Source organism: Lepidochelys kempii, chromosome 7, assembly GCF_965140265.1.
Source record: "Lepidochelys kempii isolate rLepKem1 chromosome 7, rLepKem1.hap2, whole genome shotgun sequence".
Taxonomy (NCBI): domain Eukaryota; kingdom Metazoa; phylum Chordata; order Testudines; family Cheloniidae; genus Lepidochelys; species Lepidochelys kempii.
In genome coordinates this window covers 5,334,299-5,622,656 of record NC_133262.1, presented here as the reverse complement: position 1 = coordinate 5,622,656, position 288,358 = coordinate 5,334,299, and the positions used below count along the sequence as shown (strand labels likewise).

Genomic DNA, 288,358 nt, shown 5'->3' with positions numbered 1-288,358 from the left:
TGAACACCACAGGAAACTATGGAAAAACCAAACAAAAGCCAAATAAAATAAAATGCATCATGAACGATTTCATAGAATACAAAATCGTGCGTTGGTACAGTCCACTCTGACTAGCTGCTGAAAGTGTAGCTTAAGTACTACCAATTTGCAAAGAAGGATGGCAACAAAAGAGAAGCAATGGACCTGTTTGTGATCCTATACACTTGTATATGGTGAGTGTGTTAGAAAAATCTGGTCTTAGCAAAGCTACTAATGACAAACAAGCCCTGTAATACAGAGCAGTTGTGTACAGTATATTTGTTACAATAGAGCTGTGGGTTTCGGGATTTTTAAAATTATTTTTTGGACCTTTAATTAATTAAGATTCAAGGAGATACTGTAAAAGACAGCTAAAGCATTATTTGGCTAAGTAGGTGGGCTTGTGAATTTAAATCATGCATAAGTTCTTTGTGCTGATTTTCCCCTCCGCCTCCTGAGCCAGCAGATTTTATCTGCTTGTTTTCATAAGCACAAAACAATGACAAAGGACCTGATTCTCTGCTCACTTACATCAGGGCAAGTCAGAAAAAGCCCATGTAATTCCACTGGCTTCAACATAGTAAACAGTTAGTGTAAACGAGAGGAGAGTCAGACCCCACAACTCAAACTCCAGATGCAAGAAGGTACACAGAGAAATTTGCAGAACTTTAGAAAGCAGCCAGCAGTTCTAAAGTGCAAGAACTGGCTTGAAAAATCCAATGTATATACTAATGTATAGGGCATGAATTCCCTAAAAGAAGTCCCAGTCCATACCAAGTGACCTGTACCCATTACATAATCCACACCCTCAGGGTTTGTTATTGTGTTCTTTAAGGTTACTTTTATAACAACAATAATGACCTCAGTCCAGACCAATCCACAAAGACAAATGGCCAACTGCAATTAATGAGCTAAGATAGATCATCAGCTCCTCTCAGGCCATGTCTATACTACAAAATTACATGCACCAAACTTACATTGGCATTCAGCCACCATAGTTATTAAATCACTTGTGTCTTTGCACACTTGGCTCTTTGTGTCGGCCGTGTGTGTCCTCACCAGGAACGCTTGTACCGATTGTGTTGTCAGTAGTGGGGTCTTGTGGGACAGCTCCTGAAAGCCGGTTACAGTGAAAGTAAACAATGCAGTGTCTACACAAATATTGCATTGACCTGTAACTCTAAGCTGCTCGGGGAGGCGATGTTATTAGGTCAGCGTAGAGAGAAGCTTATGTTGGTGGGAGCCAAATTTAAGTGAAGACACTTTCACAACTAGGCTGACCAAAGCGTGTAGTGTAGACCAGGCCGCAGTCAGTGATTAATTCCCCGAAAGTACTGCTTCCTCCTGCAAAACCCTGGGACATATTCTCAGCTCGATCTTCAGGGACATCAGTCTGCAATGCTCACATGATTAAGGGCCCTCTAGCAATGAAGGCACATGACTAAAACCCAGTTTTCACTTCACACCACTTCCCTGTGCTCTCTCCATTTCCTGTGGCCTTGTCTACACTAGAAACTAATACCTCTCAAAGACTATACTGCTATAGTTGTTTTATAGTTATTCATGCAAGGGAAGGGGAATAAGCGAGATGGTACCCAGCACCCAGAGGTGAACGTAAGCCGCTACGCCCCAGTATGGCATACTGGCAAGATCCGCTGCACCGTACTGGGGGTGCAATTTAAAGGGCCTGGGGCTCCCAGCAATGGCTGGGGTAGCGGCTGCAGGACTCTGGCAGCTATTTAAAGGGCCTGGGGCTCCCCTGCTTCTACCGCCCGGGCCCTTTAAATAGCCACTGGAGCCCCGCCACCCCTACTCCAGGGCTCCCACGGCTATTTAAAGGACCGGGGCGGTAGAAGCAGGGGAGCCGCAGGCCCTTTAAATAGCCCCCAGAGCCCTGGGGTAGCGGGGACTCCAGGGGCTATTTAAAGGGCTGGGATCCAGCTGCCTCTGTGGCCCTGGTCCTTTAAATAGCCTCTGGAGCCCCGCCGCTTCCCCAGGGCTCCGGCGGCTATTTAAAGGGCCGGGGCGGTAGAAGAGGGGAGCCCCGGGCCCTTTAAATAGCCGCCGGAGCCCCGGGCTGCTGCTGCTACCCCGGTGAGGGGGGGGTACTTACCTTACAGGGTGGGCTGGCTCTGACCCCCCCAACCCTGCCCCTCTGCCCTTGGCCCCGCCCCTTCCGGGGGCCAGAGCTGGCCCCAGCGTACCGGTAAGTCACTCGACTTACTTTCACCCCTGCCAGCACCTTTTTGTCAGTAAGACTGTGCCCACACCTAGAGCTGTATGGTGTACCTGTACGGTGTACCTGTCCCAGTAAAACTGGCACATCCCTAACTGAAATTATTTCAGTACAAAAACTGTGTGCAGACCTGATCCAAGGCCGCAAGCAAGCAAGGTTAACAATGTTTTAAAATTCTATTCACCTGTATTTTAAGACTCCTCGGTACTACAGAAACCAGCCTGTTGGGTGAATCCGAAACTGATTTACTGCATATACAATCATCACGGCGAATGGCATGCAGTAAACATCTTGTCAGAAGTGTTTTTGGTGAGAACTGATGGACTGAATTAAACAGGAGACAAAACTAATCATTGAGGCTGAACCTAGCAGGAAAGGATAACACTGATGTATGGGGGTTGCATAAACATCTAGCAAAGAGGAAACCAGGAGCAGATTTACCAGGAAACAAACCATGTGGTGGCATGGAGCCCCCAAAAACAGGGTCCCCCCAAAATGCAGGACAAATCTTATCTGACAACCTGCCCCTGAGCCCTGGCCAGTGGCTCATCAGGGCTCAGGCAGGCTGTCTGCATGCTGTGGCTGGTGGCCCCACGCCGCTCCCAGAAGCGGCTGGCTGCTGGCACGTCTCTGTGTGCCCCTGGCAGGGGCGGAGGGAGGTGGCTCTGCGCACTGCCCCTGCCCTGGGCAGCGCACAGAGACCTGCTCCCCCCTCACCCCAAGGGGCGTGCAGAGACGTGCCAGCAGCAGGGCTAAGGAGGCTCCCTGCCTGCTCTGCCTCCCTCGCTCTGCACCGCATCGCTCCCAGAAGCGTCCGGCATGTCCCTGTGGCCCCTGAGGGGGTGTGTGTGTCTTCACGCGCTGCCCCCACCCTGAGCACCGACTCTGTAGCTCCCATTGGCTGGGAACTGCGGCCAATGAGAGCTGTGGGGGGTGGCGCCTGGGGAGACCCCGGGACCTCCCCTGCCTAGGAGCCGCTGCCGGGGGGGGGATTGTATGTGCCAGTAGCTTTGGAAGCTGCACCACCCGAGGTACGAACCGCCCCCGACCCTGTCCCACACCCCAACCCCCTACCCCAGCCCAGAGCCCGCACCCCACATCCAAACTCCCTCCCAGAGCCCAACCCCTGCACCCCCTCCTCCACCCCAACCCCCTGCCCCAGTCAAGGTACCTCACTTTATTTTCATTTACTTCCCATTACTTAGAGGAGGATGAAATAAAAAAAGAATGAAAAATCGGGGCGGAGGGAGAGGGCGATACAAAAAAACGTTCTTTTTCTTGGCTGGCTCCCGAGGGGGGACGGGCGGGGGGGCCCTGAAAATGAAGCTGTGCACATGACCCCACTAACTCTAAATCTGCCACTGGAAGGAAGAGTGAAAAGATTACAGAACACAACCCAGTATAAAAGCCCAAACCAACTCCACAACCCGATGGACAGAAAAAGGGATGGACTGGCAGGAACACAGTTTTCGTAGACTGTAAAGACAGAAGGGACCATTGCATGTACTCTGATCTCAACAGTGCAGCAGGTGACAAGTAGTACAATATTCCCCAAGTGCATAATGGCCAGGGGGGTAGGAACAATGGTAATGATGGGGGGGGGGTCTACTGGGACTTCTCCTGGCTCCTGCTGGTGGCTTCTGAGCTAGTGTTCGAGCTGCGTCACAGTGTGTATCTATGCGAGGTGTGGTTCTGATGCAGAGATTGGCTAATGCCATGCTCCCAGACAGTATGTACTGGCAATGGACTAACAATGTCATTTGCAAACAGAAATGGGCTGGAGAATAAGGTGCTTTTGGAAGGTAAGAGGGCAGGGGCAAAAGTCTTAAACATTTTTCAAATGAGCTTTTTTCCAGTTCTGGAAAAACTAAGTGAAAGGAGACAAATAAGAGGGATATTTACTGTTTGAATTGATTCACCCCATGCAATGACTTATGGATGGAAATGTTGGCCAAGATTAAGAAAAGAAAGCCTAAAGTTAAAGGTACCTACATAATTTTCCCAAGTAATGAGCACATAACAGCTCTCACTGAAAGTCAGTGGACACTGTTCGGTTTTCAGCACTTTTGAAAAGTTATTTGGGTCTCTTGTGAGCTAGATGCACAGAAGGATTTGGTACCACGGCAATGCACAAGATCCCTTCCCCGCCACTGAACCACCAAGTAGGTGTCTAACTTTTCTTGGTGCTTATATTTCCAATGTAAAAGTTCCCTAGGTTAAGTTTTTGCAGTAAAAAGGACCCAAGGCACCTTTGTTTCTGCTTCTCCTCTCTAGGCATCTGGATGCCTGTTTTCTGCCTAAGCTGCAGTGCAAAGGCATTCCTCCACCTAACTGGCCTGCAGGACCTGATCCTTATTATAAAAAGTCTCTATCTGGGCCCTTGAGAAAGCAAGTATAAGAATGAGCCTACAGCCTGTTAGGTAGAGCTCTCAGCCAGGATCCAGGAGATCCAGAACCTAGTACCCCTGACCCAGTATGTCAATCTAGCCCAGTATCCCGTCTTCCAACAGTAGCCAGTTCCAGTTGCTTCAGAGGGAATGAACAGAACAGGGCAATTATTGAGTGATCTATCCCATCATCCAGTCCCAGCATGTGGCAGTCAGAGGTTTAGGGACAACCAGAGCATGGGGTTGCCTCCCTGTCCATGTTGGCTAATAACCTCATTGAGGATAGGCCTATCAATGGCTTTCTAATTCCTTTTGGAACCCAGTTATTCTTTTGGGCTTCACAACATCCCCTGGCAACGAGTTCTGCAGGCTGACTGTGTGTTGTGTAAAGAAATGCTTCCTTGTGTTTGTTTTAAACCGGCTGCCTGTACATTCCATTGGGTGCCCCCTGGTTCTTGTGTTATGTGGATGCTTAAGAGGTGAGAATTGCAAGCACAGACAGGTGCACAAGTTCAGGCTGCATAGCGGCCTCTAGCTCGGTGACAGGGGCAGGACTCAGCAAACACCCCTCTTGTCAGCATCTCCCACTGGCTAGCTTAGGTGGCTCCCACCTAGCAGGCTGGCTTTTGTGGAGTACGTTCTAAGATGTCTCTCTCCTCCCATCCATTGTATAGGAGGCCTGGGAACCTTAACTCAGGCTTTATGAAGTGCAGGGTTGGGCCTGTGATTTTCTATGCTGAGCATTGTAACGTGTAAGTCCCTTTGTGCATCCAGGCCTCTGACCCTAATTTTAGGCTCCCTTTTTAAAGATCTTGGCCCAATGCTTAAAATGCACTTTCACTTCAGGAAAGCCAGCGTTAATCTCATGCCCTAGTTTGCTGCAATTTGTCCCCATAAAATTGCTAAATAGGTGTATCTGGCAGCTATAGGTTTTCTAGCATCGCTTAATTTAACTAGAGCAAATCCTTGGCCTCCGGCAGAAAATGCACCAGAGCGTACAGGAGTTATCACCACAGCCACTGTTTCTCTTCACAACTGTTTACCTGGAGGGATGGTTACTGTTAATGCTAACCCAGCAGTATAGCCATTTATTGGAATCCCGAAGCTACAAATCAATGGGAAGCATGTATATGTGGGACATGGATATGTGTGTGCTTTGTCATGTCTCTCTTGCTTAAAACATAGCTCAATAACTATGTTGCACTTAGAGCTGGAGATTTTATTTTTTTTTTTTTGGCCAGTGGTTTCTTTGCTGGAAGTTGCTCATTGAGGTCAACCAAAACTGTTTGCATACTTGGGTTGAATTCAGCAGATTTCCCGCCCTTTTTGGCAGAAACTTTCAGAAAAAAGTCAAACACATTTGTATTGACATTTTCAAAAAGTGAAATATTTCGACTGTTTCAAAATGATGTTTTATTTGAAAATTTAGCTCAATTTGACAGCAACAAAAAAAGCAATAAAAGCCACATACAAAACAAAACAAAAAAAAGAAAGAAAAAGAAGAGCCAGCTTTTGTTTCAATGAGAAAAAAAAAAAGTTTAAAAAGTTCATTTCAGCTTAACCCAAAATAATTTTCTTCCTGGATTGTTTGGTTTGGCCACCAGACACACAGAGCAATTATTCACCAAGCTCTACTCATGCTGTATGTTCAGGTCAACTCTGACATACGCTTTAAATGGTCAAGGAAGCAAAATAAAGTGTATTTTAGGGTCACCAGGTTCCAAACCTGCAATCAAAGGAGCACCTATCAGAATGAATACAAAAACATGCATCTTTTGCTGTCATGTTTCCTTTATCATGCCGGTAGCCACTAACACCCTGTGACATCAGTGATGATGTGTGAACGCACAAAATGGTCCTATTAAATATATGTTGTTGGGAGAAACTGAGTAGATTTTATATAAATCAATTCCACAGAGAAAATAGAGCCAAAGAAAGTGAGCAAATAACCCCTGTAACTATTTATCTTGACATTTCAAGATGTGTTAGAAAGTTAATTTACCTTCCTATTTTTGTGTCATCCTATCATTATCCATTGTTAAGTTTCCTTCCTTTGCTTGTTTGCTTTACAATTACTCATCCAATTGAGGAGGGGGAATTGGGCAGCCAGTCAAGCGAGAGAATAGCAATTTCACAGAGAAACAACAGTAATGGACTGAAATGAACTGATTATATAGATACATCAATGTAAATGAGACAAGAGACAGTCCAGTTATATAATCTTCAAATTGCTACCTGTCTGTTGCTCTGATTGCGATTAGCCACGTAAGTTGTACTGAGAATACAGAACAAGAAAATGAACTGAAGAGACCCATTTTGGATCCAACCCTGTTCCTATTAATTTCAATGGCAAAACTTTCATTGGCTTAAAAAGGAGCAGGTCCTCTGTGTTTACTCTAGTACGGTAGACCACATTGGCTGTGGACTGAAGCAAAATAAAAGGTGAAGGAAAGCTCTTACTTTTCTGTATACAGAATTTCAAAATATATTTCCCTGACTTTCCTGTAAAGTTAAGTAGAAATGCAGGAGGTCAAGATTTTAAAGATGTACTCATACCGCAAAATACGTTACTTGATTTCAACTTTCTTATATTGTACCTGTTCTCTCTTGGCCAGTTCATCACCCGAGCTGGATTTTGAAATAATTGCTCTTTATCTTTCACCAGTATTAGAAGTGACTACTCAGGGAAGTTCAGCTTCTTGGACAATCTTTGTTCAGATTGTCAAAGTCAACCTGACCAAAGTATGAAGAACTTACATGTAACGTTCAATAGGCGTGTATAACATGGTTGCAATGCGCTTGATTCTGATCTCACATTTGTGAGAATCAGGAATAACGTTATTCAAATCAATGATGTGCAATGGTATGAGAAGAGAATCAGGCTCTCAGAGTTCAACAATAATTTGTTTGGAATAAGCAAACACATGGCAAGTTTGTTCCTTACCTGAAAGCTAATGTTCTGCAAAGGACTCCCCCAGTCAGGAACACTGGGCTACTCTATTGCTTTCCTTTGACCCAGGTAATCCATCCAATCAGTCCTTCTGAAGTTTTGGCACCCAGCATCACCATAGTCTTGATCATACTTCCCTATCCTTTAGATGGCAAAGTTGGAGGTGCCTTTCTCATAGGGGAAGTGTGTATGTGGGGGGTTGATTCAGATGCTTAGTTGGTTAGATGCTTGCTGTTATCTTCTGGCTTAGCTCCACAGTCTACATTTGGACCTGTGCAGACTCTGGAATGAATGCTGGAGCTGACAAGAGACCTTATATTGGCCCCAGTACGAAGATGAAGGCTAAGAAGAGTAAAGGTTTCAGTACAGCACTAGGGAACTTCTTTTATTCCTGATGGCTTTAACTAGGGCACTCCTGTAGATTGTCTCTCTCTCTTCCTCCCTCCACTGGTGGGAGGAAGCAACATGGCATGACTTAGTCTGGAAGTCAGTTTCTCAGTGTCCCGCAATGTGCAAGGTTATTACTCAGGGGACAAGATGCTGCATTCAGTCTGGTTTCTTGCATCACACAAAACTTGGCATCACCCATAGGGTCTGAGAAATTCAGATTCTTGATGTGCCTCTTTGGGCATATTCCCTTGCATGTCCTTGGCAAGCCAAACACCTAGGGCAGTGCAATTATGGCTGTTGCAGAACTATATGCCATGTGTTTCAACACAAGCTGATGGCTCCTTGAACAATTGGCTCCACATTGCACTCACGTGTCTAAGGGATATTGTCCCTTAGAAGAAGTGGCTCCTGACCAGTCCCAGGGAGCATGCCCCATAGTCTTGGGGCTAATCCGGTCATTCTCATCAATCCCTGGTGGTCTCTTTAATATCTAAATCAATTTGAACAGTCTCCCTCTACCTCCAAGGAGCTGGAGAAACCCCTGGTCCTTCTCTAGGGGCCATGGCCAACTGCTGGGAAGAACAGAGGGCGAGTGACTTTTTGCAGTAGAGAGTAATCTCTTACATGGGAGTGCTCTGTGAAAGTGCTGTACGCAAGGAAGTGGGTGGGGAGAGAGGGGAAACAGGAGAGAGGTGCTGGTCCAGGAAATGGGACCGCAGTGACCACGCAACAGCTTGCCTGGGGGGACATCTTGATGCAAACTCCTTTCTTTCCCTGTGAGCCTTGACCAAGAGCTGTGTCCACGAGGAGGAGTCAGGCTAGACAGCTAGAAGGGGCTGGGAGCCCCTCACATGCTTACTGTGGTGTCACCTGGATGCTGGTTTTACTTCACACCAAGTGCCTGGCCAGAGAAGCCCAGTGGCCTTTTGGCATCAAGATGGGCAGAAAATGCTGGTAGATGACAGCAGATTTAGCTGGGGTTGGTCCTGCTTTGAGTGGGGGGTTGGACTAGATGACCTCCTGTGGTCTCTTCCAACCCTGATATTCTATGATTCTGTTTTGTTGGTTTTGCCAGCTGGGCCCTTACCTCTTCTCCTTTGGGCCTTCAGAACAGCTACAGCTCTGAAACAAAGCCCTGCAGTGGGTGAGCCAGGTGGAGGTACAGCTCTGACTGCTGGAAGGAAATGCTGATAGGGTCCTAGGCCACAGATGAACCCACCTGTTAGCCAGACTGCGGGAGCCCTGTGCACAGTTACCATGCTATCCCTCCTCAGCTGATGGCGACGGGTACAGCTGGTTCAGTTAGGCTACGACAGGTTGCACCAGCTGAAGATTAGCTCATTTATTTTCGAAGTAAACCCAATAGCCATACAAGTCTCTGGGCGGGTTTTGCAATAGCTGGATAGGCTTTCTGACAACAGGCACTGAAAGATGCTATTGAATCTAGCCCCGTCTATCTCACTTCAGTTAGCCCATTGGCTGGACCCTGTCACACTGATTTCCATTAGGCCATTCTACATCTCTCTTTGGAACCCACGCTTTCTGCTGTCCACTGCTGACCTGGCCAGTCCCTTCTGCACCCATGTTACCATCGTAGGATCACATGCTCCATTCTGGCAGCTCTTCCCTTGCTCCTTGGAGAAGCCCCAGACCAAAGATCCTCTCTACTCCCTCAACCCTCCCCAAGTCACGACCACCTCCATCCAGCACTTCCCCCCACATGCAGCTCCCTGCTGGCACACTAACGACCCGTCACGGAGAGGTACCACATGAATCTTAGTGGTGGAGTAGTTTTTATGAAGCAATGCTGCTAGATCTATAGAGAAAGTATCGTCTGTTTGTGCAGTAAGTGCACCTTATTAAAAATGGATCCTATGGATAGCTCATAGCACTTTCATCTACTCTGTTTTTAAATATACCCTAAGAGCCTGATCCTGCCATCAATCCACCCTCAGTGCTCCCATAGTCCTGAGCAGGAATTGCAACCGGGCACACTGGCAAGGATTTCAAGCGTTGCTGCGTAGGCCTGGCAAGGGACTCCACAGATGATTCTATAGTATGGTTGCACAATGGTGCCTGGTTGATGTTACAGTCTCTCCTCTTCCCATGCCTCCCTGTTTGCAAGTGACATACGGTGGGCCCTGACTATCCTCCTGGAGGCTTTTCTCAGCTAGAAAGAATCACCCTGAAGCGCTCCAGGAATTCAGAGAGGATGTGACACTGAATTCTCAACTGTGCCCAGGTCATTTTTTACTGCAGTTGCTGAAGGTGGTATTGCAGAGGATCTCCTTGTCACTAGCCACTTTTCCAATCACCACCAAGGAGCCAGAAGCAGCTGCTTTAAAGATAATGTACAGTAACTGTTTTGAATGAGAAATTAAAATACACTGAAAGTGACGTTACTTTAATGGGGTTGTAGTTACAAAAGTTTGCTCCTGCAGTGAAGTATTTGTTAAGAAATAGACCTGTGGTGGATAATATCCTACTAGAGCTGATATTTTAAAAATATGGATCATCAATGCTTACCTCTTTTATAGCACTTATCAGTAGATTGCACTATACAGAGGAGGTCAATATCATCAACCCCACTTTACAGATGGGGAAACTGAGGCTCAGGGAGGGCAAAAGTGACTTGTTCAAGGTCATCCATCCAATCTGGAAGAACTGAGAAAGATCCAAGGTCTTCAGAGTCCTAGTCTAGTGCTCTGACCACTAGGACACACAGCCTCCAAAGCATCCAAGTAATAGGGGCCAAATCTTGCAAGCAACCATCTTCCCACTCCCTGTGAGACTAGGGGCAAGGACTGTAGGATTTAACCCAACAAGTTTAGGTTTCTGCCCTCCCTTTAATTTAGACAAAGTGATAGAGAGATTAAAGAAAATCCTTCTAGCAGTTTTGCAATTTCCCCACAGGATAATGGAAGATGGATAGAATGTCGAATGAAAGAGAGAAACCCAGCACCCAGCTACCCCTCTGATACCAGCACTTATGTCAGCTTAACTCCACCAATGTCCACAGAGCCATCCTCACTGCCAGTGGTGTGAGAAGAGAAGACGGGCCTTAACGTTTCTTGGGTCAGATCCTTGGCTGGCATCAACCCACTTCGGGGTTTGAACAAGATGGGCATCTGACCATGCAGTTTCTTTCTTACTGAGAGAGATGTCGTATTTGACCAGAACCGTGCATTGTTTTAAGCACTGTGCATTTCTCTGGCAGGTAGACTGACAGGGCATGAAATGATCACAGTCTTATTGAGAATATTTTTCTCTGGTATCTCCAAACGAAACAATTAGTCATGTTCTTCATCAGAAGGCTAAACAACGATAGTGAATGGTACTGTAGCAATGCCTATAATTAAGGAACTGTTTGCATTTTAATTATTAACGGCTATCTTCAGATGTTGATAATTCAGCTATAAAACGAACATTAAAACAAGTTTGGCAGTTTCTGAGCTATGGAATAGTTAAAGTTTAATTTTTCATAGAATCACAGAAATGTAGGGAATGGACCTCAAGGGATTGTCTAGTGCTGGCCCCTGCTCTGAGGCAGGATTAAGTATTATTCTTGACATGGGTTTCCCAAACTGAGAGTTGGGACCCCTCAGGGGGTCGCAAGGATATTACATGGGGGGTCGCGAGCTGTCAGCCTCCACCCCAAACCTCGTTTTGCCTCCAGCATTTATAATGGTGTTAAATATATAAAAAAGGGTTTTTAATTTATAAGTGTGTGGGGGGGTCGCTCTCAGAGGCTTGCTATGTGAAAGGGGTCACCAGCAGAAAAGTTTGAGAGCCACTGTTCTAGACCATCCCTGACAGTTGTTTGTCTAACTTGTTCTTTAAAACCTCCCCAGGTAATTTGTTCCAGTGCTTATCTACAGTTAGGTAGTTTTTCCTCATGTCTGACCTAAATCTTCCTTACTACAATTTTGCATATATGCGCATGCTCATGGCTTGTGCCTTGCTTTTTTATAAACTTTGGAGAAATTTAAACTAATCTCATCAGTTAAGTGTTTGGATGGAGCATTAGTCTGAGGCATAATGATTCGGAACAGTGTATGTTTAAGTTTGCATGACTCCCTTGGAAGGAAGGTGAGCCCAATTCTGCTCTCACTTACAATGGTGCAAGTGTGAGGAGAATTGGTGCCAGTGCAAATAAGAGCTGATGCCAAATACAAGAGTTTGAAAATTATCTCGGTGTAAACCTGTGGTCCCTCAAACTGTGAGGCACACCCCACTAGGGAGGCATGGGGGAATGTTTTGGGAGGGCATGCCAGGGGCCGGGACAGCCCCCACGGCAGGCAGAAAGGGAGCACCACCCAGCCCCACTCTGCTTCCGGCTCTTCTCTGGCCCTACTCCCAACTGTGGCCTTATTCCTGGCTCTGTCTCCTGACTGTGGTTCCGGTGCGGGCCACAGACAGAGGTAAGGGAGGGCACAACGTAAAAAGTTAGGGACCACTGGTGTAAACTCCAAAACAGCAAGAAATTCAGCTAAGACTGAAAGCTGCCCTGACTTTATGGGGTGAATTTTGCTCTGACTGTGGGCACAGGGTAGCACAAAATCTGACCCTACAGTCTTCATTTATGGAAGTAATGCAGGAGAAAGTAAACAAATAAAAGGGATGATCTAAAGCAGAAAATCCATGCTAATACTATGGCCTTCCAGCTCGATTACAGTTGGCTAGGTTTCATTCTGAGCATATCTGAACACAGGGCCACATTCTGCAATCTGTTACTCAGGTGAGTAGCCCAAAAGAAATCCTTCACAGTCAAAGGTTGCAGGATTGGGCCCATAGGCCAATTACAAGTTAGAATAATATACAAGTTATCTCATCCACAAGGTGGCATACAAGTTCATAATATACATTAATCAACAATAGCTAAAATGCTGTAGTTAAAGTTCTCTATAGAGCCTCAAATGGTAATAATGAATACTTAATGCTTCTTTAGCATTTTACATCTTCAAAGCTCTGAGCAAACTTAATTCAGGTAATATCTAGACCACTCAAGTCCCATAAATGAGATGTGACAAGTGACAGTGGAGATTTTGTGTAGTTAGTTACTACCTGCGATCTGAATCAGACGCAATGTATTGAACGTTTTATCATTGTTTAAAAACTAACACAGTAAAAACTTTTGCTAATTCAATTATTCACTTTCTAACACAAAATCCATACAGCTTGTCACAAATAACTAGTATCATATAACTTTTAAATCTGAATATTCGCAGAATCAAAACTGTTGAATGACAAGCTGAAGAAAAGAAAGAATATTGTTTTTTTAAGATGCAGCTCGGCAGAGATTAAATCACTCTGGAATATTTGTTTGCATGAGTACTTACATCCTCTAGGCATACTCTGTGCAATGCTGCTAAGTATGCAAGACGAAACAGCTAAGACCAAAGAACTGACCTGCCTTTATAGTCAATGACAGAGGACACTACTTACTCTCAAAGCAAGGCTTTATTTTAGCCTCATTTCCAGCAAGTCTGCTTGGGGTAGACCAGTGGTTCTCAACCTGTGGCCCACGGGCTGTTTGCAGCCCAATCAGCACAGAGCTGCAGCCCGTGTGACACCCTGAGGGCCATACAGATAGCTTTGAATGGGGCCCACATAACACACTGTGGACCATATATGCAGCCCACAATGGCAAATAGGTTGAGAACCACTGGGGTAGACACTGCATAGATAGTTCTGTCCCTTTAAGAGGACAAGTCAAACCTCCTTAGCATCAGTCTAGGTTAAAAAGAAACAAAAATTGGTTGAGGCCCTGTATGAAAGGAGAGGCCAACACCTCTTTGGCTCAGTTGCAAATCAAGCCAGGTGTGACCAGAGACTGGGACGATGGGCTATTCGTTTGCACTGAAGGCTGCAGGAAGCTCATTTGCATTGTAAACCACAGGAGACTGCAAGGTTTCAGCTCCCTGGTGGACACAGCCCAGGTGGGCTTCCTGACTTTGAAGACAGAGATAAGCTTTGGGGATAGAGGAACTGCTGAAAGACTTGGGGGGAATCCATCACCTGAGAGAACATAGAAGCCAGCGCTTTGTACCCATGAAAGATGGGTCCTCCTAAAACCAGGCTGGAGAAAGCTGACAACGTGGTGTGAGTAAGAAATTGTTAGGCAATGCCGTATCTTGTTAGAATTACATTTAAGACACTTGAAAGCGTGTTATTTTTGTTTTGTTGGTAACCCTTTCACAACTCTTACTCTTGACTGAACTCAAGTAAAGCTATGTTCTTTGTTAATAAACTTATTCTTGGTTTTACTACAAACCACCTCACTGCAGTGTATTCAGGTGGGGCATATAACCCCAGCTGGGCTAACAAACTGTTGTGTGTACTGGCTCTTGGAGTACCTCAGCGAGTGTCCAGCCAGAGGGACTGGACACTGCAGGGGAGATTATTTGGGGGAGACTCAGGACTGGAAGGGTTGTTGGGGTCACCCTGCCAGGAGTAACCGGGCTGGCGGAAGCCAGGGTGAGACCATTGTGTTGTGAGCAGGCTGCTGGGGTCAGGATTCTAAAGCAAAGCTGCACAACATGGAGGTAGGACAGGTGGCGAGAGAACCGCTTCCTGGTGTGGGTGAACCCCCCAAAGCATCCGACGCTGATTAGGGCTGGCTGAAAAGCGAGGATTCTGTTTCATAGAAAATGTCGAGGCTTCACCATTGGTTTTAGATCAGTATGAAAATGAGACACTGAAATTTTTCATGAAAAACATGAGACAGACTGTCTATCCTAAAAGAGCCAATAGCTCTGTGCTTAGAGCACTCATCTGGGAGCCCCAGGTTCAGGTCCTGGCTCTCAGCCTGGCAGAGCACATCCAGAAATTCCATCCTGGACCTGAGAAAGTTTTAAGGAAATTGATAGATTTCTGTGAAGAGTTTGGTGTTTCCAACAAAAAACAGGCAGAAATATTCCTGACTAGCTCTGGTTTCAATCCAGCAAGACACCTTTAAAGCAAGGAGCAATCCCACTGGACTTTACCATATTACGTATTTAGTGCTGCCCAAATTTAAATAGGAGTTCCCAGGACTAGCTGGCTTCATTCACCCCACTGTGGGTTTGTGCACTGGTCAGGGACTCCTCTCCCTCCAAACGTGGGGAGAATTCTAGACAGGCCAAAGGCTTGTCTCAAAGCTTTTGTTCCATGGAAGCTAAGTAAGGGCAGGGAAAAGGATGCTAAATTCCCATTAGAAATTATTGGGGAATGGGCTCCCAAATACACTAGATGCCTTTGAAAAAAATATCTCTCTCAGCTCTTAGGTGATAATACGCTGGGTTTCATATCTACCATTGCGCATGTACCCAATACTTTCCCCAAAATAAGTTATATTATTTCTGCAAGGAGATCAAGGAACAGACATGGAAGGATCTATTGTTATTGTCAGCCGCCTGCTGCGTCAGACACAGAGGAAGACAGGTTTACTGCTCCAAGGAGTTTAACATCTATTCTAACAGACTATTCTTCCTGCTGAACATGAGCATAGGGGCCGAAATGGTCATGTGGACTGACGGGCTATACTAGGAATGGGTTTACAATCTTATTACCCTGCATCTGGCCTGTGGGGAAACAGATCTTCAGCTTTGAGTGTACTGATTCCTGAACAATATACTGGGGGAGGAGGGGAATTACTGACTGTCACCCTAGGACGCATTTTCCAGTCCTCACGTGGGCAATCCCACTGTGGAGTTCAGGGAGAGTATTGCCTGGGAACAGCCTCTAGGATGAGATGGGAAAGGCCCCACTTCCAGGTATTGTTGATGATCAAAGGATGGCTAAGCCAGTTCAGTAGTGATTGCAAGCCACTTAAGATCACTCGTTAATCTTATGAACATTCATTCAGATAGCTTCTTAAGCAATTCAGCTGCCTGACAGCCTTTACATTGCCTAGCAACCATGCCAGCCACACTGCAGATGTCAGAACCTGGTAACTACCAGCAAAATTCTTTGTATAAGAAGATAAAAAATAAGGAAAAAGCTGTGGCTATAAACTCAAGTTCTCACCTCATGTTTTAGAAACAGTGTCTGGCATTTTAAAGGTGGATAAAATGATTGCAGGAGAGGTATCCAAGAGTATCTGTTAACAGATCCGCACAGGTAAACTATTGTTCCAACATAAAGCTCTGTTGACTTAAAGGAGACACCACCACCACCACCCCCACCGCTTAAAACAAGGGATTCGCCATGCAGAGATGATTACAGAAACAAGGCCTTCAGTTTTAGTGGGTCTTTTATTTTGTTTGTTTGGTGGCCAAAGAAAACCTTTGTCAAAACCCAATTGTTCACTCAGCTCTAGCTTTTAGCCACGGCCATAGGTTCAGATATCTTGTCCTCACCCTTACGTCTTTACAGGAATGACTCAGACGGTATTTCCGATCTAGCCTTCTACTGCACCTAGTCACTTCCGCTCCTCTAATGACTCCAGCCTAGATGCCCCCTTTGTCATCTTCTCTCACTCCTGTCTCGGTGCCTTCCTCCATTCATGGAATTCCCATCTCATGTCACGTCCCCAGCTTCAGTCAAGTCCCTCCTGAAGACTCTTCCTTCCCAACATCAACCGGAACAGCTAACTCCCTCCTCTGGGTTTCCCAGAGTTGGCTCATTTCAGGTTTTGTACAGCATCAAGATCTTGCCGAGGTTTATTAAACAGCAGCAGCAACTGGTTCACTACAATTGCTGAAACAAAGTCTCTCAAGGTTGCCAAATTTGCCAGTCTCATGGGGTCAGATTTTCAAAGAAACTTAAACACCCAAAGATGAGCTTAACATAAGAACGGCCTTACTGGGTCAGATCAATGGTTAATCTAGCCCAGTATCCCATCTTCCAACAGTGGCTGATGCCAGATGCTTCAGAGGGAATGAACAGAACAGGGTCATTAGCGAGAGAGCCATGTCCTGGCATCCAATCCCAGCTTCTAGCAGTCAGAGGTTTAGGGACACCCAGAGCATGGGGTTGTATCCCTGACCATCTTGGCTAAGAGCTATAGATAACCCTATCCTCCATGAGTTTATCCAGTCCTTTTTTGAACCCAGTTATACTTTGGGCTACACAACATCCCCTGAAACAAGTTCCACTGGTTGACTGTGTGTTGTGTAAAGAAATGCTTCCTTGTGTGTATTTTTTAAACTGCTGTCTATACATTTCATTGAGTGACCCCTGGTTCTTGTGTTACGTGAAGGGCTAAATAACACTTCCCTAGTCACTGTCTCCACACCACTCAAGATTCCATAGACCTCTGTCATATCCCCCTTACTCGTCTCTTTTCTAAGATGACCAGTCCCAGTCTTCTTAATCTCTCCTCATATGGAAGCAGATTAGGCACCTAAATCCCTGCTTAGGCACTCTTGAAAATAGGTGCCTATCTCTATCTTTTAGGTGCCTAAACACCTCTGAACATCTGGCCATAGTAATCACTGTGTATATGCATGTTCCTCAGGGCAGGGACTGGCTTTTTGTTCCACATTTGAATGGTGCCTAGCACAATGGGTTTCTGGTCTGTGACTGCAGCTCCTAAGTGCTATGATGATACAAATAAATAATGCTTTAAAAAATAAAGCAATAGGCCAATTTACAATACCCTTCCTCACACAAATAGGACATTTATTCATGGGCTGGCCCATTGATTTCAGTAGGATACTGCTGGTATAAAAGTACTCTTCAATATGTGTGAGGATATCACAGTCTGGCCCTCATTTTAAGCCTTAGGAGTACCTTTATTTACTTCTACAGTATGATGCCTATGCCTTTATCAAACTTCAGAATATCAGCTGGGATTTCTTACATAAGAACGGCCATACTGGGTCAGGCCAAGGGTCCAACTAGCCCAGTTTCCTGTCTTCCAACAGTGGCCAGTGCCAGGTGCCCCAGAAGGAATGAACAGAACAGGTAATCATCAGGTGATCCATCCCCTGTCGCTCATTCCCAGCTTCTGGCAAACAGAGGCTAGGGACACCATTCCTGCCCATCCTGGCTAATAGCCATTGATGGACCTATCCTCCATGAATTTATCTAGTTGTTTTTTGAACCCTGTTATGGTCTTGGCCTTCACAACATCCTCTGGCAAGGAGTTCCACAGGTTGACTGTGCATTGTGTGAAGAAATACTTCCTTTTGTTTGTTTTAAACCTGCTGCCTATTAATTTCAATCTTGCACTAGAATATACAAATGTTTCACACAGGGCTACGTTAAAGAGCTCATTACTGAACAAGTACGCTGATATTAATTCTGACATAATTAATTGTAACAATTTTATACAGGCATATACTAATTTTGTTGGTATTTACAGTGCTTTTGTGAGATAACTGCCATTAAAATCTATACATTTTTAAATTCAGTTTGCTCACTAGAATGTTCTAAGAGACATTTCTGCCAAGTCTCCTCTTAAACAGATATAATCCTAGTCCATATGAAGAGGTCAGTAAAGGGTGGGAGAAAGGACATGAGACCAGAACCTCAGCTAGTGCAAAGTGGTGTGGCTCCACCAGAATCATTAGAACTATGCCGATTTATACCCACTCAGAATAGCCCCGCTACAGAAAAGGAACTGAACTATTCAATCGAGCAGCAAGGTGGCAGAATCCAGCCCACAGCAACTAAATACAAAGCTCTCACTATATGACGGTGACATTTTGACTGGTCCCAGCAATTTCCCTCACCCATCCCAAACCTATTCCTCCCCCCCCCCCAAGGAATTTTACGGGAAGGCAGAATTTCACCGCACTAACCCAGGCATCTGGAAGTATTTCACTCCATTTCCAGTTAAGTTACTGGGGTCGGGGGGCGGGAGATCTGTCAGTAGATTGGTTTAACAGAACCAGCCACTCATGGACTAAATATTAAGACAGGTCCACCTTATGGGCGCCCATTTTGGTTTTGCTTATAGGGGTGTGTCCCCTGGGGAGGTTAGCAGTGGTACCGGCTCCCACAGCAGAACCCATCACTTGAAGACGCTGAACACTCGCAGTGGGAGCTGAGAAGGCACCCCACGGGAGCACAGAATTGGGCCCAAAGGTTTATTCCCCTCGCCCCAGGTGGGCATTTATACAGTGCATCCTGGTAGTAAGCCAATCAGCTGCTATCCAGTTTAACTAACTGGACACAATAACCACTAATATGATTTCTCATCGTCTGGAGCACTGGACTGGGATTCAGAAGACCTGGGTTCTATTCCTGGCTTAGCCACAGACTTTGGGCAATGTCACTTCGTGGCCCTGCGCCTCCTTTGTCCCAGCTATAAAGAATGGGCATAACAATACCGACCTCCTATGTAACGCATTTTGAGATCTACTGATAAGAACTAATTATTAATACCCAAGGAAAACGGGACTTTCTATTTCTGCTTAGATCACACGGTCCAGAATCTGATCCCCTTAGGCACAATGAGTAGGGCCTTGCCCCATGAGTAGTTGCACTGAAGTTAGTAGGATTGTTTTTGCAGCAAAGCACAAGTAAGGAAGGATTGAACAATCCTCTCCTGGATGAGTCAGAGTTAACCACTCATTTCTTATTACTGTACGCAGCCAAGGGATTTTACACAAATCATTTCACAACACCAAATTGCTACAGCATTTGCCACCAGATTTAGTTTTTCATATTATTGGAACTTCGACTGTTTTTAGTGAAGAATTTGCTTGCAGCTTAGAAACAGGTTCAGTGACCCTGATAACAAGATACAGGCTTTTAAAGGGTAAATTTTATTAAATAATATATCTTGTTATTTAACTGTCTGGCACTTTAACTTAAAAAAAATATTTTTTTTAGACATTAAGGGAAGCCTGCGTATGCACACAGGAGTGTTTGTAATGCCTGTCTCTCCCCTAATTGTCTAGTACCACAGCAGAGATTTTACCAAGGGGCCAAGAGTTTTCTATTGAGGATACTGAGGCAATTTCTACAACAGCACCTTTTGATCTGGATTGAAGAAAGAGAGAGAAAGGTAAGTGGAACTATGCTAGGTACAATATTGCTGGCCAAAGCTTCCTTCTCATTCAGGAAAATGTCCACTGAAAGACCCAAATCCTGAGGCTTTCAGTCTGTGTTTATCATCTTTTCTAAAATGCCTTTATGGAGACACACCGTGGTACTGGTAACCAGAGAGCCTTGCAGTGGACTGTGGAACGTTCATACATTCTGATGCAGGTGCGCCCAGACAGTAGCAGAGAAATCATGTGGCTGGATGCCTCCCACAAAGCTTCATACGGCGCATCTGTGGCTCAGGCCCAGAGCTTTTCTGACCCACTCCATGGGTCAGTCAACTGCACAGCCAGTTCTTTCAGGGCTAAGGGGATCACTCCTACACAGATATGGCCCCTTGTCTGGCCCTACATACATGTAATATACAAACTATAAACACCCTTCCCCCATTTTTATGTTATGCACAGATGGGGTCAGACCTTTAACAGTTTAGAAATAGGATCATCCTTGCCTTACCTGTATGTCATCTACTGAGTGATGAACCACCAGATTAAAGCTCAAGGCTTTTTTGTGGCAAGTTTTAAAGTGTAGTCCTCATATAACAAGACTATGAGATTTTGTTCTGTCTTCCCAGCTATGATCTGGAATTTATTTAAGCTGTGCTACTGTGGACTCTTTGTTTTGGGAAACAATACCCCTCCCTCTCACAGAAGGGCTTCACATTAAGTGGAGAATCTCTATAACCAGAGGGGTAATTTGCACATTGCAATGCATGAATGGATTCAGGACCTCCATTCTGCTTCACTCTAGGTGCTTCGCTCTTGGGGGGGAGGGATAGCTCAGTGGTTTGCACATTGGCCTGCTAAACCCAGGGTTGTGAGTTCAATCCTTGAGGGGGCCATTTAGGGATCTGGGCCAAAAATTGGGGATTGGTCCTGCTTTGAGCAGGGGGGTTGGACTAGGTGAGGTCCCTTCCAACCCTGATATTCTATGATACTGCAAGATATTAGAGAGGTTAAATGTTATAAATATGCTGTCACCAGAAGAGGTTCAGCATTGAGTTATACATTAAGGGTGCCAACACTGATTGAAAAAGTTAAAGATTCCTTCTATTGTTATTGGTTATTTCCTATATTTTGAGATCACAAATGTCCATGGATTGATCGATTTTAAAGGATATAAGGGACAAATGTGACTTCATAACTGAGGCCACAGAATTTCACCCAGGAATTCCTGCACTGAGCACAATAGCTTGTGGTTGAATTAGAGCATATATTTTAGAGAGACATCTCTCAACTATCCTGGGACCAACACAGTCACCAACACTGCATACAACATATTTTAGAGACATCCAGTCTTGATTGAAAGACTCCAAGTGAGGGACTGGTAAACTGTTCTACAAGTTAATTATCCTCCCTAAGACAAATGTTTATTACTTCCAGTTTCGTTTTTTAAAGTGCAGCTTTCCACTGGTTCTGGCTATGCTTTGCCTCTGAGGCTGAAATTGACTTGCAGTCAATTTGTGGCTTGCAGGAGAGATCTCATAGGACAGTAAGCAAAGTCTGCATCATGAAGACGACTCCCTTGGTTATATCAAAGGTAGAGCTGGTCCGGAAATTGAAAAATGCTGATTTGTCAAAACCAAAACTGTTTTTGCAAAACAGGGTCAGTTTCAATGAGTCTCCCAACATGAAAAAAGTATCAAAATTGTTTGGAATGATTCATTTTGACATTTTCAATATAAAAAACCACTGGTTTAGTGATTTTTCATTTTGAAATTTAAGCTAGTTACTGAACAAAAGGTGAAAGAAAAAAGGTCAAAATCAAAACAAAATGTTTTCAAATGATCAGAATTAAGTTTTTTTGATTGACCTGAACTGAGAAAATCTTTCCATGAAAGATTTTGCAAAAATTTCAGCTCTTCATCTCAGATTGGGACAGCCAAAATTTTCAACCTCAAAAATATTTGTGTGATGGGAAAACCATTTCCCACCCAGCTGTAGTGGCTTGGCAGCACAAAATGGCCATAATGGATGGCAGCAATCCAGCCTCTATTTTGGTAGAATTTGGACTTCAAACCTAGTAGAGATTAAAAATACTCAGATGAAATTCTTCCCAGTGCCTGAAATATTTCTGTACTCAGTTTATACCTAATGAAAGCATCCACTCCAACGATAAGACGGTACCTTTTCCGTAACTGGTGTTCTTCGAGACGTGTTGCTCGTCTCCATTCCATATTAGGTGTGTTTGTGCTCGCCACATGCACCGGTGCCGGAATTTTTTCCCTCAGCAGTATCCATAGAGGATCGGCTCTGGTGCCCCCTGGAGTGACACCACAGGACGCGGTGTAAGGGGCATCACTGGCTTCTCCCAGCCTCAGTTCTTTCTTGCCTCAGTGACGGTGCTGGAACATCTGCTGCTTCAGAGAGTGTTGATTTCTTCCCTGTTCTTGCACATTTTGAAATCCTCTAAAATAGTTATGCATAGTTAGTAGTTTTCTTAGTTACTATTAGTAGTAGTTCTCAGACTCGTCGTTAGTCCCGAACGGGACCCCGCCGGGGGTCAGGGCGTGCCCCGGTCCTCAGGCTTGAAGCCTTGCGATCGCTGCAAACGGCCTAGGCCCATCAGTGATCCACATACCAGCTGCCTAAGGTGCTTAGGCAAGGGGCACATAAGTGACAAGTGCTGGATCTTCAAGTCCTTCAAACCTAGGATGAAGAAGGAGCACGATATCCAGCTAAGAGCGCTCCTAATGGAGTCGGCACTCACTCCGGCATCAGAGCAGCCGTGTTGTTTTGAGCAACAATAAATCTGCATATGTTAATAATACTACACCCAAAATAGAACAGCAGCTCCCCTAAGAGGTGTGTCACACTAACCTACTGTGCTGACCATGAACCCTGGGGGGCTCACATGTACTTCCTGTGTTGCTAGTCAAGTGGGTAGGAACACTAATGAGTTCATCAGGTAAACGTTGTTTGTCATTTTATTTTTGATATTAAATTAGGAATGTTACTATTTTCCACTGAATAGCGTTTGATAAGATTTGGCCAAAATCTACCCTTTTGTTGCTCTTGGAAAGACTGGGTTATTTTACATCCTCATAATCTGTGTTGGGCATTTGCTCCACACCACAGATGCATCAAATATCACAGACAATGAACCTGGTTCTCCCCTTAGGCACACTGGTGTAAGGTCCTAACACTGCACCGGGGGGTGCAGGAAGGGGCAGTGCTGAACTGGAACATCGGGGCTAGATGCTACACCATTTAAGACAATGGGCATCTGAACGGTAGCTTCGGTGGGCTCAGGGTTGAACCCAAACCCCATAACACCTATGAATGTCACGCTTACACTGATCTAAAACTGGTGTCAGTGAAATCAAAATGAGTCTTTTTCATAACCCGACTCATCACTTGCTTTACTGTGTTTTCGTAGAACCATGAAACTATCTCAATTGAGATTTGCCAAGAAATACCTACTAGGTATTAAATTCAACAAGCCGGATTCTGAGTTGCTGTAAGTCACCAGAGGTCCACTGATGACAGCAGAAATACATCAGTTTACTTCAGTTGAGGATCTGGCCCCATATCTGTTGAACGGATGGTGACATATTAGCATTTACATAGCTGATGGGCATTAACGGAGGATAATTACAGCTATGGCTAGAATACCCATTTCTTTGACATTTTAATGGCTTCTCTTTAATTAGCTATAGGGGCACTGAGGTTACTGCAAATAGTTCAGTTGTTGCTGAGCTGAAATGTCACAACCAGGATGTCTCCCCAGATGTGCTTCACTGTCAGCCCAACAGCGGGCCACTCGGCGCTGGGAAACTCTTTGAACGGGTCCCAGGGGTTGAAAATTCCGGTTGGGTGAGTAGTTTTATGAGCAATGCCAGAGACATGAAGTAAGTGGTGATGGGGCACAAACGTCACGTGTGCCCCCTTGCAGCACCTGTGAATACTCTCTCTCAGTTCCTGCCCCACAGCCCCTCATCCTACGGCCTATCCGGCCATAATGTCAGCTTAGCCCTCTGGCCAGGTGACCTCAATGCATCCAGCCCCTGCCAGGCTAAAGGAGTCCTCCAAACACCAAGACTCAAAAGGTGTGCAGCAAAGGAATCTTCCGTCCAGCCAGGCTATACCTCCAGTCCCTGTTCCTGTACATAACTGCCAGCCCTTATGGCCTGGCTCTGCACCCTGCAGATGGCCCGTTCAGGTCCAGACACAATCTTCCTGGCTCAAGCCTACCTTTCAGCCTCGAGGTCTCTTTGGCCTCAGTCCCCAGCCAGTTCCCTGCTTCCCAGCAAGCACCCTTCCCCTTCCCAGTCTCAACTGCTGAACTTCCCTCTAAGACCAAACCCAACACAGATGCAATGGGTGTGGTAACCTCAGCCCAAGTCTGGACTTCAACCCTTTCTAGTCCAGGATGTCTCCCCACAGTCACATAAGGATACAGCTGGTAGCCATCCCCCAAAGGAGACAGAACTAAGGCTCAGACAGGTCTGGGTGAATGGGCTGGTACCTCTCAGACATCATGGGGACAAAATTTGGCACTGGGACTACCTTTTAATGAAAGGAGTAGAAGGAGCAAGAGAAAGTCTACAGGGAGTTGCATGGCCCAGTCATGTGAGGCTAGTTCCCCGGGAGGGGACGGCGGGGGCAGGGGGTTCTGCCATCCCTAACACCTGGCTTGGGACTCTCATCAGCTCAAGATACCTTTTTTGTGGTTTGTTTTCACTGAATGAGTTCACAAAATTTTTACTCTCATCAGCGGAAACAAGCTCTGGCTAACTGGAGTCAGTCGAAAAAACATTGATAGAACAGTTTTCTGTTGTAAAATGCAGTTCCATCGAAGCTGAAGTGCTTCACAAAATCACATTAATTTCACTGACGTGTTTTAGAAACAAAAAGGGGGGGAAAGTTGAAACTCCCCATTGCAACATTTTCAGAGCCTCAGGGTCTGATTTTTTCTTTCCAAATGGGTTTTGTTTCAAAGGTTTTTTTTAAAGTTTGTATCATAATAAAATAAAAATGCTAAATTGAAATCAGTTGTTTTGATTTTCATCATTGTTATTGTCGAAATAAAAAAAACACTGAATTGATCTGAAATGAAATTGTTAGAAATTTTCTGTCATTGAGAATTTTGAAACTTTTGGGTTTCTTTCTAAACTGGAACAAAACTGTATTTCAAGCTCTCAAAATACTCTAAGAAACAGAAATTTCTGAAAAGATTGTATTTTTTTAAAAGTAAGAATACACAATTGCCTTGTATAGTGTCTAGATAATTGTATAATTTTTAACAATTTATAATGATCTCAAATATTGAAAGTAATTTTCTCTGATGGAGTTTGACAGCGTTGTGGATCCAGAGTTGGCAAAAGCTTTTGAGCGAAAAGGAATTCTGTAAATTGCAAATAATTTTTCAGAAGAGCAGATTTAAAACACAAACTAAAGTTCCTTCACATTGTGCTGTAAATCACAAGGGAAACATAATTCATTTACAATAGCTTTCAGCTAGAAAACTTGGCAGTCTTTCAGCAAGTTTCATAATTGCTCTATTTTAAACTTCATCTTGAAGATACTCAAGATAGCTTTTAGTTTTATTGAAAGGTTAATTTCACACCTACAGAAAAATATCTGCTTTCCACTCAATTAAACAGAGTGTTAAGTGTGAAAATTACATAGTCTCTTCACATGAATGTGCAACGTTTGTTGCATTTTTAACCCTCATTGCTTTTTAGACTTCCATAGCAGAACTGAGGAAGAGTAGGCAGTACACTAGTATTGCCTTCTTCTTACCGTTATTGGCAACAAAGCTTGTTGCTCATACCTTACCATGAGAGAATGGTCCCGTACAGTTTAATATTATTCCTTGATGGGAACTACAAGACAGAGTCAGTGCATGATAATTACAGCACTGAGACCGCAGAGTTGTGGGTCTCAGTAACAGGCCGATGAAAAGTCCACAATACGAAGTGATGCTCATGCGAATCCACGTGGTACAAAGAGGGTATGTGAATCCAGATTAGAACAAGAGTAGGCATGAGCAATTTCCCAAAATACCAGTACTAGCTGGCAATCGCTTTGGGGTTCACATCCTTTGGCAGTGTGAGGTATCAGAATGGATAAGGGCTCAGTGGGAATGAGGACTTACCAACCCGCTCATCCAAGTGGTTGTCTCTCCGGGTCAGATCTAGGCAGACTGAGATGTGGAGTTTTTAATCTGCTGCTGCTCATACCACACTAGTGGCACCTGCAGCCATACATGTTACATGCGTGCCATTGGCAGGAGCAGGGCTGTCCAGAGGGGCGGGGAAGGGAGGGCAAAGGGGCAGGCTCCTCATCTGAGAGAGGTCCTAAAATGAGTGGCACTGTAACCCTGTGTGCCGGGTCACAAGACCAGTCAGTGCAATTCGGTCAGGCAGCCCCTCGGGCACAGCCGGGGCAAACGCGAGTGGTGCCATGCTAAGTGAAAGGGATTCAGTTGTGCACGCCATGTGAAAAATGTCCAAGAGCACCCCGGTACTATGCAATCCCTGTCATGTGGATTTCCGTTAGCAAACCTTTCGTGAAGCCAGCACTTCCATAAGAATTAATGGAAGGAGTTGGTGTTCCGGATGTTCTGCTACGTCTCAGGCAGGATTTTCCAACCCGTGTCAGAGCAAGAGAGTGTGCGTCGGTGCATAGCTTTCTCCACGTGTCTACACAACCTCGGGGGCGTGGCAAAGATGCAGGCTTGCATCTTTCTGTCAGGTTATCGACTGAGTATTAGGACTTGCTGCTCCACATGTTGGAATCAAGATTTGTCAAGAAGAAGTGTTCACCAACCAAGACAACACCGACTTGCTTCTAGGGAAGCAAGAGAATTTCATCCCTGCCTTCCTGGACTATGGGGTTGAACATCTCCCGGCAGAAGACCATGGTCTAGAACCTCAGAGCTGGGCCACTGTGATGGGGTCCACTCACTGAAGGTTTGGCACCTCCTCCTGATCGTTCTGGCAAATAGCTCGGCAGATCAATGCCCTCCCCTAGGGTCAGCCCCCACCAGTTTCTTCTCTGCAGCCCCTCTCTCATTCCAGGAACCAGTGTCCTCTTTGTGACTCAACCCTCTGTCCAGTCACTGCTGTGGTTTCCCCTTCCAGGGGAGCGTGTATTAAGGTTCCTGCTCTTCAGCAGTCTCAGGCAGTCCTCTGGGTTTGCCAGTCTCTTAATTTCCTCCTCCAGAGAGTTACTTTAGGCGACTCATCTCTGTAGCCCTCCAAACACTCCTCCCTTCTCCCAGGGCATGACTGCAGACTTCCTCCTGCCCCCTCCTCTGCTTCCAATTTCCTGGCTTTTGTAGAAGCCCTGTCTGTCCCTCACAGGTGAGCTTCTCTCTAATCAGCTGCCTTCAGCCTAAAGCTCCCCCTGTTTGCAGCCTACTTAGCTCTTTCAGGGCCAGTGCGGGGAGCACACCTCATCACAGCCACCGGAACCTCTGGTGCAGGTGAGGTCAAAATACCGGTGGGGAGCAAGAGCGTAGATGAGTTCATCTATCTAGGCTGCAAGCAAAGTTCAAAGAGTTGCAACAAATGAGATAAGTCTCGTTGCCTCCTGTATGAAGTTCATGGACGTAAAAACATTTTGTGCTGAGATGAGTTTGGATTTATCAAATTTGCGAACTACCTGCATTGCTATATGGGTCAGAAAACTGGACCTTCTTACAAGCAGACATGGAATGTCTTTAGCTACTCCAAATGCACAGTCAGAGCCAAATCTTGAGCATAAAAGTGCATTTAAGTTTGATCTTTATTCAGGGATTGTAGTATTTCAGCCACAATACCATCCTGCCCAGCTGCTTTACCTCACTTTGTACTTTTTAGCACTCTTTCTAGTTCCCAAAGTGTAATATGTGGTGATTTTCATTCTCTTCCAATTTTTCAGGATAATCGAAAAGTTCCTTCACACAGTCTATCCATCTTTCCAGGATGCTGTTTGGATTTGTCACCTGAATGGCTAGAAGACGCAATGAAATTGAAGAATTTGAAGTCAGACAGAACCACAAAGAGATTAATTGCACCATAAAAAGAACCATGGGACAAATAAAGAAGTCAAGAAAAAGAATTAGCTGTACTAAAACTGACGATGGCAGAGAAGAGACTGGGTGGCAGAAAATGAGCCAGGAAAGTGAAAGGGTTAGAAACCAAGGAGAGATGAAGAGCAGAGACCTAAGCGCCAGAGGTGTGGGGGAAAGAGAGAGAAGGGGTGGGCAACTCAATAAAAAAACATAATGGTGAAGAACCAGGGACTGGTGTGGAAGGGAAATGAGAAGGCGCAAATGCTAAAAGCAAGGTGGGCTAAGATGGCAGACATGGATGGGTGGCTGGGGAAAGGGAAAGAAGTAGCAGCTGGTTAGATGAGCGAATCACTGAGTAGCCAACTAGCAAGAGGTTAACAGCCAGCCACTGAGTTAAACAACAGCCTCCTTGGTTCCACTGGAAGAGAACTATGGCTTGCCTTGGTGTGGCTGGTAGCAGAGGGATGATTTAATTGATTTTATTTTGCTTACTGGTAAAACCAATAGCCAGGTGAGTCAGGATGGGAGCAAGGGAGGTCTGGGAGGCAGGTCTTCTGTGGGCAGGAGGTGTTTACATATACAATGAAGGATCACCGTATCACAAGGAATGGGGAGGGGACATTCTGTGCCATGTGCCTACACGGCTAGGGATGAGTTATGGATGTTGTTTCTTTGGGGGTTGGCAAAAACTCCCCATGTGGCTGGTACTATTTTCAAGTTACTTTGGCAATAGTCTGTGCTTATGCTATAAAAGAACAGTTTAGACACACTTGTGAGTTTGTCCTGATATTGGTGGGATTGCACTAATGTGAAACCATGTGTGAGGTTAGAATGAGGCCCATTCTGTCTACTGTATTTTGTGATTCTTGAGCACAAGAAGCCTTCCTGAAGCACTGGGCCGCCCAACAGAAATGTTTCAGCTCTGAACTGCCCAAATCCGTCCCCTTGTTCAAAAGCCAACAACCTCTTTCCTCAAATACAGACACTGCACCATGGGGGCTGTCACAGGTTTTGTTTCAAACTTTGCTGGGATTATGTTAACGTGTCATGTTCAAACCGCTGCTGCTCTTTTTGTCCCGGGTCCATAAAAGTGAAGTCTGAACAGAGTTATTTTCATGAAGAATTGATCCAGCTTTGCTATCTGGTGAAAACTGCTGCATAACTTTACCAGGTGTTAGTGCAAAAATAATTCATCCTGTAATGCACAGATAAGTACCTGTTGTCTAGTTTGAGAGCCGACATTCAATCTAAAAATGCTTTGCGTTCCAGTATTAATCACACTGCCTCATGCAGTCCTACAGGGACAAAGAAAATCAACAGCAGACAAGTTACTTTCAGGGACATGACAACAGCCAAATGAGAGCTGTAGTTTATAGGCAGAACTCTCATTCTTTTCAGAACAGATTACTGCTTCAGTGTGGACAGGCAAGGATTTGATCCAGAATAGATACCTGGGAACTAGACAAGTACGGACAGACTGGCTCAATGATTTTAGGAGATAGTTTGACTCTTCTCCAATGACAAGGAGACAACTCATTCAGAGCTGCCTTTATTCTAGTCACCACAGAACCAGCACACAGATTTTTATTTCCCTTTCACTCTGCGTTGCACTTGAAGGACCAGAGTTGGGGGAGGAACTCGGTAAAAAACGATCGTGGTAAACCGTGCATTGGGAGAGATGCATCACCTCAAAGCAAATTCAAGAAAACTCTGTGCCTCGTGTTCTGGTGCACAGAGGGACAGTGCAGAAATGGCACATCCTTTGGGACGGCACAGCCTGCCACCTAGCCATCTAAGGTACTTCTGTAGTCACCATTGTCATAGACTGAGAGTACCTCATGACCGTCAGAACGCCGCCGTGAGATAGCACTACCCAGTTATCTATTTTAGTGATATAGAGGCCCAGAGAGACCAAGGCCCAGCTCCACAAAGATCTGAACTTTCCTGCTAATAAATCGAACGTCAAAGCTTTCAGCTTGGAAAAGAGACAACTAAGGGGGGCTATGACAGAGGTCTATGAAATCATGACTGGTGTTATTTACTCCTCCTAGCACAAGAACTAAGGGCTACCAAAGGAAATTAATAGGCAGCAGGTTTAAAACAAACAAAAGGAAGTATTTTTTCCACACAACGCACAGTCAACCTGTGGAACTCCTTGCCAGAGAATGTTGGGAAGGCCAAGACTAGATAAATTCATGGAGGATAGGTCCATCAATGGCTATTAGCCAGGATGGGCAGGAATGGTGTCCCTATCCTCTGTTTGCCAGAAGCTGGGAATGGATCACTGGATGATTACCTGTTCTGTTAATTCCCTCTGGGACACCTGGCATTGGCCATTGTTGGAAGACAAGATACAGGGCTAGATGGACCTTTGGTCTGACCCACTATGGCCATTCCTATTGTAGCTTAAATATCTTTGTGTGTCCCAGGGTCACACTGGAAGTCTGATACGGCAGGGAATTGAACCTGGGTTTCCCAGGTCACGGACTGTTGGCCTCGCTACTGCACCATCCTTCTGTGGGAGTAGTAGGAACTAGAGTCCCTCCTCCTTCAGATGACGTGCTCCCCAGGATTGCCCACAGGAAGCTGTCTCAGTGAGTTCTGGGACTGTCATTGTGAAAGGCCAGGTGTTGGTTGGTTTTGCAATGAAATTATTCTACGGTCACAGTTTTGATGTAAAACTAGGTGGGACATGGTAGTTTGCTTAGAGATTTTGGGTTCAGCTTCCCCTGAAACTAGTGGCCAGGAGTTTGTGAACCCCTGTGGTTAGAAAGCAAAGGAAATGTTTGCATGAACTCTTGAGATGTGAAACCACCAGTTTGGTAGATCAAGTACCAATGCCTAGTCCTGTCTTAACCACTAGGAAAAAACCCACCCCCTCCAAAATTCCCCCATAATAAAAAGAAATCCTACATTATTCCAGCTGTTGTCAACTCCCTATCAACCTGGTTTATCACAAACATTTTAATATATTTTGGATGCATTAACAACTCAGAATGTGATCTGTGACCTGAAATATACATTTAGTTGTTTTGGAGCATCTATACTGCAAGGCATGTATTATAATGAATAGTGAACCAGAGTTACAGAGCAATGATGCTGTTGGGATTCCCTCCGAGACCATTTCCATTCAGCTTATCCAGAACACCTTGTCCAGTTTTGGGAGAACACTTCATCCAGTTCTCTGGGATCCAAAACACTTAAGTTTGACTTTGGATTTTGTCAATCAGATTCCTTTATTTGGAATACAGCAAAGCTATGCTGAGTTGATCAGACTCAAGCGAAGGGGGTGGGTATAGGCCGTACTGCACATCCAAAATCAAGACCACCTCTTCCTTTATAGACATGTACACCACACATTTTTGGCTTGGCTTGGTTACTTTGCAGGAACCAATCCCTGGACAGCATGCTCGGTCCATGTGCTGTTCACCCCGAACCTGATCTTTACATTCCAGGTTTATCTTGTTCATAGGCCCAAGCATCAAGGTGTTGCTGCTTATCTTAGCTAGCCCAGGCATCCTGACTCCAGCGTACTGTTTGTCAAGCTGCTGTTTACAACTTAACCTTCCATTCACCTTCCCAGTTCTGCCCACTAAGCAATGAGGCAAGTTACTGATGTCAAGCCAGGCCTACAGGTGTTAGTACAGGGGGGACTCTATAAATGCAATAAGACTTCAGGATGAAATAGCATCCTTGCAACTGACATGTACTCCAGGCCCAGGAAAGAATAAACTGGATGCTAGCAGAATAAGCCTCAACCTTTTCCTCATCCGCTGTGGGACAGGGACCACAGAACTACATGAGCGAATGTAACTTATTACTGTGAAAAGATGAGCAGCCCATTCCCCCTGCTCCCCACTCTTCTTTTCCAGTTTTGTGGCTCAATGGGTAACAGTGAACCAAGGGAGTTGGAGCCATGGCTGATGCTTCAAGGAGCTCCTTGTGGCTGTTTGTCAGGTCAGATACAATATGAGCTGATCTACAGCTCACTTGGTATTTCAGAATGTCAGGGGGGGGGTTGTTGTGTCTCAGGTTATGGGGACCATTTAATTCATACTTGCCGACACGGCATTAATGTAATAAAAGGAACAGGTTTACTGATTAGAAGTTACAAGCCTGACGGTGTGTACTTATCTATCCCAGCATGCAGTGATGCTGCACCAAACCAGTGACAGAATGTGCGGGGACAGGCAGATATTCCAGATGCAGGTCCCCAAGCCACCTTCTCCCCTTAACTGGTTTCCATCTCTCTTTTGGAGGGGCGGAGTGAGGCTTTTCAGGGTCTTTTGTGCTTTGGATGGAGTTCTGCTGATAGTAGTGATCACTACTACAATCTGTATATGTGCCATCTTCAAGTAATGAACGTTACCCAATGGGGCCCCAGCTCTGCACCAGTGAAGTCAATGGAAGCTTTACCACGGTCTTCAATGGGAGCAAGATCAGGACATTACTGCCTATCCTGAGTCCAGGGACTACTGGCAATACCATGGTAAAGTTAATGACTGGAAACTGCAAAACTCTAAGTAGTTTTTGATATCTGAGTTGCCTCAGTTTCCCCACACACTTATGGCTAGTCTGCACTACACAGGCTCTGCCGATGCAGCCATATCAGCAGAGCGCCCTAGTACTGAGGCCGTGTATGCCAACAGGAGACTTTCTGAGGGTGTCATAACACCACCTCCCTCTTATTAACTACAATAACTAAGCTGACGGAAGCACTGCGGGCTTTGCCAACATAGCTCTGTCGGCTAGGGGGTGTGGGTTTTCCACACTTCTGACTGACACAGCGATGCTGCCAAGGTTTGCAGACCTTGGAATAGGAAACAACTGTGGTTCCTTAGGGCTCGTCTACACTAGAAGTGTTGTGCACTGTAGCGCGTCTGGGAAAGTGGCAGCCAGCACATCCCTTGGCCCACGCTACTTCCTGCAGCCCCCATTGGCCTGGAGCAGCGAACTGCGGCCAGTGGGAGCCGCGATTGGCTGAACCTGCAGACATGGCATGTAAACAAACTGGCCCAGCCCGCCGGGGGCTTACCCTGGCGGGCCATATGCCAAAGGTTGCCGATCCCTGCTTCATGCCAATGGGAGAGAGCTCTCCCATTGGCATAATAAAACCCCTTCCGTGAGCGCCGGTAGCTATGTCGGAGGGAGAAGCTCTCCCACCGACATAGCGCGTATGGTTTATTCACACCCCTAGGCAACATAAGCTGTCGTGTAGACATAGCTTAGATCCCCCCATCTGGAAACAGCTGGCAAATGTATCTTATAAGAGCAACTACTTACCGCCTGTGTGAAAATAAGCTTCCTCTCTGAGAGCTATCAGCACTGCAAGGCTCCTAGCAGAGACAGAGACTGAGCTCTGCAGTTGTGCTTTTGGACAGCTGCCTGAGTGCTGAATAAAGGCTCCTGTAATTTGGCTGAGTTAATAAAAAGTTGAGGAAAGTTAAATCATCTCTCCAGGGTGTTCTTACAGGAGACAAACATAACAGGGTACCCCTGTGAATGTCGCAGGTGAAGCTCCATTACTCATCTAAGAGGCAGATAACCTTTACATTGCAGTCTGGCATTCAGTCACTGACATTTTAGAATCATTGATACTTTCGACTTTTCACTGTGCATTAGCACACTATTCTCCCCGTTTGGAGATATCTAATTAAGAAAACTGCGACAAGCCACTAATGATGGCCATCACACATTTCAAATCAATCCTGTTCCTCCTGTCAGCATGCAGTGTTGCAGCTTACGCATTGTGAAAAGGGCCCTGAGCCAGAGAAAGATACACTGTAGACTCCACTGACCTCCTGTCATTAAGCACAGCTAAAGTTTGCAGCAAAAACAATCAGAAATTCATTTGCCGTCAGCCTCGTTTCAGAGCCTTTAGATTCTGATGTGGTTCAGTGGAGTCCCCCTCATCTGGTTTATCCCTAGCGATCAAGCACATAGTCACTGTGGAATCTACCGCTCCCATTTCTCAAAAAAAAATGTTACCTGCTATAGAAATTATTGTAAAAGTCTTTGGTACCAGGATGACATTTTGTGCAACAGATTTTTTGGCCTTTGGGTAACTAAGGACAAACCTTGTTGGTATTTGTACAGGTTTCAGAGTTGAAACCTCTACATCACAGCATCGCCTATTTCAGCTAATAGGGCAGGGAGCTGCTGAACTTCCCCAGGGAAAGAACGACCAGATTGGAGAGACTTTATCATTGGAAACAAAATGGAGGAATTAACAATCATCGGGTGGAAACCTGCCTGAATAAGCCCAGATGTAGTATTGCTGAGGGATCGCAGTTGGGGGAAATTATATATTAGATCATCTGTGGAGTTTATAAGCTCCTGAAAGCCATAAATGTTGGTGTCAATATAACAGGCTGGAGACACATGCCCAGAAGTTTTTACGTCCATATTCGTAGCCTGTTTTTCCCCTAAATGTAAACTTTAATGTACGATTGTTGGTTGGCCATTGTTGGTTGGTCCTGCTTTGAGCAGGGGGTTGGACTAGATGACCTCCCGAGGTCCCTTACAACCCTGATAGTCTATGATTCTATGATAAAGAGCGTAGGGAGGCTGAGCAAAGTGGCTGTACTAAGCTGGAGGGAGCAACTCTCACTTTTGACAGCCGATGTTTCAACCTTTATGCTGCATTAATACCCGTGACAACATGGCTGTCAGGGCCTGAGACAGTTTTGTTGGCTAAAACTCATTAAACAGGATCTGGTGATTTCAGTGTCTCCAAATCAGAGGCCTCATACCCAACTCCACAGCATCACCTCCATGGCCCAGAATGAACTTGTGTTGATAGCTGGGAGGCGATGGGTTCCCCACTAACCGAGGCTCTCATATGCCCCTGTCTCATGTGGATCCTGAACCAGAAGACCTCCATGAGAGGAAGGATGGTCTGGTCCCTGCCCCTTCACAATCTGTGTGACTGTGGGCATGTCACTTAGACTGACTCTGCCTCAGTTCTCCATCTATAAAATGGGTACAACAACACTGCCCTAGTTCACAGGGGAGAGGATAAATACATTGAAGATTGTGAAGTGCTCAGGTAATGAGAGCTACATAAGTACTTAAGACAGAGGGACACATAGGCAAGAGGAATGGTAGCACATGGTGGCTCATTCCTTTCTTTCCATGCTGGGGAGACACACAATACAGCTGGGCTATAGCAAAACTGTAATGCCCACAATAACTTAATTTACAAAGCTCGTATGTCGCCTGGCCTCAAACCACTGCAGCTAAAAAAAACCCACCCCATAGTTCTGAAATTCAAACAACTTTTTAAAGCAAAATGTTTAATACACTTGATTTCATATTATACAAGAAGTACAAGCTCCGAATGGCTGTGGGCAGTGCAGCATTGAAACTGGCATCTGCAGCGTCAAGAGAAGAGAGAAGTGTCAGCTTGTAGCATCAAAAGCATAATTCACAGATATCTAGCTAAGTAGTAAATAGTCACACCAAGGAGTTAAGCTTTTAGCCGTGCAAGGCCTGTAAATTATAGCTTTTTGCAGTCAGTGAATCTACGATGAAGATTCATGTTGTCTACAGAACATGCATGGTGCACAAAGGCAAATCATAAACTATAACTATATGATCCATGGGCTCATTCGTTTTTCTTCAATCCTTGAACGGGTTACAACGAACACTGAAGAAAAGAACGATAAACCACCAGCATGCAAGTCACCTCTGTATAAGGCAATCACCGCTGACAATGTTACTTTTGGGCCAAACGTCAACACCTTTTGGCTTAGTTGCCATGACACAGACTCAAGAGACTCTACAATATGGTTTGGGATAGTATCTGATAAAGGCTTTTGTATTTGCTGCAGCTGGAACCCAGCTACTGATTGCTTCTAAAGGAAGCATTTTTACCTCTTCTATTTCAAACGGTAATGTTCATGTGGCCTTTCAGAAAATCAACACACTGAAGATTAGTCCATATTAATAGTGCTAATTCATTTGCTCTGTATTATCTGTATTTATTGATCATGTGCCCTTTGCCAAGCATCTGAGGGCCTGGGCATGGTTTATACACATAGTGAATGTTAATCAGTTCCCAAAAGAATGCCTTCAACAGGCAGCATTTAGAGATATCATGGAGGGCACCTTGTAGCATTCATGATATCTTCCCCAAACCAATGTTCAATGCAAAAGAAAAGGCATGGCCCAGTCTAATGGCAACCTGTGTTGCCAACTAGCACAAGTCTGAAGTACTAAACACACATCCCACAACCCAAACACATTCCTGGAGGGCCCCATCTCAGTAACATAGATAGGAAAACCCTTCCCAGACACCTTCCATCACACAGCTGGAGGTACAGTCTCTGCAGGCTCCCCTTTTCCTTTATGGGTTTCAAGTGATGCCAAGGAGTCTTTCCATGCACTTGTCTGGAAAAATTCCTGAGTTCTGCATGCAACACATAAATGCTTCTGCTTCCTCCACAAGCTTCAAGGAGAGACAGAAAACAGGCAAAGGAGACGCACGTTAAACCTACCAATGATTATTTTATCATTGACTCCATCCTGTATGATGGACGTTGGCGTCACTCGCGCCTTTTATTGTCATTGACCCCCGTGCAAAGGGGATGTAAAATGCTATGGCGGTAGAATGGTAGCACCGGGCACCCACTGCACAGTGGCTTTAGTGCCTTGCCAAGGTGCTGGGCAATGGAGAATCAGACTCTCTCTCTTTACTTAACAATCTTTAGAAGTGTGTTTCTATCCTGCATATTCAGCAAATGAGTTTTCAGATTTAGAGACTGAACAGAATGTTTTAGGCTTACAGGACATTACGGACTTCAGGCTGCAGAAGACATCATAAAATATGTCACAATATGCTGAGGAAAATTAAAGTTCTGGAGAGATTAATTTTTTTTCCTTTTAGGCAAAACAACAATCATTTTGCCTTTGTCCCAGCCCGGGGTTCCAATACACCGAAACTAACTGGGAAAAACACTTACCTGTGAAGCTGAGGCTGAATTTTAGGAGTGCTACCGCCTTGTGGTTAACAGTGTTGATGACAACCTGTACCACAGGACGGCTGTCCGGCCCATGACAGGGACTGTCGTTATGGTCAGACACCTGATTAGAACTAATACGCTGCCTCTACCAAGAACAAGTTTTGAAGTAAGTCCAGCTGACACGTCATTGTAGTACAGTAGCAACACTGGGCTTCGGAAGGATTTGAAAGAAAAATGACATTACCAAGGGGCAAATTGTTTGATGGGCTGAACATTCTTAGGGCACGTCTACACGGATCTGCAGTCACAAAGGTGTGATTTTTAAGCACACTAATTGATCCCTGGGACCCAGCCAGGGCACTTTAACATAGCTCTGTTTCAAACAGGGCTACATTAAAGAGCGCTAGGAAACTTTTAGCGAACACCAACAGGGTCTACACAGACCAATTAGTGCAAACCATGGTAGAGCACTTACAAATCACAGCCCTGGAGTGTGCATTGTTCGTCTGTGTAGACAAGCCCTTTAGTCCCGAGTTATCAGACAGGGTACATCATGGAACAGAACAAGTGCCATAGCAAAGGGCCATTCTATGATGACTTCAGGAAGAGAGATGGAGTCACAGATTTAAAAAGGCTGCATACGGTAAACCTAATTATTTGTATTCTGGTATTGCAGAGTGGCCTCTGCTCCACTGTGCTCGGCAAACCACACACACACACGCTTCTTGCCTAGAGGAGTTTATAGTCTAAGTAAAAGAAAGTCTTTGTTGAAGATACTAGAGACCACAGAGAGTTAAATCCAACCTTATGTATTGGATCGGCACAAGGCCTAGGCATATGAGGGGCTTACATGGGTCTTTGGGGGTGCACAGACCTTGCAATTAATTGGCACAGGGGGTGCATTGCATGCACCAAACGTATTCGCTGCTCTGGATGTTTGATGCCCCAGGTACCCCAGTGAGAGGTTGTGATGGGGTATGTACAGGGTGTTCCACTCACTGCTGGGCTTGCGCCACCTTCTGATCACTCCGGGGATTAGCTCTCGAGGCCGACACCCCTCTCCACAGTTTGCATGCCGTCACTCCAGCTCTGGTCTGCAGCTTCTCTTGCTCCAGGATCCTCAGCGTCTCCTTCGTGACTTAGCCCTCCAGCTAGGTCACTCAGTGTTCCCCCTCCTGGGGTACAGTCCATCACCAGTCTTAGGCAGTCCTCCCATTCACTTCCATGCCCTCAGTGGCTGGTAGGGGGACCTGGCCCCAACCTCTACTCTGGGTTCCAGTCCAGGGACCCTCAACCCAGCAGTTCTAGGTTTTCATCTCTCAGCCTTCACTGGTCCTTCCTTGGCCTGCTACCTACACTTTTGTTTCTTCTCCTGTCACGGGGATGTACCAGCTCAAACCTTCCTCCCTCTTCCCTGCCTTCCTGCAGCCTTTCCCAGCAGCCTCTGCCTGTTGCCATCTACCTGGCTTTATATAGGCCCCACCTGTTTCTGTACAAGTGAGCCTGTTCCTCTAACTAGGGCTTCTTCTCAGCCTTGAATCTACAAAGTTAATTGGCCCATGTGGCCTCCATTAACCCCATCACACCCGCACACAGGGCCTGAAGGGTTAATATGGGCCTGAGGGACCAGTTAGAGTACCGGACTGCACCTGGAGGGAGAGCCAAGCCTAAGTGAACAAGAAGCCCAGCTGAGCAGGAGTAGGCTGGATTATAAAGTCAAGAAGTTTTTAGCAGAAAGGGGCTCCAGGAAGAGCCTTTGCAGTCAATCTGTGGGAGCAGAGAGAAGGGGAGGTGTCAACCCAAGAGGAAATTAGCCCTGGAAGAAGGATCAACCCCAGAGGAGTTGTGGGGAAAGGAAGCCTGAGAGGATTAGGTAGGAAAAGCCCAGGGAAACAGCAGCAAGGGGTAGGACCACTGCTCCCTCTACGCTGTGCAAGTGTGCGCATACACACAGATCCTAAACCCCACGCACACGGCAAAACACTGCATGCACAAACATTTGCACAGAAGAAATTTTTTGCACACACAGCCTGTCAAAAATTAGAGGGGACATTGGGCAGGACTGCTACATGTTCTTGACTGCCCTCTATTAACTATTTACATAAAACATTAATTAATGCTAGGAGGTTGTCTAGATATCCACACACCTCTCTCATGTATCGATCACTCCTGTACACATCACATTTAACACCATCCTGGGGCACTGGTTCAACAAGAACTCAGAGGGAAAAGTGGCACCTGCTGAAAGACCAATGCCATGTATTGAAGTCGCCCCTTGGAGGTCTATTGCAAGAACTGATCAGGCCTGAGTCACGCTAGCTGATGGGGGTTCTGAAGGGCATTCAGCCCAAGGTGACATGGCTGCAGGCACACTGAAGTAGAATCATGGCAAAGATTTACAGCAATCAAGCCATCTTCAAAGTCTGGATTATCCATACTTCGTGAACTGGCTACCCCTCCAACGTGATCAGATCAAAAATAAAGATCTGAAATCAAGTCTGGGTGTTGTGGGGTGAAGTCTGTCATGTCTATGAAAAAGATTTCTGTGGATGATTTCTCTAGGTACGATTATTTACTATAGTTGGATATGTTGTACTGCACGGTTTACATTAGAGACCTGCTCAGACTGAGCAGGGAGAATTTGACTGGACACTGACGAGACTAGTCACTGAGCATCACCTCCAAGTAGTAACTGGCTGTTCAGAATTCTCAATTTGTAACATATTTTTATTCACCACAAAAAAGTTATACACCTTTACCCACTCTGCATGTAGATGTATCTTTAAATGCTAAATTCATTTTATGGACAGCCAGTCATTTGCTGACAATATATCTTTTCAGATAATAGGAACACAGCAATACTGCTGCCCTGTTGAAGCAAATCTTTCTAGAAATGCAATTGTCTTTGGATGACTGGATCTCAGTTTACACTATTAAAGAACATTCTGATAAATAGTTTAAAAAGACAAATTGACATTTTCATTGCGTTCTTAATAGAGCATCATCATCACCACTGATACACGTTCCTAGAGGTAACTCAGGAAGCTGTCCCGTGTAGTAACCAAAAGAGACTTCATTTCTAGATATACAGTAAATAAAAACGAACACATTTCATGTTCATTCAACACTGAACACTAGTCCAAAGACAACACTCCATTTCCACTGAGTGCAAGAAATGAGATGGTAGATGGTCAGAATCCAAATAAGAGAAACTCAGCATTTTACTCAGCCCTAGATCTGGTATTTTAAATTTGCCAACCACAGATTTCTTTAAGGGAATACTGGGCTCTTGGGGCAAGCAAGTCACACAAGAGGAGATTCTAGCTCAAAGCCATTTTTAGTTTCAGACCCAAGGACTACAGGCTTGACCCAAACAAAGATACTTTTATAACAACATAGGACTCGATTTTAGGGTATGTTGCAGGTCACACAATTCAGTAAGAAATCTTCTCTGATGTAACATCAGTCAAAGAGTGTTAGGCTGGATGCTGAGTTAACTATTCATGCTGCCTGTGGAGCAGTCTGGGAAGGAGACGGACTTGTGGGTAAAATCTTCCTGCTGCTCTGAGGAGGGGGTTTCTGCCTGGCACAACATATGACTGACATGCTGGCCCAGTGTGTTGGGGAAGGTAGAGCCGAGGCTCCGCACCTTTTACCCACCTACTCAAAGTGGTGGTGGGAGAACACAGTTCCTCTGCAGAGCCATCTTCCTCTCCCACAAGTATATATATTACAGCACCCTGGGGGGCGGGGGGTGTCAGTGTAACAAGGCCAAATCAAACAGGGTGGATGTAGCCTATTCCCAACAATTGACAAGAAGGGGCAAATGTCAACAGAGGGATAATTACTTTTTTTAGTGCTAACGAGGGTGGATGTGGCCCATTCCCAACAGTTGACGAGAAGGTGTCAACAGAGGGAAATTTACTTTTTGTATTGACCCAGCCACTCCCAGTCTTTATTCAGGCCTAATTTGATGGTGTCAAGTTTGCAAATTAATCCCAGTTCTGCAGTGTCTTGTTGAAGTCTGGTTTTGAAGTTTTTTTTGTTGAAGAATGGCCACTTTTAAGGCTGTTATTGAGTGTCCAGGGAGATTGAAGTGCTCTCCTATGGAAATGTGGCTGCCATTCAACCAAACCACAGAGCACACAATTTTCCTGAAGCATTCCGGAAACAGAGCATTCAGCCACACAGGGAGAAGCCGGCTTTATTTTTAACATTGGTTTTGCAAGTGTAAAGAACTGATTAGTGCACGTCTACCGCTGCCTTCTACTAGATGGATTCAGAACTGCTCTACTGTGTGTCACAGCCCTTAAGTTAACACCAAGTCAAACTCCTTTCATTCAAGCAACAGACCTATACTTCCAGAGCAGTTGTCTCCTCTGAAGTGATGTGCAACATGGTGACAACCCAGAAGTCCAAGAACGCTATTTTTTTGTTAATTCTTACAGCGATAGTGTAATGGTTGCATTGTGTCCACCATAGACAAAAAAATATATATTCTCATTTTTAGATGCCAGATATTCATCATGCACCAGGAAAGTGCAAACCTGCCCTGGAGTGGCACAGATCCACCCCTTGCCCCAGGCTGCTTGCATACTGCACTAGCAAGTGGGATGGTGTAGTCATGTCTCCCCCTACAGCCAGCCAGCTTGGCTATGTGGTGTGGAGAGGTTTGGGGGCCCGACCCTTCTTCTAACTCCTCCATTTAGCGTGGCATAGACCCATAGGGTACCCGGAGTGAACAGTCCCTGTGCTCAGAGACAGTGATTGTGCATGGTGCTGGCACAGATGGGTGAGGGGCAGCAAAAAAAGCAACTGCCATCCTCCTCAACAGAGCTGCAATTCAGTCCACGGCTAACACCTGCTGATCATTTTCAGTTTCGTGAGTATCTTGAATAGTCCGTGCTAGCCTGCAGAGATTCAGTGATGGGAAGAGGCCTGTAAGATTTACATTAATGATCAGCAAACTAAAGGGTTCCTGCATGTGCCTTAGCTACCGAATTGCCATTTAGTACGTCAGTCCATAAACTAAAGTGGCCCCCAGTAAGGCTCAAACACATCTAGTTGCAAGACACCATTCGATATACAGCGTGACTTTATTTTGAATAGGTTTACACAATTGTCGGACAAGACAACACAGTCAGTGGCGCAAAGACATTGTACTCCGAATACATTAAAGACCTTTGGCCAGTAAATCGGCACGGCTGCAGCACAATGAGGAACTGTACGGCTTTACGCCAGCTGAGGACCTGGCCCATTCAGGGAGAGGGAAGTTCCGTGGTAAGCTGCACTGAAGATGGGCTTTGTGAAGGGATAGAGGGTTGATGGTACATAGAGGAGCTATAGAAAAAGGCTACTCTAAAGAGCAGGTGCCGGGAAACAGTTGCATAGCTTTGGGCTATTCTAGAAAGGTTAACACAGCATCCCCCCTACATACAGGAGGCAAGATCTGCAGTGGGGATGGCTCTCACCACGAGATCTGTGAGACTGCAAGAGAAAGGACTCAGAAGAAGAGGGCCAGTCTTGATGCGCTATTCGCTGTATCTTAAAGGAGGATACCCAACAATGTTTCACAGATACGAAGCACAAGAAGAGCAAGAGGCATTGCAGTCAAGGCTGACATTCTTCCCCAAACCACTTCCCCCTGACGTTCCCCTTTAACAACAAGCTCTAACGGTCCTGTACACCAAGGGCTGCTATGTGCTTTCCCATTGCCTGGAAACCCTGGATGTCAAAGCTGATCCCTCCCAGAATGCACCTCACTGGTGATTCACTAACTCTCCCTTCCTGGCTCAGTGCTCCAGGTCCTCTCTTTAGCCTCCCCTACCCACTTGTCTAGAGGTATCACAAAACCCCATTCTTTTCCACTGGGAAAAAATAGGAGGAGGAATTTTATTACAACATTTTTCATTTAAAATTTTCATTTTGATTTTTGAAAACTAACCTATTTTGGGGCTTGAGTTTTAGTTACTAGATTTTTCCCTCCCCTCTACTTTTGGCCCCAAGTTCAGTAAAATGAATGAAGGCCAGGGTAAGGTAGGTTCTTCACTTTTTCCACCCTCTTGAACTTCTCCAACGCAGATAAAGTTACGGAGCAGCAAAAGGAAAACAAAATATTGTGGTTCTGCAACTCTGGAACCTGCCCACAGTTCGTTCAGAGGGCCAAAAAAGGAGAGAAAAGGGAAAAAATCCCAAATATTGATTTTCTTTTTTTTTTTTTTGGTTTTCAAAAACTGAAGTTTGAATTTCAATTAAAAAATTCCCACTGAAAAAAAAAATCGAGAAGTGCCATTTTTCCCATTAAAATTTTCCTTATCAATGAAACCCCATTTGTTGGCACGAAAACTAGTTGACTGAAAATTTTCAGCCACCTGTTCACTTGACCATTCCACTCAAGTCCATCCCCTTGTGATGGTGGACAAGAGTGTTGAGGCTGTGAGCCAATGAGAAGGCTCTGATGTGAAAACATGCTAACATGGGGATGTCAAGCTACCATCTGAACCCTTCCTTTGACCAGAGCAATGACGCCTCCCCAGACCAGGCAGTCTACCATACTCTTACTGGCATAAGAATCTAAAGCACTCATTTTTGGGTCTTTTTTTATTTTAACAGGTAATTATACAAATCCCAGACCCCTCCCTGAAGAATCATTAGCTAATGGCTAACAGAGAGCTTATTTTGGAGATGCATTTTTCTGCTCACTTTAGCATATGTCAGATGGGTTTGCTGGCAAATATTTGGCTCTCACAGTGCACACCTGTTACAGGTAGTCTCTTGGGAAGAACTAGATCATTTTTCTGATGCAGTTAAAATTCAGCTGCTTATTACAGACAAAATGGCAAAACAGCAAAACTAATTTCCAAAAAGGAACACTGCTGTTTTTATATAGAAAAGAAACATCTTTCTCTTATAATAAATTCATTATATTAAAGTAGGAGATATTGTGAATGCTGGATAGGATGGAGAAATCATTCAAAAGGCACCTGCAAGGGTTGGAAATGCCAATTTTTTAGTGAGGTTTGTTTTGCAACTTTCTGGTACCAGCTGAGGGTACAGAAATACTAAGATCTGAGCAAAGCTGATCTTATGGCATTTCCAGCTGTACCAACAACATCTAGCGCTAGAAGTCTCACGAGAGAAGCAGTTCTTCAAAGATTTCCAGGCTAGAGCTGGAGAACAAAGAAGTTTGGATAGGATCATAGAATATTAGGGTTGGAAGAGACCTCAGGAGGTCATCTAGTCCAATCCCCTGCTTTGAGCAAGGCCACCACCAACTAAATCATCCCAGCTAAGGCTTTGTCAAGCCAAAAACCTTTAAGGATGAAAATTCCACCATCTCCCTAGATAACCCATTCCAGTGTTTCACCACACTCCTAGTGAAATAGTGTTTCCTAATATCCAACCTAGACCGTCCCCACTACATCTTGAGACCATTGCTTCTTGTTCTGTCATCTGCCACCACTGAGAAGATGACATTAAGCAACAACACAGAACCTATGGACTGTTGGAGAACTTGTGTGACATTAGTCAGAGACTACTAAGCCATCCCTGTGAGTAAATGGGCCACTTCCACAGTTCAAAAGGACTCATGAAACCTAGTCTACTCACCAGCCGCTGCCCACAGAACCCAAAGGTAGCTGTCTGTTGGCCCTCAGAGCACAGTGTGCAGTCAAACTTTGTTAGACAAATTTTGTCATGGCCATGCAACGAATCATGGAGACAGACAATAACACTCCCTTAGCTACAACAGTTCATTGATCTACCCATATGGTGAGCATGTGCGTGTGTTGCTTTTAAATTAGCATAAAGAACCCAAATGTTATAGATTATGGTGATGGATGCCACAGACATTTGAAAAATAAAACCAGCTCAGCTTATTTAAACATTTAGCCCACTGATACAGACCCTGTTTTATTATTTAAACCAACAGATTAAATATTTTAATTCACGTGAAAGTCCTCATTCAAATCTTGGCAGGAATCTCATGTTTCAATGTAGGGAGCACAAAAATCAATCCAGCAGAAACATATTCCCTGCTCATTCAGCAGAACAAGGGCATTTTTACTCTCTCCAGCATCCTTTCAGCAGAGTCCTCTCTTTTAATTTTAAACTCTCATTGCACAGTGGAAGGCAAGTGAGGAGGGCACAAGATAGTCTTAAATTGGACATTGGTTTGGATGTGTGTTTTCCTTATGCAAAACCGTTCAGATGGGCACAGCTCCTCAGCTGGCGTAAATTGATGTCAGTGAAGCTGTGCTGATTTGCACCAGCTGAGGAACTGCCCCCCCCCTTTTTTTTTTTAAGCACTGTGGATCAGATTCTCCATTTTGAGCCACTGGAAATGTGGAATGGAGCAGCAGTGAGTCGAGTCCGGTGTTCCATCGTGTCCCAATAGTCCTGCATTGCTGCGTCTTCACCTACTTTGTATGATCATTAAATAATGCATTTGGTTCCTTTTGTCGTGATGAAAACTTGTTGGACAAATTTCCCACATCCTTCTTAAAACCCATCAACTCTTCTACATATCCAGATTTCACTAGTTGGAACACCTGGGAGCTGAACGCCTGCCTTTCATTTTCCACTGGAATTTACGAAGGGAAAGCCATGGCACATCTTGCTGTAAAGCAATAACATTAGCCCATGTGATACAGCAGAGATTATTTTAAGGTTTTGCTGTGACTTCAGTTTGCTAATTCTAAGTTAAAGAAAACTAGACCTGAATCCAAAATGCTGCACTGCTTCAGACTCATCAAATCACTCCAGAAATGCTAAAAAATGTATCAAAAGGACGTCAGTGTGTTTTTCTAAAAGCACTGACTCCTATGTCTTTTGGCTCCAATTTTTCAAGAGTCTAATTATTCTGAGTGCATCCTTTTGCACGTTGCCTATGGAAGACACAGCAATAGTGATGTACAGATTGTCCTCACGTGCCTCCAATACGTTGGTTGTGCCAATGGAGTTCCTCTCCATCTTGTAGTCCCTGGGGAACAGTGGCCCCTTTGTGTCCAGGCTGAAAGTCCTTGGGGACTTTAACATTCCTGCAGTCAATGACTCTTCTAAGTTAGCCCAAGAACCAGGTAGTTTCTGTCTCAACAGGTAAAGTTGGGCACAGTCTGGGTCCTGTCCTGGGCATGGAAAATAGGGCTAACATTGTTATCATGCTCAGAGTGTCATCTCCTTTGGTTTGAGGTCAGCCAGGCCCACCTTTGGTCCTGTTAGGCAGACCACCCATTTTATTGGTTCACCCTTTTATTCTGTCCAGAGCTATCAATACAATAGCTCTTAAACATACACAAACTCTTCCTAAGCAATGAAATCCTGGTCCTGTTGACTTCAAAACTCCCATTGTTTTCACTGAGGCCAGGATTTCACTCAAGGTGGGTGACCCATGACAGGTGAACAACGAAGGAAGGAATCTAAGGATCCAGTGACAGACATTGTGGGCTGAACTTGCCTTCATAGTGTTTAGAATTTTGGAAGATTTATGCCGGATATTCTAGGGGCCAACAGGGCAAAGCAGCCTTAACGGGCCCCGTTTGTGTGGCTGGCCTCCTCACTTCCGGTCTGATTTCACTCTCATTTACACCAGCGTAAGCCAGGAGTAGAGCCGCTGAATTCAGCAGGAAGCAAAGATGGATAAAAGCAGTTTGGACACACAGAAGAAGCCAAGGATTTAAAAAAAGAACAGGAGTACTTGTGGCACCTTAGAGACTAACAAATTTATTTGAGCATGAGCTTTCTGAATGCATCCGATGAAGTGAGCTGTAGCTCACGAAAGCGTATGCTCAAATAAATTTGTTAGTCTCTAAGGTGCCACAAGTCCTCCTGTTCTTTTTGCGAATACAGACTAACACGGCTGCTACTCTGAAACCAAGGATTTAAAATAACCCATAGACAAAATTTTAAAAACCCCATAATCTGCAAATGGTACAAAAAATAGCCTCCCCGAACTAAATGGGCCGATAATCACATCCACACCTTCCCTCCCCATCACTTCCTCGATCCCTCCAACCTGATTCCATTATCTTCCACACCAATGTCACCGAGAGCAGAACTTGACCCGAGCCGTAGTCTCTGTGCTGTGCACAACTTAGGGACTCACATGGCCCTCCTCATCACAGTGTCTGAGCACCTCACAGTCAATAATTCAAAGCAATGAACAGATCAAGCCCCAGATTTTAATCTGTGCAAATACCATAAGAGCTGGACTCCGCTGGGGCCATGCAGAAGCCCAGGAACAAAACATTCTCAGCTAAGGGGTTCTGGCAACGGAACAACCTTCCAGAGGAGATCAGATGAACCCAGCATTACAAAGCCTTCCTCCTTGAGAGAGCCTTTCCACCATAAGTGACCCACACAATTCAAGCACTGCATTTATTCCCAGCCCCCAAACAACCTACTCCAAGCAGAGTTCTCACACTGTGAAGGAAGAAACACCAGAGATGCCATTAAATCCACTTGGAACTTTGCTATTGATTTTACATGGAAGGCACTCAGACACCACGGGACGTTATCTCCATAGCACCTGTGTGAAGCAGGGAAGTATTATACCCATATACAGATGGGGAACAGAGAGAGGCACAGGGCAGATTAAGTGGCTTGCCCAAGGACACAGACGAAGTCTGTGACTGAGATGGGAATTCAGCTAGGTCTTTGAGGCCTAAGTGCTCTATCCTCTAGGCCAGCCTGCTAATTCATGCTGGTGGTCCACTGCCTGACCTGGCTTCCTATTTGAGGTAATACTCAGGGTATTGGTTTAGATCCAAATAGTTTCCATTATGGATACTTAGCTTATGTCTACATTGCACACTTAGCCCAGGCTCTGACTTGGGCTCAAACCTAAGCCCTGCTTCAATAAAAGTCAAATCAGTTTGACTTGGACCAGTAAGCAGTCAGGTCCTAGGTCCCTGCTGGAGGGGGAGGAAAGTGAGTCAGAGCCAAACTTCTACTGTGACTCGGGACTAAGCTCCGTCATTTTGTAGTATGGATGCAGCTCTAGCCGCAGACCCAAATCAGAAGTTCTGCACAGTGCAGTTATGGATGCAAAAGCATGGCCGTAAGACCTGGGTCCAGCAATTGTAAACCCAGGTTTATAATGCAGTGTGGATGCTCAAGCGTGGGCTTGAAAACAGTGAGTCCACAAGTCCATGTCTCACAAAACGGAGTTGACAATGCTGTTGGGATTCTCTCTGGCACCTTTTCCATTAGGCTCATCCAAAACAACTTCATTAAGTTCTGGGAGAACACTTCATCCAGTGCTCTGGGATTCAAAACACTCAAGTTGACTCTGGATTTCGTCACTCCGGTTCCTTTATACTGCATACAGCACAGCTGTGCTGAGTTGATCAGACTCAAGCAGAGGGGGTGGGTATAAAACATGCCAACATCCAGTTACAGACCACATCTTCCTTTCTAGACATTTACACATTACATTGTATTGGCTATATATTATACCACACATTTTTGACTTGGCTTGGTCACTTTGCAGGAGCCAGTCCCTGGAGAGCATGCTGTGTCCATGTTCTGTTCACCTGGAACCTGATCTTTACATTCCAGGCTTATCTTGTCTGTAGTCACTAGCATCAAGATGTTGCTGCTTATCTTAGCTAGCCAAGGCATCCTGACTCCAGCGTACCGTTTGTCAAGCTGCTGTTTGCAACTTAGCCTTCCATTCACCTTCCTCCCCACTAAGAAATGAGGCAAGTTACTTACGTCAAGCCAGGCCTACAAATGCAATGCAGACACAACTTGGGATTTTCAGACATGTTGGCCACCCACAGCTCCAACTACAGTCAATGGGAATTGCAGGTGCTCGACCCCTCTGAAAAAATCCCAGACAAAATCCCTTAAAGACTGCCTCATCTCCTTGCATTATTACCTGTGGCTCTCCAATGGACAAGTCAGTGGGCCAACAGTCGTTAGGCTTGTCCATTGGAGAGCAGAGGGTTTTTACTGAAGGGACCTTGAGTCTAGAACTCTTCCCTCCCCTTCATGTCCAACAGAATCCAAATTTGCTGAACTTCAGGGCATGTGACAAAGACTCTCTCTTGAAGTTGCGTGTAAGTCAGTGGGTAAGAAATATTTTAATTCCATTGGCATTGCTTCAGGTATGACAAGTATTTAAGGGTTATTTTTAGAAAAATTAAGGAAAAAAAACCACACGGTGGTAAATTCCAATCATTCTATCCCACGCGCGAAGCTGAAATATTTCTCGTCAGTGTGCATTCAACATTAACTTAGGGTGCTTGTTAAAATTTCTGTTTTGTTTGGCCTTGCTGCTGGCAATTATGTATGCAAATTGCATCTCACTTTGGATTCTGTATTCAGCTTAGCCCACTCCAAATGCTAAAGAGTCAAAAAAACAAAAACAAACCCCCACAGAATGCAATCAGGAGATTAGCCAATATGGGCACAACTTAAAGCTTTTTCCTCCAAGGAATTCGCTAGTAATTTTAGATTATGTGCTGCGCTGAGCCACACATTCCAAAAAGGAACGTTTAGAGAAATGAGTAAAGGCAAATTCATTGGGACAGTCCAGGCTTGGGAGAACACATCAGATGATAAACTTAGAGAGCCATTGTTGATACTAGACTAATGCTAAATACGACATGATCTGCTTATTAATGTCAAGTTTTATATAGAAACTGTTCTTCCTTAATGAATATGGTAATTTTTTGCGAGATGGAAATGAATGATCTCATCCATATAATTCAGTTGTATATGGAATGAGGTATTAATATTAGAAATTGCTATGTTGAACATTGTATGATCTGTTTTTAATTTGAGTTCTTTATTACAGTTTGTTCTTGCTGCCTAATGAAGTGTGTCAGTGAAAGAATCAGACCATTTCTTCCAGCATGAGATGAGTTGAATATGTAGGAAATTTCTTGTAGAACTAATCATTTTACTATTTCTTTCTTTAATTAGACTAAAGTCTATGAAATTCTTACTGCAGAGGACAGATCCTTAGCCAGGGTAAATAGTCTCAGCTTCAACTGACCTAAGGACTCAGATCCAGCCAAAGATCTGCTTCCAGACCTGGTTACATACCTTGAATGTACGCTAACATTTCCAGTTGCACACAGAGTTAAACCATGTTATACAGGGACGGCTTCTGCAATCTGTATTAATGTGTGTAGTCCCAATGAGATTCCTCATTCTTTCATTCATAGATTCCCAGGCCAGAAAGGATCACTGTGATAATCTAGTCTGACCTCCTGAGGCCAGAGAACTTCCCCAAAATAATCCTTAGAGCAGATCTTTTAGAAAAACAGCCAATCTTGATTTAAAAACTGCCAGTGACGGAGAATCCAGCATGACGTTTGGTAAGCCACTCCAATTATTAAGAACTCTCACTGTTAAAAGTTTATGCGTTATTTCCATTCTAAATTTGCCTAACTTCAACTTCCAGCCATTGGATCATGTTACATCTTGCAGGAGGCAAGACTACAGAATCCAGCCCTTAATGTAGCAGATACATACTAATTCAGTTGACTCTGGGGTCGAGCAAATGATCTGCTGGGTTTGGAAAATGAATCAGTCCATGCAGAATTTAATGTAACAGCCTGTGTGTTCAGGGTGAGCCCCAGAGTCCCAGCCCTAACTCTTCCGCTTATTAAAAAAAACAAAACAAAAAACCCAAACCAAACCAGCCTGACGTTTTCAGTGGTGGAATGAGGATTCCCCCCCAGCTTCTCTCCTTTTGTCAATTTCCTCCTCTCCCTCTTTGGATACACTGCTAATCCTTGGACTGTTTAATGCTGCCATGCAACAGCACAGCAGTCCCAAACTTTTGAAGGTTGTGCCCCCCCCCCGTTATCCCTGTCTGCACCCCCAATCCCCCCAGAGCCGGGTCACAGCTGGGGGATGGGTCTGGGGCCAGGAGCAGGGCTGCAGCCAGGGGCTGAGGCTGAGGTGGGAGTGGAGATGTAGTCGGGCGGCGGTGGGGGCCGGCAGCTGGGCCCACGGCCAGGTACGGCTCCACTCCTGGCCCCACCCCCAGCCTCAGACCTGGGCCAGGAACAGAGCCGTGGCCAGGGGCCGAGGCTGGGGATGGGGCCAGGCATGGGGCTGGGAGCAGGACCGGAGCAGAGCTGGGGGCGGGGAGGGGCTGGGTGTGCTCCCTCCCCGCACCTCATGGGGGCTGGCCTGGGCCTCATCGTGCTCCCCGGATGTTCCTCTGTGCCGCCCTAGGGGTTGCGCCCCACGGTTTGGGACAAGAGGGTTGCACTCTGAGGACATGTTGCTGCTGATGTACACTTACTGGACTCTCCGCCTCAGTCTCTCCTCCTTCGCTTTTTCTTTTTGCAGGGGTGGGCAGGAGTAAATAGAGCAACCACAAGATTATCCACTATCAAAAACGATAGAGAAACAGTGCATTCCAGAGAGACCACGGCCAGGCCTCATCGTGCTAGGCCTTGCCCACGACCTCGGTCCTTGCCCCTGATTTAACGATCTAATCCGCTGAGGCAAACAAAGGGTGGGAAGGGCAAACACAGGCACTGAGCTGAAGTGATGTGCCCCCCAAAGGGTGACACAATCGGTGTGCACCCAGCTCACCTGAGTCCTTTGCCAGCGTCCTCAGCAAGGTACCACCCTGCCTCTTGTGCTGGCACAACACCGACGATTGTAGGCTCGAGAACTCTCCGTGTCTCGGTCACAGGTCTCTCCGTACGTGTTGGTTTCAGACGGTTGGCCCAGCCACCAGCACGCATAGTGAATCTCTAGCACTTGGTGCATCTCTGCCATTTTGTTTCCTAAGCTGGAGTAGCCACACGGGCGTTAGCATTTTACCAGGGCAAAGAGCTGTCCCAACTCTGGCGGGCACTCCATGACGGACAGTGTATCTCGCAAGCCCTGGGGCGTTTCATCCCCAGACAAGCCATCCAGAAAATATACAGTAAAGTACGTTTTGCAGCAATGATCATTTACCACTTGTTCTCTATTGATCCAACCACTCATGTGGCAGGAGGCCAGCTGGCCCCTGCATGTTGTCAACGGCTTAGCGAGGATGTCAGAGTGCAGCACGGTTTGAGTTTGTAAATTTAAGCCGAAGTTTGGACTCCGATCCTGCAAGCTGCTCTGCACAAGCAGGCTTCTGTCCCCACCAGGAGCCCCACTGACATCGACGGGGGTCCACCCAGTCTGATTGGGGGGAGGGATTAAACACAAATATACCGGACGAGACTTACTAGCCTCTAGTCTGAAGGCTCCTAAACGCCCATTGATTTCTGCAAGTAGAACCACCACCAGATCAGGCCCTTGTGCTCCTCCAGGCACAAAGGCCAAGCAGTTGCTCACAGCTAGGAGCTAGATGAAGAGACCAATAAAATGGAGACAGCATGGGAGTGAAGTCCCTCGGACACCATGTGCATCGCCCTAGAGCTCGGAGAACAAAATGGCCACGTGACTGCCCAGGAGCGTGCCAAGAAACACGTAGAGGCAGAACATCAGACTTCCGTAGCTATGAGCAGTACTGTGAACATTTAACAGACGCTGCCCTCCAGTGAGGGCCCGCTGCAGATCTGGGGGTGCAATGAGTGGGGGTGCCAAAGGAACAAACTCTCTCCCACCGTTGTCCCCCCGCCCCCGTTAATCCTTCTTAATGGAGACGGTTGGGGCCCTTCTTGTGTAGCTCTGGAACTGGATTGCCGCTTCCTGAGTGTCCCCTTGTGGGGAGAGTTCCCTCAGGAGCAGCCTCCCTCTCTTCTGCCCCTTCAGGGCCCCTGAAGCGGGATCGGGGCTTGCCCCACTCTGCGCGGCTTCTGGAAGCAGCAGCGTGTCCCCACTCTGGCTCCTACATGTAGGGGCAGCCAAGGGGCTCTGCACACTGCCCCCGGCCCAACCACCGCCCGCACAGTTCCCATTGGCCTGGAACCATGGCTGATGGGAGCTGCAGGGGCGGTGCCTGTAGACGGGGCAGTGTGCAGAGCTGTCTGGCTGCGCCTCCCAGTAGGAGCTGGAAGGGGGTCGTGCTGCTGCTTCCAGGAGCTGCTTGAGGTAAGCGCCGCCTGGAGCCTTCCCCCCAACCTCCTGCCCCAGCCCTGATCCCCCTCCTGCCCTCCAACCCCCTCGATCCCAGCCCGGAGCACCCTCCTGCACCCCAAACCCCTCATCCCCAGCCCCACCCCAGAGCCTGGAACCCCAGCCGGAGCCCTCCTCCACACCAACCCCCTGCCCAGCCCGGAGCCCCCTCCCGCACCCTGAACTCCTCATTTCTGGCCCCACCCCAGAGCCCGCACCCCCCCGTCCCCTGCACCCCAACCCCAATTTCATGAGCATTCATGGCCAGCCATACAATTTCCATGTCTAGATCTGGCCCTCAAGCCAAAAAGCTTGCCTGCCCCTGCTCTAAAGTATAATACTTTGGAAATAGTGTAATTTCAGCACAAAATAGTAAGCTCATAAGACAATGCATTACCCATGTTGCCCTCTGATCTGTTCGGATGCTCTTGAACAGGGTCCCTAAAATGAAGCCAGGGTTTAAATGCTGCCCAAGTTGCTCAAAAGTGTGAGCCATAGCTGCACTGTCATCCTGCCTTGAGGCAGGAGATGGCCAGCTGTAATCATTCCTGTTGGATTCATGCAGCAAGAAATGCACCTCGCAAGAAGACACAAAGGTAAGCTGTTACAGCGGGGGGTGCGTGTGTGTTGTTTCCCTTTTGAAAAGAGCAAAGCATACACTTGCAGCCCAAGTGGCTTATTTTAGGTTAAAGAAAATAACAAAGAACTAATTTAAAAAGAGGGAGCAAGCAGAAGGTCGGTCTCAGTCAAGACGATTCCCTAACCTCCCGAGCAGGCAGGTTCTCTATGCCATTCTGTAGGTTTTTATGCTGAAAGGGGTGATTTGATGCAGGATTTTGTCCGCAAGAAGTTAAAAATATATGTATGTAAAATCAAAATATATTTCGTTAATAGCTCAACCTGGAAGTAACTTGACCATTACATTTTTATTTAACAAAGTATTCCAGTTAAAAGTGCAGTGCCCAGCATAGAGAATCAGAGCAACACAGGCCAGAGCGCACATTGAATCTTTGCTAAAACGTTTGTGCAAAATTATCTGCATCTTGAATTCAGACCCTGGGCTCCTGGCAAGAAGTTCAACTCAGAACAGAATGGGCAGGTATCACCTGCTGACTCCATGGGGGCCAGCATGAAATGTGTTGTCCGCTATGCAAAAGAGCCTGCTCTGATTAGAGATGGGCCCAAATTGGATTTTCAAAGCCCTCCTCATTCCTGGGGGCTTGGGCCACCTCATTACAGAGCTGAGGCCAGCTGTGCAGTGTGTGTTCAGATCTGCACTGAGATTCCACACACACACACACACACACACACACCTGGCCAAACGGTGGGTGAATTTCATATCTGGGGGAGGAAGGGTTGGCTAGCCTTGACGGGCGTGGCCTCGTTGGTAGCCTCAGGAGAGAAGCTGAATAGGCATGGAGGCTGTGCCGCCCTCTCGCACTCGAAGGGATGTGATCCCTCCAGATAAGGCAAGAGGCACGTTGACTGGGCAGTTTGCGGGACGCCTGCCTTTCTGGGCACAGAGGACTTTACTCCCCAAAATGATTGATGAGCATAAAAGAAGGAGTCCAGAGGCAGGCAGCAATGGTATTCTCCTGACCCACGTGGCTTGAAATTATCCCAACCAGTCACCAGATGGCAGCAGACAACATAGGGTGCAACATAATCAAGTCAAGCAGTCAACGCATAGGCCCTGGCCCTGCAATGGACTTTGAACAGGCAGACCGCTGTGCTCACGTGGACCCCCACTGATGTCAGGGGGACTCCACGCAGTTGCACGATCCACCTGCACCAAGCTCATGGCAGGCTCGGGTCCACAGTCCTTATCTCCGCTCTTACACCCAGGCCGTTGCAGCACAACTTCCTGGTGTAAGTGATGTCTTGCCTCTCTGCAAAATGATAACACTTCAGTAGGGTTGCCAGGCATCTGGTTTTCGACCATAACACCTGGTCGAAAAGGGACCCTGGTGGCTCCAGTTGGCTCCACTGACCAGGCCGTTACCAGTCTGGAGGGCGACGCAGTGCGGCTCCCGGAAGTGGCCGCGAGGTCCCTGTGGCCCCTAGGTGTGTGGGCGGCCTGGGAGGCTCCATACACCATCCCTGCTCGAGTGCCAGCTGCATAGCGCCCACTGGCCGGGAACCGGGACCAATGGGAGCTGCGGGGGCGGCACCTGTGGGTGCGAGGGTAGCGCACGGAGCCTCCCTGGCCGCCCATCTGCCCAGGGGCTGCAGGGACCTGGCGGCCACTTCCTGGGAGCCGCGGCAAGTGCCACTGGAACCCCTCACCCCTCCTGCACCCCAAACCCCTTATCCCTGGCCCCACCCCAGAGCCTGCACCCCCAGCTGGAGCCCTCACCCACCTCCCACAGCCCAACCCCCTGCCCCAGCCTGGAGTCCCCCCCCACCCCAACCCACTGCCCCAGTCCTGAGCCCCCTCCTGCACCCCAAACCCCTCATCCCTGGCCCCACCCCAGAGCCTGCACCCCCAGCTGGAGCCCTCACCCACCTCCCACACCCAACCCCCTGCCCAAGCCTGGAGTCCCCCCCCACACCCCATGCACACCCCAACCCACTGCCCCAGTCCTGAGCCCCCTCCTGTACCCCAAACCCCCTCATCCCCGGCCCCACCCAAGAGGCCATATCCCCAGCTGGAGCCCTCACCCCCCCGCCTGCACTCCAACCCCCTACCCCCTCCCAGAGTCCCCTCCTCCACCCAAACTCCCTCCCGGAGCCTGCACCCTGCACCTGCTCACACACCTCAACCCCCTGCGCCGGCCTGGAGCCCCCTCCTGTACCCTAAACCCTTCATCCGTGGCCCCACCCCAGAGCCTGCACCCCCAGCTGTCTTAGCTCTGTTGACTTCCACAGAGCTATGACAATCTGCACCAGCTGAGGATCTGCCCCATTGAGTGAAATCCTGACCCCACACAGACATCAAATTCCCATTCACTTTGATAGGGCCAGGACTACTTGAATCTCAGGGAAAGAACTTCTGCTGTTTGGGTAAAATAAGACGTTGGCTTTACAAAATCTCCCCAAAGATGAGCCCCATTTGAAAAGTCCTGCCTAAGGAATGCAGTTGACTGTGTCACGATGAGCTTCTAGAGCTGAAGAATTAAACTCAGGTAAAAGCTTCTCCGGTAACCACCCGGAGATATGCTAAAAATAAGCTGAGTTTTCCCTTGTGGCCACTGAAACACCTGGGCATTTTTTTAGCTACACTCACTGACCGGCACCCTGAGTCCTTTGGCATATGGAGTGTGAACAGAAAACTATTGAGAAGCGTTTGTCGGAGAAAGATGTCAGACAAGAAGTGCCTGCTGCATAATGCACTGCTTGCTGCACGCTCGCGCCTGCATTTCTCTGGCTGAGTTCCGGGGAGAAAATGGAAATTCTATTTTCCTGGCAGCCAGCTGAACACATGAAGTCTGTACTGTCACAGGGATTAGCGGCTGCGGCTGGTACAGACTTAGCAATTTACAACATCTCAGAAACCAGCTTGGTAATGAGGAGGGTGACAATAGATGTCGCTCCATTGATCAAATATTTGTAAGTGGAAGATGAAGAGTCCTAACATAAACATAAGCTGAGTCCTAACATAAACCTCTACTTTGAAAGTGCAAATAATTGCAGGTATAATTCAGACTTCTCAGGGCGGTACTTAGAATCAGATCCAACTCCCACTGACATCAGTGCAAAGACTCCCGTTGGCTTCCTTGGGAACTGGATCAACCCCTTTAACCTTCCGATGTCCCAGATTGTGGCTGCAGTTATTTACATCAGCAAAGTGCAGTTGCAAAAAAAAACCAGGTCAGGTTTTTAAACATCTGCTCTGAATGCTGCATGAGCCTCTTTTTACCCGAGTAGATCTGGAGGGATTCTATATTGATGTGCTAGTGATGTAAGCAGAAGAAGCTGTATGTTACATCCACTTAGACCCTCTCTAGATTCCCTAGCACTTACTTGGGTTTACTTAGTTTAGAATAAATGTATGGGCTCTAATCCTCTGCGATGTGAAATCAATGGCAAGACTCCTATTGTCTTCAATAGGATCAAGACCAGATCTTAAATGAAACATGACAGGAGCCTTTTAAGCAAGATAAGCTTTTAAGCAGCCTCCTGAGGATCCAGCTTCATGCACTGCGTGTGTCAGGTCAGGCATCTAAGCTGTCAGACCGGAGCACTCTGGGCAACCACAAAAAGTCCAAGTTCACACAAGCACACCCTCTGTAGCAAAGCTGCATAGCTGCCCACAGCCATAACTGTACTAGGAGTGCTTGCTCTTATGGCCAGTGGGCACCACATACGAATGGCCGTAGTGAATCAGACCAATGGTCCATCTAGCCCAGTATCCTGTCTCCAACAGCAGCGAGTACCAGAACTTCAGGAGACATGTACTGAACAAGGCAGCTGGAGAGATCCACCACTATGTTTCCCTTCTACGTTCTGGCAGTCAGAAGTTCAAGGTCACCCTGAGCATAGGGTTTCATCTCTGACAACCTTAGCTAATAGCCAGTGATGGACCTATCCACCATGAACGTACCTAATTCTTTTTTGAACCCACTTATATGTTTGGCCTGCACAACATCCCCTGGCAATGAGTTCGACAGGTTAATTGTGTGTTGCGTGAAGAAATACTTCCTCTTGTTTCTATTAAACCCTCTGCCCTAAATCTAGTTCCTAAAACCTTATTCCCCCCCCCGCCCCCCATTAGAACCAAAGGTCAACAATGAATGGGCTATTTTTTTTTCTTTTTCTGCTTAATGAAAGCAAGAATAGGGCGAGGCTAAATCGTTATCTCTTGTCTCTTCCAGACCTGGAAAGAGAAAATTAGGAGGTTGTAATGGCTTTGTTGGCTCTGTCACCAGAGTGCTCTTTTAAGGATGTGTCAAGATCTTGTAGAGAAATCTCTTTTGTTTCCAATTCCTCCTTTAGAAACTTTCCCCATGTAAAAATTGAAAAATTGACCGTAGAACTGGAGTTTGGACGTGTTTTCTGTACCCTACCGTACCGGGCTGTTTAAAAAGCTGTGGATTTTCTATGGTGTGTGGGAGAGTGGGTGTTTTAATAGGCTCTATATTGAGTGTGAACTAGAGCCTCAGTTGGTATGACTCAGCACAGAAACATCCTTATGTTGAGGATCTGGCCCTAATTAAGCACAGAGCTGGGTGGTTGGTGTAAGTTTCAATAGACAACCTTTTAAAGAAGCCCTCTCCCACCCACTTGTTGGGCAGTTGTTAGCATGGTCATTTTCAGATCATAAAGCAACCGATTTAAACTCAGGTTTCGGAGTAGCAGCCGTATTAGTATGTATCCGCAAAAAGAACAGGAGTACTTGTGGCACCTTAGAGACTAACAAATTTATTTGAGCATAAGCTTTCGTGAGCTACAGCTCACTTCGTCGGATGCATGCAGTGGAAAATACAGTAGGGAGATTTTATATACACAGAGAGCATGAAACAATGGGTGTTTTTAATTACTTTGAAAAAAAGTTCACAGAAAACATCATTTTCTCTCGTTACAGTGTGTATGGTAACACCCATTGTTTCATGTTCTCTGTGTATATAAAACCTCCCTACTGTATTTTCCACTGCATGCGTCCAATGAAGTGAGCTGTAGCTCACGAAAGCTTATGCTCAAATAAATTTGTTAATCTGTAAGGTTCAACAAGTACTCCTGTTCTTTTTGATTTAAACTCAGTTATCATTCTTGAGTACATGATAATTGAGATGAGACGGAGCACGCCGTGGAGAGTCAGGTTATCTGGGGTCCATTTAGAACATTATCTCTGTCTCATGGCGCACAATGGAATAGGTCACCTGACCTCTCCATGGGCTAGTTTTTCCCCAGTGAAGATAAGAACAGCCATACTGGGCCACACCAATGCTACATCTAGCCCAGTGTCCTGTCTGCCATCAGGCCAATGCTGGATGCTTCAGAGGGAATGAACAGAACAGGGCAGTTATCAAGTGATTCATCCCCTGTCATCCTGGAAGGTTTAGGGACATCCAGCGCATGGGGTTGCACCCCTGAATGTCTTGGCTAAGAGCTGTTGATGGACCTATCCTCCATGAACGTATCTAGTTCTTTTCTGAACCCGGTTGTTGGCCTTCACAACATCCCCTGGCAACAGGTTCCACTGGATTGACTGTGTGTTGTGTGAAAAAGTACTTCCTGGTGTTTGTTTTAAACCTACTGTCTGTTAATGTCATTGGGTGACCCCTGGTGGTTGTGTTATGTGAAGGGGTAAATAACGCTTCCTTATTCTCTTTCTCCACACCATCATATCTCCCCCATTAGTTTCTTTTCTAAGCCGAATAGTCCCGGTTTAGTCTCTCCTCACGTGGAAGCTGTTCCATATCCCTCATCATTTCTGTTGCCCTCTATACCTTTTCCTATTCTAATATATGTATTTGAGATGGGGCAACCAGAACTGTATACAGTATTCAAGATCCAGGGGTATGACGGATTTACACAGTGGCATTATGAGATTTTCTGTTTTTTTATCTACCCCTTTCCTAATGGTTCCTAACATTGTTTGCTTTGTTGACTGCTGCTGCACAATGAGTGGATGTTTTCAGAGAACTATCTACAATGATTCCAAGATCTATTTCTTGAGTGGATAGTGCAGGTCCATTAATTCCAAGCCCTTTGATGGAACGTGCTATTTAAAAGTGCTAAGATTTAGTCATTATTATTATTATATACATGATCAAATGGAAATTCCTTCTAGGCTTTTAGGAGTGGAAGGTTCTACCATGTGTAAGTTGTAGAGATAGTTGGAAAATGATGTTTTCTGTGAACATTTTTTCAAAGTAATTAAAAAACGCTGAGGAAAATTCTCAAGGAAATTTTCCATTTTTTAAACAAAAAAATAGAAAATGGATTGTTTTCCCAAATCTGAAAAAAATATTTGTAGGTATTAGTGCATGCAAATATTTGCCATTTATCCCTGTTTTCCCACTTCCCTTATGTACACAGCTCTTCCTTTCAGTCTCTGCTGGGAGGACAGCTCATTTCGTGGTTCTGACATTTCTGATCTCCTGCAGGAGGTCTGACATCAGAGCGAGGCTGAGGAGCAAGATCATGAAATCTTCAAAATCAATTTTGTTGTCTTTATCCTCGTCCAGGGCAGAAATGATTTCCTGGTATTTTGGTTTGCTTTCTTGGCCCTGTGGAGAATTTTAATAAAAAAGTTTTTAACACAAAATTCCTTTTTTCCAGCATCTTCTTGAAAATAGCAAAACATTTATGTAAATGTTGATACATTTTCCTGCCTTTCTATCCATCCATCCATCCATCCATCCAGGTTCTTATAATCATGCCTGTCATTGCAATTTCTGCATGTCTCACAGGAAATTAATACATTCTAAGGCCAGAAGGGACCACTGTGAACATCTAGTCTGGCCTCCAGGGTAACACCGGCCACAGAACTTTCCTTAATGAATTTCTGTATAAACTACAGCAGATCTTTTAGAAAAACATCCAATCTAGATATTAAAATTTCCACTGATGCAGAATTCACTACAAAACTTGAGAAGTTGTCCAGTGGTTAATTACACTTGCTGTGAATAATTTGCACCTTATTTCTAGTCTAAATTTGTCTAGCTTTTAACAACAAACCACTGGAGCTTCTTATACCTTTAAGAAAAGGAGTACTTGTGGCACCTTAGAGACTAACCAATTTATTTGAGCATAAGCTTTCGTGAGCTACAGCTCACTTCATCGGATGCATACTGTGGAAAATACAGAAGGTGTTTTTATACACACAAACCATGAAAAAATGGGTGTTTATCACTACAAAAGGTTTTCTCTCCCCCCACCTTACTCTCCTGCTGGTAATAGCTTATCTAAAGTGATCACTCTCCTTACAATGTGTATGATAATCAAGGTGGGCCATTTCCAGCACAAATCCAGGGTTTAATAAGAACATCTGAGGAACATGGGGAGGAGGGGGGGATAATAAAACAAGGGGAAATAGGTTACTTTTTATAATGAATCAGCCATTCCCAGTCTCTAGTCAAGCCTAAATTAATTGTATCCAATTTGCAAATTAATTGCAATTCAGCAGTCTTTCATTGGAGTCTGTTTTCGAAGTTTTTTTGTTGAAGGATAGTCACTTTGAGATCAGAAATCGAGTGACCAGAGAGATTGAAGTGTTCTCTGACTGGTTTATGAATGTTATAATTCTTGACATCTGATTTGTATACCTTTGTCTGCCAGATGTACAGACCTGTATTACCAAATTTCTGTTTTCCATATAGGTACTTACAAACTATAATCAAGTCACACCGTAACCTTTTTCTTTGATAAGCTAAATAGTTGGAGCTCCATCAGTCTTTCCTGATCTCCGTGGGACCTCACTTGAAATAGACCCCCTCAGTCATTCCCCATTACAATTAAATGTTGAGGCACATCAGTTACCCAGTTTTCAATGCATTTAATGTGTCCCATGTTGACTTTGTATTATTCTAGTTCATTAATCAAATGAACTTGTGTGGTACCAAGTCAAATGCCTTACAGAAAACTATGTACAGTAAAAACTGTTATCCAGCACTCTACCAAGTGGAAAGCTCTATAAACTGGCATTTTTGATCTTCAATGAAAGTCCGATTTATAGTCCTGTTGGTGCGAGGCCAGCAGGCTCCCTAACTGGCTCCGTGTGGCTCCCCGCAAATGGCAACATGTCCCTGCTGCTCCTAGGTGGAGGCGTGGCTAGGCAGCTCTGCACACTGCCCCCAGCCCAAGTGCCAGCCCCGCAGCTCCCATTGGCTGGGAACCGTGCCCAATGGGAGCTGCTGGGGCAGTGCCTTCGGGAGGAGGACAGCGACAAGTCTCTGTTTGCGGGGAGCTGCCCAAGGTGAGCGCCACCTGGATCTGGCACCACGAAACCCCTCCCGCACCCCAACCCTGTGCCCCGAGCCCTCTCCCGCACCCAAACTCCCGCCCAGAGCTCATGCCCCACACTCCCTCCCGCACCCCAACCCCCAGCCCTGAGCCCCCTCCCACACCCAAACTCTCTCCCTCTTAGTTAACTGCAATTTTTTACTCGCCAGCACCCCGACTCCCGCAACATGCCAGATACCAAAGCTGTTACTGTATATTACATCAAAGCTATTACTTTTATCAACCAAACTTGTAATCCAAAGAAGATATCAACTTAGACTGATAGGGCCTATTTTTCATAAACCTGGCATTCATTATACTATTCTCCTTTAGTTCTTTATTAATCAAGTCCTGTATCAGCCTTTTCATCATTTTGGCCAGGATTGATGTCAGACTGACAAGTCTTTTTAACTATTGGCACATTCGCTTTCTTCTGGTCCTTTAGGACGCCCCCATTGTCCATTGAAAAATTCCCGTTAAAAGTCCAAAGAGCTCTGTGGCCAGCTCTTTTAAAAGTCTGGGATGCAAATTAACTGAATCTGCTCATTTAAACATTTCTGACTTTAGTAGCTGCTCATATTCCTGACTTACTATTTTCCATCATCATCATCATAGGATATGAATACATAAACTGCCTATTTTTAAATATAGGACAGAAATATTTATTGAACACTTCTGCTTCTTCTGCATTATTATTGACAATTCTACTATTTCTATCTAATGATGTACCAGCACCGTTGTTAGGATTCTTTTGTTCCTAATATACTTAAAATATTCCTTTTTTTGTCCTTAACTTTGCTGGCCAGGAGTGCTGAGGAAAATCCAATCTTTATTTCTTAAGCGTGGATAATTCATGAGTAGTGCATGTTAGAGCAGCCAATAGGCTGCTCGAAACTGTGCCCAGTGCTGGTGCCAGATGAAGAATCAAGAAGCTTTATCTGGCCCTCCAACAGCCTCCCCTCTCTTCTGCACCCAATGGAAGCTGTGTGCATCATGGAATCCGGCCCTATGTATTTAGAACCCATATGAAATAATATATTCTTCCCTTATTTCAACCTCCACTGAGTTCCTTTCCTCCTCTCATACTGTGTTTTTATTCCAGACAGAGCTAGCAAGGTTGGGATGACAAGATCCCCTGTAGAGCTGTCAGTAACACTCTCAAAAAGAGGTGCTGATAACATGGTGCTTTCAGCTCTCCGTCTCCTAGAGAGATCATTTATGCCTCTGCAATTTATCTGGCGTCAGCTGCTCTGGGGGTCTAAGTCTGATTCTCATGTCAGGTGTTTATGATGTAATGGCAGATGCAGCATTAAACGTGTGTGCATTTCTTCCTGCCACAAATACCCAGTATCCAGTCTTTGTCTGAGCCCTTGTAATTGTGCTACATTCCAGATGGAAATGCAGGCAGATACTTTAACCATGGTTTTTCAATTTCTTGCCCTGTGTTGCATACGGAGGTGGCCAAGAATACAGACAAGGAATCCATCAACAATGTATTTACATAGTCATTAAAATCTCACTGGGGATTTGCAAGGCGACAATATGCACGTTGTATCTGCAGCCTCCAAAATGCCTTCCCACGCTGAGGAATAATTTGTTTGGTCGTTAGGTGAAAGGCAGACACGGGGCAAAGGGTTCGCCCGGAAAGGAGATTGGAAGTTGGATAGTTCAGTTTGTCCAATGCATGTTTCATGCTTCCAAGTATGCAAGTTGGCTGCGATTGCGCGAACGGTGCACAATAAAAACATCTTGACCGGCAATGACAAAAGGGGCTGACCTGTCCTAGAGGTGAACTTGCACAGGGCTGGGCTCTGGACACCCGCTCGACATGCTTTTCTTACCTGTATGAAATTCATAAACTGGGTTTGCAGCAGGGTTTTGGTTTCCGCTTTGCTGAGTTTGCCATCGGGGTCAGCAGAGTTGTTGTAAACCAAGGCCGCGGTAGCAAATGCTTTCTCCAGGTCTGAGCCTTTCCCGAGAGCTATGGGAAGAAGACGACACATACAAAGGTTTGCAATATTATTGAAAATGCTGTGCTAGAAACAGCCCTAGTGTCAGGAATGAGAGCCTGCAGCGGTGCCTGCCGAATCACAAGTGCCGCTGGGCCACAGCTGAACAGTGCTCACCTCTGTAGATTCTCTGCCTTCCTGTGCTTGCCTGACTCCAAGCTCTGCTTCTGCCCTGCACCCAGCCGTGTTCCACTCCTGTCCCAGCCTTGCTCCTGCCTTCCCTGACTCCCGGTAATCTGGTTCTGACCCTCGCCTCTGATTCCTGGCTCCAGCTCTATCTCAACTCTGGGCTCTGGCATTTGGACTGACTCTGGTTCTGACCGTTGGCCCTGGTTCCTGGTTCTCACCAGCAGGCCTGATTCCGGCTCTGAATTGGTCTCCTGACCCTCAGCTGGTGTAAATCAGTGTAGCTCCGTGAAAGTAATAAATCTCTGACAATTTGTACCACCTGAGGATCTGGCCCAGAATTTATTACAAGCGAGGTACCAACATGCACTATGCCCTGCCAAAATTTCAATGCACCCTACCACTGAGATTTTATGCTATGAATAAATATAAAACAAAAGCACTAACAAAAAGTGAGCCAGGTATAACCAGTGCTGTGGGTCTAGGTCACTGGGTCTGTTAATTCAAAAACTGCAGCAGACTTAAACGTGGTCCAGCCACTGGCGGGGGTGGGATGGGGGGACACAGAGAGCCACTCAGTGTAGCGGGGTTACACAGGCATAGCACTAATTATGTACGGCTGGATTCTCTTATGTTATACCTAGGGCCAGTGTCAATTTTTCCAATGAAACTGTTTTTTGATGGAAAATTGAGTTTTTGACCAAACAGAATTTTCCGTGGAAGGTGTCTGCTTTCTGCAGGAAATCTTGATTTTTTTCCATTGAAGAACTAAATATCTTTTGACTAAAAATGTAAATATTATGATTCTGAAATGCTGCTATGATGCCTCATGGAAGTTGTGGTCAGGTGCCTTTTGCTCCCTGTCTCCTCTATGGGGCATGCTCCTCAGTTGGACTTCATCTCCCAGGATGCACTGTAGCCATGCGACAGCCACAATGTACCGCCTCCCTTCCCCAATGTGGGGCATCATGGGAGATGTAGTCTGAGGAGGGATCCCAGTCTCCAGAGGAGAATGGGCGCATGAGGTGCCCAAACTGCAACTCCAGTGAGGCCCCAGGGTGGCATCTCAGAATTGAAATATTTGGTCTTAGCCAAAATATTTTGACAGAGGATTTTTCACCAAAAACTCAAAGTTCATCATGGCAAAAAGCCCATTTTCTGACCTGTCGTTTCCCACCTGCCCCTCACTCTGCCCTCCCGTCTGGGTTTTGTCCCAGTTCTGCAGAGCAGGGACTAGCTCTTCCGGTGAGTCTGTGCAAAGCACGTTGTAGATGCCACTGTAATACAGACGTACAGGCAGGGTGAAATTCACCCCTGCGCCGAGAGCCTGGGCTTCACATACACTCTCCTTGTAAAACTTAAGTGGTGCCGGGGTCTGAGCTGGCCCCCTACCCTGCGGCAAATGCTGCCCACTGCTGGGCAGTATTGTCTAGGGACGGGCAGAGAATGGAAACATTCAGGCAGAGGAGGTGTAACTTCTAAGCATGGGGTAAATCCTGGGAACTACTGAGTGTATTCAACTCCCAGCTAGATCAACGGGCTAAATCCCAAAGACCTGGGTCCACCTTGAGGGCCCGATCATGCCCCAGAGATGTGGGCAGACCTTGGCTCCCCATTTCTAAAGTAGAGCCCATGACCTCAAGAGGCAGCAGCTCTGCTTCTCCTGTCCCCTGAGGTGGGCTCCCTATAGGTTTGCAGGAGGGAAGGGGCAAGCCGGAGGTAGGACAAGGTGCGAGATGCAGTCGTCCCCCGCCCCATGTTCCCTGAGCCTGGGCAGATCCCCCCTGGAAGCATAACACAGTCTGGGGTTAATTACATTTCCATGCCCCCATCACTCTGCAATGGAGATCCCTCTAAAAGGGGCGTCCCGTTCTGCTGTCCGCAAAAGCCCCAGCAGTGAAGGGCAGAGGACTCACTCACAACCCTTCCAATAATATTTGCCATTGGCTGTGGCCTGAGCAGTGGGATTTTGGGGTCGCCACTAAATTTCCATTATTTCCTGCTGTTGATGTTTTTTGTCTTGAAAATCAGAACCCAAAAGGATTAAGGAACTGTGTGGAGTCGGTCTCCTTACCTTTCACAGAAGCCAGCTGCTTGGATATAGGTAGGCTGGTAACAAGAGGGAAGAAATGCTGTTACACTGGTGAACCTTGTGTGACTAGTTCCTTCATAAACTAACTGACTCATTTCTACTCATTTTATTCCATTCCACAGACTGTATCATAGGGCTCCTCAAAGAGGAATGAGTTTCCTCCAGAGTGGAAAGATCAATATTCTTACAAACTACTATCACAAAATAATCCAACAACAATGGACTTTTTCTGATTCTCAGACTCAGCTTCTGGCCCATCGTTTGTATGAAATATGAAATAAGTGGAACAAACTGTAACACAGTGGCTCTCCACTTTTTCAGACGACTGTACCCTTTCAGGAGTCTGATTTGTCTTGCGTATCCCCAAGTTCCACCTGACTTAAAACCAACCTGCTTACAAAACCAGACATAAAAATACAAAAGTGCCACAGCCCACTAGTGCTGAAAAATTGCTTATTCTCCTTTTTACCATATAATTATAAAATACATCAAGTGGAATATAAGTATTGTACTTAGATTTCAGTGTATAGAGAGCAGTATAAACAAGTCATTGTCTGTTTGAAATTTTAGTTTGTACTGACTTCGCTAGTGCTTTGTAGATAGCCCTGTGTAAAACTAGGCAAATCTCTAGATGAGTTGATGGACCCGGTGGAAGACCTCTGCGTACCCCCGGGGGACACGTACCCTGGTTGAGAACCACTGGATGCTCATTTTCATTTTCAAAGCATGAAAGTACGACAGCAATTGTAAGTGTTCAGACTTGGTTTGGAGTGCACCCTGGAGAAATACAGTAGGTCTATGCACTTTCCACTCTGTACCATTCCCACTTCTGGAGCGCAGCATATGTGGTTTTTATTTTTACCAGAAGTCATTTTGGTGAGAAGGGCTCTTCCTACGTTCTATTAAAATTTAAAGCATGATTACTTTTGCTAAAGTGCTGGAAACTAATTATAGATGAGCCATCATGCTGTGGAATCCATCTCTTGTGATGGATATAGACAAATCTGTCTGCATAATGAACTTTAAGACAAATGTCAGATTGTTAAAGAACAAAATTTTCACTTACCGTTTGGGCATGTTTGCGGTAGCTGAAGTTGTTTTTTGGGTGGGAGCAGCACCGGTTTGATTTATGGAATATAGTTTTGAGTTCTGAGTGCTAGGAGTACAGCCACACATCCTTCACAATAGCCTTGTTGTTTATGATCTCTAAGCAACTCAAGTAATTGCAAACAGATGAATTCAAACTCCCTGCTGTGAAAGGGAAAGAGCACACAGCCTGGCTTCAGCATGCCCCATCAATAATGTAAATGCCACTTGGTGAAGCTAGCTAAATAAATCAGTCTGGAGCAGCCTGTTTGAGACAATGGAGAGGTATCGGAAAGTAGAAGTTGCTGTTTATTTTATATAAGACTAAGAGGAAGTGAACTGGATTCAATGGGGGCCTGAACCATGGGAATCTTCCCATTGACTTTAAAGGCCTTTGATGTACTCTTTTGGTACTGACTACATCAGTATGAACTACATACCTTTTAGTTTGCGCCAGCAGGCTCTATATGGGGGAGTTAGAGCGCTCTGTAATTCATAACCCCCGTAGATCAGTCTGCAGCACTGTGTAGACAAGCCGTAAATGTTCAATGCCAGGCTTCAATTAGACCAGCTTAGCAGGAGTTAAACTATACTGATTTGTCTACACTGGAGATTTATCGTGTGTTAGCTAACATCTTGTAATAACATACTTTTAAATCCTAATCAAGACAAGGCCACAGACTTTTTTGCAGCAGGTCTAATGTAAAGGTGCCTTTAGAACACTTGTGGCAAATTTGTGTGTAGACGCTTGTCATGCCAAGGACTAGTCATGCTGTTCAGCGCACACACACTCTCCAGGAATGATCAGGCTCTGAGCTCTCCTCCTTCTTCAGGAAAAAGTTTCAAAGTGAGCTGAAACTAACTGAGCATCAAGCTCTCCTGAGCTATCCTGCATGACAGACACCATGTCAGTGGTCACTGTGCTAGCATGAAAAGGAACGAACTTGGCAGTTGTAAGCACACCTACCATCTACTCAACCTCCTTTTGACATCCTGAGTCCAGGTTTGATGGCATCGATTTACCACAAAGTGGTCCCTTCTCACATACGTGCCACTGAAACTTGTCCCTGAAGTCCTCTTGTTCTCCAGAATAAATGGCACCAGACTGGTTTAGCCTTTTAAAGTAACAGTATTCATGTGAATGCAGTGCTTTGTGTTCTCAAGGTGCTGGGCAAACGTTAACTGGTCAACACTAACAACACCTCCGAGGCAAGTAAGCAGGAATCGTGGGCTTGATTCTCTGCTGCCCGCAGCAGACCCTGAGCTCAGCACACAGCAGGACCACCAACATGGAACCAGTTCTGACTTCTGGATTCTCTGGCCCAGCGCAGGTGAGAGCATCCTGGGGGCTGCTCCAACTTGTGCCAGCTGACAACAGTATCTAAGGGAGCGTGCACCCCCTGAACACAGCTGGAGGGCAGCAGGTTCCAGCCACACCTCCTCCCCATTTCCTGGCATGCCCCCTGTGGTAGAGGCTGTGAGACAAGTGGAGTAGATGCTGTTAATTCTCCATCTGTGCCCACTAGGGTCTCCCCCACACTAAGGGCACCCCCAGCAGGGGAATTAGGGCCAGATTCTGTCCCTTTGTGTACAGGAGATAGAAGAGGTCAGAGAACCTCTTTCATTACCTCCATTTCCCAAACAAGGAAACAAAGCCACAGCACTGGGTCAGCTGCACTTCGTGTGGACACTGGATAATTTTCCTAGTGTGGACAAGGCTGGGGAGGTTAAGTAACTTTTCCAAGGCCACACAGTGAGTCATTGTCATACACGGGATTAGACCACCTCCTAGGCCAGTGGTTGTACCCTAGAGCATGCGGCCTTTCTAATAATTTTTTCCACACTGTGGTAGGAGGAGGTGTTCTGTCTTTTCTTAGGCTTCTTGCAAAATAGCATCTAAGAGTAATCCTGTGTTTCATTTAGACTGTAGCGGATGGTCTCCGCTTCCAAAAAATCACAGAGCCACATGACAGCTCAATCCCCACTCTCAGAACGCCTCTTAACTCCGTTGTGTCTCAGCATGACTGCTGATATTTGAAAATACACTGGCACACATTGCACATTTCTTGTCAAAGTTCTCCAAAAATTGCTTTGAGCATGGCTCTGTCTGCTTTACCTATGAGCCTATAGGCTTATACCTGAAAGTCCTATAGGTCCTTCCCCCTCTAAGATTGGACAGTGAATAGGATGGCTTCAACAATTTCCAACTCACTTTTCCTGCTAAGGGGTAAAATACCAATGACAAAACTACCCAGAATGAGACTTTATGGAACAGGACAGTCAAAGGAGACTGCAACAGATGGCCGAGAGAATTAAAATGTTTTCCTCATTCAGAAGAAACTAAATTACTGAAGCATAATGACTAAGGATGTTCACCACCTTACTGTTCTTGGATTTTAAGTATCTTAAAAAGCCTGGGAAAAGAGAACCCCTAATTTTCCATCTAAGAGTGTCATTACTCAGACAACTCTGAGCCTCTTTTGAAAGGTTTAAGCTGTCTTACCTCTCCAGTGCATTCTTCGGGATTGGCTCATGAATAAAACAGAGCCATAATTGCAGTGACGCAGCCAAATCACATATAATCAATGCTCATTATCCCATCAATTAACACACTAAAATTAAACAAGAGTTAGGGTTTAGTAATCTGCCATCAGTTAAAAAACAAAACAAAAAAGCAAAACACCTTTCTCATGGTGAAGCAATAATTTGCTTTTTCATCTCTAGGACCATAAAACAAGGCATCAAATGTTTTACAGCTTGGTTAATGTGCAAGAAGTTAAGAACATTTTGGTCTTAGAGTCCAGGGCAAAAATATGGATGGAAACGGGAAACTTGATGCACGTATCTCAGCTGCAACAAGCGTCTGGAGAGCAAAGGCAGCCCTTCGCATGCTTGCTTTTTGTAATCTGTAGATTTGACTCTGCATACCTCGAGGATCCTCATTTGTATTACCTTGGCTCCCCAGTCCTCAGGATGATCTGAACTCCGGCAGTGACAGTGAGTAACTTCCCTGTTGGGTGAGAAATGAGTTGAAACAGACATGGGATACGTTATCCGGGATACATTATCCAGGTAGAATGTATCAACAAGCATTGGCAACCCGAGTTGAAGTGGGATATAAAGGGCGAGCCCCTGCCTGGAGGTGAATTTCACCCCAAATGTGCAACAGCAGACCCCCCAGAACACAACTCCGATATGCACCACTTCTTGCTACTCATTCCCTGACCTGCATGGCTTCAAGACAGGTTTTTCACGACCTCTACTTGTCATCTTTGCACATGCTAATGGACTGTTCCCGTATGCTGGTCATCCACGGACATGTGCTCCCAATGTATCCAGCGCAAACCAGACCCCATGCAAACCAAAAAAAAAAAAGAAAGCATGTAGACAGAGATGACTGGTTCATTCCCACAGTAACTCCTGTGATTCTCCTGCTACCTCTCCTGCTTACTCACCTTCCTCTGCCTCAGAGCAAGGAGGGCCCACGTGTGCAGTGTCAAAACACTGCTTGCTACGTCCCCGGTGCCCCAAACCCTAGACTGATTCACCCACTAATCTCTGTTTGCCCCCATATTCACAGCTCCTCTCAAATTCAGGTAAAGTGTGTGTGGGGGGGAGGGTGTGCACCCAACCACAGAGGCTGCCTCATTTGGCCTGGGAGGGCTGGCCTAGCAGTTAATGGAGGGCTTCTCCACCCCCTGACATAGGCCAGTCAATGCCGCACTGGCTTGCACGTGACCAAATCGGCCCTGTATCACTCTGACAATGGATGGTGTGCCACCAACCTCTGAGCTCACCTTCCCCACCATTTTGGCCCATCTCTTCTACCATGCTGTCTCTAGAGGTAGCCAATGCTGGTCAAAGGAAGATGAAAAATCTCTATAATGTAGCAACCATGCCATGTTGTATTTGGGTGAAAAATCCATGCCTGCATGCCGCAAGCAATCAATTCATACTCTGCAGCATGAGATTTAATTACTCTTAGCTTGCACAGAGTAGCTGCAAATGTTGTTAGGGCTCATGGCACTTTCCACCTCTATTTAAAATTCAGCCAGAAGTAGTTGACATTTTGTAAACACATAATTGAAATACACAGATAAACAACTGAAAGAGGGCAACTCTGTGACCCGGGCATGAACTAACAGGTTTCTTCCATCTATCGTGTCTGTGATTCTGTGTTAAGGATATATATGCAAACTTAAATATTGAAGAGAAAACACAAATCTTTTTTAAATGATCAGATTTCACAATATTAAGCAACTTTCTGTCGAAGTATTTTGTTCAGGCTTTAAACCCAGATACACACACACATACGGCACGTAAGAATATACTTGTGTATATATACACATTATTCTGTTTTACACAGCTATCTTGATTTCTAGCTATACTGTAATGTGCAAATCATTCATTATTATTGACTGGACAAGTTTTAGCAGATTTCACATGCCCACAATAATGCACACACAAACACATGACTGCATAAATTATTCATGCAATCATTTAAATTAATTGCAGCTGCAAAAGACCAGGCTATGAAGTTTCTTCTTGGCATTCTCCCAGAGGTGTTTCCTTTTTTATACACTAAAGAATTCCAAATCTTCATGTTGGTCTACATTTCTAATACAATATGTACCATGTCATGAGAGTCCTGAATTCTATGGCGTTGAACTCAACAATACCTATAAACATGCATGGGCTTGCCCAGGTTTGGGAGGGAGTATATTTTGAGTAAAGACTAACAGCTTAGTAGATATCATTACAGCTACCACTAAAATTTAAAGCCCAAACAAGAATAATGGATTTGGCAGGGCTTCCCTTTTCCTAATGCCTTCAGACTTTCTAGCCCTGACATCTCTTCAATCAAAACATAGTTGTGTAGTCTTATGGGAGCAGAAATGCTGCTAAATTGCAGCCAAGAAGGTAATATATTAGGGTTTTTTTGGTAAGGGGAATTTCATTCTCATTGGGATCTTATCTTCATATGAACGAATGAATTCTATTAGTATGGATTATTATAAAATGTACCATTGTTAAGAGTAGTTTGATTTTAATAATAATTGTTGTGGCTATTTAAAATAATCTTCCTTCCTTTCACTACTAAAATAAATACAGGATATGACATTATTTGCTTAGGTCATCTCTTGGGTTGAGACTTGTAAATACTTATTTACAGGTGCCAAAGTTGATGTCTCATATGTAGGTCCAAATCTTCTTGAAGTTTGTGTAATTTTCTAGATACGGTGGCCAGGTGTCCAGTTTTCGACCGGAACACCGGTTCGAAAAGGGACCCTGACGGATCAAGTCATCACTGATGACTGGGTCATTAAAAGTCCAGTTGGCATGAGGCTGGCTCTGTGCAGCTCCCTGGAAACGATGACATATCCCTGCAGCCCCTAGGCAGAAGTATTGCCAGGGGGCTCTGCATGCTGCCCCCGCCCTGAGCACCAGCTCCGCAGCTCTCATTGCGTGGGAATTCCCCACTACATGCCAACCCCCTGCCCCAGCCTGGAGCACCCTTCCACATCCTGACCCCCTCATTTCTGGCCCCAGAGCATGCACCCCCAACCAGAGCCCTCCCTCCCGCACCCCAACTCCCAGTCCCAGCCCGGTGAAAATGAATGAGTTGGTGACGGTGGGGGGAGAGCAAGCGACAGAGGGAGGTGGGATGGAGTGAGTGGGGGTGGAACCTCAGAGAAGGGGCAGAGTGGGGCAGGGCCTTGCGGAAGGGGTGGGGCAGGGGTGGGGCAAGGGTGTTCGGTTTTGTGTGATTATAAAGTTGGCAACCCTATTTCTACAGCATTCTTTTTATATATTTACCAAACATTTCATCAACAGATTTTTTTAAAATGGAATTAAAAAAAAATTCTGGTGGAAACTGTTTTGATAAAACAAAATTCTCCTGCAAGGTTTGCAACCCAAGTATTGCAGCCAAAGCATGAGAAGCTGAAAGTGATATTGACCAGAGCAGGTACACTTAATGTTTCTACTACTCTACACTTTGAAATACATTATATATCCTCAAAATGGGAAAACCATTAGAAGTAGATCTTTAAGTGCACCCATTATATAAAAACTGGTCCACTTATCCCAATGGTCTAGCATATGTCTTTAATCCCTTCACCAGTGTGTACATCTCCCCCTCCCCTTTGGTGAACGGAATCAGACCTGCTAAATTATTTGTGAATTTTCTCGTGTTCTGTTTGCTGGCCTAAAAAGAGGACACAGGATCCAATTCTGCGAGCACTAATGGTGATTTGCCTTTAGCTCATGTGGTTGAACCCTGTGTTACTAGAACAAACAATCCAGAGTCCTATCCCCTGTCTGCATACATGTAATTTAGCTGATGACCGTTGCACCTATATGTACATAGCCACAGCTTGTTACACGCCAAGTGGCAGCAATTCACTAAAGTCTGTATCCACTGACTTTCTGGTTTCCCCTGGAATCAAGCACAGAACAACTGGAGTCAGAGCTTTGGTCCGGTATAGTCTGAGCCATGGCTTTGGGGATCCATTCTTGGCTGGAAGCTGAATCTGTTCTGGATTTTTAACATGCGTTCGATCAGCACGTACTAGTTAATTTCAAAGGGACTCTACGCGTGTGGGAAATTCTCACTGACATCAATGAATGCTATTCAGCAGGAGAATGGACACCCTTTTAATAACCAGATCCTGCAAACACATACAGAACTTTGTACGTGAGTGGTCCTACTGAATTCAAGGGGACTATCAATCTATAAGTAGGTTGGGGACTGAATTTTTTTTTTTTTTTTACAATATTGATGGATGCTATCAACGTTTATTTAAGTTTTTATTTTATCAATGTAAATTTTCAGTTGCGGGAAATTATGGTGCAGGGCGTCAGACAATTATTTAATGACAATAGACACTGAGATTCAAAAAGTTAAATCTTTATAATGGTTAAAACCCAACGCATCAACTTCACATTTCAAAACATCCATAGTAAATATCCTAAAATCAGACTCTGGGAAGTTCTCAAGCTGCATTTTTCATACTTGGCCTATCCGTAAATTTTGATGACCAATGTCAATATTTTGTCATTGGTTTGTGTGTGGGTAGGGTGAAACTGATGTTTACCAACATTTACTGATAGGCTAGGCTTGGAAGGACTCTACTTATGCATTGCCCTTAAATTGTTAAAGGGCTTGTATGACAGAGCATATTATAGAAATGCTGTTGGCATTGTAATATTTTCCCGTCTAGGAAGCTGTTTAAATGGCATGTTGGGAGAGGGTTTCAGGTTGGACTGCTACGCAAAGGAAAGTCACTTCATCTTTAAAAACAAATGGATTATGAGCATCCTGACAGAAGGAGGGCAAAGTTGCTGGGAGACGTAGGGTACAAAAATACTCACAGGACAATCATTTTCCAGTAAGTGGTTTATTTCTCAAAGTACCGTTTTGGGCCACTCCACCCCTGTGTTCTGTGTTCCTCACCCCAAACAAACCAGAGTGGCAGCTCAGGAACATTTGCCTTTCGGCTGCCATTGCTCTTTTCTAGCTCATCGCTGGAGGCTTCATCCTACTCCTACTGGCAAAACTCCCAGAATCAGGGCCTGACTCCTTCCTTTGCAGGGCACTCATTCACCTTCACTACCAGAGCCTGCATAATAATGATCAAAGGATCATGACTGTATTAATGTAGTTGTGTGCAGTGGGCTGAGGAGGCGGTTTATGAGTTCATTTTGGGAACAGCAAGTGCATTGTTGAAAGGTTTGCCATTTACTTCCATCCATCATGAACAGACACATTATATATCTCCATTGCAATGATCACTCTTCTGCATAAACCATCTTCCCTTCTGATTGAAACACACCCCTCCTGAAGTCAAGCAACTCAGACTTGGCAGTCAAATTCTGGAGGATGGAGTCATGGTGAGCATGCGTCTCCCTGAGAAGTGATAATGTCTTCTTGTGGGCTAAACTACTCATTTGATGCTCTTTGGTTTTCTTCTATAATCTGGTTAACTCCAGGTCTTCCACATTCCAGAAACAGGACTTTCAAGCTTGTTCTCACTTCCCAAGCATAACAGTGCTCTAGTATTTACCTTTTCTGAAAGAATTCTGATGGTCTTTGTGATGGGGACCACTTCGCCAAACGGAAATACAAATGACTGCACCACCTGGGACACCAGTAGAGCTGTGCATCAGGAATCAGACCCGTTTGGGATTAGCGGAGAATCCCACCGTGTATCAGTTGAGCACTTTTGCCCACACAATCCTCCCTGAATTCGCTCTTCAGAAATATGTACGTGTAGTTCTGAGAGTGGAATTTAGCTCTGTGGTCATTAATGATTCAATTATTAATGAAGCCCACTGCAGAAGACAAAGCAGGTGAAATGTCATTTTGAAAAGCTATTAGAATCAGTCTCTGTCTGAGGGGAAAAGTCATTTCTCATTTCAAGTCCAGACACCTTTCAGAATACGGCATATCACTTTGGACCAAATTCTGCTCTGTAACCCATGGTTGTAGAGTGCTCTGACCCATGGAGCCGGTGGAGAATCCTAATGAATTCAGGCACCAAACTCACTTAGACTCATTTGAAAATATCGGGTGTAAGGTGTAAATGCACACACCACTCTTTGGTACAATTATTCAGCTACATAATTCACCTGTTAAAACCCCACCCCCAAAGCATTTTATTAAAGGAAATTTGGGGGAAAAAAATCTCTTTACTGGAAATACATCACTGAACTGGTTCTTAGGCATGTGCCAGTAGCCTTCAGAAGAGCAAATTTCTGTTAAAGAAAAAGACACACAAGGGTGAAAATGTAAATAAAGAAAATGGCAGCGAACGGCAATGACAAGTATTCCCCATACCACTAAAACTTAATGTTGATGCACTGAAAACGTTACATTAGATATATAGTTCAGATAAGGAATGATGTGTCAAGCTGCTGTCGATATTAATCTTGAAATGTAGTTTATTCCTGATGTTGGAAGGATTCCAGAAGGAAAAAGCTACAGTGTTTCCTCAAAGGAAGGAATAAAATATATGTTAGGGGAATGTATAAGTTAAGGAGCACATCCATTCCAGAGAGAGAGTTTTGAATCAATCTGGTTTAAAAGAAGTAGACTGAAGGACTTAAAGGTTTATGACACAGTGGACTATAGAACCACTAGATAGGTATACAATGAAAGGGAAATATTTGAGATAGGCATGAAACAGACTCAGAGGACTATTATTATTTGAGGTGTTTTTTAAAAATCTCTAATATTAACTGTGGTGCTCTGGAGATACTGCATGTGGCAGAATAAAGACAGATGCATGCAACGGCTTCTTTCATCAATACATCAGAGACTTTGCCAGGCATAAATACAGAGCTAGATCTCAGTTTTAAACAACTCTTTTTAATTCATAGGATATGCAAATTGGGAATAATTAGGCTACTTGGGTCAAACGCTTACGCGATGAATCCATCCACAGAACCTCAGCATCTCCTTGCGTCTCGCTTGTTACCCAACCTTTATGATTTATCACAGGCCAACTCAGTGCCAAGCAGAAGACAAGATATAACCACTGATCTGCAGAGATTTATGGGAATAAAGAAAATATCCGACTAGGCTTATGGGCTGCCCTGCGAATGCAGGAGGCATAGTTGGCCTCCTGGTTTTTGTACTGCTCCGGGAAGTAAATTCCATTTCTCTGCTCGGTTCTCAATATACTGTAGGAGGGGGGGGGTAGAGTCAAGGCTCTGCTCCCTCCTCCCTCCAGACTAACTGTGCTAGAGAGGGGAATGTAGTACCTTTGCACAGCCTGCTGCCCCTGGCATGCCAGAAGCAGTGGTACAATGTACCCGACCACAGAGTGTGTCCCTAAATGGCAGCAAAAGGCCACTGGAGCCTTGTTCTTCCTTTGCTTAGCTTTATAGCTGGTGGACAATACAAATATTGGAGAATTTGCATGGGAAAGACAAGGGAATTTTAGCCACCCGGATTCAATGGAGTTACTGCGGATTTATACCCATCACGACGAAGAGCAAAAAACTCAGGCCTTATACATAGATCCCAGAGCCAAAAGAGACCATAGTGATCATCTAGTCTGACCACTTGTGTAACACAGGCCAGGGAACTGCCCCAAAGTCATTCCTAGAGCAGATTGTTTAGAAAAACATCCCATCTTGATTTAAAAATCGTCAGTGATGGAGAATCCAGACCTTGGGTAGTTGTTCCAGTTGTTAATTACTCTCACTGCCTTATTTCCAATCCGAATTGTCTAGCTTTACCTTCCAGCCACTGGACTACGTTAGACCTCTCTCTCTAGATTGGAGAGCCCATTAGGAAATATTTGTTTCCCATGTAGATACTTACAAGACTTGATCACAGTCTATATTTTATTTCTCTAGAACTCCTACGCTGCACCTCCTGCTTCTCCAGTGTTAAGCCAGGCCTGCCCTAGAAGTCTGTGCTGAAACCCCATTGTAGACAGAGCCTCAGGAATCCTCACCCAGTGTGGGAGGGAATCAGCAATCTCTGTGTCTCTGCTCCCCATGCTCCAGGCCCCACAGCTCCCTCTGTCTATGAGGGCTGGAAACAGGGCCAGCCCAGGGTGAGGCAGGGGAGATGCCCATCGCTACCCAGGTGGAGGGCTAACGCATCCAGGGGTTACTCTCTGCAGCTCTCATTTTGCTGGGATAACCTGCCGTTTAAGCGGATGTGTGGTGGGGGGAGGGGAGCAGCTCTGGAAGGCAGGGAGTTGGGCAAGGCTGCAGGGAGCCCAGGGGCAAGCATCGAGGCACACACGTGGCCTTGGGCTTTGAGACACAAGCACTGCCTGCTACTTGGAGGGAAAAGGAGTGTGTGGGGAGGGAAGGGGATAAAAGCCTCCATGTTGTAATAATACAAACATGTCTAACGGCTAGGATAGCGGAGAAATGGGCAACAAAGAGAAACACACAGGAAGGATTATAAATGAGCAGGAAGGACTGCCCTGAACATCAAGGGACATGTATGCTTCAAGGCTGACCTAGTTATTTAACTAATTAGCAGATACACCCACTAATAACGCAGTGGGAAAGAAATCCGTCCGCACACAGTCCTGTCTGTGTGCACACAGCGTGCACACAGGACTTTGAAGAGGAAGCTGGAGTTTACAGAGCCATTTATTTGCCTTGCATTAGGAAACACCAAACTCAGTGTTTTTTCTCCTGATGCTCCCCTGGGATGTAACTGGCCCTATACCATGACTTTAACACAAAGGGAATGTTCCTGCATATTCTCCAGTTGTAACAGATACAAATGCATGCATGGATTTTTGTTTTCATTTTTGCGGTTGCTATATTATATTCATCAGAGAAGATAGAGAGGGAAAAAACTTATTGGACCTTGCAACCCACACGCCTGACCATGAAACTATTGTCCCCAGGCAGAGGATGTATCAGATACCAATCAACTCATTATGGCTAAACACTATTAAAGAGCCTGTATATCCTACTCCTTCCTTGAATATATTACTGTATAAGTTCTTTTTTGAGCATGGATATGTTGTTTGGTTCTATTACTAAGTCATTCCCTCAGTTCTGTTTTTCAGATGAAAATGTTTGCCCATCCTGGCTAATAGCCATTGATGGATCTGTCGTCCATGAACTTATCTAGCTCTTTTTGAACCCTGTTATAGACTTGGCCCCCACAACATCCTCTGGCAAGGAGTTCCATAGGTTGACTGCATTGTATGAAAAAATACTTCTTTTTGTTTGTTTTAAACCTTCCGCCTATTCATTTCATTTGGTGACTCCTAGTTATTGTGTTATGAGAAGGAGTAAATAACACTTCCTTATTTATTTTCTCCACACTAGTCATGATTTTATAGACCTCTATCATATTCCCCTTAGTCGTCTCTTTTCCAAGCTGAAAAGTCCCAGTCTTATTAATTTCTCCTCATCTGCCAGCCGTTCCATACCCCTCATCATTTTGGTTGCCCTTTTCTGAACCTTTTCCAATTCCAATATGTCTGTTTTACATTTAAGGGCGCTCAGGACAGAAAGTCACAAGTGCCTAGAGACAGTCTCTCCCCCAGTTCAAGAAACTGGGGGGCACCAAACTAAAGGGGCAAAGCTGGAAGATCACCCCACACACACACACACACAGTCCAGTTTTTTGTTTTGTTCTGGACAATTAAACAACACAGTACTGATTTATTAATACTTGGAGAGAGAAAGAGAGAGAGAGACACACACACACACAGAAATTGGACTGTATACGTTAAAATTGGGTATTTTTATGTTGTGACACTGACTTACCAGAAATGAATCATGTCTCCAAATGTATGTCTGTACAATCCTTGTAAAAATCTTGGAAAATACTCAAAATGAGAATTATTTTACACTGTTATAATACCACCATACTCTTCAAATGTACATTGTATGCATTAACTTTATTAGGGTCAAATAGATATCACAATATAGATCCATCCACTGAGTAGCCATAAACTGGTTACAACAATCATATAAGACTATGCTGTTTTATGCTTTTAACATTACAGCTCATACAATATTATAGACGGATACACTTTTATTTAGAAATGCAGATGATCAGTTTCGATTATGATGCTGTGTTTCAGGCTTCAAACTGAGTAAGAAAAGAGAGTTTAGGGTGACCCTTTTGGCTACACAGAATCCCATGTACTGTAAGAAGCAAAGTCCAAATCTTCAGTGAAGCGATGCCAATTTACACCTGCTAGGAATCTGACCTCTATATATTTTAAGATGAGGTTTTTTAGATTTTGCCAGTTTCCTAACATTTACTGATAGCACCAAAACCATTATTCAAAACCAGCATTCACCATAATGATGGAACAGAAGTGTCATTTAATGATTTTCAAATGGCATCGATAGAAATATTTCCATCCGGAATAAAGGAATAATTACGCTTTGTAATGCTGACTAACAATGATCTATGTCCTTGCCATGTTTTGTTAAATTAAGTACATGACACATGGCATATTTTTCACATGGTTTTGGTTACTGATATCTGCACCTCTGTTATCCTAATTAAATAAATATCTTTGTAAACATATAACACAGTTACTTGGTCCTTAGTTTTCACAGCTCACGTTAAAATTTTCACAAAACATCAATAGAAATAGTGATTTATAGAATGAATACTGAGCTTAGTTAACCGGAATAAACATTGGTCAGGTACCATTTATGCTACTGAATGCTCTCTCAAGGAAAAACATTTTAGTTACAGAGCATTCAGAACTTGGGTAAGCCATATACCCAATTCTGCAAAATATATAAAATATACATACATTTTCTTAAACATACATTTAACAAAAAAAGGAGTGGCAGAAATTGAAAAGTTCCATATACAGGGTCCAAAACATTCTGTTGGTGTGAAACTGCTTATCCATGCACTAAGTCACACAGGAACTGGTTAATCAAAATAATAATTAAAAAAATTCCTCTGGAAAAAATATACTAAAAACAAACGCTCTAAAGCATTACAAACAGGCAGTCTTGAAAATTTAGGAGTAATGTTACATGCATCATGATATACTGAATAATCTTTAGAAATCAGAATAAAACACTTCTGTTTCTCACCAAAATGCAGAAGAAAAATTCTATTCTACTTCATTATGTTATGCATATTACACAATACAGACTTAAGGCTACAAAATGCTTTTACCATTTTAGTACACATACAAACTACCATAAAGTTATCTATACAATACATACAACAATACTTCAGTTCACCACCTGTGATGAATACATCATCATCAGTTGTCTAGTGACAAAAATAACAAACTAGCCACCACCATCTGCTTCAATAGGTACCATTAGATCTTTGATTTACATTACATACTCTCTTGGAGTATTAATTTATTTAAACTTTCTTTACAAATCTGGTGCCACTGAAACCTAGTGTTGTTACACTGTCTACATATAAGGGGTGTAGGAATGCAAATTCTGTGAATGCTAAATTTGATTGGCAAATGAGGTGGGCCCACTCTGATTATAGCTCTGTTGCTGGCCATATTCACCCACTTGGCCATAGTTGGCTTGTTGGCCAAAGCCTGCAGGTTGGTTATATCCTCCAGTTGGACCATAGTTGTCTTGATTATAACCACCTTGGTTATAGCTGCTTGATTGTTTCTCCATGGTGTCTGGAGGGTGCCTCTGGCCTGAGGAATGCCACCCAGTCTCCTTAAAAACAAACCAAATATTTCCTGCCCAGAGAATAAAGTTCAAGAATCCAAAGACCTAAACAAGAATCAAAGCAATTCATGAGTACAAAGGCATGATTTTTGTGGCCCAGTATATATGTAATGTTCAGCTTTATCCAATACACTTCTTTTAATGAAATGAGCAAAGGCAATTTAAAGACAACCCTTCCCAAAAGGCTCAGGAAGCTACATGCTCAGCTGTGAAACAGGGGTCCATGCCTACCCCAAAATAGTCAAGGACTGAGGCTGTAAAGCCCATCTTTTTGCCCAGTTAGCTAAACCAGTTGGGGCTTGATGGGGATGGTGGTTTATAGGGGATGGGAGTTGGGAGGGAAAGCCTTGCCTATTTTGTTGGGTTGGTGGTTGAAGGTTTTGCTGTCGTCTTTGTAATATTAATTAGTGTTAGAGGCACTCATAATTTGCTGAAACTTAAACTTTGTATGGGAACGGGCCAGTCTGACAAATTTCAATTTTTTTTTTATGTGTCAAAATGTTCTCCCCCCACCCACCCTCGCCCTTTTCTAAATGAACAGTCCTGCTTCTCGCTTTGAAATGACTTGGCTTAGGAATTCAAAGTAAAAATTAAAGCCAAAATCGAAACAAAATTTCAATTGACCCAACCTGAATAGAGAAAAAAATGTCTAAATCGTGAACATTTTGCCAGGGCAGGAAGACCATTTTCCTCCCAGCTCTACATAAGACAAAGACAGAGTGTTTCTTTTTCAACATGTGATGGTAGATTGAAGCTGAAAGCAAAGAGACCCTTCATGGCCCCCAGGAAAGGCAGTGCGAGCGTGCACCGTACTAATTCCGGATTTTGTGTCTCATCCCGATGCTGCCGCTGCAGCCACCTTTGCTGGGCTTTGATGTTCCATCTGCAGAGCTCATTGCCGCTGAAGAAAACGCCTTTGCAGGAGAAGGCAATACACAAGCAGATACTGAATTACTGGTGGGGTGTATGGAAGGGTGCTCTTATGGACGGTCTGGCTTAGATCCTGGATGCATGGGGATGAGCATCCAGATGGATAGATAAGCAAAAGCTGGAGTGTCAAAGGAAGGGAAATGGCTTGTTGGCGGTTCAAAATTTAGCTAAGCATTGGAACCTTGGTCCGGAAGATCTTTGGTGCAGGGGCCATATCTACCTCGGTATGGCATAAATATTCCGCACATTAGAGCACCACACATGTGGGATATACATTCATAAAATCACACTTATTTTATAGGTGTATTCCCAATGTTCACTTCCAAAGCGAGCTGACTGTTGAATGAAACTACCTGTAAGTCAGTCTATAATTTTTCTCCATGGTAACTATCTCAGTGAGGCAGCATTTTCAGTCAAATCACTGGCAACATTTTAGGAACTTCCAAAGAAGCCAGTGGACCTACATTGATTTATACCAGCTGAGGATGTGGCCCAATCTGTATGTCTGGAGAGCTGAAAATACGTGCACACACTTTCATTGCCTGACAGTAAAAAAAATAAACAGATCTACTTACAACCGAAGTATTTAAGCTTGACATAACAGGGCTGCGCACAGGCATGCATTTGTTAGACTGCTGTTTGCAAGCCGACATCAGTAATAGCACTTCGTCTGGATCAGTAGCAACCTTTACATCAGACAGTCCCTTGGCCCAAGCAGACGAACCCACCAGCCACAAGAAGGAGAAGACCACTGTCACGATGAAGTCCTGTAAAACCAGATGAGACAAAAGCATTAGATAGATGGGTCAACTGGGCAGCGAAAGCATCAGAGGAAATGTATCAACAAATCAAACTTCAGATTATAGGACAGAAAGAGAGCTTTGTATTTCCTGGAAATAATATGGTGGTCTTAACCCACAGACAGAATTTTCAAAAGTGCTCATTGCCCCCAATTAGGTAGAGACTTTCAGTCCCTGGAAAAATCATGGAGCAGGTCCTCAAGGAATCAATTTTGAAGCATTTAGAGGAGAGGAAAGTGATCAGGAACAGTCAGCATGGATTCACCAAGGGAAGGTCATGCTGGACTAGCCTAATTGCTTTCTATGATTAGATAACTGGATCTGTGGATGAGGGGAAAGCAGTGGACATGTTATTCCTTGACTTTAGCAAAGCTTTTGATCCGGTCTCCCACAGTATTCTTGCCAGCAAGTTAAAGAAGTATGCGCTGGATAAATGGATGATAAGGTGGATAGAAAGCTGGCTAGATCATCAGGCTCAACAGGTAGTGATCAATGGCTCCATGTCTAGTTGGCAGCCGGTATCAAGCGGAGTGCCCCAAGGGTCAGTCCTGGGACCGATTTTGTTCAATATCTTCATTAATGATCTGGAGGATGGTGTGGATTGCACCCTCAGCAAGGTTGCAGATGACACTAAACTGGGAAGAGTGGTAGATAGGCTGGAGGGTAGGGATAAGATACAGAGGGACGATTGGAATTAGAAGATTGGGCCAAAAGAAATCTGATGAGGTTCAACAAGGACAAGTGCAGAGTCCTGCACTTAGGACGGAAGACCCCCATGCACTGCTACAGACTAGGGACTGAGTGGCTAGTCAGCAGGTCTGCAGAAAAGGACCTAGGGGTGACAGTGAACGAGAAGCTGGATATGCGTCAACAGTGTGCCCTTGTTGCCAAGAAGGCCAATGACATTTTAGGCTGTATAAGCAGGAGCATTGACAGCAGATTGAGGGACGTGATCGTTCCCCTCTAATCGACATTGGTGAGGCCTCATCTGGAGTACTGTGTCCAGTTTTGGGCCCCACACTACAAGAAGGATGTGGAAAAATTGGAAAGAGTCCAGCGGAGGGCAACAAAATGATTAGGGGGCTGGAGCACATGATTTATGAAGAGAGGCTGAGGGAACTGGGATTATTTAGTCTGCAGAAGAGAAGAATGAGGGGGGATTTGATAGCTGCTTTCAGCTACCTGAAGGGGGGTTCCAAAGAGGATGGCTCTAGACTGTTCTCAGTGGTAGCAGATGACAGAACGAGGAGTAATGGTCTCAAGTTGCAGTGGGGGAGGTTTAGGTTGGATATTAGGAAAAACTTTTTCACTAGGAGGGTGGTGAAGCGTTACCTAGGGAGGTGGTGGAATCTCCTTCCTTAGAGGTTTTTAAGGTCAGGCTTGACAAAGCCCTGGCTGGGATGATTTAGTGGCGGATTGATCCTGCTTTGAGCAGAGGGTTGGACTAGATGACCTCCTGAGGTCCCTTCCAACCCTGATATTCTATGATTCAATGAAATGAGCACAGATCCAATTTAAGTTTCTAAGTAAGTGGCCAGATTTTCAGAAGAATCTATCCAGCCTGCTGGATGCTGAACTATCTTGAAAATCTGTCCCTCAGTGTCACAACGCAGGCTGCTGGGTGGTGAGTGAATTTGTAAATCTGGCCCTGATTTAGATGTAAGAGCTGAACTCTCAGTCTGGCCATACAAGCAGTTCCACAAAATGCTTCTTCATTTTAGCTCAGTTACCATATGCTGTGTGCTTAGGGGTTCCTTTGCAAAATGCTGTCATTGTGCATCAGTGTTTCAGCTGAGCGCCCTCTGAAGCTGACTAGCCCGTTACTACTAGGAACAGCAAACCAACCAAACAAAAACGTTCCAAGGGCTTGATTCTGCAAGGTACCAAGCACCATTACCTACTTCCTGTCAATGTGAGGCCACAAGAGAATGAACTTCAGGGCTTTATGAGTCTCACTAATGACCGAAACTGCATTTATTCTGAACTGCTTTGCCAGTTTTCTGTTATGGATATGCCTATACACATACACACTCTCACTTTTTACAGGAACAAGTGACCAAACTCTATTGCTACTGTGTGGGTCTCGGGAGGAAAAAAAAGTGTTATTTTTCAAGCTTTTTATGTCCTGCTAAAACTAAGGAGCCATTCTACTGTCACTGTTCATCCCATCTGTCAGTCTGCAGCAGATGGTTGACGTGTTGCGAGTCTAACGCACAACTCATTACATGATTGTGTCTCGGTATCCCACCATCTCCCATGCAGGCTGCTTTCCCTCTCTTGCCCTTTCGCCTCCCTCCGGCCTTAACCTATAAGGGAGATATGACTGGACATGAAAGAACGCAATACAAAGTGCAGTATGGTGGGCTGACATGCAAAGCATAAGTGATTTTTAAATTTAGAGGAGGGTCACCTCCTCAGTAGCGCCCCCCCCCGTGTCCTTTTAACACTGGAAGCCACTCAAATCCCTAAGCCACCCTTACAAGAAATAATGAGGAAGCGATTTCTTCACCCTCACAAACAGGATTAAATTTACTGCACCTCAATAGAATGCCAAAAGCTAGCTACATTTTTTTAATGGCAAACCTTTCTGACACATACAGGACTGCAGCAGCTAAATGGCCACGCTACAATGCTTTGATTTACACTGACCTTGCTTCTTGCTACCAAGAGGAATTCTCTTGACACTTGTGTTACGGAATTGATGACAAATATATCAACACCCAGGGGCTTCATGGTGGGTAAAAACGCTGGGCCTGAGAGCAATTCATTTATTCTCAAGCAAAAGATGTTATTCTTTGAAGCTTAAGTGGTAAAAAAACCCCCACACTCTAGCTCCTATGGGTATGGTTTAAAGGCAAACATCTTCCTGAAAAATCATAACTGGGGCTGAAACTGGTGAGATAATTGCTAAATTGACATTTAGTACAACTTGCATTTTATTTACTGAGGTCCACTCTTACAGGGCCTGGTATGTAATCTAATTGCACACCAAAATTGCACATAAAATGTCACATGGGGTTCCAATCCAAGCCTTTTTTATTAAGCATAATTTGTTTTTCTTAATTCTGCCAGAATTTTAATACCTTGGAAATTAAATCAAGCCGAGGAAGTCAAGGGGTTTTTTTTTAATAACATTGGGTAGAAATCTGAGGCGGGTAGAAGCAAATTGAGTGAAACTAACTTGATAATGAAGATTAAGCTTGCTAAGAAAGGAAAGCTTAACAACTGGCAAAGCACTTCATGCAGGTGCCTCCAGCCAGAGACTTTTCAGAGCTAGTGTAGTGTTCACTATCAATCAGGTGTGTTGGCTAATCCCTTTCCTTTCTCTAGCGTCATTTGGAACAAGAGCGGACAACACAGTCAGCTGAAATGTGCTGGATCCCTGAGCTGCAGTTTGTCGAATCCTGTGCGATTGTTCTGCAGCGGCACAGATGCTTTGGATTGGGAATGTATTAACACAAACAGGTTTTAAGCCGGTGCAGGCTAACCGTGATTTGGTCAAACGTCACTCTACAGCAGGTGGTACAAAGGGCAAGGCAGTCCGAGGTTGTAAAATGAGACCCCGATCTAGGGAGAGGGATACAGAAAAATGCCGCTCCAAACTGGGGCACAGAGCATGGGGAGAAAACGTACAGGAGGACAGGCACAACAGCCAGAAGGAGAATGTCAGAAGGTGGGGCTCTGGGAACCAGGGTGCTGAGTAAAAACCATTGCCCCATTCTAAATACCAGAAAAGGTGAGTCATGCCTGAAGCCAAACGGATTGTCTACATTGCAGGCCAAGAGGGTAATACAATGTGTGTTTTAATTGACACCTTTAGCAGGCCACAGAAGAGAGGCAGGTCCCAGCGTCCTTGGAGACCAGGATGCAAGGTCCCAAGACTTTGAAGACATGACTAGCTGGGTAGAAAGGAACAATTGCGTAAGTAGAACAACCTTATGTCTACCAAAGGTTTGTCAGTCTGGGCTGACCTTTGTGGTTTTGGCTAGAACCTGAACCCACTCTGATTTCAAGTGGGTTTGGGCTTCTGGCTGAATGTTTGCACAGCTCCAGGAGGAGCAGAGCTACAAGATAACAACATGCTGAAAATAAGAGAGAATTTCAAGCTAAGTTATTCTTGAGTTTAATGCTTAGCATGAAGATTTCTCCTTCGTAGTTAAAGCCTGAGTTTCTGCATTCTAAAACAAATCTTACATTTTGAATGTTTAATATCCCCTGAGCAATTTTTTTCTTTGGAACAAAATAAGCGTTTTTAGTAGCTAGCCCTCAACGATGTCTATGGATCACTCCAACGTGTATTGTTGCATGGTTACCGTTCACTCATCATTGCAAAGTTTCTCTCTGAAATCTCAGCTCATACACTCGGCTGTTTTCCAGCAGGTGCCTTTGGGAAAGAGGCAAGTGCTGCACAGTCTGGGAAAGCAGAAATCTTGAATTAAAATATACTGGGCAGATCCAAGAGGGTAATGTTAAGAATTGCATTTAATATTCATAGCACAATAGTTTGTTGTCTGGTTCTGAGTTTGGCAAAAAAATTCCTAATTGGAGCACTTTTATGACATTTTATTTTTTTTCAATGAAATTTTACATGATTTATCTTTTCTATTATGACTGAGAAACATTTTTTGGTGTCAAACTTGTGCCGCATTACTGTTTTTCAAATTTCAAGTTGCACTGCAATCGTTGTTGTGATTGATCACATTAGTCTCATAGTATTGATTCTGGGTCCCTTGCTGTCTAAATTGAGCTCAGGTGGCTAAGAGGGTTAGGAGAAGTTACTGTGAATGAATTTCTCAGAGGAAGTATCTGAATTTGGTGAGCTCTGAGTCAGTCAACAACAACAGAAGCTCTCCCATTGGTCTTCCCACCCCCCACCCCAGCCCAAAATAGCCAAAGATCGCTACCACAGCACTTCCTTGTGAAATTTGGAAAATGCAAAATTTCAACTTGAAACTGGAACTTATTAGAACCATTTCAGAGAGAGAGAGAGATGCAAAAACCACACAAATTGAACCGACAAAAAACTGTAGAACATCCTCCACCCATTGTACCAACCCTAGCAAGTTTGTCTAAGTTTTATGTGCAATTCAGTACCTGCTCATTACATGCATTTAACTCTCCTTTATCCATCTCACAAAGAAAAACGTATCACTCTTAACTGCAAAGAGACAGTAACTCTCCCTTGTTTTCAAGAAAAGCTTTTAGATTCTCTGTAGCATTTCCATTCATTAGTGCCCACTCCATAGATGTCTTGGTTTGACAAAATATATGTAAATATTTACAACACATCAGGGAGCACCTGTTTAAGTTGAAGATGCTAAATTCCATTTGCTCCCTGTTAATCTACTGACATGCAACTTGCATGCACACACACAGGACCACATCTTTAGCGGGTGCCAATCAGCATGGCTCTATTGAAGCTACACCAATTCATAATAGTTGTAGATCTCTCCCAGGTGCTCCAATCTGTTTACAATCATGCCACATAGACTATGCTTCACCAGGACGAACAGCAATTGATGCTCAATCTTTGTAGCCTTAATCCTTTCCGTGTGGATGGATCTCACTATCGTGTTAGCACACATGGTGCAAACAGCCCTCCAGCTCCTGTCCCACAGTGCAATGATCAGTGTGGAGATGGCCTGATTCCTAGGACGCCTCAATGAAAACTCAGCCTCTGTTTATTGGTTAATGGTGTGGAAGTTTGTTGCCAGCATGTACTAGAGGATAAAACCTTAAAATGAGCTGTCATAGGAGTGACTATGGCATTCACCCCACTGCCCTCAAAATACAAGAACAAGAGCATCTCTCAAACCAATGGCAGTCAAATTCACAAACGCTACTTTGCCATGAGTGTTGCCACCTTCCACACTTCAGTGTTGCGGGAGGTCACCAAGTCTGATGGCATCGAGGGATACTTTGATGAACAACAGCAACATTTGTACCTATGTATGTTAAGATAGGCACAATCACATAGCAGACTTTAGAGCATATGCATAAGAATGGTCACACTGGGTCCATCTAGCCCAGTATCCTGTCTGCCGACAGTGGCCAGTGCCAGGTGCCCCAGAGGGAATGAACAGAACAGGTAATGATTAAGTGATCCATCCCCTGTTTCCCATTCCCTGCTTTTGGCAAATAGAGGCTAGGGACACCATCCCTGCCCATCCCGGCTAATTGCCATTGATGGACCTCTCCTCCATGAACTTATCTAGTTCTTTTTTTGAACCCTGTTATAGACTTGGCCTTCACAACATCCTCTGGCAAGGATTGCCTTTCCATTCATTTCCAGAATACACACGTTCCTTCAGCCATACAAAGTGCCCCTTGTCTGGAGACAAAGTTAGCTCTATATTAGCATGTTCCAGTTTGGGGTGTAAACGTTCTCCTTTAGTACAATGGGGACAATAGTATTACCCTTCTCCCAGCCTATTTCTTGTGTATTTAGACTGTAAATTCTTCAGGGCTCGGGCAATTTCTTATGAAATAGAAGTGTAGGACAACGGGGCCCTGATCTTGGTATCATGGTTGGGGCCTCTGGGCACTGCTGTAATTCAAATGAATGAAAAATAACAATGCCTACCAGCACTTCCCTTTGAGGTGCTCCCCTGAACAAAAGATGTGACTCAGCTCTAAATTATAGCTTCCTTGCGGACACTTGGAAACCAGGCTTCCCTTGGGCGTAGATTCTTGCTTGAAGTTCTAGGACTGCATATGAGGTTTTTCTGTATTTATCAGAATGTCAGACTATTACTTGGATTTGAAAATTCATATTTACTAACCAATTGTCCTTAGAATGGATGTTCCGCACTCTCTCTCATTGTTCTTAGATTCAATAAGGAAGCACAATTTCAACCTCTACTGAAAGGTTTGCAATGTGCAAGGTAACACAATCCATTTTTCAGACTACTTTTTGAAAAACGGTAACAAACTATTCGGAAAATAAATGTACAGCCCCCTACTGCACGTGATCACATTCCTCAATGCCAAAAGTCACAGCTACACATGTCTTCACCTTCCCTTCTGTTAACCTTTAAAAGAAGCCTGTAAGCCTTTTTTTTTTTTAATTTCAGGTAATACATTGGCTACCTGTTTTTCCTCCTGTCATATAATACTGTTCTGAAAATACTTCCTGGATTGGTGAATTCCCCCCACATAAATCTGACCATGCTGGAGAGACATCACTTCTAGATCTGGCATAAGGTTTTCTACGAGATTTATATGCTTAGGGATAAGCAAAGGCTTGGAGCGGATTTGACAGAGTCTGAAAAACGATTTCCCCCTCAGTCAAAATTGATGCCTATCAGCAAATTCTCAGGATGAGGAAGCCCCTGAACCAGAGTATAAAGTTAAAGGAAAAGAAGTCCAGAGAGCTGGCTATATCCTTTTTGCCTTTTCACTGATGGAGCTTGCTAGCAGCCTGCCATATTCTGGTATGGAAACTCGCAAAGTTCTGAGGGATCAGCGAAGAGGAAAATGAAGACTTTCCAGACTCTGCCTTTGGCCTGCAAGATGGGCATTTGTCTGTTCTTTCTCTTGCCCCTGCCCAAAGTAAATCTGCATTTTACTTGTTTTAAGCTATGGGTAACTGAAGCTTGGACAAGAGTGTAACTTCTTTGAATAGTAAAATAAAATAATACTTCAGGTGTGATGATTTAGCTCTGTGATGATAAACCATGATAGTTTGGAACATTAAGAATCTGACAGATACAGTTGGAACCTTCTTGGTTCGAAGAGACGACGCACATTCTATTCTAATAAAGCACGCAGTAAAACAGTCTTGTGTTTTAAAAACGAAATGACAAATACGGATTGGAAATCTCACATTGAAATGCACAGACTCCTTAAGTTGGTTGGTAGCTTTCATTTTCGTTTTAATTGTAAAGAGGCGATCATTGTTTTGTGTATTTGTTTTCTTCTCTGGATGTTTATGGGAATTCTTACTGATTTCTAAACTACAAAAGGAGGACAAAGTTTACAAATATGCAGCAGAGGATACCTTGTGAGGAAGAGAAAAATAGACAGTATTGTTTTAAATGGACATATTTGTAATTGTTACATACCATATGTAGAATACCAAATAACCTCCTGTTTGTTTTAATTATTCACTGAATTCCAGAGACTAAGGAAAGACCTCATCCTTTTGCATTTGGAAACTTACATCCACTAATTTTTATGTGTATTATCAATGGGATGTATCCACTGATCACTTTGTATGTGAGAAGTCTCTCTTCAGTTTTGTAATTGTTTTCATAGCCTGCATCAGTATCAGTTTTCTAATGCTCTTAGTAATTTGTGCAGTGATTGTAATTGATTTGAATATTAAAGTTACATTCAAGGATAATTACATGTATGTGATTTTTTAGGATGACCTATAACTCTCCCCCAGAAAACAGTAAAAGCAGATGAAGATACAATGTAATATAGCTGTCACATTACATATTCTAAGTGGTGTACACATGGAGAAGCTTGTGAAGAAAAACAAGACGATGGAGTGATAGCTACTGACTGATGCAGATTATGAATGTCCCCCAAACAGTTTCCCATTCAGGACTTGATGGAAATATCCCATTGCCTACCCCACATTCCCAAAAGCTTTGTATGGCTTAATTGGATTGGTTCCTACCTGCTTCTCAATGACTGAGAGTATATAGTTTTTCAGTACATTATTGAAATAGATGAGACTGGAATGCATTACAATTATCCAGCCTGATTCTGATCTCAGACCAGTGTATGTCAGGAGCGACTCCCTGCAAGATAATAGAGTCACTCCACTGTAATGTGCTCAGAAACAGGGCCATCAGCCTCAGATTAGATACCTGCCCTGAGTAATGGATGTCTCAGAAAATTACTTTTTTTTTTTTTTTTTTTGGTAAATCTCAGAATGAGACTCTATGCCCATTAGAGTCCAGGTCACCTGTGTAATTAATTCCTTTAAAAATATTCCTGGCTGTTGAATACTAATCTGTCACTCAAATAGCTTTTCCTTTATATTTGTTCCCCTACTTTTTCATTCCTTGAGATGGACCCAGACTTATATTTAGAATGTGCATGTTATTTAGGATTTTGAAAGAAAATGAAGTTCATCTGCAGAGTCAAATGTGACTGATGCTTATAATTAATTATTAACAAACAGCTCAGTACATACTGTGCATACTTATTACATCCAAAAAACTATGTTAAAAGAACATTGCGGTTGCAAAGTCAAGCACCCAAAAGTCAGGAAATGCCAGAATTAAGACTGCTCTTGTCCCCTCTGCCCTGTCTTCTGCTCCCTTTACTCCTGTCCCCCAGTCATGGCTCTCTTTCCAATCCCTGCTCCCTCTCCCCTTCCTCTTTTTCTCCCATCTGCATTTGAGTCAGGTAGCTCCCGCCTTCTCTGCCACACTGTCTGGGTGGGGGCCTGCATTGAGAGAAAGGAGAGACAGGCTCCCTGCTTTCAGTTCCTGTGCCCGGTACCACAGAGGCCAGGAGTCAGAGGAAACAATTACAGGGAAAATCCAGCACAGCCTTGGCTAGAGCCTGCTCAATTGCTCTGTGAGGATAAGCCCAAGTTCAGTGTGGTCAGCATGCAGGAGCTGAGGGGGGACAGAGCATACTTAGTGCAGAAGGAATCTATATAAGATTCTAGGATTGTCACCGGGTGTCACTCTGAAGCCCAGAATGTCTGTTGAGTCTGTGTGAAGCAATGGAAAGCGCAACAAGCTTAGCTGAGAACAATTTTGTCTAGGTTATCACCAACTTGAATCATCCCTGGGATTGGCAGTCTGTTACTCTCCCATTTTAAGTTCTCAGGCATTTTGCCTTTACAAACTACACGTGTACATTGTACAGCTACAGTAAGGTATGTATCTATTCTATGCCACAAGTCTTAGACCACTCAGAGATAACTCAACCAATCACAAACCCTAACTCTACAGCAAGCAACAATTTCATTGGCTGCATGAAGGAAACGGCACAGATGGTGGATTACTTTGTGCCTCTGTGTGACACAGCACAGGCTTTCAGACACTGGCACAAGTCCACGTAGACAATTTCAGACAATTTAGCTGTCAATCACTCACAAGTCTCTACTGAGTAGGTGCAAACTGAGATTTTTCAGAGGCTTATAGCTTGGTCCAATGTGGGCATATCTTCAAAGGAGTGACAAAAAGCACAACCCTGACCCCAGGCAGTGCTAGAGCGTCTCAATGAAATGGCTGTACGAATTTTTTTAACATGGAAAAACAATGTATTTTTCCAAAACATTGTTCTCAGAAGCAATTGAACCAGTAGTGCTGAAACTTTTCAAAAAAGTTCAACCTTAGGCAGACGCCTTGCATGGAAAATTTCAACCTAAATGGTTAAAATTTGGTAGAGTAATAAGTCACTGAAAACAGGGGCTTATAATGGAAACTTTACTGATAGGCATCACTACCTGCATTGTCTTTAACATTATCAACAGACTGGTGGCAGAGGGAACTGAAATCTTCCGTTATTGGAAATATTGAATCCCAATAATGCTTGATTTCTTACTGTTCTGTCCTTTTCAAGAAAATATAAGCTTCAATTAAAGTGATGTTTATTGAGAACCTAACACACAAACATGTATATTTGTACAAATAATTTATACTATCTAATGATTTCTGGGTTGTCACGGTAATAAAGATTGCTTTTTCATACTATTTAAAACCTTTAATTACCAAAATATATGCTATGTAATTTTCTTGTTCCTGCAAGGAATTAAAATATTGAATTTGTTCTATTGATAATATACTTTACTTTAAATTAGGCTCAATGCAATTTGATTCCCTGGCAGTGCTCCTATTGTCTATTTCAGGGTTTCTGTCCTTTTTTTAAAATTTCGAGTGACACAGCTTTTTCCCCATTTTTCCTATAGAATTTATTTTAAAACCCTGAAAAAAGAAAAAAGCAGCTCCCTGAAGCATGAAGTTTAAAGGCGGGAGTAATCACAGAATGAACAAATGTCAATTCAAGAGTGAGAGTGAAGTTTAAAAGGGGTGGGGGTTTTTGTTCAAGGTCAGGCTGGGATCAGGGACAAGAACAAAGGTGAAGACTGAAATCATGATCATCTTCTACCTGCAGGAGCAGGAAAAAAATGCATTATAGAAATGGCACTAGGAGTGCCTGTCCCCGGTGATTAGAGGAAATAACTGACAATTGCTCTATGTATCTCTAGTGATGTGAACAGGAGGCCTCTTAGATTGCTTCATCGCTGCTCAGAACATTCTAGAGTTGTAGAATAATGGTCTTTGGGAGGATCAGCATCTCAGGGATCAAAGGTAGCCATACATCTGGATAGATCTTCCTGGATACTACATTCCTCTGCAACATCAACCTGCAGCTGAAAGGTGTGTTACAGGCTTTTCACTGCCAGTATTTCACCGTTATATGGGCTACATGGACTTGTGCCATAAAGGATACTGGTTTGCACTTTTAACTTTCATACTGGGAAGTAAACTCAAATGATATAGGCCCTTGAATGAGGTCTGGCTATGCCTGCTTTTTCTTCCTTTGTAGATTCTGCCTCTTGGGCTCTCTGTTTTGATGATATTTTGCCATTGTACAGAGCAGGGATTTTAATGTCTTCCCTCCACTTGTCTTCCTATGTCTGCCTTCTTTTGGAACCAGTAGATGGTTAGGGGGAGCAACTAGGCCTGAAGGTGAAAAGAACGGAGACTAACTGGCCACCTGATTGCTGACGTTCTTTTGCTTCTTTGTGCCTTACCACTCCACTAACTCCTTCAGGTAGAGATGTTTTAAATTACTGTCTCTCAAAATCACTTCTCTTTTCCACTGGGCTTAGTGACTGAGGCATTACTTCCATTTTCTCCCTCTCACTTGGAGAGGTGGCAGATTCTCCACAATTGACTAGGAGATGTGTTTCTGGCTGAAATGGGAAGGGCAGGGTTACTCAGTGTTGATTTGTGCCACCCAGGTTATCTCTGTAATAGAAATTGGTCTCTCCAACCTGTAGAGAAGATTAAGAACTAGTTTGTTTTCTTTGAGGAAACCTCTTCAGGAATTCTCTGTTGCCAGCATCCAAACACTCCCAATCAATCTCATTGCATGTACAAATTATTAATTTTATTATTTATTTATATTATGGTAGTGCCTAGGAACTCTGGTCTTGGACCAGAGCCCATTGTGGTAGGCGCTGCACAAACACAGAACATAAAGACAGTCTGTGCCCCAAGGAGCTGGACAGATGGATAGAGACAGGCAGGGAAGTACAAGTACTCAGTGAGATAACCAAGAGGGTCAATAATTGTCTGCATAATTTTGTAATGGTTACTATGCTCCCAACCATGCTGTGTAAATGGACAGGCCAGTTAAAAGTTGCATTTAATGATATTTCCAAGAGAAAAAATCTCAGCAAGTTACTAGAACTTCTCTGAAATTTTCATGTGTATTCATTATTAAGATACCCAGCAAGATGTGATGCTCCAATGACACTTCATAACAATATTCAGCACCAACAGCTGGTTACATCTTTAAAACACCGTGCAAATGGACGGCTTAATATTTAGAACACCCATATGAGTAATGTAAATTATCCTTGTTTTACAGATGGAAAAACTGTGAACAACAACTTTAGCCACAGAAGCCTATTAAATTTAACCCCTGGACTCCATTACAATTGGTTAAATAGAACACAGTGAATTAATACTAAACTGTTACCCGTGACTGCATCACGGATTTTGAATGAATTTTGGAAGCAATATGGCAGTGATATTCTTAACAGTAAAATATCATGCAAAAAACAAACTACATGGTATTCTGAGATTTTAGTATGATTTTTCCACTCTCCTTGTGTAAGTTATTTTCTGTGGTGATTGGAGTTGGTCAAAAAATGTGAATTATTTTCCACAACAAAATTGAAACCAAAATTTTTCATTTTGTTCAGATTTTTTCCTGTGGAATATTCAGATTTCTGATTAAGCAACTTGAAATAAAAAAGTACTTAATTCAAATAAAATCAAATGGAATCAAAGCAAAAAATGTTTGGATTTCGCTTTTTTTTTTAAGGGATTTCCCCTCCTTCTCCCTCACCTTTTCCAGTAAATGTTTTGCCCTCCAGTGTGAAAAGAGGAAAAGGAGACACAAAAACCCCAAACCCAAAACACTTGCATTTTTATTTCATTAGATGGGAATTGAAACAAATATTTTTTTTATTTTAAAACAATTTGTCAAAATGTTGGAAATTCTGAATGTTGCAAAAAAGTTGAATAGCTCAAAATAGACATTTTTTTTAAGAAAAATTTTTCAGCCAGCACTAAAAAGACATTAATGCTACCTTCTCATTTTTCTTCTTTCATTACTTTTATTCTAGATATTTCCTTTAATAGGTACATCCCTTCTATATTGGTAATTTATAGTATTTTGCTTTTATTTACCTTGTGTTTTTATTATGCATGTAAAACTATGAGTCATTGTAGAAACAGTTCTGAACCAAATAGCCTGGATCCCTCCCCCCGCCAGCCTCAATGAACTTTAGGGCATTTGAAATCCAGAGCTAAATTTTTTCCCTTAAGCTCCTCTCTAATTTAATTGTTCTCCGTAGCCTTATGTTTCACAACTCACCCTAGTATATCTTTTTTCTCCTCTACAATCTTTGGAGGGAAGAATTCTATATGTTAATAAGGAGACAAGACACAAGTGGGTTCCCATAAAAGCTTGCACATTCACAGAACCAATTAAATGAGAGTGTAGCGTGAGGCTCAAACATGCAGAGATTATCTGAATAAACAGACCAAAGTGCATCTCACGATTCACGATGCATTCAAGTGCAAATGAAACCCAGGAAGAAAAGGATCCTAAAAGACTGATTTATTATGAAGTGGTTATTTAATAGCCATTGATTTTTATTCTGACCTCACAAGAATCAATCTTTGTAGAGAAACAACCACAGCTATGGTGCACTGAAGCAGCAGCTACAAAATGCTGTTAGCTTAAATAGGGGGATAAACTAAGACCCAGTATGGAACTGTGCACCTGAGTATGGGGAACTCAGCATGGAGGACAGTGTGATGCTGCAGAACCAGCCCCAGAAACATTCCACAAATAATGTGACAAAACCCCATCCCAGGGAGCAAAATATTTCTAGCTGACTACACAGTAGCTTAGGCCTCTGTCGCATTCTCAACACATCTACAGCAAATAATGGTCTAAAATTTAGATGTAGATGTAGCTGCTAAATCATCAAACAAGGTGTCTTCAGGGTTAAACTTGGATTCCAAGGCATCATTTTAGTGGCCTGTTAGGGTCACTCTAAGGGGATCTGTATTGCTCCTAGAGATTTATTTTCTCCCTCTGCTTTTCTGCCTGCCTACTTCTTCCTGGCCTCAGCAGTCTCTCCTTCCCAGAGCATCCATTCACCACTACCCCACCTTCTACCAGTAGCTTCACACTAAGGACCCAACCCTGAAAACACTTACAACACAATTGAAAAGTCTCATTGAAGTCAACGGGCATAATGTACCACACATACTCACAGGATTGAGACCAAATTATATTTATATGGGCCATGTGTTTCCATCATCCCTATTCTCATGGTCCCAAATGATTAAATCAACATTGAAGTATCAGAGTCAAGAGCTGCACAAGGAAGTGGAACACTCATCAATTCTCCAACAAGACAACAAACACAAGCACCAAAAATCTAACAGGAAAAAGACAGATTTGAGGACACTGAAAATTTCCACTTACAATTAGAGGCCCCCTGTTGTTTTCACGATATTTGTTCTGGAAGAAAATGTAAACAACAGTGGCTGCCAAGGAATAGAGGAAAGCAAAGACCGCGATAGTGACGAAGAATTCTGCAGAAGAAGAGAAGTCCCCTATTAGCGAGAGCGTTTCTCGTCGTTTGCCTTCGCAGGTGGGAGCATCAAAATTCACCTGATGCAACCTAAAAAATCCAAGACAGGAGAGGTGAATTGAAAAGGCCTAGGCATTTGTTACCTACTAGTGACATGGTTACATCCGAGCTGTATTTTCATTGCTTTAAATGCTGACATATATAAGTCTCAATCCTATAAACACTTGTGTGTGTAAGCAGTCCCATTGATTGAGTTCAGTGGAGCTTTTCACACGCTTAAGGTTACTCATATGTGAACATAAGAATGGCCATATTGGGTCAGACCAAAGGTCCTTCCAGCCCAGTATCCTGTCTGCCGACAGTGGCCAAGGTCAGGTGCCCCAGAGGGAGTGAACCTAACAGGTAATGATCTAGTGATCTCTCTCCTGCCATCCGTCTCCACCCTCTGGCAATCGGAGGCTACGGACACCATTCCTAGGGACACCATATGTGGAAGTGTTTGCAGGATTGGGAACGGAATCACATAAATTAAAGCCTTTAAATCAACTGCATCATAAACAAATATTAGCTTTAAGTAAGAATATTTCAACATTTTTGCACAAACATCTGAGATAATGGTGAAGTCCTATGGGGAAAAGTAAAATTTACTCTTGTTCATCTAAGCAATAAAACCCAGATTTTTCACTTTTGCAATCATTAAGGAGAGGAAACATTACAAAACTGGGTGACTCTTGATTTCTTGAGAACAATTAATTCAGCACAAAAATTGCTTGCAATCTAATCCAGAATGAAAGACAAAGACCGTGCAGTTTGCTGGTTTAATAAATCATTCAAGCAAGCTCAGGTCTTGAGTTCAGCTCTGTAAATTGCATAGTGGATCTTTCACTCATGACTGTGTGATATGTGGCATTTTAACATAAAAGGCTTTTAAAATGGGGACACCATTCCTAGGGACACCATATGCAGCAGAAAATCTGTGTGTGTGAGAGAGTGCACAAACCAGTCACTACTGACTCAGCTCTAAATTGCACCAGCATTTCCCATGAAGAGATTGTCCCCTCTGTTCAGCCAATACCACCTGCCTCGAATCATGCCATGGAAAGATGTTTGCAAGCCCAGGAAGAAGCACATTGTGAGCCAACACTCCCCCTGGCTTGATGCATTGGGTTCTGTTATCCAACACTGGCATGAACAGAGGTTAAGGTTGGGACTGTGTGTGTGGGGGGTTATTTTTAATATTACCGCTTCCCAACAAAGGCCAGTTAAAAGATCTCCCCATGGTTTGGGAAGCCAATCAATCTCCCCTCGCCATTCCGCTCCAAAATCATCTGTGTCACAGCCGATCTGGAACACTGGAAAGTGTCAACTGGCACTCAACTCCGAACACTTACGTAGCTGTAGCTCTATTCCCATCACCGCCCCGTGGCAAGGACTCAGGCACCAAGTATTTGAAGAGATTCCAGTAAGCAGAAAATCCAGTCCTTGATGCCGCTGTGCAGGGGCCGCTTTGACTGGCTGACAGGGGCTGTGCTGAATGTCAGACAGACTTCTAGCTTTCCCAGCCTGCCTCAGGAAAGCCAAAGAGCCCCCTTTCTTGCAGCATGAAAAGGTGACCCTATGATATGATATACTCCAGAATACTCTCCCCCAAAGAACTCCACACATAGGGCTAGCCCACAGCAAAGAAGAAACAGACTAACAAGGCACTATGGTGTGAGTAGCTCATGGAATGGAATGTAGCCCAATGTAAAGAGAAATGGTAAGAGATGCCTCGACTTTAATGGTCCCAGACTGCAAGTCACCACCACAACAACTGGGTTTAGACAGAAACCTAATCCCGTTAACTCAGTGTCTTATAGTAACTTGGAAATCAAACAGCATTAGAATGCAGGAACAGAGCACCAGGCAGAAGTAATGCTGCACGAAGAGCTGGCACAACCATGGCTGTATGCCCTAGTCTGTTACATAGGAAGGGGGCTCTGGGGTAATAGATTTGGGCAGTTAGGAAAGCTAATCTAATGAACACAACCGAAGAGCAGATTAAGGAGGGCACAGCAGAGGTGCAGATACAATTCTGAGGGTCTAGGAAAGGTGGGAGGGACAGAGCTATTACAGAGGTACCAGCAATTTCCAAAAGCGGTTATGATCTGAAACTAAGAAAGGGCTGAGCCTCTGGGAGACATTCCTTAGCATTGCGGGTAATTAACGTGTGGAACTGAGTGTCAAAGGTAACAGCAGTCATGAATATATTTGTAACTAAAGAGAATTAGGCCCTTAGAGGAAAACAAGGGATCCAAAGTAGAACTCTCCCACGGCAGATTAATGGACATTAGTGGATTGCATGGCTTTTTCCTCTTGTAAGCCAAACAAAACCTAACTACATGCACAGAAGGAACACTCTCATTGGCTGATGCATAAAGATATTTACTTGCTGCAGACATATTCTTCACTGAGCTCCTGCTGCTATAACCTTGGGATGGCTAAAATAATTCATTTGTCTCCTTAGATTGCAGCATTCTGGAGATATACAGTAACAGACGCTCTTGTCCCCCATCAGCCAACAAAGTCTGATTAAAACTGAATATATAAGAGAGATACTGAACATATTCCGACAGTTTTCTGACTTGCTTTTAAAGCTTCCTGTCTCTATTATGCAAACATTTTTCATCAAGGCTTATGGTCTTCCCCTGGAAAAATAAAGCATCTCCTAGTGCCTGTCTCTGGGATTTTGCAAGTCCTGGAGACAAAAGGTTTTGTTTTTTTAAAAACATAACCAGGGTTAGAATGTTCCCAAGGTGGCCTGGCCATGTACAGAAAAATAATCTCCAGTCAGCAACCAGCAATAAACACGTCCCTTGCACACCTTTGCTTATGTACCGTACCTATCCAGAAGGCACACTGGAAATAAAGACTTGATTCAAAGCCTATTCGAATCAACAGGAATCTTTGCATTGATCTCAGTGGGCTCTGGATCAGCTATTAAGCATGACCATCCTCTCATTCCACAAGCAGGGTACATTTGTTAAACGTGCTAGGCTGACATTCTTAGAGGGGAAATCCTTTATTTATCCATAGAACAGGAACAGCACAGTAGCTGCTCTCCAAGCTTCCTTGATGGTATTTTGCCAATGTATCTTAATTGTGATCTACTCAGGGGAACCACTACTAGGAATAGTTCAGTCTCCAATGCCCATTTGGTCCTCAGCCCCTCTGACCCTGACAGTAAAGTTGCCAGTTATTTATCTAAGCTCAGTTTCCTGAATGCTTGTCTAGGACTTTATGGGTCTGAAATACTGCAGGAAATGTTGTTATATCTCAAATATGACTCTGAAGCAACTGTGGTGATGTTTTAATGACAACCACTGAGGGAGTTTGATGCATATATTTACCAGCTGGGCAGAGCGAAGGCTTTGTCCTCTAATGGTGAAGAATGAAATTATTAAGAGACTGGCTTTGCTCTGAGGATCGGAGCCATCTGGGCAGTTTTTATGCTAACACCTGTTAAACAGACTTGCAAAGACACAAGACCATGACTTGTAAATTTCACTTCAGCCCCAGCATTAGCTTTTTAAGCATCATGGAACTGTGCTTTATTAAACCATGAAGAAAAAGAAAGAATGAAGAGGTAATATTAGCAGTCTGCTGACATTTTATCATTTTAAAATATGTATCCAGCTCTTTCTTTTCCTCTTGCAGTCCCGAAATAACATTTTGAGGCAATTAACCTGGGTAGCAAACAGCTGACCAAAGGTAAAGTAACTAAAGGACATGATTCTCACCACATTTAAGGATCAGTCCTGCAAAGTTTCCTCCAGTGCATCTCAAGCTGGGTGCCTGATCCTCAGCTGGTGCGAATCAATTTCACGTCATTGAAGTCTGACGATCTGGCCCTGAGTCTCTCAAAATGATTTTTGCAAGCCTGATGGGATTTTTGAAAACTAATTGATATAATTTCTCTTTTATACCCCCCATTAACCCTTACTGTGTCCTTTGATCTGACCCATGATAGGCCTGAAGCTTTTGTTTTAAATTTCTAATCCCTGCATCTCTCTGGCAGTACCTTCCTGACCAAGTGTCTTACAGAGATACTGGATACACTGTGATCACACCAGCCTTCTTTCATTACCTTATTTTTACTCATGAGCTTCTATGTTTAGATTTTCCGAGCCCCTAAGAGAGCCTGCAGTAATTGGTGCCACTTGTGGCCACTTAACCTCAGCCCAAACCAGCAATCTATAGATCAGCTGTGCAGAAGGGCTCAAAAATAGACCATGACTCAGTCCTAGCAGGAGGAAGATAGATAATCCTCACATATAGGTGATTAGGCAGGATTATTACCATTGCAGGATTTGTTCTGGATGTTCAAAATAAAAAAAAAAAAGAGTCCTACAAAAAATGGAAACTAGGTCAAATTACAAAGTATGAATATAAACAATTAACACAAGTATGTAGGGACAAAATTAGAAAGGCCACGGCACAAACTAGATCAAACTATCTAAAGATATAAAAGGTAACAAGTAAACATTCTACAAATACATTAGAAGCAAAAGGAAGACCAAGGACGGGGCAGGCCCATTACTCAATAAGGGGGGGAAACAATAACAGAAAATGGGGAAATGGCAGAGGTGCTTAATGACTTCATTTCGGTTTTCACCAAGAAGGTTGGTAGTGCCTGGACGTCTAACGTAGTTCATGCCAGTGAAAATGAGGTAGGATCAGAAGAGGCTAAAATAGGGAAAGGACAAGTTAAAAGTTACTTGGACAAGTTTGGACCTGATGAAATGCATCCTGAAATACTCAAGGAGCTGACTGAGGAGATATCTGAGCCATTAGCTATTATCTTTGAAAAGTCATGGAAGACGGGAGAGATTCCAGAAGACTGGAAAGGGGCAAATATAGTGCAAATCTATAAAAAGGGAAATAAGGACAACCCAGGGAATTAGACCAGTCAGCTTAACTTCTGTACCCAGAAAGATAATGGCGCAAATAATTAAGCAATCAATTTGTAAACATCTAGAAGATAATAAGCTGATAAGTAACAGTGAGCATGGATTTGTCAAAAATAAATCATGTCAAACCAACCTGATAGCTTTCTTTGACAGGGTAACAAGCCCTTGTGGATAAGGGGGAAGTGGTAGACGTGGTATATCTTGATTTTAGTAAAGCTTTTGATACTGTCCTGCTTGACCATCTCATAAATAAACTAGGGAAATGCAACCTAGATGGAGCTACTATAAGGTGGGTGCATAACTGGTTGGAAAACCATTCCCAGAGAGTAGTTATCAGTGGTTCACAGTCATGCTGGAAGGGTATAACGATTGGGGTCCCGGAGGCATCGGTTCTGGGTCTGGTTCTGTTCAATATCTTCATCAATGATTTAGATAATGGCATAGAGAGTACACTTATAAAGTTTGAGGACAATACCAAGCTGGGAGGGGTCGTGAGTGCCTTGGAGAATAGGATTAAAATGCAAAATGATCTGGACAAACTGGAGAAATAGTCTGAAGTAAATAGGATGAAATTCAATAAGGACAATTGCAAAGTACTCCACTTCGGATGAAACGATCAGCTGCACACATACAAAATACGGAATGACTGCCTAGGAAAGAGTACTGCAGAAAGGGATCTGGGGGTCATAGTGGACCACAAGCTAAATATAAGTCAACAGTGTAACACTTGCAAAAAAAGCAATCATCATTCTGGAATGTATTAGCAGGAGTGTTGTAAGCAAGGCACGAGAAGTAATTCTTCCACTCTATTCTGCTCTGATTAGGCCTCAACTGAAGTATTGTGTCCAGTTCTGGGCACCACATTTCAGGAAGGATGTGGACAAATTCAAGAGAGTCCAGAGAAGACCAACAAAAATGACAGAAGGTCTAGAAAACATGACCTATGAGGGGAGATTGAAAAAATTGGGTTTGTTTAGTCTGGAGAAGAGAAGACTGAGAGGGGACATGATCACAGTTTTCAGTATGTAAAAGGTTGTTACAAGGAGGAGGAAGAAAAAAATTGTTTTTCTTAAACTCTGAGGATAGGACAAGAAGCAATGGGCTTAAATTGCAGCCAGGAAGGTTTAGGTTGGACATTAGGAAAAACTTCCTAACTGTCAGGGTGGTTAAGCACTGGAATTGCCTAGGGAGGTTGTGGAATCTCCGTCACTGGAGATTTTTAAGAGCAGGTTAAACAAACACCTGTCAGGAATGGTCTAGATAATTAGTCCTGCCACGAGTGCAGGGCACTGGTCTAGATGACCTCTCGAGGTCCCTCCCAGTTCTATGATTCTATTATTCTATATTTGTTAAATTGGAACAGGGCCCAGGTGAAAAATGAAGAGTTGGGGTTATCAACCAGGATCACCCTCTACCCACCCCTTAATGATATTTTCTTGTGTTAGGCTGGGAGCTCCAAACTCTTCTCTAATGTCCTACCACTGCTGGATGCCTGATTCAGCTTTTCTGGGGATAACATTGCTTCTCAGTGACTCACAAAGACATTTTGTCCATCTCTTCCTTTTGCTTTTGCTGCATCTCTGCCTGCCCTTCTATTTTCTATTCATCCCCCATTGCTTCTGATCTCCGGTCTCTCTACCCAGCCCACCTCTCCCTCTTCTCATCAGTCTTCTCCCTCAGTTCTTCCTCCACTCAACCTCCCCTTTCTGCTTTTTCTAACAACCTCTTGCACCTTACCCTCTCTTGTAACTCTCTTGTTCCCATCTCCTAAGTCCAAGGAGCAGCTCACTGGCAGCACCACCAACATTCAGTGCTACCTGTCCTAGTAAGTCAATGTGCCAAGGCCACAAAGTCAAGTTCAACCTGGCATGAATTTTACTTGCAGACATTAGTATAAGCAGCTGTGAACTGCCCTCTTTTCTTCTATGACATACTTGTGTTTGTTGACTGCTGCTAAATATGTGTCTGACAGGGAAAACATCACTGCATGTGACTTGTTGCTCATACATCTATAGAACAACACTGGATGGAGAAAGGAGGTGGCTGAGAGAGGCTGTAGGGGAAAAGAATGGCGCAGTAACATTTCTCCTTTTCTCTTTCTATCCTTGGAGTCCGTAATTTCTGTAATTCATTTCTTCTTTCTGCTCCAGCAGCGCTAGCAAAGTCCAGTGAAACACTCGGCACACATCAAACTCAATGAAGGCAGAGATGCCGATAAAAGACACAGCCCCCAGTTCTGTCTTGCGAAGTCCCAGCAACCTCCCAATAAATTCCTTCCACCCAACGTTGCAAATTCACGTGAGCAATTGTTTTCAGGCAGAGGATGGGTCTGAACTGAAACGCCAGATCAAAACACCCCTAAACGTTGGTGTAACAAAGTTCCGATTCGTACCTGAACTTAGCATCCAGGCTCCATTTCTAAATGCACTGAACTGAAAGCCCAGCTCCAACAGCTCCTGAAACTTTGAGGCTTGGACCCATCTTTCTTTCCAGCTGTTGCTAAGTATCCTCCCCTGTAGTTCCTATGCAGGAAAATCTCCAGCTGTCTTCAACAGTTTTGCTCAGAGGATGAGGCCCATAAGTGTGCCGTGTGGAGTAAGAGAACCAGAAAAAACCCAGTTTCAAAGCCTGCCTGTGATGAAGCAATGACAAATTTCAGATGGTTGATCTGACACCACACCGACCTGGCTCGTTCACAGTTTAATCGCTTTGTCACTGTTCAGCGCCACAATCCATCTTTTATTTCGTTTTAAACTTCATGACAATTTGAGGTTCACCTCTTGTGTGTGCACGTGGGCTAGTTCTCTCCCTTTCAGACAGAGAGCTCTCTAGCATCAGAATGGACAGGAGAAGACTGCAATTTGAAAGTATTCACAGCCCTAACAACTATTCTTTGCAGCATCTTGCTGTCTCATTAAACTCAGCCACGCATAAAAACAGGTACGCCGCTCTGCTTGGTGAGTTTGTCAGGCACATTGCTGGTCTGTGTTAGCAAGACAGATTCGCACTGATTGCTGGGTAGCTCAAGTAAAAATTACTCTCCACTTCAGAAATAAAAGCTCTTAATTGGGAAAAAGTGATTCACTAAAGATGACAGAAATTTCCTTTCCCCCCGCAAATAAGAATGGATACTCTTCAAGGTAGAGACTGTCTGTATCTTGTGTCTCTCACAGCACCAAACGCATTGTTGGTGTTTAATAAATAAGCATTAATAATGATTAATGAGAACCTGCCTTTATATCCTGTAAAATGCATAGAAGAGTGAGATTAACCTTATGGTTTATTGTTATCACAGCATAGTACCCCCAAGAACATCAAGTAACTGAATCATAGAATATCAGGGTTGGAAGGGACCTCAGGAGGTCATCTAATCCAACCCCCTGCTCAGACTTGTCTCTCTTGACCACTACAAGCCAAGGTTTCTCTTTCTGATTTCTTTTACATGAGTGTAAATTTGTAATAAGCCCACTGACGGCAATACAGGTGTAAACCTTGAGTGAGATCAGACACTCAGACCCTAAGTTTTATATCCTTTTTCCCCTTCAGCTTTGCAAACTAAGTTGTCATGAGAAATGTGATGACAAGACAGCTATAACGTCCAGCTTGAAAATATCACAAAGGGGCCCCTTGGGTATTTTGGATTCTGCCTTGTGCTGCAATAGTAAAGCACTGCTGTCTTTTCAGACACTCACTATATGTCCCTAGGAAACAAGAGTTTGGAGGTAGGAGCACAGAATAAGGGTTATCACTCCTGCATACAGTTTGTGGGATGCTTGTGAGATCTTTCCATTTGAATGCCCCTCTTTCAAGCTACCTTTGCATTGTGAGGTTTCAAGACACCTTCAGTGCGGAAAGTGGCAGCATCAAAGGGACCCCATTCCTTATTTAGTTGGAGGCTGTTTTAAGGTGAGTTGTCCCCTGCTCATGAATGAGCATCTCTTTGACATTCACTCTTACTGATCCCCTCTTATAACCAATAAACCTCTCACGGGAGCTGATTCAGGAAACATCCTTGTTCAGCTAAGCATCTGACCATGGGCTTAACTTTGATGTTGAAGGCACTGCAGCATGTGGTTAAAGTTAAGCATGTGTTTAGGGGGTTCTGCTGAATAGAGAAGAATCTTAAGTGCTTTCTTGAGTCAGGGCAATGATCTGTTCCTAGTAAAAAGAAAAAATATGAACTTTTTTCTGCCTGGGAAATTCTGAATTAGGGGTATTTTCTCCATTTCATTACTGGAAATGAGCAGAAAAGCAGACACTTCAATACAGACATCTTGATGCCACTATATACTTTGATAAGTTGTCCTATTTTCTTAAAATAACAGCTTACAAACTGGCCAACACACAATGCATGACATCCATACACACAATGTGACACCCTGTCGAAGGGAAAGCCTGCTCTGTAGCGCCTCCTGCTGAGCCAGTGTGGTGCTGTACATACTTCCTTCCTCAGTGTCCCTTCCCAGGAAGCCAACCATTCCACTTGAGGTACTTTGGATGCTTGATTCAATCGTATCCTCCTTGTTTATTACAAAAGCTCCTACAAAAAAAAAAAAGGCCATAACAAAGAGTCTCAAATAACAAAAGGTACTTCTGGCTTTCAGGGTTCCTCCCACGCCAGCTCTCTAAGCTCTGTTTCCAGTCCGTTGTCTCTGCCTTTAAGTCTCTCCTCATGGCAGAAGCCCAGGCTCTCCTCCCGGAGCTGAGAGGCAATTTATCTCGTTCCGCTAGCCCCACATAGTGCTCAGGCTCAGAAAGGTCGGCAGCCTTCCGCTGCTGGTGTCTGCTCCCTGCTAACCCAGGTGCTGCAGGAGCCTTCTTACTCCCGTCAGTGTCTGCACGCATTGGCCCTGCTATAAAGGAGGAGGCAGGATTTATATTGGATTCTCTTCCTAGCTCATTCCTTATTAGCTGAGTGAGAAGAGAGCCCAGCACCACCCCCGCTGCAAGGCTCCTGGGCCCAGGCCCTGGTGATTCCTTCTGAATGCCAGGTCTTCCCGGACTCCTTTCCCCTCTCCCCATATTTCCTTAGGCTGTGTGTAGCAGACCACCCAAACTCTTGAAGCGCCATGCCATGTGTAAGACTAACCAGTAGGCTGTACTGCTCTTAAGGGGCAGACTACTCCATCACACACCCACCCATTGTTCTTGCTCTGGTCCAAAAATCCCCATGGAAAAACAATGTTAAATTTTCTTCCTCGCATTTGTGCTTTATTTCCTCCCCATTGTTTGTTGCTATCTGCTACACCCATTGTCAGTTTTCTTTGCCATTTTAAACAGAAGGAAGTATTAACAGCAATGCGACCAGACCAACCACCAGGAAAAGAGAGAGAGTTCTGGAAACGAGTTATTGCAGTAGCAATGCTTGTAGGAACGTGTGGTGAGATCAGAGGTGGAAGTAAGCCAGTACGCCCCAGTACGGCGTACCGGTAACAGCCAGTGCGCCATACCAGGACCAGCTTTTAGAGAGGGCAATTTAAAGCCCTGGAGTAGCTGCGGCAGCAGGGCTGCGGTGGGGATTTAAAGAGCCCTGGAGCCCCAGCCACTGCTACCCCTCCCCCCCGGCCCTTTAAATCTCGGCCTGACCCCTGCTGCCCGAGCCCCGGGGTAGCGGCGGCAGGGCTCTGGCGGGGATTTAAAGGTCCCCGGAGCAGTAGCGGCGGCTGGAGCTCTGGGGCCATTTAAATCCCCGCCAGAGCCCTGCTGCCCGAGCCCCAGCGTGGTGGTGGGGGGCGGCTCTGGAGGGGATTTAAAGAGCTCTGGAGCTCCAGCCACCCCATTGCCCTGGCCCTTTAAATCCCCGCCGGAGCCCTGCTGCCAAAGCCCTGGGGTTGCGGCGGTGGGGCTCTGGCGGGCATTTAAAGGGCTGGGGCAGTAGTGGCGGCTGGAGCCCCGGGGCCCTTTAAATCCCCGATGGAGCCCGGCCACCGCAATCCCCGGGCTCGGGCAGCAGGGCTCCAGCAGGGATTTAAAGGGCTCGGGGCTCCGGCAGCTGCTACCACAGCAGAGCCCCAGGCCCTTTAAACCTCTGCCAGAGCGCAGAGCGCAGAGCAGAGGTAGTGGTGGCAGCCAGGAGCCCCCAGGGCTCCTCAGTGATTTAAAGGGCCCGGGGCTCTGCTGCGGTAGCTGGAGCCCTGGGCCCTTTAAATCGCCCCCGAGCCCCGGGGCTCCCAGCCGCCTCTGCAGCTGGTAGCTCGGGGGTGATTTAAAGGGCTTGGGGCTCCCAGGTGCCACAACCACAGCTGGATCCCTGGCCCTTTAAATCAAGATTTAAAGGACCTGGGGATTTAAGGCCCTGCCTCTTCCGGTTGAGGCCACACCCCCTGCTCAGGACTCTGGCGTACCAGTAAGTCCTCTAACTTACTTTCACCCCTGGGTGAGATGTTTCCTTTAGGCTGGTAATCTCTCAAAAGGGGACGTGCTGTTCTGAAATACAAAAGTCATCTCCTGAAATGAATAGAATCCATACAGCTCCCAGTCCCTGGTGAGATAAGAGACCAAAAAAAAAAAAAAAACCCCAACACATTTTTTAATGGTCTACATTTTTCTAGTGAACAAAGGAACAAAGTAAAGAAACTTCTTTTAGATACATTAGGAAATAATTAAGTTCTCAGCACTTCCTCCTGAGCATGCTGATTTGTTCTGCAGACAATGGACTTCAGCCATTCTTTCTCTGAGAAATTGTGCATATAGAGAAGCAGTGCATCTTACAAAGGTGCTGAATATTAAATCTTTCATCAACTCCATTTGAAGAATATTTGCAGAAGTGGGCATATGCTGACCTTACATCTGTTAGCCATTCCTCTAATGGACTAAATCATGTTCCCAGAAACAGCTTCTTATATATACACCACTTTGATGAAGAAAAAATACTTTAAAAGTGATCCAAGATCCAAGATCCTTCCTGTCTGGGAAGGAATGGTCTCCACTCTTCTGAAATCCCCAAGAATTTATTCTTTTCCATAGTCAACATCTTCTGAAGCACCAATGTTTCCCACATGGTTCTCCAAAGGGAAAGCAAAGGAGAGTATGTTCTTAACCAAGCAGGAAAGTATGTTCTTCCAGCAACATCAGAAAGGCCATCTGATAGCAGCAAGCCAAGAAGCAGGTTCTATTATAGTAATAAGGAGGGTAGAGGGAGCCGACTAGCAGCCACTGATAAGAGGTGAGGTCAATGAGCACTGTAGCTTATTTGTGATTATTATCTGGAGTTTTTATGAACCCTGTTGGTTCCTGCAATTAGCCAGATTAGGCTCAGGTTTGCTCTTTTGTGGAAGAGTAACATTTGAACAGCAATGAAGCGGAGATCTTTTGTTCACTATGATTGGAATCCCTAGCATACACCTCACTCCTGTTCTAAAGTTTAGCCTTTGAAGAGGGATTCCTTACAATGCGGGAAATCTTTAATTGCAGAACTGAAGCAATAATAAGAGCTTCCAGAAGGTACTCTTAAATAATGTGGATACTTGCATACGGAGCTTTACTACGAAGTGTGGACTATTCCATTGTTCCTACCATTCTGTGTCCACTTCCCATCAATTCTAACCTTTATCCAGTGACTTCCACTCACCCCACTTACTTCTCAGGATCAAGAAGCTGTCAGGTAGGATCTATTTTCAAAGAAAGATGATATCTTAATACTGCATGTGATCTTTTCAAAGTCTTTCAGAGTTAAAGTTCTCTTTGCCCTTTCAGGGTCAAACATCTACAGTACAAGATGGAGCAGAGGATTCTGTGAAGGTGTGGTGTGGTTAAGCAAACAGATTAAAGATAAAAGGGCAGGGCAAGGGTATTTGGCTTTGTGTGAGTAGAAAGTTGGCAAACCTAATCTACCTTATGCCATATACACATCACTGCTAAAACTGGCCCAATGCCTTTTGTGAATACAGGACAGAAAAAATCAAGTGTCACTTAAGAACTTGATCCAGTTGCTACAGATTTGGCCCCTTGTATTTTTTTTAAACTGTTCACTGTCATCACTGTCAAGAGATGTTCACTTTTAAAATCCTTTCATAACTTTTACTAAGGTCTTCCCAGGGTTACGCAAAATCACAAGCAGCCCTGCTTCAGACATCAGCTTCACTACATGCCCGATCCTGAAAATACTTGCACATATGCATCACACACCTGCTGAAATGTTTGTAGGGCCAGGCCCTTACATCAATCCTAAAAATCTCATTCTTATTACAGCTGGCTTTAGGGATTTAAAAGGGTTCCACTTCCCTAGAATGCTGTCAGAAAGCATTCTGGTTTAATTGTGTTTGGTGTATTGGTGTAATTCCACAGCAGACACTATATAAAAAAATGTAATATGCCACTGGCAATTTATCTGGAAAAGCTTTACTAAAAGTGTATTCTCTGTTGGGTTATTTCTAGTCATAATACTGGAAAATATTTTCCTCTCTCACATGTTTTCAGTTTCCTGACTCGTTAGTTTCCCGGCCCTTGCTCATGGCAATTGTGCAAACATTTGATCAATGCAATTTTTGTTGAAGTTCTGTTTTTAATGAGACAATCTGTTATTCACATGTTCTGTGCTGTATATGCCACTGTGGGATAAATGGGTTATTTCTGTATAAAGTCAATGATTAAGCAGTGGGCAGACGGTGACTGCTGCTTGTGACACTAAACACCATTGTTTCACTGCTGCCATGTCCTCTACCCTGTCCCCTCTGCTTTCTCCACCTCTTGTCTCTCACCTTATGCTAAGCTTTTGGAGGCAAAAACCGCGCTAGTTCCATGGGGCCTCAATCACTGACTGGGACCTGTAGATGCCACTGCTACGCAAAACAACAACAACTACAATCAATTCTAATTGCATGCAAGGAAACAATTTATTTCTACCAGCCTGCAAAAGCCTTTAGTCACTGTTGGTATTTTTGCAGTATCTCAGTCCCATCGGAAATAGAGCCTGAAACAAAATAAAAGGCAAGAAGGGTTCTGTTTTGCTCCTTGTACAGACATTTACAATGGGGCAAAGAGGGTATAAAACTCTCGCCGGTCAAAGTTCTCCTCTCACTTCCAGGGGCAGCGGCACCGTATATACACTCTGCACACACTTTGCACAGGTGTGTATTACTAGTGTGGGGGGTGTGTGTGGAGAATCAGGCTTTCTGTAGCGTATAGGAACAAGGACAGGGAATCAAGGACTATCACAAACCCTCACCACTTTCCACTCCAAGTGCAAGGCATATTTCCACTAAACCCTACCAAAACAAGACACTCCACTCCACACGCTTCTCCCTCTGGGAAGAGGATGAGTGTGTGAGCCCTTGAGTGGTGCTCACGGTAATCTGTGTTTTAGAAGCCATCAGAAACCGGCCAGGACTGCAGCGTGTATGTACCTACTCCTTCCATGTCTGTGGTGTTCGTAGTCCACTGCTGACAATGATGACGATATTGTCGCAGTTCTCATCTCTGGCTGTGCATATGACTCCGAAGTCCGAACCCTGATGCACGGAGTCGGCCACACTGAGGCCAAGGGAAGTCTGTATCCAGGATGTTTGATGATGCAGCTCTGTGGCGTGCAGCCTGGAGATGATTTTGTCAATCCCGCTCAAACCTGTTACATGCTGATCTTGTCAGAGAGCAACACTAAGTCCTGTTCTGAACCATTTGCTCAAATTCTTTGGGATTGATGCCAGCCCACTGGAGACTGCTCTTCAGATTATCTTTGAAGCGCTTATGCAGACGACCCTTCTTTCTTTTGCCCTGACTCTGCTCCTCATACAGGATCTGTTTTGAGAGGCGGTGGTCTTCCATTCTGATGACATGTTCGGTCCACCTCAGTTGCGCTCTCGGTAGCATTTCCTCAATGCTGGTTGTGTTTGCTCTCTCAAGGATCTTAATATTGGTCATTCTGTCCTGTCAGTGAAAGCTCATTAGTGAGCAGAGGGAGCATATATGAAATTGCTATGGCTGTTTAATGTGACGTGTATAGCGAGTCCACGTCTCAGATCCATACGGGAGAAATGTTAGAATCACTGCACTATAGAGCCTCAATTTGGTGGAGAGAATGTTGTGTTGGTTAAGGACTTTTGTTTGGAGTCGGCCTGGCTTTACTAATTCTGAAGGAAATTTCCTTACCAAGGGAACTGTCACTCAAGATGATGCTGCCCAAATACTTGAACTGATCCACATTTTTCAGCTGTGTACCTTGGATGAAGATGGCCGGCACTGGGGCATTGGAATGAGGTGCTGGATGGAACAAGACCTCTGTCTTCCCGAGGCTGATGGTGAGGCCAAAGAGCTGGGGTGCTTCAGAAAAATCTATCAACAATGACCGGAAGGTCGTCATGTCTATGGGCCATCAAGGTGCAGTCATCTGCAAAAAGTGCCTCAACGAGATGTCTCTCCAGCATCTTGGTCTTAGCATTGAGTCTTTGAAGGTCTTTTGAAGGGTCCTATGAAAGAGGGAGCCATGGAGTCGGCAGCAGATGTATATCCCCTGATCCAAGTCCCTTGTGGCTGAGGACACGTGCAAAGAACATGTTGAACAGTACTGGAGCAAATACGCAGCTTTGCTTCACTCCATTTGAACACGTCAGGAAAGTCACCACTGGCAAGCACTTGCACTGTCTTGTGGTCCTGGAACAGATGGATGATTTGTAGGAACCTTCTTGGGCAGCCCAGTTTATGTAAAATAGCCCATAGACCCTCTCCATTGACCGTATCAAAAGCTTTGGTCAAATCAATGAAAACTACATAGAGGTCCATTTTCTACTCTAAACATTTTCCCTTACAACAAAGATCATGTCCATAGTGCTGCGACCTGGTCTGAATCCACACTGCGCTTTTGGTAGAGTCTCCTCAGATATGTTTGCAATGAGTCTGTTCAGTAGGATGCAAGCTAGTATTTTCCCTGCTGCACAGAGGAGAGCAAAGCCTCTGTAATTTCTGCAGTCAGCTTTGCTGCCTTTGTTTTTGAAGTGATACAATAATAGCATCTTTGAAGTCTTGTGGCATTTCTTTTTCCTTCCAAATGCTACTCAAGATGTCATGAAACACCTCAGTAGCCTTTGGGCCTGCTACTTTATATAATTCTGCTAGAATACCATCCTTTCTGGATGTTGATGGCTTTTATAACTTCCACAACTGATGGAGGGAGGTTGAGATCCTCTTTGATGGGTTTCCGTATGAGTATATATTTAGCAAATACATTTCATGGCATATGGCTGTCCTATAGTCCCCTGGCTGAGTATGGCATTACGGGTACTTCCTGCCTCAGTGTCCTTCCCTGAGGTGGGTCTCCACAGCTCTGCACACACCAGTTTGTGCTGCAGGTGTGGATTAGCCCCCGAGTCAACTCACAAACAAAACTTGACCACTTCTGGAGTAGCAGAAGTCCAACTAAACATCCAGACAAACAAAAAGGTTCTTCTGCCCGTCAGGGGCTTCTCTCCAGCCTGCCTCTGGGCCCTATTCCCAGTCCCTTTCTGGGCTACCTGTGAGAGTCTTTCTGGCTCTGGGAGAGAGCACTGGGCCCCCAGGTTGGTTCTCCGGTGTACCATTCTCAGCCCCTGCTGGGCTGTGTTCTTTGCATCCTTTGCTGCTCCAGTATAGAGCACTGGGTCCTGAGGCCGGTTCCCATGGAATACTATTCTGCAGACCCTGGCTCAGGGCTTTCCACAGAAACCAGCCAGCCATTGGTGGTTCCACTCCTCAGACCGATCTTTCTCAACCATTTTATAAGGCCCAAATGTCCATTAAGCTGTCACCTGGTCCTCCTTAGACTCACCCCCTCAGGCTGGGAAGCAACTAATTAATTACAGCACAGGTATAGCTGGCCCCATCACCCCATAAAGGGACCAGTCACCACGTGACACTTGCTTATTTGGAATCCAACTGTGCCCATTTGGTTGCCACATATTATGTTTGTTACCTAAAGAGCAACAGACACAACATCCCCAATGCTTAAGATCAGCCATATAAGCACCTCGTGGAATTTGTAACATTACTTTGTTCTCTGTTAAATGAGGGCCAGGTCCTCACGCAAGTCCAATGCATGCTCACCAGACCCGAGTGCAATGCACAGATGCCTTTAACTCTCTTCAATGCTCCCCTGATCCTTGAACCACTCTGTGCAAGGACTCTCCTCTGGTGCAAATTACAGGAGCTTGAAGGCCGCTCTAACTTGTGCCTCCAGCGACAGTCCCAAGGGGCCAATCCAGCTCCTGGAATTGGCAGGTCTCGGCCACCTCAGCCACCCAGCTGCAGGGAAGGGAATGGTGCAGTCTTTTCTATGGTAACTGTGGATCCCTTTATGCAAGCACGATCCTACTGTGGTCAGATCAGCCTCAATAGGACAGAGCGGTTCAGGACTTTGAGTGTAAATTCACAGAGCACTCTCTCACAGACGTCAAGGAGGAAGAAAAACACTGGCTATATTTTCGTGTCTGTCCCCCCTCCCGATCTCAACGTCTATATATTATCTCAAAATCTAGCACTGATGCCCAAAGCAAAACACCACCAGTTGTTATGCGTGGCCTCGGCAAGATTGAGCTTCACGGTGGTCGACCCAGCAGAGCAAAACCCAATCCCCAGATTATCCCAATTTTATTATGGTGATAGTCATGAGGTGGCACAGAGACAGTCAAGTTCTTTTTCTTAGCGTGTGGGCCGTATGCTGCCCTTGAAGACAGTACCTGCTGTGTCACTGTTCATTTTGTTATACATATTTTGTGGGGGGAACTGTTGCAAAGAGCACAGGAGTTTGCTCTGTGTATTCATCTCTGCTTCCCAAGAACCAGGTTTTGGCGTCTGGGCTGAGATTTCTGAACGAGGAGTTTGCCTACATGCTGTTAGACCCCCTCTGCATATAGTGTAACTCCGATAATTTACATTAAGAAAATATCCAGACTTCGCATCACTGATTTCACCTTACATGTCATCTCTGAGTGCCTCACACACGTTAATGAATTTATCCTATAAATACCCCTGTGAGGTAGTTTTTTTACAAATGGGGAACTTTGGCACAGAGACTCTACGGCCCGAAGTTTTAAACATATTTAGGCATTGCTGGGCTCAGCATTACAATGCTTATTTGATTTAAATGCCTCAATCTCCTTTTCAAAAGGGATTTAGGCACTTAGGACCCAAAATCCCATTGATGGATGATGGGATTAGGTACCGAAGTGCCCAAGACCCTTTTGAAAAGGAGATTGAGGTTTTTAAATCAGTTAGTTGTTGCAGTGCTGGGTGTAGCAACACCTAAATACTTCTAAAAATCTGGGCCTAAGTGATTTATGAGGTGACACAGGAAGACTGTAGCAGAGTCAGGAGTTTAACTCAGGTCTCCCAAATCCCAGTCCTGCGATTTAGCACAAGACCAGTTTTCCTCCTCTGTCCTGACAGGTGAAGTTGGTTCCAACTAAGAAATAATCAGAGGTCCAGTACCACCAACCAATCAAAAAACCTTTGCCAAACAGCAAATGCTACAGTTGTAGGGAAAATAAATGACCAGGCTTTGAAAAGGACACTGCAGAGAATGATGAATAATACAAAGGAAGTCATCAGAAAAGCAGTTGAGTCAAACATTCTGTTTCTTCGGGGGGAGGGGGTGGTCAACATCTTGTACAATAAATCACACTTCAAGTTTGCAGTGAGTCCAGCCAACACTTTGAGCACTGCTGCTTTCACTCACAAAGCTTTGCACCACCTGAGTCTCACCTTATGATTCAGATTTGAATGAGCCAAAAAAACCCCAAAAAACAAAAAACCTAACCCCCGTTGAAGTGAAACTCAGCCCTAACCACTGTGGTTTTCCTGGTGCTCGGCCAGAACCATGTTTCCACTCAAAATCCTTTGCCAGCCTATGGGAAAAAGGAGGAGTTCACTTGGAATTGGGCCTAGGTTTAGAAAACAGAAATCTTAGCACCAAGAGGAGCTCAGATGAGCTTGAAATTAATTAAAACACAGCAACGGTCTATCCTGAAACGTTGTATTTTAAATGCAATTTAAAAAACAACAACGTAAGTTCCTGAGAACTTTAACCAATTAGTTTTAGACCCCTGCACAAGTTTACAAGAATCCCAATAAAAGTTAATTTTGTTCCCAGCAAACTTTCATATTTCTTCTTAGGGAAGAGATGAGCAGGGTGAGCATAGGACACTGTCGATGCCAAAGACAGGACTTTTTTGGTCTTTTGTTTTGTCTACAGGTAGCACATGGATAAATTGCAGTCAGAATAGTTGAACTCAAGCACTGCTGGAAGAAGGCATCAAGGCTCAGATCCTCAAAGGTATTTAGGCACTTAGCACCTATTATACCAAAGGGAGTTAGACACTTAAATACCTTTAAGGGTCTGGCCTGAAATGCCACAACAATTACCTAGGAATCCAGGAGCAGTACTAGATTTCATAAAAGAATGTGGCCATATTAGCAAAGATCATACATACACTCCCAGTAATCTGTTAACTGTGGATAGAAATATTGATATATTTCACTAAACCATAGGCAAATAAGTTCAAGCCTGAGCCATGGGTAACAGCAGAACAGACCAAAAACATCTTGTGAAAGCTTTCCAAATGGGTCCATAGACTCTTCTAGATTTGGAATCGGTATTCTAGAGAAGCACTGTGAACACATACTTTGAAGGAAGATGGAAAAGGGGGAGAATTTGTTCAATTACTCACTACATTGACACTACATAATCTCAATGGGAATTCAGTCAAATCCCAACCAAAGTAAAGGAGGCAGGAATGTTTTCTGCATTGGCTGCCTATGTTCTGGCATTGAAGTCAGGGCTTGAAATGTTCAAAAATATTCTAGAAAAGAGTAGTATTACAAAGTGTAAAAAAATCTGCAAGAGAAGTAACTTTGAAAAAAAGTCTTGCTTTCAGAAAAAAATTCCGTGTGGCAGGCATAGATAAAACCCGATGACATGCAGAATGCCACAGAGACCCTGCATGAATATATATTAAAATGGAAATGGGGAAAGAGCTGAATACATTAATAAATCCAAGGATTACTTACACTTTAAGAATCAACTATATGTAAAGCCTTAGTGAAGGCTCCTCTGGCCCCAAAACAGCGTAAAGAAGCATAAAATACCATGTCAATTAAGAGAAAGAAGCCAGTGTGGAACAATAGTGTCGCAATTCATCAAAAATGCAATTGCTGCGGGTACAACAGAGGAGCCTACAATTTAGTGCTGATTTAAGAATCCAAATGTTCCTTCCTTTGCCACAAAACAGTACCTGTAGAATGTTGCTACCACTCTCCTTCCCATTCACTTCAGAGTCAGTTACGTGTTAAAGGAGTCTCCTGAGTGTGTATGTGTAACACCAACAGACCCTGGTCATCCACGGGCAGGATCGAACCTGGAACCACTGGAGCTTAGTGCATGAGCCTCTACTGCATGAGCTAAAAGCCATATGGCTGGTGGGCCATACCGGGTCTCTTGGTGTTACAAGTGGGGGCTCATGCAGGATTTCAACTGGTAAGTCTCTGAAGCTTGGGACATGCTTCCTCAGCTAGGGGAAGTATGTAACCCAAACAAATCCTGGCTGTGGTGTTCTGTCCAATCTAGTGGCACCCAGACCACTTGGAGAGAGAGATTAATGAATCTGCTTTACAGCCTTAGTTAACAAGTAGAGGTTAATGTATTAAGCTCCAGAGGTCCCAGGTTCGATCCTGCCTGCCGACGACCGGGGTCTGTCGGTGTTACATATGTACATCAAGTGATACTCTTCACTGGGATAGGGAGGCTGCTCTTCAAATTTAGTAGCAAGACAGTTACTGATGAGCCTTAGAGATCTGTAAAGCATGGACAGCCCTTTACTAAGGCTCCAATTCAGCAAAGCACTCCACATACATGCTTAGCTCTTAAGCATGTGCTTAACTTGAAACTACCCTGATGTTCAAGTACCCCTCAGCCTCCAGTAGTTTAAACAGCCCCTTTCCCAGAGCTCCAACCTTGTCATTGCACTGAGTTTATGGCTGACCTCTTCAGGGAAACTTGACAGTGAAAGCAAAGAGACACATGGGCTTTGTAAGGCTTCCCCAAAACCAATCAGTCTCTACTTGATATATCACAAGATATATACAGATCTAGACCGAACAATAAGCCAGCCATTTGCCTGCCTCAGTTTCCTCACCACTCTGGAGTGTTCTTTGTGTTGAAGTCAGAGTCCCCAAGAAGTCCAGGATCCCCTCTCCTGTGCATGGCTTCTCCTCCAAATCATGGAGTCTCCCTCTCTCCTGGGCAGCCAGTCTCCTCCCTCCACGCTTGGTCCTGCAGTTCAAAAGGACCCGTCTGCTATGACAGTACGGCCCTCTCTTCCTCCTTCCTGGCCAAGCTTCCTGTGTCTGCAAGTCCCGCAGAGCCTCTCTGCTCTGAACCCCTTCCCCTTCCAGCTAATTGGGTTGGACTGGTTTCTCTGGGCTTCAGCCACGAATTTTCCAGAGCGGCTTCCGCCATCAAGCTTTAACGCCACTCCAATTTCCCTGGTCTGGGAGACACACTCTACAGTCTTGACAGCAAATGGTGGTTTCCACACACATTGAGGCATTCAATGATACAGCAATTGGACAGCCAACAGAATTTATACATTGTACACACACAGATTCCACAAATCATCACAGTCAAAAACAAAGGGCCAGATTCTCAACTGGTGGAAATCCGTGTAGCCTCATTGAAGTTGATGAACGTTGACATTGACTTCAAGAGTGCTATGTTGACTTACACGAGTTGCAAATCTGACCACCAGGTTGTTGTTAAAGGCTGCAACCACACATAGAAAAACACGTCAGTACTTTTCAATGCCCTATTAAAAAAATAAAACCTTTCCCTCTTTCCAATAATACCATACATAACCAAAGTATGTGACTCAGAGTTAAATGAAAAGAAGCATAAACTAATACTTATGTCTTCTTGTGGGAAAACCAAGATACTGAAGACTCAAGTTGGCTTTGTATTATTAGGCTACATTAAAACGAATAGGGAATTGCTAAAATGTCACAATTAGAGCAGCATGAACCCAGAAGAATTCTCCTCCTGAGCTTGGCACAGTGGGATGCCACATTATGGTCTTTATTCACTTCACTTCCAGTTTGTACTACAGCTATTAAAAAAAAGGCCTGGTTAGGCAAATCTGTCTATCTACAGAGGGCCAAAATTAGGCATAAAAGGCATTGCTGAGAGCACAATATGAAGCTGCATGGTGGATGAAGATAATAAAAGCAGTGACCTATTCCTAAATGCCTATACTAACTGTATATAATTATGCAGTAGAGCTCAAGATCTCCAGCTTTACTGATCTATTATTGAACACAAAGCCTTGAAGGATTGGATGTTACGTCAATGGGCATAGTTCAGAGGTGATAGGTAAGGAGGTCACACCTTGGTAAGCAGGTTTAAAGGAGACTTTTACAGATTGATAGAGGCTAGAAGGAACCATTATGATCTAGTCTGACCTCCAGCACAGCGCAGGCTAGAGCGCTTCAGCCAGTGAAGTTCCTACATCCAGCCCGATAACTTGTGTTTGTGCTACAGCATATCGTTTAAAAAGAGATCCCAGCTTCATTTAAAGACTTCAAGTCACAGAGACTCCATCACGTCCTTTGGTAAGTTGCTCTACTGGTTAATTGCCCTCTCTGTTAAAAATAATGCAACTTATTTCTGTTCTGAATTTGTCTTGAGGCTTGTCTAGACGAGGACAATTTGCACAGGTGTAACACGACACCTACTGTAGACCCATTGCACCGGTCAACTACTGGGGTAAGCCACACCAATGGAGGCCCCCTCGTACACTGGCACTGCTATCCCAGTGCAAGCCCCCTCATCCCCCTACCCCTGCCATCCCTCAAACCCAGGGCCTGAGCACAAAAGGCCTGATTCTCCCCTGCCTTGTACAATCTCTTAAACCTGTGCAAAGTGAGTAACTCACCATTCTGATTTGGTATAATGACTGCACAAAGTGCCAGGCAAATGAGAATGAAACTCAAAGGAAGCAGGAAGATTGTGAGTCAAAGCAGTGGGTGGCCTATTTGAACATACACGGCTAGTTTTTCTGCTGCTACAACTCTCTCTTATGGTCCTTCATCCTGTAAATTACACCAGTTAGACATGGCTTCCCTAACATTCACTTACTGGTCTGTAAACTTACACGTTCTGTCTTTCACTATTACTAATTGACACCACTCGCACTAGGATCCCTGCTTATATCATTGCTCACAGAAGGAGATACCACCATGATACAAGAAGCAATGCTGATCATGTCCAAAGGAGGTAGAGTTACACAGCCTTTAAGTTTTCCAACGGTCAGAAAAATACATTTTTTAAGCAGAGGCGGAAATCCCCTTAACAGAAATGTGCTCTATTAAATCCCAGTACAGTGGCTAAATCTATGGGTCATACAATGAAAGCATTTTACTAATAAATGGAAGGTCTATTTTATAGAGATGTAGGGGGAAATATTTCCCCAAGCCCTCTTCTTCTTTCACCATTATCCTGCATGCTTCTTGCTGGTAGAATTTAGTCACTTAAAAAAGTCAACTTCCTCTTTGCTTATCAATAGATCTGAGAAAATAATTGAATTTTATGAAAAAAAACCCCAACATTTTGTTTTGAAAAAAAAATTTCAAAGTGAAACGCTGCAACCGTTTGTTTTCAAAATACCAGAACAAAATCTCTAGACATTTCCAAATTCTTTTTTCCTGCTGAAATTTGCCAAATTCAGCCCAAACTCACACACAGTTTCAGTGTGCCCCCCAAAATGTGTTTTATGATTAATTGACTATTTGCCGAAAATTTTCACCCAACTCTATGTATTAATCATCATCTCCCTCATCTCCAGCCATTACATTACCATTATGGCTAACAGCTCCTTTTCTCTGATACTGCCCCGTTCTCTACACTCTGCCACTATCCATCCCTTCCCCCAACCCTAATTCCCAAATCTACACTGCTCAGCAAAGTGGTTGAAGAAACAGCCCTTTCTCACCGCTCCAGGTACCACGACAAACCACTCCCCTCTTTGGATTTATGGTGGGTGCAGCATTTGGTTTCCTCAGCCTTTTCATCGGAGTCATCTTATTTCTACCCTCATCCCTAACTACCCTTTAATGTTGAGGAGGCTCGGCTGTACATCGGGATATACTTTAACCTCTTGAATAACCGTTCACATTCACCCAAACTGCTCATCTTGGCCAAGCAAACCTCTGGCTTCATCTCAGATACCTTCAGCTAAATGCCTTAAAGGCAGAACTGCTTCTTATCAGCAAGAGGAACATCTTCAAACACTACAAAATCTTCGCTGATTCCACCCTCGCTTGCCTCCACTGCTTTAATTTATTCACTGGGCAATGGGCCAGGTCCTGGCCCATGCTATGGCTGCTTCTTTCTGCTACTTCAGCAATGCCACAAAACTGGCTTATGCAGGCAGCTTAGGATTCCCCAGTGTGGAATGGCCGGTGTTGAGCAAAGTGGATTCTCTGTTACCCCCCTGCAAACCAGTTCTCCCAGATCTGTCTCTGCATAAAGGTTTTGCACTTGTTTCATTCATTTGTCATGGCTCTAAATTGAGACAGACAAGGTGGGGGAGGTAATATCTTTTATTGGACCAGCTTCTGTTGGTGAGAGAGACGAGCTTTCTAGTTCCACAGAGCTCTTCAAAGAGACCAGCAGAAGTTGATCCAGTAAAAGATATGACCTCACCCACATTGTTTCTCTCATATCCTGGGACCGACACAGCTACAACTACACTGCAAACATGCTTCTGAGGTGACATTTCTGCAACTATTCTCTCGATGGCCAGGATCATACACTCAGAAATAATTCTCTGCAAAGAGATACCGCTCTTAATTTTAAAAATAATAATTTAGTGGGTCAAATACATCAAGACCTTTATGCAGGTCTTCTAGATACCCACAGATTAGCAGAACAAATGATCCCCTAACAATCTGTCAAATTCAAAAGCATCAATAAAAAAGCCAACAAAACTTTTATAAAAGGGATTTCATTTGGAAGAAGAGAAACCTAAAAACAAAAATGGTTCATTTTGGGACAGAAAATAGGCTTTTTGAAAAGAAGATTGTTTAAAAATGCATTGGTTAGCCACAGTTTCCCTGATGATAATCTGTGGCTTCTGATCTGGCAATCAGGCCTGGGTTCCGTATTTCAATAGAAATATTAGTCCAGCCGTTATGTGCCGACAAGCTTTAACTTTAAGCAAGCAAACAAGCAAACTTTAAAGGGTGCTCAGCCAGGAATTTTTTATTCAAATGAGATACTCAGAAAGAATGAATGAAAAAGACAGAGCTTTCTGTTCTTTGACTTCATAAACTGACACAGGATTATTTGGAGAGGCACTGAATATTTCACTGGAAAGATATTAAAGCATGAGGACCAGGGCCGGCTTTAGGTTTTTTGCCACCTCAAGCAAAAAAAATTTTTGTCTGCCCCTGACCCCAGCCCTAGGCTCCCCCCCCACACCTCCCTGCTGCCCCAGCCCTGGGCTCTCCCCCCAATACCCGCACCCCTTGCCACCCCAGCTCTGGGTTCCCCCACTTCCTCCCCACCAGTGCCCTCCCCCCCACACTGCTGCCCCAGCCCTGGGTCACTGGTAATTCGCTCCCAGGGTGGGTCATCAGCATCCTGCACATGACACTAGCAGGGGCGGAGGCTGTATCCCCCCCTACTCCTTCCCAGCACCCGGGGGGGCCCTGACTCCGCCCACTCCCCCCTCACCTCTAGCCGGTCCGGCTCTGGCAGGGTAGGGGTAAGCAGTGGGGCTCCCGGGCCGCACCTCAGCCCAGGGTCCCTCCAGCCGGGGCTCCGGCCTCCAGGACTGGCTGGGAATTGGGAGGGCAGAGCTGGGGGGACTGCCCCAGCAGGGGGCTGAGAAGCCGGGGCAGGGCAGCCCCAGAGGAAGCATCCGGCGTGGAGCGGAGCCCCGGAGAGCAGGATGCGGGCCTCGCACGGCCGTGCCCCGGGCACCAGTCCCCTCTATGGCCCCGCTGCTGCTCCTGGCCGTCCTGTCACAGCCCCTGGGCGGCTCAGGCTGCTCCACCCAGCCCTGCAGGCGGCTCCGTGTGCCCCACAGGGGTGGCTCCCAGCCCGAGCGTCCCGCGCTCCACATGCCGGAGCCCGCCGGATGGCTCGGCCGCGGCCGGCGGCGCAAACCACAGCAGCCCCAAGGCGCCCCCCACGTATGACTCACTGCTGCTGCTGGACCCCAGTCCCGGGGCCAGCTTTTGCCACCCACTGTGGCTCTTCCACCTGGACTTTGGCGTCAGTTTGGGGGCCGGGACAGCATCTGCTTGGGTAAGCGCCCACAGGGCCAGCCCCCAAGCCAATAAATAAATAAATAAAAGGGTGGCCCGAATGCCGCCCTGCAAATGTGCTGCCCCAAAGTACCCGCTTGCTTTGCTGGTGCCTCGAGCCAGCCTCGATGAGGACAAACATTAATGCTGTTTTGTTCACTGCTGTGATGCATAGAAATGGTAATGGAAAAAACATCACATTCCCCTTACATCAGCTTCCCGGGCCTTCCACAACAGCCGGGTGACAATCAACATCTCCATCTCGCTAGTAAGCATGGCCCAACCCTGCAAGCATTTATGCACATGCTGAGCTTTAACCTTGACTTCAGTGGGGCTATGTGGATCAGCGTTCTCGTCACACTCCCCGTCAGTACCTGGCCTGGCCCAGGGAAGCAAATGATCCAATCAGCGGACTAAATCCGGAGATGAATCCTGATCACGTGCCACCTGAGGTACGTTGCACATATGCTAAGACGACGACTAGTGTTGTAATTTAAGCATGTGCTCTTCTGGGCCAATATTTTCAAAACCTTGCAGGATCGAATCCATAGTGCAACCAGCAGGTGCTAAAATAAATGTCTGTACACTACTTAACTCGAGGGTGTCCCTGGATTACAAGGGTTGGGCTACTGCAATCCCATAGTTGAAAATGAAGGAGTTTATAGGTCCAGGATCTGACTCAATAGTTAACAGGCAGTACCTTTAAATTATCATATTGAAACGTATCCTCCCTCCTTCTTGGGAAGGAGCACTCACAAGGATGATTTGCAATATGTTTCATTACATAACACATTATACTCCTCTCCTGCTTTTCCTTTGTGCCTTCTGATAAACAGTGGGTTTTTTCCTATTTCAAAGTTTTATTTTAAACACGGACTAGGGCAGGGTAAAAGACTCTTCCTCTATCAGTGCAGCTAATACTGGGTGCTGGAGAGAGCTTTTCAGATAAACAGGATTTAAATTAAAAAAGCCTTAGCCCACGGAGCAGCAGCTTCCTCAGAAGAGCAGCAGATGGGGTGAGGGTGGGCTCCTGAGAGGAGCAGAGGTGGGTGTCATAACAGGGAGGTAGGAAGGAGAGGCAGCCATATTTGCTGTGCACACAGGAATGTGGAGTTTTGGTTCACTAGCCAATCATTTGGCATGAAACAGCTATGCAGTTATTATGCACATTTCTGCACTCTGATTGGCTAATGACCCTTAGCCAGCCAGAGCACAGAGATTTGCATATTATATGTTTATTGAGATATAACCACAGTCGTTATTCAGGTCAGTTCCCCATCAGCCACAGTGCTGGGATTTGCATACGTGAGAGATAATCATACTGTTGTGGGTTATTAACCCCTAGCATCCCTGTATGCCGATTGGCTGAGTTAATCCCATTTTAGTACCATATACATTATTGCATTGCATTTTTGCTATGAGAAAAGTTTTATTAAATCAGCAGCTGAGAAAGCCTGATCATTTCAATGCGACTTTGCCACTTACAAGAAAAAACACATTAAACACATTTTGTTATGTGGACAATTATGAAGTAACAGTGTTCAGCACAAAGTTAGTAATTCAGAAATATGTTATGTAGGTGACAATGGGTGTAGCAACTTTGAAAGGGCTTCATCTGTATATTGATCAAATGCACTCTAAACCATGAACACCAGTAGTAAATATCTGCCTATCAGGGCTTATTATTCAAACAGCGGATTTCAAAGTGACACTGATGAATAGCAAAATGCATTACAAAATGTAGTTGGAATCTGAAAAAATAATGTAAAAACAGGATTAAAAATGGCAACCTTGGCAGGTTCTTAGCTGCAGAGAAATAGTGCTTCCAGGCACCAGGATAATTGGGTAAATTAAAACCAGAATGATAATCAGCTGCTTAGACTAGCAGAAATAATTCTGAGTAGGTGGTTTGTAAATACCAGGGAGGAGGTCCTGCTAGGGATGTCAAAACGATAAGAATCTGTACTGAAGTTTACCTAGTGCTAGTTATAACTATACAGTACTATTGCACCTTGTGTGGCATGGCATTGTATGCAAATTCTTCTTCAGAAATGAGTTTGTAAATCTCTTGAAATGCACAGATGTGAACCTCTGGGGGTAATTCAGGTGCGAAGTAGATGCAGCTGTAGCTCACGAAAGCTCATGCTCAGATAAATTGGTTAGTCTCTAAGGTGCCACAAGTCCTCCTTTTCTTTTGGCGAATACAGACTAACACGGCTGCTACTCTGAAACCTGTTAATGTAGTTTCTGTATTTCATTTCCTAGTTTGAAAATTAGACTCCAGCAAATTCATTTTTTATAATACGTAACATGGCGAACAGAAATCAAAGAGTAACTTCCTAACTGCATGTTGATAGGATCCCCAATTCACTGCATAGCTCTAAACAGCTACAGAGTCTGCCAAGGAGTCAAAGAGGGGAAGTAGTCTTCAGTTACTCCATGGGAGGAAGGAGTTTGGCCAGTGAACTGGGGACAGAAGATAGAGAAGGGAGAAGGAAAGAGACTAGGGTCTGGGAGCAAGCAGACTGTAGTTGTTGGACATCAGGTCCCTGAGCTGGAACCCAGATTAGTGGGTTGGCCTGGGTTTCCCTACCAGCTGCTGGGAAAGTGGCACAGCACTGGAAGACTGTCTGGATTGGCATGCGGACAGCTGAGCCGGCAGGACTTTGAAACCCTGGAACGGGAGGACTACACAGTGACATGGCTAGAGGAACGAGTCATAAAGAGGAAGCACTGCAAGTCCTGGAGAGCAAGGAGGAACGTGGCGGGACCAACCATCAGAAGGGGAGTGTCAGACCTGAATGGAGCTAATCCCCGGACGACAAGCCCCAGGTTTGCAGTAGTTCTGCCTGGGTTCCATACTTATTCCTAAACTTCCTACTCACTGGAGGGGAGTGGTTCAGAGGCAGAAAAGGGAGTTGGATGCACAACTTCCAGTGCATTTGGGTACCCAACTCTCTTTTGTTTCCCTGAAAATCTTCTGAACCTGCTCTAGTGTGAGCATGTTGGGTAAAATTTTCAAAAGCATCTAAGTGGCTTAAGAGCCAAAATCTCATCCAAAGGGCCTAAGGGCCAGACTTTAAAAAGGCCACTAAAGATGTAATGAGGCACCTCATAGGTGGTTTTGAACATCCCTCTAGGCATCTATCTGCATATTTAGGCACCAATGGCACAGATTTTTAAGGGTATTTAGCCCTAGCTGCACTAAACATTGCAACCCCAGCTGATTTAGGAGACAAAATTCATTATCAAAAGTGATTTAGGCACTTATTCTAAATCCCATAAACTGGCAATGGGATTTTGGCTCCTATGTGCCTAAATCCCTGAAGAAATGAGATTTAGGCTTCTAAATCAGCTAGGTGTTATCATGCTGAGCACAGCGCCCTTAGTGCCTAAATCACTTCTGAAAATCAGACAGGCCCCTAAATCACTTGGGAACTTTTGGAAATGTTATCCTCTTATCAACTTCAAACCACTTTAATACATTTACAAAACTTGTTACGCTCCTTACTTTGAAATCTCATCTTTTCTGATGAGAAGCTGGCCAGCAGAAGCCCGCAAAGCCAGATCCTGCTTGCCTTTCTTGGGCAATGAGTCTCAATTTTTGTTTGTTTAAAGCTGTTCACATTTACCCCTTAAAAACTCAACAGCCTAGGCCTGGTTGCTGTAACTTCCGAGAACAAGAGTGAAAAATCCTGCAATAGGAAGGAAAGCATCTGCTAAACCCTCTGCATGCTTGTATCGCTTCGAGTTAAGTTGCAAGGCAGATTTTTAAAATGACAGCTCTCCCTTATTCAAATGTTCCAGTGCTACAGTTGACAGCCATGACAGTTATAAGCACAGCCAGGATCTGTGCGGCTTCTCTCATTTCTGACTTTCACCCACACCTCCTTCAGTTGTCGGCTAATGATCAGAAATCAGAAGGCAGCTTGATAAAAACTGCTGTGTGAATATAGACTTATTCAGTCATGGACACACAAGGGAACAAACAGTGGGAAATTCACCCTGCTTGCACAAAGCCCACATTCTTTGGGGTGCAGGTTAGGGATCTGAAATAAGATCTGAGTGGGTGGACGCCTACTGAGTCCCATAGAAGTTAGTGGTCAGAGTTCTGCCTGTGTAGATCAAATTGCAGAATCAGGTTTGCAAGAGAATGGAAGAAAGAGCCATGAAAATAAATGAGAGCTCAGGAAGCAGATCGCTTGCCATTGCTTCAAGAGTTGCATTAGCCATCTTGACAGCCTGTACAAAGGCACTTTATCTCATCGCTTGACATGAGCATTAAAGAGAAAGGAGAAAGGAAACGCTTGTGAATAACAGGCATAATAGGAAAGACTAGTTAAGTGAAACATAACTGACTTCCAGTGGAAGCACAGGGACAGATTTTCAAAGTTAGTAGCTGAGACTGTGTGCATATATTTCTGAGTACCTAATTTATGTATGCAAATACTTGATCTTTGCACACAAGTGTCTCGTTTGCAAAAACACTTTGAGTATCTTCAGTATCTGTCCTAAGATTCTCCTTCGATAAATGACATCTCCCTTCTGATGTGGAACTACATACTTGTAAGTCCTATAATTTAAGTAATTCTGTTAGATTTCCTTGCTACAGTGGCATCCTATTGACAAGTTGTCCTTCATATTTGTTAGAAAGGTACAATTACTCAGTAGTTATTTGCAAATTAATTGCCATTTCCTAATGAACAATAATACAGTATACCTGGTTGTTTTCTTCCCAAAGCAATACTCTACATTCCACTTATAGTGCCAATCGATACTTAATTACCATTTAGTGTTAACTTTTAAAATAAAATAATGTTTTATAATAATCTAAATTAAAAGCTCTTTACTACGGTTACTTCTATAATAAATGCTGGTGAAATGACCTATTTGAAAGCGAATCACATTATAAACTCACATAACTCAATTTTCAGAGCTCATCTCATGCATACTAAAAAGATGTTAAAGGCTGTGCAGAACAGTAAAAGAAAAAAACCCATTTGTATAAAGGAAATACGATTCTTTGGAGTAATATAAATATACCATAAATTAACAGCAATTCAAGAAATCACCAACAGCGTGCATAGTTTGGATGATGTTATATCTCAGTTAGCGCTGTAAAGGTGAACCCATTATTTCTGGTCTATGCATAATGAAATCCTAAGCAAAACAGCATGTAATTTCTAGAAGCAATATAACAATTTCCGATAAGGTCATGGTGTACTTAATTTGAGACTGGGCTACACATTCTTCATTGTTCTTGTCATCTCAAGATTTCTTAAAGAGTATAGTTGTCTAGAAATGCAGTACAGGTTCCTAGAGTGGCCCTCAGTCATATTTTAAAAGTGATGTTGGGGGCGTCATGTTCACTCAACGTTGTACAGAATTAGAATCCTTAGCAGCATGTGCATTTTTTCAATTTTAAACGTTTTTTTGCCCCACTCTGTCTTTCTTGTGTTTAGAGTTTGCAGTGTTATTGTAGCTATGTTGGTTCCAGGATATAAGAGAAAGAAGGTGAGTGAGATATTTTATTGGACCAATTTCTGTTGGTGGCAAAGGCAGTGTAGCTCAAAAGCTTGTCTCTGTCTCTTCCGTCCATGCAAGTTGGTCCAATAAAAATATTATCTCACCCACCTTCTTCCTCTTATATTTAGGGTAAGATTTTTAAAAGTATCTAAGTGATTAGGGAGCCTAAATCCCATTTTCAAAAGGGATTTAGAGCCAGATTTTAGATGCCGAAAGATGCAGATAGATGCCTAGTGGGATTTTCAGAAGTACCCAAACACCTAACTTCCATTAGAATAACCTGTTCAAGTGCTTTTGAAAATTGCATTTAGGCACCTAAATACCTTTGAAAATCTGGCCCTTAGGAGCTTAAGTCCCATTGATTTTTCAGTGAGTCTTAAGCTCTTAAGTTGCTTTTTAAAATGGGACAGGCTTCTATGTCACTTAAGTGCTTCTGAAAATGCTACCCTTATTGTCCAAAACTTTCTGAAAGAGGTACCCGATCCAAAGCCTGTAATCAATGAGAGTCTTCCCACTGTTGACAGGAGGATTCAGATCAGGTCCCAGGTGAGCTGCATCCCTGAATATGAACGGTCAAGAACCAAAATGGATTACCTGAAAGGATAGGCAAAGGCTATGTCAATGCTGAGGTCGCTCTCTGACTTGTTTGCACAGTCCACGCTGAGCCGCAGGCCTCCAGAATAACCACCGCATGTTGCAAATGCAAAGATTGCAAAAAGCTGTCAAAAACAAATGACATTTTCATTTTACTTCAGCGACAAGAACAACTGTATCTATACAGCGGTTTTCTTGACTGAGTCAGAGGTCGCTGCCCAAGAAACTCGCTCAGATTATCAATAAGGCAGAGTGGTCAAGAACATCTGGGTTTTAATACAAACAGACTGGTTATTCTGAATAGTAATAGGAAGTGAATTCCATAATTAAGAGGAATAATTATAAGCTTCTCTTGCTCTCAGTGCCAAAAATTACAACCAGGCAATTTAGACCTTAGTTTAGACTAAGAACATATGGAGAAAGAATGAAGATTGACCAAGTACAACAGACCATTTTAAACTTTAAATATAAATAAAATCACTGCAAAATGTTCTCAGGAGCCAGTATAGGGATTTCGAAGGAGTGACACAAAGGCAGACACATGGTTCATGTAGATATATTGACACAACATGCAAAATATGTTATCACATTATCCTTCATTAGTTTTTCATGAAGCTACATATGACTTTGAATAAAAGACTAACATGATTTATTAGTTTTTGGAATCATTATTGTAATCTTAGATAAATGAGCAGATGCAATAAATCAATACTAAAGTAAAAGGGAAACAAAGCAAGTTACAGAATAAATTCAACAGTCCAACGAGGCCTGGGCAAAAAGTAAGGTGGTTCAAATCCAGGTTCAATTTCATCTTAATTCCCGAAGACGCGTGCCTACTTGTATGGCGGAAGTCGCAGTGCTATTGGTTTTCTTTTTTGCTCCATCTCGGTTTTAAATCTAGGAGGACAAGGCTGCCATGGGTTTTGCAATTGTCCATTTAGGATGCTTTGCGAACACACCACTTGACATGGACATGGGTCAGGCACTTGATTCTATTTTTGTCCCTTCTATAAAAATAAATAAATAAATAAATAAATAAAAATCACATTCTGAGCCAAATTTTGCTCTGACTCACACCAGTATAAATCTGGAGTAATTCCACTCATTTTAATGGAGTTACTCCAGATCTACACTAGTGTAAATGAGAGTGGAATTTGGCTGCCTAGATTATGTCACGTTCATATTAACAATGAAATAAACGATGGGTCAGTGACGAAGGAGGAATACAAGCATAGCACACACGTCACGTAAAGCAGAGCCTGTCCTGAAGCACTGAAATGACAGATGTGGGCCACAACAGGAAAAGTAAATTTGAGGCAGAATGAAAGAACGATGGCTGCATTAAAGACAGAGAGGCAGGATACAGAAAACTAGAGCATACTGTAACCCATCCAAGGCAAAAGACCCTAATAAGTGCTGTCAATACCAGCTGTATACCTTCACCCCACCAACCACTCCAATTCATGGCACAATCACAGCCAAACTGGGAGTTGCATTATCCTCCTCTGTCTTCAGGTTTCCTTAATATACGTGTATATTTTTGCCACCTGTTGCCAGATTACCGTTCCTGAGCATTTGGAATGGAAAAAGCTTTTTGCTGGCACAAGATGATTTGCTGGGGGTGACTCAGAACAAAGCCAAGCCACAGTGTTTGTACAGACAATTGAGATTGTATGGGAAGGAAGCACTCAACACAAGAGGAACAAAGCTGAAGTACGAGGTCAGTGATAATTGGAGAGACTGGCTGCTAGACAGGTGAACATTCTGGCCTTTTCCCACATAAGTAATATTTTGTGCTCAATGGCATGGAAGATATGTAGAGCCCAATCCTAGGACTTTGCAACGTGGCAGTAAGAGCAAGGTAACTCCTTGAAGTCAGATGTGTCAGACCTACACTGGACAGACAGATGGACTGACTAACATAACTGTAGGAAATTTAGGGGTGGAATGGCAGATGGGGATCCTGACCCATTCCCCCAGCAGCCCTCTATGGATCTTGCTTCCCCCTCTCTTTTCTCCCCTGAAGCCATGCTACGCCATTCTAGGGCAGCTGTGTCACTCCTGCAGGAGGAAAGAGGAGGGTGGGCACTGGGACCCCAATCTAATAAAAACCAAATGAGCAATGGCACCTAGGTGTGGCTGGGGGAGGGCCTGCAGAGGGCCTGCAAACTTCTGCTCGTTCCCCGCCCTCATCACCATGGAGACGGGGTAGACTCCAGTTCCATTTTGGAGATCCCTGTTAGGAACGACGCAGTCACTTCAGTCCCTCCAAATGATTGACAGGACCTGACCCCTCACGTTCCCCCGAAGTTATGTGTGTGACATGTGGGCCCTGCATCCGTGGAGTCAGCCCAGCCCATATAGAACCAAGGCCTACAGGAGGGAGAGGGACAAGACTGCCTAGCCACAGGCCCCAAGTAGAAGCGGGGGAGGAATGGGTACACTATCAGGGCCCAGTCCAAAGGGGGCAGCTAGGCAGAGGGCCACAAGCCCATCACCATGAGAAAAAAAATCCAGGCCAAATTGTGGCCATTTGGTTTGATTCAATGTTATTTATATAATCTGAGTATGTTTTCATCAAGGACAGGTCCATCAATGGCTATTAGCCAAGATGGTCAGGGACACAACTCTATGCTCTGGGTGTCCCTAGCCTCTGACTGCCAGAAGCTGGGAATGGGCAACAGGGGAGGGATCACTCGATAATTGCCCTGATCTGGTCATTCCCTCTGGGGCACCTGGCACTGGCTGCTGCCGGAAGACAGGATACTGGGCTAGATGGACCACTGGTCTGATCCAGCCTGGCCGTTCTTATGTTCTATGTCTGTGGGATAGGGGCCAGTGTTATGAGTTGGCCCTGGGCCCGGCATAATGAGTCTGGCCTCCCAACAAACCTAGTGTGAAGGCTTACCGCTCTTAAAGTGAGAGCTCTCTGGGGCGGAGACTTTGTATTGTTCATTTGCACAGTACAATGGAGCCCTGATTGTAGTCTGTAGGAGCTATCCCAATAGAAATAATAAATAAGGCATGACTCCTCACATGGCAGCGTCTGTACAACACACTTCTACTTAAATCCTAGTGGGATTTCAGTCAGCGATGGGTGGGAGCTGAAAGGAAAATCTATAAGGGGCAATGATAATTAAAATCCAGAGAAAGAGTTTAAAGCCAAATCAAAACACAAAAATCCGCAGCTATAGCAGGTGGCATTCCAGTAAATTTGCAATGACCGTTGTTAAAATGGAGTCCCTATAGTGAAGGGGGTTGAGACATTCTCTTCATGCCAGTGTGATAGCCACCATCTTGGCCATCACAACAGAGAATGAACAAGGGGCCTCCAGAACTAAAACCACACGCTGCTGTAGCTTGAGCTAAGGAGCCAGGGCTCCCTAGCTGGGCCTGTATCAGGCTCCTATTTTTTGTGGACTATGCACAGCGGGGAACCCGTAACACTCACTCATAGGTATCCCAATGCTAGCATACACTATGTTCTTCTGTTTCCCCACAGCATTATTAAGTACTTGTTACATGCCAGCAGTGTCCTTGGCCCTGCCTGCACAAGACAAAAAGGACAGACAGGCCCTACTCAAAAAGCTTGAGATCAGTGGGAGTTAAGTGCCTAGGCACTTTTGAAAATCCCACTAAACATCTACCTACATCTTCAGGCACCGGAATTTAAAAATCTGGCCCTTGGCTCCTCTGTCTTAGCACCCCATCTGTAAAAGGGGGATAATGGCATTTCCCTGCCTTACAGGGTTGCGGTGAGGATAAATACATTAAAAAGATTATGGGATGTTCAGACACTAAGCTAATGGGACCATATAAGTACTGTAGATAAGAAGATAATTCTAAAACAATATTATTAATTCACTTACTTTTGGGCAAAGTCTTTAGAAATTTACCTCTGCTATGATGCCCACAGAACCCTGCCATCTGACCGCAGATAGGCTAGTGATGAACAACTACTGTTTACCGTACCACATTAGCATATTCCACCATTACCTTGCCATCCCCTCCTGCAGTTCTCTTACCCAATCTCTGATGCAATATTATAAATGTTTTGGGGCAGAAACAGTCTTTTTTGTTAAAGGCCTGTAAAGCACCTCGTATAATGGAGCCCTGATACAGGCCTCCAGCTGCCACTGTGTTCTGAATAATGAACAACAGTAATAGAAAGGCGTAATACAACATTTATTCAATCGCTTTTTAAATGTCAGGTTGGCTAACAACCTAAGTGGGTAAAAGCTGAGATTTGCTGTGTATTAGCCTGTTAAATATTTATCCCAAAACTATAAATGTTGCTACTGTAACTCGAATAATAGGCCTTGATAGTAAATGAGGTCAAACATTTCCTTTGTAAAGAGGAGTTATTCTGCACTTGGAACTAATTGAATTCCATACAGAATAGCAATGGAAATTGGGATTAATCATTCTGTTTTAATTTGTAAGGCAAAGTCAGAAAACAATACATTTAAGAAGAACGGGAAATACCGGAGCTGAGCAGCTTTCTGGCCTAATTAATGAAGTTGTAAATGCAACTATTTTGCAGATATGCAGGGGGCCACAAAGATTAATAGACCCTAATAAATAAAGAGGGAGCTAAAGGAGTGCAGGAAGAGATAGCCCTGCTCTGAATACACAGTAGCATCTCCTCCATTTCCCTGGCAACTGGGCTGCTCTGTATTTGGGGCACGGAGTTCAAAGAAATGAACACATTGAAGGTATATCTGTTTTGCTAAAGCTTTATCAGATAGTATACACCTATGCCATTTAAACTCAAGGAGCCCCTTTTAATCAAGGGGTGACTTGAGGACAATCTATAAGTATCTACAGGGGGAGCAAATATTTAATAATGGGCTCTTCAGTATAACAGACAAAAGGTCTAGCACAATTCAATGGCTGGAAGTTCAAGCTAGACATATTCAGACTGGAAATAAGGTGTACATTTTTAACAGGGAGAGTAATTAACCATGACCAAGATCACTGACCATTTTAAAATCATGATTGGATGTTTTTCTAAAAGATCTGCTCTAGGAATCATTTTGGGGAAGTTCTGTGGCTTGTGTTCTACAGGAGGTCAGACTAGATGGTCACATCCTGGTTCCTTCTGGCCTTGGGATCTATGAAACTATAAATCTCTTCATAGAGAATTTGCCACCCACAACTACAGTTATTACTACTCAGGAGGGAGCAGTAACCTTCCTTTTCCTCTACGCTGTCTCCTCTCCTCTCCTGTTTTGATGCCTTCTCTTCAGTGGCAGAGTTTGTGTAGGCTACCCCTGAATTTGTGCAGCCTCTTTAAATTCCTTATCCATCCAGGTCCAAGCCTAAGAACGCTGCAGGCTAGTTCCTATGCCTGCCTGTCACATCCAGCAGCCTTCTGGGCTTGCTCAGAAGCCTGGGGGAGGTTATGGACATGGGCTCCCGGCCACAGATGAAAAGACAGCTGAATAGGGCTCTGCATGTCTGACTTTACAGAAGGCTCAGCAAAAGCTGGGACTTGCCCTGACACTTCCTATTGCTTTGTCTCTTGATGTGCGGGGGGTCGTCTATATGCTAACACCTTGAACTCATAGAAGCTAACAAAAGCACAGCTGGTCTGGAGGCAGCAGCAGGAAATATACAAACAGCACCTTTTGGGAGACGCTCTACATGTCACATGGCAGACGGGAAGAACAGAGGCTCTCAACAATGGATATTTCCCCCTGGGTTTCGTGACAAACTTGTAAGCATTGTTTTCTTTTTGTTCAAACGCTTCTTTGTCCCTTTTTTGCTTTCACTGCTTTCTGCTGTCAGCTGAGTATATTATGTATTAAACCAAGATTTACCCATCAGGTTTTGCCTGTGCTGTAATTTTGCAAGCATACTGTACTTTTATTATAGGTAGATTTGTGTAAATTGCAGCTGTAAACCCAGCAATGGGAACTTGATGGACCAGATTCAATAAAAACGCCATCTGGAAAATAATTTTATTGAACCTGGCCCCTCTGACATAGAAAAGTTTATTGGCAAAAGTCATGTTTCATTATGCTCCTATTTACTTCCTACCCATAAATCCACACGTACCAATATTCCCATCTGTGCTATGCATGCATGCCATATTTCCTCTTGAAATTAAATACATCTTCTTCCGACCACATAGTTGCAATGAGCAACTATGGACTAGACTGTGTCCTTAGGCTCAGCCTTGAGCAAGAAGCGATGGGGAAGCAGCACGGCTCCAGGAGGAATAATGACTCAGAGGGTCACACACCATGCAATCATGAAGTACAAAGGGGGTGGCTTACTGCTCAGTTTGTGCCCACTCAGCCTAGCGGCTGATACACGGGAGAGATGAGGCTCCACCGATTTCTGGCAGCTCTCCACCGCCTCCCCAGTTGCTACGTGTGAAGGAGCAGCTACAAAGCTGCACCACACAGGACCCGGCCTGTGGCCACACAGGTGGGGAGGTCATTGCCGTACGTTTCCTAATTAGCCATACTAGGGAGAGTCACACTCTCTTATGTCAGGTTTCAGAGTAGCAGCCGTGTTAGTCTGTATTCGCAAGAAGAACAGGAGGACTTGTGGCACCTTAGAGACGAACCAATTTATTTGAGCATGAGCTTTCGTGAGCTACAGCTCACTTCATATAGCTCCCTGTGGCTGAAGAAGCCATAAGCAGCAGGAGGAGTCAGGTGAACAGCTGCCCTGCGTCAAAAATGTTCCCTTCTCGGGACAGCACAAGCGAGCAATAGCTGCCCTTGAGAGGGCCTGAGCATCAGACTGAGAGGGAGCCTGGCCTCGTTCAGCCATGCTGTCACTGCTGGGGAGGGGGCCAGAGCACCGTTGACTGAATGGGAGACTGTGTACATAGAGTGTGTCCTAGAGTTTGGGCCTTAAAGGGGCCACCAGATCACCAAGTTTGACCTCCACTATCTCACAGGCCACCAAACACCACCCAGCACCCATGCACCAAGCTCAGCAACCTGAATTAGACTAAAGCCCTCAGGAAACTCGGTTATTGCATGCCACAGAGAGCATGGCCTACATGGGTGGTATTTCCCACACTTCTCAGTGTCCGAGAGTATAATATGCCACGCCACACACCACTAGCCCACTTATTCCAAGGGGAAATTATTTGTATTACAGTCGCATTCATGAACCCTAAATGAGATCAGGGCCTTACTGTGCAAGGCACTGCACATACACACAGTGAAAGAGAGTCCCTGCCCCAAAACACTTACACTCTAAATAGATGGGGGGGAGAAAGGAAGGATTATTATTCCCATTTCACAGATGGAGAACTGAGGCACAGAAAGATTAAGTGATTTGCCCAAGGTCATGCAGGAAGTCTGTGGCAGAACTATGACTGAAACTGGAGCTGCTGAATCCCAATTCTTAACCACAAGACCATGCTTCTTGCCTCTTTCAAAAGGCAGCACATCTCGGATGCTCAGCGAGGTGGTGGTTAGAACATGTTCTTCTATGAGTCTCCCCTTCTCTTTGTTTTGTCACCCCCCCCCACTCCCTCCACAATCTGAGGCCTTCACCTGTGTAAACTCCACTGTAAAAATCTCCAGGTAGTGACTATTGTATGTTATCCCTGGAAAGTGTTATAACACTATGTAAAACGAATAATTATCTGGTGCCTAGTGAATAGACTGTAATGAACAATACACTTCCAGCACTCATTTTACTCCATCTTTTAAAGATCCATTTGTTACTAATTGCTGTGGGGGAAAAGCCACACAACAAACCATTGACTTCTCACAGTCATATTAGACCAAGCTTAGGAGATGCCAGGGTTCAATAGCTGATTTACTTGGATCAACTGGAAGCACTTAGAATTTTCTTCTATTCTGAGATCAGACCATATGTTCAACAGGAGGACAATCCAGCCTCTCATTTTGCTCCTGCAATCCACTGCATTCGGGTTTACATAATACTCAGAAATATTATTTGCCAGTGCAATGACAGACATCAGGTGGCGATCAGTCTGATGTGGGGACACAAACATTTGTAGTTACCAGTCAAACGTTCTGAAAGTTCAGAATTTCAAATATTTGATTCACAGCAAGAGAGGGCAGATATTGAAAATGTAGGTCTGAAGTCCTACCAGTATGTAAGAAAGTTAGCATTTTCCTATCACTTGCCCCCCGCCCCAACACCCAACCTTCACTCATCCTGCCATCCCGTGTTTAAAAAAAGAGGGGTAGGGGGGATATATTACCCTCTTTCCAAAAAAAAGTCTTCAAGGTCTGCTGAATTATGAGAGCTTTTTTTCAGTCAAACCATTAGAAGATGTACAAATTTCTGACGTTTCTCAAGTTAAAAGGCTTATGTAGAGCATGTGGCAGCTAAAACATCCTATTATGAAGCTAACTGCCATTTAAAAATTGATGAAACATTTATATAAACCACTGGATTTTTGCACACATAGGTTTCTTTTATGCAAGAGTCCATGTGATAGCTCTAACTTTGACGGTCTTATCAGTTCTTTGAGGTGCAACATCTAGTGATGGAGCCCTACCCACATGAAATGTGAAGAGGAAAGCAGGTCTCTGTATACACCCAAATCCTCCCAAGTGGAAAGGTAAGGTTCCAGCTTTATCTGCTAATCTTGGCTTCCTGCTCTCCCAGAAAAGCTAAAACTCTCATATTTGACCTTAAAGTTGTTCAGCTTCATCTAGACTAGAGGAATCACTCCCTGGCGTCTTCATTCAGTGCCTTCTTCATTAGACAGCATGTTCCTAGGCCACCTTTCTTTCCCAACTGTTCAGTTGATCATAACTTGCCTCTCAGGCTGTGGTTTCCGACTCTGAGGAGCTCTGCTAACATCAGGGGTTCATGGACCACTGTCTGAGAACCCTAATCTGAACTGGATGAGGTCCACACCAAGCTATGCCAACAGGTACTTACTTCTTCAGTGTTTGAAATTAAATGAAAACCAGAGATTACAAGCAATGCAATAACAATCATGAGAACCATCAAGAGCTGTTTCCCTCGCCCCCCCACACACACACTCTGATCACACTGGTGCAGCTTTGGTACCACTTTCACCATAACAAGACCGGCCTTTAAAACTTGCACTTTGTGCTAAAGGAGCTAAAATTGAATGGAACCCCTTCCACCAGATGACTCCCTTTCCCTTAAAACTGGAAAGCAAAAGGGGCCACGACCATTTTTAATAGCAACATATTAAATATTTGCACCTTTTCATTAACGTTATCTATTTAAAGTGTTTTACAACAAACACACTTTCTGGCATGATGATCAAAAAATATTCCCTTTTCCCAGTTCTCTATAATAAAGAGATTACAAAATGTTTGGCAAATTTTGTACTGCCTAACAACTTCCAATAGGGCTACAAGAGAATAAGTCAGAAGAGTATATCGCTCAAAAAGTTTCCCTTTGTGCATTGGAAACACTTAGCTCTACCGTGTGGCTTTCAGAGGACACTGTATAACTCACAGTGTATCTTGATTAAGTTAGGATTTGTTTAAAGTAAATATAAAGACAATTCAACTGAAGATAGTAATGGGAAGATTCAAAAGCACGGCGCAAATATATGGTGAAACATTTAAACATCCCAAAATGTCACTGATGAAAGATTAAAGAGTGCCTTCTGATCTAAATCTCTGCCTGTTCCCTTTTTAAATGCTGGCACTTTTCCCGTGCCAATCCGAGATGTGCACTTCCTGGAATCACTTATCCCACAAGCAGGGCAGATGATCAGATTATTGACTTTGGGATTCCTAATTATATAAACTTGACTGGTTGATAAATTAGAGCTAGCTAACATGATCACATTTGTACAGTGCTGGGAGGGGGATGATTGATAAGAATTATCTTCCTCCCACTGTTATCCACATAGATTGCTGAGATTATTTCCCACTAGGATAAAAATTAAGAGTTACAGGAACCGTCGACTAAATGCCTGGATTTAGCATCCCATCTTTAAACAAACAGCAACATTATGGACAAAAATTGTTTTGGTGAAAGCATTGGTCTGAGTACCTCTCATTAATGGGAATTTGCAATATCAGGGGCTTCATAAATCTAAAGCAATTGTTTTATTTCATTATTTCATAATGATCAATTTCAGAGTTTCGAGGACACTCCTCTGAAAATGCTGGTGTTGCCCATTGTTAGAGAGAGGATACCGGACTAGATTGTCCCGTTAGCTGATCACATCTGGCAATTCTTATATTTCTATGATCATTCTATTGCATGAACTGCATTAAAACAACTATAGTAAGCCACTCTAGAACATAGGTTAGGTTTAAAGTAAAAGGCCAAGACTTTCCAAAAGTGAGATACCCAACCTCTGAAAAAAATCAAGCATCCAGAAATGGAGGCACCAGAAATCAGTCATTTTCCGATAATTTTGGGCAAATGCTTTAGAACAGAAGCGCTTTCTAGAGAGTAGAACATTCTCCTGTAGACCCAGGAATCTCAGTAACTACACACACTAACCCAGGGTTAGATAAGCAAGGTAATGTTTCATCAGGGTGCATTTAAACAGATTCTGATTCTCACACTAACAAGTTACATTGCACTCACACTGAGGCCCCTCTACATTTCTAGGGCATGTTAAAGTGGCCTTAGCAAAAATGAGACTCGAGTACATAATTCCAAGATAATGATATGGGGCCAGATCCTGAGTGCTGAGTGTCCTCAGCTCACATTAGATACCAGTGTCAGGTCAATGGGAATCTCAAAGGAGATGCTCAGCAACTTACACATCAGGTCCATACTGGGCTGGATTGTCTTCTATACCTGTTAGCTTGGTGTGAGTGCTACTCTAGTGGAACATCTCCTCAACTCAACTCCTTTTGTGCTCCAAGAGCTGACTCCATTGCATGTTCTTCCCCCTCTGCTTGGGGCCCAACTGAGGTTCCCCACCTGTGAGGGAGCAGCTCTGTGAGCAACCAGGATCCGAGCAGGGTAGCAAAACCTTGCCAGCCTATTGAATACAATACAGCTTGGAGCTATACTAACTAGGTTACATCTACCCTTGGAGCTAGGGGTGGGATTCCCTGCTCGCATGGCCATAGTAGACTCATTGAACTAGTGCACTAAATAGAGGAGTGCAGCCGCGGTAGCTTGCCAAGACCAGCCATCGCAGGTAAAAGCCTGCCTGGACCCCATGACTACATACTCGGGGCAGCTAGCTCATGCCACGGCTCATTGCTGTCTGTACTTATACTATTTTTAGCAAGCTAGAACAAGTATGTCTACACGGGTTGGGACTCACACCCTAGCTTCAAGTGAACATGTAGCCCATGTCCTTGGTCCTCTCCCTAGCTGGGGGACCTAGCAAATAGAAGCCATGACCTCTAGGGGGCAGTGCAGCTGTTCAACAGGGCAGAGGCCCTTCCTTCTAGGTACCCCACAAAGCTGGGAGAACTTGCCAGCTGCAAACTCTGCTGATCATTCTATGGTCATTGTCAAAGGCCCCTTACGTCAAAACAGTGACTCATGTTTCATGCCCAGAGAGGGGAGAAAAGTGCCCACTTATTCATCCATGCTGGTTACCTGTATTGCAGGTGACAGTGTAGGGGACAGCATAGTTTCTGCAGGGCGATTTCTCTCTCTCCCACATAGTAAAGCCTTAACCCCTTCCTCCTTCCCTCAACACACAGGCCAGCACTACTAAGTCAGCACAGATGTATTAGGACGGGTGCAGATTACATCCCCATTGAGGCGAGGGACCATTTTGTGATCTTAATGCACCCCCAGTGCAGGGAACCACAATACTGTCTCTGAGCTAACTACGTGCTACTCCTTACTCCAGCCTTCAGTGCTGTAAATTTTAAAATGAAAAAATATTTAATTTGGTTCTTAATGGAAGGATGATGGGACTAAAGTTGGGGATGGTCTAAGGGAGGAAAGATGTTACAATAATTTAGCATTACTCTACTTTAATCCCAAGAAGAGAATTTTCTCTTTTCCTTTGAAGAAAATCATCTTTCCTAATCATCTTTCATTGATTATTCTAAAAAACCCATTTACCTCCCCCACAGAATGATATACTAGTCCTCTCTCATTATACTTTAATAGAATAAAACCCAGCTGTACACTAGAAGATTAGATATGCAGTCTTTGAGGTAAAGAATATTGTTCCTTCAGACGGCCAGACAGAACTCTCTGTATCGCTTTTCCTATTAAGTTCAAAATGTAATGTAAGCTAATGAGATACTTTTCATCATTCTGTATTTGATGGGCCAGCCATAAAATTGAATGTTAATGCTAAGGTGGCAGTATACACAGAAGAGTTAATATGCAGACAATAAAGGCATACTTAGAACATATCCTAAGAACATCTTAGTCTTACGGAAATTAAAAGTTGTCATAAAACAAACCTAGTTAAATTACACAATATGTATAAAACAATAAGCTGTTTCAGTCCTTTCCCTAACATATATAAAACGCTCACATTACCCGAGGACTTGTACAAGCTCGTGCTCTATTTTCTTCCCTTTCCTGCACTAGTGGCTTTCTACCCAGACACCAACACAGTTTTCCAAAAACCCCAGATCTATTGACACACATTGTAGATATATTTAGGAGTACAGGAGATAACTACCATATATACAGGTTTTAGAGTAGCAGCCGGGTTAGTCTGTAAACGCAAAAAGAAAAGGAGGACTTGTGGCACCTTAGAGACTAACCAATTTATTTGAGCATAAGCTTTCGTGAGCTACAGCTCAGTTCATCGGATACATTTTGCATCCAATAAAGTGAGCTGTAGCTCACGAAAGCTCATGCTCAAATAAATTGGTTAGTCTCTAAGGTGCCACAAGTCCTCCTTTTCTTTTTACCATATACAGTGATTCCATTGGTAATTATGCTGGGGTATTCCACAATGCGTTGGAATTGAAGTGTTCAAAGAATGAAGTTCATTGTTTTTCAAGACATGAAGCACGGTAGAAGTTACAGCTCTTCCCATGCAATCGCGACAAGCACCTCCTTGTGTACTGCTCTTTAAAATGAAAGCAAGGGTTAAACACTGTAGAATTGCACAGTTAGCTGCTGAATACCTGAGGTCTCGATGCACACCAGGAACAGGAATGCTTCGGTGGAGCAATAAAATTATTCTGGAAGCTGAAAACTTTTCCAAGCGCTGGTGCAGACCAGTGACCCAAAAGAAAAAAATTCATGTACATTGCTGGAGTCTGTGTTAGGGCTAAGTCTGAAATATTGCACCTTCCATCCCACCAAGCCTGCTGCAATGTGGCCATTTTGGGTGGGTGGGGGGGTCAGTGCAGCCCCCAAGTAGCAAGATTTTTCCATTTGCAGTTACTTCTGGCCTTCTGATGAATGACTGCTGCATTCTGCCTGCGCATTCGCTATTTTAAACTGTCCAAGTAGGCATCCAAAAGGCCTCTGAATTGGTAGCACCATCCTTCTGCTTGTACATTAGCCTGAGCACGAGATATTAGCCTCCCATGCAGCAAATGCAAAGGGAAAGATCGTCTCCTAGGCCACTCCCAGCCAGTCACAAACATCCTGGAGCCCTCCTGGACCAGAACTGCAAATGGAAATCTGCATTGGATCCAAGTTACTTCTAGTGTGCAGTGTTTTCTCCTTCTGGGGTGTTCGTAGGGATCTCACATTATGGCAGAATTGAATCCACCATTTGTGAAACTCCCTGGGTGCTTTGGAATGAAAAGTATGATAGAAAGCTAAAATATCATGATTGTGGATGGCTAGCACAACGCTAAGGGCTGAATAAAACCCAAATATATCCATAGGTTTCAGAGTAACAGCCGTGTTAGTCTGTATTCACAAAAAGAAAAGGAGTACTTGTGGCACCTTAGAGACTAACCAATTTATTTGAGCATGAGCTGTCCTTCTTGCATAAATCCAAATCCCGTGGATGACAGCTGGATGTGACAGCAGTTTGTAAATATCTGAAAGTTGTAAACGTTGGAGAGGCATAAAGCGCTGTTCAGGATGCCACAAGAAAGGATGAGGAGTAATGGTATCAAATTGCTCACAAACCTTATCTGGCAATGTAGAATGGAATAAAATATTTTCTTGTTATTATCTTAAGAATGTGACTATGTCTACCAAGAACAATTCTGGAAACTCCATTACTGGGAACAGACACAAAATAGGCTAACTAAGGCACTAGGTGAATATCCAGGAAGGAGAGCGCTAAATACTGTTAGACTCACTACAGGCCCTGTCAGCTTTTTCCCATATCTAGAGCCAGATTTCCAAAACATGGTTGCAGCAGTTGCACCTGCAGAAATGAGTGCATGCCAGTTCCATGCACCAAACCCTACATTTTTGTGCACAAACTGGCATCTGCACTTGAAGATAGGGAGTTATGCAGGTACTTCCCAGTTTGGGCATCTGATCAGTGGGGGGGGGGGTTTGAGAGCACAGCTGCTCTACCAAGTTTTGGGAATACAGCAACAGTGTGGGTTTCATTAGTGTTATACAGCTGTGCTTTTGGAAAGTCCGGTAGGCAGATAATGTCCCCAGGGAATGGAAACTGATGGGTGCTAGAATCACTTCATTATCTATTTTTCTTTGTTCTCTCCATTAGCTTCTTTTCATCTTGTCCAGCATTATCTTGTAGTTTTGTTAAAATTTGATACCAGCAAATGTACAGAACAGAAATGATGGGCAGTGTTACATTAACTAGAAAATGCGACCGTACTAATCTCTGATGACTATAAGACATAGCATGGGCGAAAGAAAGAAAAAAACTCCTAGAGTCCCAATGGACTAAAAAGTTATGATTACAGGAAAGGCCTCTGTCCTTCAATCACAGTGCATTATTTATGATCTAATTATTGCTTATTGGCAACCTTAAATTATACTTCAGCAAAGATATTTCTGGATGAGTGAGAGGGAATTAACCTCACTATTGTCCTGTCGGACCACCATGGCAGGGCATATTAGAAGCCATTAATATCTTCCTTTTAGCTGTTAGCATTACTGAGTTGGACAGCTTAGTGGCTTGGTGTTGTTTGCTTTTTTCCATTTTTCCCCCATTTATCAAGAAATGTATCATTTGACATTTTTTCCTTTTATCAAGAAAGCTTACGACAATGTATGTAGATTACATATATGGGGTCAAGGAATCTAGAACTAGATTAAAATGCAGAACATGACCTCTGCATAAATAGCTTTGTGTTAATAAAATGGTACTGTAGGTACAGCCCCTTTCACCTGAAGATCTCAAAATGCTCTACAATCATTAAAACAATTGGACTTCCAAATAGCCCTATGACATATCTGCCAAGATTCATAGATTCCAAGGTGAGAAGAGACAATTGTGATCATCTAGCGTGACCTCCAGTGTATCACAGGCCAGAAAACTTCCTAAATTAATTCCTAGAACTTTTAGAAAAGCATCCAACCTCGATTTAAAATAGGTTGTGACAAGGTTCCTCCTTTGCCTTGGTGGGTCCTGCGCTTATTGGCGGATTTGCTCACCTCAGAGATTCACGGCAGTCCTCAGTTTGGCCACTTTTGCTAGTGGCTCAAACCTGCCGTTCACTCAGCTAACCTCATCACTGGCTAGCCTGGGAAAAAGGAAGGAGAACAATCTCCGCAGTCTCTGCTGATCCACTATGTGGGTCAGGGAACAGCCCAGAGACCTTCCCCTCTGGTGGAACCCACAGTTCAGGTCAACTCCTCCTGTGTCTGACCAGGAGTTGGGAGGTTTGGGGGGAACCTGGGCCCGCCCTCTACTCCGGGTTCCAGCCCAGGCTCCTGTGGACTGCAGCTGTCTAGAGTGCTTCCTGGAACAGCTGTGCGACAGCTACAACTCCCTGGGCTACTTCCCCATGGCCTCTTCCCAACACCTTCTTTATCCTCACCATAGGACCGTCCTCCTGGTGTCTGATAATGCTTGTACTCCTCAGTCCTCCAGTAGTACGCCATCTCACTCTCAGCTCCTAGTGCCTCTAGCTCCTCGCACGCATGCCACAAACTGAAGTGAGGTCCTTTTTAAACTCAGATGCCCTGATTAGCCAGCCTGCCCTAATTGATTCTAGCAGCTTCTTAATTGGCTCCAGGTGTCCTAATTAGCCTACCTACCTGAATTTGTTCCAGCAAGTCCCTTCTTGTTCTGGAATTGCCCCTGTTACCTTACCCAGGGAAAATGGACCTGATTAATCTGGAACTAATATATCTGCCTTCTAACACTCTCCTGTAGCCATCTGGCCTGACCCTGTCACATAGGTCAGTGACGGAAAATCCACCCTGATCTTTGGTCAATTGTTCCTACAGTTAATTACTTTCACAGTTAGAAATTTACACCGGGTTTCCAGTCTGAATTTGCCAAGTGATACTCATCCTCCAGTGAGAGATTGGAGTCCCCAACTCTGGCAATGTTTTCATGAGTCTTACGATAGCTGCAGGGCTGACTGAGTAAAGGTATGCATGTTAACAGGGTGTGCTGGGGCACTGCTGAAAGAGGGCAGAGTTAAGGTTGCCTGTGCAATCTTAAATCTCATTTCCTGGTTTTCAGAAGTTTGAGTTTTATTCTACAAGAGGACAACATAGCACCAAAGCAATCTTAACCCTGCGTTCATGGAGTGTTTTGCCATCTTGCCACCCCCTAATTATCCCTCCCCTCCCACAAAGCATTCACACGTCTAATTCCACACCCCCACCCCAAAAGGACTCTGAGGGGTGCAGGCAGATTGGGGTGCCCTGGCAGAGCTGTGGGATACTCTGCACCTCCCTCAGCTGAGCACCCAACCTCTCCCTTACCACCCATCCCAACTACCTTCCTCACCTCACTGCTGTCTGTAATGGCATGGCACCCACCTCTCATGAGTGCCCCCTTCTGGTTGGGTGTGTCTGCACTTCTCTCAGTTTATGGTGACTCATTCTGGCAGTTTCTAGGGACTCAGCCCTCCCGCCAAGTCACTCACAGTCTGTACAGAACATAATTCAAAACAGACCCCTTTCAGGGTATTAGTCCAACAATGTCTTTAAGTGCTCCTTGCCCTGCTAGGGGGCCATGCGGTAAGGGGCCAGGCTTCTAGGGCTTCCTCCCTGGACACTCTTCATCAATTCTGGTCTGTTCTGAGTCCACCTGGGCTTCTTATCAGTTCAGATTCCCTTCTGCAGGCTTATCACTGTCCAATTGTGGGTCACTTCCCCAGTGGCTTATGGGGGTAAGCAGGTCCACGCACTACTCTGGGTCCCAGCCCAGGGACACTAACAGTGGCAGTACATGCTGCCGTGTCCCTTTAACTAAAGTGCTTTCAGTTTCCCCTGGGCCACTTCCCCACAGCCCCAGCCTTCACCAGTGCTTCATCCTTACCTTGGGGCTCTTCTGTGTTCAGGCCCAGAAGCTAGCCAGGAGCTCTCTCTCACTCCCCTGGTCCTTGCCAGAACTGAGCTGTCCATGGTTCTGCAGTTCCCTTTGGTCAGCCAGGAGCACCAACTGCACTCCTTACTGAGTCTGATCTGCACTGCGGCTCCTTTTGTTAAGGCCCGGCTTGACAAAGCCCCAGCTGGGATGATTCAGTTGGGGTTGGTCCTGCTTTGAGCAGGGGGTTGGAGTAGATGACCTCCTGAGGTCTCTTCCAACTCTAATCCTCTATTATTCTATTATTCCTTTTATGTTAACCTGCAACCCTGATTGGTTAGTCCCTTGCAGCACCCCCAGATTGGCTGCTTCCTGGGCAGTCTCTCTAGGTAGCCTGAAGGACTTAGCACTGCTCCTTTCCTGAGATGGGTCTGGCAGGACCCTGAAGCCTCCAGCAGGAGGCCTCTGAGCCTAGTGCACTCCTCATACAACCCACATCCCTCTCCCTATGTTCCCCCGCTGCTCCACCCCCTATTATTCCTCTCTTCCCAGGAAGCATTCACATGACTAGTTCCCCCCCCAAAAAATACTTTGATTATATTCCCCCCCAACCTAAAATTGCCACCCATAACTCACAAATTGTAGCAACTTCCAGTTACTCAGTTTAAAACACCTTTTGTCTTGTCAGGTGGGGACTTATGATTAACTTGCCCGTAGGCTATGTCCACACTTAAGATGCTACAGCCGCATAGCTGCACCACTGTAGCACTTCAGTGTAGCCTCTCGCTACAAGGATAGGAGGGGTTCTCCCATTGACAAAGTTAATCCATCCCCTCAAGAGGCAGTGGCTAGGTCATTCTTCCATCAATTAATTCATCCATCAATTAGTGCTGTCTACACCAGGGATTAGGCTGGCACAACTATGTCTCTAAAGGGTGTGGATTTTGGGTGTAGTTACGCTGATGTAAATTTCCAAAATAGAACACCCTTTAGATGTTAATGGGAGGGTGAGTTTACAACAGTCAAGTGGTCTGATTCATCCAGTCATTGGTTCCTCTCTTTTAACAGTATAAGGGCTGGTCTACACTAGAAAATTAGATGAAGCCAGCTATGATGCTCAGGGGTGTGAAAAAAAATCAACACCCCCGAGAGACGTAGCAATATAGATCTAACTCCCCCCAGTGAGACAGCACTAGGATACCAAAATAATTCTTCTGTCAACCTAGCTACCCCCTCCTGGGGAGGTGGATTAACTACAGTGACGGGAAAAACCCTCTCATTGTTTGCAGTGAGTGTCTACATTGACGTGCTACAATGACACAGGTTGCAGCCTTTTAGGGTAGACGGTCTCAGGCAGCAGAAGTAAACGGGGGGGGGCGCTATAACTCAGAAATCCGGGTCAAATGACCCACATTTGGACCATTAACACTACCCCATACCTCCATGACATACTCCAAATTTCAAAGCAATCCAATTAACCGTTCAGATTGTAGAGCACTTAAGAGTCAAGCTTTAATTTAAAGCATATAAAATGGGAGGAATGGAAGTCCTCTCGCCAATTCTCTGTATTGGCAAATACACAGTGTAAAAAGGTACAGTCTGTTAAATGTAGTGTTCAGTTTGGGTTCCCCAAAGATTTAGTGAGTGCCATGCACTACCTTGGGTGAAACTCAGTCTCAGACCAGTTTGTCCCACAGCTCATAAGTAGTTTGATCTCTAGCTCAATGGGGGAGGGGAAGACCACTAGAACCATTTTTTAAAAAATCATTATCTCCAGAACCCTTCAGTCAAATGACTCCAAATTTGGGTCACTAACCCTACCCTGAGTCTTCCTAAGGCACACCAAAATTTCAAAGAACTCCAACTAAGAATGTTGATTTTATTAGAGGACTTATAAAGGTTGACCTTAAACAGATGTCGTGATGCAACCCTAACTACTCCCACACCACTATAATTATAGCGGTTCTCTAGCAGATGATTATGATCAGCTGAATTCCACCCTAAGGCTGAATAACATGAGAAGCACGGGACTTCCCTGACTGTCTGAGACCAGACTGGGAACAGTCAATGAAGTTATTTCAAGTGTCCAAGGGCAGTGAGGGAGTAACAGAATACTCTTCTTGCCTGAACTGATAGCCAAGTTCATTGCTCCTCAAGGACAATGTGCTGCCAACAATGGATATCCCATTGATGTCAGCGGATGTCATATGTGCGGAAAAAGGATATGATTGCAAATGAATAAATACCCTGAAGCAAACCCCAAGTACAAAGCCAAATTAGCAGATGCCTCCATTATTTGGAGGACTTCTATTTTCAAATAAGGGTTAAGAATTTCAAACGGCAGGACCAAGTGCTCCCCCACACAGTGACCACAATGGGTCTAACTCACTGACTCCTTTTCCGGCACCCTAGATCTTTGTGAGAAGGGTTTCATCGCTCCCCAATGTCCCTTCAGCTCTCTACAGAAGAACACCTCTCAGGACAAAGTGTTCCTCTCCAATCCGAAATACAACTCAAAACCATGCCTGCCACGCAGACCAGCCTCATGAATGGATCTCCCCGTATGGCTGGTTTGAATGGTGCTCACTGTAAGATTATCGCCACCATGCCCATTATTAAGCCAGAGAGGTTAAATCTAGAGGTGTGCAAAACATCCAACTTGAACCTTGCATTCACTCAAGATCAGCTTGATTCCAATTGAGACCGCAGCTCAGCAGTGCGCCAGGCCTGGGAGCATCTCAGCAAATCTGCATACGTCTTTGTTCTGTCTGTTCTAAGGCTGGCTGCTCACGGGCAGCGACATGGCAGAGTCCAGAAAGTTGCCTGGGATATAGCCATTTCCCTTAACTCTGGAGAGTTGAACCTGGTCCCAGGTAGTCTAGGGGGTTAGGTGGAAGCCATGTGACCGTCTCGGTCACAGAAAGGCTGGGTGTAGCTGATCTCTCTGATCCAGTTGAAAATAAGGAAACGAACAGGTTAAACCAGAATGGGTAGATTATCCCACTGACAGGAATGGCTGCGTGTGCTGGTGAAGGATGCAGAGAGAGGGGGAAAGGGCAAAGAGTGAAGTGCTATTTTGTTTTTTGCCTTTTGCAAAATCTCCGCAACCAGCTCAGTCAAAATAGAAACAATTTTTCAGGGCACAGGCCGCGCACAGAAACTCAGCAGCAGAGCTTGGCATGTGTGTCTACCCGTGGCCTGGTATTATTAACTCCATCGGTTAGTGGACACACATATACCACGGAGAGCGCTCTGGGGGTGTCCATTCTGCACCCGCGTTCCCATGACATAAGGAGCACTTCTCCGTTCAGACTCTAGAACATGGCACTTGTCCTGCCCCGCCAGGTCAGCTGAGCTGCAGGGTCAATATTCACAACAGCCCTGTGCTGGATGCAGGGAAGGACAGAACTGAAACCTGCTAATAAAATACAGGCACCTGAAGCCACTCACAACAACATTAACACACTATAAAGGCTTGGATTCTCCTCTGTATCCATACTGTGCTTAGCACAGAAAAAACCCTGCACCATGGGAACTCCCTGCTGGCCAGCAATGGCCCGAGCTGTGCAAAGTGACCATCTGGGCCTAAGTCTTTTAAAACCTTCCTCAAGAGGTTGCCCAAAGTGGGGATCAAAGGCCCCCTCTCTCTGCAGCACACAGGACCAAAGCCAAGAGTGGGTGGCAGGGTGCTGGTGTCCTACACAGTCATTGCAGGGATAGTGACTAGCCCCACAACAGCAATCTGGGTATGCTTGCAATACCCTTGTATTCCACCTGCTGCACATTGGTCATGACACAGAAGTATCTAGCGCATGCCGGTTGCATGATTTCTTCCCCTCTCCTGACACTAAGAATCATCAGTAGAACGTGTTAAGCACGTTCATGGAATGTGACTCCAGCCCTCCCATCATGCTGGCACCAAGCACAGGAGTGCCAGAGTTTGGGAGTGTTCTCTAGGTTTTACAGGCAAAGCTTCCCTGACTCCTGGCTTTGTATACCCATAAAACAGAGCAACTGGGAGGTGAAGCTTGAGGCTTGAGACAGCAACTCAGTGCACCATTATTAATACCTTCAATTAGGGGAACCTATTTCAGCCGTATCTCATTGCTCTTATCATTTTTGAAGCCCCAAAAGCACTGATTTCCAGCAATGATTTCCAGAGGTTAATTCTGCATATGTGACCCTTTTAGCAGTTTTCACAGAGTTTAAGGTCAGAAGGGACCACCAGATCATCTGTCTGACCTCCTGTATATCACAGGCCATTGAATTTCACTCATTTACTCCAATATTGAGCCCAATAACTTGAGTTTTGGCTAAAGCACATCTTCCTGGAAGGCATCTGGTCTTGATCTGAAGATATCAAGAGACAGAGAATCCACCAATTCCCATGGTAGTTAAAATTTTGTGCCTTATTTCAAATTTATATTTGCTGGCTTTTTTTTTTTATTTTGCCACCTTTCCATTTCATTGACTGTCCCCTTGTTCTTGGGTGAAGAGAGAGAGTCTTGAGCTACTTCCTTTAAACCATTCAGCATTCTGTATATTTTTATCATGGCCCCTTTGGGGGTCATGGATCAGTGTTCACATTGCACTCTTTGTCGGTACCTGGCCCAGCCCAGGGATGCTAATGATCTAACCAGCAGACCAAATTCAGTGATGAGAATATGTTTCAAGCAAAGAAAATTTTGCAAAATTTGCAAAACTTTTTTCCTCCTGTATATCTCAGCCCCTCCTTCATCCACTCCGCAAAGAGATTTTCATTCTTTTCACTCTCAATATTGCCTTGTAAAGCTCAAAACTTGACTAATTTTTAAACAGAATGATACTAAGAATAATGGGGTTCTTAAAAATTGGAAAAGTTCCTTTTATCCCCTGCTTTTGAGGCATTATATACTGCCTGCTTACGTCACCCCTATATCCTCCACAGCTTCATCCTCACGACTTTTCTCCTAACACATCTTCTTGGGCTCATTCTCTTTCCACAGATTTTTATTCAGGTTTAATATTTAAAGTCGGGGGAGGAAGAAAAATCCTGCGGCTACAATAGCTTGTGAACACAAGAAATATGGCAAACCTCCCACCCTCACTTGAATTCTCCCTAATTCTATTATCATTTTTACTTTCTGTTTTGAAATATTTGCAATCTCAAATAATCAGACTTCCTTTTATTTATTTTTACTGCTAACAGTCGTGCATTTTCTTTGCTGCTTCCCGATATGCTTCAACTCTTGCCAGATATGGGAAAGAGCAAGAACTTGTTTAAAACCAATAATGTGTCAATATGGGCTTCTCTGCAATTGAGCATGCTGTAAATTCAGATACAGAGAAGAGCTAATTATAGTGGTTCTCACTAAGAGAAGATGATAGCCAGTGAGACACTTATTAGCACTTATTATTTGCCTTATGGTACCATCTAGAGGCCCTGATCAGGGACCCATTGTTCTAGGCACTGTACATACTAAAAGATATTACTATGAAATTGACCCATTTTAAGTGAAATGTGCAAATACGTGGTTTTTCTTCCATCAGTTTCTGGTTTGTTAATGCCACAACAGGAGGCTGAGTTATCTATCTAAGGCGGAATACCTAGCCTGATGGTCCCACGGTCAGGAAGCACAGAGAGGGTTAAAGCCACCTAGCTGGACTGGGTGCATAAAAGCCAGAACCCCAGGATCTGGGCACAAAATGTATATACTGACAGTATCATTCAACACTCAGGTGAAACTCCTATTGATGCTAACAAGGATCTTTCCTACACACCGACTCTACGCAAGTGTGATCACCTTTTTACCCTAATCTTCAACTCCCTCGTATGAAATCAGTCAGTTAATGAGTTGTTGGTGCCCAGATGTTAAAGGCTTGTGAGTGTATTGCAGTGCATCAGCTTTGTTTATGCCAAAGTGCTTGGGAAGGTTATTGACAGTTGTGTTCATTTTAAAATTAACTCACCTGATAAATATACCAAGCTTCAACGATGTCTCAGGCCTTCGACAAAACTGGGAAGTTGAACATGATGAGAGGGGAACACAGAAGGGAGAGGACTTTTATAGCACCCTGAAATCTCTGTGGGCCCAATCCTGCACTCCCACTTATTGAAGTCAAGAGGAGTTCAGGAGGCACTTAAGGACTGAATTCCACCCCATGGGACGTGCACTGTCCACCTTTGCAAATGAAGGTCAAGTGGGTGCTAGAAAGAAAATCGAAACAAAACATGAAAACAATGTACAAAAATAAGGACGTATTGAACAGTTTCACTAGCCTAGGTAGGTATGTGTATACACACCGTATGTGTGTATATCATACACACAACACAGGGGAGCTCCTGCAGGGCCAATGGTACTCCACCTCACACCAACATATGGGGCAGGAGATAGTTGCCACCGTCTTCCCCAGGCTGTCTATAGAGTGTGTGTGTCGTGTATGGCTGGGGTGAGAATGCACATGATGGGGTGTTGCCAGATAAACGTTTTATCTGCATGCTTCCTTGACAGCTGCATTACTCAGGATTAATGGAGCCAGGAGTGAATTATGCTTCTGATCCCATACAGGAGCCCATGAAACCTTAATTGCACACAACATTTATTATTTGTGTTGTGGAAGCAATTAGAGGGCCCCGTCAGAGATCAGGGGTCTGTTGTGCTGGGTGCCAAACAAACATACAAATGTCCCAACCTGAGGTCCCAATCCAAGGCCTTGATCCTGTAATAAGAACTCCATGGGGGCACAGGGTCTGTTCATGTGGAATCCATGCAGGATTGGGGCCTAAGGGCCCAATCCTCCAAACACTTATGCATGTAAATAACTTACTCAATAGAAATACTACCAATTTCAATGGGACTAATGCACAAGAGTCACATTACTCACCTACCTAAATGTTTCCAGGATAAGGCCCTGCCTGCTGTGTATGCCTCACATTGTAGGGAACAATTATCTGAGGAATTGTAGAGTTGAATGTTTTGCTATTGGTATTGTTTGCATCTCACCAGGCTCCTTTAGTTACCACGCAGTTGGTTGGACAGGCATCAGGGGAACAGAAAACCTAACTAAAACTTTAGAAACCTCCACAAATTGCCCAAATACTTCCCCTCCTCCCCCCATGCAATCAGCGAGAGAAAGCGTGACTCTCACAATCCCAATGGCATAAACTTCACATTTATATTTTGGATGGACTGAAGTATTGAGCTGTTAAGATGGTCCTGATCTAGGACTGAATCCTGATCTGCACTTCAGCCCAGGGGAATTTTGGGGGAAAGAAAGTAATATTTTTCCTGGCAGCTGCTAAAAACCACTTAGAAGTTTGAAAAATGAGAAGCATTCACAGTGGGGATAGATTAGCGGGAAGCAGACCCAGCCCCCCCAACTGTTTGCCAGTAGATAAAGATGAAGCACTGTCAGAGATTACAGTGGCAAGAGTGAAATGTGCTGGACCACACAGATAAATTAAAGGCTGAGCAACAAGTCACTAACACTGGATATTATATATCCAAGAGCGCCGAAGGAAGGGAAGAGCAAAGCGGCTGAGCCGTTAGCAAAACTATACAATCTCATTAAAATCAGCCACTGTGCTGGAAGAATAGATACACACACATATGGTTATGTATGCACACCCATCATTATACATATATGTCTATATAGCCATATCTCTCTCTATAATGCTACAGATCGCCAGAAGCATGTGTGAGCAAGTACATGATGGTGTGGAGTGCTATACAGGTTTTAAAGGATGAATTTGGGATGGTAAAGAATGTGGTGACTGACCAAGCCATGAGCGAGCTGTGCAAGCCATCTGAAAGCGGGCCAATAATACCTCTATAGGACTCCACTCCTTCATTATTCAGGATATGCCACATATCGTATAGAAACACTCATTTAGCACGGCTTCACAGACTTAAAAAATGATGCGTTGGACCACGTCTTTTGAACCCCAGCCCTTGGAAACCCAGGTGGCTTAGTAGCCAGCTGTAAATGGCTCAGTGAGAGCCATGAAAACCAACCCAGAGAGCTTTTCTGTACATAAATTCTCGTGACTTTCACTTGATAGAGTAGCCAGTGGCTGAATAGGAATTAATTATCTTTTGACCCCTATATATATCCCTGGAGGACAGGGCTGCACCGAATTCGTGGAGCTTACTCTAATGCTACCCCTGCTACTGCTGTTCTTTGTATAGAGATCCTCAGAGAACAGGGCTCTCAATCGGGTGTGTTTCATGAGCCTTATATTCAAAGTAAAGGATAAGCCGAGAACCCCCACTGTGATTAGATATTAGACATTTGATCCTAAGCTCTAGATATCCTTGCTTCTGAGGGTATTCAAAGTGCCAACCATGTCTGATGTTTCACATCACCAAGACTTTTCCCCCCCGATTGCCACCCAATGTTCTCTTTGAATATTACCTTTTTGGTTCACCTGGCTTTCTGCAGCTTGTACATGATTTGTGCTACTGACCCTTCCCTAGCAGAAGAAACATAGCGATTCTGAAAAAAGTGACTGGATATTTATTTTGATATACACCATCTTCTACAACCTTAAGAAATGAGTCTTCTTGTACAGAAAGAGTGCAGTTATGGGAAAACGGGCAGCAGGTATAAATGTACACAGTATTTATAAATTGCTAACAGGCTAAATATTCAAAAGTGACTAAGAATGGTATACATTGAATCATTTTCAAAAGGAATCAAATCTGATTGGGTTTGCCCAGCTTTTGCTTGTATTTTTCAGTGTCCTATACACGACATCATTTCTCTTGTTAAATGTAAAGGAATGTGTCCTTACAATTGCATTATTCCAAATCAATAGCAAACCCTACAGCTCTGAGTACAAGTGGCACAGTGGCAACCTTCGGAAATTAACATTGATTTCTGCGTATGCAGGGGAAGAAGGAATGAGTAACAAATTCATCCTGAAAAACGTTTAAATAGCTTCAAAAGCAGATTCTGAGATTGCAAAGCATTTATTGCCTAATTGAATTTCTTTTCTGAAAGAGCTCACCTGAGACTAATAGACAGTATCTTAAACTTTCACTACTAATATATAACCTCACCTATGATTATCTGACATCCTATCAAACTCTGCTTTCATTTCCATTACCAGAATCCCTCCCTATGACTGATATCATGATAGTAATGAGCTTATACCAGAACTAATATTTTGATATTACAAACATGTATTTCTTCATACATATTCTTATGACAGCAATCAATCTGTAGCTGTATAACAATTATCAGGACTTTTTCAAGACTTTTGGGACACTAAGCATCAAATGAAGAATGACTCATATTTAGCTAATTCTAATATGAAAGAGTCATGGGACCAATGCATGAATTAATTTAATGCTACAAATTCAGACGTTTACCATGCACCCTCATCAATCCAATAATGGTGAACATTTTTTTATCTTGCTTAGGTACATGGGCATCATCACTGTTTATATTGCCCCATCCAAGTACATGGCACTTTACAGACAAATAAAAAGACAATGTCTTCTTATTTACAGGTGAGCAAGGAGGTATATGAATAAGACAGAATGCTAAGGAATGAGGCAATCATTGCTATTCACAAGCTGGAGCCGGGAAAGCAACAGTATACCAACTTGTGTAATGACCTTACACTCTGCAAGAAGAAAGCTGTCTGGCTATTTCCTTTAAAGATTACCTTAGTTTTCATTAATACATTTGTAAAATCAGCAACACCTCCTTGCTAATCAACAATATTTTTCTTACATATTCACAAAAGTACAGTCTGGTATTCACATGCTTCAGTTCAATCAGTATTAACCAGTTCCTAATGGTTTAAAAAAATAAACCCAAAAAAACCCTCAAGCGCAGCTGCACTATTTTTTAAAGACTCTTCGATTTGAAATGCCAAAAGTAAAATGCTCAATCACAATCCCTTCCCTATTACAACCTCACTCCCTCTACATTATAATGAAGTGCAGAATAAGTTTTCCAACATAGTTTTCCCCACTATGAGAAGCAAAATATAAAATGGAAATATCTTCATGTACATGAATTTCAGGAGAAGCACAGATCAGTGGGGGTCAGAATGTGAATGAAAAGAAACCAAACCTGATATAACTGGAGGTTTCAAAATCATCTAACCACCCCCCCCAAACAGTACAGTTACACACACACATTTATATAAACTTACCGGAGCAAATATCACCATACACATTTACAAAAGGATTTATAATCCAACTTCCCTCTCCTGAAATAAAGCAAAGGTTGTCTCATACTAAAAATAAAGGCTCCCAAAAAGCTTCTCAGTAGAGAGAGCACCAGCTCCTTGTCTCTCTTTTTATGAAGCAAATAAGGAGAGCAAGAAAATCAATGCTGAGAGAAAGTGAGATGATATACCAATCAGGCAGCAGCCTCAACCTTATTTGCAGGGGGATGGCAAAATGGTCATATTATTAGACAATGACTACACACAGGCTAAGTAAAGAAATTGAATACTTTCCCCTTGGTGGGAAGAAGAATGCTTTGTTGTGGTGTAGTTACCACTATGGTGTGCTATAAAATGTAGCTCATTACTCACCATAGTAAATGCAGGATTGCTTTTTTTTTTTTATTTATTTAAATGAACATGCTATAGGAAAGAAGCTTTCTCTCTTCTCTACTGGGTTTGTGCTAAGACTGAAGATTGATTCAGATCAATGATATTTTAAAAAGAGCACTTGGTAGGAGTCATGATGTTGTTAATGGGGCACTTTGGATATTTACTGTATCTAGACAGATCTATATTCTGTCGATCTGCACAGATTCTCGTGTACATTAAATACATAGAGGAGCCCAGTCGTGAAAGTGCTGAGCACCTCCAATCCTCCTGGGCTTTAATGGGTGTTGAGGTTGTCCAGTACATTACAGGGTTGATAGAACTTATTTTTTCTTGACAGCTTCTCTTTGGTATAAGAAAAGTAGGAAAAAGTTCTATTCAATTCATTGTCCAAAACCTGAAATATTAATCCCGTACCTGTGCCAACCAGATAAAGGGGGAAAGATAGCAAGATTGTATATTAATTACATCTGATAAACACATTGAGACCAGCTCACAGATTGGATACATGGGATTTTTATAGCACTTCCATGGAATTCTCTTGGAAAGAGGAACACGATGTACATCTACACTGCAATAAAATACCTATAACAGAACTGCGGCTGGCCCGGGTCAGCTGACTCGAGCTCGGGCTGTGAAGCTGAAAATTGCAGTGTAGACATTTGGGCTTGGGCAGAAGTCCAGGGTCCCAAACCCTGCAATGAGGGTGGGTCTGAGGGCCCAGGCTCCAGCCAACCCCGAACGTCTACGCTGCTATTTTTAGCCCTGCAGCCTGAGCCATGAGCCTGAGTCAATTGACCCAGGCTCTGAGACCTGGTGCCACACATTTTATTGCAACGTAGCCGTACCCGTAGTTCCCCATGCCTTGCAGCACCGGGCTCTGTCCCTCCACAGCTCACCATTCTTTGGCCTAAACATCAGTTCCTCACATTTGTTCCCTCTCCGCAGTTAAACAAGGGGCAAAAGAAAAACCAGCCCATAGCAGTGGAACTTGCTACACTGAGCATTTTATTTTATCCCTTGCTGGTTAACCTTTGACAGGCTAAGTATAAAGCACCCGTGTATCTTGTCTTTTTGGGCAAAGGACTTGGTTCATTGCTTAGTCTGTGGGGGTGATTCTTCAACCGTTCACCTTGTGTTGTCATTTATACCAGTGCATAGTGGGTGTAAAGTGCTCCCAGATCACAACAGTGGCATTTTGCACCGACTCCAATACTGAACGGCCCTTTTTGCATGCTTCTCCTCCATCTCGCACAAGGGCCTACCACTCCCTGAACCTTCGTATCTGAAGTCTTCACTGTACACTGCAATAAACATACGCTGACACATGCTCCTGTGACTTTATAGAAAAACAAGGCAAATTAATACAAGAAAACACACTCTTTTATTTGAGGACAAGAGATGCATTATTATATTTCACATAGAGACGTCAACTGTGTGACAACAAGTCTGCAAAGCTAGATTGAAACCCATTTGCTTTCAAAAGCTGGACAGGAGAAAGTTCCAGCACAGGGGAGGCATTGGGCTAGATTCTGTTGTGTTCCACCAGTGCAACTCGACTACTGAAGACACTGAGAGCAGAATTTGAGCTACCATACTTTGGCCATTGATTTTACATCAGTATAACCCCACTAACTTCCCAGGGTGGGTTTGGATTTACACTGGTAGGGATGAGAAGAGAAGCAGACCTTCTCTTTATTGGGATATTCTAGAGGACAAAAATGAAGGAGGTTGCCCTAATTGGATGATTAGATTTAAGCTACTCCAGCCATGCACTCTCTCACAGGCCTGATCTTAAGTCAACCCCAAACACAGTGGATACCCAAAAGTTTGTTGTAAGGTAGGTATTTTGCCTACCAGACCTTTCCATGTTAATGTGAGTGATGCTGCAGTCTGTAATGTTGCCCTTTCGGCGAGCATGGCCCATGAAGGTACATGAAGGTTCTAATCTGGAGCAATGGATTACATACTGAGTGAATACAGGTTTTGACAAGGACCTAAACAGTGCAAACGCAGAAAGTGCATTCTTACTTAACTAGACAAGTGGTCATTTTAGGACATGAAAGTAGTGGGTGTTGGGGAACAATTCTTTCCTTTCCCCTCCACCCATAGGAGTTTGGGGCTTTATCACTTCTCTGTGTTTCAGAGATGGCAAGGCAGGAAAGAGCGAGGGAAGTAGAAATTATATATGACCCATTTTGTATGAACGTAACCACATTGAGGCATAGTGCCAATGCACCGTATCAACTAACGAACGCACACAGGACAATACATAAATGGTGTCGTATATGGCATTCAAGATGGACTGAAAATGAAGCAGCTTCCCTTCAATATGAACAGCACAGTAATAAAGTGCAACACAGGGATATTCAATACGATGTGAAAAGATGACCCAGGAACACATAAAAGTTACCATCCAAAATCCCCACTGTAACTGAACGGGGAATAATCCATGTCCTTCCATTACTATTTATGAAGCTCTCTCTGCCACTCCACCTCATACACAGTTGTTCAAGGCTTTTGGAGGATACCCAGTCTCTTGGGTTAATTGAACTCCCAGCTGAGATCTCTTGCTTGTGCATGCTCTTTTCCACGATGATCATGAACAACTCAGTTTTCTTGATAGTATGAAAACTGGTTGCATTTTAAAATGCTTTGGTACATCTTACAGCTAGACTCCTGTTGCTTCATGGAAAGGCATAAGAAATCTCATAGTGGACCGTTATGGAATGAACTGTTTCTAGGGAAAGGCCTTCCAGCCCCTGCCAGTTAGTGGTTGGCATTGTATTCCTTCTCAATATCCCATCGAAGACTAACTCAGCTGGAAATATTGTGAGAATGCTCCTCTTTATATGACTTCTCCAGACAGAGCTGTCCCGCCCATATAACAGACTGGGGCAACTTCCCTGGGCCCCGTGCTTTGGAGGCCCCCACGCTTTTGGGGGGGAATGCCACAGGGAGGCCAGGGCGGCCCAGGAGGCTAGCAGGGGGGGCCTGGTGCAGGCAGCAGGGGTCAGATCTGCACCCCGAACTCACCGGTCTGGGCATTTATTTCTTGCCCGCAGCCCCCTAGGCTCGGGCTCAGTCTCGGCGGCTGCAGCAGGAAGCAAGCTGGCCCCAGCCCACTCCTGCTCTGCTGGCTCCCGGCGTTGCCTGACACCGCAGAGTCCTAGCACCCCCCAACCACTAGTGCCAGGGCAGGCTGACCCTGACCCTGCCCTTCCACCTCAGACGGACCCTTCCCTTTTCCAGAAGGACCCTCTACCAGCACAGGGGGCTCCCTCGCCCCTAGCACAGGTGAGTGCCAGCCAGTAGTCTCCATCATCCCTCGCCCGTCGCCCAGCACTGGTGTCCCCCCAGTGCCCCACACCTCCCGCTTCCACTGCCCTTTCTCCTCTATCCAGGCACTGGGTGGTGTTCTTCAATGCCACCTTCAGACCAGCACCAGCTCTTATCACCCCCCTGCCTCAGGGTCCTCCTTGCCTTTCAGCTCTCCAGCCTTGGGGTCCCCCTCCCTGCAGTACCAAGACCTGGGGTCCCACAACTCTGTTCTCTCTACCACCCACCAGGACTAGGGTCATCCATCTGCTTTTCTGCCTCCTAGCCCCCTCCCATCCACCAGAGAAAATAGATCTTAGATCCCCTCCTCCATGCTGGAGGGTCCTGGTTCTCCAGCATTAGGGCACATATAGGCTCTCCAAGAGCCACCCAGTTCCAGAGACATGAACTCTCAGTGTTGCAAATGTGTAATTACAGTTTTAAAAAATCCACGGAGGGTAGCGAGACCATGGGCACCTGGGAAGTGAGTTTGCTGCAAGGAAGTCCAGGAAGGTGGATTTGAGAATGCAAGCGGTGCGACACTAATTGTGATTGGTGTTTTTTTTTTTAATTATATGAACTTCATTTTAATTATAAAAAAGAACTACAATATAATATAACAACATTATAATTATTCAGCTGGGTGCTATCAATATTTAACCTGCGGCCAGGAGCTGCCCTTGAAGTTCACTGTAACCAGATTTCACCTGTATAAAAATGTTAAGGGGGGCCCCATACAGGCTGATTTGCCCCTGGCCCCGCACGCCCCTAGGGACAGCCCTGTCTCCAGATAATGTTATGTTCAGGACAGATGCCCCAGAAAACAAACACACACACACACACACACACACACACACATATACTGTTAAGGAGGCATTTTTCAATGGCTTCCTCTTGCCCAATTTTAAGTTAAACTCTGGAAAAAACCCATGAAATTCCATTACATTTGAAACTTCAAGCCTGAAAAAGCTCAGACCCATTCTTGTAATATGATCCCAACTCAGTGTCAGTTTTCCCTGGGGTGAGAGGTTCCCCCGCTCTAGGTTGTTTCACAAGATACAGATCAGTATTACACAGGGAAATTCTTGGAGGAGAAAGTTTATTTGGACTGTAAGTTCCTTATTTAGACCACAGTGCTTCCAGGGAATCTGCTAGCAGGGCCCCAGCATCCAAGCAGAGTCTCACTGAAGCTCCCATTTCAGGACGGGGAGCCTTTGGTTGTAGGTTCCTTGGGTCAGTTACCATAAACCTAAAAATGCTCCTCTTAAAGTCACTGGGAGCTTTGTCACTGATTTCAATGCATCTGGGATAACACCCCTTGCCTCCTTCCCGGCCTGTGTAGTACCTAGCACATTGTAGATGCTCGGCTATTACGTCAAACTATCACATGATCTCCTTGACTTTCTGGATCCACTGTGTGAAAGTCTGAGATACCATGCCTGAAATATATACAAACACTGAGCCATTTGCCTCAGAGGGTTAAAGGAGGTTGCAGTCAGCTAAAAGAATCGGCTGATGTCTCAGCCTCGGCCATGAAAATAATGGGGCGAAAGAATTAGTTCACTGAGAATCGCTGGTGCAAATAACCTGTGAGCCTACAGAATATTAAAGCAGATTCTCATCATGGTGGGATGTATTTCCATACTTCCGTTTTGATTTTTATTTAAATTTTGCAAAGACGTTAAAATTAATTAAGTCTGAGCTACAACTGGAAATCATTTGCCTTTCTGTTAGAAATGGGATCTTTCTTAAGGAACATTCCCCCATTCATTTCTATATGCAAACATCACAGAGAGTTGATCAATCTCTAGCTTGTTTCAGAAGTTTGCAATGCTAATGAGAAAACCAATTTCGACATATTATGTAAGCTGAAGTCTGCGGTAGAGATTCTTGGCATGCCAGATGTTAACACAGACACCCTCACGGATCCACTTTAAAAGCATTTGTAAATGAGCATGTTGAGTGAGCATTAGGGGGACCGATTCAGTTGACTTGAGTGGCGTTACTCCTGATTTACACCAGTGAAAGAGAGTCAAGCCCTAGATTCAAAACAGTAGTGGCAATCTGAGACGTGACCACACTTTCGTTCTAGATGGCGCTTGGAAAAGGTTTGGGTGACAATCTAGTGGATTGCATACAATTTTACAGAACCCTTTAGGGTACTTCTATACTGCAAAAAAACCAAAGCCAAACTAAACCCAAGAAGTGAGCCACGGAGCCTGGACCTACAGATCTGGGCTTAAGTTATGGTGCTGAAGATAGCCAGGTAGCTGTTCCAGCTCAGGCTCTGAAGCCCAGTGACGGGGGGGAGGGTTCAGAGCCCGAGCTGAAACAGCAGTAAGGCAATTTTTAGCAGGGTAACGCAAGCCCCGCAAACTCCAGCTCGTAGACTCAAGCGCCGAGACTCGTTGCCACAGGTTTGGTTTTGCTGTTTAATTTTTAATTTTTTTTTAAACAGCCTAGACGTACCCTTAGAGTCTGGACACCAAAAATCCTGCCCAAAGGACTGGGTGGTAGAAGGAGGAATTGCTCTGAGGGTAGGTGAATGCAGCAGTTCATTGTGGTTACAAAGAGGACTCGGGGGGAGGGTATGGGGGGGAGGGGGACAGACATTTATTTTGAGGTTTGCCCCCTTGATCCAGAGCTAGGGGCAGGAAAGTGAATTAAAATCAACGTGCATTGAAAAGGACCTACTTGAGTAGAACTGGATTTAATGGACGCAAAGGGGGTTAAAATCAAATCTCTCATCTGCACCATCCAAACCATTTACTTGTGGCCCAAAAATGGTATATTCTTGCCAACTAATATAAAAAAGCAGCTGTAAATGTATACTGGCATGTACCCTTCCCCATACCTCTGATTCAGAGCGACTCCAGAGTGACTTGTGGATTTAGGATTAAAACACCGATTTAAAGTTGAAACCTGAAGTTTATGACATGGAAAAGAAATATATATATATACACATATAGAGAGAGTTGTGCTACATTGTCACACTCATGGATACCACTGAACCTGGGACCATGAATCTTAATCAGAATATTGGCTGCATGTGTCAAAGATCCCATCAGGAACCACTCAAAAGGAGACCTGGCAGTTGATCCCGTCAGCATCCTATTGCAATGTCAAGTACCAAAAAATCATTAATCACACCTTGTTCTTTTGTGTTATTCAGCAAAGAGGGAAAAAATACTTTCTGCCTCAAGCCAGCCATCTTATCATGAGCTTTAAATCTTGATTGTTCTTCTGGTCCCTTCCCTTTATACTGCTTAGAGCTTTGAATTTATAAGCTGTTGAAATTGTGCTGGCTCATCAAGTTCTGCTCTAAATTCCAAACTACGCAATTGTTAAAATAATTCATAGTTTTAACACTGCTACTGGTACAACAGAGAATTTAATGTCGAGACACAAAATATTAAGAGAGAACCCTTAAGTAACAAGGAGAGCAGCCAAAGCACAGGCAGCAATCGGGACAGAAAAAACACAGGAAGAGGAGATGCCCACACAGCTGTAGACTGCATATTCTTCAGTGCAAACACCACAACGCTCAATCTCCGCAAGAAAGCAGCAGTTGTTTGGGTGGGGTTATAAAGGTAAGGCAGCAGCCCTAGCGCCATTGCAGATATTCCTGGGGATGATAATGCTGGACTGGTATGAGTCCAACTTCTCTTGGGCTGACGTTTATATCAGTGTAAACCATCCTCACTGCTGGTATCCTGGTGGACAGTCTCAGGGAAGAGGTCAAGGAGTGACCTGGCATTGAGGCTCGACTGGGCTTAAGGAAGAAGCAATGGTGTGGAGCGCAGCCCTTGTCTTGTCTCCTAAAAGCAGAGGAAGAGCTCCCATTTCTCTGCCTTGCTGAGGGGAGGTGCATTCCCCAACTGCTCCCCACCCCTCCCTCCCCGCTCAGATGGCGTGCTGAGAACATCTTCATCCATGGTTCAAGTAGCTGGAGACTGGACCTCCGCTTACAGGGAGCGCCTCCAGGATCAGAGAAGAAGCCCAACAAGCTCAACAACACCCGTGCCGCCTCCATCTATTCATGCTGTTCTGTGCAGACTGCAGTCGACAGAGCTGTCCACCAGGTACCTTTCCACTGCACTAAATTCACTGCCCCTCTAAACAGGGAAAAAATCATCCCTTTCCATTAGTGCACTGAATTTAATTGACTTGGCATATTTGCAAGTAAGGGAGATAACTTGTGGCCTACAAATTCTTGAACAGAGGACAGGATTGAGTGGGAATGGGTGTGCTAACTCCTGGCCAAAAAAAAGTGTATTTAGGAGGATTTTTGAGGAGTTCCAGAAAATAGGATTTAGGAGCATGGCTAATCTCTCCACTTATTTTAATGGACTTGGAATTATTTTTGTGGCACGTACCCATCAAAATCTAGCAGATAATCAGCATAAATAGATTTGAAAACCTACCCATGTCAATCTGAACATCCACTGTATTTCTGAAGTTCAAAACAGTGCCACCGACACCTCATTATTATGGTTTTGCTCCAAAATTTTGCCTAGCCCGTTCCCATAATTAAGTCCCTTCTCTGTATTTCTTAAACTTTTGGCATTTTAAAAAACAACCTGGAGGCCAAACAAGCAGAGGGCGGATGAAAACCATGTGGAATAAGAATTAATCAGATCCATTTCTATTGTATTTTCCTGAAGGTATTTAAAAGTAAAAAAACGAATTATTGTCAACTGTACTTTAAGTTTTCAGCGATGTAGCCAGCAGAAAGCTGTTATTAAAACTACTGTATAATTGCCTCCTTTACTCTCCTTCCCACATGAGCAGCATTATTTTACTCACAGCCAAAATCTCACAGTATTGGCTTCATAACAGAGCCTGTCAATCAGATGCCACCAGATGATACCAGAAAAAGAAAAAAACCTAGCAAGAAGCTGTGTCTCTTCTCCCCTCTCCCCCCATGCTATTGGGGCTCAGCCTCGCCTTTTATATACCCACTAGCACCCCAGCTCAGCAATGCTCTTCCAACTGGGCTGAAGTCCCACGGACTCCAGCTGGACTTCATTTCACTCACGGGCTTTGCTGAATCGGGGCATAAGAAAAAAAATTGGTGTTATTCTCCCACGATTAGAGTAGTATCTCACGCACAAACCCATGCTTAGGCATCTGAATCCAAATAATGGGCCTGAAATCCCTGGGACCTGTGTGCGCTCAGCGTCCCCGGAAACCAGGCCACTTATTAGGTGCCTTCATGGTGTGTTAGCTCTTTACACGCTCCAGTTTGAAAGTTGTGGCCCTTGTTCAGAGTCATGCCTGCTTCTTAACTATTAAGCCAGCCTTTCTCCCTCTGCTAAATCTCAGGCCTACAGCTCCCATCCAGCCAGTAGGTTTTGCTGCTGGAAGCCAGGAAGTCTTACTTCCCCTGTGAACAATATTATATATCCTTCACCCCGACCCTGACCCTTCATTTCTTGCATGCCCAAAACTCCCCCTGCAAAACAGGTGTGAGAGATTGGGCTGGGTTGTGGCTCTCCAGAGAGATACCACAGCATTCTACCTGAGTGACCCCAGTTGCCAACTACAGCAGAAGGCAGTTTTTGGAGTCATTACGCACTGGAAAATCTCCATTCACTGGGGTGACAGGAGAGCACAGAGGGTCGGAGTCTATAACCAAATCCACATCTTCTATCCGATGCTGCTTTTATCTGCTCTGCCTCTCAGCTATGCCATCAGGTAATCTGACTGAGTCTGTGTTCCAATTGCCTGCACACTGCTTCGATTAAGACAACAACCCTGTACCGGTGTTGCTCTCTGGTGGGCACAGAAGGAAATTACTAACAAGTCATGAATGAGAAAGAGAAGGCAGAATCTCCGGCAGATGGGCACCACCTGCTGTTAAAGCAGGTGGAGTCACGGAGCAGGGCGGAAGGTCAAAGGCCTGAGCTCGAGAGAGACACTGGCATAGCCAGTGCACACATTGCTTCATGAATCTGGAAGGCTCGTAGCAACAGAGAGAGAACTAGAACATGATCATAGTCTGCTTTATACGTGGGAGCCACAGCAGGCAAAAGGCAGACCTGACCCGGGCCACCAGGCATTTATCCAGTCAGTGTCCCAGGTGAGGGGGCCAGTTTATCAACCCTTGTGTGAGATCAGGACAAGCTGAAAAAGAGCAGTTCACTGTGTCAAGCCAGCGTCCCTCAGATGGGGCAAGTAAGAATAATGAGCTCCACACATCCCCGACCTCCAACATGGGGAGAGGAGAGGCATATCCCCCGACCCCTGGTGGAGGTTCAAAGAAAGGAGATCTGCACTCTTCCACTGGCAGGGCCGGAAAAGAGGAACTGGGAGCACGGGCAGGAGCTTCCCCATCCCCGTTAAAAGGAGCCCTTGTTCTTTGTGTGGGTGATGGACGGCTGAATGAACAACGGTCACCTGGCCTGGAGCCTGGCTGCTGCTGTTTTGGAGCTCCCTAGTGGCCGGTGCACTGGAGCAACTGCCTTGCAGAGATCCTACATCTGGAAGATGGCAGTGCTATGCAGTCAAATGAACAGCTTTGAATGACGGGTGGAACCGGGACAGAGGTTAAGTCACTTTGATTTTGCTTACTCTGGGTGGGTCAGGAGTGACAGAGCCCATCCCCGCAAAGAAATGAGGCATCTTGTACCAATTTGCGGGGGCAAGATTTAGAAAAACTTCACCCAGCTTGTTAAAAAGTTTAAGCCAAAGCCCCTTCTGCTGAGTGACCAGCTCCTGAATGGCCACACCACAATGGGGCACGTGCCTTGGCAGCATTAAAGGAGCACCTGATTCATAAGTGAGACTGAGCTATTCTAAAGGACGCTTAGTTAGGCTCCCATCATGCAAAGTGTTCTCCACACACTTAACTTTATGTACTGCAAGTAGCCTCAGGGTAGCCACCAGCATGACTCACAGTGTACAAAGTTAAACACGCACTGGTTTGCACACACACAAGGCTTGGAGCCTTACTCACCTTTGGTTTAGCTCCCATATTACACACATGCTGTTTTCAGCTCTTTTTCTTTCACTGGGTTATTTTTTCCCCCTTCCCAGTCCTCACAACTTATTATTTTATCCTTTGCTAGAAGAATTCCGCTCTCCATGTCAGTCTAATGTCCGCGGGACAAGCAGAGGACTCCATGCTGCCCTTGGGTACACCCAGGCCATTCACCATGGCTACAGCTGAGACTGCACAGCTGGAATTAGTCTCAATACCGTGGACACGTACAGTCAGTGGACCTTTCCCTCCGGCGGCCAAGTGTCCTGGGCATATGCACATAGCTGAAACGAGGCCTGCGACAATTTCCTGCCAGATCCTTGAAAACTCTTAGTGAATTAAGTTTAAATCTCTTTGGAGTCCATTGTATTAAACACAAAGGTTCTGTGTTATTCTGGGCCTGGATTGCATGTCACTTTGGGGGAGGATAGGATGTGAACCCTGGGAAGTGTTATTAACATCAAAGGACTGCACTGAACAATGGGCCAAACAAGAACAGGCTTTTGGGACAAATAGTGTCACGTGGTTTGCTTGGGGAATCTTTATGGGGAGGTGAATACAAATTACCCACCTCCAGTTATGCAAAAACACAGCTTTGGAAGCTACGCCCTGAGGAGAGGGACACTGGCCACTGATTACCTGTTCCTGGAGTCTGAAGATCAAAGGCCCAAATTGTATAAAGGAAAGACTGAATATTCATGGGCGTGCTAGTTCTGGGCTCAGGCTGTTGTGAACTGGTCAACACTCTGTGGGATTTGAAGGACTGTGTCCTAGCAGAGCCCTGGTGAAGCTGGTGGTGATCTCTGGTAAGATTATTAGCACATGTGTAGGTTCTTTTGTGTTGTTTGATATGTTTTCTCGGTAACGCTTTCACCTTAAGAATAAATGTGCTTGCTTCAGAAGGCAACCACAGCTGTTCACAGCCTTCAGCGAGAAAGCAAAACACAGGCAGTTTGGCTTGCTGGGGAATAACAGAGTGTGGGCAGGGAACTGTGCAGCCTGGAAAGACCCTGGTGAGGAGGGAGAGAGAGACAGATCTCAGCCCAACAGAGGTGCCAGCTGAGAAGCCTGGTGTGGGTGCCCTTGAGCGACCACAGAGGAGGAATACCAATGCAGTTGCCCTGGCCTGTGACAGGGCAGCCCATGGACAGATGCTCCATCAGCTGAACCAAACAAGAGGAGCCAGCTGATTGAGCCAACAGGGCCTGCAGGCTCGTCTTCGCTGGGACTATCTCTCGCCTAGAGACAGTGAGCCCTCGCACCATCTGTCTCTGGGGAAGGGTGAGAGAGCCTCCTGCCTCCCCCCTGCTCAGGACAGCAGGGTAGGAAGCTACGATCTCTGGTCTAACAGAATGTCACTCATGGGGCCGGCCCAAAGCTTTTGACAGATAGGATTTTATCACAGACCCTAACGGTGCGGGTTAACTAACCCAAAGGTTAAGGCCTAAATATGTCCTTACACAACAGACGAAGCTCTCTACCAGGACAGGTGCTCTCAACCTCCACCCCAAGAAAACCAAAATGGTTTAAAAGGGCGTTTAACCCTTGCAGGCTGCATTAGGATCAGGATCCTTGCCCTGTCCCCACTCCCTGTTTCCAGACACCTACAGCGTTTCAAGCACTAACCTCAGAGAGAGTTACTTACAGGTTCCTCGGGAAGGACCGACTGCTGAGCGTCAGGACGGAGCCGAAACATGCAGCAAGTCTGCAGGAAGAGCACCGCATGCTTCTCTGCCTGTATGGGTTTTCTGTAAAGGTAAGTTTGGGGGTATTTAAACTTCAGCGCTTCATCACGTAACTAACAAAATGAACATTAACGGATGTGGCCCATGGATCTGCTCACCAGGAGTTCAAAGCCTCACACTTACCTTTCCAAACAACTCGGCCATTGAGCTGCCCGGGGCAGGCCGAGCCGTACCACCTGGCTTTGGCCCACTGACACCACCACTATTCTGGAACGGGGAAGGAAGGAGGAGGGTTGCCATTGAGACAAGCAGCAGTCACTGGCTGAGAGACACAGGGACGTTCTTTGGACATTTGTGAGGATCCTTTGATTCTCTCCTAGGTCAGAGTGTCAGGTGGGAAGAAGAGGAGGAGAGAATTGTTGGGGTGGAAAGGGAAAACTGGATCAGCCAGGGCACCTGGATGGCAACAAGAGGATGAATGGGAGTGGCTGGGCTGTAAAAACTAGCCAACAAAACCCAAGTAATGCTCGAGGATTTGGACCAGCCTTTTCTAAAGGGGTCACTGCTGCTGCATGCTCCATTTTTGCCCAGGCTAACTCTCAAGTTGGACACACAACCACATCTGTGGCCACTTTGGAAAACGGTGGCCTTAAGGTATGAACTGCATATGCCTTGGGGCTGGAAGTTCAAAGTGGTGAGCACTTCCTGAGAGTTCCTGATTCCCCACACCTCCCACAGGCCTTGGGGTTTGCACTGTGTCCATGCAGATGGAAAACTCATCTTCATGTTCCTCTGTGGAGTACCTAGGGTGCTTGTCTGCTATCTAGGTAAGAAATAAAAGTCCCCGGCTACCCCTTGGTGCTCTTCCTGTTGTGGCATCATGTGTTTCAGGAACACCCTGGCATTCAGCAGCAGATCCTTAAAGAGGAGCCTGAAAAGGGAAAACACAGTATCTGTAACCACCAGAATAATCAAAGTCACTCTAACCAGAGGCATCAACTCCGTGGGTGCTCTAGGGCTGGAGCACCCATAGGAAAAAATAGTGGGTGCTCAGCACCCAACCGTGGCCCCTCCAGTGAGCTCCTCCCCCCCCCCCAGTGTCTCCCACCTGCTAGTGATCAGCTGTTCAGAGGCATGCAGGAGGCGCTGCGGGGGGTGGGGGGGAGGAGAGGGGCAGGAAGAGGCTGGGGTGGGTGAGGCCTTGGCGAAAAGGGTGGAATGGAGCAACGCCTGGGGCAGAGCAGGGGGAGTGGGGTTGAGCACCCCTGGGGAAATTAGAAAGTCAGCGCCTCTGATCCTAACCCTTCAAACTTCTTTGTAAGGGCTTGAGCTTGTGTGAAAGTTTGGGTTGGTTTGTCTGACTTTACCTATCCCAAGAATTAAGTCTTGCAAATGAAACGGTGAAAATGTAAAGGCCTATTGTTTCAATCAGAGAGACAAGATGGGGGAGGTAATATCTTTTATTAGACCAGCTTCTGTCAATGAGAGAGACAAAAAAGCTTGTCTCCCCAATAGAAGCTGGTCCAATAAAAGATATTACATCCCCCACCTTGTTTCTCTAATGTCCTGGGACCAACACGGCTACAACACTGCATGCAACCGTGTAAGATATCGTTTCAGTTTAAATGTTCAATGAAAAACAGTTCACGTTAAGATTAAATCTGGTTAGAACCGGGATTATGAACATGAAAGCAAACCATTTCTCTTGCCACATGCTTTTCATTCAACCTTTCCGAAGCAATAAAAGAAGCCATCTAAGAGACTGTTGTCTTTCCTGGATGTAAGGAATTAGGAAATGTTGTATTTGCAGCTGGGTGGGAAACCTTTACCATTGAGCACCCTAGAGAAACTGAGTTCTTGCCTGAAGGAGGAAGGGAAGTAGGCGTGTGGTGATGGCTAGGACATTCAGTGAAAGGCTAGATCTTCCTAGGAAGCAGGCAGATGGGAGTGTGGCATTGAAAAGCCATGACAGACCTGAGGAGGGTACAGGACCTGGACACAGCAATGAGTTCGATGTCTATTTCAATTCTATGCACGACATCACTGCCCTATATATTGTACTATCATGAAATGCAAGGGCGTGTGTTAAACTCATCGGGCGGAATCCTGTACAGTGCTGATGTATGGGAAATCCAACCATCTCCCGGCGACAGAACAATGTAACCTGGTCAAAAGGAAAGGAAGGATCTACCTGGTCACCAACAGCATAAGCCTCTCAAGTAGTATCAACAGTAGGATCAGATGCAGGAGACCTGTATGTCCCCTGTGAATGAAGGGGAACGACGTATTTTTTTATGTTTGTGAGTTAGCGATGGTCCAAGTTCTTAAGGGGGAACATTTCCTGGAGGGTCTTTTTCCTATTAAACAGTCGGTTTGTCCAAGTTCAACCATCGTAGATTTTCAATGCAAATAATTTCACTGCTGTTAGACTTGTGCACATGTCAGTAGGTATAATATTCAAGAGTTTCCTGTTATTTCATGAAGATAGGGACCCTGAGAAAATTCACAGTACAGTACTGGGATTATAGGGACCACCACATTCCAAGAATCCCTGGGAAAGATTTTATACTGTGAAAGGACATACAATACATTAGATCTGAGCAAATCATTTACAGTACAATAACATAATCAACAAATTGTTCTTTTCTGCATGTGACTTGCCAGTGATTTTTGTGATTTCTTATGCAAAATTATTCTGCAAATAATTCTTGGCCTAGAGATTACTTGGGAGCTGTTTATTCAGATTATATGATAAACAACACCTCCCACTTTTCAGCTATGTTTAATCAGACACCCAGGTTGTATGGTATTGATTCTGTTCCCTGACTGTATAAGCGTAACTGTTAGTCCTGGTCTACACTTAAAAATTAGATTGACCTAGCTACATCACTCAGGGCTATGAAAGATTTCACAGCTTGGAGTGTCATAGTTAAATCAAACCAATCCTCATGTAAATGTGGCTAGGTCGATGGAAGAATTCTTCTGTCAAGCTACAGGTTTCAGAGTAACAGCTGTGTTAGTCTGTATTTGCAAAAAGAAAAGGAGTACTTGTGGCACCTTAGAGACTAACCAATTTATTTGAGCATGAGCTTTCGTGAGCTACAGCTCACTTCATCGGATGCATACCGTGGAAACTGCAGCAGACTTTATATACACACAGAGATCATAAAACAATACCTCCTCCCACCCCACTGTCCTGCTGGTAATAGCTTATCTAAAGTGATCATCAAGTTGGGCCATTTCCAGCACAAATCCAGGTTTTCTCACCCTCCACCCCCACACACACAAACTCACTCTCCTGCTGGTAATAGCCCATCCAAAGTGACCACTCTCTACACAATGTGCATGATAATCAAGGTGGGCCATTTCCTGCATAAATCCAGGTTCTCTCACCCCCTCACCCCCCTCCAAAAACCACACACACAAACTCACTCTCCTGCTGGTAATAGCTCATCCAAAGTGACCACTCTCCCTACAATGTGCATGGTAATCAAGGTGGGCCATTTCCAGCACAGATCCAGGTTTTCTCACCCCCCCACCCCCATACACACACAAACTCACTCTCCTGCTGGCAATAGCTCATCCAAAGTGACCACTCTCCAAGTTTAAATCCAAGTTTAACCAGAACGTCTGGGGGCAGGGGGGGGTTAGGAAAAACCAAGGGGAAATAGGCTACCTTGCATAATGACTTAGCCACTCCCAGTCTCTATTTAAGCCTAAATTAAGCTAGTTGCCGCCTCTTGGAGAAATGGAAAAACCCCTACCCCTTCCGTCAATGTCAGAAGTGTCTAACTGCAGTGCTGTACCTGTGCCAGCAGAAACATGGCCTTAGAATCTGGTTTAGGGTGTGAAATATAAAATTCCCTTTCTGCTAATATTATCTCAGACTCACTCAAAATTCTGTTTCCATGAAAATTTCCGGCAATGAATGTAAAAACCAACACCAAATGCACCTGAAAACAAACAAAGCAAGTTCAAAGTGGTTTTGAAAGGAAAGATGGGCTTGTGTGCAGCACATCTATCTGTGCCTCACTTTCCCACTGGTAAACAAGGGATAACAATCCTTATTCTCACCAACTTTTGCCTGTCTATATTTTGAGACTGGGACTGCCTCTTACTGTATGTATCTCTGTGCAATCCCCAGCACGATGGGCCCTTGATTTTGGTAGGGGTCTCTTAGTGCTACGGGAATGTGGACAATAATGTTCTTTGATTGAATATTTGCAAACAGTTTCACTCAGCTCTTCAAGATATACAGAATCCACACAGGTTATTTTTTAGGCTGTGTAAACTTTGACAAGATTTTGTGTGGTTCATGTTAAAGCCTATAGTTTGCTTTTCTCCCAAACAAAAGAGTTTCTACATACAGCACTAAAGAGTTTCTCTTTGTCCTCTCTGCCCTTCTGCTGTTGGAGGAGCAGCCCAATACTTTCCCCCTGGCTAGGAGCAGAATATATAGTTTGTTCAGAGACTGCTATTTATACTGCTGTGTTGCTTGACCTAGAGGCATCTACTCTTAGTGGAGAACTGTTGAGGTCATCAAAGGTATCCTCTCCATGTCTGTTCTCCACTGCTCCAGAGAACTCCCCTAATGAAGTCTTCTGCGTCATACTCACATACATATTATCACTGCAAACAGGATGGACAAAAAGTGTTTGGTTTTTTTTTTTTTTTAAAGAACTGTATTATTAATTTTATTAACCCAGCTAATAAAGTTGCCAATGACAAAATATACAGAACTAGAAAGGAAATTCTGGGGCTTTTAATGCTTGTTTAAATTGAATATTTAGTTGAAGAAGTGTATCTTGAGTGTTAGCTCCAGGAGAGCTCTGCTGGATTCTGTAAGCCTTGGGAAGTGAAGTGTTCATTTCCACACAATGTCTGGTTTTAAAGTACTGACCTGCTCTGAAGATTGACTATGTAAACTGCCATCCTTTTACGCACTAGACTGTTCCCCAGGCATCTTCAGAGTCAGTGGAGTTACTTTACTAAGGGCCCAATCTTACAAACCCTTAGGTGCGCGCATGACTTTACTTGGGCAAGTAGTACTCTTGAAGTCAGCGCAACTGGTCACCTGAGTAAAGTTAGTCATGTACAAGTTTACAGAATTAGGCCCTAAAATTAAAGTTTTACTCCCACCAGGACTATAGAACAGAGAACAACCTGGATCCTTTTCTGTTGTGTGTGTTATTCACGGAAGAGTTAATCAAGTACCAAGTGCAGAATCTTTAATGTTGTTGAGCATGAGCCAGAAAGACTGAAGCTGGGCTCTTTCAGATCCCAGGCTGAAAGTTCGCAGGGCTGGAAATTGGAAGGCTACTTTTCACTTGTTAACCGAGCATGTGAGATCTGGAAGTCATGAAGACACAATGGTCACGGATCCTCCAGTGCTGTTTTTTTCTACACCCTTCCATGAGACATCAGGTGATAACTAAGGAATGGAGTAAAGCAGAACATATTGCACCAATGCCAAAGCATTTCCCCTACTTTCTCTAATATGCAGCTATTCTTGCAGCTACTCAGTAATTACAATGAGCCACTTTTGCAGTTCTTTGTATCCCAGTGTAGCTTTGCTTCACTATAATTTCTTTAGTAAAAAAAGAGTACCTTCCTTTTCCCCTGAAAGCGATTAGCATGTCGTTCACATAACTCTTTGGATGTAAATCGAGCTATACCCACCAGCTACTCAAAAAGTACATAATCACTATAATTACTGCTGGCATCTAATTAACATTCAACTTCCTCTCTACAGCAACTACAGCTGGACAACCCATTTATTTCAGGCTAAAACTAATAGTCTCTATTATTTCTCACCACACTTAGCAGCCCACCTGTGTCCAACTTAGCATAAGTTTTAACTTGGCAAGTGACAAAGACAATGATGTGGAATGAGTCGACCCACCCCCCCTTAAGTGCTATACGATTTCCGACTGAAATGGATTATACAACAAATGTGAGTACTGATATCAATTTCCACTAATTATACAGCTGCTTGTTGTATTAGTTCCCTTGACCATGCCTCTGAGAAAGTAAACAGATGTGCTTACACTGAATTGCCCACTGCCTTCTTCAATATTCAAGGCTTGATTCAGTAGATGAAAAATACTGCCTTCCGAGCTGCCGAGTGCTGAGCACAGGGGCGAATACATCCAGAAGAAAGGTCAGTCTAGCTTGGAAGACAACAGGGGTGGTGAGGGGGGAACAGACGAGCGCTGTACTGGGAGTAGCAACGCTGCACATGGAAGGAGAAGAGAATGTAAATATGTCTAACCGCTTCGCATTCTAAACACATTCATTTAGCACTGCACAACTGCAGCTGGGCAGGAATTCCAAATGCTGGAGTAATTCCCCCGCATGTCTCGCTAAGGGTCTGTCTACACTGCAATTAAACACCCACGGCGGACCCATGCCAGCTGAGTCAGGCTCGTAGGGTTCAGGCTAATGGGCTGTTTAACTGCAGTGTAGATGCTCGCCTGAGCTCTGGGACCCTCCTATCTTGCAGGGTCCTAGACCCTGGGCTCCAATCTGAGCCTGAACGTCTACACCGCAATTACACAGCCCCTTAGCCCAAGCCCTGGGAGCCTGAGTGAGCTGGCACAGGCCAGCTGCAGGTTTTTAACTGCAGTGTAGACGTATCCTAAGAAAAGATACAGACTGAGCCAGGTCTGGCCCCGCTCTTTGTTTTCATTGTACTGAGAACTCCCCTAAACCAATGGACTCCTGGAGGCAGAGGGACTCCACTAATGTCTGCCTCATTTTTAGAGCAAGGGCAGGGATGAACCTGTCAAGATTGAAGTACTCTTTCACCTAATAATAATGACACCCATTGGACTTATATGGTCAGTAGCATGTCCACAACCCCTCCCATGGCCTGTAGCAGGAGCAGGTTGGTTAGCTGCCTGGGACTGAGGTCTTTTTCTTCCATCCGCACGTAGCTCTTATGGGCAAGGCCTTTTGAACACAGGCTTTGTTTATGGGATGAGGATTTGGGTCTTTGCGACATCGGTGCATACTGAACTTTGAAGATGGAGCCACGAACAAGGACATGGACTGTGCCTGGGTGGTACCTGTATGTAAAATGGACCAGCAAACATTCATTTGTTTTCTGCTTACAAGGTGTATCTCTGGTACTAGTGGAAAAGATAGCTCAAAGGGTCCGCGCATTGGGGAACTGTTGGGTCCTGCCTGTTTTGAGTGCATTAATAAACCCAGTTGGAGGTTAGAGGATTGTAGCATGATTTGGTAGTATTTAAAGGGTCCCAACTACTCTGATAAGACTCACAATGTTTTACTGGGGTCAGAGAACAGGCATTACTGTGCTTATGTGGATCATCCAGCTGGTGGAAAGGGAGGTAGGAAGAGGTGACAAACTGGGGAGACATGCAGGAGCAAAGTGGGAGAAACAAAACCCAATTCCCTTTCCAGCCTCCAGCTAGAACGTGGCAGCTCTGCATGTAGGATCTACTCAAGCTGGGCTAGATCCCAGGATGCAGGGCTCCAGTGACATCGACGAGGCTATGCCAACATCGACCAGCTAAGGATCTGGTCTACTCCACTTGCCTATTTTTACCTGCCATCAAGCACAAGAAACCAGGTCTTCCTTCCCCCCTCCAGGTCCCACCCCCAGTACAGACTCCCATAAAGCTGTTGATTGCCATGAGCTGGTGCGCCTCTTTGAATGGAAAAGGCAGAAGGCCAGTCACCACATCTCCTTGCCGTCTGCACTTGGAATGCCCTTGCGTGCTCTGCTGCAGAACATCCTCACAACAAAGAGCCTGCCTGTATCCAGAGTGCACGTGAGGGGGGTGCAGGGAGAGGAGAGCTGTTGCGGAGACCTGTGAGTCAACACTAAATGATTCTGGCCAATGCATAAGGACAACAGGACTCCTGGGCAACACAAGAAATAGCCCAGTAAAATCAGTCACTCTCTCCAAGAGCCAAGCAGGTAGCAATACAACTCCACTGGCATGTCCTACACCAGCTAGCACCCCGTTGGATATGGAAACTCACTACTCCTTGGTTTGTCTCACTCCACATGATTTAACTGGGAATTGGTCCTGCTTCGAGCGGGGGGTTGGACTAGATGACCTTCTGGGGTCCCTTCCCACCCTGATAGTCTAGGATTCTATGAACTTGGACCCTTACCACTCTGACTTTCCAGCTCCAGGCAGACAGTGGTAGCTACTATTTTGTTCACTGGTTTAGGACGGTGCATTTGGGTCGCAAGTCCCATTGCTCTTGTTCACGTTCTTTCACAAGCTCTTATTTATCCAGCAAAGAATTATTTATGGGGATGAAGTAGCACAGTAACTGAAAGGCTGATGCAGACTGCTCATGGTCTCGGCCTCATAAATGACTCCCTGAGACATTAAAAAAAAAAATCTTTGGAAAAACCAACAAAACACTAGAACTTGTGCACACCCCTGGAGTGGTTACTGCAGTAAAAGCAAAGGACTGTACTCAGGGACCTCCAACGTTAAAACAGCTTTCACTGGCTGGTCTGTTCATTCCAACAAATATACCAGACTTTTCTGGCTACCCAGGATGAAACTGGGATGTTTCTACCGGGATATTTCCACCGAAGACCACAACAATTTACAATAGGTCAGTACACTGGGCCCCCTGCTCTAGTCATCAGAGCAAGAGACTGGATATCAGGACTCCTGGATTCTATTCCCAATTCTGCCTCTAACTCTCAGCGTGATCTTGAGTAAATCACCTAACCTCCCTCTGTGTCTCAGTTTCCCCAAATGTAAAAAGGGTACACTGTGCAGAACGGTTGACAGGTAACGTGCTTTAAAATAACTGGATGACAGAAGCAATTGTAAAGACCCCATGAACAGATTCAGCAGCAGTAGCTGAATCTGGACCCTTCAGCGTAGACCTGTTCTGTTTGAGTTAGCTTTATTAGCTAGTGGGACTAATTACCACAGGGCTGACCAGCCATTAGAGGTTGATGCCACGCACATTGCCAGTATGTTAATACTTTACACTATTGGTTATCAATATTGTGAGTGTGCAAGAACAAAGGGGAAGGAATTGACACAGTTATACAGCATCTGGGATACAAAACCTGGCTATTTTTAATAGTCTGGCAGCTTCACTCTGCACAAGCATCACTCATACATGTAATAAGTCAAGCTGACAACTCCTCCCCATCTTTGCACATGGGGCAGATGCAAAGCTCTTGAATGATGAGGACAGCATATGAGATGTAGATGCTTTTCTTCACCATCAAGCCCCTCTCTTTATTCATATCAGCTCGGGGCAGCCCTTATCGTGAGACGTGGCTGGGGTTTACAGGTAAGACAGAACATAGAGGCTTGCCTTCGGAGCAGAGTGGGACAACGTGAATCCCGGACCCCTGTGTTGCATGCCACCCCCTGGCTCTGGCTACACACTTGATATGAGATTGTGTTCAAGGTGCTAAGAGCAATCTTCACGGTCCAGGGCTCCTTTTCCCTTCTGTTCCGTCTCCACCCTCATTTCCTGATGGGACATGGTGGTTGTCAGAAGCTGGAGCCCAGCTGTCCTGGGTCAGAAAAGGTGATTTAAATTGCAGGTTCCAGCACTTGCTCCTTCTGTCAGAGCCTGAATCTGGTAAGCGCAGGTCATGCTCCAAGGCTTTTGACTAATCCAACTTTCTTTCACTAGACACTTTGGAGGAGGCAAGCTGCTATGACGAGTGGAACACTGGATGCGAGTTTGTTGTGCTGTGTTTTAAGAGGGTTGCACAGTGTTTTATCACTATCATGGCAGGCCCTACAGGACATAACAATACAATGCAGTCTATTTTCTTTCATGAGAATTGGTTGTAATTAATCTAAGGTAAAAATCACAATTTCAAGTGGAGCCCAAACTCCCTGTTTCCCTGGCACTGCCCAAGTAAACAGGAGAGAGTCACACAACTCATGGCCAGCAGTCTCTGCTCAGACCCGCAGGATCCCAAATACTCAGGGTGCTGGGGATCAGGATTGGGGAGCATTTAAAAGATTCTGTTACCAGAAATGATTATGGGGGAAGAGAAATAGCTAGACAGAAACCCTGATGGTATTCTAAAGATAGCACTAGTTTTAGGAGTAGAAAAGTTTTCTGGGTCAGATTGCAAAAGAGGCTAGTGTGGTTAAGAAGAGTTGGATTTAAGCCATTGCAGCTCAGTGCCTCAGTTTCCCTATCCGCAAAAGGGGGGAGGATAACCCTTCCTTTCTCTCACCCTTTGTCTGTCTTGTCTACCTAACTCGCAAGCTGTTCGGGACTGACATTTTTTTCTTGGTGTGTGTGTACACCTAACACAACAGAGTCACTGTTATTATTCATTTATATTACTATAGCACCTAGGATCTCCAGTCAGGGAGCAGGACCCTGTCTCAATTGGTGCTTCTAGGTATTACTGTAATATAGGGAATTAACACAGACTGCCTCGCTCAGCAGGTGAAGGATACATACAATAGGAAGCCTTTTCCCTTCCATCATGCTCTTTAAGAAGGAGGAGTCCACATTTGGGCAATTCAGCTAGCCAGAGGCAAAGCAGGAGGGCGTGCTGAACATGGAGGCTCAAGACAGCTAACCAAGCTGGTACTGCACTACCCGTGCTTGCAGCTAAACATCTCACCAGCTGCAAAAGTTCATTTGCAAATGGACAAATGTGCCATGTAGATTTCTTCACTTCTAAACAGACACTCAGCCCCATGGGGGGCTCTCCCCTGCTAGGGAGCCCATGGAACTCCCATTAGCTACAATGGGAGTCATGTGGGCAGATCTGATGGGATAATGGAAGTCCTTCTTGACCTGGACTGACTGCAGTTTACAAACCTTGCAGGTTTCTGCTTCTGATGTTTACTTCCTCATCTGTCATTATGCACAAAAGCCCGGGCTCCTGCTGCTAGCAGGAGTGTAACATTTTTATTGCAACTTTGTGACATCCTTCTTGTTCAGCATCATTCAGCAGTTTGGGGTCAGATCTGCAGCTGATGGAGCTGTGCTAATCTGGCCCCCTCCTCAGTTTCAAATCCCATTCCTACCATTCAAAACTCCCTTATTGTCTTCCCCGTGCAGACAGTGTGCCTTATCTTATTAGGTTATTGTGTAAGTCTGGCTAACAATGAGGATTAGAGGAAAGACGACTCATGTAGAAAAGTAACTGTCCCAGAATCGATCAGACTCCTTCAGAAACAACATACTGCACTGTGCAATAAACACTTGGCCCCACACAGCTTGTTATGATGGTTCTTTGCGACAATCCCTTCTGAGAGAGAGAAAAGAAGAGGGTTACAAAGCCTAACTCAGAGCACAGAACATTAGCAGTTTGTGCCAGAGTGTTTGAGCAGTGGATTTTCCATGCTGGATAAAAACTTATCAGCTTTAATGTGTGATTACAGTGGAGGAAACTAACGAATGGTTCTTTATATTGTGCTTCAGCTCTCGCTCATTTTTGCCCCTCGCACAACTAGTTCATCCCACATTTCTTCGCTTTTCCTCTGCCCAAAGAGGAATTTTTTTGCAGAATATGCTAATTATTATTATAATCCCTACACAAGCTGCTTCAACAAGAAACTACCCAATTAATGAATGCTAGGTTGAGTGAGGTTTGGAGACAGCACTCTTCCTTTATCTAGTTATACTCACTTAAAAAATGGCAGGTAATTGTATTTATCTGACTATTTTCATTTCCCCACATCCTTTGGCTGTTGCTTGTGTTTTTAGCCTGTACTTTTTCTGGGGCAAAGCCTGTCCCATGCTATGGGCTAATGTGCAATTCTTACGTTGCTGAGCAGCAATGGCGTCAATGGGACCGCTTGCGTGACAATAAATCCTAGATTTATAAAAAGAAAAGGAGGACTTGTGGCACCTTAGAGACTAACCAATTTATCTGAGCATAAGCTGTAGCTCAAATAAATTTGTTAGTCCTTTTCTTTTTGCGAATACAGACTAACACGGCTGCTACTCTGAAACCTAGATTTTTAAAAGGTATTTCAGCACTGCTGGGCTCAAAGTTGCAACACCTTCCTGATTTAAGAGCCTAAGTCTCATTTTAAAAAAGATTTAGGCACTTAGGAGCCTAAATCCCACTGACAAAGTGCCTAAATTTTGAAAATGAGACAGACACTGGCATTGAGTGCAGCAGCAGCTAAATACCTTTAAAAATCTGGGCCAAACTGCTTGCCTACATGTGCAGTGTAGTCCTATGTGATTGACAGTATCTAGCACAATGGTGGGACATTTGGGAGCATCAGGTGCCACTGCATCAGGATCAGGGCATCATTCTGCTGGACGCTGTAAAAATGTAGGACTAGATTGCAGAACAGTGATACATAATATAGAGCCCTTGGCATGGCACTCCAGAGAAATGTCGAGGAGTTTCTAGTCTAACTCAGACCTAGCCCTGCATGCTCTTCAGGGCCTGGGATGGAGTCATCCTGTGTGTTTGGAGTGCAACATGATGGGTGTTACCAGACTACGAAGAATAGATAATTAGCAAGGGATGAGAGTCGACTAATGACCAGGAGAGTAGAAAAGTCGAGAGTCCCACAATCGTGAGATCCTGTGTCCATCTTTTAGTTATTTCTTGAGAAGACACAGTTTAGGTCAGCCCTAGGCCGAGGAAGTGGGTCTAGAGGAGAGGGCAGAAGGAGGAGACCGCTCACATGGCACAAAGGTCCCTGGGGGATATTCCCGGCATCGGGGAGCTGCACTGGAGATGGCACAGCATGGCACATGGCAGGAGTCGTTCAGGGAAGCAACAAGTAAAAGCATAGGGGGCCTAAACCAATGCCCACTGAAATCAACAGAAAGACTCCCACTGACTTCAACTGGGATTAGACACCTGCCCTCACAGGAGCATCAAATGAAGTGCTCTGCAAACTCAGATCCAACTGTCCTGGTCATCGTCTCATTTCAGATTCCTGGCTCATAGCTTGGAAAGGCTTCCCCTAGTGATACAGCTACCATGGCGGGTTCCATGCACTCTCTGGTCTACCGTGAAAATCCCTGGATTGAAAACCGTTTGCTCACATGTGTCAATGGGATAGGGAACTAGGGACCAAACTCAGTTGTGACATGAGTCAACATTTCCCAAATGGTGGGTGCGGACCCACCAGTGGAGTCATGAGAAGATTCTAGATGGGTCACGGGGCTCTAGGCAAACGAACACTTCTCTGATTGGCAGTGCAACCCATGTGCTGGGTTCAGAAGAGCCACTAGTTGGTTGCCTTACTAAAAAAGTTTAGAACCACTGATGTAAGTGGATGTAGTTCCCCTTCATTGCTACGTTTGTCTTCCATGGAAGACAAGTTGCACCTGTTTAGTCCCGGGCTATATTTAGTCCCATGGTCCACTGGTCAGCGCCTTCCCCTTACCTATTCTTGATTTAATAGCAATAGCTGCATGAAGCTTCTGCTGTGGCCCAGGGGTGCTGACACTATCCGAGCATCTGGTTCTTAGAAACCCCAAAACTCACAGCAAAACTGAGCTAAAGCCATTAACCACATGACTAGGTTCTCTCTTGCTCTCATAAATCAGAACGGGTTTGCTTTGCACATGGCTTTGGTTCACCTTTTTTGCAAACAAAAACAAGTTAGTCAACTTTTTTGCAAACAAATCTCATGTAAGTTTTAGGTTTGTAACTAAAATTGTAAACAAATGAGTGAATTTTTTAAGAAGTGTGGCACAAGGGCCCACCCTTCCACACTGGTTGGCAGAACATTAAGGCTGATGTCACATCTAGTTCCAAACTAATTTTCTTTGGAGAGAATCAGCTACTGCACTGAGATTAGATTAATTTATTTTACCAGCTGGTAGATTACTCTGACTGCTGTAACAGCTGTCGAGGTTACAAGTCACTTGGGGTTGGGCCATGGTAACAGGACGATGGAGAAAATGCATAAAAAGTTACATGAGGCCAGCAAAGTCATCTGATCATTTAGAAGAGAACTCATTTCATCACTGGAGCTGGTAAATCTCTCTCGCTCTCAAAATAAAAAAATCAAGGCTAAGTAAACAATGAGTCTCAGATGATGGAGAGGTGTGTGGGTAAGTAATAAATGTAAAAATAATCCCAATATGTTATCACCCGCCAAAGATTAATTCTAACCAAAGGAGAAATCATAATGCTAATATTCAGTGTATAACAATTTAACAAAGATAAGGCCTAAACAACATAAAGAATGCAACAAACCAACAAAACCAACAGCATTAAATCTGAAGTGTCCCAAACTGCCCTACATATTTGAACACACAACAATTCATAGGCACAACCCAAAAGAACATGAAAACTCTGCTCTTGGGTACTTGGATGAACACATCAGGTAGCCATGTGCCTAAATACTTACTTTTCACATGCAAATTCCCATTAGAAATCACAAATGCAAGATTTGTATGGGGAACTTTCGAGCACAGAGTTTAGAAGCCTCAGCTGAACATTTGCATTTTAAAATTGAGATGGACATTTCATTCTTAAACTACCCTGACGGCCTAGGTGCTGAAGTATGTTGCAGGGTGGTATGTAATGCAACTTTAAAATCACCAACTGTCTGAATGCCTATGAAGTCTCCAAGCATACCAAGGGTGCTGGTGGGTGAAGTTAAGACTAGACTAGTGCTAGGAAGAATGAGGAGGAGTGAGGGAAAAAAAAGTCCTTTAGTCACTAATGCATACAGAAATAACCGAATATGCATAAGGAGCAGGTCTAGGATGTAAGAAGTGACTTTCAGAGTCACTTTTCAGAGAACTGTTTTCATTCCTGCACTTCCTGATCTTCCAATATATTTCGTTTTATGTTCTGCAAATGAAATGCCCCATTTCCATAGAGAATGAGAAGGTATTTCCAAACATTTAGTTTTCCAACTAATAAATAAAGGTAAAGTCACATCTCAAACATCTTTTATAACAGCTATAATGGCTTGTTGATTGTTTTTTGCCAGACAATGACTTTAAACATGGTCTAGTAAAGACCTTTAAAGTTTCCAACTTCTTAGGCTTCTACTGTTACACAATACCCTGCAACTGCCTTGTCATGTTCTCATTTACAACTTTTTCCCTATTTTCATTTTTTATTTGATATCGGAGAAAGCTAAAATGAGGCATTAGATCAAAGGAAGTGATTTCATTGGAGATGATAGGTTTTGCGTAGCTCTCCAAAGTTCTACCGTTGCCTGAAGATATTTTACTGTAGGAAAGATCTTTAATTTTCCAGGCTGTCAGTTTCACTTACAACTGATAATTATAGTTGTAAGAAGGACTTTCAGGTAAGAACCAGAAATGACTTTCCAGCATAAAACTTAGTTGCATCAACTTAGTGTTGTGCATCAGAGAATTCAAGGGAGTTTGAGGCCTGTTTGGAGCCAGCCATTGCACTTGGAATGGATGACACTTACACCATAGTTCAGAGTAGTTGATATTGAAAGTATACCTTTCTGTACCAACAAAAAAAAAAAGTTTTTAGCAAAAAGGACAATGGAAAAATCTTGGCAATGCTGAACATTTCATTCAGTCACATAATTCACATTCATTTAGTCTTTTCTTTAAATGCTCTTATTATGCTTTTAAGTACAAATCACTGGCTCAGAACATAACTCAGTCACACAAGAAATTTATAACATCACAAAGTTTGATAATATATTATAACAGTAGAAGGCTATTGTGATGGGGCATCTGCCCCACACTGGGCTCTAAGGGGTTAAGAGAAGCCCCTAGGGAGGATGTGCACAAGGCAGCCAATCAGAGAAGGGCTGAGAGGGGCAGCAGGAGGGAAGCTCAGGCTCCTAGCAGGAGGAAGGCATGCCAGCACCCTGGACAGCACAGTGCTGCCAGCAAGGACCAGGGAAGCTAGGGAGAGCTCACTGCTAGCTGCTAAAACTGGCAGGCTGAAGCCCTGAGGTAAGGCCAAAGAAGGTGCTGGGGGCCATGGGGAAGTGGCCCAGGGAAATGAATGGAGGATTCGGAGGGGATGTAGCAAATGGCTGCCATCTCCAGGGTTCCTGGGCTGGGACCTAAAGTAGTGGGCAGCCCCCCCACCCATGCCACTGAGGAAGTGGCCAAACGATGGGCCGCAGTTGCCACTGGGGGAAGTGACTGGACGGCGGACTGCAGGTCCTGGGATGCAGAAGTGATGGCCATGAGGCTAGCAGCGCTAATCCCCGGGACAGCCAGCAGGAGGCACTGCAGTGGTGAGTTGCTCCCCTGTCACAGTTATCAAGCAGCAGTACTAGATGTGCTCACAAGAGATGGAGCCAAGTGAAAAAAATCTGGATCCATATTTTGGCTCCTGTAGCAGATTCCCTCCCACCCGCACCCTCCCACTCCATTATAGAAGTAGCAGCTGCTCATGATATTCTGATACAGTTCCAGATTCCAAAGGTCACCCCCTTCCCAGTTCAGGGGAGTTTGATTCTAGAGTTTGGTTTCAGCCATCTCTAGCATTAATAGTGTTGCACTCCAAATAGTAGGTCAAATTCACTCATATGCAGGTCTACACAAGACTTAAGCCCTAGTGACTTAAATGAATCTTGCTAGACAACAAGGGGTGCAAAGGCCTTTGCTGCCCTCTGCACATAAAGGGTGAATTTATGAAAAACCAAGTGTCATATTACTTCTTCATTACGACACACAGCAAGACTTGGGTGATGGGGGAAGAATAGATCAGCGATTACGAGACATAGGATGAGAACTGGCCCACTAAATACACACAAAAGACTTTAAAATTAGATGCAGAAGTTTTTCTACTTAAACATAAAATGGAAACAAAAAGGATATTCAGTGAGTAACATTTTCAACACATGTATAAGAGCTTCAGGCTATTTAATATTGCACAGCAAGTTCCCACATTAACACTGCACAGGATAGGGGGAAACTGGAGCACAAAATAGCAGTTCACATAAAAAGCCGTTAAATGAAGGATTCAGATTCCATCCACAGGCACCATAACACCCTCAGTAATTCTTTAGTCATTTAGCCTGTGGGAATTCTCTGACTCATTTCTTCCAGTTCCTGCTTTGATTTTCTTTGGAGAGCTGTTATCCTGAAAGGGCAAAGTTCAGTAACCAATCCGAGCTTGGACTAGCGTAGTGATGCTTCAGCAAGTTCAGCAAAGACTTTTTTTAAAATAAGATTCTGTTCTTTCATTTTGAGTTACGACTCTCAAAGCTCAGAGAGGAAAATAGCTTTAAAAACTCTCGTATTTGAGGTTCCCCTCTAGAGTTCTGTTTTGGATACATTTTGTTTCAGTCATAGGTCAGGAATCTTCACTTCTGCCAGGAAGGCTCTCTACACCCACTCAAAGGGAGAGGTAATTCTACCACTCGTACGACTGTGTCTTCCAGAAATGGAACGGCAGAGTCCTCTTTATCGAGCGAGATTCATCCAGAAATCTCACATTCCAACAGCATAAAATCATAGAAATGTAGGATTGGAAGGGACCTCTATAGGTCGTCTGTCCAGTCCCTCAGAGACTTTCGAACATTTCAACACTCCTTGCAAGACTGGAATACCTTTTACCTCTAACTGCTCTTCCACACTACAGGTTATGCTGTAACTTGTACGTTCTAACTTGTTTCACTAACCCTGAGCAACGTGTGATGCGGCATCTCCTTGACATGCTGCTGTGTTCGCTTTCCCCGGCAACGCCGCAAACTTTAGCTCAGAGCTTGAACAATTAAATTGTGTGCAACCTATTTTATCAGGGAGGGATTTCAACCATTTCTCTAATGGCATCGGCTAGGTCTAGCATTACAGATGGGACACGCTGTGGCCAATGAAGGAACAAAATGGTGCTTTCAGCCTGGCCTGAATTCTTTGATCAGTGGATTTTTTTAGGTCTGCTTCACTCATCTTAAGCTTAGTATTTAGGCATCTCCAGCAGCTTCCAGTAGCAGTTACAGTATGTTATCATCATTTCTTCACTTGGTATTATAAACATAGAACAAAGCAGGATCTTCTCCAAAGACCTGGCCCTCCCAGTATTGGGGAACACCCTGCAGCCTCATCCTTAACCACCTCACCCACTCTATTTCAGGGGTTAAACAGTTTTAAAATAATTACAGCTAGAATTTTCCAAAGTGTCTAAGTGACCTAGGAACATAAGCCCTATTTTCAAAAGTGACCAAAGGCCATAGGAGCTAGTGAAAGCCAATGGGAGTTAGGTTCCTACATGCTACATCACTTTTAATGGAATGGAAAAGTAGGTGTTTTTTGAAAACGTTACCATAAGGGTGAAATTCACCCCTGTGCAGAGAGCTAGCCTGAGACTTAAGCACCAATTAACTTTTATTTAAGCTCTAAAGATAGACCTCAAGTGATGTCTAGTCCTTGGGCTGTTTTTGGTGAAAGAAATCCTGTGAGCAGAACAGAGATAAAAGAGCTGTAAGCCAGTTAAATGGTGTGGTAATATCAGTTATGCTCTGCTCTGGCCAATGCAGGAAGGAGGAGCAGAAACACTGGAAACAGGACACCTGCTGGCCTGGAGAGATTTCCATATGAGGATCAAGCTGTAGAGACCACTTTGCTGCTCCTCTGAGCAGCAGCGAAGCCCATCCCCACTTAGCACTAGCTATAGGGCACAGTATACATGCCGGGTGAGGGGACGGACTTGTCATCCAATCCATATCTTGGGGATATGCTGCGCAAGAGGACATTAACCAATCGCTAGGCAGTTTCTTGACTTACGGCAAGATCCTCCTGTACGGCATGAATATGGGGATGCAGTTCCCTGCTACCGCCCCTCCTCTTTGGCACATCAGCACAGGGGAGGAGAGAGCACTCGGCCTGTCTACAGAATGCTGGGTATGTCTGAGTTGGAGCTTCAGGTTCCTACACGTTGGGTTTGATCCTGTACCAATGAAGTCAATGGGAGCTTTATATCCTGGCAACACTTGGGGTCCTAAACCAAGATCAGGGCTCCATTGTGCTAGGTACTGTTGTGACATACCAGGATGCAATCCATATGAGAGGGGAGCTGTGTCACCCCTGCCGTACAACCTTGGGTGCCTTGCAATGCCTTGCTCGAGCAGCTCCCACCTGGGCTGCTCACAAACAGCCTTACAGCAAGCAAGCCACACCGATGCGTGTCTGGGTAGCTGCAGCCTGCACCCTGGGTCTCTCCTTTAAGGGAATAATATGCCAGTTTATTACCTTAAATAGAGTTACCCAGACACATTGGATTAGATAAAACAGTAAAACAAGTTTAACTACAAAGGTAGATTTTAAGCGAGTACACATAATGAGACTTAAGAGTCATAAATGGTCATAAGAAAATAAAGATAAATGTTTATTAGTATTTACTTAAGAAACTAGCTTAGTTGCAAAGCAAAATCACCACATGCTCCAGCAGATTACTGGCCAAACTTTCAGGTCAGGACCCCTCCCCCAGAATCCAAGGGCTGGTTCCTTTAGTTTTCTCAGGTGTGGAGAATGAGGTGGGCAGGGAGAGAACGGGGGAGGGAGCGGCTTGGTTTCTCCCTCCTTTTTATAGTTTGTTCCTCTCTTGAAAAAAAAATTTCCGGCGGAGACCCAGGAGACGGTCTCTGTAGAAGGATATTCCCCGCTGGGTTTTTTTTCTCCTCAGCTGTTTGAACTTCCTTCACATACAATGTTGCAACACATTACCAGGACAATACTGAAAAAGCAAATGATGAGTTTTCAAATGATACAAGGCATCTTCTGCAGTGTAGTTGTTGCCATATCGGTCCCAGGATATTAGAGGGACAAGGTAAGGGAGGAAATATTAGACCAACTTCTGACCAATAAAAGTATTATCACCTACCTTTTGTCGCAAGGCGTACATTGTACAAAGATCATTACAATAGCCTGCAGGATGTGAACACAGGAGTGTATTTCCTCACAACTGTAGAGAAAGTCCCTGCCCTAAAGAGCTTACAATCTAAATAGACAAGACAAAGGGTAGAAGAAAAGGAGGATTTATCGTCCCCCATTTTACAGAAGGGGAACTGAGGCAAGGAGAGAAGTAGTTACTTGCCCAAGAATTGTACCCAGATGTCCTAAGTGCAAGCTCAATACCTTAACTGCAAAACCATCCTTCCTTCAGGAGAGAGAGCCACAGAAGGATAACAGCTCCAGCAAAGAGACTGAGGACAAAATTAAACCCAGCAAGTTTTAAAACTGCTTTCAAATATTTGTGGTATCCGCTAATGCACGTTGATGTGAATCTTGCCTGATTTGTTGCCATGATGCTATACAGATAAACAAACATCACCACCTTTCAAGGTCTGCAAAGGTGTGGAGAGTGGTATGGACTGCAATTTCTCTGTAGCTTTGTGCAAACTACAGTACCAAATGGCAATTTCATACAGTCTCCCTGAATGGAAAACCAGAATGATGGCTAGGGAACTTTTCAGCAAACTCCTTTGAACAAGAAACTATTTTTTTGCATTCAAGGATTACAGAGGAATTGGCAGCACTGCTATCATAGATCAAGTTCCAGCAATGTCTCATGTTTGTGCTGTGAAAGTCGAGCGTTCCTTTTCTGTATCATCTGCAAACTCCTATACCAAAGAATTACAGTAACCGTTGAAGTTGTGTTGTCAAGTAGTTATGGTTCTAACTGAAAGTTAAAATGTACTATACGTGTACATAGTGTATTGTTAATTATGTCCAGACTTGGCAGAATTTGATTTTTTTACAATATAATTTCAATGGATATCAGTTTATTTTTGAGCATTTCCCGCCTCCCCTCCATTTTTATCAATTTACATTTTCCCAGTTGAGCAACGTTCTGGTGGGGCAGACAATCTTTTAATGACAATAGATGCTGAGATTCAAAAAGTTAAAACTTTATAACTGTTAACACAAATGCTCAGCATCACATGTCAAAATACACCAAGTAAATGTCCTTAAATCAAACTCCAGTATCGTACACGTAGCATTTTTCTTACTTTGCCTATCAGTACATTTTGATTATCAGTGGAAATATTTGTGTTGGTTTGTGTGTATCCAGTGAAATCAAACATTTACTGATAATCTCATCCTTCCAAGCCGAATGACATCTGGCACACTATGGAGAAATGTTTAAAACCCTCTATATGTAGAGGGCTTCAACCCAACCCTGATGGGACCCGGTTACTAGTGTCAAGTCTGGGTGGGGTAGGATAGGAAAACAACCAGATCCACTCGGGCTTGGGTCAGCTCTCCTCCTGTCCTTGGGGCTGGCACTAAGACTGTATGCCCTTCCTCTGCCAGCTGCTGCCACCTCTCTGCTGTGTGTGCACGCGCACTGAGGGGAGTTGCAACCCCCCCACCCTGGAGCACACACAGCACAGCAGGGGGCGGTAGCGAGCAGAAACAGGGCACACAGCCACTGATACGAGCCGTCGCCGCAATGCCAACCCCATGGGCAGGAGATGGCACTGCTGACTCAGGTCAGGGTTGGGTTGGAAAATCCTCTCAAGCTTGGGTCTGGGTGGGTCAGGTCTAATAATTAGTCCAAGCAGACCTCTATTTTTAAGTGAAAATCCTACATGCTTCATAATGTAATATTAAAATAAACTAAATGGAAACAAATGTTTTCAGTCTTGGCCTGCAAGCAAACCTCATGAACCACAAGAAAGAAGAGAAAACTACTGAGGATTTGATGGACAGAATCAAGCAACTCCTTGGTTGGCCTTGTACTTCTCTAAATGGAGGTCAAGAAAACAACACAGACACCAGAAATCTTTCATTAATTATAAGTCAGGTTGTAAGGAAATACATCATGTGCATTGGCTTTAAAAAAAAAATCAAGATTAAAACTACCCCAGTTTTGACAAGAGTACCTACAATAGCTAACAAGACCACATGAATACATACATAGTAAATGCCAGAAACTACGTGAATTGGCCACATTATTGTAGTTTATCATTCTCTGAAGCTCATAGGGAAATTTTGAAAGCATCAAGTGGGAAATTGCAAGTGTCCTGTTAATGTCAGCTGGCTTTCGGGATAGACCTCCCCAAGGTGCCACTTTGATAGCCCACCAGTCAAATGCTGTTAGCACAACACCACACATTTTATGTGGCTCTTACCATAAAATGGTTTTAGAGGCTCCAAAAATCGTGTTTTCTGATAAGCCAGGAGTTAATAGCTGCACATCTGGCACACAACAACATTTCTGATTCAGAAAATGTGAAGATACCTGCATACACTGCATCCGAAAGGCATCCATGACCTCTGCTGGAATGTGGGGAAACTGCAACTTTAAAATGAAAAAAAAAAATTTGCCACAACCGATTAAAACACACGGCAGTTACTTTTGAAAGTCATTCAATCTAGATTTTTTTGGGAAGAGTTACAGTGCCAGAGTGCAATGAAGTGAAGGTAGATTATTATTTGTGTTATGGTAGTGTGAAGGAGCCCAGTCACGGACCAGGATTCTACTGTGCTCGGCACTGTACAAACAAAGAACAAAAAGGTCCCAAAGAGCTTACAATTTAAGTATGAGACAAAAGATGGATACAGACAGATGGGGGAGTACACGGAAACAAACAATGAGACAGTATTGGTCTCCATAGTAGACAGTGGACTCTGCACACCAGCAGCCAAACACTCATGGAGTTTTTTGTAGCCTTCACCGCAAAGGAGCCAAACTCTGTGGAAACGTACAAAATTCACAACATTACATTCAACATGGGATGCGCTTAGGTGTAAGGGACAAAAATGATACTGCAGCCAGAGAAGTTAAAATAAATCTTCAGAGTAGGGCTGTATTAAAGTTTTCCATCAAATGTCCTTTTTTAGAAACATCAATTTGGGATTTTCCTGGAATGAACTTTCTGCAGAATTTTTTTAAAACACAAAAAACTGAAAATGCTCAAAACAAACCCGGTTTGTGCAAAACCCAAACAAGTTTGATTGCGGTGCTTCATGCTGCCATTTTCCTCAATGGGAGAGCTCCTTGGCCAGACTATATCTCCTGCCATGTGCCACTCCCTCTGTCCAAGAGAGATACCGTCCAACCAGAGATACTGGCCTGTCGAGAATGACAGCTGGAGACATCCCAGGGAGCACTGCAGCAGCACTTCCGAATCAAAATATTTAGGATTTTGACCAAAAAAATTGGGTATTTGAATAAGAAATCCACATTTTAAAGACAGCTGTACCTCGAGCTACAGTTCAGTTTCAGACACTTTCTTCAGTGCTGGCTTTAAGCCACTGGGAATTCAACATAAGAGCAAAGCAACTCAGAACACTTGGTAAAAGACAACACGAGAGACCACAGGCACCGACTTCATCTGTTCCCAGGGGATGCTCGACCCCCCACTCTGCCCCAGGCTTCACCCCCACTCCGCTCCATCCCCCAAGCCCCTTCTTCCCACCCCCGCTCCGTCCCAGGCCCCGCCCCCAATCCACCCCTCCCCCCAAATCCCCAACCCACCCTGCATCTTCCCACCCCCTCCCCGCCTTTTCCTGCCCCCACTCCTCCCCCCGCCAGCACACTGCGGAACAGCTGATAGCAGCAGGTGGGAGGTGCCGGGAAGGAGGGGGAAGGAGTGAATCTGGAGTGTACTTGGAATGTCGATGAAAACTGTAGAACAGCCCGTGCTTTCATATACTCTCCATGTTGTGTATTATTCTTCTCTTAATTCTTGCACTTCATAATGAAAAAATAAAATCTGGCTTGGCTTAGTGACCTCGCTGATGTTGTGATGTGTTCCCTGCTGTTTGGGACAGCCTCACTGAAAGGGGGGGTTGCAGACTTCACATGCTCACGATTAGACTGTCACAGGTGCTCAGCCCCTACACCTAGGGCCTGATTTTCAGAAGAACTCAGCTGCCATTTAGGCACCTAAAAGGCAGCCCAATTTTGGAAGCTGCTGAGTGCTGAATTCTTTGGAAAGAGCAAGTAGGGCCACAGAGCCCTTCTGAAAATTCCAGCCTCAGTGTCTGGGATCAGCTTATAAGCACCTCGCTGCCAGAGTATATAAAATAGAGACATCTGATGACCTCCGAGAAGTCTGACCATGTGTGTGGCATGATGCAGCGATGGCTATATACAGAAGAGAGGGAATTTAAAGAGCCCTGCTTAAAGCACCTCCATCCAGTCATGGCTTAGGACCAGGAGGGTTTTGGCATGGACAGACACCTTCAGCAGAGCTGACTGTAAGCAGAGCAAAAAGATAGAGAGCAAAGCTATTGGAAAGTTTCTTACCTTCATATATTTCTTCTCTGATATATAAAACAAGGCTATTCACCAATCCTCCATCCACCGTACGTGTCCTCCCGCAGGCCACCACGGGGAAGGGCTGAGACACTCATCACATTTTCATAACGGATCAACCCTTTATTGTCTATCATGAATTATTCTATATGTCCAGCAACTGATTTGGGTAAACAATCAATTTGACCAACAAATTTTAAGTCTTTCTGTTCACAAACAGGATTGTGATCTTCTCCAATATACTCACCATTCTAAATTACTGGCAGAATGAGTCTAGCAAGTTATACTTGGCCAGTCACCTGTTCATGAGCATTACATTGAGAACATTTAAAATTCCAAATCTGGGCTGCTTTGGTTGGACACAAGGTCTCCACTACATTTCTCTTCCCTAATTCATTTTCTAAAAGCACAAAATTAAGACTTAAGCTTCTGTGGGAACACTCCAAACATATGATACACAGTCCTGTGGAATACTGGGGTAGGTTATCACCTCAGCACAGGGGGTTTTTTTTTGTTTAAAGTTACCTGTACCAATTGTCTTCTGTCAGAGTAGGTCAGGCTCTCTTCCTTGTATTCCTTGAGATTTTCATGTTGAGCCTCATTATACTAATATTCTGTTTGAGTTGCTGAGATTCCTCAAAGTCTCACATACGCTCCTGGATGTGCAGTAAGGCCTCATCTCTCGTGGTGCATTAGTATTACGTTTGCACCCACTGGCTCCCAATGAGATCGGGGTCCCACTGTGCTAGATGCTGGACAGAGAAAATCCCAGTGCTGAAAGGGTTACATCCCAAGTAGGAGATTTACTTGTTATCAACACTCAGTGATGCAACATGAAACTGCTCGGAATGGCTTATCCATTTTGGCCACGCTAATTTGCCAGTGCAGAGAAACTTTTGGGAAGAGTTACAGGGAAAGTTAGCTGTACTGCTCTTCAAAAGAAATGTCTGTTCCTTTACGAGCGCTTTGTTTTAAAGTTTTTTTCTTCCCAGTCTGTTCCTTTAATGCAGCTTGGTGGGGAGCTTGGGGAATAGATGAGCGAGACAAGGGGGGGAAGAATTGATGGCGCTCTCTCATGGGTGCTGCAATAGGAAAATGCAGCAAATGTGGGGAGTTTCCTCCCTTCTTCACGCCTTCAATGTACCCCATGGGCTATGGCGTTGGTACACAGAATGAGATTTGTCCAATAGCGAAGCCCATTTTTCAGAGACATCTTCACTATAAGCATCATTTGCAACATGCACCTTGCAATGCATTGAAAGACAGTGGGGTCTTTTTGCACTGTATTAAAAGCCATTAAAACATCAACATTACTTCACAGTCTGCAGGAGTATCTCCTAGCCTGCGTATAGGGAAATCCAGAGGTTCTCAGATGCTGCTATCTGGTAAGTGCAGAGGACAGCAATCTGATTTTGTAATGGGGGCATTTCACTTCACACCTCGTTGAGTTTCCCCATATTCAAGTTCATTGTAAGTGGGGTTTTATTCACTGATTGATGCAAACAAATGCTGCTTTGGTTACATCCTCGGTCAGCTCTTTTATGATAAGAGGTTCACATTCACAATGCAGTCAATTCATCCCATTGATGACATCAAACTTATTTAGGAAAAAAAAAAACATATTCCAAACTGAGACTTACATTATTCATATGTTCCTTCACTGTTTAAAGTGACTGCAAATGAAGCCAGAGCAAACAGAATATCAGAGAAACAGATAAACCTCCTAATGGCCGACATCTGCAAAACACCCCTCAAATTAAGACTGAGTTTGGATCCATTTACATCATGGCAAAGTATGCAATTATGACTCAGCTGATTTCAGCACCAGCCTAAAGCACATGGTTTTCAGAAGCGAAGGTTTCTTTCTTTGGAAGCTTTTCAGGGTCCTGATTCTCCATTACAGACATCTGTAACAAATTAAACTGTGCATTTGTTATTCCCAAGCACTAAGAATAATATCCTCTGTCTGACTAAACAAATCTCACTATTACTTAAGAGACACTACAGAATAAATATTACATATCCAAACTCCACATCCTAGCACCGATACCCATCCAGTTCCTTAGGAGTGCAGAGTTTGCAGAGATCTCAGCTTCCACTTAGCCCTTCCTCCCCCCTCCCAAAATGGATAGATTTTCAAAAAAGTCCAGCACATTGTTACAATGGAAGCTGAATGCTTTAAAAATGTGGTCCTGTTTTCTGGGTGCCAAATATTTGAAATTCTGGTCCTTGGAGACTGATTCAGGCCTCGGATTTGTAATATTTTCTATATATCTTTCAAATCTACAGTTATGGACAACAGTAGGCTTTGCATGATGGATGTCTATACCGCAGGTTAGAACATGGTCTTCGCAGTTTGCAATTGCTTTAAAGAGATGTTGCACAGATAATACCGATAGCTCAGTTATTTTTAGGTAATATACGATGATCTGTTAGTATGTGCAGTCCAGCATAGAGAATGCATATACTTTTTAATGTGGCTAATAACTCAGTTTATGAGCAGATAAACATAATCCATCATTCACTGTAAGTTTATCTGCCCTCTGCAGGGCTAGGATAGGAACCTACAGCTATTGGGGAATGGAGGGGGGCAATTGAAAAAATTGCTAAACACACTGTCCATGTCAGAGAGCAGCCACGCCATAAAAGCATGCTGCAAGCGGTCCTCCCCTCCACCAGAACTTGGCAGAAAAATCCCCAACACCCTTTTCGTACTCACTTTGGGTGCATATCTCAATTAATCAGTTTACCAGCAGGAGCAACGGTGGAAACAGCAAATATTAACTGAAAAGTGTAGATAGCAAGTTTCAGACTCTGAATCGCTAGTATGTGCAGATGCCTGATTCCCTTAGGAGTTGTGCAGCCCTCGGAGGCTAGTGCATGCCTGCCCCAGCCTGCTCCCCAAGCGGCAGTAGTGACCAGGGAAATTTCCGAGAAGAAATAACCCATTACCAAGAAAAGCCTGCCACCAAGAGCTGCTGCCCCCAGTTCTGGCTTCCACAGAGCCCCAAAACCAAAGGATTTGGAGTGATGAGAAGACTCTGCTTGCTCCCTTCCACCTGTTCATGGCTGTGTCTGCCACACTTTGGATTTCTCCCCACCACGTACAGGAGCGGAGCAGGAGGCCCTACAAATGGGCATTATTGGTCATTATTGTTATTATTATGTGTATTGTGGCAAGGCTTGCAGGCACCTGTCAGGATCAGGGCCTCCTTACGCTAGGTGCTGCACAAGTGCAGGAAGAGACTTGTGCTGAAGTGCTTACAATCTAATCCAATTATGTCTACATTCTGTTGTCACTTACGTTGACCATGCGCGTCATGGACATTACCATTTTAGGAGATTAGTGGGACACTGGCAACAAACAGTCACTTTTACTCGTAAGTTACCGGCATTTTAAGAAAGGGGAAGAGGAATGTCAGCCCATCTCCAGTGCGATTGAAATGTATTGTTGCCATTTCCATCTGCATTCCATTAAAAACCAGTTCATACTGAAACAAGGCACATGGTCAGAATTTTAACAGCGACCCTCGTGTAGTTCACGAAAAAATGCACTACCTGAGCTCAGCACTTTAATGCTGTTGAAGTGTGCAGTGTGGAAATATAACCTTCATACCTAAGAAATCATGCACAAAATGAGGGGTTAGCTCAGCATTCCCCTAATGAGTCCCCTCCCTCAACAAACACTTTTAGCATCAACTGAGTCAGTTAAACTTGGGGGTTGTCCCAAAGAATCATCTCACTAACCTTCCCCCGAGCTCTATGTGCAGCTCTGGGATAGTGGATTGACAGGAATTGTTTATATTGGGGTGAATGGTTGATTGGGCAACTTGTTTTTCAACAGGCCTGTTCAAAAGTGCTAAAAAACTGTCCTCATCTGGCTGTTCAGTAGGAGAGCAAAAATATTCTGCAGATAGGCATGAATTGTGGCGATTGTATTGGCCTTTAAAAAAAGATTCTGTACAAGCAGGGTGGGTTTGATTACTGACAGCATAAAAATCCCCAGGAGACTCTTTATCGGCATATGAATACTAAGGGTATGTCTTCACTACCCGCCGGATGGGTGGGCAGCGATCGATCCAGCGGGGATCGATTTATCGCGTCTAGTCTAGAGGCGATAAATCGAGCCCCGAGCGCTCTGCCATCAACTCCTGTAATCCAGCGCCGCGAGAGGTGCGGGCAGAGTCGACGAGGGAGCGGCACCAGTCGACTCACCGTAGTGAAGACACCGCGGTGAGTAGGTCTAAGTACGTCGACTTCAGCTACGTTATTCACGTAGCTGAAATCGACTTCAGCTGAAGTTATTCACGTAGCTGAAGTTGCGTAACTTAGATCGATCCCCCCCTGGTGTAGACCAGGGCTAAGACAACTCAAATTCAAGGCCTACTCTTCTTGACTGTCTCTTTTCACCTCCAGGCAGCTACAAACATCTGTAGACTCCCCACTCCCTTCCCAATTTTCTTTCCTTTGTGGCTGGAAGATGTAAGCATCTTAAAAAGGTTACATAAGGCAGTAAATATTCATTATACAAACATTTGCTTTTGCATGTCTTTTTACATAAATACAAAATGTTTATAGACACGATTTTCACATTGAATATTCTTAACTACTGAGTGTAGTCTCATTAGCATAATGCAGCTACGCTGTGCATGTGCAATACAGATTAATCCACTTTACACATCAGAGTCTCATCGGGTGAATTTCATCTCTGGACAGTGGACTACCATAAAGCCTATGGACCATTTAAATCCCACTTAGGTCCTACTGGAAGACCTATGGACCTAAGTGGGACAGGATGGGGCCCCATCTACATAGGGCTGAATTTCATCACAGTGCATGCATGCTGAAAGCGAATGGTTATACGCGCCTTAAAAACCGACTTGATTGTAAGGGGAATCCAATTGTCGGTCAATAGTTTTGAGGCATTCAGACACCTCAGCAGGCCCTATACACGGGTGTGAATAGCACAAAATTAGATTTTTTTCCATTCTTTGTGCGTACTCCCCACAAAAATACGAGCAACTGAATTTTACCAATAAAAGTGTCTGTACGTCCACAATCAAATACACACAGATAAATACAGAATGTTAATGTTCTGCCACGAAGTACTTCAACCCAGTTTTCTCCATTCATTGGTGGGTGGGTGGGTCCATTGTGTGTGTAGGAGTTTGTGAGCAGCCCTACATGAACAGGGTGTGTGAGGGTCTGGGGGGAAAAAGGGGAGACATTGGAAACATTCTCCCAGTGAGTAATTTGTTTCAAATTATGCGCTCAGCTCTAACCTCTGCATAGGCTGTGTTTTTATAGCCTCATTATTAAACCTCTCCCTCTTATGTCTATTTAGGATGACCAGATACCAAGTGTGAAAAATCAGGACACTTTTTTGGGGGAGGGGGATAGCTGTGTCTCTAAGACAAAGCCCCTAATATCAGGACATCTAGTCACCCTACATAAGCATAGCCGGGGGGAGGGGGGGGGCAGGGGAAGTCTCCCATATATTCGATCCAGGCTTTTTTCAAAATCTGACATTAACGTCTTCCTATTGAGATATCAGAGACCTCAGGGCCCTGTCACTGCTTTTGGTATCAGTTTGCAGAGACATAGCTACAAAGCCATTGTATTCGGGCACAAGGACACTCCCTGAGGGGTTAGGCACTGACAAGTGTAGAAGATATTAGTGGATGAGCATGCTATTATTTTTAAGAGACCTAGTACCCCAATATCTCCCCCAGTAGAATTCATAATTCACCACTGAGATAAATATAAATGTGATTTATCTAAGCCAGTATACCTCTGGTGTTTACATATCTGAGGTTAGACTCAGCAGTTTGTAAATCTTCCTCACATGTCTTCTTTTACAGGAAAGACACTCAATGAGCAACTGGAGCACTCATCTGAATTCAAACAGCTAGGAACATGCATGGGCAATCTCAGATACATAATCTTTCCTATGCACACATTATAAATAATCATGCAGAAGTCAATATTCTGTTACTGCTACCTACCATTACCTAGCTCTCAAAACACACCAGGTTTTGCTTCTGCAAAACCCTTGACATAAATATCGTTTACTTCATTTTATCCTCACCAATAAACAATAATACATTTTGTGGAAGTGAATGCAAAGGGATCCATTCGTGAAACTGGGTCAACCAAAAAGTATACATGTTTTTTCTGAAAGATAACTACTACAGGGCATTATATAGTCTACCACCAGGTGTCACCAAATTATTGCATAATATTGATCAAGTTTTCTAGTGTGCCTTTACAGGAGCCATTATGTCAGGTTCTTATCTGCCACACGTACAAATAGCAAGCAATACAAAAAAAACTTATCTAATTTAAGAAATTTTGGGGGTTTATTTTAAATATTTTTCATTATTTGAGCGTCCAGAAAGCTACTTTATTGGCTGTTTATTTTTGTTCATGCCCCGTTACTCTGATTTTTCACCATTTATAAAAGGAATAAAAGAACCAATCCATTTGTTTTAGTTACCTGCCAGGGGACTGAGGAAGCTCAACTAATTGTTGGAACGCACTATGTCACAGGTTCTAAATAAGCGCAATGGAAAACAGAGCCCAAGTTTCATGGTTCTGACTGGAGTTAGTGTCCCCAAAGTTCCCCCACGCACTCATCTTCTATTTCAAAGTATTTTTTGTTATTGTCAAGGCACGCCCTCCCCCCATGATGTTAACACACTGACCTCTTTCTTCAACCATACTTGTTATCTGGCTTGCCTCAAAACCCTCCTGTGAGGTGGGCAAGTATTATTAGCCCTGCTTTACAAGGGGAAACTGAGGCAGAGAGGTTACAGTTCAGATTTCCAAAGGGCCTCATTTTGGTGCCCACTTTTAGGAGATTGTCAGAGGTGCAGAACACCTACAGCCCCAGTTGTGAAAGTTGGGTCCTAAGTGCCTAAAGCCAGGCATAGCACCCTCACCCACAAAGTTAAGGGGCACTTCAGAAAAATTTGGTGTTAAGTGACAAACTGTCCTCAAATCTACACTGTGTGTGCGGTCATTGCTACTTCCAGTACAAACCAAGCTTCAAACACAAAGAGCCAAAACAGCAACAGATGGGATCGCTGAATACAGGAAAAGCAATGACCGGAAAAGAAAAAGTATCTTTTGGATATTCTTCTCTATTAGTCCACAGGTGACCTTTCTAAAAACCAAGCCACATCATCAACTGAAGAGAAGGTATTATTAGCCGCATGGGTAACCTGCAAAGATGGCAGTAGCAGAGGAGGTAAAATTTTCCAGTCTGTACTAACACAGGGAGAAAAAACGAAAGAGTGTCATATATGAAAGAGGCCCCATGGCACTAATTCTGGGCATGCTGCCATAGCACTAACTGCCTAAAGAGACAGCCACATGGAGACTATTTTGAAGATGATCAGTGAGGAAACATTTTTTCAGTATCCTGGGCTCTGTCTTGTCAGATGAAAGATGCTCCCTGTAGGGGCTCAGAACTATTTGTTTGTTCAGTTCCGATCTAGGCTGCCATGGATAAAAAATTTTATCTGGGGCTGTAACTTCTTTCCTGGTCAATAATCCCTAGGTTCCCTTGCTGAAGGGAGTGAAATCTTGCAGAACAGCTTGTGCTCGGACAAACCTGGGACACTGGAATATGCTAATGTTTTTCCTCCCAGAAGCAGGGTTTTTTTTCCTTTGAATAGAAATCCTGTCAGCCTCAAAGAAAGGAGGCTTGTCACTCATCTCTTGAGCGAAAGTAAATTTCTTTCTGTGGCTAATACCGCATTGCTGGTGAAAGGCACTGGTAAGGTCAGGAGCAGTTCTGCCCACACCACTTTAGAAGACACACCCATGGAGACTAGAAAGTTTTGCAGACCTCACACACAGATGGTGAATTACTGAAACAGATATGAAACCACAAATAACCTAACTATGGGTCACTGCCTACAGAAATGCTTCCCTTCTGAAGGGCAACCTTGACCAACTTTCCCAAGCCCCCTGTGACAAGTTTAAACTAAGTTCTACACCAAGAGACTTGAAAATTTCTGTAATAGCTGCATGTACATATAAAATCTTCTCAGGATTTGATGAATTAAATATGGAATGAGTAATTCAATCTGTTCAAGCAATAAAAACTTGTCTGTATTCATTATGAAGATGTTATGCAGGCGCAAAACGTGAAACACACTATCGGCATTTGCAATACATTCTAGCTGCGTTGTAGAAAACATTTGGGGGGGGGGGGTACCTGGAGGCTCGGGTTCCTGAACACCAGAGCTTCCGAGAGCCAGAAAGCCATAGATGGTGGTTTGTGATTGTAGGAGACGCGCCTTGACGGAATGGTAACAGTGGTATGGATATCAATGTAATGATACAGATATCAACGTTTTCAGTTCATCTATCATTAGGTTTGAGTGTGTGCGTTCAGACAAAAGTGTGCAGTTACACTTGTTTCAGTCTACCTACCGACTCGGGAATGTACTTAAGCTACTTTTACACTTGGAAGATTCTCACACAAACCCATAAAGGGCTAGAACCATTTATTGTGATGAAAAGTGAGACTGCTGCACCAATTCTGTAGCAAGATGCGGATTCCACAGCAAACACCACTCCCCTGGTGCCAGGGACGAGCTGGCACCCTGACTTTGGCTATGTCAACACGTGTTACAGGATTGGGGCCTTTGTGCATACTAAGCATATAAATTATTAAAAATCTGATCAGAGCAAACTTCTTCTCCAGATTCACATCTCAGCGTGCGCTACATGCATAAAACCAGGAAACAGGCGTTTCATCTCAACTGGGGCCTCTCGATCCTACTGTAATTCAAATATAGATCATAGACTCATAGATTAGGGTTGGAAGAGATCTCAGGAGGTCATTTAGTCCAACCCCCTGCTCAAAGCAGGACCAACCCCAACTAACTCATCCCAGCCAGGGCTTTGTCAAGCTGGGCCTTAAAAACCTCTAAGGATGGAGATTCCACCACCTCCCTAGGTAACGTATTCCTATCAACTCCTAAATCATATTGTGTTTTATTGGTGCTGTGTTATGTCAAGCCGAGCACTGTGATAATATGCCCCTAAATCAAACAGCATTACAATGTTATTGTGTCAATCTAACATACGACAATTAAGCAGCTTTCATATGTTAACAGTTTGGAATCAGATTAATGTTGTATTAGGCTAATAGCGTTGACTCTGATTAATCCAGATCAGTTGCTCAGCTCCATTACTTCAGATTTGTTTTTAATTTGATCCATAGCTAGTGAGTGGAACATCCCACACTCCTAGGCTAGGTACTCACGAACCCTTTCAAATACTCAGGCTTGTGGATAAGTTGAGCACAGCCTAACCAGCCTGACTATACAATGCAAAACTAAACCCTCTAATCCTGTATGATGAGATTTTCATGCTGTATTACTGTAGGGGACGCCACAAGAAGAGAAGCTGCATCCGTGCAGCAGGGTCCTGAAGCACTTTTCCACATGTGAAAACACCAGCAATTCTTAAACAGCTTAACACACTGAGGAACATTTTTAAACCATGCACCCAAATGACATCTGCAAAATACACGTCAGACTGTACACGAGGCTACTGTTGGGCATGTTTGCACAAGTACATGCTTCCAACTGGATGAATAACACCTCTTGCCCATTACCTGGTGCCTGCGTTGCCCTGTGATTTTGAACGTCTGGCCTTGTGTTCCCCACATCAATAGAGTGTTGTATGGCAAGACTTATACACGCACATCTCCTAACAAAAGCTTAAAAATCAGCTCAAAACACAGGGTTTTCATAACACTGAGGTCTTTGAACTGGGTGATTATAGTTTCTCTTTATCTCCAGTCTCCGCAACTCCGCAATGTATCTTCCAGCTGGAAGCTGTAGGCTTACCCTTAAGGGTAGAGCACACATGGGGAAACAAAGACTCTTATCTTGTTACTGAACTGAGCTGGGATTTAATGTAGCCAGTAGTTAGCAAAGTCCAAGTTGTTCACATTCTATCGAAGTCAGCCTGGCAGCCCTAGAACAAATCCACAGTGGAGCAATGGGGCTCCAGGGGGCAATTCCATACAGGCTTTGAAACCCAAAGCTGAAATTTTTAAGTTTGGGTGCCTATGCCTGGTCATCTGAAGCCATGTAAAAAGTCAGTGGGTGCTCAGCGTCTCTCAGAGTCAGTCAGCCCGCTTTTACGGATGTGATTAAATATGGGGTACACACCCTGGTCTGAAAATTAGGCCACATACACTACATATAACTATACTGAACAATACCGTGTTTTGCAATGTTAAACAGGAGCATTATTGTAAAACTGCAGAAGATATTTGACATAAAGGGCTGGGGGAGGTAAAAAACACCAAGCTTTACATCAATGGCAATATTGCCTGCAGAAAGGACTACAGAGCTTGGAAGAAGAAAGTCCGAGCTCAGAACAGGCTGGATCAGCTGCCATCTCACAGCACTGTAACTGGGGTAAAAACACAGGCCTATGATTAGGGGTGAGGTCTCCAATAGTAGATGGCCCACAGCAGAGAATCTGCAACGAAAGTTTCAAAGTCAACTAAAGGAGTTAAGGGCCTAACTCCCCCAGTCTTTCAGGGAGAGCTGGCCACCAAACTCCCAGAGATGTTTTTAAAAATGCCTCCCTGGGGGTTTGCCAGATTACATCCAACACACCTTTCCCTTCTTGCTTAGGCTGCTAATTTAGATATCTTGGCAACAGTTTGAATGCATAGGTCCCTTTGGAGTCAACACCGTTGACTGAGCAGACTGGTTAAGCAATGTGATCTGGATCCCTTCCCCGAAGGCAATTCCTATCAGTGCCAAAAAGCTGCTCTAAGTTTTTGAATGGTCTAGGCATCCTAAGTCTGCGCCTAAACTGTATTGGTTGGGGAAAGCATTACTACTATGACCTGAAATGATGTATCTTAGTAGGGCATTGGCTATTCACAAAGCTTCACTGTAAAGGGTAGAGATGTCAAAATATATTAATGTTTCTGAGCATTACAGATCAAAATGCTGAATAATTTGCTGCAAAAGGCAGCCCTAGGAGTTATTTACCAATCATAACTCCAATAGGATTCTCTGTTGAAATGCTAGACGTTCAGGAATTGTGCTACGCCTGCCTAGTTTAAAAACCCAACAACAGGGGGTGTTCCTACTAAAACCCCCATTCTGGCCCACCTTTACAGTATAGATTAAAAAAAAAAATCTTGAATTTAAATTGATCCAGTCACCATTATTACTAACATTAGGAAAAAGGCCTGGCACCACACAACTTGATTGCTTTCTGCAAAGCTTCTGATTTGTTCTACTTAAATTTTGACGTAGAAAAATGCCTGGGCAGGACCATGAGATCAGCATTCACTACTCAGAAACACAGGTCGGAATTGTCAAAAGCATTTTTTGCTTCAAAGTCACTTGAGCGCTTTTAAAACACTGCCGCATAGTTGAAAGACAGGAGGTAAATCAGACTAAGAGCGTCCACACTTTTTGCCCCAGATGACGTTAACTTTTTAAACAAATTCAACGGGTGTAGCTCTGAATATGAACAAAGCCCAATATTATTTTCTTAAGCCAAACCTTCATTCAGTCAGGATGAATAAACCGGGGCTAGTTTGGATTTCCATTTTCTGACTAGTTACATGTTTTGCTACTTATAAGACACCCTGCTACTAAGAAATGCCCATTTATCAGGGTTTGCTGGAATAATTTAATTCATCGCAGGCTTTTGGAGACCAATTTAGGGGTTCAGAATTCCGAACACCCTAGTCACATGACATTCTGCCATACAGCTGCTATTTATGATGAACTGGAATCCTCAGTACTGCACTGGGTCTTGAGCTAAGACAGCATAAATCCATTTCCACTCCGCTGATGGGGCCGGGGGAACAAAACCTCTGCTCAGAAACATTGCAAGCAAAAAGTCATGCAATGAACTGCCCGTGATAAAATGACATGGAGCTGATGGATTTTTAAGGCTGCTAGTAAAGTTAAATCAAAAAATATTTTTAAAATGTTGGATGCTGGTGTCTTTTCAAAGGATGCAGCTCAGTAAATAAAAACAGTCCCATTTATCTGCTTTCGACATAGAGCAAGCTAATTATTTTTGTTAAGCTTCAGTAATATATAGACCAGGATTTGAAATGTAAACGATACAGCATGTTATATTAAAGAGAAATTAAATCTCAGGCACTGTACAAGCCCATCTTAACATTAGATCTGATGGAGTAAAACACAGAAGAAACAAGCCATAAATCTCTTCCTTTCTGCTGGTATTTACAATGGTCAATAGCAAATGACATGAAAGCCATGCTCACAGAAACTTCCCTTCAAGAGCAGATTCAGTGGCATTTTATTAACATGGATTTGCTGTATGATTTAAAACCAAACACGAGACACATAAGTAACAGCTATGCTGATCAGTACAGCAACCTATCCACGTTTCATTGGATTCAGACAGCTTAAGACAGGTCCTCTAAAGGCTAAAGGTATGATTTTGGCACAGAAACTTAGTAAATTTCATGACATTGGGGGGGAAATAAAAGGCATGGAAAAGTCACCTGGGGGAGGGAGGAGGCTGAAAAGCGAGCCTGCCACACACTCCCGCTTCCCCCACAGGGTCATGCCCAGTTCCCTGCTGAAGGTGTCGCAATCTGGAGCACAGGGTCACAGCAGAGGTATAGACGCACCAAACCTGAGTGGCGCTGTGGACCCGTGCCCCATGTTACAACGCCCCTCAGTTTGGGGGGCCTAATCAAATGTGCCTTTTTACAGCCATTTCCAAGATTTTCCCGATTTTATTCTAATTCATGATCTAAGAAACCAAGACCAATGGAAGGAGAAGGACTGAGCCCAGGCTGAGAAGGTATCTGGCCTGTGAAAGAAATACCTGGAGTTTTAAGCTGCAAGTAAGAGAAGCTTGCCTTCAAGAACCTCTGCAATCTGCCTAAAACATCATTTAGGGTGAGAAATTACTACTTGTAACCAGTTTCTGTAGTATTTTAAGATTACATTGTGTTTGTTTTATTTACTGGGTAATCTGCTTTGATCTGTTTGCTAACCCTTATAATCACTTAAAATCTATCTTTGGTAGTTAATAAACTTGCTTTTGTTTTCTCTAAAACCAGTTTGTGGAATTCCTAACTGGGAGGCAAAAAGCTGTGCATATCTTACACAAGAACGGCCAGACTGGGTCAGACCAAGGGTCCATCCAGCCCAGTGTCCTGTCTACCGACAGTGGCCAAAGCCAGGTGCCCCAGAGGGAATGAACAAAATACGTAATCATCAAGTGATCCATCCCCTGTTGCCCATTCCCAGCTTTTGGCAAACAGAGGCTAGGGACACCATCCCTGTTCATCCTGGCTAATAGCCATTGATGGACCTATCCTGCATGAATTTATCTAGTTCTTTTTTGAACCCTGTTATAGTCTTGGCCTTCACAACATCCTCTGGCAAGGAGTTCTACAGGTTGACTGTGCATTGTGTGAAAAAAAATACTTCCTTTTGTTTGTTTTAAATTAGTTGACTATTCCCCCACATTAATGGAGGGAGCAAATTTTATGAGCCTACTCTGTACAGTTCTCTGTGCCATGCAAAATACAACACAATTTTGGGTTTGCACTCCAGAGGGGCTGTACATTTGAATGCTAGGCAGTTCTTTAACTGAGCTTTCCCATGCAGTGCTGATCTCAGCATCTGTGTGAAATTGCAGCTGGGTATGTCCCTACCTGTGTGTGTATGCTGGAAGGAGGCTTGAGAGCCTGTCACAGCAGCACAGTGTAAAGGGAACCCAGGCTGGTGGCTCATGCCAGCTCAGTGGGACCCCAGTTCCAAGTGGCATCCCGGGGGGAACCCATCACACATAGTTTCTCTGAACCATTTTTTGATTTTGTCTTTATGTGATTCCATAGTTCTTTGCTGTTAAGCAGATCAAACCATATTTTCCACTGAGATTGTGACAATAGTGTCAGCAGCCTGTAATCTGTCAAGTCCCTCAAACTTCCTTCAAGTTGCTTTTGTAAATTTAGTGCCTCACTGCAGTCTCTTTTTGTGTAAAACACATGCTATGTTTTGATCAGTCCTCCTCATGCTTCGTGCAAATTTAAACATTCTTATGCTAATTAGATGCAGATGTGGAGAGACAATTTCCTGAGCATTCTACCAAGTGTAACTGCAATGCTAGGCCCTCAATCCGCCTTCCATCAACCAAATAAGAGGCTGATTGACGGTTGGCCGTGGAAGAATTTTTTTTAAAACTTCCACAATAGGCTGTAGGGCTGTATTAGGCAATTTCTTTCTCAATATTGTTTAAATAGTGCTGAACAGCCACACCTAGGACATTTAGAATTACTGCACCTGAGAAGTTCTCATCTTCCATGGTTTATTTTTTTGTCAGAGGAAATGGAGGAAATTTTTTTACAGTCTCTAATCTTGGACAGCATCATCAGAAGTTGTATGCAATATTCAGACAGCTCATCAATAGCATTCAGTTACAATTCATGTTTCTCTGGCCACATTCAGGTAATTTCTTATCTTCTTTTAGTTGTTCCTTCAATTTTTCAGCTATTGGTTCACATGGTCTTCATACTCAATCTAGTAGTGGACCTGCAAGTGTAAATCTGTCTGGAGAAATATGTTGAGGACAAAAGGTGTTTTGTTGATTTCTTTGCAATGTTCGTGCTGTGCTAGACTGAAAGCCATGTGGATAGTGTAAGACACATGAAAAGAGAATCCAGAGCTCTAATGTCAACAACTTTCAAATGAATGTTAACTTCATGTAAATATTGTTAAGTTTAAAGAAGATGGAAAAAATAGTCTGGGATTCCTTCCCCTTTAAAGATGGAACAAAGGATTCTTCTTCTAAAAACACTTGCTATTCGACCACGAGGCAGGCTCACGAGTGAGCAGAAAACAGATTTCCACCATTGATTTTTCCATCAACAGAGAGCACAACCACAATGATGCCTCTCATTCGACTCTACTAAGTAAAGCTTAGTTGTTCCTCCTGATCATAGGGAGAAAGAAAGTTCAGACAGTCAGGGATAAGAGAAATACCATCCAACTTGCTTTACATTCTCTATTCCGACTAGCCTGGCTCAAACTTGAAATGCACTTGAGCCCCCAAAGTTCAGAGGCTGAGTAAGAGTTCAAACAGCCGCCTGCATTCTCACCAGTGCAGCACAAACTCAGACTCTTGCATTTATATTTGAACTTGAAGGTTTCATAATTACCCTGAAATACTTACTTAAGTGTTGCTAGCATTTGGGTAATGCTAGGGGACTGCCATCACAATAGCACAAGAAAAATCTGTAACCAAACATTTACCTGTACTGTAGTTCACATCGGGAACCTTAGCTGGAGCCAGGAGACATAGGCCTTATTCTCAGCTCTCTCCTACATTAACTGTGTAAGTCAAAATCTCTGTGCCTCAATTTCCCCATTTGTGAAATAGGAATAATAGGGACCTATTCTGTGAAGTTTATTTTGTTTGCAAAGTGCTTCAAACGTCTTGGATGGAAGGTGCTAAAAAAATTGCAAAATATTAATATTAGCCCTTACTGCAGAGTTCTCATCTGCAGCTTACTTACAAATGAAGAATTTGCAGCCTGTTTTGACACCTGTACTTTTTGAATGTTGAGAACATTCAACTAGCTCTACTGTACAACAACCGCACTGGCGGGTCTGTGGTACCCAGCACATTAATACTTAAAAAAAAAAAAAAAAAAAAGGCAAAATAAATAATTTCCTTGCAAATGTTGCAAGCCTGAGTCAGCACTCTTATCGTGACTGTATAAGATTAACCAAAGCTCTGAATGTCACAGGCTAGCCTCTCACATGCAACAGGAATGTTTTCTAGGAGACAGCAAGTATGGCCATAAATCTGTATCGTATAATTTGATTCATAATCCAATATACAGAGAGGAGTTAGAGTTATTGACAATTCAATCCTTTTGACATTTTTGTAATTCACTTCACAAATAAATACAAATACATTATAAAATAAATGTTCAACTCTGAGAAAAGCCACAGTTAATTGCTCTCACTAACCCCAGCTGGAGGCATTACATTGCCTCAAATACAATGTTTACCTTCAGGTTTCTAAATTATTCAAGCTTGCTACTGTTTTTCTGAAGCCTCAGCATGGTATTTATTTTCAGAATTAGCAGTTTCTTTTCTTAGTTACCTGCAGTTGTCTTCTAGCACTGATCCTCTTGTACGTTGCGGAGAGTAATGGGAGCCAAGGTAGGCAACAGGCATAATTTATTATTTGTATTAAAGGAGCAGCTAGAAGCCCATACTAAGACTTGGGTCTCATTTTGCTGGGCACTATACTGTTACCCACTTATAGCACCCCGCCTATACCTTACCAAGGGCTCAAGGCGTGACCCATCAATTTAGGCACCCCACCCTTTCCCTTCCAAGGCCTCAGGGTGTAAGGCACCCATCCTTACCTAGGGGGCTCAGGAAGAAACCTGGTCAATTTAAGTACCTGCCTTTTCCCTTGGGGCTCAGGGCTCTGTGGATCTGCAGAAGTTGTGCTCTAAACATCTATTTATTAGCAACACACAGAATACGGCTACCAAGCAAATCTCTTGTGCTCACCACTCCCACCATATAGACAAATTTCACCCGCTGGCCAGTCAGGATCCACTCATCTGGGCGTTCCCGTTGATGCCTCTGCCCATCCCAGTCGTGCAGAGGGGTCAGAGTTCCAGCAGCTTGATGCTGAACTGTAGTCCAGAAACTATTCCCAGCGAGCATTGTTTTTCATTTACATTAGACAGGTAAAACTAGTTCCCTTCTTAAATTTACTAAAACTATCACATGATCCCACACTCCTAAATAACCAAAAATGTAACCAATTACGCACTGGCATGTATGTGTCCTCCTTCCTGCCCAAGTTCTTTACATTTTATTGTTCATGCCCGAATTGTAACTTAATTGGGACCTTCTCTATTTGTGCAGATGGTCAGCATAAAACACTGGTCAGAGCTTATCTTACCATTTGTTGAGTCTCTTTCTGTATCCTCCTTAATTTCCCCGCATCTTTACCACCTGGGTGGCTATAACTCTCGTTAGGGACACTCCTGAGGTGGGGGTGCTTTATCAGCAGCAAAACATTCCTTTTTTCAATTTTAGTGGTGAACTCCCTGAGTTTCACCCAAGGCTGGTATAATGCACACAGGCGAGAGCTTGATCAGGTCTCAGGCCTACAATCAAACATATGGTAAGAGACAGCTCCCGTCCTGAACGTCTACACTGATGAGACAGAGGGTGGGAAGGGAAACAGAGGTAGAGAGTTGAAGTGACCTTCCCTTGGTCACTCATCTGGGCAACAGCAGAGCTGGGTATTGTGTTTCCAGTCTCATGTCCTATCTACTAGTCAATGCCACCAACCCATTTCCATGTGCACAGAAGAGAGCTTGATAAGGTGTTTGAATATTCTCCTGACCAAGGCCTGCTGGCAGAAGTGAAACTAAGGGCTTTGTACAAAGCACTCTCTCTCTCAAGCATCACAAACAAACAGGTAATCTACTTACCCTCAGTGGGGATGGGACTGACACATTATTGCAATGGCTCCCCCTTCCCCCCCGCATCCACACTAGCTGACAAAGCCAGGTTAGAAAACTCTGTCTGGAACCATATTTAAGTAGAGCCGACATGCTTGTCTATAAATAGGTAAAAGGCCCAATGTAGACAGGACTGACAATCCAGCCAGCACACGAGGGCAAACTTTTACCTTGAAGAAAAGGGCCAGAGTAGGGAATATCCAGAGAGCAGGCAGGAACCTATCCAGAGAGCAGGCAGGAACCTTGGTTGCTTTTCCAGCTCAAAGTACCCTGCATAGTAAGCTGAATGGTCTTCAATTTAGCTGTCTTGGAAGAGAAATGGATGAACTGAGCTACTGAGATCTGAACCAGTTTCTAGAAAGTCAAATTTTCCCATATGCTGTGATTAGCCACTAAGCCATCCCAACACATTATTGTAGGTCCGCTATATTTCATTGAGAAAAATGTGGTCCTAATTAGGAAGCGCTCTGTGTTTACTCTCTCTAGCTGATTGCCACAGATTCTTCTTGTGGTCCACGCTATTTGCCTATACTTTAGCCACTGGTTGAACCTCTTAGACCTTAAATCCAGTTCTGAACTACTTACCAGCATTTAGGTTCCTCCCACTTAACTCCTTAGCTGTTAAATAACTGGTTGGTAGTTAAATTGCTACAGTAGCAACCTCATCATGTCTTAAAACCCATCAACCCCGCTGTCTCAAATGCTATTCAGATTTTATTCCTCTTCCAACATAAAGGTATTTTCATTGAATGCCGTGGAACGATCTGGTGGAATCTTTTAACAGCACAACACTAACCCAGCACTTCCACTGGCATTGAGAGTTTATTAAAATGTAACCCAATAACTGATGGAAACATCTTACAGAAAAAGTTAGACAAAGAGCTACCCAGCCTTATAAAAATACCCAGGGTCTGAAGGCAGTTTTAAATCCAGATCAGAAGTTTCCCGCAGATTGGGAGAGTTTATATTTTTGCTTCATTCCTGACATTCAAGGTAGTTGGGCTTATCAGAGTTGTAGAGATTGCCCCAGGGAAGGTGGTAACTATAGGCAGCCATGAGATACCTAGAGTAGTATTCCATTGTTCCCAATTTTCAGAAGTAAGTATGCCTTAACTGGTAGCTGTCTCCCTGGCTGCTTAGCCCAAGGTCAGAAGTCACAGGGATACCTTTCCTGCGGGGAGGGTGTGACAGAATGTACATGTGTGTTCACATTAATGGACACACTCTACTGTCATAATTTTTGTATGGAATATGCCTTGTAAGGTATCATTTTAGAACTCAATTTGCTGATCAGTATTGTCCTGGTAAAATGTGTGACAACTTTGTATGTGAAGTTATAAGATTCCCCTATAGGATGTTAGCACCACATGTTCCAAACCCTACAGCCTCGTCCAAACAAAAGTTGACAAATAGTTCTGTCCTAAACAAAGGAATATGTGCTCTGCTTAATTTGCATTTAAATGGTAAACAGAGTCATCATTCAGGAAGGGAAAACAAAGGAAGTTCAAACAGGTGAAAAAAACCAGCAGAGACTATCTTTCCACATAGACTCTCTCTCCTGGGTCTCAGCTGGAAGTGTTTTTCAAGAGGGGAACTGAAGTTATAAAAAGGAGAGGAAAAACACCCTAAGGCACTCACGCTCCCCACCCCCATCCCCACCACCCATTGCATTCATTGCACCTGAAGCAGCCATTGGACTCTGGGGAAGGAGTCCTAACCTAAGAAGTGGTCAGTCAGACTGCTGACAGCATATGGTGAGAAAACTTTGCTTTGAATCCAATCTAGTTTGTTAAGTTAGGCACCAGTCAGCATTTTATCTTTCTTTTTCTTGCAACTATTTCTGACTTTTACACCTCACTGCTTGTACTTGCTTCAAATCACTTTGTAGTTAATATACTTGTTTTACTGTTTGATCTAATCCAGTGTGTTCAGGCTGAAGTGTCTGGATACCTCCGTTTGGGTTAACAAGTTGTGTGCGTATTATTCCTTTAAAGGAATAAGGGACTTAACCTATTTGTACTGTCCAGCAGAGGGCTGGGCCATACAAGACCCACTGTTCTGGGGGAAGAGCAGGGCCTGGGAGTGTGTTGGGGACACCCTGCTGCATAACCCAGGCTGGTAAGAGCCAAGGTGCACTGCCGGCTGGAGGCTACAGCAGCAAGGCATTGTAAAAAGCACCCGAGTTACAGGGCATGGGTGACAGCTACTCACCATGGCACAATCCAGACCAGTATGTCTCAGAGGGGTCTTTCAATAGCTCCAGCTCTTTCCTGTAAGATGGAAGTTGTTGGTTCTCTTCCCCAGGTGACAAACATATGTCCAGATCCTGAGCTGTGTGGTTAAAACACCTTTGTACCCAGGGTGACCAGATAACAAGTGTGAAAAAGGGGGTAATAGGCTCCTACATAAGACAAAGCCCTGAAAATATCAGGACTGTCCCTATAACATCAGGACATCTGGTGACCCCATTTGAACCTCCCTTCCCTCACCCCAATCTTGGGCCCTCCTGGCAAAAGTTCAGCTCAGTGCCAAACCATATTAGTGCAATAGTATTTTGGCTCTGCCCCAATTCTTTCCTACATTTCCTCAGAGTACATCTACAGGGAACCACGACCCTATTTGCTAGCAGAATAAGGAGGAGCGTTTTTGCAAAAACACAAACATTTGAATTTGTAATTTGTAATAAGTAGCTGTACCTTTTGCTGTAAAAGCTACAAGGAGTATATGGCCATCATGTTTTAATCCATGTTCCTTTCTTCCAGGTGTCCGTTTTTATTACTTCATAGCCATTAAAGAAATACAGGGATTCCAAGTTCAATTTTAAACTTCTACGTAACCTTGGCGATGCTGTTAGCCTAAGGAAAGGCGACACTTGACTCCCATCCGTGCAATTCATTTCGGCACTGCAGAATCAACATTCTGCCAACCAATTTTATAATGTATCACAGCATTTGAAACAATTAGTCACACCTACAATCAAAAGAGCAAGGTTTTGCAACACAGTATTTAGTAAAGATGTCTGTCTTAAGTCAAACTAGCAGCCATATTTTATTTGAAAAGCATGTAAACAAATCTGGCACATTCATTATAAAAAAAAAAACAAAAAAAACCTGTGTACCTAGCATGTTCATCACATTTAATATATTTCATCTCTCCGCCCCCATGCTCCATGGAGACAAGTTAATCACAGCTAACCATCTGGTAATCTTCAGCCCAGTCTGCTACAGAATGCTAGGTAGCAGCTGTAGTCAGAGCTATGTCTTCCATTCACACTAAATAGAAGGCAGGAACAGCTGCTTGGCCAGCATTTTTCAGTGAGGGCTCTCTCTCTTTTTAGTATTCCTGGCTTCTCTTTCCCTTCAGCTCTAGATTCTTGTTAATGAGATTTCACATTGTCACTTTTAATCCCCGCCACCCCGCACACGTGCACACACACACACAAAAACCTCAACAACAAATAATTAGTGAAGCCAGAAATGCTGTTTCCAATTGCCAGATGTTTATATGATGTATCTGCTTTGAGCAGCCTCTTTGAGGGCAGGGACTATGTCCATCTCTATATGTATTGTGTGCCTAGAATAATGGGGCCTCGATCCCTGCCTGGGACCTCTAGGAGCTACAGCAACACAAATATCAGCAAGCAGTCATCTTACCTATATGACTGCATTGTCTTCCTGCCTGTACAGGATTGTAGAATGCCCACTCAGTCTCAGGGGGTACCAGAGTTTCAGGGACTATACTGTTAAAGTAGGGATTTTTTAAAAATGGGCACAATAATTTCTCAGTAAACCATACAACCAGGTTTTCCTACAGATTTTTGTTTTGTGTCATATGCAAAGTACCACAGCATGAGTTTTCCCTCTCCCTGCGGACTGTAGCAAAGGGCATATGTCAAAGAGCCTGTTATCTCCCGGAGACTGGGTTAATTCACACCTGCTTATGTTTTTCAGATTGAGGCAGTTTCTGAAAAACTTACCTTTTCCTCCATTTGAATTCTTCTAGGACTGTTCAGCTTAGGAAAGAGGAGACAGCTAAGGGGGCATAAGATAGAGGTCTATAAAGTCATGAATGGCATGGAGAAAGTGAATAGGGAAGTGTTATTTACCTCTACTTGACATACAACAAGAACTAGAGGTGACATGATGAAATTAATGGACAGCATGTTAAACACACACACACACACACACACACACACACACACACAAAGAAGTACTTCTTCACACAACACACAATCAACCCATGGAACTTGTTGCCCTGGAATGTAGCAAAGGCTGAAAGTATAAATGGGTTCAACTAAGAATTACATGAGTTCATGCAGGATAGGTCCATCAATAGCTGTTAGCCAAGATGGTCAGGGGTGCAACTCCATGCTCTGCAATCCCCAAGCCTCTGACTGCTAGAAGCTGGGACTGGATGACAGGGATGTATCACTTGATACATTGCCCTTTTCTGTTGATTCCTTCTGAAGCATCTGGCATTGGCCACTGTCAGAAGACAGGATACCGGGCTAGATGGACCATTGGTCTGATCCAGTATGTCTGTTCTTATGTTCTTCTCCTTCAACATACTTCTGCTTGCACACAAAATAGATGAGCAACTGCTAGAAGGAGCTTCCAATTCCATAACAACTGATCATCCTTCCTTAGAGGCAAAAGTACCAGCATCAGCAATGCACCAATCCCAGCAGCTCCTGGTTCATAAAGCAGGTTGAGCCTCCGGAGCCAAGTTCACTCACGTGACAGCTACCTGCCAAACGGACTTTTTTTTGTAATATAGACATATACATCCACACACACACACAGAGGCAGTGAGTAAAGTAGGTAACTTCACTTTATGGCACACTACAGTGGCAGCCGTTAAAAAGTCAACATTTACCGAACATTACCACGCCATTACTACAGATCTGTCTTTAAGAAAAGAGGAAAAAACGGTGTCCATCTAAGATACCATTATATAGTCGATACTATCAAAAGCTGGCTTTTTAAAAACAACCACCACTCCATGCTGTCAAGGTTCCTCCCCCACTCTGAACGCTAGGGTACAGATGTGGGGACCTGCATGAAAACCTCCTAAGCTTATCTTTACCAGCTTAGGTCAAAACTTCCCCAAGGTACAAAATATTCCACCCTTTGTCCTTGGACTGGCCGCTACCACCACCAAACAAATACTGGTTACTGGGGAAGAGCTGTTTGGAAACGTCTTTCCCCCCAAATACTTCCCAAAACCTTGCACCCCACTTCCTGGACAAGGTTTGGTAAAAAGCCTCACCAATTTGCCTAGGTGACTACAGACCCAGACCCTTGGATCTTAAGAACAATGAACAATCCTCCCAACACTTGCACCCCCCCCTTTCCTGGGAAATGTTGGATAAAAAGCCTCACTAATTTGCATAGGTGACCACAGACCCAAACCCTTGGATCTGAGAACAATGAAAAAGCATTCAGTTTTCTTACAAGACGACTTTTAATAGAAATAGGAGTAAATAGAAGTAAAGAAATCCCCTCTGTAAAATCAGGATAGTAGATACCTTACAGGGTAATTAGATTCAAAACATAGAGAATCCCTCTAGGCAAAAACTTAAGTTACAAAAAAGATACACAGACAGAAATAGTTATTCTATTCAGTACAATTCTTTTCTCAGCCATTTAAAGAAATCATAATCTAACACATACCTAGCTAGATTACTTACTAAAAGTTCTAAGACTCCATTCCTGTTCTGTCCCCAGCAAAAAAGCATACCAATAGACAGAGACCCTTTGTTTCTCTCCCTCCTCCCAGCTTTTGAAAGTATCTTGTCTCCTCATTGGTCATTTTGGTCAGGTGCCAGCGAGGTTACCTTTAACTTCTTAACCCTTTACAGGTGAGAGGAGTTTTCCCCTGGCCAGGGGGGATTTCAAAGGGGTTTACCCTTCCCTTTGTATTTATGACACATGCCCTACTCTAGGATCCTGTTGTCTAGTAGTGGGTATTAAATTAATCCATATTTTGTATGTGGCACTCTTAAATCATATTCTCTTTATGTGGCCTTTTCCAATATTTAACCAAGAACTTTCTTCAGCTCAAGCGATATGCTACTTTTGTAAGGCTGTTCAGAATGCTATATGCAAGAAAATCCCCAGATGCATCTATCCACATACTGAGTAAAAGAATCTGGCATTTTAAACCTATTAATCAGGAAGCATTATATATATAGTGGGTGCTGCATAGTGAAATGGACATCAGCCTGCTAACATTGACAACATAGAAGACTCATATTTGACTCCTGAAAGCAAAAAATGCCCAAAATCCAGCATGATCAAATGTTATAATTATTAATTATATAGTTGCAGGGAGGTAAAGTATTGTCTGTGCAGATCAGTAATTTTTCCATAATGGAAAGATGAGAATATTTTCAGTACAGAACAATGTCAAGAAAGGTTTAGATAATCCTGCATTTCTAAGCTACCAAGAATTTACCATTTAACTTCCAAGAGTTTGCCATGAGCCCAAAAAAAATTAGATGACAGGTTAGCATTTAATCTAGCATAGAAGAAAACACAAAATATGTCAAAGTGGATTTTTTTTAAAGATTCAAAATGGTATAGAAACTTGTATAACAAAACAGCTCTAGGACAATCAATGCTGTCAAAATGATATAGTTCTTTTCTGCTTTGTATTATGTACACACATGCATAAAAGTGTAACAAACATGCTACTTTTAAGAGCTTTTAGATGAGGGAGCAATGCAATTTTAATTGTAACCTCTAAATGAATACCAATTTCCCCTGATCCCTGTAGCATCCAATGATGGCTAGAGAATCTGTTGTTATTTTTTCTTCAGCAAATTAGAGAATAAAATATGTGTCCACTTGAATCCGTCTTTGGACCCTGGATACAACATTTGAAATCCCCATGTAGAGAGATGAGCAGATATACACATCCCCAAGTCAATAACCAGGAAGGAATTTTACCAAGACTGTTCTCATCCTGAAAATGAGAGCGGGAGGGAAAGCGTAATTAACATGCCTAGGAAGGAGTACTGCGGAAAGGGATCTGAGAGTCATAGTAGACCACAAGCTAAATGAGAGTCAACATTGTAACGCTGTTGCAAAAAAAGCAAACATCCTTCTGGGATGTATTAGCAAGAGCGTTGTAAGCAAGACACAAGTAGTAATTCTTCCGCTCTACTCCGCACTGATTAGGCCTCAACTGGAGTACTGTGTCCAGTTCTGGGCGCCACATTTCAGGAAAGATGTGGACAAATTGGAGAGAGTCCAGAGAAGAGCAACAAAAATGATTAAAGGTCTAGAAAACATGACCTAAGAAGTGAGGTGTAGCTGTAGCTCACGAAAGCTCATGCTCAAATAAATTTGTTAGTCTCTAAGGCGCCACAAGTCCTCCTTTTCTTTTTATGACCTATGAGAGAAGATTGAAAAAATTGGGTTTGTTTAGTCTGGAAAATAGAAGACTGAGAGGGGACATACGAACAGTTTTCAAGTACATAAAAAGGTACAAGAAGGAGGAAGAAAAATTGTTTTTCTTAACCTCTGAGGATAGGACAAGAAGCAATGGGCTTAAATTGCAGCAAGGGAGGTTTAGGTTGGACATTAGGAAAAACTTCCTGTCAGGGTGGTTAAACACTGGAATAAATTGCCTAGGGAGGTTGTGGAATCTTCATCATTGGAGATTTTTAAGAGTCCGTTAGACAAACACCTGTCAGGGATGGTCTAGATAATTAGTCCTGCCACGAGTGCAGGGGACTGGACTAGATGACCTCTCAAGGTCCCTTCCAGTTCTGTGATTCTCTGAGGGCAAACGAGGGTGAAAGGTGATAAGCATAGATGATCGATTTCATAAACACTGAAAATGCTTTAAAACAGATTTCTGCCCCCGAAGTAATGATAGGATAGATTCTGCCACCATCACACTGAATAATACTTCATTCCCATTGAATGACATGGGACAAATTGCAGACTTAGGGTACTCACTCAATCAGTAAGGGACTCACGAACAGGCCCTATATGGGGAGCTTATTCTGTCTGCAGTTCAGTACTAGATTCTGCAAAATTTAGTTGAAGCATTCTTTGAGTGCATTGTTTTTTCCTGCGGTCCACCAAAAAAACAACAACAACCTACCCATTAAAAATATACAACACTGAACAACAACAACATTCAAGGCTTGAGGAGCTAATCCGGTTTTATGCTGTGTTACAAGTAAAAGTAACCCAGTTAATCTATACATTATACGAATGGCCCTTGGCTCTCAAGACATCTGCCCTCTTCCAGATCTTCAAACCGCCTAAGAACTTGGGTGTTCCACGGTTCACTGCATAACATCATATATGTTACACCACCCTTCTATGCCGAAGCTGCACATGAATGATTTTGATCCAAGCTACTATGAGCCAAAACAATGGCACAAAACTTTTATTCTACTGAAGCTAAGAGATTCTTTCCAATCATCCAGCCCCTATAAACTTGTGGGTGTAAAAGCTAAGCCTTAGAGCCAAAACCGTCAAACATTATCCAAAGAAATAGTTATTGTACTACTCTAATCATTGGTTGCTATTAACAGAAGTAAAAGAGAGACTACAAAGAACAAATTTGTCTGCTGCTCTTTCACTACAGCACTCCACACAGCCTTGTGCCCAGAGCCAAAAGGACAGTCTCTCTTCTGATAAGGAAACGTTTCCCAGAATCTTTACTTGTGTTCCAACACAAAGATTCAAGTTGCGTTACATTTAAAACACAGACAGTGACCTACAAGACCCTGTTATATTTAGCAAAACTTTATTTCGCTTTAAAACCTTTATGCCAGGTGAAATCCATTATTTCGCAAAGCATTGAATTCAGCGTAGACTCTGACAGATGTACATATCAGGCATTATGTGCACGGAAGTGAGCACACATCAGCACATGCACTTGTCAAAATGGGAGCCTGGTCTCAAATAAAAAGCAAAATTTCCAATATGCAAACTCATGAGTCCCAAAGTGTGTATGACAAAACCTAAGTGATTAATATTTCAGCTCTTGTTTTGTCACCAAACACCTAGTCGTTTGGCTAAAAACCTTACCTACCAAATGCTAGGATGGTAGATATTTATAGTAATGAGTCAAGGGGAGTTTTGCAGAATTTGGCCCAAAGTAAGCAGTTCACTTAGCTGGAAACCTAAATGAATAAGTAACAGCTTAACTTCTATACATGTCCCACTAAACAATACTGTCAGCCAACTCAAAACCTACTAGATGTGATGCAGTGTGATGTTTTTTGAACCCTAGTTGCTCATTATGAAACATGCCAAATAAATAACTGCAGCATCCTTATTTGATTAAGGAAAGTGAATGTGTTACAAGACTCAAAATACAATTTGTGCCTGGCTTTCATATACATTCCTAATCAGTTTGTGAATCACAAGTCACAATTTGCTTAAAATTACACCTTTTCTACTAATTTGCTATGATTAAGAGAGCATTTATGCTCTTTATGTCCCTTAATTTTGGTGCTATATATTTTTAGGATTGTATATGCATCTATCAGAGTGTAGAAGAAAGGTGGTAATCTATTTTTTTCCTTTTGCCTAATACAAAGTTAAAGATCTCGACCAAATCTGTGTGTCCTGGCTTGTAGTCTCTGCACACACCCATGATATGAACTCTCCCTTGCGCTGAAGATTCAACAACATAGAATCAGGAGCAGACAGAGGCATTTTGCCAGCCAGAGCAGAAAGTTGTTTTTGGCACCTCCAAGAGCAGTTGAGAAAAAAAAAATTGGTTAAGTGGTACAGTGACCCTGGAATTTGGCGCCAGGGCAACCACCCTGCTTATCTGCCCCTAGAACAAGCCCTGCACAGGACACTGAAGGATGGATCAATTCCTGGTTAACTTGAAAGGTTGCACGGGGCTGAGGTTGGGAAGAAAGAGCTGGGACACCCCTACAATCACTCAGTCCATCAGATGCTAAAGAAAATGTCACCTGCAGGAAACTCCTGCTTGCCCAATCCCATACAACACCAAAAACTCTCTATCACCCAATGGATACGTTTCTGTCCTGCTTGTATCTGCCTCTTCCTGAACATTAAACTACACAGGGGGCTACTATTCCACTGTAGACATGCTAAGCTGTCACCTAGACTAGGAAAAGGTTTAGGCTCCTGAAGTCTCATTAATGAGTTACCCAATTGCTAATTCAAAGGTTAGTGGCTCCTAGCACTGAAGTAGTAAAAACCACACACACACACACCTCCCCTCCCCCCTCCCGCCCCAACCTCAGGGCCTGATTTTGCAAAACTCCCAAACATGCACATCCTGTACATGACCCCATGGCAGTCATAAGCAGAAATCAAACCCAGGACCTCTCTTGCTACAGTCATGAGCTACAGGCCTGATCCAAAGCTCAGGGCAACGGAAAGAATTAATTGGCACAGTTCGTTATCAGATCAGGATCACTCTCCAACTGATTCAAGCTTTGGATCATGGTATTGCCAGTCCACTGCTCCTGAAGACTTGCTACAGAGCACAAAGCCTTTTCAAATGGCTTCCAGACCCACCACAGTGGGCTTCATTATATTCAGCATCTGAAGCAGAAAATATTTACGGAGATATTTTAACTCCTCAGGCCAGTCACTTATATTTGCTGAATTAGACATTGCAACTGCATTTGTGGGAGCAACTGAGGAACAGTAGTGAACAAAAACCTTGTTTTAAATAGGTCACGCCTATAAAATATTTTATAATTACACCCAACAGATATGCTTGCACGTCCAATGAGTAATACAGGTTACTTGCAATGAGAGCACCTGAATCTGCTTAATCAAAGCTTACTTTGTCCCAGCAAAGGCTAATTGGCTCCCATAATGCATCATCTAGCAGAAACTAACATTACCGCAGGCTTCACCAACAATTAGTTGGCAGAAAATCCCAATTTATTCTGGTAACAGAGGTTTTACCTCAGGGTTTTCTTTGGCCACATAATCAGGTGATTCATCAGTAGCCCATCCCATGCCCTCCAGTTACTGTCGCCACGGTTAAGAAGATGGATAGCCAAAGGGGACATGAACAGACCATAATTTGAGGAATGCTTTTTTGGAACTGAATGATACAGAATGAGTTTTATGGGTTGTTTTATTTTTGAGATAAAGTATAAAATAGCAACTAATTAATAAACTGCCGTGAGTAATGCAATCCCAATAATGCAAAATAATTGATGGAAACAAGCACTCCCCCTTAGCTAGCTATCACTCTGTTTTGCAAAACTCAAGGCCAATTTCCCCATTGTAACCCAAGAGAAGAGCCCTTCCTTATCTGGGCTTCATGTTTTATCTGGTGCATTTATTATATACTAAGCGGTGGGCTTTCAGCAAAGGAGTGGCCCAACCCTGCAGCTCATAGATGCAAACTGCATCCATAAAGGGTGCTCACATTTTTAGGTAATGACACATACAAACGTTAAGTGGTGACGACATCTGATTTTGCACGCGTACTCAGGTAGACCTTCACTCAGTGACCTGGGAGCACAAAAAAATGCAAGTCCGGTTTGTCTCTGGAAAAGGAACTCTGACATTTTGAAACGCTCCCTTAAATTTTGTCAGTAAGCAACCGGCCTTGAATTGTACATTTTGGCAGTTGAAAGACCAAAACGTAGCTTTAAGGCCTGATCCAAAACGCAGTTCAAAACAATAAAAAGACTTCAGTGGGACTTGGATCCTCTCCTTAAAGCAGGTGTTCGAATTTGAATATCTGAATGTAATTTGCATTGAGCAATACAATACAGCAGTATATTAACTAATGATCAGCCAGTAATGAACATAATATTAAAAATGAATTACAGAGGGTAATTGGTGATATAAGAAATTAATCTAACTGGGCTGCGAGAACCCTGAAAATGAAAAGGCCACAAGTTTTTCCCGGTGCTTCCACAAATCCCCTTCTGTCAATATTCTAACAGAAAAGGGCGACTAGCTGGAAAGTGTATGGAAATGACAGAGTATTTGTGGGAAGAGAATTCTGAATTTAAGGGCAATGATTTGTGCCGAATCATAGAAAGATGGCGATTCTCAACCTGCGTCATCTGGGACGTGAAAACCCCACCCCGTTTTCTTGGTTTTTCTTCCTGTGAGGACAGGATGAGTGAACAAACATGTGACAGATGTCTAGTCACCATGCTTAATGTGCTAAAGGAAGGTGCCCAGATACTACACTGATGAGTGCGGTATAAGAACCTATATGAAAAAGAAGATTATACAGGTGACACTGGGCCCCAGCACCCATGTACTGTGCCTCCCTGTATTCCATGTGCACAAAGGGACTCGGACCTAAGCCTCCAGGTGCTACACCAAAACAATTAGCCACAGTTCTGAAGTAAATGCTGCTAGAAGGCCCTGCTTCAGCAAGGTACTTAGGAACATCTGTACCTTTAAGCACATAGGTTCAGGGCTCTCCTGGGAACTGCAGCAGGGAAAGGAGCAGAACGTGGGGCCAGCAGGCGGCCCCATGCTGGCAGCGGTATCACCCCTAGCCCTGTTCTCTGGTGCAGCTGGCTGCTGTACAGGTGGAGGAGACCAGGCGTGGAAGCAGACCCACCAGGAGGAGGACAGACGGAGCCCGGCTCCCAGTAAGGGGAGTGGATCATGGGGAGGGGACGCGAGGAGAGCATGAGGGTCCTGGGCTGGGCTGGACTCTCACGGAGGGTCACGTGAGGAGGTCACGTGGCCCCGGTGGGGGAAGGGCGGGGGGGGCAGCATACCAGTAAGAAATGGATTCCACTTGCACCACTGGATATGCACATGCTTAAGTTTCACACGAATTTAAGCTTCTCACTGAACTGGTGCCTCAGGTTCCTTCAGGACTCCGTGGTGACTGAGTGAGAAGGGCTGGACATCACACTATCATGATATAAAAGCAATTTAATGTTTTTCTATGTGCCATACAAATGGACTCCCAAAGAACTGATGCTGACCTCCTTTATACAGGTGAGAGCCCTGGAGGACCCATGTCCTCTGGTCATCCACAGAAGGTGCAGTGCAGGTCTCCCCAGACTGGCCCATTTATTGCTCTTTTTGAATTCTTTGTATTGCAGTAGTGCCATCAGAGTCACACTGAGCTAAAGACCTGCCCCAGAGAGCTTACAATCTAAACAGACAACACAAACAATGGGAGGGAAACTGAGGCACAAAGAAGAAAAGTGACTTGCCCAAGATCACCCAACAGGCTGGTGGCAGAGCCAGAAAGAGAACCCACCTTCTGCATATCTGCCCAGTGCTACATCCACTAGACCACACCCCCTTCAGGCCTGCATGCAGGGAACGGCCTCCAGCAGTCAGCAAAACTCTATCTCATTACCAGTTCTTGGAGCCATCAACATTTGTGGCCCAAGGTTTCCAACTACAAAACCCAGATGAAGTGGTTAAAAATAAATGAAAGTCTATTTTTGTGCGACAAAAGACCAGCTAAGTAAGAGTCCACTGTCTGCCTATAAATCCAGAAATATGCCAGACCTGTGCGATTAAGACCATATGTTTGCTAGATGATAAGCCTTTCATTTTTTCTAGTAGACATTGGAAATAGAGCACAGGAAGATTAATCCTCCTGGGGGAAGAGAGAGACTGACTAATTTCTCTGCATTTAGATGTAATAATTGAGCAGACTGATTCTTCCACTTTGTTCCTTACCATTATAACGAAATAATTAAGAAAAGTTCAACAAAATACTTAAAAAAGCTAATTTCGCATTGTTTCATCAAATATGTTCCAGCTGAAACCCAGAAAGAGTTTTAAGCTGCAAACATACACACACACACACCCTGTTTTTCATATTTATCTAATTCATCAGAGAGGAACTTCCGGCTGTAAGAAGCTGGCACTGCTTCCACTTCATCCTCTGCCAATCACAATTTTTAAAAGCAACATACATGAGAAGTATTTGGTGGGCCTGGTATATTAATTCCTTTATTATGCTTTCATGTCAGGCGTGCTTCAAAGGGCGATTGTGGAGAGATGAAGGCCTCTAAAAGTTAAGAATGAGTAAGGCACAATTGTAATTCACGTCACGTTGCACAGGCTTTTAGGCATCCAAAAGGCCACGCAGGAAAAATATTTGTTAGATGAGGCGTTATTTCTGATTAAGAGCCTCCCATTTAGAATTCATGGATGATATTGCAGTAACAGTACTAAACTCTATTCTAGAGCATCGTGAAAGGGCAGCCACGGTCTGTGTCCTTTTATATAGGAAGACGACCAAAGGTTTCAATAAAAGTGTAAAATTGTACATGAAGGGCCCAGTCCCATCTCTGGATCTGCCCAGGCAGGACTGTACTCCCAAGCAGAGTTCCACTGAGGCCAATGAGACTCCTCACAGCTGCAGGGGTCTGCCCAAATGGAACAGATTAGAGAATCAGGGCCTGAATGTAGCCATCTTGGCTGACATATCAGGGATCGCCAGTGCTCAAAGCATGAGCTGTTACAGCTTGAGCAAAAGAGCCATATCCTCCGCAGCTCAGACACACAGAGAGGGACCTCTAACACACACACTCACCAGTGGCTTACATATGCTTAGAATCGATAGGTTACCCTGCATTATGAGCAATATGGAGATCTCTCAGCAGCCACAGCATAATATTTAATTGTTTTAGGGGGTGACTGAAGACATGAAAAGTGTGGGCAAAATTCTCTCCCAGAAAAACCTTTAAGTCATTTAAAATTGAAGAGCATTCCCTAATGGGATTTTATTAACATGCATCCGATGAAATAGGCTGTAGCCCACGAAAGCTTATGCTCAAATAAATTTTTTGTTAGTCTCTAAGGTGCCACAAGTACTCCTGTTAATTCTCCAGTTTATCACAATGCTCTGATCTCTGCAGCATGGGCCAGATGTAAATAATTTTTAGCACTTATGTATCAAATGTCCTTTTTAAAATATTAATCCTTGTATAAACACAGGGAAACTGTGACGCTTATACATTTTAATGTGCACTTGCTTTGAAAATTAGAAAATGAATGTAAGTTTTCATCATTCAGCCTCGCTGACCCAAAAGTATAATTTTCTACCTGCTGAGGGGCAAAGGAGATAAGAACCCAAAGCAAACAGCAAGAAAACTTTGCAAAAATTATAAACACTACATATAATCCATTTCTTTAGCAGATTGTTCCATGATTCTGCATTTGTGAGAAACAATTTACAGCACCAGGTTCGTGAGATATATGGGTGTTTAGGTCTAAAGTGAGGCATACCCTTTCTGCAAAGAGGACCCCTTGCTACAGATTGCAATCAGTGGAGCACCTGGACTCACACCCAACTAAATTTCAGCCTCCGGTGAATTTCTTTTCTTTTACGGAGGAAAATTGGTCCATTACCATTTACTTATTTCTACATAGTCTATTAACTAGTGACATTTAGCAGTCATATGTTAGATCTCACAGTTTATCTGACAATAGGGACCGACATTTATGATTAAATACTTCGAACTGAAACCTTAGATGCGTCTACCTCTTGGGAGGAACAGACATCTGAGGAATGAATGTCTGTGATCTTCATATTCTCCTTAGAATGAAAGGGATATGGAGTTGGTCTGTAGGAGTCACGTGCACACTTTTCACTTGGAATATTTTTAAATCCTGAGATTTAGCATTGATCTAAGTCCAGAAAGCATGCGGGCCTCCCATCTTACCAAGAGACTACAGTATACTACCATCTTTTGATATGACCCTGCAATTTAAAGGAGCAACAGATGGGTAATGCCATTCCTCAAAATTTACTCAGGGAGATGGAGGGGCAATTCTAGGTACTTATAAAAGGAAATAAGATTGATAAACACCTACCATATCCCCTTATTACATAGTTGCAGAAGTGTGGGAAAGTGAAAATTTAGCAGGTTGACGCAAATAGACTATATAGGCACCTTCCCCAGGAAAATAAATTGTATGTTTCAAGCAACAAAACACTAGAGAATGTCCTATAAAAACAAACGGCAATCAAAATTAAAACCCTATCTTTTCAGAAATTCAGAAGTAGAACTGAATTTTTCTGTCAGGCAGATATTTTTCATTGAAAAATACCAATTCAGGTGGATGGAAATATTTGCTAATTTGTGGCAAATTTGCCAAATTGTTACCGGGGGTGTTAGAAAAAAATTGAGACATTTCATACGTTTGTGTCAAATTCTAGATCAATTTTAATTTTTAAAAAAAGTTAAAACAAAAACTAAACATATTGGATTGAACAAAGCTTCTCGGTCAACCCCAAATTCGTTTGATTTTTCACTTGACCTACCTACCACGAAGTCAGTTATTTGCACAGCTCTATTCACTCCTAACAGAATTATGCATTTTAACAAGAACTAGCAATTTGAAAAGATGCTGTCAAGGTTGTTGGGCCATAGACTTAATGCATCTTGACAGCAGCCATTGTCTGGACTGTAACTTTGTGTTTCGTCCTGCAACCAGTCCATTCAAAGTTTATTAGCCAGCCTGTGTGTCAGCTTAACAAACAAAGCCTACACATGTGTCATGGGCAACAATTGGCCAACACAGTATGGACTGAATGAAGGACCTCCAGTGCCAAAAGCAGAGGTCGCCACAGCTTGACCTCGGGTGCCAGGCACTGTAGCTGGTCTCCAACATGCTCTGTGGATTAGGCAGAATAAAGGAGATGCAACAAATGCTGACCAGTGGGTTAGCCAGGTACCACATTCACTCTTCTCTCACCAACTACCAAACACGTACAGGCAATTTATTGTTGATGGGCCTTATCACTCTCCCATGGTTGTGGATAGGGAACAAAATTGCATTGGGACAGCAGTACAGAGGGGGGAAATAACTGCATGTAACACCTCCTCAGAGCTTACCTGCTTCCTACCCCTCCATACCTCTAACACAACATGGCCACTATGTAACACAAAGGGTGGTGGGGATGCCCTGAGCGTGGGGGAGGAGGGAAACAGCAGCCACTAAGCAGCACGCTCCCTTCCCATATCTTAAGACATAATACAAAAACTAGGCAGGAGTATACTCTCCCTCTGCAGCTTCCACCCCATTGGTCAGGGCATAAGTGCTGGGCAAGGATGGGGACTGGGCCAGTGCCATCCTGGCAAGAGAAACAGTCTGGCCATTGCTGGGTGCTGGGGAGGAGCACAGATGGGCTTATTGTCTTTCTGGATCTGCCGATTTTAGCCTTGTAAACACAAAAGGGAGAGTTTCTTTGATTACTTTCTGCCTTTGATTTCAAAAAGTAAATTAAGGGTGATTGATCAGTTATGAGAGGGTAAATTCTGACAGCTCCCTGGGTTACAAGGCCCTGAGCCAGCTCCTTTTAAGTCAGTGAGGGCTGGATGGACCCCGGGAGTGCTAGAATTCCCTATGAAAGTTACTTGGGTTTGAAAGCACAGACCCGTAGCCCCCGAAGCCTCCAGACTGAGCTGACCTAAATTAGCAGAGAACTGCAGCACCACCCTTAGCCAGCACCGAATTGGATTATTTTAGTTCATTTTTCCATCCATAAAAAGGTCCTTCAAAAGCCTCTTTCCACAGTCCAGTATTTATTTCCTTCAGCGCTTCAGCCCAATGAGGCCCCTCAGCAAACAGCATGAGAACACACTTGCCATAAACAAAACCTCTCCAGCTCCAAAGAAAAAGGAAACAGCCCCCGCTTGCTGTTTTCCTTGTGATAACCAAGAGCTGTGCAAGATGCAAAATGTAAATCAGTTTCCATTTGGACATTTCTATCTGTTTCCCCTCAGCAGCTTTCAGGAGAGTGGTCTTGAAATTACACAGCTGTAGGATTTTTCTTCCCAGCTTTCAACACACAGGCATCATAGAGACCATTAGCAATTTACAGCTTGAAGAGCACATCCTGCAACCTTCACATGCCACGCTTGGAGTCAGCTCGGACATTAAGGTTACTCTATGTTGCATTATACAGTGGCAAATTAAGCATCCATAGAACCGGAAGCATATAACTGTAGCAGGAGGAAAACTGCTTCGGGGAAGGCACTAGCCCGATGTTTCACCCAACGGCTGAATTAGGTGCTTCAGATGGGCTAAACGCTTTGCTTCACCAGCTCCCCGCAAATGGCCAGTCTCTGGGACAAGTGCAGTTGGGTGCCGCACCACCAGCCCACAGCTGGGAAGCCCGAGAAATACCAGCACCTGAGAGAGTCCCACCGTGGACAGACTCAAGTAGCCAAGAGGCTGCAGCTGACAAACACAAGTGCAGTGAAATCTGTACAAAGCGCTACCCTTACTAGGCAAGCTTCTGTCTTGAGACCACCTGTAGTGGGTGGGTAGGAGGGAGCCTCACCCCACCCCACCACAATTTGGGCAGCTTACAGAATCCTTCCCCAGGTTGTGGCACACCAGGGATTCTCCAAACACGTCCCCCTCCCCCAACCTGTGAGAGGGAGAATCAGAGTAAAAGACAAAAGGTGGTCAGCTTGTCGGTCAGCCTTTTTGTCTCCCCTTCAGGGTTTGGCTTATCTGCAGGCTGATCAGAGTTAGCGTCTGCCTCCAGCCCCTCCTTTATACCCGGTCCATACAATCTCATGGACAGCAGGGTCTGCAAATGTCTCTCTCTTCGCTGAGCTGTCCCTGAAGCCAGCAGTCTTCCCCTCACTCACCAGTCTTCCTGCAGCAGGCTTTCCCTTTTTAAGCCTCCTCTCTCCAGGCAGCAGGAGCCTTACAGGTGTGTCCTTAGTGATGGCTGAACCCATGAAAACTCGTTAGCCTGCTCTCTACTATTGTGTGTGCCCCCTCACACCTCCACAAGGTATCTCGAAGTGTACAAAGCACACTTCCACTCTCTGTTATCCTTTCATGTTATTCCTATAAGTGGTCACTAAAGAGATTTCACTGTGGCTTCAGCCAATTTGCTGTGCAAAGCTCCCAAGTAATGTTAACCACAGACACATCTGGCAACTGATTTGCATCCACCCTCCCACTCTAAAAACAGAGCTATCAAAGGCTGTCAGTGTGTTTTAACAGCCATTAGTTTCAGAGTTAGCAATAGCTGTCAATGTAGGGTGAATGTAGACAGCCATCCTCTGATCTCTCTCGTCTCTTTCTGACGACACGCTAGTCTCTAAGGGAGGAGCTGCAGGAGATATCTTACTTGCTTGACTCTCTCCTGGTGTTATATACTGTGTACACAACCATTGCTTCTGTGGTCAAACTTTCACTACCTTGTTTTCTGAAAAAACAATGCAGCCAATTGAATATGATGTGCTAAAATTCTAGAAAAAGTTATTTGCTAGCTGTAGATCTAAATGTAACAAAGTCAGGAACAGTCTCAAAATGGAAGGGGACTAAAGAACTGAAGAGATAACAGTGATCTTATCTTTGAGGCCATATGTACTTTTCAGAAACACCATTCCCAAGTAACATACCGGCATGCCTGTGTCTAGCAAATATAGTTCTAGAACAATACTATGATGCCTTTAATGCTTCTCCTCCACACATCATCATACAAATTTGTAACAGTAAATAGAATCTAACATTGAGCTAGAACTGGATTGCTATCTGCTATTTAGCCAATATTTATAACACACACACGCGTAACTGCTGTCAAATTGTGTATCAATGTTAAATAAATGGCACTGTTAGAGAAACAATGACAGATGTAATGATGCTGAAGAGTGTAATCTATTCTAATTTATGATAATTTATTTCCTTCATCTGGAGCCCTATTCAGCAGAGAAGGTCGAAAATATCCCGAAGTGCTTGGTGGATGTGAAAATCGCTAGAATCTCTTTCAAATGAAGCAGACTGCTCTTATGCCCAAAGCAGAACCAAAGCTTTAGAGTAGCTGGTCTGGGGGGTTTCCCAGTTGTTTACTTAGAGAATGCTCGACAATAGAGCAAAGGGATGTGTAGGTTTAACCACATTTCTTTTGCTTGGCTTTAATTTCATCATACTTTGTGCTGGTAAAGCCTGCGGAGGCTTTCTGGGACTTTAATGCTCTCTGGGACAGAGCCCTCGTAAGCTTCTAAGGCGCAATTTCCAGAAGAGTAAAGCAAGTGTAAATGGAAGTATTCTTTCTGCGACTGAGCTAATTTTGGCATCAGTGCTAAGTGATAGCGCATCTGGGGGAACCACCAAGAGGTTTTTAGCATGTATTAAGCACCTTAACTTGTGTAAGATCATAAACTCCCTGACCACTTGGACTTAGATGCTTAATTCTAAGTGTTGATTTACAAAGCCTAAATATATAATAAGATCACAGCTACGTTTATGTGCCTAAAGACAATCCAACTGCAGCCTTGCCATGGACTCAGCTGTTTTGCGTGTGAGCAATATGAGGAAACAGACCAGGAGCCCACTGTGTTAGGTGCTGTGCAGTCAATGAGGCAGCTCTGTGCCACTTCCCCCTCAATCCTTGCTTGGCTCTAGAAGGCATGGCCGAAGCAGCTCTGCACTCGAGCAACCCCTAGCTACTGGAACGGCCCTTTGCGGGCTGTGGCAGACTGCACAACTTAAAGCTGCCCTCAGGCTACCCCTAAGTTGCTAACCAGAGCTGGTCTGGCACATCAAGGACCATTTTCATGTCAGTTCTGATGGTCAGATGTAGGAGTGATGAGAAGGTTCCGTCACAGGCCATCTTCTGTTGTGTAACAAGCTATAACTTACCTACCTTTATCTAACTCCTTCCCAGATACTAATACACCTTATTATGATTTGTTGCTCCCTTGAGACTATCAGAATATTCTTTTATGTCAAGCAACATATCAATGGACTCTTGCAGCTTTTAGTTCTGCTTCCAAATCAGATGAACGAGTTATTGGATACTATACAATATTTTATTGCTGCTAACATAAAGTATTATTTAAAAACATGTAACACACCAGGGAGCTTATATAAAGTTACTGACCTGTGGCCATAAAATAAATTAAATGCAATTCAGAATTTATATCATGTATTTTGCTTTACCTATTGGCAGTGAAGGTATATGGTCCTCCTGCCCTAAATCAGACTAGCACTGGAGAATATGACAACTGAAGTTACACACCTGCTGGACTAGGATATGTTACTGTCTCTTTAGTTTCATCCCTCATAGTCATGAACACCAGAGTTACAAACTGACCTGTCAACCACACACCTCATTTGGAACCAGAAGTATGCAATCAAGAAGCAGCAGAGACAAAAAAAAAAAAAGAAAGCAAATACAGTACAGTACTGTGTTAAACGTAAACTACTAAAAAAATAAAGGGAAAATTAAAAAAAAGACTTGACAAAGTAAGGAAACTCTTTCTGTGCTTGTTTCGTTTGAATTAAGATGGTTAAAAGCAGCATTTTTCTTTTGCATAGTGAAGTTTCAAAGCTGTATTAATTCAATGTTGTAAACATTTGAAAGAACAACCAGAACGTTTTGTTCAGAGTTACAAACATTTCAGTTATGAACAAGCTCCATTCTGCAGGTGTTCCTGACTCGGAGGTTCTACTGTACTACGTTTTATTAACATAATGACTGGACTCAGGGTGAAATTCACCAAGGTTGCAGAAGGCAACATAAGGACTGCCATCATATTTAAGCCCTGTATATGGGCCTGCACAATCCCTACATACTGTAGAAAGTTATCAGATCCTGGCAGAAGGCTGAGATGGAAGGAAGTCAAGGGACAGGCCACAACATTCACATTTACCCAGCTCCAATAGCTCCAACACCAGATCCCACCGATGCAGATGGGCGGTGGTTTGACAGAAATGGTAGCAACTGGGGAATGTGTAAATCCTGTTCAACAGCCGAGGGTTGTGGGGGGCAGAAAACCTCAATGTCCCTGCCCCTCCCTTCTCCATCCACAAAGAGCCAGAGTACCTGGGTATCTGTAAGAGGAGTGAATTTCACCCTAAATTCATTTGACTTTTATCTTCATTCTAACATACAGCAGCACTGACTATGGTGTGCAGCTTTGTAACAAAAGCTTCAGACTTCCAAGGCTGCCATCCCTCACAATTCTATCGTGAGTCACACAATAGCTGGCGTTTTTCTTAATGCCTCAGCTCTTGGAGGCATATTATTAGATGAGAATTCCAGTTCTCTTTTACATGTATGCTCTTCCAGCCCTCATGGCTGAGAAGGAAAGCTTGGAAACAGAACCCAAACACACTCTGAAGAGTCAAACCTGAAGGCAAATAAAGAGAATGCAAAATGGATTTTTTGTTTTTAATCTCAAGATTTTAATGCCAATCTCATGGTTTTTAACAATTGGGGTTGGTCACACTGGACTTCCCCTCAATCTTTGTGCCCTCTTTCGTAAAGCTGGTGACAGTTGGGCTGTGGGAGACAGGACACAGCACACACAAGAAAGATCACATGAGACATATTAACCACCGGAACAATTTACCAAGGGCCCTGGTGGATTCTCCATCACTGACAATTTTTAAATCAAGACTGGAAGTTTTGCTAAAATATCTGCCCTAGGAATTATGTTGGGGAAGTTCTGTGATCTATGTTCTACATGATCACAATGACAGGTTTCAGAGTAATTGCCGTGTTAGTCTGTATTCACAAAAAGAAAAGGAGTACTTGTGGCACCTTAGAGACTAACCAATTTATTTGAGCATGAGCTTTCCTGAGCTACAGCTCACTTCATCGGATCCAGTGACCTATAGCTCACGAAAGCGTATGCTCAAATAAATTGGTTAGTCTCTAAGGTGCCACAAGTCCTCCTGTTCTTTTTATGATCACAATGGTGTCTTCCGGCCTTGTAATCTATGAATATTGTGTGGGCAGCTGCATGATATGAGGATTCTCCAGATTCTACTGTCCTGCTTTTTGTAACTCCACTGTGTGTAGCATGGTAAAAAATAATAATAATAAAAAAATCAAATATCCCACGCAGTTTCCCCAGTGAGGCGTATGCTTGTCCTTAGAACAGGCACTAGTGGACTGCAGACAGGGGGGCTCAATTACATAACATCTCTGTGACTTTCTCTAAAGCAGCAGAATTCTTGTTATGTGGCAAGCTGAGCTTTCCCCGCATATGTTGGCCCGCCCTGAAGCCAGCATCGATTATCTTTCAGAGCTAGACCAATCTGAAAACACAGATTCTGTGCTGGACCTGGTGCTCTTATTGTAGAGCGAACTGCCATGAATGAGAGCAGTGGGAACATAGAAAACCCAGTGAATTGAGGTAGCAGGCCAGGTAGTACCTAACACAAGCAATTCCCTTCTATTGACTTTGAATTATGCTGGTTCCATAATGCTCTGAAAAGCACCTGCTCTGACCATGTAAAGGTTGGGCACACGTTACAGTCAAAGATCTAAAGCATCTGAATGCAATTCATTCTCCTCTATAGGCAGGTGTCCCTAATCTCCCATGATGCACCATGGTCAGGGATTCCCATGATATACCACCTCCCCTCTCCAAGAAGGGAAACCATCGTGCATCATGGGAGATGTAGTCCAACCAGGGAGCCTACAGAGAACAGGCGCATGACACACCCAAACTATGAGTCCCACCGCAGCAGCATTCCCAAAGTAAAAAATTTCAGTTTTAGTTGAAATATTGTGTTCCAGTGGAAATATTCTGGTACTCAAATTTTGACCAAAAAACTGACATTTTCCATAGAAAAATCTAGACAAAAAATTAATTATTTTTCAGTTTGTTTAAAATTTTCCGGCTGGGGGAGGGGAGGGAAAAAACATTTACCGACACCCCTTTTTAATCCAGCTGGAGCCTTCATGCCACTGTGTCTAGTCCCTAAAAGCCAGTTACAGGCCATATCACCCCACCCTACCCTACCCCACTCCCAAGAACTTTTTCTTTCAGTTTCCACATTCCCCGTTCCCCTGCCTCTCTCAAACCACAGCCACTTGCAAACCCAGCTCATGGAAATGGGGAAACCCATTATAATACAGTTCTTTGCTATTAAAGTTTAACACATTGCTGGAGGGCTTATTTCTCTTCCTTTATTTGCAAAGGCTGCTCATCAATGGAGCTGAGGATGCAGGGTACTAACTCGTCACTTGGTGAATTTAGCCCTTTTCTGCCCATGTGCGCATTACTTACAAACAGATTGAGGTTTTTACTAATTGGCTCACAGTTTGAAGTAGCCATGTTAATTTTTCTGTGCGAACAGATTCCAGCCTGTGGAATACCCTCAAACTGTCCACTGAGAGGATTCAATAGACAAGCTGGTCATCAAAGTCACATGGTGTTGTTTCTGTCCCACACTTGGATGACCTACATTTATAAATTGCTTCCACTGGAAATGAATTTTGTTTCACAGATAAGCCAATCTCGGCTCTGGGCCTGAAATCTTTTCACAAAAAAATCGTATAAACAGAACTTCTTCTTTCAGCAACACTCATAAAAAGAGGACCAAATGTGGTCAAAGTGAATGTCTACTAAAGCCTTGTCTACACTACACAATTTTGTCAACAAGTCAGCTTTCATCGACAAAACAGTGGAGGTGTACACACTGAAATGCAGAGCCATGAAATTGAAAAGAAAGCCATCTCCTGGCTCCCCAGCCAGTTTCCCGGCTTGGGCTGGTGCCCAGACTCCCTGCTCCCCGGTGGGAACCATGCTGCCCCCTGGGGTCCCAGCTCCCCGCTCCAGGCTGGGAGCATGGCAGCCAACCAGACTCTGGGCGCAGATCTCTGTGCCGGAGACAAGAAGCCCCAGGCAGCTTCCCACTCCCCCACTGCCAGCTGGGAGCAGGAAGGCGAGAAGCCATGTGGGGGGGGGGGCAGCTGGGCTCCTGGTGGGGAGCTGCGTTGAACTGAGGGGACTCCCAGTCCCCCCCACTGCCCCTCTTCATTCGGTGGAAGCGCTCCTAGTGAGGACACACACCACTGACAGAAGGGTAGTGTGGACATCAGCCACAGCAGTAATTAATGTGGTCGCTGTAAGTCGACCTAACATAGGTCGACTTAAGACTGTCGTGTAGAAATAGCCGTAGAAGTCTCCAAAACATTCATGAATAGTTTCTCTGTATGCACCTATCTCTAGTCATCAGTTTGAAAGGTCATTTTGTGCTACAGTCAATGCTTGGCAGAGTGCATCTTCTGCACTTTAAGAACCATTCACACTCAAATGCATCCCCGCTTCTTTATGCAAGATTAGCATAAAATACTGTTCTAACACACTAAGTGACACTGCATGTATCAGCTCGCTGAGATCAAAGAGACACAGCAGCAAAGAATTAATTAAAATGTTAAAATTAAGCAGGAAGGCGCCTATTGTTTAATCTGTTAGCAGGCATCTTATTTGAAAGAGGGATCGAAATTCGAGTCATATGCTCTTGCCCTCCTTGTAGATGATAATCATGAGGGCTTTGCTGGATTTATCAGAAGCTGGATTTAAAAAACACACATTTGCCTTTGATTTTGGAGGGATATATTCAAATTACAGGCCCCAAATAGTGATTGTGGAAACTGCCTAATTTTAAAACACTTTTCATTCATTAATAAATATTTATATGGTAGCAGCCGCCAAAGCCTCCAAGGAAGATTAAGGTCCCATTGTACAGGGTGCTGTACAAACACAGAAGCAGTCCCTGATGCAGAGCGTTTGCCGTCTCAAACATGGGGCTGTGACTCTACTGAATCTAACTCTTCCCCACAATCTGAGGTGTAGTTCCCCCAGGATTGTACACCCCCCGCCCCCCATCTGTCATTGACATGAACAGCCTCCCCTGGTGGTTCTGTACAGTCCAAACTTCTAACCACTTACCACTCTTGCTCTGGGCTGGAGTGTGGTGATTGAATACCCGTTCAGATTCAACACTAGTTCACTGCCAGAGTAAACATGTGATTTTTTTTCTTTTAATCTCTACCTAAACACCCAGCTAAATGCAGGAAGCGTTATCCTTCAAGGCAGGATATTTCTCTCCTTGTGCCCAACACAGAAGATGTGTCCTCAGCTGGATAATTCCTCATCACCAGGGGCCCCATCCTACTTGAATCAAAGGACTCACTGGTTTGGGGGGTGAGCTTCATTGTGGGCACCCACTCAGCACTCAAAGAAGTGCCTAGAACCTTCTATGAACAAGACCCCGGTACAGACTGTGCATGTGTGGGGTCAAGGTTCCCTTCACAAGTTGCTCTTGCTTAGAGAATGGGGGGGCTGGGTGGGAGGTCAAGGCTCCCTTCACAAGTCGCTCTTGCTTGCACCCCGGATGAGTTTATGCCAGCTGTCGGAATGCGGAACCATTTCTTCACTTAGACGTTTGAATGACAGTGATCAAATCACTTTCACACATTACAGCCCTGGCCCTGCACAGCCATTACTGTCACATCAGAGCCTTATCCAGAATTTTGTACCACCCTACGTCCAGTGCAGAGTTTCATTAAAGTGAACACTAAGACAAAGGCAAAAGAACAACAGTAACCATTGTGCTGCTGGTGAAGAGGAGAATAAATCCTGGTGGAGAGTTATATGGATTTATGGTGGACACAAACTACATCTAATGGCTTTAACTGGCTGGAGATGAACTACAAAGCTAAAAAAAAAGTGTGTTTGTGCTCTTGTTGTGTTTATTAATGATGCAGGGTCCACTAGACACTTCCCTACTCTGCCAGTGACCTACTGTGTGATCTTGGGCTAGTCACTTGTGTCTCTATCATTCAGTTTCCCCAGCTGCATAATGGGGACAATAGAGAGATAAGGTGGGGGAGGTAATATATTTTACTGGACCAACTTCTCTTGGGGAGACAAGTTTTCGAGCTTACAAACAGCTCTTCTTCAGACAAGCTCGAAAGCTTGTGTCTCTCACCAACAGAAGTTGATCTAGTAAAAGATATCACCTCACCCACCTTGTCTAGTATCCTGGGACCAATATGGCTACCACAGCACAGCGGACAACAACGGGGATAATGCTACCTTCTGCCCTTTGCGAAGCGTTTTAAAAATCTAAGGATGAATAAAGCACTATATAAAAGCCCTTGTAACCAACACGTCAAAGTGAGTCACATCCCCCTTCAGTGCCCAACGCACAGATGATGCGTGTGTTATAACCCCCACATACAGAGCCTGCTTCTGACACTCTAGCTGTAGAGGCTGATGCGTGTTGCTACAGAGGGCCCTGGGTCAATCCCTGGGCATGGATAACAAGGTGTCTGTCATGCACAAACTTCAACTTTTTTATTTTGTAATTTTATTTTCTCAATTTTTTTTAATATTAAAAACATCAAACCTTGATTTCCATGTTTTATTTTTGCAAGAGGATGCTTTGGCAGTAGGAGGGACTAGGACAACATAAAGTAACTTCTCCAAACTGACAGGGGAAGTTAAACCAGCACCTTCAATACCAGAAGCATGAGCCTCTACCACTTGAGCTAAAGAACAAACTCCCTGCAGTAGAAGCACGAGCAGACTCATAGACCTCTGCTGTGAACTAGCTAATATAGTGGACAGAGAAAAACCCACATTCTTTTAGTGCAACACCACAATATGACACCACAGACTGAAGCCTGAGCTACAACTTTCCCAGTCCTCCTCTGAGAACAGAGAAGACTGTTTGGAGCCCATTGTTTTGAATGTGTATTTTAATTAGAAACCTCATCGCCTCCAATTCCCAAACAGTTGGGAGAAAAACTCTCTCTGAAAGACTCAGAATCCCGCAGGCTCATTTGGGGGCTGAGAGCAGTGGCTCCTCCAGTTTCAATCCAGATAGATAAAACCATCCCACTCCATTTCTTCTGTGCTCTAGTGAAAACAAGGAAGTCGGGACTTAATATTGCAGCTATTTCTAAGGCTAAACACAAGGAGAAAATAAACTTTGGAACAAAACGTTTGAGTCCAACTCTATGCACTGTAAAGGAGCGGAAAAGGGCACGCTAAAAATGTTCATTTGCTGTTGACCTTTCAGCCAAGGAGCTTTAAACCTGTCACACGCAGGGGAGAAAAAAGGATAATATTTAGTGCCTGCCGCTAGAACAACAGCTGCTTCTGACCATCCGACTTTTATTCCATGCCCCACGTGCAGTTCCACTACTACTGACAAATGTCAGACCAGGAGGGGCTGGGCTTTGAGTCCAGCGTTCCTGGAAACACTATGTTTGTTGGCCATATAGGAACGTAAAGCACAAGGTGTTTCTTGGAGTATTACAACTTGGACTCTGAGCACAACTTGGACTCTGAGCATGTGCATCATTAGCAGGGACAATAATAGGTGCCATGTGTCAGCCATGAGCCACCTACAATCACAAGAAAATAACAGCAGTGAAGACTGCCTTATGGGTTTTTCAGGAGGCATAACACAAGCTAATTAACTCATGGACTGGCAAGGAAGATTAATACACTTCTACTATGAGCCTTGATTCCGTCAGGGGAACATCTGGATGCAGATTCCCCAAAGCCCACCTCAAGCCAGGAATGCAGTGGCTCAGGTTGCTCACCACCTCTCTCTCTCCAGGCATTACAAGAATGCACAATAAAGAGAGATACCTGAATAGAGGTCAATAGTTAGGCAATAGATAAGGTGCCAGCAGAAGGCACTCAAGGACATTGAGTGCACAGCATTTTACATATAGCTGTTAATACCTGGCTCAAAGCTGACTGAGCCCGGAAAGGAAGAGACAAGGTGAAGGCGTCTGGCAAGTCTTCTGATACAGCATGTTTCCCAACTAGCTTTCCACAGTACACAGCAAATCCTGCTGCATCCCAGTTCAGAGATGCTGCTCCCATGATCTCTCCTACATCCGGGGTGTGACTCAGGAACTACATGCTTGCCTAACTCCTTACGGCAATAAAAAGAGATGATGGAAACAATCAATATGTAACATACACATACAGCCAAATCCCACTCAGATATCCAATTGCTGCATAAGAAGATCTGAGCTTCGGTTTATAATTTCAAACCACAGAAACGGTAGATTTGCATCATCCAAGGAATTTCACATTAAGGCAAAGCATTAACATTAGCAGAAAAGGAGGCTAAAACGCCACTAGAATATAACCAATATTTTTTAAAAAAATTCAAAACTCCACTGGAGTGCCACTATAGATCTTCCTCTCAGGTATAAAAAAATCTTAAGGATTTTAGACAGGATTCCTCTCTTGGTGAAATTCTGGGGGAATTTTCTCCCTCAATACTTTGCTTTCATGTATTTCTAAAGGAATATTCTACTTGAACGTCTGCAGCGCTTTCTGGTATTTCTCATGGAATAAAGATCGAGTTGACAGGCCAGCAGTGTCGCAAGGCAATCAGATCCGATTTATTTCTAACTTTGGTTCTGGATGTGTACACTTCCTGTCTTCTGAAACGGCCTGAACCTAATGAGAGCTTTATGTTCCACAGATTTCTGCTCCCGCATCTTGGTCTAATGCTCCAGGTTAAATACCATGTCATTCAAGAGATATGGGGCCTGATTCCCCTTTCACATACACTTAGGGTGACCAGATGTCCCTTTTTTAAAGGGACAGTCCCATTTTGGGGGACTTTTTGTTATATAGGCACCTGTTACTCCCCACCCTCTGTCCCGTTTTTTCACAGTTGCTATCTGGTCACCCTACATACACTGGACATTACACCACTGACTTACACCTGTATAGCATAAGGACCATCTCACGTACTTGGTGGACTTGCTAGACTTCAGTTTGTTTAATATGGTACCTAGGACAGCACGGACTCTGAAGGATGTAAGCATGCAACTATTTAACTCTGTCTTGGAAAGCTACGCGCATTAGTGCGCATGGACCTCCAAGCACATGCTCAAGCTGGGCTTTGTACACGCACCTGTAATCCATGTGCCTAATAGGGAGAATTGTCTCTAAGAGACCCATTGTGGGGAGGTAGGAGTGAGTTGCGTCTGGGTCATTGTTGCTAGGCAGATTTAGCACTCCACATCCAGAAGCTGCTGGATTTGGATGTGGTAGTTTTGGGTCTGGTCCAATAGGTTCACTGGTGCCGGGGTCAGGCTCTGTCAGACCACACAGCCAGGGCAGCTGCTTTGCAGAAGGCCATGTGACCTGTGTGAGTTGGAAGAAGCTGAGCGCAGGAGCAGGAAGCAGGCTGTTGTCCCTAACCCTGAAGCATTTTGCAGCAGGGTTTTCTTTAAATCTATACACTTAATTGAGCGGTTGGTTAATCCGTCAGCTGACTGGCTAGCCGTGATTTCAGGAGAGGAAGAGTCTGCCTGGATTCCATGAAGATTCCTACAAGCAAGTGGAGGGAAGATGTTGTTTTAGATTTGGTGGCCAAAGACTCTAACTGAGACTTAGATGAACTAACCCTAAGCTTTTGGGAACTCTCCGTTTCTTCTCACTGTGTTTCTGTGGGGACTGAACTGTTCAGATTTTAATTTGTTTTCTTTATTTATGTTTATGTATAACTGTGAAGATAATGTGTGTGGATTATAAAATAGCTATGTTATGCTGTGAAAATTAGATTATTAATTTGTTTATCATAAGACTTTATAAAGTTATTTAATTGAATTCATTTCTTTAGTTCCTTTTGGGACTTGAATGTGGGGAGACTGACCCTGTGCAGTCCTTGCTGAAAATCCTTAAAAGCCCGAACTCTGGGTCTCCAGCTACTTTTCTTATGGGAGTTGGGGGTTTTAGGCATCGGCGAAGGGCGATGAAGCGAACTCTAGCCCACTCAAAGGTTACTAGCTAGGATTAGAAAAGTAATACGTGCACACAAATCAGACACTCGGCTGTGTGTGCACAGTTACGCATGATCTGCTAACGAAGAAATAAATAGTTCTTTATTTATACCGTGTGGTACTTCTTTGGGAAAACTTCCTTAGGTGAATGTATCCTATTGCCAAACTTATTACAATACAATATTTTGCATCACAATTAGAGCCACTGAAAAATCCATAATTATATAGGCACTCTAAGCACCTGCTCAAAGGGGGCGGGGGGAAGGTTCCAGTCATTCTGATTAAGAAAGTAAAATCTTCTAAATGTGAAAAAGCTTCTTCTGACAAAATGGTGCCCAAAACAGCCATAAGAGTAAATAATGCAGAGTAAATGAAGCAATAATTTACAGTTTGCCAAAGTTCAGCACTCTGCCAAATAAAACCACGCTGTCACGACCTTAGCAACTACGTCACGTTTTGCAATACATATGCCATTCTTAACAAGACACCTTAGAAGCAGCACATCCACACAGCATGTTGTGTGATCTTTTGTACTTTTTACAGTAATTTTAGAGACACTAGCGGAAGATTAAAATATATGAGTTATATGTACCCTTGTTTCGAAGTTATGTTACTGACCAAACAGAAAGGTGGCTATGCGCTATTTTATGTATTGTTTTACAGTCTACGCTGTTTAACGGCCTCTGATACAAAAGGGGAAAGACTGAATTTGCCTGTGTGTGGAACTGAATGTTAGGATGCCCACAGTACTGTACCTGGGACAGTATCACGTGCTTTCTGTACCACCACGTGATTGCTTCAGCAAAAAGGGACTAGAGAGTTCCTTTCTCTAGGACAGATGTACATACAGAGGCTGGGGGAAATGATACCTTCTCTTTGGATTGCTAGGCGACTCACTACACAAAAAACGTTAACGTAACCAGAGTTACCACGGCCTTCAAGTCAGGGATCCAGAACTCAGGTTTCCAATCGTAACAGTAGCAGCTTGCTCACTGAGCAAAGCTTCTCTGGCATCCCAGCCTTCCCCAGCCCTTTGTGCAGGATCTGCACCCACAGATGTCAATTTGTAAGGCTTTTTACCCAGTGGCTGAAATCATGCAGACGTCAATGTATAGGAAAGAAATGGCTGAAGCATCTCCCCGATACAAATTGGCAAGAATACTTCTGATACACATTACTGTAGTGTGTCTAATGACACAGTTCTCTGCCCCCATGCCTCTTCATTGAAAGTCAAATCATTTTTGCTCTTCCCTTCACAGACTCTTGACTTGCATATATAATAAACATTTAGCATTAATCAGTCTCTCTCCCCAGCCCCTATTTTGAGTGCTTAGAACATTCACACACACATGGTGATAATACCAGCTTTTCTTCCATCACAAAGAAGCCTCACCAAAAACCGATCTCACCCGTTTCAATGACAAATGCCTACCGAAGCAAACAGGGACCACATAACTCCAAAGAGTTTCCTATTTTGTGCAGCAGTGTTTCATGGCTCTGTGGTTATGGCACTTACTGAGATGTGGGAGACTCAGATGAGTGTTTCAACCCTCTGCCCCAAATACACTTCATCCTGGACCTGAGAAACCTTCTTAATGGAAGATTCATCAAACCTGATAAGACCCCTCAAAAAATTCACAACCAGCTCTATTTATAAAGTTATTAGGAGTCACAGGGGGCATTATTATAGATGATCTGGTTAGTTCTGTCATTAAAGGCAGGGAGTTAGCTATTCAAAGAAATGCTTATTATCAGCTGCAATGCATTTCGTTTTAGATGCAGAGCATATCACCGGTAAAGGATGATCTTTCCTAGTCTTTATTTGATTGATTATTTCCTTACATATGGTTGCTGCCTACAGGTTATATCCACAAAAGGAAAGAGGAATGTAGCTAACTCTAGCAGACTGTTTGTCTCAGTCCTCCCATTATACGTTTTTCTGTTGGACGCTGAGAATCATATTTTGACTCTCTGATGAACACTATCAAAAACAGTTTCAAAGACTTTGTATTTCAAGACAGAAAGCAATAAAGTAAACAACTGTGCTCTCCATTGATGAAAGCACTTTAAGTTCCCATCTCAAGAGAGATGAAATAATATAGCAAATACTGAAGGGAAAAGGCATCTGTATCCAGACAATTTTAATTTTAGTCTCTAAGGTGCTACAAATACTCCTCGTTGGTTTTAATTTTAAAGTTACTGAAGGAATTAAATCAATACTGATCCCACTGTCTCTTGTCAACCGTACTTTTGTGTTTAATTTAATTAATTGATTAAATGCTAAAAGACAACCACTCAGACCAGAAATCACATGCCTCCAATTTATGTTCAAGTCATCAAAAAAAAAAAAAGTAATTTGAAATCCATAAAACCTATTTTGTCCAGGCTCACTTTGTAACACTAACTTTCAGAGGAGAAAAAAATAGCACAGCTCTTATCGGCAAGATCTGAGTAAAGTCCAACTTCTTCCCTTCAAGTTAATACACAGAGTTAGACTACGTTAACATGTGCAGTACTGCCAGCCCCACACATTCAAACATTGTGAGATTATCATAGAAAAGAGATTATATCACTCATGGATTTGCAGTTCTTTTATTTGTCTTCCAGTGTTTGAACCTTGAGAGTTTGCATCTTCAAGTTTTTCTCTGCTACCATGAAGGCTAGAAATGTACTATTTTTTAAAGTGAAAGCTGAGAGTCTCATGTAATCACATGACTCCAGGAGCTGAGGCTTTAAGAAAAGCACTAAATATCCAGAGAGTTGGCAACCCTGCATGTGTTCTTATTGCTTTTACCTCCTTTACCCCAATCCTATCTATGGACTGTAACAACAACTTGTTCCATCTTGTCTTAAATTAGATTATGAGCTCTTCATGGTATAGGTCAGGGGTTCTCAAACTGGGGTCGGGGTTGCGAGGTTATTACATGGGGGGTCACGAGCTGTCAGCTTCCACCCCAAACCCCACTTTGCCTCCAGCATTTATAATGGAGTTAAATATATAAAAGTGTGTTTTTAATTTATAAGGGGGGTTGCACTCAGAGGCTTGCTATGTGAAAGGGGTCACCAGTACAAAAGTTTGAGAACCACTGGTATAGGTGGTCTTTTAATGTACTTTGACACCACCTAGCATAATAGGGTCCCGATTTTAAATGGAGAACCCTGCTACCGGCCCCTCTCAAATAATAAAAATAATACATGTGGAAGAGTTTCTACCCGCAGGCCACTGGGATCCTGGTTTGAGCGTTGGGTGAAGCTGTATGCAAGAGTTACAGTGCCAATTATCAGGACTAGGTCTGTTCTTAGGGCCTGGTGCCACAAGAGGCTGAGCCCATGGTTCAAGACATTCAATGTGCTTAAAACCTATTGAAGTTAATGGGATTTGAGGTTTCTCTCACCTTTAACGGTATATATAAAGCTTTTGTAAAATAACGCATGATTTTAGGGAGTTTCCATAGCAAAGGGTGACAGTGCTGTCTAAACAGCAACAGCAGGTGGCTACTAGAACAATCGGGCTCAGTTCACAGCTCTGCCAGTGACTCACCGTGTGCCCTTTGTCGAGTCATTTAAGCACGCTAAGAGAGAACCCTTAGTACATTCTTCAAGGCTTTACAGTCAACATGACATTATGCCATGCTGCCTATAAGCAATCAACCAGGTAATGATGCTTAGTCAGAGCGACTCATGTGACACTGACATAATTATATTCAAGTACTGTACATGGTTTCATAGTCACTTTTAAAACGGAACAATGTAACACTGGCAAACGAGGTGCCAGCTTATGCCAAGGTCCCTGTGCCTCACCTGGATACTGACAAACACATAGCTGGAATGAGTCTGGCTCACCCAGGTATAGGTATTGTTAAAACAGGTATTAGAATTATAAAAATGTGCTCATTGTTTAGACTTGATTGAATGTTTGTAAATTGCTGCCTACATTAATCTCACTTATGACATCTGTATCCCACATTACAAGGTAATAGCTGAGCATTTCATAGAATCATAGAATATCAGGGTTGGAAGGGACCCCAGAAGGTCATCTAGTCCAACCCCCTGCTCGAAGCAGGACCAATTCCCAGTTAAATCATCCCAGCCAGGGCTTTGTCAAGCCTGACCTTAAAAACCTCTAAGGAAGGAGATTCTACCACCTCCCTAGATAACGCATTCCAGTGTTTCACCACCCTCTTAGTGAAAAAGTTTTTCCTAATATCCAATCTAAACCTCCCCCACTGCAACTTGAGACCATTACTCCTCGTTCTGTCATCTGCTACCATTGAGAACAGTCTAGAGCCATCCTCTTTGGAACCCCCTTTCAGGTAGTTGAAAGCAGCTATCAAATCCCCCCTCATTCTTCTCTTCTGCAGGCTAAACAATCCCAGCTCCCTCAGCCTCTCCTCATAACTCATGTGTTCTAGACCCCTAATCATTTTTGTTGCCCTTCACTGGACTCTCTCCAATTTATCCACATCCTTCTTGTAGTGTGGGGCCCAAAACTGGACACAGTACTCCAGATGAGGCCTCACCAATGTCGAATAGAGGGGAACGATCACGTCCCTCGATCTGCTCGCTATGCCCCTACTTATACATCCCAAAATGCCATTGGCCTTCTTGGCAACAAGGGCACACTGCTGACTCATATCCAGCTTCTCGTCCACTGTCACCCCTAGGTCCTTTTCCGCAGAACTGCTGCCTAGCCATTCGGTCCCTAGTCTGTAGCGGTGCATTGGATTCTTCCATCCTAAGTGCAGGACCCTGCACTTATCCTTATTGAACCTCATCAGATTTCTTTTGGCCCAATCCTCCAATTTGTCTAGGTCCTTCTGTATCCTATCCCTCCCCTCCAGCGTATCTACCACTCCTCCCAGTTTAGTAAATTTGCATTGTCAGCCTCCGTGACGGGGCAAATCACTAGACCGCAAAGGGGCATGAATGAGTGTGAAATGCTGGCTTTCCAACAGAAGGCATTAGGTCCTGCCCCACACAAAAGACCCATCAACACCAGACAAACTATTGCCGAACATCAGAGGACAAAAGACTTTGCTGATTGTTCTTTCTCCCTGAGTGCTCCCCCCCGCCCATGAAGAGGAGAGGTGCAAGTGGATTCTTCCCATCCGCTAAGTTTGCAACGCAAAACCGAAGGAGGGAAGGAATAAAAAGCCCTAGCAAGGAGGAACTGTATCTCTATACTGCTTGGACTCTCCAGGGCAAGATTTTCTAGGCCTAAACAAGAGATCCTCAGTGTTAAGCCTGGGGTAGCCCTAGGACATAGAGTTTGCTTATTATACAAGCTTCTATTACCTTTTGAAACTTAAAACTGTAACTCATTTGTGTGTGCATGTTTACCTGCTTTAACCTTTAAAAGATTCTTACTTCCTTTTCCTAGTTAATGGATCTTTAGATAGATTATGATAGGATTTGCTACAAGCATCATCTTTGGTGTGAGGTCTAAGGAGCAACTGACCTGGGTAAGTGACTAGTCCTTTGGGACTGGGAGCACCCTGAATAGTATCGTGACTTTTGGTGAAAGGGACCAGCCCTCAGAGAGACAAGCTTACCTGGGTAGCAAGATAGACCGGAGTACCCAAGGGGACTGTCTGTGACTCCACATTAAGGCTGTTATAGTGTGTGAGGGATTTACACTTGATAATTGGTTGGTGAAATCTAAGTGTAGAACTCACAACCAGTTTAGTGTTTGCACCCTGCTTCTTATTACTTATGCTTTTGAGCCACTAAAGGACAGCTTGACACATGTTCTATTGTATCCCTCTCCCTGACCCTGCCTGTGTCAGATCTGTGGGGAAGGGGCCACAGCTTCACAACCTTTAGTCAGGGCCTAATTCATAACGGAGTATCTGGCTGCTAGTGTAGTGTAAGCATCACCAGGCAGACAACAAGGCTACGTTAAAACCTCTGCTCTAAATGCATGAGGGTCAAATATCCCTCTTCTGGCCCTGACTAGGGATGGATTTAGGGGCAGACGACTGCTATTTTTGTTGTTAGCGACAAAAGGGAAAATAGAATGTTTGACATGTTTCCAGTATTCCATATGCAGATTTGTTTGTCACTAACCTCCTAGAATGTTCTGGACCTTTATAGAACCTTGTGAAACCTTCCAGACTTTGAGAACTACATTTTCCCTGAGCCTCCACTGTTGTCAGCCAGGCCCTCCCGGGTATTTAAGGTGAATGGCTTCACCAATCAGTCAGTGAGATATAAGAACGAAGTGATGTGAGAGCCCAGCTGCGATATTATGAACCTTGTTTTATTGTGTAATTGTGAAAGTCTACTTGTGTTTTAAGACTTGAAGAGTGTGAGTAGCTACTAATAAAGGACATATTTAATGAGACGCCAGAGATCTCTATCGAACCCCTATCTATGCAACACTATAAAAGAAATACCGTTACTTCTTGGCATGAATAAATACAGATTACCAGATCCTAGCATGCAAATGTATGGTCTTATATGACAGTGATAAATCATACATGTAAAAACCATGCAAAGTCGTGAAATGGGCTACAAATGCAATAAAAAGATAAGGTATTCAGAAGTTTAACAAATGGGCGGTGGGGGACTGAAGATGCTCCTCACTTGGTATGCCATTTGGCCTGGCCCCAACCCTGGCAAATCCCTGCATCTATGTGTAGCCCTGCTGACCTCAACAATTCTGTGCTGCGGTCCATCTGACACAGTTCCCATTACAGGCCCTCCATTTGTAAGTTCCCCATTTGCACAGATCAGGTGGTTGGATAGCTTCCTTATTGGAAGGCAGAAATCAAACTCGCACAGGGAAATGTAAAGGATGGCTTGAGGCTGCTTTAAAAACTATGGGTCTGTAATACAGTCTGTAGAATAACTTGCTATCCAGAAATGTCTTAATTAAAACAGATGCTAACCTTTACCTCATGACCCAAAGTATCCAGGATGACATGTTTTTCTAGGCCCATCTCTCCTGATGGCTTTTCAGGACACACTTGGTAGCATTCAGCTCCGATGTCCTTTCGTATATCAAGCAAAACAATCTGACTAAAACACTCTATGGGTCAGCTGACTAACAGCATTGAGCAGGGCTTAAATTCTCAGAGTATTTTCTCCCCCCCTTCTACACCCCCCCACCCGCATTCCTCCTGCCCCCAGCATGCTATAAAACTCCACAGGGGTTGAAAATATTTACCGGCACTCCGCTCTGGACAGCTTCAGCTGAATTTACGTCTTGTCACTGAGACAAAAGCAAGGCTGTTGCTACCAGTCTGTCAAGAGCTTTAACTTTGTATCATAGATCTATGTAATGTTTGCAAGGCATAATCAAAAGGCTACAGAGTCAAGGCAAATGTGACTTGTGACAGACTGATAGAAGCAGCCTTGCCCTGGCTCTGCATGCTGACCAATCAGCTGACCAATGGAGTGCTGAAGATGACTTGGGAATTGGAATGCACAATTCCCATTAGAAATTGGGCAGGTTGGATGTCCAGTTGCCCTGTACAGCTTTGCAAATCTCAGCCACATATAATAAAGATGCTCATATATAATGATTATCTAAACTCATAAATCCTGTACTTCATTTTAAAGATCTCAGGTTCACTAAGCATTTTAATGTCCAAATGCCAATTGTCTCATCCAAAACACCTAGTGATCATTTTTCAGAACATTACAGTGTGGGCAGATTAAAATACCCATTCTGATTTACATTGCAGGGTTTTCTGTCACTAATTAACAGGCTGTAAAAATACCAATTAATTAAACATCCATGTAACCCTACCAGTAGCAATGTTGGGAGGTGGGTTTACACGCTGAGCACTTTTGAAAATCTGGCCTTATGATTTGTCCTTTAGTGTAAATGACTTAGTCCCTCCCTGGTAAAAACAGCACCTGCTTACTCTAGGGGAGTATCGACACCAGGCTTTTTCTGTCAAAAATGGCCCCACTGTTGCCACCATATGAGTGTAGAAAGGGCTCCAGGTAGCCAGGTGCTGTCTATATCCTGTTCAGATCAGGAAGGTACTTAGCACCTTCTCTACATTAGGGCTCTTACGTGGGAAGCTGAACTGGTGGGAAAACTCAGAAATAAGCCTAGTGTAGACAAGGCTAACATGACACTTGATTCTCCAGACTTGAGTTTACGACGTCGGCTTTAAAAACAACAATATAAATGTGAAAAGAAAAGGAGTACTTGTGGCACCTTAGAGACTAACAAATTTATTTGAGCCCAAGGCAATCATAGCACCCTGGGCTCCTAAACCTGCAGCAATTTCACTGTTTGGGTGTAGATATTAAAAATGATACTTTGACTCATACTGTTTTTTATAGATAGAATTATAAAAAAGTCAAGAAGTTACTTCACGTTTGAGGATGAACTTTTGCATGCGCTGTAGCAAATGACAGAGAAAAAGCAGAAATCCGTCAAGACTTGGCTAACATTAAGAAGTACTTTGGAAAAACCTTGTATTTACAAATAATTCTGCCTACAATAATGCCATATATTTTTGTGTATATACACATGCACCATATATATGGGTGTGAGCATATATGTGTCTATATCTATATTGAGAGAAAATTCTGCTTTTCCTTGCCTCCTAACTTGTTTGTTGTTGGCAGAAACACATGTACGAGAGCTATTTCTCAGTTGACTGGCAATGCTCTGTTTGTGACATCGCAACTGGCTGCTGAGGCTTGCAATGAGAGAAATAAGCAGCAGAAACAGATGAATCCTTAAGAAACAAATATCCTCTTTTCATGCAAATGTTTCTAACAACAACAAACAAGGGAAGAAAGAACAACAGACAGAACTGCTTTTAGAGAAGTCTTTCCAACATTTTGACACTAGCTCAAAAAAGTGAAATATATAAAATCCAGACAGTGCAACTCTTAATTGTCTTACTGCACAAAGAATTATATATCTGTCAATGTTATAATGTTACTGTTCTGTACTGGCAGTAATATCCACCTCCATTGCTTAATAGTTAAAGTCTCTTGCAAACCTCTTTTCTCATCTTTCTTTTATTGGACCTAAATCAATTTAGTCTCTAAATCCCCTGAATCCATAATTTTGCTTGAAATGAGATTACAAAGCAGCTGATGATGTACATGAGAAATATAAATAAAAATATATTACACACAGACTTGCATCGCTATCCAGAGAAATCAGCCCTTTTTAAAATGCTTCCTTTTGCAACATTCTCTCTTTAGATGTTTGGTGCTCATCAAAAGATGATACTGGAAAACAGAGAGAAACCACACATCAGTACACTTTGGGTAAGTTTCTCCTGCATCAGTCTGCTACCGCCCTGCTTTTCAAGGTCTGTGTCCTCCTCTTAGAAAAGATTGGCATGTAAGCTGAATTTTGCCCAGCTGTGTGGTGTTTTTTTGATGTGGACATAGAAGGTTGTGACGCTAAACCCATTCCACCAGTTACCTAGATTTATAAATATTTGTGCTTACTTCTCCAGTGGTGATGGGGCTGTAGGTTTGCTAGCCCTTCCAAAAGCTCTGTGGCAATCAGTATTTATAATAAATATAGTTACTGATTATCATGAATTTAGCCTATAAACTGTTCTCTCTAGGGACCTAACTGACAGCAATGAAAGGCTGTGACTGGACTACATTTAAAATGTGCTCATCTGAACTTTTGACTGCTGTATCTGGCACAGTAAAACAGAGAGGCCTGTTTCTAAATATCAAGGGTGTTTAATTCCCTCTGTCTGCCGTAAGATCAAGACAAAGTCATCTCAGTAAATAAACGTAACACCTTGTGTTTCTACAGCACTGTCCACGCTGAAGGATTCCCAAAGCTCTTTATGAACAGATAGACAGGATTGACTTCCTATATCCGCGTGTTATTCTTTTCTTTATCATCTTTGTTGTAAAAATCAAACCCCTTCCCCAGAATGCAGACGCTTCTGCGATGAAACATGGCAGCTGCTCAATATCCCACAGTAACACCACACGATCAGTAAGAGCAGGAAGCGAAGAACACCATTTCTCCACAGAAAAATCATATGCACAAATGCAATTTCTGGCTCGAGTGGGACATATTTAGGCAGAAGGGGCGGGGTGGGGGAGAGGAAAGGAGTTTGGTACTTTTTTTTGCTTCTTTATGATATATAAAGAGCTTTTCCCCACCTCGGTATGTTTCCTACTACTTTTTCACTTTAGAAACTGAAACCTGGTCTCTCCTGGAACACCCCTTCTGACTGGAAAACTAGTGGGATTATGACATCACAAAAGAGGAACAAATGACAGGGGGAGTGATTTGCTAGTCAGGCTGCTTAAAATTCTATTTTCAGAATATTTCTTTAAATAAACACACGCCTACTTGGCTAATCTGAGCAACATTTTGGGAGAAAAGGATGTTTGTGGTTAAGATTCCCAGTGCCTGTTCAATTCAATGGTGAGAAAGCTCAGCGCACAAAAAGATATCTGATTCAGCAAAATCAGGAAAGAACAGACTTGACATTTCTTAATATTGCTAAGGTTAAAAAAAACAACACAATCAGGAAAAAGCTATGAGTTTTGTGGTTGCTGAGAAAAAGTTTAGGCCTACTTTACACGTCATAAAGGAGCAAAAAGGCGGCATCAGAAAATTATATAAATTTTCTTTTGAAATCTTTAAAAAAATACTTTAAAGTTCAATTTATTGCATTACAATTCCACTATCAAATCTCCAACACACAACACTGGATAGGCCTCCTTATAGTTTATGACTATAAAGTCCTGAAAAACTCATCACTACCAACATGAGCAGCTTTGATGAATTCCACTGTGGTCAGCACTTTTTGCATAAAACAAAAATCACTCACACGCCATTCAACATCCAAAATGAAACAGCTGTAAATCCAGCAATTAGCGCTGTACTTTGACTGTTCTGATCAAGTGCCGCTGTGGAATTTGAGAGCTGCCACAGAATCTGCAGGAGTGCTTGGTTTTAAAATTAAAGTGCTTAACAAATGAATGTTCAGAAGAGGTGGGGAATAAAAGAGAGTGCAGACGCACTAGGAGGGCAGGGAGAAAGGACTGCAAGGGGAGATGCAGAGAGGAGCGAAAAGATTGGGGGGGAGGCAAACTGGGAAAAGCAGAAAAATGGATCATATGAAAGGTTTTTAAAATCATCCACACTCTTTTAAACATCAGATACTGAACAGCACTTTCAGTTTCACATACATCTATTTAGAATGAACAATTATTTCCCAACCCCTCTGACATGTTAGCAAAAGATTACAGTTTGCCCACTCTCTCAATGCATAAAGCTCCCTTTAATCCAGTGTACTTCAATGGAGTCAAGAGATGTCTCTCTATAACACTCATATGCTGGCAAGAACACAGGATACCAGGGAAAGAGTTCCACACCCTTGTTTTGCATGTCACCCGTGACCACAAGAGCTTGCTGTCATATGTTAGTGCTGGCTGGTTTGCCCTAGAGAATGAAGTCCACTCTTTAGTCATAGCACAAATTCAGCACTGAGAGCAGCAGTGCAGGCTTCCACTCACTGCCCGAAGAACCTAATGGATGGAGAGGAACCATCTCGTGAAACTGGGAGGCCCAGTTTCTAGACCGAGTTGGTCCTTGCTTGGGAGCTGTACGGAGACCGCCAAGAAAGGGGGGCAAGTTTTATGATGAGGACACTTGTCCATAAGGAACTGGACGAAGAGCCCCGACTCATTTCCCACAGGCCTCCAGACAGCCATCAGAGGAGGGTCATTTTGGTCAATACCACAAGGGAAGCTGTAAGCTGTACACACAGCTTAGATACCAATGTTTCCAGTTCACAACTACAGTAAGCTTTGAAAACAAGTCGTAATGATTGAAAGCACCAAAAGCCTCCCATTGTTTATCCCCTGGCTGGCCTAAATTATCCATATAAAAAATGGGGTCAGGAGTGACATTATAACAGGGACACACGACCGCCCATTACATTTAATACCCATTCAGCAAGAGAAAACACCCTTTCCTTAAAAATTTCACAGGTGCCCAGGCCCTGCTAACAAACTGATGCAGGCAGGACTCCCTGCCCCTGCCATACAAAACCTGATGTTCCAAGTTCCCCAGAAATCCAGAAGCACTAATGCTCAGCATGGCTGTTACAGACACATACATACAAGAGCAGAGCGCCTCTTGAGAATCATTGCAGAGAATGTCCCCAAGCAGCACAGAGCAATATGAATACATATTCTTCCAGCACATTGAAATGCTGGATTCAGAAACACTATATCGAATTTGCAATTTGAATATAAAAATGCACGAAACAGCAAAATATACCTCTTCAAAGGAGATTGCTATATCCCACTACATGTTAATCTACACACACATGTATAACACACAAACATACATGTATCTGACATTTACCAGCCACTCAGCGTTAGGCGAATGTGATTAATCCTACATGACATGCTCTGAACTTTCCCTTCAGACAGCCTCTCCTCCTCCTTCAGACCTACTGGCAGTGGGTGTCATTTGACCTGCAGATTTCACTCTGAATAACGATCAGAGAAACAGTGGCCACTAACCCATTATTTGCCTCCTTTGCAGCTCAGCCTAGAGACAAATTTGCTAAATGTACAATAAAGATTTTTTTTAATGGAGAATGGAAAAAAACAACACAATTCTCCCTCCCCTTCTATTTGTGTGCAAGGATCTGGGGGGCAGGGAAGGAGACGACAGCCAAAGAGCGGAGCCAAAGGGGAGGGTGCTAGAATCCAAAGAACTTTGCAGCTAGGGTGACGGGGGAAGCTAGCTGGGATGGTGTGAGCTACCCCAGCCCAGCCCCTATTTCCTTTCCCCCTTGCTGTCTCCCCCTCATTTCCAAGTCTCCTTTGTCCATCGCTACCCGTTTCCTTAGCTCGCTGCGAGGGGGAACATGTGCACGCAGCCGCCTGTTCTGTGTTTACACTTTTGGAAAGTCTCTGCCTCCACCCTCCCACTCCAGCATGGCTGGAGGAGGCGATCCAGGCTGTGCCCCCCCCAGAGACAGAAGGGCTTCGGCGCATACACACCGACCACTGCGCCTTCAACATGGCCAGGAGTCCATGGCCAGGAACTGGAAGAACACAACAGCACTCGGCGTGCCAGGGTCGGAGCTAGCTGATGAGCACCAAGCCCACCGCCGAGGCACGTCTCTCCCTCCCCAAGCCCCGGGGAAACGGGGAGACCGCGCGGCAGGGGCTTCTCCAGCAGGGGACCGGCCCCGGCACACGAACCGGCACCAGCGCCGGCAAACGCCTCGCCCGCTCCAGGCACTTGGGAGCCAGCTGCAGCCCCCAGCCCCATTGCAAGCCCCAACCAGGGCGCATCCTCTGCCCTGCGCGGCGCGCCCCAGCCAGCTCCTCCGACTCACCCATTCCAGCGCCCGCAGGAAAGCCAGCGGCTCCTTCACCGCCCGGAAGGTGCCCGTGGAGGCGAGCTAGGGAGAAAGCAAACACAAGACGGGATCATGGAGCAGACCGAGAGCCAGCCCCGGCCCGGGCCCTTGCCCCAAGCCGCCTCTCCCCGTACCTGGTTCACCGCCTCCATCGCTGCTCCGAAGCCTCTGCCCCCGACGCCCAAAAGTTCACTGCCCTCCCCGGCTAGCGCGTCAAGGCGCCCAGGCGCCGCTGCGCGCAGAGGCCGCTTGAAGACCGCTGCGCGCCCGGAGAAGCCACCCAGGAGCCGGGGCTGGAGCCGGGCGCTGCGCTCCCTCCACACGGGCACGCCGGGCTGAGGCACACGCCAGCCGAGCGCGCTGGGCGGAGGCAAGGGAGGGGCGGGCCGGGCGCCTCTGCCCCGCCTTCCCGGGCATGGGCGCGCTGGGCTGGGGAGGCCAGGGCGCGCCCCGGGGCCCGCGCGGGGAGGCGAGCAGCTAAGGAGGGGCGCTGCCCGGGAGGGGCTGGGGTGGCAGTGGGCATGGGGCTCAGAGGGGGAAGGAGCCGAGCTGAGGAGCGAGGGGAGCCGGGGTGGGGATGTGAGTTTGGGGCGGGAGGCTGTCGGGTTACAGAGCCTGGGGCAGGGTGGAGGGAAAGGTCCCCGCAGGGCTGAGAGGGGCTAAGGGGAGCCCGAGCGATGGGGGCACGAAGGGATGGGGTGCAGGGGACCAGCTGATGGCTTAGGGCACACTATGGAGTTGGGAAGCCGGCGAAGGTGCCGGTGGCTCTGAACCGGGGAGTTCCAAGCGGCTGGCGGGGTGCAGCCCCGTTCCAGGGGACCTAGAGGGCAGCTGCATTGATGCCGACAGGGCTCTGGAGCTTTGAGGCATTTGTGAGGCTCCTTTTCAACCCAAAAAACCCAATCGCAAACTGACCCGTCTATTAACCCCCCACCTTTGCCAAAGAGACACGGACCACCTGGTCCCCGATCCTGCAAACGCACAGCGGGCTTAGTCCCCGGAGTTCAACGGCCTTACAGAACACCATTCTCCAGCCGTGGAACTGGCTGAAAAATTATTTAAAAAATGGTTTTAAAATTAAAAATATTTTCACAAAAACATGTTGAGGGATTATTTTAGCTGTCCAGTTTGTGTGTCTTTGGGCGTTTGTCAGAACATCCCTCCCATTTTTAAAATTTGTTTCTCCAATTGTTTTTCTCCTCCTTCAGTCCACCCGCAAATCACTGGACATGCATTTTTACTTGCAAAAGGAGAAAAGGTGAAGGGAGGGGAAGGTAAAAGAAGGAGGCGGCGGAAGGGGAAAAGGAGAGAAAAAGCAAAGTGAAAACAACCACCGTCAGTGAGTCTTGTCAGAAAATCTGACAATTATTTCTTTGCGTGGAAAAAAATTCAAGAAAAAACGTTCCCAGATCTTAGCATCTTTCCACCAGTTCTAGCCATCGGTGTTAAAAATCTTCAAGGAACCTGCTCCCTTAACACACAATCTGTCATTTAAAAAGTGAGATGCAAGATAATTCCCCACCCCAGAGCACATTCTACATTAGACCCCGTGAAACATAAATTTATGTGGCAACTGAATTGTTATGCCATCCTACCAGTTGCAGAGACCCACACTGGCATTTTTGTAACATTTGCTTAACAGCAGAACAACGGGCTTGGCATTATTTCCTAACATAGCCTTAATAATATATCATTGCCATAACCTGGCATTGAGAGCATTTCCCATTTGTCTTTCATCCTTTACATCACCCTCTCACGCTGACAGAGTTTCATTTCCTTTTGACATGAAGAACATCACAGTGGGAACTTTGTGATGGAATTATGTCCTGCTAAAGTGAAGGATAAAGAGAAGGTGGGGCAGGGTGGGGGCGAAGCATCTTATTACATAACAACTGCAGGTGCTCTGCAGCTAGCATTTCCAGGTTTAGGCCCCAATCCAGCAAACATTTATGCACATGCTTTATTTAACTACCACAAATTGTCTCAGTAGGAATGCTGGTATAGTTAAGCACATTCAGTGTCTGGGCCTCCATCTGGGCCTTAAGTACATTTCCAAGCATTTTCATTTTTTAAATACCTGAAGCTGTTACTCCACATAAGGAGCTAATCATAATCAAAAGTTTAAATCAGTAATTTGGTTAGCCTTTTCCAGTCTAGAGCTGTAAAAAAACAAATAAATACAGAAACTGCATTAAAAACATAGTTTTAGAAAGTCTAGGAATCAAGAACAGTTTAGGGGGGTAACTGAATTGCTCAGAGCCTAATGGTAATTTTACACAGAGTCTTTCATCCAAAGGTCATCAATTTATATCTGAGCCAGATCTGTAGCATGCAACAGAAGTGGGAAAAAAATTCATCAAAACATTTTTTTCAAATGCAAAATAACTTTTACCCAAATTAAAATTTTAAAGAAAAAAATGTATATATATATATATATACACACATACATACACACACACACTTCTATTCTTTCTTCCTAGTGAAAAAAACAAGGAGAGAGAGCGCATGTGTGTGAGAGGTTAAAAACTGAAAAAGATTTTAGTTTTCTTTTAATAATAAAACTGAAAAATCCACAGAATTTTTTTTTCATTCAAAAATTTCAATGAAAAATATAGAGCATTTTTGAGGGACTCTAGTGATCAGACAGATGCTGGCTGTTTGGTTGTACAGGTGAAATGAATTAGTGGTCTTAAGCCAAAATGCACCATCACCACGTGACATTCTTTGTTGGTAATCTCAATGTAGCTGCGACAGAATGAACGTGCAGAGAGATGCAAGTTATCCTCCGACTCCTAGACATTGTATCTCCAGGCCAGTGTGGAGGTGCTTTGGTAGATTAATGTGAGGACCTTGCCCCAGACATGACAAAGAAATAGGGCCACTGTATGTAAAGAGCTAGCACATTGTCCTTCTTCCTTCAGAGGTTTCCAATTCCATCCCAAGATCATAGCCTAGATAACACCTCAGATGTCATCTAAAGATTTGTACTAGTTTGCACTAATATAAATGACTGCCCAGACTGCTAGTTCTGACATTTCCATTCTACTTACCGGTACTTACTATTTAGAGTAGCTTTCATGGTACCTTTCCTTTAATAGAGTAGTTTTCACAGAGAATAGTTTATAAATTGGAGATTTGTTGAATCGATTTAGGTTCACGTAATTCCAAAAATGGAGGATAAAAATAATACTGAAATGTTTAACAGAGGGGAATTTGAAAATCAGGATGAACCTGTGATGGATAGAGAAAGATCATTTCTCACAATCACAATTTGACCTGGGTAATTTAGGCTGGGATTTTCAAAGGAGGGAGTTAAGTGGCCAACTCCATTTGACTATCAGTGGAATTCAGACACCTACCTTCCTTAGCCTCTTGCAAATCCCATCCTTAACAGACACTCCTGTAATTTATTACCAATACACTTGGCTACAGTTTTCAGAGATTATACATGGCACATTGAAGAAAAGCTGGGCCATCTGGAAGAAACACAGGATTATTTTGCTTCCTGCTTTTTTAATTTTTTATGCTTGCATTTTGATTTACATATGCAAGTGCTTTTGTCTTTTTCTTTTTTTTTTAAATTTTCTTCCCTTATGACCTAATGGCATTTGTGGCTCATGATCATTTGATGCTATTTCAGCACAGAGCCAGTTCATGGTCAGATCTCTCTTTGAATGGAAATCCTCAGATGAACATGGCACCAATGGACCAGTCTGGTTATGGACCAATATCTGCCCTATCCTTTATTGAGTCTTCCAGATGGCTGTTAGCACATTCTGCCACATTGAAACACAAATGCTTTTTTTGGCTTTCACAGCTGCTCTCTTTGCACACAAAACCTTAGACATCTTAGCAGTAGAAATGTCTCACTGGCTTTAAAGCTCCCAATCTTATTCTACTAATGACACCTCAAATTCAAGAAACAAAGACCCACGCCTTTTGATACTACATTAAAAAAAAAAATCTCAAACCTGCATTCAAACAAGCAAATGTGCAAGGTCTGCAATTGGAAACTCTGAAGGGGAGAGTAAGGATCTAGAGACTAAAATTAGGTTTGCGCTAAATTATATTCCACTGCGTTTTCACACCTGTATGACTGTGCTTGGTAAGCAGTGCCTCCCAAAAATGCAGAAGAGGTGCAATTATAAATCTTTGTAATAAAGGGTAGAGAGACTAAAGAGGTTAAAAAAATGTTTCAGAGGGATGAAACCTCTTTCACCGGGTCATCAAAACCATGGAGCGCACCTCTCAAAGATTACATTCACAATACAGGGACAACAATTCTTGTGCTCCACCTTTCTTATCCAACCAATATGCTTGTTCGCTCCTTCACAAAACAGAGTAATAAGAAAACTGCCAATGCCAGCTTGCAATTACTCTGGGTGTAGAAAATCACAATCAGGTCGTTGTTTTCTTCTCTCTCTTCTTTCTTTGTGTAAGAAATCAAGGTCAATTTAAAATGGCAGAAATGCAGATATTAGCGGTTTAAGAGTTAAACATACCAACTTAAGAACCATGGACTTGTTTGTCTAGGCAAAAATAGTGATCAGCCCCATCTACAGAACTCGGCAAGCCCATACCTCATTCTCTTGAATGGCAGAAAACACAAATTCAGGAAGAATTTTTTAACACCCGGCTTGACAAAGCCTTGGCTGGGATGATTTAGTTGGTGTTGTTCCAGCTTAGAGCTGGGGATGGATGGGACTAGATGACCTCCTGAGGTCTCTTCCAACCCTCTATTCTGTGATTCTATAAGAACTTCCCCAACTAATGCCATTATAAGACAATCCAAAAGATGGACAAACAGGTCAAGAGAGGCCTTTTTGTCAACATGTACAGTGATGTCTGACTCCCACACTCCCACCATGGCATGGTTTCCTCCCGCAGCTTTATTCCTTCCATAGGACTACCCAGAAGAGGAAGCAAAAGGGGCAGTTTGCCCCAGGCCCCCCATTTGAGTGGGCCACTGAACCAAGTGGTGTTGCAACCTGGCACAAGGGGCAACGCTACTCACATTTGGCCTGGTGGCCCCTCCATCAAGGGGCTACCAAGCCAAACCTGAGTGGTGCTGCAACTCCACCCGCCAGGTCACAATGCCCAAAGTGGGAAGCCAGACCCAGCCCTGTGGGACAGGAGCAGCTGCTGCAGGGTGCATGCCGTGCAGGCTCATGCTTCAATGGTCCACCTCCCCACAGTCATAATTCTAATGGAAGGGCAGATTCAGACTTCGCCCCGGGCTCCTAAAAACCTCTCTGTGGCTCTGCCCTGCAGGATCACGTGCTAGATCCCCACATGTCCGGACTCCCCCTTGCTGCCCCAATGGTGTGTGTACTGCTAGCAACCCCTTTCTCAGCAGCAGTGCAAAAGCAGCATGCTCGGGTGGCCGTAAAGGGAAGGCAAAGCGCACAGGTGTCGTGGGCTGAAGCCTGAAAGACGAGAAGACTGAGGAAGCAACGGAGAAGCTGGTGGAGAGGACAGCTGTGATGCACAGTTTACAGCAAAGTGGATTCTTGACTAGGTGACCAGACATCCCGATAAAATCAGAACCGTCCTGATATTTAACTCTTTGTTCCGTGTCCCGACCGATGTGCGATCGGGACACCGTTTGTCTCGATACTGTAGGGCTGCCAGGCATCCGGTTGGCATCAGGCTGGCAGGCTCCCTACCCGGATCCATGGCAACATCTCCCTCTGGGTCCTAGGTGCAGGGAGGGCTGGGAGGCTCTGCGTGCTGCCCTCGCCATGAGGGCCAGCTCTGCAGCTCCCATTGGCTGGGAACTGTGGCCAATGGGAGTTGCGAGGTGACTCCTGGGGGCAAGGCAGCACACAGAGCTGCCTGGCTGCGCCTCTGCCTAGGACCCAGAGGGAGATGTTGCTAATTCCGGGGAGCTGCCTGAGGTAAGCGCCTCCCAGAGCCTGCACTCCCTCCCGCAACCCCCTCCCACTGTCCCAGCCCTGAGCCCCCTCCCACACCCAAACTCCCTCCCCAAGTCAGCACCCCAACCCCCCGCTGCAGCCCTGAGACACCCCCCTTGCAGCAGGGGACAGAGCCAGGGCCGTGCGCCCCGACCCATGGCTTGAGGGGCAGGGCAGAGCTGGGGCCATGTGCCCTCCTCATAGCTTCCTACGGCTGTGCGTCCCCCTCCTCCATGGTTCCAGTGGGGGCTGTGAGCCTGTGGCTGCTACCCTCCCCACATGTGTCCTGATATTTTACTCTTGTGATCTGGTCACTCTATTCTTGACTGCTGTGCAGCGAAGTGCAGAAAGCAGATCAGACAGGCCACCTAAGCAGTTATCAGCGTGGGATGGTAATGGGAGGATTATCTGGGGCTTGAGACAGAATGGTACTTCACTGAGAGGGTTAACCAATTGGCCAGTATTTAGTGGAGCTTGATTAGAGGCCTGCTAAAGTCTTTCAGAGCTGGGTCTGGGTTGGGATCCAAACTTTGGCAGAGGCCGGCTCCGGCTTTCGAAGACTTCACCGGGAACTGAAGTTAGCTTCAGAACCTGGCCTAGGCAGAGGCCTCTTCCAAGCTGCAAAGGCTGTGTTCAGCCTGGAGACATGGCAGAGAGCTGCATCAGCCTAGAAAGATTTTTTTTTAACCTGGAGAAAGGCTTGTTCTAACTTACTTTACCAGGGATCTACATTGTTTTGATGTTCCAAAGGGAATTTTGGTAACATTAAAACACTATTTTTGGACCCAATATTAAAAGTAGCAGATGTATATTTTCCCTCTATTCTTTAGATGATCCCAAGGTCTTTTCTGCTTTTTTTTTTTTCCTTCCCCGTATTCTTGTATTTCCAGTATTGAATCTATGACTTGATTGCTATGTGATAGGGCAAATCCATCAACGATCGCCATCCATAGTGGCATTGCATCGGTAGAGACGGGCACTGAGGAAGACCAGATGGTTATAGCAAGCTGAAACTCACTGGTGGATGTAATATCAGTGCTGTGTTGGGGGCAGTTGTGTATGGTCTGAGGTCTTACACACACACATTCGGGGAACCATATGGTGCTTAGCACACCAGATGGTTCTAGTGTAGACTAGGACTAAGTCTCACACTCTCCCTTGTCACTCTTTTCAGGATCCATACTGATGAGGATCATTATGCCCTTTGTGGGTCTCAGTTATCAAATTTGTTCACCATGTATTATCTCTTGGCAGATGCCCAAGAAGGAAAGGAAGTTTTTTTTTTTTTTAAAAGCTGTACATCTAGTCGCTATCAGAAGTGATTAGATTAAAATATTTCTCTGTAGCATGTTCTGCCTCAGCAATAGGAGTGTCTGAACCTTCACCTCATGCCCCAGCAACGAACAGATACATTTAGACCCTGTTTGAGCCACAGGAGTTAGAGACGGATCCATAGATTGCAAAGCCAGCAGGGAACATTGTAATTGTCTAGTCTGACCCCCTGTATGACACAGGGCACAAAGCTTTCCCCAACTAATTCCCAGGAAAAGACCTGTTAGCTCACTCACCCATCTGACTGTCTTTGTGGATTGTTTCTATGGCTGTGTTTTGTCTGAATGACAAGTCCAGTCCCAAAGCTACCTGCAGCCCCCCACAAACATTTGCTTTTGGGGCAAATAGGAATTCCACCTCCAGTAGCCAAATAGGGCGCTTGGGCTGCTGCACAGGAGGTTGTGTAGAGACTTCAGTAACCTCTGCTCTGGCAACCCAAGAAAAACTCATGTGAAGAGACTGAGCCGGTGGGAGCTGGTTATAGCATGGAAGTGGCACTCACAGCTGTGGAGGTTGCATTCTGCAGCCTTTCTTCATGAATGACCCTCTTCATGCTGTGAGAGGAAAGGTAACAGGGGACGGTTGCCCATAGTATGAATATACGCTCTAGCTCAACCAGACATGATTGGGCTTGCTGGCCGAGTCGATGCATGGGGTTCTTTGGCCTGCATTATGCAGGTCAGACTTAATGATCATAATGTCTCTCCCGGGCTTAACGCCTGTGACCATACGAAGTAAGGAATAACTGCTCCAGTATTCGTTTCAAGCGTCTTTCAGTAGAAATACAATGACTCCAGAACAGCTTCAGGAGGGTTTTCTCTTGATGCCATGGTTGCTAAGGCCAAATACAAGCCCCCCCTCTCCACCCCCTTACAAAATTGGATGTGCTTTTGACAACAACTCAGTCACTCTAAGTAACTTTTTGGAAAATTATGTGAGGAGCCGTCAATAGTTATACATTTGTATTCAATATGTGTAACACAGCAAATACCTGTGTAAAATAGAAGGTGTCTTACTATCACAGAGACAATCTGCAATCGGAAATTTACTAATACCAACCGACATCCTGTAAATACTGAAATAGGAAGATGCAGATTTGCCAACATACCTCTACAAAAAACAAAAACAACCAAAAAAACAAAGCCAAAAGACCACCAGCAATACAGATCTGGTAGGAAACCATTGTTCGTTCCTCAGACATAGTCACGTATCTCTGAATTTAAATAATTCTCAGTAAAGTGTTGTTTTCCAATAAAATGCTTTATGCATTTAAAATGGGGCCAAATGGAGTCATTAACTGCCTTCAAGTGAAAAGGTGTCCAGTGAAGTAAGAGACCCCAAAGTATTGCAACATAACAGCTACAACTTAGAACTAGAAACAGTCAGAACACAGACAAATGTTGGCTTTGGCGCAAAACAGCTTGGAAAAAAGGACAAACAGTTACTTAATGAATCAGTGGTTAGAATTCAAATGGGTTAAATGACAATTATTTTGGAGCAGAGGAGGAAAAGGCATCTTTAGCATGTGGCATGTGCCATTCTGGCACCTCTGGCAGAAACTAAAGCATTTAATTTTCATTGCTATATTCAGTATAGCTTCTTTTAAGTAACATTACAAGGCAGTCAGATTTCTCATGATGTCTCTTTATTCTGTTTCATGATGTATTTACAGGCAAACATCATTCTTACAAGAGTCTCGGAGGATACCCGAAGCATTTGTAAAATTGAGGGCAGATGCCATTGCTTGCTATTAGCCTTAGGGATACCAAGGTATTTTGGTTAACAGGGAGTTGATTGGAAGCTCTTTGGGTCACAGAATGTCTTTTTGTTCTGTGTTTGTACACACCTAACACAACGGTCCATGACCGGGGCTCTGGGCACTACAATATTATAAATAGAAAATCAGCACTTGAACTATACCCAAGTGCACAAGTTCAGAGCAAACATTTTCAAAAGTTATATAGCAAAACTTGCCTATTTCCTTATAGTACGGAAAACAGACATTGCAAGTGAGATTAATGCATGCAGCAATTTACCAGCATTTCATGGAGTGTAAACACTAAATATATTCTTATAAGACGAATACCGATTTTGAGCAAAACTAACATACAGGTGAACTGGTCTGGTCTCCACCTATAAGAGTCCCCATTCTTCGCTAATGCCTGCAGCCTGGGCAAGAGCTGGCCTCTGGCCTGCCAGTGTCACAAATAGTCTCAAAAAAAAAAAAAGGACTTGTGGCACCTTAGAGACTAACCAATTTATTTGAGCATGAGCTTTCGTGAGCTACAGCTCACTTCATCGGATGCAAATAGTCTCCAGATTTTTTCTTCTTCCAACTGCATAGGAAAACCTAGAATAGCCATATCAGTTTTTCTTTGGTAACTCAATATACGGTTCAGGTGAAATTAAGTGGAAAGTGACACCATAAATCATTTTTCAAAATCCAAAGAAGGCTTGCTTGAAGTTTAGTTTTGGACAAAGATTGAGGTCAGTTTTTTTTTTAAATTCAATTTCCCCTTCCCTATTAAAAATCCAACCCCTTGTCTAGATCAATCACATCCTTTTAGATATTAGCTCCCAGATTATATTATTCCAGTACTTTAAACAGGAGCATTCTGTAATTAGTAAATTTCAGCAAATTTAGCTAAAAAAAACCCTCTACTACTGCAAAGCAAAAATTAATGCTACTATTTCTTTTTAGTAAAATCAGGCTAAATTTCAAACTAAGCAATCACAATACCACTGTATAATTATCACTTAGCAAAGCCAGATGCTGCAAACAATGTTAATCAAATGCCCTCATTAAAGGCACTAGAATATAATTGACCACCAGCCATATTTAAGTTGGGTTAGGTTTTCCATATCAGAATACAAAAAACAAGAGCAGTGTGTCTGGGCAAGCAACCCGTGAACATAAACTCCAGTAACACAGACAGTCATATTCTCTTTCATTCCAAAATGTTTCTCTGAATTCTCAAAGGGACTCTGTCAAGGTTGGTAGCCTCAAATGTGACCTACTTTTTTTTGTTTAATCTCTTAGCCAAAGCAAAAGTTTAAATGCTATGCTTTCTTTAAAGAGAGAAAATGAATTTCAGCAGACTAGCACTGAGAGGCAGCAGATCCGCTTGTGCAATGGAGGGAGCAAAGAATTGTTCATTTGCACAGGGCTAGGCACAAGAGGATGGAGAGTGCACAGATCTTTGCTTCCCTTGGAGTCATGCAGAGGCCAAGCATTTCCCCTCAGTCCTTGCTCACTGAAAACAAAACACAACCTTGTGTGGGAAGCCAGCATAAGGCCTTTGCATTACTTTAGCCTTGAGGCTGTGGTCATGCAGAGAGCTCTGCATGGCGGGACCTGCACACATAAATCATCAACAGAGCTCTTCCCGGGATTTGGGTTTAGGTGGCAGTGGTCCTTTGCACAGGGCTGAATTCAATGTTGGAAGTAGGACTGACTAACACTGGAGCAGGGCCAAAGCCTCACCCTTTGCTCCCAGCCCTATCAAAGGGCACAGCAACAGCCACCGCTGTGGACTTGTTAAAAGAATCAGACACAGATAAAGCTGCACGCACTCCCCTCAGCACCCCAAGAGAATATGTCTGATCTCCCAAGCTGCGACCAGGGTAAGCCGCCTCAGCCACCCCTCCCATCTGTGGTTTGAAGCCAAGATCTAGACCTAAGATCTGGACTAGGGACTTCCAGCTGTAGCAACGGAGTGAGAAGAGTCACAAATCGCTTGGAGGCCTTTTTGTTAAACTATTTTCCAAACAGTTGCTTATTCTATGGAGTGCAGCACAGAGAGCACAAGGCACCTAGCAAGGAATTATTGTATAGGAATCTGATCTTCACTCTTTGGACAAGCAGACACCGGTGGCCAAAATTCAGCTCTCTGTTACACTCATGCAACCCTGAGTCCAGCATGGTTCCACTGGTATAACAGCAAAATTGGTGGCCCAGTGCTGAGCCTGGGACCTGGGAGACCCGATTTAATTCCCTGTTCCTCAACAGATTTCCTGCATTACCTTGGGCAAGTTACTTAGGGCATGGCTACACTTGCAGGTGTACGGTGCTTTGAGTTAAACCAGCCTTCGTAGAGCGCAGTAAGGAAAGCGCTGCAGTCTGTCCACACTGACAGATACAAGGCCACTGGCGTGGCCACATTAGCAGCTCTTGCAACGGCCAGAGAGCAGTGCATTGTGGTAGCTATCCCAGCATGCAACTGGCTGCAAAGTGCTTTTCAAATGGGGGATTGGGGTGGAGTGTGACGGGGAATGTGGGGGGAGGGGCTAAGAGCATATCAGCATGTGTCTTGTAAGTTCAGACAGCAGAAGATCCCCCCCCACACACAGCATTCCACGCTAATGGTTGCTTTGTCCCGGAGCAGATAAGCAGCCGGCTGTCAGAAACGGAGCTTTCAAAGGGCCTATCCGCATTCCTGCAGCGATTCCAAAACAATGACAAGAGTAGCCACTTGACTTAAGGGGATTATGGGAAGTTTCCAGAGGCTGATTGGAGACCAGTAGTGCAACACCTCGATCACACTGAGGCCCGGGTGTTTCAGCCAATGCGCAACAAGCGTTCATCTTCTCGCCCAGGTGGAGTACCCGGAGCGCTCTAGCCGTGGAGTCAGAGCGCTCTACGAGCCTTGCCAGTGTGGACAGAGAGTGAGCTAGGGCACCCGGGTCTGCTTTAATGCGCTCTAACTCTCAAGTGTAGCCAAGGCCTTAGGCTCTGATCCTCAAAGGTGTTTAGGCTCCTCACATCCATTATTTCACTGCAAGTTAGGAGCCTAAGTGCTTTCAGGATTTGGGCCTTCATGCCTCAGTTCCACATCTGTAAAATGTGGATAACAGTATTTCCCTACTTGTTGCGAAGATAGCTTGTGAGGTGCTTGGAGACTACAGTAATGAAGGCCGGAGCAGTATTTAAGATAGGCAGGTAGAAAGGATTTGGCTGTTGTTGCCGAGCTCTGTTGTCCGCATTATCCAGTAACGCTCAAATACACAATTAGCTTCTTTTCAAGTGGCATAGGGCAGCACGGAAAATGGACTGCAAAAGGGAAAAATCATGGATTTTGAGAAGTAAGGTTTCAAAAACACTTGACAGGCATGTTAGGCGCCCCACCACTGTGGCCTTAACTGTATGTAATTAATTTGTTATGAGACAATGCTTCTATTTCTCATGCATCAGCTACAGTTTCCCAGCTGCATTCACAAGCCTTTGGTTTCATGGAGCAACTAACTGCTGTATGTCTTCAGGTATCAGTAAGTAGCTCTGCTTGATTTAACTTCAGATTCTGCTCACAAACTGAATTACTTGCCTGTTCATCTAGAGGGCAGATGATCAGCAGTGCCTCAGAATTGAAGACTTATTATCTATCATGGGGAAAATTACTTAACCAATAGACGGCTGCTAAAAAAGACACCACAAGAGACATTCCTTTTCATATGAATTAACATGACATTTAGTTCTCTCTGAACTGCTCATCCTGACTGCCCATCCCTTCACTGTAGCTAAAGCTATAATCCACTCAGCTACAGGAGACAGGAAGACACTTCATTTATTTACATTGAGGAAGGATGGTCTTGTGGATAAGGCACTGGGATAGCACTCTGGGGTCAAGTCCTAGATTTGCTACTGACTGTGTGATCTTTGGTAAATCACTCTGCCTGTCCCCATTGGTAAAAATAGGGATAACACTACTTTGTTTCATCATGTAATCTGTCTTGCTTTAGTTTGTAGACTCTCTAGGGCAGGGACTCTCTCTTATAATATTTGAACAGAGCTTAGCACACCAGGGCCTCACCTCAGCTGGAGCCACTAGGTGCTACTGGAATTCAGATAAAGAATACCTCTGAAAGGCATGCACGGGGGGTTGTCATTTGTATAATGGGTAGCAATATTTTTCTGAAGGAAAGAAACTTCAGCTCTGAGAATTCCTGTAGAACAGCATGTAGCAAGGTATGACCAGAGGTAGCACACATGAAAACTAGTCCAGGGTAGCAGGAAAGAGACAGCTTACATTTTTTTTGCACGTCATATTAAGAGCATGAGGGTGAACAAGGAATCCCCAATTGCCTGACCAAACATTTTTGCAAACTGTAGAAAAAGGGGTAGAAAACTTGCATGATTTGCCACGTTAGTAGTTTTAAATGAAGGTGAGGTACTTACTAAGGTAAAAAAAAAAGATGTAAACAAAGGAAGATTGATCTAATAGGGACCTAGTTTGTGCTCTTAGCACAAACATCAGAGGCCTTATGGATGGAGGAAGAGGAGGGGTCAAACTTTGCCTCACTCCTACTTAATTATCTAAATTCATCTGAAGCTGGATGCTTGGGGACTGTCTGCAGTAAGATGTATTTGTGATCCAACACTGCTCTGAACCAGTATTTGCACTTTGCCACAGCAACATTAAAGCCTTGCAACTGGCGCATGGGTTCACAAATCTTTTCCAAACTCAGTATGTCCAGTCGTTGTTCCACCTGGGGCCACTGTCATAACTAAGGAAACGAGAATGGAATTTAAGTTGGGAAAACATTTTGGCATGCAAGAGTGAGAGGCAAAGCCTGAATTACTCTGTGAAGGGGGTTTGGGGCACACGTGCTCAGTAAGCCTTGAAAGATAAAGGGCCAAAAAGTCCCCACCAATTTATCTATTTACAAAGGGGCTGAAAGAAGAGGAAAACTTGTTCCTTTCACCCAAGCTTCATCAAAGGGAGGAAATTTGAGTCACCATCACTTCTTTCAGTGAATCCCTTTGTGCCAGCAGTGGGGCTCCAGCATGGAAGGGGTGGGGGGAGGGACAGCTGAGAGCCCATCATCTTACGCCAAACCTGCCGGTTTAAGGCAGCACCAACCCTGTCAGCATTATTATTTCTGTTATGGTGGCAATTAGAGGTGCCAACCAATTGTACATGCACAGCAAGACAATCCCTCCACTTCAGAGTTTAGAAGTGAAGCAGACAATACAAAAAGTGGGAAAATGGAATCATCACCACTCCCATTTCACACTTCAGGACCCAAGGTCACACAGGAAATACATGGCAGAGGCGGGAAATGAACCCAGCTCTTTTATGTGCCAAGCCAATGCCTTGCCCACAAAGCTGTCCCTCCTCTCAGGCAGGAGCCTAGTATGAGAAAGGCCTTACTCGGAATTAGTTTCTTGATTCCATTAAGCTAAGTCAGTAAGGCTTTGAGGTTGGGATTTAATGGATGTTCACAGAAGATTTAAAAGGGAAAAAAAAACATAAGGAGAACAAACCAATTTATCACTTTTACTTGTCAAATGATAACCAGATATTTGTAGCAGGTTCATTGAGAGGGTGATTAATTAATCAATCAAGCATACACCACAAGATTGTCATACAAAATACCCCATCTGGAATTCAGCTAGATGGAAAATTCAGCAACATGGCTCAAAACAGTTTCCAAAAGCCATTTCCTATTGGTGGGAGCTCAGTGAACAGTCATTTGTTTAACAAGATTGGAAATGGCTTCTATGATTTATTTTGAATGGCCTCATTCCCTGACTTCAAAGTAAAAGGGATCTTACCTGGAATCCCATCTAGCTGCTGGGGGAGCCAGGGTGGTTGTTTAGAGTAGAGGCAGGGGCGTGTGCACAAATTTAACTTTGATGCCTTTTGTGGGGGCAAGAGGGTTCTGTGCCCCCCTGCTGGGCCTGAGGCAGAACTCACTCTTCCCTCCCTGCCCCTGACTCCAGCAGGAAATCGCTCCGCCCCCACTTCCCTGCAGCCCTGGGGCTGGAGGAGTTCTGTGCCCTTGATTATTGGGGAGCCATGTGGCCCCCATATGCATGCCCCTGAGTAGAGGGAAAGCTGAAGTGAAAGCCACAAGATGGATGGTTAAATGAAGCAAGAGATAGTAGTACAAGGCATCCTGGGGAGGAGAGATGAGTGAAGTGAAAACAAGGAGGCAAATGGATCAGAGACGAGGAAGGTACCAGTAGAAGGGAAGGGAGACTGGAAGCAGGAGGAAGGCCCAGTCTAGAGATTGTAGGTGCACCATTAAAAGCTACAGAAGAGCTTCAAAAATGAAGGATGGAGTTTTATAAAGGAAGCTCCACCCACAGGTAGAGCTAAGGGGCAGAGTTAAGGACTTCATATATAGATCTCTGGGGAGGGCAGCCTTTGGTTTGGTATGGCAGGGGGGAGAATGGGGAATTGCTGGGTGGACTTGGAGAAGCTAGTTTTCAGAACAGGTACCCTGAATCCACAGAGCCATCATTTTGGAGGGGCCTGTTTCATGGTCTGTTGATTATGTATTTATTACTTAGGACTTCCCCTTCACTCCTCTCAGGTTTAATAGGTTCTTTTTCCAAGATAATGCCCAGTCTTATTAGACTCTCTCTTCAGTTGGGAACTGCAATATGCATGATTGAAATACTCACATTTAGGAAAAGCCTTCTGCCTTTGCAATAGTTTTATTGACACAATTAATAAAGTTACAAACAGTCCAACCCAGCAACATTAAGAGACAATATGGAATGTGTGTCTGAGGATCCATATACTCACATCATCCCTTTCAAAAGGACAGGAAGTGTTAGTCATCCTCACCACCATTATCACCAGCGGTCACCATCCTGGCATCTCCCAAGGCACACTGGTTTGGATAGAAGGTTACTAGGCCTTTTACCTTACCTTATTAGCCTATATGTCAATTAGTTACCAGGTCACTCTTGTGGCCAGGTATCTACTGACGTTCCTAACTTGAGATATTTTAAGTTAATATAAACTGGCATCCTGTAGTTTCCTGTCAGCTGTTTAGTTATTACAGCATTATATCTTGTGATATAATATGATTTAGGTCAGTGGTTCCCAAACTTGTTCCACCGCCTGTGCGGTGAAAGCCCCTGGCAGGCCACGCCGGTTTGTTTACCTGCCGCATCCGCAGGTTCAGCCGATCGCGGCTCCCAGTGGCCGCGGTTCACTGCTCCAGGCCAACGGGAGCTGCTGGAAGCGGCGGGGCCTGCTCCAGGCCAACGGGAGCTGCTGGAAGCGGCGGCCAATACGTCCCTCAGCCCACGCCACTTCCAGGAGCTCCCATTGGCCTGAACCACGGCCACTGGGAGCCGTGATTGGCCGAACCTGCGGACGTCGCAGGTAAACAAACCAGCCCAGCCCACCAGGGTCTTTCTCCGCACAAGCAGCAGAACAAGTTTGGGAACCACTGATTTAGGCTTACCTCTGGTTAGCTGCTTATGCTAATGGTTTTGGGCCTTTTGCCTGGTTTAGTTAAACTATTGTCTTACAGGCCTTGTAGGCTCATTACATTCCTGCCTTAACTTAGCCCCCAGCCTCACCTAGCAAATATTTATACTTATAGGCTGCCAGTCAAAGAGGTGAAGACACAATGGACCAAATCAAAATACATCTGGACCTCTCGAGTGTCTCTCACTTTAGTCCCAGTGACACCCATTTCCCTAGACATCCATTTCTAGGTATCACTAGAAATCATTTACCTCAGAAATAAAGAATCACAAAACTGAGGCTCTAGAAAGAGTTAACTTATACTACTAGAGGGAACCCCATAGCATTTTAATTTTTCTTGCATGAATTTTTTTTGGTCTCATTCTGGGTCTTTGTCACCTATTGCCTCCCATGTCTGGGCCTCAGTTTGTTGGGAGGAATGAAAAACACCTTACCTTCTCTAGGTCTGATGGAGTCTAGAGGAAGGGAATTCTGATTCCAAAAGCATATGCAAACTTGAAAAAAAAAAAACCCACCATCTCAGGATTTTCAGGCTGGTGTCTACTGCTGTTATCCCATTATCTCAGTCAGGAGGGAAACCACTAGAACAGGGTCTAACTTAGACACCAGAATTTGGTGGGCCTAAGGGGACAAGAGAAAGTAAGGTAAGCGTTGCTCCCTGCTCAGCGGCATCCTCTTCAGGACAGTCCTCATCTGCTTCAGGACCCACCAGCAGTGCCCATCGCTTCAATCTCACCCCTATCTGCTTCCCCAAGCCTGTGCAGCACTGCTCTATCTAAGGTGCTGCTCCTTTTGTCAGGAGCCAGCCTTTCTCCCTTGCTGGCTAGGGAGTGATTACCTTCTCCCTAGCTGGGCAGCCTTTATATAGGACCTAGCCCGGTCCTGGTTGGCTGCGACTTCCTCTGCCCTGATTGGCTCTCCCCAGGCATTCACTGATTGGCTGCTGGTCCAAGCAGCCTCTCTGGCCTGGTTCAGCCCTTTTTCTCAGGGGGTGGGGCTCTGCCCCACCACAGGGACTCTTTCAATATGTACAGATTTTTCTTTTTTGCAACATGGATTTTAACATGAATCTCCTCCTCCTCTGTCCAGCAGCCTGCTATAGTATTGTGAGCTAGTCATGCAAAATAGTCATACTCGAATGAAAACTTGCCTGGTTTGGGGTTTTGTTACAAACTTGAAGCTCAGTCCAGGTTAAAGGAAATTGAAGTGAGATGAGCAACCTCAGGACACTTTATACTTTCATCAAGTTCAGGGGTTCTCAAACTGGGAGTCAGGGCCCCTCAGGGAGTCACAAGGTTATTACATGGGGGGTTGCAAGCTGTCAGCCTCCACCCCAAACCCTGCTTTGCCTCCAGCATTTTTAATGGCGTTAAATACGGTAAAAAAAAATTTAATTGGGGAGGTGGGGGGGGGCTTGCTATGCGAAAGTGGTCACCAGTACAAAAGTTTGAGAACCACTGATCAAGTTGAAATTATATGATGAAACTTTGAATGTTTTATGATTTCACCACGGGGAGGTTTTGACTGTGTTTTACTGAGCTGTGAGTGTTTAAACCCAACGCATGTGACCTTTTTATGGACAGAAACTCTCTATGTACAGTCTACCAGGGCGTGTGTGTCAATTTCTGGCTACCCTTGGCAATTCCTGAGTATTATTAATATAAACAGAGTCACAGACACTGGATGCTATATCATCATGTTAGAGGGTCCTACATGTCCCTGACCTGATGGCTCTATATTCCCTTAATAAGGCCCCGTGTTTAGCACAAAGCACTTTGTACTTCTGGATCCAAAATCATATATGGGAAAATATATAGGCCAGGTCTAGGATTCTCACTCCATTTCCTTTGTAGCACTCCTGCTGTGCAAAAGATTCATGTGGTCAGATTTTAGCATCAGAAAGGACCACTGCAAACGGACTAGTCGATTTGCATTGTGTAACTAAACAAAATGGAAAAAGTTAAATGGAGCGTAAATTAGATTTTTAAAATTCTTTGTTTTAACAATCTAAGGTATTAACAGCAACAAAAGTAAGGAAATGGATACATATGTGTACATAATAGATGTAACATTTTACTTGTCATTGTTCCTTTTAAGTCCATAAGGAAAGATAAATAAATACTGATCTCTGCCATAGCCACAGAGCAGAGAAAGGACTCATACAAATGAGCTCCCACTCCATATTACTCTTCATTCTCAGTGCTTTTAAACTTCCCCACATACAGCCTCATAGACCACATGACTTATTTCAGCTCAGATCTTTGAGGTCATGGTAATTGACATGAAAAGGTTGACATGAAGTGCATTTTTGGTATGATGTATTAGTTTAAACGCACAGCAATATAGGCTGCTTATCCGAGAACTGAGGAGAGCCATGTATAGTAGCTATATTAAATATTCCATTTATTTAAATAATTGGATTCATTTAGAAAGATATTGTTTAGGCAATTAAAAGCACTTCTAAAAATTATTTCAAAACATGTTAATTTTCCTTTATCTGAAATAACAGAGGACAGGTTGCTTTCTTTTAACAAACTCTCTAAGAATTATCAGGCACTTTAATAAATCTAAGCTATTTAGTGAAGAAAAATCAAATCTCCTCCTCAGCGTTTCTAAAGGGTATATTGTTTCTTTGATTAAAAATGTTAACAATAATGGGAATTACATGCATGCAGTGAGAAAAATCAAGACATTTAAGGAGCATTTTCAGAACGTTCTACTCATCAGACTAAGATGAAAATCCTGTTCGTAGTGTCAATAGGAACATAGTATGGATATTTTTCTTGTTTGAATACCTTGTGGATTCAATTCTCCCAGATCAGCTAAACCAATGTCGAAGAGGACCATGATTTTATTAACTGATTAAAAAAGAAAAACATTGTGGAATGCAAAACAAAAACCAAACAAATAAAAACCACTTTATCCAAGAGATGTGCTCTTTTTAGACCAAAAAATGGTGTTATTGGGGATTGTAAGAGTTGTATTTAAGATATTTATATTTCAGATATTATTCCATGTGTTTTCAGAGTTTTTTTAGCTTTGCAAAAGTACAAATTGGGTCCACATCCATAATAAATCAAAAAATAAGGTTTTAATATCTTGCGCTTACAACAAATCAATACCCACCGCATTCTGGAATTGCTTTCTACTGTCTGTGTCTTTTAACAATAATCCAAAATGAAGATGAAATGCTAATTCCATTTTAGCAATCAGCTATTGTGACTGAGTCTTGTTTATGCTAAGGTCCCTTTACACCACTCTGGCAGAGGGCCTTTAAATGGGAGTAACTTACTGGAGCAGTGTAAAGGGAACTTAGTATATCAGCCCTTATAGCAAAGCGTAGCAGTAAGAAAAAAACACTTCTTGTTCCATGGTGACGAGAGTAATTTTTGCATATAATTGCCTGATTATATGCATATTTACATGTTAATCTGGGCTGGCAAAACTATCCAGTGTGCACAGTGAAAATCAGGGACGCCTAAGCATTTATAAATATTCATTTGCTGTTTGGAACTAGTATAATTTGTCATGGCAGCTATTTTTAGTTGAACTTCCTCTAAATTGACATCACATTGACTTGACAAGCCTGGCAACAAATAATCATTATCGGTCTTGTTTCTCTGTTGCTCAGGAAAACACTGCAGGGTTGGAGAGATGCACTTTTCACCTTTAGTTTCTAAATGGTCTGTGTGTTTGCAGGGGTGGGGGCACATGTATCTAAGAGGAAATTAAGAGATGGTATTCCCTAATGCTGGCGATAATGAAATCTGGGGCCGAGAGGCTGTCACACAGGGATCGCTTTGCAGCAGTGTCCTCTGAGCAGATATGATATTGCTTTGCAAACACTGTTTTTAGACTGACTATTAAGATCGCAATTTGCGATCAAATTTCCCGGAGGGCACTTTTGGCTTTAGTCACTGCCAGGGATAGATGAAGGTACACAGGGATCTGGAAGCAAACACATTTCAGACCTTTCAGGACAGACACTTCTGTCACTATCGTGTTAATTTCACCAGTAAACCCCCCCCCCCCATTGCCTTCATCTAGTCAAATGCACTAGGGGCCTGATCCAAAGGCATTGAAATCAATGAAATGACTCCCATTGACTTCAGTGGGCTTTGGATCAGGCCCTATATCCCCCTCCCCCCCAAGACCTTTAATTCATAATGTTAAAATTCATCAGGGTAAGGTATTTAGACTTTAAGCAATTAGTGTCAGGGACTGCCTCTTCCAGCACATTTGGACAACACCGAGGACAACAGGGTCCTGACCTTGATTTGGGGCCCTCTAAGCAAATCTGGATTACAAATAGACCAACCCCCCATTTTGAAATTAAACAGCTGTTTGCCTCATGGCCCCTGATTGTGGCTGTTAGCAAGTGGTGATGTGTAAGAAAATCGCCTCCATCCCAAGCTCCACACCCCCTGGTTATCCTCATCAAAACCAAGAGTTTACGCCCTACTGCTACATGGCTGTGATGTGCGAGCAGGATGGCAGACTCTTTGGCTCTTCCTTGAGGATTCATAGTCTTAAGGAGACTCCAGTCAATAGCACACTGAATCCTGCTTTCTCTTGGGGAAAGGCTGCTAGTATTAGCATTCTCTCTAGCCCATTTTCTTGTTCTCCTTATTCTCTCATTGCCACTGCATTGAAGGGTGCAGAACCATAACCCCAAGCAGAAGGGGGAAATACAGAAAGGCCTGATTCTGATCCCAAAAGGGTATAAATCAGGAGCATTTCCACTGAGATTAATGGAATTTCACTGGCATAACAGCAGTGCAAATGAAAGCAGATTGTCCCAGGCCTGATGTCTTTTTCTCTAACAGGCAGTGGCTCAGTTATGAGAGAATGCTGCTGCCTGTGGACAATGCAAACTTCTTTCCTCACCAGCCTGCTGCAAATGCCTTGGCTTTGGAATGAATTCCCATTCTGATCATTGCAGGGCCACCTGCCGTGACTAGTAGCCTTGAAATTTTGTTTTCCAATTTCAGTACTGCCAACCCTAAGTATTCAAGGGCAATGTGTCAGGTAACCCAGAATCATGAGAGGTGCAAAAATAAAAATAAACCAGGGGTTCTTTTTATTTGCCTTCTGGTTTGGGAGCATTTAGGATGCACTGGAGGTCAAGTTTAAGCTTTTTTTTTGGATCCCTGGGGGCTAGAAACTGAAAGCAGAGATTCTCATTGAAATCATAGAATATCAGGGTTGGAAGGGACCTCAGGAGGTCATCTAGTCCAACCCCCTGCTCAAAGCAGGACTGATCCCCAATTAAATCATCCCAGCCAGGGCTTTGTCAAGCCTGACCTTAAAAATTTCCCTTGACTCCAGCATCCGGGGCTTTCAGAAAAGCATCAGATATCATGAGACTTGTGATAAAAGGGTAAAAACTGAGTTCATAGAATGTTTCTACCTGAGGTGATGGACACCCCTCATGAGCACCTCCTGTTGGTTGGGTGTGAACCTGCACTCTCTCTCTCCTTGTGGTGTGAGCTGTCACCCTCTGGCTAAGTCACACAGTCAAATGCACAAATGAACAAACCCTTTCCCAGGTAAGGGGTCCAGCAGGGCCTGTCCCTTTGCCATTGGTAATATCTGCAGCCCTGTCTCTGGCTCAGTTCTCAGCCCCTTCTGGGCTAGCTTTAAGTCCGTGTCTACCCTGGTATAGAGTAGTGACCCCAGGACTTTTTCCATGGAGACTCTAAGTCCTTTAGCCATTCTCTGGTGCCCCTTTAAGACCTGCCCGTCACTTGGCCTCTAAACAAGCCTTATCCCCTTCTTGGGCCTTTGGCCACTCTGCCAGTGGGGGGTCCTGACCCAGGAATCCTATAAATAACAGCCACATGCTGCTTCCTGCAATAGGTGCTGCTGCTACTCCCTGGGACACTTCCCACATAGCCCCTTCCTCCTCTTGGGTTCTCTGTCTGTTCCCTGTTTAAGCAGGGTCTCTTCCAGGTCTCCTTGCCTGGAGAGTTTCTTAGTCTCTGTCCTGATTTCTCAGGGTCTTCTCTCAGGCTTCTTTGCCCACAGACCTTGTAACAGTCCTGTCCCTGCTTGACCAGGGTTTCTCCCAGTCTCTTTACCTGTGGAGGTTCACAGTCCCTTACTCCTTCTTCACCCTTCTGATCCCAACCAGCAACTGAACTGCTCAGGCCCCACAGCGCCTTTTAACTGAGCCTGCTGCGCTCTGATTGGTTGCTTCCCTGCAGCCTTTCTAGGCAGGCCTGGAGGACCCACCTTCACTGCTCCTTTTCTGGGGGCTGGGTGTGGTAGGACCACAATGCCTCCAGCAGAGGGCCTCTAAGGGCATGGTATATCCCATCACACTACCTCATAGAGTTGCAACCTAAATATTTATTGGATGTCTAGCTGATTTTACCTTTAATTTTTCCTTGTCACATTCCCTTCATGTAATGGTACTAAGACTAGGGTGACCAGATAGCAAGTGTGAAAAATCGGGACAGGAGGTGGATGAAGAACTCATGATTTTTGTTTATACGAAGCACGAGTGATTTTCTTCAGACAATGCTCACGATCATGCCATACATAAAGTCATGCTTTTTTAATATATAATTACACATTGTATAGTTAAGACATGAAAACATCTTTTTGGATCTGTGTTTTTTAAAGACCACCCACTTCACCTGTGTCCATTACCATAAACTCAAAGAGGATGACTGCAAATATCTGATACATACCTCAGCCGTATACCATAATCCAGGATCATGAATTTACATTGTCTAACCATAGTATTTCTCCACAATCTGTTGCACAACTGTTAATTCCTGATGTTTTCAATTACTAGAAATATGAGTGAATTAAAACATGACATTTGGTAGGATTGACTTTGTTGCAGGATAATGCCTTTTGCTGGTTGGTCAAACGTCAAGGCAAAACTGGAGAGGTTTATTTTTAAAGCAGGAGACAATGCCAGAGAATCAGTGCTCTATGCCAAAGATTTTGCTTCTGTTATACCAAGGCAGGCTGTTGTGAACTATACAATGGCATTATAAAGTGAAAGAGAGAGGACAGGACTGGGTGCTTCAGTCCACAACATGAGAAAGGAAGATCTTGTGGTGAAGGCACTGGACTGGGATTCAGGAGATATCATTTTAGTTCCTAGCTTTGTCACAGACTTCCTGGGTGATCCTGAGTCACTTAATCTTTCCGTTCTTCAGCTTCCCAACAGGGAAAATACTCCCTTTCTCCCACCCTTGGTCTGTTGTGTCTATTGAAACAACCCCTTCGAGACATGGGGTGAGGGGGACGATGGTCTATCTCATTCTATGTGTCTGTATAGTGCCTAGCATAATGGGATCTCAGATGTGTCTTCTAGGCATACCTATAGAAGTATTTGTTATGGCAGGAGTGTGAGAGAGATCATGAAAGATTCCTGTCCTTGTCATTGGTTTTATTTCATCTGAAAGTGATCCCCCCCCCACAACTTTTTTGCTTATCATCGTGGTCTCATGGCGCTTGCTCTCCAGTAATGAGAGGCATTTTGACAACGCTTGGCGCTCAGGAGCTTAATTATGTCTAAGGATAAGCCAAGCTCTTCAAAGGAGGATTTTCCTATTTCAAACCGCAACGATCCAGCCCTAAAGACGAGTGAGGAACTGCTTCAATTTCCTAACCTAGATCTAATTCACCATAGAACTTACGTCTGTAACAGCTTCCATTAGAAGATAGAGATTATGGCTGGTGCCATTCAGAGTATGGAAATGAGACACAATAGAATACCTTGTCAGGGATAAATTGGTGGCTGCTGTGACTGAACGATAATAAATCCTTGGCATCTGAGGTGGATGAACTGGACAATAAACCTTGAATTTGGTCTCTGTCTGGCTGGAGTCCCTGAAGGAGCAGAAGCAGTGAACTGAGAACTATATTTTGTCCTCCCATCAGGGAAGCTCAGTGCAGTTGAACCTTGCCAGAGCACATTTGCATTTGTTCTTTTGCTGGCTATAAGAAAAGTTGGATCCTTTATCCCACTGTGTATTTTTAGAGACTTGTTACCTACTAGGATGAGGAGTCTTGGGGTCCAATCCTACTTCCATCGTTCTCCCCACTCCTAAATGGGCCCTTAGTCTCAAAGGCACCAGGACCGCTACCAATTTAGGATAGAGATTGAAAGGTGGGCCCAGATTACAGGCCTGCAGCTCTGGCTGACAGATAGAGCTGAGGCCTTGTGTCTGTCAGGCCTAGGGTTAAATTCCCTTTGCTATATCCTGCTATCCGTAACCTAAAAGGCACTGAAGAGTCCTACTCTGTTCTATAGCCCATCCCATCTCTGAGCCTCACCAAAGGAGGTCCAGGCGTTTGGAGAGTGAAATCTGCGCATGGTGGGTCAGCACAAAGTTTAGGGACTACACAAGGCGGGGGGGAGGGGAGTCAGATGACTGAATGGTCACACAGGTTCACATGTTGGTGTGACCGGGAGGCAGGGCAGGGGAGAGACAATGGATTTCAGTTTACGTGCCTCCAGTGGCCAACATTGCTCTGTACAGCTGGCATGGAGGTGGGGCAGCTACTGTCCCAGCCCACAGACAGTAGGTGGAGGATGGATCCAGCTCCCTGCACAGGCCTTTGAGTCCTAATTTTTCACCTGGCTGCCTGGCCAGTCAGATCTCACTTGTATATCCAGGCCCCGAATGACCATTGAAACAGAGCTACTTAACAATACATGGACCCTACTCATCCTGGCTAATAGCCATTGATGGACCTATCCGCCATGAATTTATCTAGTTCTTTTTGAACCCTGTTATAGTCTTGGCCTTCACAACATCCTCTGGCAAAGAGCTTCACATGTTGCCTGTGCATTGTGTGAAAAAGTACTTCCTTTTGTTTGTTTTAAACCTGATGCCTATTTATTTCAATTGGTGACCCCAAGTTCTTGTGTTATGAGAAGGAGTAAATAACAATTCCTTAACTACTTTCTCCACACCAGTCATGATTTTGTAGACTTCTATCATATCCCCCCTTAGTCGTCTCTTTTCCAAGCTGAAAAGTCCCAGTTTTATTAATCTCTCCTCATACGGAAGCTGTTTCATACCCCTAATAATTTTTGTCGCCTTTTTCTGAAGCTTTTCCAATTCCAGTATATCTTTTTTGAGATGGGGTGACCACATCTACACACAGTATTCGAGATGTGGGCTTACTATGGATTTATATAGAGGCAATGTGATACTTGTCCCCAGGCTGGCAACTTTTCCTTTGGAGTACGATAGGGTCTGTTTTGGATTGCATCAATATAAATGAATTCCCAGGCCTACAGGTCGGTATCTTCTCTGGGAGTTTGCTCAGTTTGCAGAAATTGTCATTTGCCTGTGTTTCTAATAGGATCCTGGGAACTACAGGCCAGTCAGCCTCACCTCAGTCCCTGGAAAAATCATGGAGCAGGTCCTCAAGGAATCAATTCTGAAGCACTTAGAGGAGAGGAAAGTGATCAGGAACACTCAGCATGGATTCACCAACGGCAAGTCATGCCAGACTAATCTAATTGCCTTCTAAGACGAGATAACTGGCTCTGTGGATGAGAGGAAAGCAGTGGACATGTTGTTCCTTGACTTTAGCAAAGCTTTTGACACTGTCTCCCACAGTATTCTTGCCAGCAAGTTAAAGAAGTATGGGCTGGATGAATGGACTATAAGGTGGATAGAAAGTTGGCTAGATTGTCGGGCTCAACGGGTAGTGATCAATGGCTCCATGTCTAGTTGGCAGCCGGTATCAAGTGGAGTGCCCCAAGGGTCGGTCCTCAGGCCGGTTTTGTTCAATATCTTCATAAATGATCTGGAGGATGGTATGGATTGCACCCTCAGCAAGTTTGCAGATGACACTCAACTGGGAGGAGAGGTAGATACACTGGAGGGTAGGGATAGGATACAGAGGGCCCTAGACAAATGAGAGGATTGGGCCAAAAGAAATCTGATGAGGTTCAACAAGGAGAAGTGCAGAGTCCTGCACTTAGGACGGAAGAATCCCATGCACCGCTACAGACTAGGGACCGAATGACTCGGCAGCAGTTCTGCAGAAAAGGACCTAGGGGTTACAGTGGATGAGAAACTGGATATGAGTCAACAGTGTGCCCTTGTTGCCAAGAAGGCCAATGGCATTTTGGGATGTATATGTAGGGATATTGCCAGCAGATTGAGGGACGTGATCGTTCCCCTCTATTCGACATTGGTGAGGCCTCATCTGGAGTAGTGTGTCCAGTTTTGGGCCCCACACTACAAGAAGGATGTGGAAAAATTGGAAAGAGTCCAGCGGAGGGCAACAAAAATGAGTAGGGGACTGGAACACATGAGTTATGAGGAGAGGCTGAGGGAACTGGGATTGTTTAGTCTGCGGAAGAGAAGAATGAGGGGGGATTTGATAACTGCTTTCAACTACCTGAAAGGGGGTTCCAGAGAGGATGGCTCTAGACTGTTCTCAGTGGTAGCAGATGACAGAACGAGGAGTAATGGTCTCAAGTTGCAGTGGGGGAGGTTTAGGTTGGATATTAGGAAAAAAATTTTCACTAGGAGAGTGGTGAAACACTGGAATGCGTTACCTAGGGAGGTGGTGGAATCTCCTTCCTTAGAAGTTTTTAAGGTAAGGCTTGACAACACCCTGGCTGGGATGATTTAGTTGGGGATTGGTCCTGCTTTGAGACTAGATGACCTCCAGGGGGTTGGACTAGATGAGGTCCCTTCGAACCCTGATATTCTATGATTCCTGTACAACCTTGGACAAGTCACTTAGTCCCTCAATTCCCAGTGTATATGATGGGGTAATAGCACTGCCCTACCTCACAGGGATGTCGTGAATTTAAATACATTAAAGATTCTGAGGTACTATGCTAATGGGGGGCCAGATAAGTACCTTGGACAGATATGATTCTGTATTTATGAAGAAGGTGTGTGTGTAGTTACATTGTGTAAAGTTGTGAGCTTTAATATCAACCATAAAAATTAATGGAACTACCAAATTCTGCCTATTCAAACCCCTACTTACTTTAAGGAAGGATGCCTGTTTGCATCTTAGAGGGCAGAAATCGTTGCCATTTTAAAACATATGAATGAGTTGATTTATATTTCTGTATATTTTGCATCTCTAATGAGATATATAAACACCACCACCCTGGCCTCTGGGAACCAAATTGCTGGTGATTTTTTTGATTTTTCCAAAAAAAAAAAAGAGTAAAATGTTTTTGAAATTTCAAAATTCCAAAGAAATTAAAAACGTCACATTTGGGGGTGAAATTTTTAATTTTTTTTCAAGCAGCTATAGCTCTGGTGGCGATATTTTGGATTTACAAAAAAAAATGGAATTTTTTTCCAAACTAAACAACCAAGTAAAATATTGTGGGGGGGAAATATTGGCATTTTTTAAACTTTTTTTTTTAACCAGTCCTACTGAGTCTATGTACAAAACATCAAACAATCCACACCATGTATTAATTCAATCGGTGAGCTATTTACACTGCTTACTGCCATGCTCCTCAGTCAAAAGCTGACAGTTCATATACAGCCTTGTCTTAACAACCAGAGAAATACCGGGTGGTGGCTTCAACTAGCGTAAGATAACATAGCTCCACTGACTTCAATATATACAGAAGAGTCTATGTTATACTTTATTATCCCTGTTGTAATTGGATGGAAGCCCATTGACTTCAATGTATGCAGATACCTTCGGTGTACTGACTTTATTAGTGGCTAAAGTTTTGTCCATCACAATAAAAAAAACCTTTTGAGTCAACTACAGTCAGCCAAAAAGGAACACAAATATTCACTTTGGTATAATAATAAGATAGTACTATCGCATTATCCCAGGGAAAAAATGGCTCACTGTTTAATATTTAAGAAGTTATTCCTATGAGCCTCTTTGTGAAAGGTTTGAAAGTAGCTTTTCACAAGCAAAACACTTTTGTTCCCTTGGGATAACATTTGGTAATCAAGTGTTTTGAGTGTAGCTCTTAGCACTGTTTCCAAAACGACCTGCATAATTAAATTATCTGAAGTCTGCTGTAATTAGGAGAGTGCATTTAATGACTATTCAAGCCTCTCATTGTTCAGAATGAGACAGAAAGATCTTTTGTGGGAATTTTCTTTTTAATTGTCTAAAGACTCATCCAGAAGATGGTGCCACAATTCTGTCTGTAACATAAATAGCAGACCAGAAAAGGAATCTTTGTTGTAGAAAATATCAGAAAATTAATACTAAATAGAAATTAAGAGGTAAACGTGTTTCCAAGGGCAGCTCAAAGCCCAGATGCTAACAATTAGTCAGTGCGAAGGCTCATTCCAAACTGGGGCAATGTATCATTATTGCCTTTGCTCTATATCGCTCCAGGCAAGGTCAGCCAGCACGACAAGAAAGACAAAAAATACTGCTGCTATCTTCCATCCAACAATACAGACAACTCTTGCAGTGTTTATTAAACTCCCAATGCTGAGCAGCATCAAATCATCAAGCATTATCAATAAGATAAGCATGATATAAAGCTCTTCTTAGTGCTTTCTGGGGCTACCGTGGAAGTAGGAAGTTGCAGGTCAAAATCGAACATTTTGCTGTTTTCCCGTGGTTAAGGATGGGTGACATTTCTAAGGCTTTGTCTCACTGAAGGACACATCGTCTAAGTCTATAGATCCCTGCAACCAGAGTAAATAACTTGATTTCCATTTCACAACTCTTTGCATTAAAGCCCGGCAAATTAATTAATTAATTAATTAATTAATTAAAGGTAGCTACCAAACAAAAAACCTTCACTCCAACCAAAATCATACATGTAATTTTTTTTCTCCTGTTACAATTTTCTGTTTGTCTGAGGTCTCTGCTATGTAGTTCAAGCAATTTGTCATCCAATTAGCCTGATGAAGCATACAGAAGTCATTTGAACTATAAATTTTCTGCAGGCAAAATAAAATGCAAACAAGAAGAGCTTCCTGTGCCTGCCAAAGTGATGATACTTGGAATACAAATAAGAAAAAGCCATGCTGACAGCAAAAGCTATTTTTATATTCTGTCACTGGCTCCTAGGCATAGCAGTTGGAACAGGACTGCATCTGTATTCTCGAACCCAAATACACGGTGTAGTCATAAGTGAAGTGCATGTTTTACAGAATAGCTCTTTCATCACAATGAAAGGATGTATTGCATGTAAGATGGATGCTGATGCAGCTCACACTCAAGCTGTATGTTTACTGTTCAGGACAACCTTGACTGAGAAGCTAAACAGAAAAAAAAACTCCCAACATTTAAGTGCAGCCGAGGGGTGTGTTTCTGCCTTGTAGGGAGAACCAGTTGGGGGGAAGTCCTCTCTTGCTGCAGCGAATCAGTGTACTCGACAACATCACAATCCACGCATGGACTCTCTCAGGAAGGAAGGGGCCTCCGGAGAATCGGAATCCAGCCCTCTGAAGTTGGCAGATAAGCTAGAATGGTAACTTTATGGGTATCTTCCTTTACTTTACTTTCGATCCTGTAACTAGCTCACCCATTAACTATATCCTCATTAATTCGTTTAATAAAAAGATGCCTTTACTTCCTGAATTTCTTTGGAAATAAACATATTACACAACAGGAAAACATCTGAGGCAATCACTTAGGCAACAAGTCATTTAACAGCCAAGTATTATTATGCATTACTTGTTAACCCCCAGCAATGTGCACAACCCATTTTGCAGCTAGCAAAAGGCAAGCTTATTATTAATTATTTGTATTACTGTAGCATCTCGGAGCCCCAGTCCTGGTTGCCAACATCAAGTCACACCGACATAGTAACTCGCTAGGCTTGCACACAGCACCAAGTGTGCTACTGAATCAGAGTAAGGCCTTGAGCCTGCAAACACTGACTCCCCTGCATAGTCCTACAGAGTCATGTGAGACGAGCTATTCGAGTGGTGGCTAGATTGGAGCCTCAGTTTGCCATTATTCTAGTGATGGAGGCATGGGATTGAACTGGCTCCCAAGCCATCATTCCCATAAGGTAGCTGTGTGGCTCACAAGGTGGCTAATGGAGAGTGGATTTTACAGGATGACGTCATTCAAGGGGGCCCGATTGTGCCTGGCTATTCCAGGAGTGGAAATAAAGGTTGAGGGGAAGGTCACAAGAAGCTCCTATCTCCCAGCTTTCTGTGTAGCAGCTGCATTGTGATGGCTGCATTGTGTTGGGAGTCACCAAAAGGAGGTGGGGCCAGACATACAGGCAGTAGAAAGCAGCACCGAGCCCTGCATGCCAAGGAGCTCAGAACGGATTATGCCACCAATGGCACAGCCCCTTCCGAGCTCCCCATTGATGGGACGCAGAGCTGCGCCAGCCCCTGACCAGGTCAGCATATGAGGGCGACCCCCATTTGGAAGCCTGCTAGAAGAAGGTGTGACATACCTTGCCAATGCACTGGGCACGATTCTCTAGAAATCACATGCCCAAAAGCAAACTCTTAGAAACTCTCAGCACGGGTGGGTTTCTTTAAAGATTCCCCACCACCAATTTGGTAAATGACATTTCCTTGGACCTCATCAACAGCTGGGATCTTTGACTGTGGCTTGCGTCATCAATTTCCATGAGCCGCTCCTTCATTCCCAAGGAAGGTCTTTGTGCGTTTTTCACTGCTGCTTTCATGTTACACCTTGCTAACTCCTTTGTGTTCAGTGAGGATGCTTTCACACCAACATCTACTTCAATTTCCACCACCTTTCCTAGTCAGCTCCAAAGCCCTGCTGCAGTGACATTACATGGCATTGCTCTCTCTCGTCTGGGTAATCGCTCTTCGCTGGGAATAGGTGCTTCATGATCAATGTCTCTTTGTAAGCTGTTGTTGTGAGTGGTCATGTACGTGATGCAGTGTTTTGCCACACATGCAGATTGATTAATGTGAAAGGATGAGAAATACAGGAAAGGCAAAAATTATTCACATCATTAAAGACAATCAGAGCTAAAAGAAGATAGACTGGGAAAGCACTTTTCATTTGAGACAAGAAAAACCTTGGAAACCTTGAAAGCCTGGCCCCCAAAGGGCTCAAACATCAGAATGGAAATCAAAAGGACCCCAACATTTATTCTTTGGCTTAAAAAAAATCACAAGATTTTTTTTTAAATCTCATGAGTTTTGGAGGTGACACAATTTTTGGAGGTACAATGGGATAGGCCGTACTGCACTGATGATCTTGCCAGACCCTCGTACTCTAAATAAAAGGCAAGCTCAGAATACTTTAACTGTTGTGCCAAGATTTCTCTGACTCACAGGGTGGTCACCGTCCACCTCTCCACCACTAACTCAGACGTCTGCAGTGACTTCTTTGTTCTGCATCCAGCTCTGATGTAAGCCTTTCTTGCTGGGTAAGGACCATGACCTAGACCTCAGCATTCTGCCTGGCCCCTCCACATGGCAAAGCAATTTGGAATTGGCTCTGGCACCTGGTATCTTCTGGAAGCGTTTCCCAGGATTTAGGGGAATTTGACCTCTCTGCCCACCATCACATTGGACTTGACAGATACATGAGGATATACACTAAGCACAAATGTTACAGAAACATGACTGAGTCCCTCAGTAGCAGGTGTTTGTGGGCCGCAGCTGGGGAAGAGAGAGCATGGTCAGAGCTGCCCTATATCTTGGGTTGTTGGCTGCTATGTTGGCTCCTTGAGGCTGTGGGTTGCTCTTGCAAGTGAGAGCAGCCTTCAAGTTTCTCTAAGTTATGTCATGGGACTTGACTGGCACACACCCTGCCCATGATCAAAAGGAGCTCAAAAGTGCCTGAAAGCCATCTTTGGGAACCCCTTGCTGAGCTACGGTATGCACTTCTTAGTCAAGCATCTGGGCTATCCAACACAACAAGAGAGTCTTAAAAACACCCAATTCTCCTGCACCAGTTTCATACCAGATTAACTCCATTGACATCAGTGTAGGTACTCCTGATTTACACCAACGAAAGTGTGACCAGAATCAGGCCCTGTATTATTGAACTAAATAATACTAAAGGCTCAGATGAGTGTGTAAATCTATGTGCAAATGGAAACAGAAAATCGGAATGTTTTCTGGATACAATATGGTCTGGCTAGTGGAGACATTCAAATTTAGGGACTCTTTATAGTTGTCTATGGCGCTGTTGTAATGTGCTCTTCAGGAGAACCAAGTCTGCTGTAAACTAATTGTTAGGAAAATGTCATTGTAAGCCTAGGAAATTTAATTATTTTGATTGCAAAATGAGCAGCTACCCGTGCAGTTCTGAAAGGTAGTTCTCCAAAAATCTGAGTGTATAAAGTCATTTATGTTCCTCATAAGTCAGGAGGTATTTTATTATTCCTGCACAGTTAGTTGACCACTATTTAATAGATGACAATGTTTTGCTACTGTTTAAAGTT

At 44.1% G+C, this 288,358-nt stretch overlaps 2 protein-coding genes across 2 annotated transcripts; both read right to left on the bottom strand.

Moving 5' to 3' along the window:
* Positions 1-59,874: 59,874 nt before the first annotated feature.
* SNTN (sentan, cilia apical structure protein) lies at positions 59,875-67,278 on the bottom strand. The gene is made up of 4 exons (XM_073354800.1): positions 67,124-67,278; positions 66,040-66,074; positions 63,672-63,811; positions 59,875-60,116 (listed from the first exon to the last, which is right to left on the bottom strand). The coding sequence occupies exons 1-4, from the start codon at positions 67,231-67,233 to the stop codon at positions 59,958-59,960; spliced, it is 444 nt and encodes a 147-aa protein (XP_073210901.1). The 5' UTR covers positions 67,234-67,278; the 3' UTR covers positions 59,875-59,957.
* Positions 67,279-80,994: 13,716 nt separating this feature from the next.
* On the bottom strand, positions 80,995-255,898 carry SYNPR (synaptoporin). The gene is made up of 6 exons (XM_073350984.1): positions 255,680-255,898; positions 255,522-255,587; positions 130,200-130,324; positions 97,758-97,956; positions 82,824-83,015; positions 80,995-81,363 (listed from the first exon to the last, which is right to left on the bottom strand). The coding sequence occupies exons 1-6, from the start codon at positions 255,695-255,697 to the stop codon at positions 81,079-81,081; spliced, it is 885 nt and encodes a 294-aa protein (XP_073207085.1). The 5' UTR covers positions 255,698-255,898; the 3' UTR covers positions 80,995-81,078.
* Between the last annotated feature and the right edge of the window lie 32,460 nt (positions 255,899-288,358).

Excerpts from the sequence above, each read along its gene's own strand:
- SNTN (XM_073354800.1), bottom strand. The coding sequence starts at position 67,233 with ATGTGTGGCTGTACTCCTAGCACTCAGAACTCAAAACTATATTCCATA. Across the intron at positions 66,075-67,123 it reads ACCGCAAACATGCCCAAACG|CCTACCTATATCCAAGCAGC; the intron begins GTAAGTGAAAAT and ends TCTTGTTACCAG. Across the intron at positions 60,117-63,671 it reads AGTTTATGAATTTCATACAG|GGCCAAGAAAGCAAACCAAA; the intron begins GTAAGAAAAGCA and ends AATTCTCCACAG.
- SYNPR (XM_073350984.1), bottom strand. Across the intron at positions 130,325-255,521 it reads TCCTGCGGGCGCTGGAATGG|CTTTTTGCAATCTTTGCATT; the intron begins GTGAGTCGGAGG and ends TGTTTTTGACAG. Across the intron at positions 97,957-130,199 it reads GCCTTTGCCTATCCTTTCAG|GTTGCATCAGGTGAATTTTG; the intron begins GTAATCCATTTT and ends TGGATTTTTTAG.